This window comes from Bombina bombina, chromosome 7, assembly GCF_027579735.1.
Source record: "Bombina bombina isolate aBomBom1 chromosome 7, aBomBom1.pri, whole genome shotgun sequence".
In the NCBI taxonomy this organism is placed as follows: domain Eukaryota; kingdom Metazoa; phylum Chordata; class Amphibia; order Anura; family Bombinatoridae; genus Bombina; species Bombina bombina.
Genome location: NC_069505.1, coordinates 428,060,225 through 428,348,582, shown reverse-complemented (window position 1 = coordinate 428,348,582; position 288,358 = coordinate 428,060,225). Strand labels below are relative to the sequence as shown.

The 288,358-nt window shown below is 41.8% G+C and overlaps 1 protein-coding gene and 1 long non-coding RNA gene across 3 annotated transcripts; both read right to left on the bottom strand.

Annotated features, from left to right (window-relative positions):
* Positions 1-133,441: 133,441 nt before the first annotated feature.
* On the bottom strand, positions 133,442-143,826 carry LOC128666612 (uncharacterized). Its single transcript, XR_008403252.1, has 2 exons — positions 134,701-143,826; positions 133,442-134,384 (listed from the first exon to the last, which is right to left on the bottom strand). It is a non-coding gene; the product is annotated as an uncharacterized LOC128666612 (long non-coding RNA).
* Positions 143,827-144,322: 496 nt separating this feature from the next.
* On the bottom strand, positions 144,323-287,579 carry SUN2 (Sad1 and UNC84 domain containing 2). Of its 2 annotated transcripts, XM_053721310.1 has the most exons (18): positions 287,157-287,578; positions 283,876-283,992; positions 281,702-281,856; positions 278,472-278,618; positions 273,207-273,305; positions 259,397-259,490; positions 238,111-238,181; positions 237,683-237,825; positions 210,213-210,440; positions 210,044-210,121; positions 209,524-209,567; positions 190,386-190,551; positions 189,766-189,999; positions 174,401-174,485; positions 174,200-174,315; positions 173,954-174,121; positions 172,769-172,861; positions 144,323-145,970 (listed from the first exon to the last, which is right to left on the bottom strand). In XM_053721310.1, exons 2-18 carry the CDS (start codon positions 283,983-283,985, stop codon positions 145,857-145,859), a joined length of 2,145 nt encoding a protein of 714 aa, XP_053577285.1. In that variant the 5' UTR covers positions 283,986-283,992; positions 287,157-287,578; the 3' UTR covers positions 144,323-145,856. The 2 variants fall into 2 exon arrangements, with proteins under 2 accessions (XP_053577285.1, XP_053577286.1); XM_053721311.1 differs by lacking the exon at positions 278,472-278,618 and having other exon boundaries at positions 287,157-287,579.
* Positions 287,580-288,358: the final 779 nt, after the last annotated feature.

The window sequence follows — 288,358 nt, the reverse complement described above, 5'->3', positions numbered from 1 at the left end:
TATTCTGTGATGCTACTTTTGATATTCTCAAATTGATGTTTAAATCTGTCTATAGCTATTTTAGCTAGAAGAGCTTTGTGGCTCAAATATTGGAATGATGACATGGTATTTAAGTCTAGATTACTATCTTTATTTCTAAGGTAACAATTTGGTTCTCAGTTGGATTCAGTTATTTCAACTGTCACTGGGGGGAAGGGAGTTTTTTTGCCTTTAGGATAAAAGATCTAAGGGTAAATCTAAAGCTTCTAATCGTTTTCATTCTTTTCGACAGACTAAGGAACAGAAAGGCAATCCTTCCCCCAAATAATCTGGTTCCAATTTGAAACCTTCAAGTCCGAATAAATCCAAGCCTTTTAAGAAACCAAAGCCAGCCCCCAAGTCTGCATAAAAGTGCGGCCCTCATTCCAGCTCAGCTGGTGGAGGGCAGATTAAATTGTTTCCAAAACATTTGGGCAGATTCTGTCCAAAATCAGTGGATTCAGAGTATTGCCTCAAAGGTATCGAATAGGATTCAGAGTAAGACTTCCTGTGAGAAGATTTCTCTCTCACACAAGAGATACAATTCTATCTTAAATGTAAGAAAAAAGTCTGGACACTATCTCACCCTCTTAGCCTTTCAAATAAGACTAAGATCTCTCAACTTAGTCTGATTAATTTTTATTTAGGAACTACAGAAGTATGAAAGGCGCTGGAAGCTGAGGGTTAATATAAATAAGTCAAAAGAATATATTTGTAACTTTTCGTGAATTTTGGAGAATTAAAGATTCGTTGTTTAACAAGGTTTGAATATGGGTGAATTTTATCACATATGTAGTAAAAACAGTTATTCATATAGCAAATTCCGTTAGGATAATCAACCCAACAACTAGGTAAAATAAATAAATGTGATTTAATAAAAAGATTTTGACATATAAAAAATACAGTAAAATACAGTTGTGGCCACAACTACAATAAAAAATGATATTTCGAAAACAGTATCAAGGATATACACAGTGAATGTGTTGTTTTTTTGAATATTCCTTATAGGCTTTGGCCTGACAAATCGTTTAGGATTTATGATTTTGAACACTTAGTGGTGGAAATAAACATTTGTGCTGAGAATTTATATAATCAATAGTGAAGTGTAGTATTTGGTAATGCAGATATTTAAAAGTCTTATGAACGATAATCCTAAATTACTTAGTAATTCCGGTGGTGTTAGTGCTTTGTATCCAAACACTCATATGCTGATAGCACAAGATGTTGCGGGTGATGTGAGGAAAAAAGTAATTCTTCAGTGTCAAATTTTTTTCAAAGTGATGCGATTTGTATCCAAAATAAAAGGTGACTTTTCTCAATACATTGTTACTTGTATCCAAGTGTAACTTTTATCCAAGTGTAACTTGTATCCAAGTGTAACTTTTATCCAAGTGTAACTTTTCTAATGTGCAGTGTTGCTCCGATTATATGATATATACAGCTGTGTGTTGCGTGGGAAACGATAGTTGGTTCAAAGTCAGTTATTTGTATTCCTATGAACGAAGTGCAATAGATATGGCTTTCTTCACAATGATGATTCAATACCAATTCAACAATCAGACTTCATTCTCAAATGTATAGAATTTATTTTAAAAAACAATTACTTTAATTTCAATGGAAATTATTTCCTACAAAAAAAGGGAACAGCAATGGGTACGAGGTTTGCGCCCAGTTACGCAAATTTATTTATGGGTCAATTTGAACAAACTAATATTCTTGAAACCCCCTGGAGCGCAAACCTCGTACTCTTCAAGAGATATATAGATGACCTTTTCTTTGTGTGGGCTGGAGGTATAGACCTACTTATTTTATTCATGCAAGACCTAAACAATAACTCGTGGGGTCTCTCTTTCACATACGAATACAATACTAAAATCTATAAACTACTTAGATATCACAGTTGAAATTATGGAAAATCAAATAAAAACAAAAACTACTTCAAACCAGTAGATTCTAATAACTATGTACACTTCAATAGCTGCCACAATGATCTCTGGAAACTCAACATACCCAAAAGTCAATTTATGAGACTTAGAAAAAACTGTTCTGATATACAAGATTTCAAGACACAATCAACTATCCTTGAAAACAAATTCATTGAAAGAGGCTATGACAAAGAATTGATAAAGAAATCACATAATACTGCATTAATAACTGATAGAAAAGTTCTATTAACAACAAAAGACAGAAGCACCCCACAAGGTGTACTCAAGTCATATGAGACAGCATTTATAACCCACTATACCGCAGATTTCCAGAGTGTCAAAAGAATTCTGTATAAACACTGGCATTATATCCAGAAATACCCATTTTTAAATGATATTGCACAATCAAAACCCAAAATCATTTATAGAAAATGTAAAAATTTAAAGGCAATACTAGCCCCTAGTGAATATAAGAAAGGTAAATCGAACAAAGATGTTCTAGGGAATAATCTTGAAGGCTATTATCCTTGCCATAAATGTAAAGCCTGTAAATTCAGTAAGAGGAGCAAAATGGTTGAGTCTACAAACTCGAGTTTCAAATTGAAAATTAAAGACACCATAAAATGTACTGACACAAATGTGGTCTACTTAATCCAATGTCCATGCAAAAAACAATATTTGGGCCAAACGGGGACAACCCGTCAAAGATAGAATAAGACAACATCTGAATAATATTGAAAGAGGCTTTGAAGATCACCAACTATCCCTACATTTCAAAAAAGAACACAATCAGAGCACCAAAAGGGTTACTATATTGGGGACTTAGGAAAATAGTATCTAAAAAGAGGGGGGGATACAACAAAAAAATTACTCTTAGTAGAAGCTGAATTGATAGTAAACTTTTCATCACTAATACCCAGGAGGGCTCAACGCAGAATTAGATCTCAATCCCTTCATTTAAACGAAGGGTGCATTATAGAACTAGTCCTCATCACCCCTTTCAAATAAAATCATCTAAAAAATAAAAATTAATTCCATATTACAACCTGATACATATCTGATACATATGCCAAAATTGATTATAACCTCTGAATAGTATAACTTAGGCATAGTAAGAATTCTTACATATATACACTATAAACATTTTAAACAGATTTATAGATATGATACCATTTGTCTGCGATTTTACACCTCTATTTCGGATTTTTCAGTGTATATAAACCAAAAATATACAGTAAATTATAAGGTTATTCTATTTAACAAATATATTTTGAATTGTTGGTAACAAAGGAAATCAAAACAATATTCAATAGCAAAAAATGTGAAATTCTAAGTTAAGGAAAATTCATAATGTCCCTTTAAGTACTGATATTGTTATTAAACATAGAAGGTCTTGTTTAGAAATAACGAAAAAAACTACCTTTAAGACATGTTTCCTACATACGGGTCCCACATACGGGTACCGAAAACACTTTAAAAGGCCACAACAATCCACAGTAAAATATCTTGATAAAGGCACCAAGTGTGTGCTGAAACGCGTAGAAGTATCTGTGTGGAATTAGTTGTTTGTTTGCAACCGTCACCCATTCCCAAGACAGTCGACAGCTGCCAACTACAGGAGGAATATCACGCAGCATTAACATCTAACGAAACCAGCGGAAGAATCAACAGGGCTACATCTGACGTGTGAAGCGTGCTGCGGAGTACTTCCGCCGTGCAAGGACAACGCCGGCCAGGAGCGCAGCCAGGTAAGTCTGTCACAAGCCATATCTATTGCAACTATCGTTCATAGGAATACAAATAAACTGACTTTGAACCAACTATCGTTTCCCACGCAACACACAGCTGTATATATCATATAATCGGAGCAACACTGCACATTTAGAAAAGTTACACTTGGATACAAGTTACACTTGGATACAAGTTACACTTGGATAAAAGTTACACCTTGGATACAAGTACCAATGTATTGAGAAAAGTCACCTTTTATTTTGGATACAAATCGCATCACTTTGAAAAAAATTTGACACTGAAGAATTACTTTTTTCCTCACATCACCCGCAACATCTTGTGCTATCAGCATATGAGTGTTTGGATACAAAGCACTAACACCACCGGAATTACTAAGTAATTTAGGATTATCGTTCATAAGACTTTTAAATATCTGCATTACCAAATACTACACTTCACTATTGATTATATAAATTCTCAGCACAAATGTTTATTTCCACCACTAAGTGTTCAAAATCATAAATCCTAAACGATTTGTCAGGCCAAAGCCTATAAGGAATATTCAAAAAAACAACACATTCACTGTGTATATCCTTGATACTGTTTTCGAATATCATTTTTTATTGTGTAGTTGTGGCCACAACTGTATTTTACTGTATTTTTTATATGTCAAAATCTTTTTTATTAAATCACATTTATTTATTTTACCTAGTTGTTGGGTTGATTATCCTAACGGAATTTGCTATATGAATAACTGTTTTTTACTACATATGTGATAAAATTCACCCATATTCAAACCTTGTTAAACAACGAATCTTTAATTCTCCAAAATTCACGAAAAGTTACAAATATATTTCTTTTGACTTATTTATATTTAACCCTCAGCTTCCCAGCGCCTTTCATACTTCCTGTAATTTCTCTCTCACACGTTCCAGCAAATCCCAGTGAAGAAGGAGAGGAGGAGAGAAGCGCAGGACACGATTCAGTGTAGATATAACTTTAATACACAAAGCACACACAGTATTGTACTCACAAGAGTTAAAGCAATAAAAAGCCACGTCTGGTGTATAGCAGTCCCTCGTAACCCTGCCAGCTTGGATGGTGTTTGCGTCGGAATCCACACAATCAGTGCTTAGATCTTAGGATATCCCCACACTGCTCGTTGTATCCAGGAAGGTAACGATTGGCACGGGTTTACCAGTCTCAATAGCTGCCTCAATGTGAAACCGCTACGTCAGGGACACACCTGCACACACCCTCTGCTCCGTACCAATAGGATTACCCCTAGTGCTGAGCTCACTGCACACGCGGACCTACGGTGGCTTCACTGGGTGAAAAATCAGAACTACTAGAGCTGTGTTCTACGCGTTTCATCCCGGACGTCGGGACTTTTCTCAAGAACTATAGACATAGACAGAGTCAGGACCCTATTTATACCCAGGACAACCGGAAATCCTCCCATTGTTAATAGGAGCACTGGGCAAGTAGAAAAATTAATTAAAGTGCTTAAATTAACATCGGTCCTGGCTCTAAATCGTCCCCACTGTCTAATTCATACAAAATACATTGTTATTGATACAGAGAGGTACACTGATAAATATACATACAATAAGCAATAAACACATGTTATATTAAAAATAAATTATATAAAAAAACGCAACAGATTCTATTTAAAATTAATAATATAGATTATAAAATAAATAAGAAAATATCTAAAAGTATACTATTCAGGTTACCACCCATAAAGCATAGTAATAAATATATAGCTATGCAATAAATACATCACAAATATGATATTTCATCAATTAATTAATTAAAATTGACACCATGGAGATAAAATCAAATTATTATTTTAAGTGAACAAATCTAAAACGAATATATCCATATTAAAACATTTTCTGATAAGAAAGGGTGTACGATGGATCAAGCCCTATGTATAAATATATATTTAGAAATCAAAAGACAAGTATTATTATAGTGAAGAAATATGCACCTATGTTCCCTACATCTAGTGTACCTAACCAGAGATCAGAGGTAGTCTTTGCCAATTCATAAAAAAGCAGCAATATCCAATTCAATATTCAAACCCTTTGGATCAAGGCAATCTAGAGTATTGATCCAAAAGGTTTCCCCTCTGTCTCAGTCTATAAAAGGCGGTTGGTGTCCCATTTATTAATGGCCACCCATTCGACTATATTAACTGAAAGGTCTTCAGGGTTCTGATTATGATGAAATTTAAAGTGATAGGACACGCTGTGATTTTCAAAGCCTGCCTCTATATTTCGGATATGCTCTCTAAGCCTATATTTTATTTTGCGTTTAGTACGCCCAATGTAAATTTTCCCACATTTGCAAGATAATTGATATACTACAAATGTGGTGTGTGACAAGTGTATCTGTGCTTACAATTATACGTTCTACTACCATTGTAATTAACATAGGCAGCATTATTATCTGCAATCCTAGGACACATGATACAATCTTTCTGTTTACAAGGGTAAAGACCCACAGACCCTCCACACCAGCTAGTTAATTGACCACAACTGGTTGGTTGGCGTAGTTTGGTAGGAGCAATATAATTTTTGATATCCCTGTTTTTCCTATAAATTACATCGGGTTTGGACCCTAAAATGTTGCCCAAGATAGGATCCAATTTTAAGACCTTCCAATGTTTAGTTAATATATTTTTGATTTTGTAATGCTGGTTATTGTATTTAGCGACTTATGTTTCGTTTTGATTAGATCTGATCTATTAATATTATCCACTTTATTTTTAGTTTTGTGTAAAAGAACAGGATCATATCCCCTTTTCTAGAAATTTTTTAGTTAAAAACCCCTGCCTCTCTATTATAGTCATCACTATATGTACAATTGCGTTTAATCCGTTGATATTGGCCCAGTGGAATATTACTTTTCCACTGTTTGAGATAACCACTATTGGCATAAAGTAGGGCATTTCTGTCAGTAGGTTTGTGATAATTCTTAACTGCCACTAACTTGGTGGTGTCATCATAAAAGAGGGTCAGATCAAGAAAAGCTATTGATGTAACTGATTGTTCATATGTAAATGACAAATTATACGTATTATTATTTATATGAGTCATGAATTCTGTTATAGTCTCCACCGGGGCCTTTCCATATAAGTATTATATCGTCTATAAAACGATAATACTTCACAATATTCTTTTCATAGGGATTTTTTCTTCCATATCAAATTGTTTTCAAAATGGGATACATATAAGTTCGCATACGAGGGGGCGAAAGTTGTCCCCATCGCCGTCCCCTGTATTTGTTTGTAGTACACATTTTCAAATAAAAAATAATTATGTGTCAAAATAAAACGTATTGCATCCACAATGAAATCAATTTGATCTCTAGGGAGTCTGGAACTGTTCAATATGTCTTGAATTACTGATATACCTGAGAATGGGGTATGCTGGTATATAAAGCCGAAGCGTTACATGTTACCCACACATAATCGTCACCCCATGGGAGACCCTCTTGTTTGTTAATTACATCTATTGTGTCTCTGAGATAGGGCTCTCGTGTCCAAATACCATAGGTTGTAAGTATGAGTCTATATATTTGGACAAATTGTCACACAACGAGCCTATCCCAGAGGACAATGGGTCTTCCCGGGGGTTGTAGAGGATCCTTGTGGACCTTGGGCAAATGATAAAAACTAGCAATTTTAGGTGCTACTTCGTAAAGGAATTTAAATTCCTCCATATTGAGTAACATTTAGAGTTTTAGCTTCTGTCAGAAATACAAGTAACTCCTTGTATTTTTCTGTTGGATTAAAAGTTAGAGGAAGATATGTTTTATTATCTTGTAGTAATCGAAATGCCTCCTTTAAATAATCTTTTTCCTGTTTTGCACGATCAATCCCCCCCCCCCCCTTATCCGTTGCTCAAAAATAACATCTGTAGTGCTACTCAATACCTTAAGGGGCAGCTCTCTCCTCCTTGGATAAATTGTCTTTGCAATAGGACATTTGATAATTAGGAATTTTAGAAAGAGATTCAATGTCCTGGCATACCAATCTATTAAAGATTTTGATATATTCTGACTGGCTTTGTTGGGGGTAAAATATAGATTTCCTTTTTAAGGGGAAATGTCTCACAGGGAAATCCTCACCCCTCTTCGTATGTTGACAAACCAGAAAGATTTAAATTTTCTGGCTGACTTTCCTCTTTCTCTATCTCCACTAAAATTCTAATGCATTCTTCTACTTCAATATTAGTAAAGGTTGGATCCAACAAGGGATCTGAATCATTTCTATGGAAATATTGTTTCAATGTTAAATTTCTAATAAAGCGTTGTATATCAATATAAAGGTCAAAGTAATTAGGGGGACTTGTTGGTGCGAAATTCAAACCTTTTATAAGGAGAGTCAATTCTTCTTTTGAAAATGATCGATCAGATAAGTTAAATATCAACTTTAAACCCTGTTCTAGTTCCACCTCTCTCTGTTTCTTTTTTCTTGTTTTTTCTCCCCCTCTACTTCCTCTATATCTCTGTCTTCTAAGGGACGTTTGGGGTTCCTCTGTTGAAGAGGTTCCTCCTTGTGTGTTGATTTTACATGCCCTCCCCCTGGGATTCTCCAAGGGGGAACCCCTAAAAAATGATTATTAATATTTTTATTATTAGTTGAATGGCTTCTTACCCCTATTTGGTGTATTCTGAACACTCAAGTTGTGTCCCCTTAGGCTTAGCTCCCTGTTGTTGCCACCGCAGGGAAGCTGGTTGGTGGCTCAATTCAGTATATCTATTGCTAGTAGAGACTTGATATCCCTGTTGTTCCTCCCTGGTAGGTCCTATATGATCCCTGAGGTCTATATGATTCAAATACATGAGAGTTCCCATCCCTATTCCTTTCAGAGTATGTGTTAGTCTCATAAAAATTTGAATTCTCTTGTGCATAAAATCTATTATTATAGTTAGTACCATGGCTGCTATATTCCCTTTGATATCCATTTTGATTAAAGGGACTGTCTAGGCCAAAATAAACTTTCATGATTCAGATAGAGCATGTAATTTTAAACAATTTTCCAATTTACTTTTATCACCAATTTTGCTTTGTTCTCTTGGTATTCTTAGTTGAAAGCTTAACCTAGGAGGTTCATATGCTAAGTTCTTAGACCTTGAAGCCCACCTCTTTCAGATTGCATTTTAACAGTTTTTCACCACTAGAGGGTGTTAGTTCACATATTTCATATAGATAACACTGTGCTCGTGCACGTGAAGTAATCTGGGAGCTGGCACTGATTGGCTAGACTGCAAGTCTGTCAAAAGAACTGAAAAAAGGGGCAGTTTGCAGAGGCTTAGATACAAGATAATCACAGAGGTTAAAAGTATATTATTATAACTGTGTTGGTTATGCAAAACTGGGAAATAGGTAATAAAGGGATTATCTAGACTATATGGCAGAGATTTACAAACAATTGGCTGATAGTCAAGTGTATCAAGAATTAAGCAGAGATCCAACTATTGAGATCAATAAAGAAATTAAGAGCATTTTTGGATCGTGCAGTTAAAAAGGGAATAATAACAAAAACATTTGGAGAGGATTTATATGTTACTAACCCAATTAGACCAGTGATATATGTATTACCCAAAATTCATAAAGCCCCAAAAAAGCCCCTGGTAGGCCAATTGTGGCAGGTATGGGCTCCATTTTTTCCTCTATCTCTGTCTTTTTAGACAGGGTATTGCAGCCATTTGTAAAACAAGCAAATTCATATATTAGAGATACCAGTGACCTGGTCTGTGTCCTGAAGTTTTACATGCAGACAACTATAGATTTTCGTCAATCATCTTTATTTATTGTTTTTTTTCTGGAAAGCGTCGGGGTCAGAAAGCTACGGCTACCTCTTTCTTTTTGGCTGAAGAGTATCATCCGTCTGGCATATGAGACTGCTGGACAGCAGCCTCCTGAAAGAATTACGGCTCATTCCACTAGGGCTGTGGCTTCCTCATGGGCATTTAAAAACGATGCTTCTGTTTAACAGATTTGCAAGGCTACAACTTGGTCGTCTCTTCACACTTTTTACAAATTTGACACTTTTGCTTCCTGAGGCTGTTTTTGGGAGAAAGGTTCTTCAAGCAGTGCTGCCTTCCGTTTAGGTTACTGTCTTGTCCCTCCCTTTCATCCATGTCCTATAGCTTTTTTATTGTATCCCATAAGTAAGGATGAAATCCGTGGAATCGTCTTATCTTGTAAAAGAAAAGGAAATTTATGCTTACCTGATACATTTATTTATTTTATGATAGGACCAATCCACGGCCCTCCCTGTCATTTCTAAGACGGGTCTATCTTTTTGTTAAACTTCAGTCACCTCTGCACCTTTTGGCTTTTCCTTTCTCTTCCTAACTTCGGTCGAATGACTGGAGTGGGAGGGAAGGGAGGAGTTATATATACAGCTCTGCTGTGGTGCTCTTTGCCACTTCCTGCTAAACAGGAGGCGTTATCCCATAAGTAAGGATGAAATCCGTGGACTCGTCATATCGTAAAAGAAATACATTTATCAGGTAAGCATAAATTTCCTTTTTCAACAAAAATAAATGTTTAAATTTTAAAGAGACAGTAATGTTTTTTTTCATGTATTTCTTTTTTAAGATACGATGAGTCCACGGGTTTCATCCTTGTGGGATATCACCTCCTGGTCAGCAGGAGGAGGCAAAGAGCACCACAGCAGAGCTGTATAAATAGCTCCTCCCTTCCCTCCCAACCCAGTCATTCTCTTTGCCTGTGTTAGTGATAGGAAGAGGCAAAGTGATGTTAGTTTAGATTCTTCAATCAAGACTTTATTTTTAAAATGGGTGTAGCCATATTCCTTGTCAGCCTCTAGAGTAGAGCTACAGGTGGCTTTAAAGCAATGGGAACTGGTGGGATTCCCTTTTTGTGATGGCCTAAGCTGGATCTAACGCAGGCTTCATCTTTTCTGCAGGACTATAGGAGGGAAACTATGGACCTCTGAACCCTGCTGAGGCGGTCTTGCTGTCGGGCAGCATAAGAGGTAAGTGCAGACTTTATTTCTCTACAGGAATATTCCTCAAGGGACATATCTAACTTTCTGCACTACTGTTCTGTTATGGGAATCAGGGGCTCTGTCAGTGAAGAGCTTTTTCCCTGACAACATTTAGCAGACCCACGCTTGTATTGGGGGGGGGGGGGGACTCCACACACACAGCGACTTTATTAAGGCTTATTGACAGTGACGGAGTGTTTTTTTTAGAAACAATGGTAGTGCAATCGATGCGGTGGCATGCTCGGCTTATCTTAGACTATATAAGATTATGCTAAAGAAGACTTTATACATTTGGTCGAGGGTAGAGTGTGTTAATGTCTCCCGGTGTCGATCTATGTGGGCTTAATGGCGACCAGGAGCTTGAGTATAGGTGACACCCACGATGGGTAGAGTTGCCTTCCCGCTGTTGCTTTGGGCTAGTTTCCATACAGGGTAGTTTTTTCAGGGAAACGTCGGGGTCAGTAAGCTACGGCTACCTTTCTTTCTTTTGGCTGAAGAGTATCATCCGTTTTGCATGCGAGATTGCTGGACAGAAGCCTCCTGAACCTATTATGGCTCATTCCACTAGGGCTGTGGCTTCCTCATGGGCATTCAAGCATGATGCTTCTGTTGAACAGGTTTGCAAAGCTGCAACTTGGTCGTCTCTTCATACTTTTTACAAATTTGATACCTTTGCCTCGGCTGAGGCTGTTTTTGGGAAGGAAAGTTCTTCAAGCAGTGGTACCTTCGGTTTAGGTTCCCTGTCTTGTCCCTCCTGTTTCATCCGTGTACTATAGCTTTGGTATTGTATCCCACAAGTAAGGATGAAATCCGTGGACTCATCGTATCTTAAAAAAGATAACAAAATTTATGCTTACCTGATAAATTTATTTCTTTTTGGATACGATGAGTCCACGGCCCGCCCTGTTTCCATGAGACAGGTTATTCAATTTTTTGTTCAACTTCAGACACCTCTGCATCTTGGCTTTTCCTTTCTCTTCCTAACTTCGGTCGAATGACTGGGTTTAGGAGAGAAGGGAGGAGCTATTTATACAGCTCTGCTGTTGTGCTCTTTGCCTCCTCCTGCTGACCAGGAGGTGATATCCCACAAGTAAGGATGAAATCCGTGGACTCATCATATCCAAAAAGAAATACATTTATCAGGTAAGCATAAATTTAGTTGCAGTTCAATTATATTGTCGCAACGGGCAATTCCTTTTTGGTGTTATATGAGACATAGGGAACATGGGGCTGACGCTGGGAGTAGGACTGGAGTCGGAGGGAGACAAAGTTCTCTCTATCGGGCTCCGGTGTATGGTGGTAGTCATTTTGGCTTTCCCGGGGTATGTGGAATACGCCCACGATGGGTGGAACCTAATTTTCGCGCGCTTCAGCGTACAGTGTGTTTACTGAGACCGGATCGGCAGCAGTTACTTAAGACTCCTAAATCCGCTTGTGGCTAGTATTACAAGCATTCTTAGGTCCTCCGTTCTAGCGGATAGCTGGTCTGTGGAGTCAGGTAGGAGCTGCGGCGGACTGTTTTTTTTTCTGGGGTGCGAGTCATTATTCTTTTATCATGTGTAAAAGGGGTAAAAGACTTATACCGCAGCTTTATTTTTTGGTTAATTCAATAATCTGAGACTGTTTATTTTCAAAAGACACATTGTTTTTTTGTATAAATATCATTGTTACCAGAGACACGACGTTTAGATGCTATTGTGGAACCCCCAGTTACGTTGTGTCCCTCATGCCTTGAGAGGGTCTTACAGTGTAAAGAGCAAATATTATTTAATAAAGATATGTCTAAGGATTGCTCTCAGAATGATGAGATTCAGGATATGCCGCATCTTTCTCCCCAAGCGTCACAGCCTTTAACGCCCAATCAAGCGACTTTGTGTTCTTCCACTGCGTCTGCTTCATTTACTCTGCAGGATATAGCTGCAGTCATGTCATCCACTCTTTCAGAAGTTTTATCTAAGTTGCCAGTTTTGCAAGGCATACGCAGCAGGAAAGAGGCCCAGGTGGTCCCTGCGACTTCTGATGCTTTGATGCTATCTCCGATGTACCCTCCCAGGGATCTGAATTGGGGGTGGGGAGAATCTGTCTGAGGGGGAATTGTCTGACTCAGGGAGTGCCTTACCCCAGACAGATTCAGAAGTAATGTTTTTCAGATTTAAGCTTGAACACCTCCGTCTGTTACTACGGGAGGTTTTGGGGACTCTGGACGACTGTGATTCTATTGTGGTCCATCCAGAGAAATTTAGTAAAATGGACAGATATTTAGAGGTCCCTTCATATTCTGTTTTTCCGGTTCCCAAGAGAATCTCTGAAATTATTGCTAGGGAATGGGAAAGTCCGGGTATCCCGCCTATGTTTAAGACAATGTACCCTATAGCTGACACCGTTCGGGATTCTTGGCAGTCGATACCTAAGGTGAAGGGAGCTATCTCTACCCTGGCTAAGCGTACGACTATCCCTATCGAGGACAGTTGCGCTTTCGAAGACCCCATGGATAAGAAGTTAAAGGGTCTTCTCAAAAAACTATGTTCACCAGGGGGTTCATTTTACAGCCGACGGCCTGCATTGTAACTCACAACTGCGGCTGCCTTTTGGTTTGACGCTCTAGAGGAGTCTCTTAGAACTGAGACTTCCTTAGAGGAAATAAAAGATCGAATTAAGGCCCATAAGCTGGCTAATTCTTTTATTACGGATGCCGCCTTTCAGATCACCAAATTGGCGGCTAAGAATTCAGGATTCTCCATCTTAGCACGGAGAGCCTTAGGGTTAAAATCTTGGTCTGCGGATGTCTCCTCGAAATCCAAGCTCTTAGCTATTCCCTACAAAGGAAAGGCCTTGTTCGGGCCTGACTTGAAGGAAATCATTTCTGACATTACGGGAGGTAAGGGGCACCTTCTCCCTCAAGATAAGACATCCAAGCAAAAGGGTAAACTGAGTAATTTTCGTTCCTTTCGAAATTTCAAAGGAATCCCCTCTTCTTCCACAAAACAGGAAGGGAATTATTCACAGGCCAAGTCCACTTGGAGACCCAACCAGGCTTGGAACAAGGGTAAACAACCCAAGAAGCCAGCTGCTGCTACCAAGACAGCATGAAGGGGAGGCCCCCGATCCGGGACCGGATCTTGTAGGGGGCAGGCTTAGATAAGAGACATTCAGGATCCCTGGACACTGGAAATCGTGTCTCAAGGGTATCAGTTGGAGTTCAAAAATTCTTCCCCCAGCGGAAGGTTTCTTCTTTCACGATTGTCTGTAGACCAGATAAAGAGAGGCGTTCTTACGTTGTATAAAAGACCTCTTCTACATGGGAGTAATTTGTCCCGTTCCAATAGAGGAACAGGGACAGGGGTTTTACTCAAATCTTTTTGTAGTTACCAAAAAAGAGGGACCGTTCCGACCCATCTTAGATTAGATCTCAAGAGTCTGAACAAGTTTCTCAGAGTCCCATCCTTCAAGATGCAGACTATTCGGACAATTCTTCCATTGATCCAGGAGGGTCAATATATGATGCAAACCTTCATATTCCTATCCACAGAGATCATCACAAGTTCCTCAGGTTTGCCTTTCTGGACAAACATTTTCAGTTCGTGGCCCTTCCTTTCAGTCTGGCCACGGCACCCAGAATCTTCACAAAGGTTCTGGGGTCTCTGCTAGCGGTTTTCAGACCGCAGGGCATTGCAGTGGCGCCTTATCTGGAAAATAATTATTTAATTCCACAAAGGTTCCTTTCCTGGGAACCATAATCGACACTGTCCAAAAGAAGCTCTTTCTGACGGAAGTCAGAAAGTTAAAGATTTTGGATACATACCGAACCCTTCAGTCCAATCCTTGGCCGTCAGTTGCTCAGTGCATGGAAGCAATTGGATTGATGGTGGCAGCAATGGACATCATTCAGTTTGCTCGCTTTCATCTCAGACCTGTACAACTGAGCATGCAGACAATGGAATGGAGATTATGCAGATATGTCTCCTCAGATCTCGATCAGGAGACTAGGGATTCTCTTCTTTGGTGATTGTCGTTGGATCATCTGTCCCAAGGGATGTGCTTCCGCAGACCCTCATGGGTGATAGTGACAACAGACGCCAGCCTGCTAGGATGGGGGGCAATCTGGAATTCCCTGAAGGCTCAGGGTGTGTGGACTCAGTCGTAGTCTCTGCTTCCAATCAATTTTCTGGAGTTGAGAGCAATTTTTAATGCTCTTAAGGCTTGGCCTCAGTTGGCTTCGGCCAAGCTCATCAGATTCCAGTTGGACAACATCACGACTGGCTTACATCAATCATCAGGGAGGAACAAGGAGTTCCTTAGCGATGACAGAGGTATCAAAGATAATTCAGTGGGCAGAAACTCATTCTTGTTCTGTCAGCAATCTACATCCCAGGAGTGGACAACAGGGAGGTGGATTTCTTGAGCAGACAGACGTTTCATCCGGGGAAATGGGAACTTCATCCGGAGGTCTTTGCCAGTCTGATTCTCAGGTGGGGCAAGCCGGAGCTAGATCTCATGGCGTCTCGTCAGAATGCCAAGCTCCCGAGATACGGATACAGGTCCAGGGATCCTCAGGCCAAACTGATAGATGCCTTGGCAGTGCCTTGGTCGTTCAACCTAGCTTATGTGTTTCCTCCGTTTGCTCTCCTTCCTCCGGTGATTGCTCGGATCAAACAGGAGAGGGCCTTGGTGATTCTAATTGCTTCTCCCTGGCCTCGCAAGACTTGGTATGCCGATCTGGTGCTCAAGCTTCCATTGAGGCAGGACCTCATTCAGGGACCTTTTCATCATCCGAATCGAAGTTCTCTGCAGTTGACTGCTTGGAGATTGAACGCTTGATTTTATCTAAGCGGGGGTTCTCTGATTTGGTCATTGATACCTTGATTCAGGCTAGTAAGCCTGTTACTAGAAAATTTACCATAAGATACGGCGTAAATATCTTTATTTTTTAATGAAAAAAGTTTTTTATTGATTTTTCAACATTTTACAAATATAAAATCAGACCAACCGTGTTACAATTTCAATTGATTTACAATTCTTCGTGTTACTAAATAATATGATTAAAGGTATATAACAAAAAGACCACCATACAGCAGACAGTAAGTAATAAGTAGATGTGCTTAGCGCGACCATCAGTCGACAGTCCTATCCCTAGAGGACTCTTTAATGCTTCATTTAGACCCTCTCAGGAGGGGGACCCGGCTCAGCATTCATGACCTTAAGTTGTTACTAGAATTTCTAGCCCCTACCACAGGAAAATTGGATTCAACTCTTACAGAGGGGAGAGGGAGATGTGTTGTGACCCACCCAGACTAGCTGGGCAGGAGCGGAAGTGGCAGGGGCCAGACTCATAACTCCTATCCTAGCCTCACTTAGCTCTTCTATCTGTTTCTAGCTTCGGTATACATTATCCAGGGCTCCCACATTAGTAGAAACTGTTCTTTCCTATCCAGAATATCTGCGGAGGCGCTGCTCATTTGGTAATAATAGTGAACTTTATTCTTGATTATCAAAAAAGAGGGTACTGTGGTCTTCCAATATCTTGCTATAGTTAGCCTGGTTACAGTGCAAATCAGAGCTACTAATTTGTTTGCTTTTCTGGATAGATTTGATATAGGCTCGTGTAACAGTGCCTGGGAAGGAGTTAAGTTAATTTGCCTATCTAGGATTTCACTTAGGAGCTCTGATGTTTGGGACCATATGCGTGAGACATGACAGCAGTTCCACCACATATGTGCATATGTGCCGCTTTCATTACAGCCACGTAAACAACTTGTGTTCGCGTGCGCTGCGTGGATTCTCGATGGGTGGAAGTACCATCTGTAAGCTACCTTAAGAAAGTTTTCCTTCAAATGCGCACAAATAGAAAAGGAAGTACCAGACTTCAAAATATCGCAGCGGTCCATGTAATATTAAATTCTGTCTCCCATTTTATCATAAATGGTAGTTTATTAAGCTTGGATGGGGTATTAAATAGGATATATAGGTTAGAGATCGCCCCTCTCATTCGTTCAGTGGCCAAACAGAGTCTCTCTAGATAAGAACTAACAGTCAGCTGATTTTGTCCTATAACTTCATCTACTCTCGCTCTTAATTGCAGGTAATGAAACCAACTCTCTCTTCCTTGTTTATTTAAATCGGCATTTTGTTGGAATGTGAATAGCTTGGTGCCTTCCAGGGTATCTGCAATGCGGTACAGGCCCTTGTTTGCCCACTTTTCCTGTGTAGTTAAGTCATAATGGGTAGATAATGTCACTAGGGGGGTCGCCTTCGACCCTTTGGGTATCAAAGTGTATTTGGTTGTTAGTGTTTCCCACAGTGCTAGTGTGTGTGCTATAGTAATAAAGTTTCTCCATTTATGGGGCCTATCTTTTTTAGCAGTCCACAATAATTTATAAATGGGGTGTATCCTCATCATATCTGATTCTATTTGAACCCATTGAATTCTATCTAGGTGGTTATGCCACAGAGAGGACTGTGCCAACCTGGCCGCGTAATAGTACGCTGCCAGGTCTGGCATTCCCATCCCCCCTCCTGTTTTATGTATGAGAAGTGTTTGTTTATTGACTCTGGATCTTCGGTATTTCCAGATGAACGCTACCAGGTCTTTTTGTGTTTTCCGTAACACAGTGGTAGAAACGTTTATAGGTAGTGAACGAAAGAGATACAAAATTTTGGGTAGAACCGTCATCTTAATTGATGTCAACCTGCCATATAGAGAGATGTTTAGTTTGTTCCACCTTGATAGTAAAGTTTTAATATGAGTGAACATAGGTGTGTAATTCAATTTGTAAAGATGGTCCAGGTTGTTCGGGATTGTGATACCCAAATACTTTATGCCCTTGTCAGCCCAATTAAAATCAAAATTCAGGATCAATAATTTTTTGGTATGTTCTGGGAGATGTGTACTGATTGCCTCGCACTTATCATTGTTAATCTTGTACCCCGAAATGTCGGCGAATCTATTAATCATGGAGTATACTAGAGGGAGGGAGATCATGGGCTTAGTAATTGATAAAATTACGTCATCCGCGAATAGACTGATCTTATGTTCCCTGTCGCCTATCTTAATGCCATTAATATCTACATTTTGCCTGATGCTTGTTGCCAGCGGTTCAATGCATAGGGCGAACAGCAATGGTGATAATGGGCACCCCTGTCTGGTTCCATTAAGAATTTTTATAGGTGAGGATTTATAGCCTGCTATTCTGATGAAGGCGGAAGGGTGGGAGTATATTGCCGAAATTGCTGTACAAAAATTTCCCCTAAAGCCCATATTTTTTAGCACTGCGGTGAGGTAATCCCAGTTTACACGATCAAATGCCTTCTCTGCGTCCAATGAAAGAAACAGAGAAGGCACATTTTGTTTGGAAGCATAGTCCACAAGATCAATAATTTTCTGAATGTTATCTGGGGCCTCTCTATTACGGATAAAGCCCACCTGATCCTGATGGATGAGCTTTGGAAGAATGTCATTTAGTCTAGTTGCTAAGATTTTTGTAAATAACTTGATATCTAAATTAATCAGGGAGATGGGCCTATAATTTTTACAGTGTTGTTTACATTTCCCAGGTTTAGGGATTACTGATATACGAGCCTCAAGAAGCTCCTTGGGGATAGTCCCCCCCTCTAGTATGTGGTTGAAACTCTCAACCAAGATGGGGCCAAGATCCTGTGCAAACATTTTATAGAAAACACCTGAGTACCCATCGGGGCCTGGCGCCTTACCCATCTTTAAATTTCGTATCGCTAAATTCACTTCATGGATGGTTATTGGCGAATTTAGCTTATCTAGGTCTTCTGTTGCTATTTTGGGTAAGTTACAATCCTGTAGGAATGCATTTGTATCCCTATCTAGTGTGATAGGATTTTTGGGTGGGGGCAGGGCATAAAGTTTCTGGTAATACTGGGCAAAAGTGTCAGCAATGATCTGTGGATGGTTTGAGATCTGCCCATTTGTCATTTGAATTTGTGGTACTGTGGATGTCCTAGTCATTTCTTTTAATTTAAATGCTAACAGTTTATCAGGTTTGTTGGCTTGAATGAAGTATTGAGTATCAATCAGTTTTAGGGACCTGGTAGCCTCCTTTGTCAACAGCTGATCCAGAGCATTTTCTTTGTCTCTCAGTAGCTTTAATGTTTTGTCATCTAGTGATAGCTGGTGCTGTGATTGTAGGTGTTTAATCTCGCTTCTAGTACTTTCTAGTTGAGTCAAATACGCTTTATTCTGTTTGTTAGATTCTTTTATTAGAATTCCCCTGGCGAAGGCTTTTAAAGCTCCCCAAATATACAAGGGGTTAGATACTGAGTTTTGATTAAGTGTTAAAAAGTGAGAAATTTCTGTCTGCAAATTTTGCGTAAATAATTTATCTCTGAGCAAAGTTGGGTTTATAGTCCAGCTTCTGCCCCTATGAGGGTCAATTAAGCCACTTAATTTTGTTAGTACCACGTTGTGATCCGACCATGTGGTTGGTATAATATCTGAGGCTAATATCAAAGGGGACATAGTTTGGCTAACCAGAATATAGTCTATTCTTGAGTAAACATTGTGTGAGGTGGAGTAGAATGAATAATCTCTTGTTTTTGGGTTTATATATCTCCAGCTATCTACAAGGTTGTGGTCAAGAATAAAATCAAACAGAAGCTTCTTGGAACTTTGAGATGGAGGTGTGCGTGGGATCGCTGACTTGTCTAGTTCAACATTGGCTACTAAATTGAAGTCTCCCCCTATGATTAAGCGAGATTTTTTCCATGTGGTTAGCATCATTCCTAATTTAGACAAAAATGGGGCCTGAGATTCATTAGGGGCATATATATTTCCCAATATAACATGTGTGTCGTGTATCCTGCCCTTAACTAAAATGTATCTCCCAGCCTTGTCAATAATTACCTCGTCCTCCTTAAAATTTAGCTCTGAATGGACCAGAATGGAAACACCGCATTTCTTGGATTGGCAGGTGGCATGAAATTGTGTGGGGTAATTTCTATCCCAATTTTTAGGGGTTTTTATTTTTGTAAAATGGGTTTCCTGCAATAGGATGATGTGGGCTTTCATAGATTTATATGTGTCTAAGGCTTTTCGTCTCTTGATGTGGGAGTGTAACCCTCGAACATTATGTGTGACTATATTTAAAGACATTCCCTACCTACGTGTACAGTAAGAGAGTGAGTAAAGAAAAATAAAGAAGACTCCTGAAACACAGGTAAAGAAGCTTACCACTCGTTGGCTGGCCGGGACCCCCTCCCTGTATGAAAGCAGAGCTGTCAAGTCTGTCTCGTGGAACACATAGCTGCTGTAACATACCTCTATGTAATATATGACATGCTAAGATGAGAAAATATGTAACGGTTAGTCTGAGCAATAACAAATCAATGAACAACTGACCTTGTTCGGTCCGAACTTGGATCTTTGATCCAGGAATGTAATATGACATAGCAATAACAATAACAAGTAAAGTAAAGAAACTAGCAAACATAAATAATACAACAAAAGAAACTTCGGGCATACATTATTGGCATATTGAATGCCTATTACCTCGGTTATATAACCAAAACAACTTAGACTCTGGATAAGGGTGAGCCCTATGGCTCTGGACTTATAACAATAATCTAACTATTTAGAAACATTAAGTCCAGGTCAAGAGTCATTTCATTTCTTTCGGGCTTGTTCTCAGAATTTAAGCCCCCCTTAGTGGTGATACTTCCCTTTAGGGAACGTGCAGAATTACAGTCATAGCTTGTGAATTATTTCTGCAAGTCAGGTCGGGCTCTCCGGTTCTTGATTTCTCTTCTTAGCCTTCCCATTTTTAAGCACAGGTGTCCAGGTGCGACTCAAAGCTTTCCTTTGTGGCTTGGGAGACTGTGATGGTGACTGTGATGATTTCTCGATATGGAGCTTGTTTAGGATCGATTGTCCCTCATCAATTGTAGCACAAGAGTATGTTGTTTTGTCTACTGTAAATGACAACTTGAAGGGGAATCCCCATCTGTATTTAATTTGGGCGTTAGCCAGGGCTGCTACTATCGGCTTGAATTCTCTTCTCTTCTTCAGAGTGATAGGGGAGAGATCCGCAAATATTTGAATTTTATGGTCCTCATAAGTGATCTCTGGAACTCCCCGCACTGCTTGCATAATTCTGTCCTTAATATGGTAATAGTGAAGTTTTGTTATCACATCTCTGTGGGCCCCTGGTGTTGGAGGCTTAACTAAGGCTCGGTGAACTCTGTCCATAAGAAGGAAAGATGCATCTTCCTCTGGTAATATTTGTTGGAAGATTTGTGTAATAACGTCTTGAAGGTTATTATATTTTTCAGGTAAGTTGCGTATGCGAATGTTCGATCTCCGAGATCGGTTTTCCAGATCTTCCAGGTGGTCCTCTAGTTTTTGTATTTGCGCTTGTTGTGCGCTCACTGTTGCTTGTAACTCTGGGATCTCCTCTACTAAGTCATCGACTTTATCTTCAATTGCTGAAGTTCTCTCACCAATGTCAGCAATTTCTTGTGTTAATTCTGAAAGGGCCGCTCTCATTTCTTCATGAAACATTTGTTTTATCTGCTTTAAGAGGGCCTCATTAGAGGAGGTTGATTTCTGGGAGACAATGGGGGGATCCTCCGTGTCTTCTTCTTGTTCCATCCGTTGAGAGAGGTCTAGCATAGCCTGTTTCTTTTTCTGTTGTGACTTGGAAAGGCACTCTTTAACCGATTGCGTGCGGCTTTTCATCTTCTAGATGTATCTTCCCAAAGCAGGGAGTGTTGGTTGGTGCTGAGGTTTCCGTGCTTTTGAGAACCTATCGCTCTGATAGCTACGTAGCAGCCCTGGGAGCCTTAATCTTTCAGAGAGCCACTCTGCCCCGTGACTTTACACAGACATGCCCGAAGTAATCTTCATCTAGATCATTTAATCATTAATTATGTCCATTAGTGCTTGAGAGTAGAGGGAGCTTGGCATATAAAAGACAATCTTTCCTGATAGGGTGAGATGAGTTAGGGCCTGCAGTAATCACCTCTCTTGTTTTCCCTGTCGCCTCAGGTGCCGCGGGCTAGAGGGTGAGAGAGCATCGGGTGGAATCAGCCCTTATAAGTATTAAATCACCCTATCTAGAGTCCATTTATGTGATGTAGATTATCCAGGAAAAAGTATAGAAAGTCTCTATTTTCTGGGTTCAGTTATTTTTCAGTTAGCACTCACCTCCCCTGGGGAGTCTGTCCTCACAGGACCATCACGGGCAGGGGATTTTGGATATGACCCACCAGCAGGCTAACTGGCAGGAAAGGGGTGAGGAGGGAGTGCTATTTTTTCACAAGTAAATAACAGTGTAGTTTCACTGGTGAAGGCAGGCAAAGACAGTTCCAGACTGCTCCAGGTTGCAGGCTAGCTTCCGATGACTCTTTTTGCCCCCCCTCTACTAGGAGAAATATTGCGTTAAAGCTAGGGCCCAAGTTAAATGTTCAGCTCTAAAATTAGTGCAGCCTGTGAGCAAGTAATAATGGATGTGGTATGCTGCAGACTTGTGAGGCGTTTTCAGGTCTCTCTCTTTGCTTGTTTGCAGCTGAATGTAATGTCTTACATACCCCCAACTAGTCTCTTATAATGTCCCAGATGTCCAGAAAGTATTTGTGTGTTAAGATGTCAGAGAATGCTTAAATGCGTACCTTGAAAATGGCGGTTCGTGCCAAATCCCGTTTTTTTCCTGCTTTCCTTTTACATTGATTGCAGCAGGTCCTGTTGATTAATTGGGGGTAATTGCTCACTGTGTATCTTAGTCGTGGCCGGTATTATGGCCTCAGTGATGTTTGAAGGCCTCCGGTGCAACTTTCCGGTCCGGAGTAGGCCGCAGCCCCGGACTTTCCTAGTTTACTTCTGGAACTCAGGTCCGGATCGGATTCCGACCTCCACAACTTTGCGGTTTGCAAGCTGAGTTCGAGTGTCCAGGCTGAGGGTGCTACTCTGTGCTTAGTAATAGCCTTTCAAATCTATATAGATCGCTTTTTGCCAGTTTAAAAACTTTTTCTCTCAGGAGCTCTTCAAAAACACTGCTGCATCGATGGCTGGCTAGCTCCGCCCCCGCGTAAATATCTTTATTGGTGCGAATCCAAGGGTTACTCTTGGAGTAAGATTAGGATTCCTAGGATTTTATCTTTTCTCCAGGAAGGACTGGAGAAAGGGTTGTCAGCAAGTTCTTTAAAGGGGCAGATTTTCGCCTTGTCAAGAGTCTGGCTGATGTTCCAGATGTTCAATCTTTTTGTCAGGCTCTGACTAGGATTAAGCGTGTGTTTTGACCTATTGCTCCTCCTTGGAGTTTGAATTTAGTTCTTAATGTTCTTCAAGGGGTTCCGTTTGAACCTATGCATTCCATAGATATTAAGTTATTATCTTGGAAGGTGTTGTTTTTGGTTGCTATTTCCTCTGCTCGCAAAGTTTGAACTTTTTTACAGTGTGATTCTCCTTATCTTATTTTCCATTCTGATAAGGTGGTGTTGTGTACCAAACCTGGTTTTCTTCCTAAGGTTGTATCAAACAAAAATATTAATCAGAAAATCGTTCCTTCCTTGTGTCCTAACCCTTCTTCTAAGAAGGAGCGTCTGTTACATAATGCCTTGAAGTTCTACTTGCAGGCGACTAAGGATTTCCATCAAACATCTTCATTATTTGTTGTTTTTTCTGGGAAACGTAGGGGTCAGAAAGCTACGGCTACATCACTTTCCTTTTTGCTGAAGAGTATCATCCGTGTTGCATACGAGACTGCTGAACAGCAGGCTCCTGAATGAATTACAGCTCATTCCACTAGGGCTGTGGCTTCCTCATGGGCATTCAAAAATGATGCTTCTGTTGAACAGGTTTGCAAGGCTGCAACTTGGTCGTCTCCATACTTTTTTCTAAATTTTACAAATTTGATACTTTTGCCTCGTCCGAGGCTGCTTTTGGGAGAAAGGTTCTTCAAGCAGTGGTGCCTTCCGTTTTAGGTTCCTGTCTTGTCCCTCCCATCCGTGTCATATAACTTTGGTATTGTATCCCATAAGTAAAGATGAAATCCGTGGACTCGTCGTATCTTGTAAAAGAAAAGGAAATTTATGCTTACCTGATATTCATTTCTTTAACAATATGACAAGTCCACGTCCCACCTTGTTATTTTCTAAGACAGGTTTTTAATTTTTAATAAACTTCAGTCACCTCTGCTTCTTGGCGCTTCCTTTCTCTTCCTAACTTCGGTCGAATGACTGGGTTGGGGGGGAAGGGAGGAGCTATTTATGCAGCTCTGCTGTGGAGCTCTTTGCCTCCTCCTGCAGACCAGGAGGCGATATCCCATAAGTAAGGATGAAATCTGTCGACTTGTCCTATCGTAAAAGAAATACATTTATCAGGTAAGCATAAATTTCCTTTTTTTTTTATTTATTTTTTTATGGTAAATCAATCAACTGTTTAATTATTGAATGCATATTTCAGATAAAGAAAATCCTGTTTTGATTAATATGGAGAGTAGTTTTCTCTATTGCAGTGATTTTCAACCTTTTTGCCATGCCACACTTTTTGACATTAAAAAAAAAAAATCCTGCGGCACACCACCATCCCAAAATTTTACAAAATCACACATTGTAGCCTATTACAGGATATATATATATATATATATATACACGCACACACTACTGTGCTGCCATGCCTCCTACAAACTATACATGACATTGACATTCATTCACAAACAATCATAATGATATACACATATATACACAAGCATGCATACATGCACACATACATGACGTGTTGTGGTGGGTGGGGGTTCCTTCCAAGTGTGAACACGGGTCGTGGAGGCGAGCGGCCGCTGCGCAGTTACCCTCAATCATAACAATCATCATCATCATCTCACTCAAAATTAAAAAAACGTCCCAGAATAAAAAACAAGCAACTTTTAAAAAATATGACACACTGTTGTCAGTCTGCACACCTGAGGATCTCTTGCAGCACACTGGTTGAAAAACACTGCTCTATTGTATATGAGTATTCATACTGTGGTGGGCAACACATTGTCTGCTAGTTAGTTCATATTTTTTTTTTTTTTTTTGCCCATTCATACTATCAGCCTTCGGATTAACCTATGAGGCCACTCTTGGACCTCTCATGGTCATAGACGAGATATAACATGAAGAAGGCCATCAGAAGCTGTGAGGGACCCCTTTTGGATCCCAAATGATGAATCTCTGTTTTTAATCTTTTTACGATAATACACAACTTGTAGTTGTTAACCCCTGGAACTTAATTAAAACTTGTTAACAGAAAATCCCCGTACAACAAAGTATATACAAAAGATATAAAATAATGATCTCACTTATGAGCTTAGTATTAATACAAAACTTGTGGGGGAAACATATAGGGGATATGTATCAACTAACAAACATGGAGGGCTGCTTTAGGACCTTTAGAATTATATAGAATTAGGACCTTTAGAATTATATAGACCCGGTGTCCGTTAAAAGTTTTGCTTAGAGACTTAAGAAAGAGAGCACTTTACTTTATCAATTAACAAAAGTGGTTAATATATTCAACTAACGCATCTACTATGTAAGCTTGAACCAACAACATATGGGCTTAAATATAAGGTGTAAATTATCTTGATAGCAGTTGTATACATATTTAATAAATTCACTAGGCTAGCAGCATGTATTACGTTTCATCAGGTAGGTAACCCAAATAGAAAAACATCACAGATGATGAACTAACTTACAGGTAGTTATAAGCAGACCAAATGTATGCTTGCATATTCATAGACTAATATCTTTTGGTTTGTATCCAACTAGAATCTGGAATAAAAACCCCAGTTAGCAAGGCAGGTTAAGTAGATTCAATCAAGGGATAGAATAATCCAGCCACCCCGGCCGCAGGCAGCTTGTCTAAGTAAATTAAAATTCTTGAAGGCCATGCTAGATAATACAGTCTAATCATAGCTTAAGCTTTGATACCATAATGTCTGCTTACACAGTCACTCCTACCTCACATAAAGAGGCTATAACATGTAAATGGTTCTGACTGGGGAGGAAAATTATATATATATTTTTTAAATTGTACATTTTCATTATTACTCATACTACCTTTGTGCTTTTAAATAATGGGTATATAAACATATTGTCAGCCCTATGAAACATTAATCAGCAGTTAGGAGAGATATTTGTCCTTTACTTATGGTAGACATCTGCAGTGATATGTGTGCTAGAAAAAATAAAGTAGCTGTTCCACCTGGCTTTCATAGAATATATGCACAGAGCCATTCATGAATGTCTCAGATCTGAAGATCATCCTATACAAATAACCAGTGACGTGCAGTGATGTCAGAGGCTGGTGAGGCAGTGGCAGGCTACACCTTCATTCTTTTGTTATCCTTTGTTGAAGAAATAGCAATGCACAACAAAGGACATCAAAATAATGAAGAAAATTAGATATTAGATGTAAATTGGAAAGTTATTTAAATTTGCATATGGGTTTCATGTCCCTTTAAATGGTGTCTTGGAAAACTGGTCAACTTAGTAAACATCTGATTTTAGTTTAAAGGATTGTAACAGAAACTCTTGCCAGATAACACAATGCTTGCTCTGATTATGAGATCTAGAAATCCATGCCCATTAAAATATGTTTAAAACATACTTTTTACTTTAATGCTGCAAATTATGCTTATAGATTCTTTCATTACATAAGGGATGAGAGTCAGAGAGGGAGGAAGAGAGAGAAAGAGACCATGGGGGAGAACAACACATAAGGAGAGAGATGGATAGATAGAGAGAGACACACACAAGGGGGGGGGGAGGAGAGGGACCACTGCATTTTAAAGTAATACAACAGCAGAGCTACAGAGAGTTCAGAAAATTAGTCTATAATTTAGTGTGAAGTACAGAGGCAAGCTGCTAAGTTAGTGGGTGTAAAGTTTGAGTAAACAAAATACAAAAACGACCCTGCTGTAAAAGAGTAAACAAACACTAAACCACATTCATTAAATTATCATTTTCACTAACAGAATCCCTATCAGTAAAATCTTACTTTAATAAGATGTGGGTGAAACACTGCTCTCTGTGCCTCTCTCCTGCTCTGTAAGGATTCAGGAAGTGACAGTGGCACATTCCACTGCACTTAGAGGTGAAGTACAGAACTCTCTTTTTCACTTTAGCAAAGCTGGCAGCTTCACAGGACAGCAACAAAATATATGAAAGTTGTTTTTTTCCGTTTTTGTTTTGTTTTATATGATTTAACATCCAGCCCCAACCCTATGTTCCACTTACTAATGCCTCTCGCTGGATTGGTTCAGCCCAAATAGGACTGCCTCAAATAAGCAGTTAATGGGCCATGCAATGATCTTAACCACTTGCATCCAGTAGATGGCGCAGCATGTTGTGTAATGGTGGGCAGACCTGCTTGTGCCTCTTCATTGCACAACATATAGCTGTGAGAAAAAAAAATGCTGGGAAAAAAAAATTACAATTTCTTTTTAAAGCCAATAAAAAATAATATATTTTTGCCCATATGAGAGGTGAAGCACTGCCTCACCTGCCTCTAGTGACTGCACATCACTGCAAATAACCCAGGGACTTTAAGTATCAAAGTTTTCACCAAACCTAAGTGGATTACTCCCATGAACAGTAATTATATATACAATTTAACACCTTGAACAAAGCACAAAAAACAAAAGCAAAGAACTGACTGTGCAGGCAGATGGTTGCCTTTAAACAGTATCCAAAATCATCCTAACTTTAACATATACATACAGTCTTGTAGTCTAAAGCATCTAGCGATTAAAGTAAGATTCTTCAGTCAGCAAAAAGTCATTAGGCCCCTTATTGCGTGGAGAATTATTTTTTTGTTTGTTAGGGGAATAAGTAAAATTCCACTGCACTGAAACATGTTCCTTACGTGGCTATCATCCTATTCCTGTTTTGAAGTGGAAGGTGAAGATAGGATTAATGTCCCAGTTCGGTGAGCGGTCTTTCCTGCCGAAATACAAGCTTAGTCTCATGGGACGCGCACCGGATAATTTCCCAGTTGTCCGCTCTACCATATAGACCTGGAGGCCATCTATCTTTGCGGCTGCACCTCTTTCATCATATTCCCAGATAAGGGGATTCTCTGCTCCTGACTCCCTTCAGATCTTGGAAATCTCCACCTGTGTCGCACTCTCTAGCTGCCACAGCCGCTCCACATGCCCGATCTCCCTCACCGGGCGACAAAACTTGGAAGACGTCTTAGGGGTAGGTAGTGTGATCTGATCTGCAGAGTCATCCTCCCGCGGAGCTAGTATCACAGCGGGAAGGGTCTCTGCTGTCAGTTTCATGTTTTGCCAGCAATGGAGCAAATAAGGTCTCAATGTCTCCGAGGAGGCTGTGGAAGTACTCCTCCATACTAATACGCAGTTCCTCCAGAATCAGGTCAATTCTCAGTGCCATGGTAGTTATCCTGTACCAAGTAGTTGTAGCACAGTATCTTGAATACCGGTTCTGAACAGTGTTTGTTATGCAGCTCACGTCGGCTGCTATAACCGGATTTACCCGGGAGGGGGGGGGGGGTTAGGTGAAGGCCTCAAACGCACACACGTTGCCACTGCAGACCCACCATTCCAGTACCTCAGCACTTGAGTTAAAGACTTATAAGCAGATCTAGATATTCCTTGGACTATTATTAGTTAATCCTCGTTATTCTTAATTGTGGATGGAAATTCTATACACTGATTTACAGCGGATTAATCAGTGAGTCCTCAGAGTGCTAAAGTAAGTCGGCCATCTTGGTCGCTGCCCGGAAGCATCCCCCATAAATTTCCTTTTTTATTAAAAAATTGTCGCTGTTTTCTGAGCCTATTCCTTCTCAGACGCTTGCTGTTCAGGAGTTTATTGACAAATATAAAACTATGCTTTAATTTCTCCTATAGCATCGAATTATAGCCCACATGCAGTGCTCTGCGCTTCCTTTTTTCACTCCACCTGGAGTTACTCTACATTTCATGCATGATATGTTTTTTCCTGCAGGGTAGAAAACTGTACTAGAGGACATATTTTCAATCATTTAGATTGATTGATTCAGTAGTACTATTCTGAACGTTTCTTCCTTATATTCTGTAAGGGGAAGATACTTCAATAGTATTTAGGGGTGAATTCTCAGAATCAGATGGAATGTCATCGTTATCTGATCCTGGGGTTGTTCGTTTTCACTTTTTATCTGGAAAAGCTCCATTTGTTAATTAAGGAGGTTTGGGCTACCCCGGACTATTCTGCCTCTAGAACTACTATACCCTCTCAGGATAGAGAATTTAGAGGGGTTACTCAAAGTGATGTCTGTACACCAAGTTACAATGTCAACCTGCTTGTACATTGCTACCTTCTCTAGTGCAGCGTCATATGGTTTGAGGCGTGGTCTGACGCCTGGATGGGATACAGAATAGGGTAAAAGCTCTTAAATTGGCTAATTCTTTTTGTACGGAGGTTTTTCCTTCTAGCCCGCAGATCCTTATGGTTATTGTCTTGGTCTGCAGATGTATTCTCTGTCTAAGCTTCTAGCTATTCCTTATAAGGGAGTGACCGTATTTGGTCCTGGTTTGTCAGAGATTATCTCTGATATCTCGGGAGATTAGGGTAATTTTTTCCCCCAGGAGAGGAACAATCAAGAACGACAGAGCAATTTTAGTTCCTTTCGTAATTTTGAGGGAAATTTTCTCTCTTCCACCTTCAAACAGGAACGCTCTAAACTTTGATGGAGACTCAATCAGTCTTGGAATACGGGAAAAGAAGTCGGCTATTGAATCAGTCAGCATGAAGGGACTGCCCCCGGTCTGGGATCGAATCTTGTAGGGGGCAGACTTCCTTTGTCGCTTGGTCCTGGGTTCGAGATGTTTAGGATTCCTGGGCAATAGAAATTGTGTCCCAGGGATACAATGTAGAGTTTAAAAGTTTTCCTCCTTCAGGCTGGTTCTGCTTTCAAGATTATATGCAGACCAGACAAAAAGATGCGTTCTTACACTGTGTAGGAGACATTTTCGACCTGGGAGTTTTTGTTCCTGTTCCATTTAAGTAACAGGGTCTGAGATTTCATTCCAATCTGTGCGTGGTTCTCTTAAAAGGAAGGGAACCTTCAGGCCACTTTTAGAGGGCCGGTGTTGTAGATCAGTTGGTTAACATCCTGACTACAAAAGCTTGTTCGAGATATCCTGGCAGGGTTGATACAGCCCTTGGGCCTTTGAGGTCAATAAATTGTGTACTTTTAGAGTACCACCTTTCATGATGGAAACTATTCGTTGCATTCTCCCTTTGATCCAAGAGGGTTCATTTATGACAACTGTGGATTTATAGGACGTGTACCTGCATATTCCTATTTACAGGGTTCATCACAAGTTCTTAAGGTTTGCCTTTCTGGACAAATACTTTCAGTTCGTGGTTATTCCCTTTGGTCTTGACACAGTTCACAGAATTTCACAGAGGTTCTGGGATCGCTATTTGTGGTGCTTTGGTTATGGAGCATTGCAGTGGCGCTCTATCGGGACATCCTAGTCCAGGCGCCATACTTACAAGAAGCTAGATCCCACACAGACTTGCTGGTATTTTTCCTGTGATTCAAAAGTGGAAGGTAAAATTTGGGAAAGGAGTTCCTTAGTACCAAATACAAGGGTAACTTTTTGAGGAAACATAATACATTTCCTATCAATGATTGTTTTTCTGACAAGAGTCAGGAAATCAAAGATTTTTTTATACTTGTCTAGCCCTTCAGTACACGCCTAGGCCGTCAGTGGCTTAGTGCATTGGGGTAATCAGGCTAATGGTGGCGGCAATGGACATCTTCCCATTTGCTCGGTTCCACCTCAGTCCTCTGCAGTTAATCATGCTTAGGCAATGGATCGATGATTATGCTGACTTGATTCCTCAAATACTTATGGAAGCGGGAGCCAAGGGATTCTCTTCAATGGTGGTTGTCTCGAGATTATCTTTCTGAGAACCTGCTTTCGCAGACCATCTTAGGTGATTGTGACTACAGATGCCTGCCTTCTAGGGTGGGGAGCAGTCTGGGATTCTTTAAAGGCTCGGAGTTTCCGACTCAGTCGGAGTCTTTGTCCTATAAGCATTCTGGAGCTGAGAGTGTTCTTCAATGTTCTCTTGGCCTGGCTTCATTTAGCCTCGGTCCAGTTTATCAGGTTCCAGTCGGACAACTTAACTTCTGTGAAGAGATATTTAGAATATTCGGTGGGCGGAAGCCCACTCGTGCTTTTTGTAGGCGGTCCACACCTCAGGGGTGGATATCTGGGAGGCGGCCTTATTGAGCAGTCGGACCTTTTATCTGGGGGAGTGGGAACTCCATTCTTAGTGTTTCCAGCCTGATTCTCAAATGAGGTCACCCGGTATGGGATCTCTTGGTATCTCGGCAGAAGGCAGAGTTACCGAGGGTACGGGTCGAGGTCCAGGGATTTTCAGACGGTTCTGATAGATGCTCTGGCGTACACTGGATCTTCAACCTAGCATACCTGTTTTCCTCAATTTGCTTATCTTCCTTGGGTCATTGCTCATTTTAAGCAGGAGAGGACATCAGTGATCCTCTTTGCTCTGGATTGTCCTCACAGGATTTGGTATGCACATCTGGTGGAGAAGATGACATCTCTACCACCTTGGAGTGTAGCTGACTGCTTGGAGATTGAACGCTTAATTTTATCCAAGCAGGGTTTTTTTTTCTGACTTTGTTATAAAGTTCATGATTCAGGCTCGTAAGCCTGTTACTAGAAGGATTTACCATAACATTTGGCATAAATAAGACTGCCTGGGAACGCCAGGTGCAGTATTCTTCTATTGGTGGGAATCCAAGGGCTACTCATGGAGTAAACTTAGGATTCCAGGAATTTTGTTGTTTTTTTCCTCCAAGAGGGTTTGGAGAAAGGTTTATCGACGAGTTCTCTACAGGGGCAAATTTAGGCCTTATCTATTTTGTTGCACCGTTTGAGCCTATGCATTTCTTAGATATTAGGTCGTTAACTTGGAAAATTTTATTTCATTGTAAGATTTCTTCTGCTCAGAGAGTTCGGGCTAAATTAGGATTTCTTCCTAAAGTTGTTTAAGATAGGAACATTAGTCAGGAGATTGTTTTTTAGCTTCGGCTACTTTCTTTTTGGCTGAAGAGTAGCATACGTTTTGCTTTGGGAACTGCTGGACAGCAGCCTCCCAAGATAGTTATGGCTCATTCCACGAGGGCTGTTGCTTCCTCATGGGCGGTAAAAAATGAAGCTTCTGTGGAGCAGATCTGCAAGGCTGCTACTTGGTCTTTTCTTCACACATTTTCAAAGTTCTACAAATTTGACTCTCTTGCCTCAGCTGAGGCGCTTTTGGGGGAAAGGTTCTTCAAGCAGTGGTGCCTTACGTTTAGGTTCCCTGTCTTGTCCCTCCCGTATCATCTGTGTACTCTAGCTTGGGTATTGAATACCATTAGTAATTAAGATGATCCGTGGACTTGTGTCTTAAAAAAGAAAAGAAAATGTATGCTTACCTGATAAATATATTACTTTTTTGACACGATGAGTCCACGGCTCGCCCTGTTCTTTTAGACAGGTTGTGGGCTATTGTAAACTTCAGACACCTCTGCACCTTGGCTTTTCCTTTCTCTTCCTATCTTCGGTCGAATGACTGGAGTGGGAGGGAAGAGAGGAGCTATTTAACAGCTCTGTTGTGGTGCTCTTTGCTGCTTCCTGCTGACCAGGAGGTGAATATCCCATTAGTAATTAAGATGATCCGTGGACTCATCGTGTCAAAAAAGAAATAAATGTATCAGGTAAGCATAAATTTTCTTTTCCTTTTGCAGACTATCAGTTTCAAAATTGGGAAACATATTTAGGAAGTTATTTTTTATTACCTGGTGTATAGTCTTTTCTTCAAATTGACTGCTTTTTCATTAAATTTCGTGGGCAAAATTAGGCTTGCGAGGTCGCAAAATGCTGATATTTATTGCGTTATTTTGGCGCAATAATTTTTTTGGCACGAAGGTACGTTCGGTGACACAAATTCGTCATTTCCGGCGTCTTAGTTGATGCCAGGTTTCCTTGCACAAGGTTGTGTCTTCCATGATGCGAGATGCATCATTTCCGGATGTTAGCGCCGAAAAATTTAATTTTGTGTTGTGCGTCATACTTGGAGCCAAATAATTTAATTATTAAAACCCCACTTCCTATATCTCTCTTGCCTTTTTTAATGCTCAGAGGGCTATGCTGTTTATTTTTTTCCCCCATTCCTGAAACTGCCATATAAGGAAATTGATATTTTTGCTTTGTTTTTTTTTTTTTTTCTCTTTTTTCTCTTACCCTGCTGCCTGATAACAGTTCTACCAAAGCTAAGTGTATCTGTTGTAAATTAGTGGAGATTATATCTCCAGCTGTATTATGTAACAGTTGTCATAAGCTTTTACATGCAGAGAATGTATCCATCAGTACTAGTACAATGCCTATTGTTCCTTCAACATCTAATGTACATGATGTCCCTGTGAATATAAGATTTTATTGCTGATGTGATTCAGAAGGCTTTGTCTGCTATTCCGCCTTCTAATAAACGTAAAAGTTCTTTTAAAACTTCTCATACAGTTGATGAAATTTCAAATGACCAACAACATACTGAATTATCCTCTGATGAGGATCTATCTGATTCAGAAGATCCTACCTCAGATATTGACACTGACAAATCTACTTATCTCTTTAAGATGGAGTATATTCGTTCCTTGTTAAAAGAGGTGTTGATTACTTTGGATATTGAGGAATCTAGTCCTCTTGATAATAAAACTAGTAAACGTTTAAATTTTGTTTATAAACCTGTGGTTACTCCAGAGGTTCTTCCAGTTCCTGATGCTATTTCTGATTATATTTCAAAAGAATGAGATAGGCCTGGTACTTTTATTCCTCCTTCTAGGTTTAAAAAGTTGTTTCCTTTGCCAGAAGCTAGATTGGAGTTTTGGGAAAAAATCCCCAAAGTTGATGGAGCTATTTCTACTCTTGCCAAAATGTACTACTATTCCTATGGAAGATAGTACTTCTTTTAAGGATCCTTTAGATAGGAAACTTAGATCTTATCTATGGAAAGCTTATATATTTTCTGGCTATATTCTTAGGCCTGCTTGATCTATGGCTGATGTTGCAGCTGCATCAACTTTTTGGTTGGAAAACTTAGTGCAACAGGAAACAGATCCTGATTTGTCTAGCATTGTTCGCTTGCTTCAACATGCTAATTATTTTATCTGTGATGCTATTTTTGATATTCTCAAAATTGATGTTAAATCTGTCTTTAGCTATTTTAGCTAGAAGAGCTTTGTGGCTCAAATATTGGAATGATGACATGGTATTTAAGTCTAGATTACTATCTTTATTTCTAAGGTAACAATTTGGTTCTCAGTTGGATTCAGTTATTTCAACTGTCACTGGGGGAAGGGAGTTTTTTTGCCTTTAGGATAAAAGATCTAAGGGTAAATCTAAAGCTTCTAATCGTTTTCATTCTTTTCGACAGACTAAGGAACAGAAAGGCAATCCTTCCCCCAAATAATCTGGTTCCAATTTGAAACCTTCAAGTCCGAATAAATCCAAGCCTTTTAAGAAACCAAAGCCAGCCCCCAAGTCTGCATAAAAGTGCGGCCCTCATTCCAGCTCAGCTGGTGGGGGGCAGATTAAATTGTTTCCAAAATATTTGGGCAGATTCTGTCCAAAATCAGTGGATTCAGAGTATTGCCTCAAAGGTATCGAATAGGATTCAGAGTAAGACTTCCTGTGAGAAGATTTCTCTCTCACACGTTCCAGCAAATCCCAGTGAAGAAGGAGAGGAGGAGAGAAGCGCAGGACACGATTCAAGTGTAGATATAACTTTAATACACAAAGCACACACAGTATTGTACTCACAAGAGTTAAAGCAATAAAAAGCACGTCTGGTGTATAGCAGTCCCTCGTAACCCTGCAGCTTGGATGGTGTTTGCGTCGGAATCCACACAATCAGTGCTTAGATCTTAGGATATCCCCACACTGCTCGTTGTATCCAGGAAGGTAACGATTGCCACGGGTTTACCAGTCTCAATAGCTGCCTCAATGTGAAACCGCTACGTCAGGGACACACCTGCACACACCCTTTGCTCCGTACCAATAGGATTACCCCTAGTGCTGAGCTCACTGCACACGAGGACCTACGGTGGCTTTACTGGGTGAAAAATCAGAACTACTAGAGCTGTGTTCTACGCGTTTCATCCCGGACGTCGGGACTTTCTCAAGAACTATAGACATAGACAGAGTCAGGACCTATTTATACCCAGGACAACCGGAAATCCTCCCATTGTTAATAGGAGCACTGGGCAAGTAGAAAAATTAATTAAAGTGGCTTAAATTAACATCGGTCCTGGCTCTAAATCTGTCCCCACTGTCTAATTCATACAAAATACATTGTTATTGATACAGAGAGGTACACTGATAAATATACATACAATAAGCAATAAACACATGTTATATTAAAAATTAATTATATAAAAAAACGCAACAGATTCTATTTAAAATTAATAATATAGATTATAAAAATAAATAAGAAAATATCTAAAAGTATATATTCAGGTTACCACCCATAAAGCATAGTAATAAATATATAGCTATGCAATAAATACATCACAAATATGATATTTCATCAATTAATTAATTAAAATTGACCCATGGAGATAAAATCAAATTATTATTTTAAGTGAACAAATCTAAAACGAATATATCCATATTAAAACATTTTCTGATAAGAAAGGGTGTACGATGGATCAAGCCCTATGTATAAATATATATTTAGAAATCAAAAGACAAGTATTATTATAGTGAAGAAATATGCACCTATGTTCCCTACATCTAGTGTACCTAACCAGAGATCAGAGGTAGTCTTTGCCAATTCATAAAAAAGCAGCAATATCCAATTCAATATTCAAACCCTTTGGATCAAGGCAATCTAGAGTATTGATCCAAAAGGTTTCCCTCTGTCTCAGTCTTAAAAGGCGGTTGGTGTCCCATTTATTAATGGCCACCCATTCGACTATATTAACTGAAAGGTCTTCAGGGTTCTGATTATGATGAAATTTAAAGTGATAGGACACGCTGTGATTTTCAAAGCCTGCCTCTATATTTCGGATATGCTCTCTAAGCCTATATTTTATTTTGCGTTTAGTACGCCCAATGTAAATTTTCCCACATTTGCAAGATAATTGATATACTACAAATGTGGTGTGACAAGTGTATCTGTGCTTACAATTATACGTTCTACTACCATTGTAATTAACGTAGGCAGCATTATTATCTGCAATCCTAGGACACATGATACAATCTTTCTGTTTACAAGGGTAAAGACCCACAGACCCTCCACACCAGCTAGTTAATTGACCACAACTGGTTGGTTGGCGTAGTTTGGTAGGAGCAATATAATTTTTGATATCCCTGTTTTTCCTATAAATTACATCAGGTTTGGACCCTAAAATGTTGCCCAAGATAGGATCCAATTTTAAGACCTTCCAATGTTTAGTTAATATATTTTTGATTTTGTAATGCTGGTTATTGTATTTAGCGACTTATGTTTCGTTTTGATTAGATCTGATCTATTAATATTATCCACTTTATTTTTAGTTTTGTGTAAAAGAACAGGATCATATCCCTTTTCTAGAAATTTTTTAGTTAAAACCCCTGCCTCTCTATTATAGTCATCACTATATGTACAATTGCGTTTAATCCGTTGATATTGGCCCAGTGGAATATTACTTTTCCACTGTTTGAGATAACCACTATTGGCATAAAGTAGGGCATTTCTGTCAGTAGGTTTGTGATAATTCTTAACTGCCACTAACTTGGTGGTGTCATCATAAAAGAGGGTCAGATCAAGAAAAGCTATTGATGTAACTGATTGTTCATATGTAAATGACAAATTATACGTATTATTATTTATATGAGTCATGAATTCTGTTATAGTCTCCACCGGGCCTTTCCATATAAGTATTATATCGTCTATAAAACGATAATACTTCACAATATTCTTTTCATAGGGATTTTTCTTCCATATCAAATTGTTTTCAAAATGGGATACATATAAGTTCGCATACGAGGGGGCGAAAGTTGTCCCCATCGCCGTCCCCTGTATTTGTTTGTAGTACACATTTTCAAATAAAAAATAATTATGTGTCAAAATAAAACGTATTGCATCCACAATGAAATCAATTTGATCTCTAGGGAGTCTGGAACTGTTCAATATGTCTTGAATTACTGATATACCTGATGAATGGGGTATGCTGGTATATAAAGCCGAAGCGTTACATGTTACCCACACATAATCGTCACCCCATGGGAGACCCTCTTGTTTGTTAATTACATCTATTGTGTCTCTGAGATAGGCTCTCGTGTCCAATACCATAGGTTGTAAGTATGAGTCTATATATTTGGACAAATTGTCACACAACGAGCCTATCCCAGAGACAATGGGTCTTCCCGGGGGGTGTAGAGGATCCTTGTGGACCTTGGGCAAATGATAAAAACTAGCAATTTTAGGTGCTACTTCGTAAAGGAATTTAAATTCCTCCATATTGAGTACATTTAGAGTTTTAGCTTCTGTCAGAAATACAAGTAACTCCTTGTATTTTTCTGTTGGATTAAAAGTTAGAGGAAGATATGTTTTATTATCTTGTAGTAATCGAAATGCCTCCTTTAAATAATCTTTTTCCTGTTTTGCACGATCAATCCCCCCCCCCCCCCTTATCCGTTGCTCAAAAATAACATCTGTAGTGCTACTCAATACCTTAAGGGCAGCTCTCTCCTCCTTGGATAAATTGTCTTTGCAATAGGACATTTGATAATTAGGAATTTTAGAAAGAGATTCAATGTCCTGGCATACCAATCTATTAAAGATTTTGATATATTCTGACTGGCTTTGTTGGGGGTAAAATATAGATTTCCTTTTTAAGGGGAAATGTCTCACAGGGAAATCCTCACCCTCTTCGTATGTTGACAAACCAGAAAGATTTAAATTTTCTGGCTGACTTTCCTCTTTCTCTATCTCCACTAAAATTCTAATGCATTCTTCTACTTCAATATTAGTAAAGGTTGGATCCAACAAGGGATCTGAATCATTTCTATGGAAATATTGTTTCAATGTTAAATTTCTAATAAAGCGTTGTATATCAATATAAAGGTCAAAGTAATTAGGGGGACTTGTTGGTGCGAAATTCAAACCTTTTATAAGGAGAGTCAATTCTTCTTTTGAAAATGATCGATCAGATAAGTTAAATATCAACTTTAAACCCTGTTCTAGTTCCACCTCTCTCTGTTTCTTTTTTCTTGTTTTTTCTCCCCCTCTACTTCCTCTATATCTCTGTCTTCTAAGGGACGTTTGGGGTTCCTCTGTTGAAGAGGTTCCTCCTTGTGTGTTGATTTTACATGCCCTCCCCCTGGGATTCTCCAAGGGGGAACCCCTAAAAAATGATTATTAATATTTTTATTATTAGTTGAATGGCTTCTTACCCTATTTGGTGTATTCTGAACACTCAAGTTGTGTCCCTTAGGCTTAGCTCCCTGTTGTTGCCACCGCAGGGAAGCTGGTTGGTGGCTCAATTCAGTATATCTATTGCTAGTAGAGACTTGATATCCCTGTTGTTCCTCCCTGGTAGGTCCTATATGATCCCTGAGGTCTATATGATTCAAATACATGAGAGTTCCCATCCCTATTCCTTTCAGAGTATGTGTTAGTCTCATAAAAATTTGAATTCTCTTGTGCATAAAATCTATTATTATAGTTAGTACCATGGCTGCTATATTCCCTTTGATATCCATTTTGATTAAAGGGACTGTCTAGGCCAAAATAAACTTTCATGATTCAGATAGAGCATGTAATTTTAAACAATTTTCCAATTTACTTTTATCACCAATTTTGCTTTGTTCTCTTGGTATTCTTAGTTGAAAGCTTAACCTAGGAGGTTCATATGCTAAGTTCTTAGACCTTGAAGCCCACCTCTTTCAGATTGCATTTTAACAGTTTTTCACCACTAGAGGGTGTTAGTTCACATATTTCATATAGATAACACTGTGCTCGTGCACGTGAAGTAATCTGGGAGCTGGCACTGATTGGCTAGACTGCAAGTCTGTCAAAAGAACTGAAAAAAGGGGCAGTTTGCAGAGGCTTAGATACAAGATAATCACAGAGGTTAAAAGTATATTATTATAACTGTGTTGGTTATGCAAAACTGGGAAATAGGTAATAAAGGGATTATCTAGACTATATGGCAGAGATTTACAAACAATTGGCTGATAGTCAAGTGTATCAAGAATTAAGCAGAGATCCAACTATTGAGATCAATAAAGAAATTAAGAGCATTTTTGGATCGTGCAGTTAAAAAGGGAATAATAACAAAAACATTTGGAGAGGATTTATATGTTACTAACCCAATTAGACCAGTGATATATGTATTACCCAAAATTCATAAAGCCCCAAAAAAGCCCCTGGTAGGCCAATTGTGGCAGGTATGGGCTCCATTTTTTCCTCTATCTCTGTCTTTTTAGACAGGGTATTGCAGCCATTTGTAAAACAAGCAAATTCATATATTAGAGATACCAGTGACTTTTTAGCTAAACTTAAAGATCTTGGATTTGTTGGAAGTAAATGTATTCTATATACTTTGGATGTTTCTAGACTATATACCTCTATAAAACACACTAGTGGGGTTACAGCGGTTGAGAATGTCTTGAGATCAAATGGTGATTATACTGAGATGGAAATTGACTTTCTTGTTGAATTACTTACTATTATACTATATCAAAATTATTTTTTATTTGGTGATGTATACTATTTACAGAGACAGGGGAAGGCAATGGGCTCCAACGTCGCCCCCACATACGCCAACATTTTCATGAATAATTTTGAGGAATATTTTGTATATTCCCATCCATTATTCCAACGATATGGCGCCTCCTGGTGGAGATATATTGATGATGTGTTTGGCATGTTAGGGGGCGACGTTGGTAGCCTCTTGTCATTTGTACAAGATCTTAATGATTCAGTTATGGGACTTAAATTTACATTGAACATGAATGAAGTAGGAGTTGAATATCTGGATACATTTGTGTATAACAAGGGAGGGTTCTTACATACAGACCTCTATGTTAAAAGTACAGATAGGAATAATTTGTTAAAATATGGGAGTTGTCATCCAGAAAACATTTTTCAAGCAATCCCCAAAAGTCATTTTACTCGAGTTAAAAGAATAGTCTCAGATCAGGACCAATGCAAATATAGACTGCAGCAGATGGCTAGTAAGTTCATAGATAGAAATTATCCTCCTCTGCTTGTTTCTAATCAATTAGATACGATTTTGGAGGGAACAGATAAGATAAACAAGCAACCAAAAACTAATCGCATGATTTTTGTCACACAATTTAATAGGTTGAGCAACAAAGTCACTGGTATTCTAAAGAAGAATTGGCGTATAATAAGAGAGTGCCACCCAGAAATCATTGAATTTAGAGAGAATCCAATGGTGGCTTATAAAAAGAATAGGAGCATTAAAGATATATTGTTGCATTCAGACATTGGTAGCCATAAACAAGAAAGCCAGAGAACTATTGGGCCTAACAAACTAGGTTGCTATCCATGCCTGAATTGCAGCACCTGCAGTTCCATGATCAAGGGAGATAGTTTTTGTCATCCCACCACTGGGAAGAGATTTAAAATTAACAAATATTTAACCTGTAGCGCCACATACTGTGTCTACCTTATTAAATTCCCATGTTGCCAAATTTATATTGGAATCAATGAGACCAAAAGGCATGAACAAGGATTTTGATTGGAGTCTTTTTTTTCTGAATGATTATTGAGAAAAGAATTATGTATATATTTGGAATAATATGATAAAAACATGAGTTGAACTACACATGTTTTCTAAAAAGTTTTGTTATGTACCTCTTTTAAATTTTGTACATAGATGTATGTGTTTTTAAGTAAATGTTTTGTTGTATGTTTGTGCACATCCTTTGATAACTTTGTGCTACATTAAATTTTGTATCCACAAGATGGCACTGTTGTGCAATCAGCTTAACACAGGATGTTGAATAAACAGGTGAGGGTATATAAAGACATGTACCTGTGTGTATTCAATTATACATGATTAAGAGCCTGTTGAGGCTTGAAACGTTGTAATTTCTACTCAGGACTCTATATGAAATAAAGGTCTTTTAAAGAAATTGGAGACTGGCATAACACCAAGGAAGTGTCAGCGCATGCACTGCTTCTGCCTGAACATCCCTGGACCTGGACAGGTATCTGGGAAGTTTCTTGTTTAGATGAGAGGCCATGAGATCTTTCTCTGGAAGACCCCACATCTGAACAATCTGAGAAAATACATCTGGATGCAGAGACCACTCCCCTGGATGTAAAGTCTGGTGGCTGAGATAATCCGCTTCCCAATTGTCTACACCTGGGATATGTACCGCAGAGATTAGACAGGAGCTGGATTCTGCCCAAGCAAGTATCCAAGATACTTCCTTCATATCTTGGGAACTGTGAGTCCCATCCTGATGATTGACATATGCCACTGTTGTGATTTTGTCTGTCTGAAAACAAATGAATGGTTCTCTCTTTAACAGAGGCCAAAACTGAAGAGCTCTGAGAGTTGCACTGAGTTCTAAAATATTTATTGGTAATCTCGCCTCTTGAGATTTCCAAACCCCTTGTGCTGTCAGAGATCCCCTAGAGCACAGTTCTTAAGAATAAGAAAGAATTGTTCAAACATATTAGATTACGAAGAACAGGCACAAATCCTGAGCAAAAAATTTGGGGAAAAAGGCTATGAAGATAAGCTAATAGAGGTAAATTATGAAGAAGTTAAACACATAGATAGAGCAACACTACTTACATATAAAGACAAAACCAATATTGAAATACAACCAATAGATGAAATATCAGTTCCATTTATCACAAATTTTAATGGAGAACACAAAAAGATAGAAAAAATAATCAAGAAACATTGGCATCATGTGAGAGAAGATCCAATCATAGGGGATAAAATCTCCCTAAATCCAAAATTTATATACAGGAAATCCAGAAACCTAAAAACACTACTAGCGCCTAGTGAATTTAAGACAAAACCCCCCCTAAAAGAACAGGATCTTTTAGGGAACACACTAAAAGGTTTCTACCCCCTACAGCAATAAAATAAAACAGTACTCTTCCACACAGACGGGTGAAGTATTTCCCATTACGGATACAATACGATGCACTGATAAAGGGATCATCTATTTAATACAGTGAGACCTCAAGAACATTAAGGGAACGAATACGGGAACACCTGTGCATAATAGAAAAGGGAAAGATGGACACACATCTGTATAGTCACTTTAGGAATGTCCACAACAATAAACTTAAAGATTTCTCTTTTTGGGGAATAATGAAAGTTAAACGTGACTGGAGAGGGGGAAATTACGAGACTAAACTACTCAAAAGAGAGGCTGAGCTAATATACAATATGAAAACTTTACACCCCCTGGGTTTAAACTCAGAACTGGATCTAAGCCCATTTATGTATGATTAAAAATATTAAAAATATTATCATTTTCAACCTTTGTTTTTTAATTTTAATAATTTTTTAATTTTTTATCTTTTCAAGTAAAATATACTGAATCTAACTATATCTCTTACACTAATAATAATCTATTATAATTATCCAAGTGTCTATAATTTATATATATATGGAGAATGTTGTATAACCTATGCAGTATATGTTTGTAAAATCACTACTGCTGAGATCCAAAGGATACCACCTTAAATATTCCTAAGAAATAGAACTATAATCTATTGCATAGAACGAAAAATTACCACCTTAAATATCACCAGGTAATTGATTCACACACCCACAGGACATTTGACCAATGAAACACCTATGAGGTGTATATTAAGGAGCCTTAGAAGACAGGTGAACACTTCTTGAAAAAGCCCCAGGAAGGGGAGAAACGCGTTGAAGTTGTTTACTGCCATCCACCTTTGAGACATTTACATCACCCTCTATTTCTATCTAAAAAGAGGAGTGCTGCTACTTTCCATTAAGAAGAGTTTGCCCTCAGCTGTAAGCCTGGAAGGAGGAACTTCCAACACACCAATTCTGAATATACAGACTTAGCTTTCACTGAAAGCAGAGAGTGCGCGGACACCGGTAAAAACAGCTGATACGGCTACACGCTACCTGACAGCTGACACAGCATCACGTGACCGGCCGTGCAGAAACAGAAGACGAAAGCAAAGCCTAAGCTGGCTACTGGATACACTGCTCTTGTGATTTTGCGAAGGGGCGGTTATCGGACACAGACCGACTACTGAATAGAGACGGAAAAGATTGATCCACTCTACTACAGACAGCTGCCTTCTCTCTTCTTAACAAAGCTTAAGGTACCACTCTCAAATGTGTTTAAGTTTGATCCAATACTCGATGAGCAAGATCAACTACATTTGAGAGCATAAAGTGAATAGACTAAGCTCCAATAGACATACTGGGGATATACAATACCATCGTTGCGTACTGAGCCTATATATATATTTGCTCTTACGGGACAATTTATTCTGATCATTTTTATTCTGATCATTGTGTATATTTAACCCTTTTAGATTATTTTCTTTTGCACGTTTATCCCTATTATTTTAATACTGGACGTCCAGATTCTATATTTGAGTGTTTTATTATTGAGTGTTTTATTATCGAGTGCTATATTTACATTACCGAGGCCATCTCCTATCCACGTGTGTATTTTAGCTTACTATTTAGGAATAGGGAATCGTTCTGCTTGACATTGTACCTCTCTATTTTAATCTGCTTGTTTGAGCTAGTCTTTAGAGTTAGGTTTTACTGCCCTGCATACCCCTTCCCTTTAAATTTTATATTGTAATTGTGCTTGATATTTTAGACATTGTTCTTTATCAATTGTATTTATTAATCTACTAATATTAAATATCTTGATATCTTTTCTAGAGTGTTGTATCATTTTAAGCAATCTCTTAGAAGCCCACTAATATATCCTATATTATTTCTTGCTCTTATATATATTTATATATTTTGTATTATTTATTCGTATTTTCATATAAATATAGATCTATCCTAGCTGTAAGCGCCAATACTTCCACTTTTCTGTAGCTGTCAGAGATCCCCAAACAGCTCCCCAACCTGAAAGACTGTCATCTGTTGTGATCACAGTCCAGGTTAGCCAAACAAAAGAAGCCCCTTGAACTAAATAATGGTGATCTATCCACCATGTCAGAGAGTGTCGTACATTGGGATTTAAGGATATTGTGATATCTTTGTATAATCCCTGCACCATTGGTTCAGCATACAAAGCTGTAGAGGTCTCATGTGAAAACGAGCAAAGGGGTTTGCGTCCGATGCTGCAGTCATGAGACCTAAAACTTCCATGCACATAGCCACTGAAGGGAATGACTGAGACTGAAGGTGCCGGCAGGCTACAACCATTTTTAAACGTCTCTTGTCTGTTAGATTCAGTGTCCATGACTCTGTCTCTATCTGGAAGCCTAAAAAGGTGACCCTTGTCTGAAGAATCAAGAAACTTTTTGGTAAATTGATCCTCCAACCATTTTTCCGAAGAAACAACACTAGTTGATTCGTGTGAGATTCTGCAGTACGTAAAGACTGAGCTAGTACCAAGATATCGTCCAAATAAGGAAACACCGCAATACCCTGTTCTCTGATTACAGAGAGTAGGGCACCCAGAACCTTTGAAAAGATTCTTGGAGCTGTTGCTAGGCCAAATGGAAGAGCAACAAATTGCTAATGCTTGTTTAGAAAAGAGAATCTCAGAAACTGATAATGTTCTGGATGAATCGGAACAGAGAGAACATTTGTTAAAGATGAGGGAAATGTTTTGGGTATATAAATTGGAATCAATGAGACCAAAAGGCATGAAAAAGGATTTTGATTGGAGTCTTTTTTTCTGAATGATTATTGAGAAAAGAATTATGTATATATTTGGAAAAATATGATAAAAACATGAGTTGAACCACACATGTTTTCTAAAAAGTTTTAAACGTCTCTTGTCTGTTAGATTCAGTGTCCATGACTCTGTCTCTATCTGGAAGCCTAAAAAGGTGACCCTTGTCTGAAGAATCAAGAAACTTTTTGGTAAATTGATCCTCCAACCATGTTTCCGAAGAAACAACACTAGTTGATTCGTGTGAGATTCTGCAGTACGTAAAGACTGAGCTAGTACCAAGATATCGTCCAAATAAGGAAACACCGCAATACCCTGTTCTCTGATTACAGAGAGTAGGGCACCCAGAACCTTTGAAAAGATTCTTGGAGCTGTTGCTAGGCCAAATGGAAGAGCAACAAATTGCTAATGCTTGTTTAGAAAAGAGAATCTCAGAAACTGATAATGTTCTGGATGAATCGGAATATGAAGGTATGCATCCTGCGAGTCTATTGCAGACGACATATAATGTCCTCGCTGAACAAAAGGCAGAATAGTCCTTATAGTCACAATCTTGAAAGTTGGTACTCTTACATAACGATTCAAAATTTTAAGATCCAGAGCTGGTCTGAATAAATTTTCCTTCTTTGGGACAATGAATAGATTTGAATAAAACCCCAAACCTTGTTCCTGAAGAGGAACTGGCATGATTACCCCTGAAGACTCCAGGTCTGAAACACACTTCAGGAAAGCCTGAGCTTTTACTGGATTTGCTGGGATATGTGAGAGAAAAAAATCTTCTCACAGGAGGTCTTACTCTGAATCCTATTTGATACCCTTGAGAGACAATGCTCTGAATACATTGATTTTGGACAGATTTTATCCAAATATCCTTGAAAAACCTTAATCTGCCCCCTACCAGCTGATCTGGAATGAGGGCTGCACCTTCATGCAGACTTAGGGGCTGACTTTGGTTTCCTAAATGGCTTGGATTTATTCTAATTTGAGGAAGGCTTCCAATTGGAAGCAGATTCCTTGGGAGGAGGATTGAGTTTTTGTTCCTTATTCTGACGAAAGGAACGAAAATGGTTAGAAGCCTTAGATTTACCCTTAGGTTTTTTATCCTGAGGCAGAAAAACTCCCTTTCCCCCAGTGACAGTTGAAATAATAGAATCCAACTGAGAACCAAATAAATTATTACCTTGGAAAGAAAGAGATAGTAATTTAGATGTCATATAATCATTACAAGATTTAAGCCACAAAGCTCTTCTAGCTAATATAGCCAAAGACATGGATCTAACATCAATTTTGATAATATCAAAAATGGCATCACAAATAAAATGATTAGCATATTGCAGTAAGCGAATAATGCTAGATAAGTCAGAATCCAATTCCTGTTGCGCTACATTCTCCAACCAGAAAGTTGATGCAGCCGCAACGTCAGCCAAAGAAATTGCAGGTCTGAGAAGATGACCTAAATATAAATAGGCCTTCCTTAGATAATATTCAAGATCCCTATCTAAAGGATCCTTAAAGGAAGTACTATCTTCCATAGGAATAGTGGTACGTTTAGCAAGAGTAGAAATAGCCCCATCAACTTTGGGGATTTTTTCCCAAAACTCTATAGATTTTGCTGGTAAAGGATACAATTTTTTAAACCTTGAAGAAGGAATAAAAGAAGTACCTGGCTTATTCCATTCCTTAGAAATCATACCAGAAATAGCCTCAGGAATAGGAAAAACCCCTGGAGAAACCACAGGAGGTTTAAAAACAGCATTTAAACGTTTATTAGACTGAACGTCAAGAGGACTGGTTACCTCAATATCCAAAGTAATTAACACTTCTTTTAATAAAGAACGCATATACTCTATTTTAAATAAATAAGTAGATTTGTCAGTGTCAATGTCTGAGGAAGGATCTTCTGTATCAGATAGATCCTCATCAGAAGAGGATAAATTATTATGTTGTTGGTACTGATGTCGCGAATAGTTCGCAGGCGAATAGTTCCCGGCGAACATAGCATGTTCGCGTTCGCCACGGCGGGCGTACATATGCGATGTTCAATCCACCCCCTATTCTTCATCATTGAGTAAACTTTGACCCTTTACCTCACAGTCAGCAGACACATTACAGCCAATCAGCGGCAGACACTCCCTTCCAGACCCTCCCACCTCCTGGACAGCATCCATTTTAGATTAATTTGGAAGCTGCATTCTTAGTGAGAGGAGGGACAGTGTAGCTGCTGCTGATTTAATAGGGAAATTGATAGCTAGGCTAGTGTATTCAGTGTCCACTACAGTCCTGAAGGACTCATCTGATCTCTGCTGTAAGGACAGCACCCTTTTTAGGGCTAAAACATCAGTCTGCTTTTTTTTTTTCCTGTGTAATCTAATTGCAGTTGCCTGCCTGCCAGTGTGTGTGTCAGGCTCACAGCGTATACTGTGCCCACTTGCCCAGTGCCACCACTCATATCTGGTGTAACAGTAGTGTAGATTTAAAAAAAAAAACACTTTTTTGACTGTGTTAAATAATAGCAGTCAGTTTCCTTCACACATGTGCGTTTCAGGGCCTGCCTGCCAGGGCACAGTGTCACCCCAGTGCAACTCATATCTGGTGTAACAGTAGTGTAGATTTAAAAAAAACCAACACTTTTTTGACTGTGTTAAATAATAGCAGTCAGTTTCCTTCACACGTGTGCGTTTCAGGGCCTGCCTGCCAGGGCACAGTGTCACCCCAGTGCAACTCATATCTGGTGTAACAGTAGTGTAGATTTAAAAAAAACAACACTTTTTTGACTGTGTTAAATAATAGCAGTCAGTTTCCTTCACACGTGTGCGTTTCAGGGCCTGCCTGCCAGGGCACAGTGTCACCCCAGTGCAACTCATATCTGGTGTAACAGTAGTGTAGATTTAAAAAAAACAACACTTTTTTCACTGTGTTAAATAATAGCAGTCAGTTTCCTTTACACGTGTGCGTTTCAGTGCCTGCCAGGGCACAGTGTCACACCAGTGCAACTCATATCTGGTGTAACAGTAGTGTACATTTAAAAAAACCCCAAAAAAAAACACTTTTTTGACTGTGTTAAATAATAGCTGTCAGTTTCCTTCACACGTGTGCATTTCAGGGCCTGCCTGCCAGGGCACAGTGTCACCCCAGTGCAACTCATATCTGGTGTAACAGTAGTGTAGATTTAAAAAAAACAACACTTTTTTCACTGTTAAATAATAGCAGTCAGTTTCCTTCACACCAGTGCACAGTGCTACTCATATCTGTTGTCACAGTAGCTTGCACGCATAGTACCACCAATCAAAAAAAAAATGGCAGGTAGAGGCAGGCCACCCCGCAGGGGCCGTCATGTTCGTGGTGCTGTGATTCCCTTTGGCCCTAGAATAATGCCCAGTGTTCAGAGGCCACGTACCCCGAACTCGTCCCTCTGACATTCGCTGTACTCTGAGAGGAATCGGGCTTCAACAATGCTGAGAAGCGCATATCAACGTAGAAATCTTAGCACAAACTTACTTCACCACCTCCATAGGAGGCAAAGTTTGTAAAACTGAATTGTGGGTGTGGTGAGTGGTTTATTTATAGGCATTTTGAGGTTTGGAAAATGTGCCCCTCCTGGTAGGATTGTATATCCCATACGTCACTAGCTCATGGACTCTTGCCAATTACATGAAAGAAATAATTGTGCTTTATACAAAAAAAATCATAACCACCATAAAAAGGGTGGGCCTCATGGACTCTTGCCAATATGAAAGAAATGAATTTATCAGGTAAGTTCTTACATACATTATGTTTTCTTTCATGTAATTGGCAAGAGTCCATGAGCTAGTGCCGTATGGGATAGCAATACCCTAGATGTGGAACTCCATGCAAGAGTCACTAGAGAGGGAGGGATAACAAATAAAAAAACAGCCAATTCCGCTAAAAACATTTTTATCCACAACCCAAATCATAAGTTTAGTCTCATAATTGAAAAGAAAAAACTTAAATCATAAGCAGAAGAATCAAACTGAAACAGCTGCCTGAAGAACTTTTCTACCAAAAACTGCTTCCGAAGAAGCAAAAACATCAAAATGGTAGAATTTAGTAAATGTATGCAAATAAGACCAAGTTGCTGCTTTGCAAATCTGATCAACCGAAGCTTCATTCTTAAAAGCCCAGGAAGTGGAAACTGACCTAGTAGAATGAGCTGTAATTCTCTGAGGCGGGATCTTACCCGACTCCAAATAAGCTTGATGGATCAAAAGCTTTAACCAAGATGCCAAAGAAATGGCAAAAGCCTTCTGACCTTTCCTGGAACCAGAAAGATAACAAATAGACTAGAAGTCTTCCTGAAATCTTTAGTAGCTTCAACATAATATTTCAGAGCTCTCACCACATCCAAAGAATGTAAAGATCTCTCCAAAGAATTCTTAGGTTTAGGACATAAAGACGGAACAACAATTTCTCTACTAATGTTGTTAGAATTCACAACTTTAGGTAATAAAATTAAATGAAGTCCGCAAAACTGCCTTATCCTGATGAAAAATCAGAAAAGGAGATTCACAAGAAAGAGCAGATAATTCAGAAATTCTTCTAGCAGAAGAGATGGCAAAAAGGAACAACACTTTCCAAGAAAGCAATTTAATGTCCAAAGAATGCATAGGCTCAAACGGAGGAGCCTGTAAAGCCTTCAAAACCAAATTAAGACTCCAAGGAGGAGAGAGAGATTTAATAACAGGCTTGATACAAACCAGAGCCTGTAAAAAACAGTGATATCAGGAAGTTTAGCAATCTTTCTGTGGAATAAAACAGAAAGAGCAGAGATTTGTCCTTTCAAGGAACTTGCAGACAAACCTTTATCTAAACCATCCTGAAGAAACTGTAAAATTCTAGGAATTCTAAAAGAATGCCATGAAAATTTATGAAAAGAACACCAGGAAATGTAAGTCTTCCAAACTAAATAATAAATCTTTCTAGAAACAGATTTATGAGCCTATAACATAGTATTAATCACTGAGTCAGAGAAACCTCTATGACTAAGCACTAGGCATTCAATTTCCATACCTTCAAATTTAATTATTTGAGATCCTGATGGAAAAACGGACCTTGAGATAGGTCTGGCCATAATGGAAGTGGCCAAGGTTGGCAACTGGACATCCAGACAAGATCCACATACCAAAACCTGTGAGACCATGCTAGAGCCACCAGCAGCACAAACGATTGCTCCATGATGATTTTGGAGATCACTCTGGGAAGAAGAACTAGAGGCGGAAAAATATAGGCAGGTTGATAACCCCAAGGAAGTGTCAATGCATCCACTGCTTCCGCCTGAGGATCCCTGGACCTGGACAGGTACCTGGGAAGTTTCTTGTTTAGATGAGATGCCATCAGATCTATTTCTGGAAGCCCCCACATCTGAACAATTTGAGAAAACACATCTGGGTGAAGAGACCACTCTCCCGGATGTAAAGTTTGACGACTGAGATAATCCGCTTCCCAATTGTCTATACCTGGGATATGGACCACAGAAATTATATAGGAGCTGGATTCTGCCCAAACAAGTATCTGGGATACTTCTTTCATAGCCTGAGGACTGTGAGTCCCACCCTGATGATTGACATACGCCACAGTTGGGACATTGTCTGTCTGGAAACAAATTAACGGTTCTCTCTTCAATAGAGGCCAAAACTGAAGAGCTCTGAGAATCGCACGGAGTTCCAAAATATTGATTGGTAATCTCACCTCTTGAGATTTCCAAACCCTTTGTGCTGTCAGAGATCCCCAAACAGCTCCCCAATCTGAAAGACTCGCATCTGTTGTGATCACAGTCCAGGTTGGACGAACAAAAGAGGCCCCTTGAACTATACGATGGTGATCTAACCACCAAGTCAGAGATAGTTGAACATTGTGATTTAAGGATATTAATTGTGATATCCTTGTATAATCCCTGCACCATTGGTTCAGCATACAAAGCTGAAGAGGTCTCATTTGAAAACGAGAAAAGGGGATCGCGTCCGATGCTGCAGTCATGACACCTAAAAGTTCCATGCACATAGCTACTGAAGGGAATGACTGAGACTGAAGGTTCCGACAGGCTGAAACCAATTTTAAGCGTCTCTTGTCTGTCAAAGACAAAGTCATGGACACTGAATCTATCTGGAAACCTAAAAAGGTGATTCTTGTCTGAGGAATCAAAGAACTTTTTGGTAAATTGATCCTCCAACCATGTCTTTGAAGAAACAACACTAGTTGATTTATGTGAGATTCTGCAGAACGTAAAGACTGAACTAGTACCAAGATATCGTCCAAATAAGGAAACACCGCAATACCCCGCTCTCTGATTACAGAGAGTAGGGCACAGAGAACCTTTGAAAAGATTCTTAGAGCTGTCGCTAGGCCAAAAGGAAGAGCAACAAATTGGTAATGCTTGTCTTGAAAAGAGAATCTCAGGAACTGATAGTGATCTGGATGAATCGGAATATGAAGATATGCATCCTGTAAGTCTATTGTGGACATATAATGCCCTTGCTGAACAAAAGGCAGAATAGTCCTTATAGTCACCATTTTGAATGTTGGTACCCTTATTGGTCTGAATTAATTTTCTTTCTTTGGGACAATGAATAGATTTGAATAAAACCCCAGACCCTGTTCCTGAAAAGGAACTGGCATGATTACCCCAGATAACTCCAGATCTGAAACACACTTCAGGAAAGCCTGAGCTTTCTCTGGGTTCACTGGAATGCGAGAGAGAAAAAAATCTTCTCAAGGCGGTCTTACTCTGAAACCTATTCTGTACCCCTGAGAGACAATGCTCTGAATCTAATGATTTTGGACTGAATTGATCCAAACATCTTTGAAAAACTTTAATCTGCCCCCTACCAGCTGAGCTGGAATGAGGGCCGCACCTTCATGCGGACTTGGGGGCTGGTTTAGATCTCTTAAATGGTTTAGATTTATTCCAGATAGAGGAAGGCTTCCAATTGGAAACAGATTATTTAGGGGAAGGATTAGTTTTCTGTTCCTTATTAAGTCGAAAGGAATGAAAACGGTTAGAAGATTTAAATTTACCCTTAGACTTTTTATCCTGAGGCAAAAAAGCTCCCTTCATCCCAGTAAAAGTTGAAATTATTGAATTTAACTGAGAACAAAATAATTTATTACCTTGGAAAGAAAGAGATAACAATGTCGATTTAGAAGTCATATCAGCATTCCAAGATTTAAGCCATAAAGCTCTTCTAGCTAAAATAGCTAAAGACATATATCTAACATCAACTTTGATGATATCAAAAAGGGCATCACAAATGAAATTATTAGCATGTTGAATTAATTTAACAATGCTATACACATTATGATCTGATACTTGTTGAGCTAAAGTTTCCAACCAAAAAATTGAAGCAGCTGCAACATCAGCCAAAGATATAGCAGGCCTAAGAAGATGACCTGAACATAAATAAGCCTTCCTTAGATAAGATTCAAGTTTCCTATCTAAAGGATCTTTAAAAGAAGTACTATCTTCTGTAGGAATAGTAGTACGCTTAGCAAGAGTAGAAATGGCCCCATCAACTTTGGGGATTTTTTCCCAAAACTCCAATCTATCAGTTGGCAAAGGATACAATTTTTTAAACATTGAAGAAGGAATAAAAGAGGTACCCAGTCTATTCCATTCCTTTGAAATCATATCTGAAATAAGACCCGGAACTGGAAAAACCTCTGGAATAACTACAGGAGGTTTATAAATAGAAATTAAACATTTACTAGTTTTAATATCACAGGATTACTAGTCTCCTCCATATCTAATGTAATCAACACTTCTTTTAATAAAGAACGAATATACTCTATTTTAAATAAATAAAAGGATTTGTCAGTGTCAATATCTGAGGCAGAATCTTCTGAATCAGATAGATCCTCATCAGAGATAGATAAATCAGTATGTTGTCAGTCATTTGAAATTTCATCAACTCTATGTGAAGTTTTAAAAGACCTTTTACGTTTATTAGAAGGCGGTATGACAGACAAAGACTTCTGAATGGAATCAGCAATACATTCTCTTAAATATACAGGAATATCCTGAAAATTATATGTTGATGGACCATCAACAGGTAATGAAATACTACTGATGGAAACATCTGCATGTAAAAGTTTATCATGACAACTATTACCAACCACAGCTGGAGGTATAGTCTCCACAAGTTTACAACAAATGCACTTAGCTTTGGTAGAACCGATATCAGGCAGCAAGATTCCAGCAGTAGATTCTGAGACAGGATCAGATTGAGACATCTTGCAGTATGTAAGAGAAAAAACAACATATAAAGTTCAATTTCCTTATATGACAGTTACAGGAATGGGACAAAAATGCAAGCAGCATAGCCCTCTGACATAGAAAAAAGGCCAGAGGCAAAAGGAATGAAGTCTTAAATAATGAAAATGTTTGGCGCCAAGTATGACGCACCACAAACAGAAAAATATTTTTTGGGGCCAAAAACGTCCAAACGAAACACTAGCGTCATAGATGATGCAACCTCGTGAAAGACTTGGCGCCAACTAAGACGCTGGAAATGACTAATTTGCGTCAACGAACGTAACTTTCGCACCCAAAAAATCTTGCGCCAAGAATGACGCAATACATTTTATCATTCTGCGCTCTCGCAAGCCTAACAGCCCGCAATTTAGAAAAAAGGTCAATTTGAAAAAGACTACAGGGAGTGCAGAATTATCAGGCAAGTTGTATTTTTGAGGATTAATTTTATTATTGAACAACAACCATGTTCTCAATGAACCCAAAAAACTCATTAATATCAAAGCTGAATAGTTTTGGAAGTAGTTTTTAGTTTGTTTTTAGTTATAGCTATTTTAGGGGGATATCTGTGTGTGCAGGTGACTATTACTGTGCATAATTTTTAGGCAACTTAACAAAAAACAAATATATACCCATTTCAATTATTTATTTTTACCAGTGAAACCAATATAACATCTCAACATTCACAAATATACATTTCTGACATTCAAAAACAAAACAAAAACAAATCAGTGACCAATATAGCCACCTTTCTTTGCAAAGACACTCAAAAGCCTGTCATCCATGGATTCTGTCAGTGTTTTGATCTGTTCACCATCAACATTGCGTGCAGCAGCAACCACAGCCTCCCAGACAATGTTCCGAGAGGTGTACTGTTTTCCCTCCTTGTAAATCTCACATTTGATGATGGACCACAGGTTCTCAATGGGGTTAAGATCAGAGAACAAGGAGGCCATGTCATTAGATTTTCTTCTTTTATACCCTTTCTTGCCAGCCACGCTGTGGAGTACTTGGACGCGTGTGATGGAGCATTGTCCTGCATGAAAATCATGTTTTTCTTGAAGGATGCAGACTTCTTCCTGTACCACTGCTTGAAGAAGGTGTCTTCCAGAAACTGGCAGTAGGACTGGGAGTTGAGCTTGACTCCATCCTCAACCCGAAAAGGCCCCACAAGCTCATCTTTGATGATACCAGCCCAAACCAGTACTCCACCTCCACCTTGCTGGCGTCTGAGTCGGACTGGAGCTCTCTGCCCTTTACCAATCCAGCCACGGGCCCATCCATCTGGCCCATCAAGACTCACTCTCATTTCATCAGTCCATAAAACCTTAGAAAAATCAGTCTTGAGATATTTCTTGGCCCAGTCTTGACGTTTCAGCTTGTGTGTCTTGTTCAGTGGTGGTCGTCTTTCAGCCTTTCTTACCTTGGCCATGTCTCTGAGTATTGCACACCTTGTGCTTTTGGGCACTCCAGTGATGTTGCAGCTCTGAAATATGGCCAAACTGGTGGCAAGTGGCATCTTGGCAGCTGCACGCTTGACTTTTCTCAGTTCATGGGCAGTTATTTTGCGCCTTGGTTTTTCCACACGCTTCTTGCGACCCTGTTGACTATTTTGAATGAAACGCTTGATTGTTTGATGATCACGCTTCAGAAGCTTTGCAATTTTAAGAGTGCTGCATCCCTCTGCAAGATATCTCACTATTTTTGACTTTTCTGAGCCTGTCAATTCCTTCTTTTGACCCATTTTGCCAAAGGAAAGGAAGTTGCCTAATAATTATGCACACCTGATATAGGGTGTTGATGTCATTAGACCACACCCCTTCTCATTACAGAGATGCACATCACCTAATATGCTTAATTGGTAGTAGGCTTTCTAGCCTATACAGCTTGGAGTAAGACAACATGCATAAAGAGGATGATGCGGTCAAAATACTCATTTGCCTAATAATTCTGCACTCCCTGTAAACCCCAGGTAAGAAAAAATTCTTTAAACAATGCATTTCCCAGATATGAAACTAACAGTTTGCAAAAAAGGAAATATACTGAAAACCTGAATCATGGCAAATATAAGTACATACATATATTTAGAACTTTATATATAAAGTGCCAAACCATAGCTGAGCGTGTCTTAAGTAAATGAAACATACTTACCAAAAGACACCCATCCACATATAGCAGATAGCTAAACCAGTACTGAAACGGTTATCAGTAGAGGTAATGGAATATGAGAGTATATCGTCGATTTGCCTATTTTAAATAGATTAAGTACCGGCTTCAGAATACCCCATGTATCTTCATTCTGACCGTCAAGAGCAAGTGTCTGTGTATAATGTCGGGCCTGTAAAAATGCATAGAATTCTCTATTTATGAGCCCAAATTTGTTTTTCAGGTCTGAGAATGACTTACTTCTCCCTGTATTTAATTCTTTAAGTTGATATATGTACCTTAAGCCCTTTATCGCCCATTCTCTAAAAAATTTTGAATTTAGTGCCGGGGTAAAGCCAGGGTTGCCCACAATAGTCAGGTAGTCCGAAAAGCCAAAATTAACATTGATTATTTTCAACATTTTTTGCCAGGCGATGACGTTATAAATAGCGGGTGTTTGCCTAATTTTAGGAGGGCATTTCCCAGCTGGACAATGAAGGAGAGCAATAAGTGATTATGGATGAACCAGGTTTTTTTTTCCAAATCTTATATTGCATAATAATCAACTCCAGTTAGCCAATCTATTGCTATCTTTGAAATCGCTATAAAGTTATATATCTCTATATCTGGCAAGGCCAGGCCGCCATCAGTCCTAAATAGTGATAATGTTTTAAAGGCAATAGCTCTTTGCTTACCTCCCCAGAGGAACTGAAGACATTCCTGTTTAAATAAATTGAAATCTTGACGTTTTATCAAAATCGGTAGGTTCATTAAATAAAGAAGTTTTGGAAATATTATCATCTTTATCAGATTTACTTTGCCTGTTAAGGTGAGTTTAAATTTAGCCCAATTTTTTAGCTCGTTTATTATTTTAGAGAAAATAGGGGGTAATTAAGCCTGTACTATTCGTTACTATCTTTAGATAATTTAATGCCCAGATACATAAATGCTTCTTTAGCTTCTTTAAACTGAGAGCATACATAGGAATTTTCTTGTTTCTTTAACCAGAAGATTTCTGATTTCGTTGTGTTAACTTTATAGCCTGAAAAGGCATTGAATTCCTGTAATATTTGCATTAATCTGGGAATATTGTCTTTTGTATTAGACATTAATACTAGTAAGTCATCTGCATATAATAAGGTTGTAACCTGTCTTGTATTGAGTTTGATGCCTTTGATGTCTTTTCTTAAGCGAATAGCTAATGGTTCCAATGCCAAATTATATAGATACAGGGATAAAGGACAGCCCTGTCTCGAGCCTCTATATATCTGTAAATTGGCCGTTGGCCTGTCATTAATTATAATAGCCGCATTTGGTTGCTGATAAATTATTTGTACAAAATTTGAAAACGGACCTTCAACTCCAAATCTAGTAAATACTGAAAACAAATGGTCCCAGGTAATGGAGTCGAAGGCCTTCTCCGCATCTATTGTCACTATTGCTGCAACAAAAAGATGACATTTCTCAACTTATAAATCAGAACACCACAGCGTAGATAACCTATAACCCCCTTCTATCTCTAGCCTCATGGTGCATTATGAATGGAAATCTTATTTTGTGTTTAGCATCTCTGCTGCCATGCTAGCCCTGTTGTAGTGGTGCACTATTTTATTATTTATAGTTCAGAAGTTAGGTGTAGACTTCCAATGTTGGGCTAAGCTAATTCTAACAATTATACAGATGCTCATAGCTAGTCTGTGATATCGTTTTGGGATTTGTGGTATCTGGAAATGCAATAGAGCTTGTTCAGGTGTTAAAACTATCTGGGTTTAGAATATGGAGCTCAAAAGAGCGGAAGTATGTTTCCAGGTTTCTCTAATCTTGTTGCAATGCCACCACATGTATGTGTGAACATCTTTCACCACGCCCCCTATAACATAACAGAAGGGGCTGGTTTTCCGGACCTCCAAATCTAGTCATGTGGAGATACCACCTGAACGCTACCTTTATGTAGTTTTCTTTAAGAGCTGCATTATATGAGAATGAGAGACCATATGTTAAATTATCAATCCATGTCTTGAGAGGCTAAGTACTACCCAAGTCTTGTTCCCATTTTAGCATAATTTGACACTTATCCAGAATGGAATTACCATTAATAATTGGATATAGAATTGAGATCACACTTCTGGAATGTTCTTTGGTGAGACACAGAGATTCAAAAATCTTAATTATTGGGAATCTAAGGTTGCCTGAAATTTCCTGAATCCTAGATTTGGGTTGCAGGTAATAGAACCATATATTCCTGTCATCGGGGTTGAGATCCCTATATTGCTCAAATGAAATCAATTTATCATCTGTTATTACATTGGCTGTTCTGTAGATACCATTATTGGCCCATTTCTGTTGTACTATTATAATGATCGTAGTTTGTGGAACCACCAGGGGTGTCCCTCTGGAACTAGCTTGAATTAGTGTGTGTTTTGCGTTTAGTTTATTCCAAAGGAATGGAGTGTGAGAGATGGTTAAAGGGACACTGTAAGCAAAAACGAACTAAGCTTGTAACAATTTAACTACCCTTATTAAGCATTTTCTCAATATAATCTCATAATGAGATCTTTACCGTATTGCCGTTATCATTCATCAAACTTTTATTGCTTTCCAAACCCACTCCGTAGGTATCCTTATGCCCTGTCCATTCCGGGCTGACAACTACGGTTGGAATATGGTGCTTCTATTAAGCTATGCGCATGCGCAAGATTGTGCAACGTCACTGAAAACGTCACTCCTTGAAACACTGGCTGGACGGGTCTACATTTTTCAGTTATGTGAGTGTAAATTTGGAGGATTTTGATGCACATGCCAAGTAGGGTCGATTCCTCATGTAATGATATGAAAGAGGACGAAATCGGATAGGAAATTTCTTGCTAACAGGTAACGCACATATTAGAGGGAAGGCTTTGGTGACGTCATTGTGGATAAATAAAAATTAAATTTCAAATGTTAGGCACTATCCTTTAAGTATTTGTTTTGCAAGGGGTGTCTATAGTTCTTCGGAGTCCATAATAGACTAGACATTTGACCTATTTCTATGGCTTCAGCTTCAATTTCTACCCATTGCGTATTGTGGTCAGTTTTAAACCAGTGTATGGTTTGGGCCAATCGTGCTGCATGTTAGTAGGAACCCAAATTTGGCAGTCCCACTCCCCCATTCCTTTTGTGGGAGCACATGTTTTTTTTGTTCTGGCTCTTCTACCCTGCCAAACAAAATGTAATATATCTTTCTGTAAAGAGTGTAGCTCCCTCATTGGTAACGATACTGGTAGTGATCTGAACAAGTATAATAATTTCGGTAATAAAGCCATTTTTGTTGACACAATCCTACCGTATAAGGAAATTTTAAGTTTTGCCCATTTGGAGATTAGGTTTCTGATATGAGAAAACATGGGGATGTAGTTGGCTTGGTATAGAGTATAAATATTTATGGGGAGATGTATCTAAGTGTTTTAGAGGCCCCTTGGAATGAGAAATTTAATTCTAGGAGCTTTTTTGTATGTTGGGGTAATTTAATGCTTAAGGCTTCGCATTTATCTTTGTTCACTTTATAACTGGATATTCTACCAAAGTGTTGTATCAATGCGTATAGGGGAGGGAGGGATAAGAGTGGCTTAGTTAATGACAATATAACATCGTCTGCAAATAGGGATACTTTATATTCTTTTTTTTCCTACCAGTATTCCTGAGATATCTGGCGAGTACCATTGTTAATTAATATTGGTTTTGCCTGGTAACCCGAGAGTTTGACAAAGGCTGTAGGTACCGAATAAAGAGTAGTTAGAGTACCATAAAAATCTCCTTGTATACCAACCTTGCTTAATACAGAAAACAAATAGTCCCAGCTAATTCTGTCGAATGCCTTCTTTCGCCTCCAGAAAAGGCGCTCCTTTAACAGTAGCTATATTGATTAAATCTATAATTTTGCGCGTATTGTCTGGGGCTTCCATGTTTTTTATGAATCCCACTTGGTCAGAGAGGATCAGATGTTTGAGGATGGGATTAAGTATATTGGCTACAATTTTAGTTAATATCTAAATATCCTGATTTATTAATGAGATAGGCCTGTAATTTTGACAATGTTGCTTATTTTTCCCAGGTTTTGGTATAACTGCGATTCTATCCATTAACATTTCTTTGGTGATTTCTATACCTTTCATAATGGAATTAAATACTAATGTTAGCTGTGGAATCATAATATCTTTTTTTTTTTTATTAAACATTTTTTTATAGACGACATATCGTTAACAGATTACTTTTCTCCAGTAAAGATATATACAACATCAAAAATCAATAAAGCATAAAAAGTATATTTACATGTGCAAGGTTCAGTAACGGTAGAATACCAATGATAATGCAAGTTTCTCCCTGCAAGGGAGTCCTCGTTTTTACAGAGGTCACCTTTTATATATATAGTAAACTTTCATGGGTATACAATCGTATATCATCGTTCTATAAAGGTATTATCCTTAGAACAGCAATCCAGTCAATGGAAGTGATTAAGTAGTGTGGTTTTAACTATCATGTTACATCACAGTTTCCTATTAGTATGGAGGGGCCTTCCGATCCCTCTCCGCTCATTATCTGCTAGTGAGGATATTGGGCTTCTGTCTTGGTTTCTGGGAAGGTGTGGGGGGAGAGGGGCATATGAGGAGGTTGGAAGTTGGGGTAGCTAGAAGAAACGTATTTCTATATATCTTCCTATTTCTGAGGGTTCAAGTGGGAGTTAGGTGAGTCAACATGGATTCCCACGGTTCCCAAATTAGGCAGTAATTATGTAATTGCCCTTGTTCTCTAGCCACGTAATTTTCCATATTTTTGATATAGTTCACTCCCTCAATTACACTCTGTATTCTGGGGTTTTGACTCTTTTTCCAATTCCTGGCTATTAGCAATTTAGCAGAGAGGAGGATATATATCAAGAGCTTTTGCTTGGTTTTGGGGAGCTTGTCCATACCTAGGTGCAGTATGGCTAGGGCTGGACTCAAGGTTGGCGATAGCTCTAAGTCTTTACAGATCTTTTCGATTTTCTGCCAGTAAATCGTCAGTTTAGGGCAGGTCCACCAGACATGGATGGGGGACCCCGGCTCTCCACACTCCCTCCAACACTGTTGTGAGTGGTCAGGAAAAAGCTTCTGTAGTTTTGTGGGTACTAAGTGCCATCTGGTGATTATTTTGAAGTATAACTCATAGAGAGTAACGCAATGGGTTGCTTTTTTCGTTAAGCTAATGGCCTTGCTCCAGGTGGAAATGTGGCCTGCAAGTCTCTCTCCCATGCAGTCATACGAATTGTTTTTGGAGTAGTCTCTTCTTCAATAAGACAGTGATAATGTACTGTGAGGGGTTTATGTTGCTGGGTATTGGTTGTCCATCGTGTCTCCCAAATAGTCAGGTCTCTCAATGGTTCGTCTAGGAAGCCCCAGGATTTCAACAGTGTACGGAGTCTCAGTAAGTCAAATTGGTGTTTGGGAGTTAGTGTAGGGAGGCTCAGCATGTCTCTATGTGTTCTTAAGTGTCCGTTGCAGTAAAAGTCACCCACTGTGTTTATGCCCGTAGTAGCCCATGCGCTAAGATGTGTATTAAGTAGCCCCACTAGAAGGGCCATTATTGGATGTATTGGTGAGGGGTGCGGGGCCACCAGTTTGTTATGACGCAGCTTATTCCAAGCTTCTTGACATCCTTTCACTATGTTGTTGGCGACATGAACTTTGGCTTGCCAGTGTGGGGGTAGCCAAAGCAAATCTTCGAGATAGACGTAAGCTGGCAGTGAGGCCTGCTCTAAATCTCTCCACCTTGTTGGGGGGAGATCTTTACTCCACGCTGTAGCATGGGTTAGCATTGCCGCTTCATAATATTTCCAAACGCTAGGGAGGCCAAGGCCTCCCTTCTCTATCGGCATCTGCAGGATGTGTGCAGCCACCCGGGGTCTTTTATCCTGCCAAGTGTATGAGTTAAAGAGGGTCTGAAACTTCCTAATCAATGTATATAGGACTGGCATCGGAATGCAGCGGAACAGGTAGGTAATCTTTGGTAAGATCATCATTTTAAGAGCCGCTATTCTGCCCATCCAAGATATTTCACTATATCTTTTAGAGTGAAGCTCCAAAGTGACGGCTGTTAGCAGCTTTTCAAAGTTTTCTTTGATCACCACCGACTTTTTATGGGAGAGAAAGACTCCCAAGTGGCGAACTGCTTTGCAGGACCACTTGAAGGAGTAAGCAAGCTGGATCTCTTCCCTTTCATGCTGCGGAATATTAAGGGAGTAGGCCTCCGTCTTGGTCACATTAAGTTTGTAATAAGAGATTTCTCCGAATTGTGCGAATAGGGCCATTAATGGGGGGATAGAGTCAACTGGGTCTGAAAGAAAGACCGTAAGGTCATCGGCAAATAGCGCAAGCTTCTGAGGGGTATCATGCATCTGTACGCCATGAATCTGTTTTGATTCTCTAATTGCGATCGCCAGGGGCTCAATAGCCAAAACAAACAATAGGGGGGAGAGGGGGCATCCCTGTCTGGTTCCGTTACTGATTGTGATCTTAGGGGAGCAGAATCCCAACCCTCTAACAACTGCGGTGGGGGCCGAGTACAGCGCCTTGGTCGCTGTGATGAATGAGTCCGGTATTCCAAACGCTGATAGAGTTTGAAATAGATAGTCCCATCTCACCCTGTCGAAGGCCTTTTCGGCATCAAACGACAGGGTGAGTACCGGGAGTCCCATATCCGCGGCTTCTGAGAAGATATTTAAAAGGCGCCGGGTATTATCGGAACCCTGCCTTCCTTGTACAAAGCCCACCTGATCTAGGTGTATAATTGTCTGCAAGTGCTTCCCTAGCCTATTAGCCAATATTTTAGCGTAGATTTTTGCATCTACGTTGATGAGTGAGATGGGCCTGTAGCTAGAGCACAGTAATGGGTCTTTACCTTCCTTGTGAATTGTGGTAATGTTGGCTTCTAGGAATTTTGCCAGGAAGGCGCCTTTAGTTGCTACTTTTTGGAAGAGTCGGAGCAGTATCGGGGTTATGATCGGGCTAAGTGTTCGATAGAACATTGCCGTGAACCCATCTGGCCCAGGAACCTTATGGGGTGCGAGGTCCTCTATGGCTGCTTTGACCTCTTCTAATGTGAACTGTCGCTGTAATTCGGCTTTAGATTCCTCAGTTAGAGTGGGCACAGGTAGTGTTTCTAAGAATTTGAGAATGTCGCCATGGTCAGAGCTGCCAGTTGCTTCAGATTGCTCAAGATTGTATAGTGAAGAATAGTAACTAGCAAACGCAGCGCCTATTTCTTTAGGAGAGTGTACCACACCACTGCACGTCGCTATGTGGGGTATCCTTTTCTGTAGTGTGCGCATGCGTAATTTGTTAGCTAGAAGCTTGTCTGCCCTATTGCCTTTGTGGTAATACAATTGTTTGAGCTTATGTAGATTCTCCTGGACCCGGGACAGATCTCTCTTGGAGATTTTTTCCCTGATAAGTCCAATTTGATTGGCTACTTGAACACTAGGGATCGTTTTGTTTGTCTGTTCAAGGGCACGAAGATCTCCATATAACTTTGCTAAGGGCTGGCTATGCTCTTTGCACAGTCGGGCCATTTTTTTAATAAAATGACCCCGTAGGTATGCTTTAAGAGCGGCCCAGACCATGTCAATGTCGGTGGTTCCTGTGTCATTATGTGACAGGAACTCCTTCACAACCTCTTGGAGCGCCGGAAGCTCTATATGAGAGAGCCATTGCTCAGAAAGTCGCCATGGCGGCCTATTAGTCAGGGCTTGTAGCTGAGTGAAATCTAAGCAGACCATGTCATGGTCTGACCATGTACACGGTCTGATGGAAGGGTTAGTAAGTTGGTCTAGAGACCACGAATCACAGAATATATGATCGATCCTGGAATATGAATTGTGGGCTTTTGAGTAGTGTGTAAAGTCTTTCTCTGAAGGTGCTAAGCATCTCCAAGCGTCATAGAGGTTGTGTTGGTATATGAGTTTCCGGAAAGCGTTGGAGGTAGATGAGACGTTTCTGTCAGAGTGTGTCGTAATGGTGGATTGCTTGTCTTTGGCTGGGTCCCAGACCATGTTGAAATCCCCCCCAATAATTAGGTGTCCTCTTTTGATCTGTTCTACGTGTGCTAATAATTTGCGGAGGAAGGGAACTTGTTTGGAATTAGGTGCATATAATGAGACTAGTGTGAACAGTGTGTTATTAAGTGAACAGATAAGTATCAGGTACCTACCCTCACTATCTCTTTCAATATACTCCATGGTAAAGGACAAGTCTCTACTAATCAGGAGGGCAACTCCTTTGGTCCTGCCCTCAGAATTGGAGGCAGTTTCACATACTGGGAAGTATCGGGAAATCCCAGAGAGTCGGGGTTCCCCCATCCAGTGTGTCTCCTGTAGGAACATTATGTGTACTTTGTGTGCTAGGAGATATCGCTGTAGCAATTTCCTCTTAGTGGGGGAATTTAAGCCTTGCGCGTTCAGCGTAGCTATACGTATCAGGGCCATTTTGGGAGTGGCGGGGGGCTGCCTGGGTTACTTAGGGTGGTAAATCAGTCTAGCAGTCAAATGTGGCGGATCAGTCTTATGCTGTGAGGGCTAGGAAAACGTGATATATATTAACTGAGAGGTATTATAAAAGGAAACCTCTATGACTGGATAAAAGTGATAAGTATACACTTTCGCAATGAGTGCACCAACCGGTCTTTGCCAGTGGGGCACAACTAATATGGTGGGGGGGAGCTGAGCGGAGAGGGGTCCACGACCCCGCCGACTTAAAATATGGGTTATAAATCTGTGAAATGAAAAAGCATATGTATTGCATATGTACATCATACATAATAGAACATTCAATGCTGTAAACCTCATATTATAAACATTAATCTCAACAACAACAACAACAGGAGGGATTTTGAACAGAACTGGGCGATGCAACGTAAAGTGATTAGTGGCGTATCAACTACCTTTCCCTTTCTGGGCATTACTTAATTGCCTGTGCCTTGTATAGAGCCCTATTCATTACACAAGCAGGTTCTCGCTAGGAATCTGATCTATGCCTTATCGCAGTTGGACTAACTGAGGGGGGCATTAGGGTCGTAGTCCAGGGTCCTCTGCATGACAGACGGCTAGGACATTAAACAATAAAGGCATTGCTTAGGTTAGTGGCTTATGTCTAAAGAGGATGGAGCACTAGAGGGCATGGAATTATCCCTAATCTTTAGGGTACTAACTGTGGATCAACTTGCCATAGGAGTTAGAGACTTACAGCTAAAGTATCGGCAAGGGCAGGTTAGTCGTTTTGTGAAGTAGTCGTGCTTAAGTTAGATTAGATGCCTCTATACTCCCAATATAGGACAGGGCTTAGCAGGAGGCATTAAGATATGATATGGGTAGAGTGTGTGTCAGACTCATGGAGAAGGTCCTAGCATGATGGGGGCCACGTACTAGTTATGGGCGCTCAGATACAGATTCAGTCTCCTCCCTGTGTCTCCTGCTACTAAGTGCTGAAGGGGACAGTATAAATAAGCTTATAGGTGTTCAATTGCCTAAGTATATAAGTCTGTGTAATAGACTAACAATAAATATGTGATCAATAGCTCAATATAACAAAACAACAATTTACATGTGGGCATAAGTAAAGAAACAGGCATATTTAAGGATTATGGTAAGTGTCCATTACTTGGGTAAACAAATAAGCTACAATATATGATTGCTTAGGTCTCACCCATCTTCATCCTGCTTAGGCAGGATAGCAGTCCTTAAACATTGTAGAGCACTCCCTCCTATGGTGAGTCATCTTCGTCTTTCAGAGGGTCCAGCAGATAGAATGAACAAAGTAAGTAAAACAAGTAGAACAAAAAGAAAAGCAGACAGGCTCTCTACTTGTCTGCATCTCGTTGTGAATCAGTAGAATCTCTGTGCTTCTTAAAGGCTTCATTGGATGTTCCAGGAGTACCAGAGGATCTTTGTGGTAGCGGTTTCCATGGTGGGGCTGACGCCCTCAGTCCATTGCCTATTTCTGTGTCGGGACCCCCCACCTGTACTTCAGATCTCTCTCTCTCAGTATTTTAGTATAGAGCTGGAAATGTTTGCGGATCTGGAGCGTGTGAGTAGAAAGATCTGGGTAGATTTGCAGACCTGCATACCCTTCAGGCAATTGCTTGTCTCTGGCTAAGGCTCTAATGATTTTTTCTCTGTAGGTATAGTAGTGAAGCCTCGCTATCACATCTCTTGGTTGTCCACCATCCGCTGTTCGTGCCCTGAGGGCTCTGTGTACTCTGTCTATGAGATTCTCATCACCTGTCGCTGACCCCAATACAGCTTCAAATAGACCATGTAGATATTTCTCAAGGTCCTGTGGTAGAACTGATTCCGGCACGCCTTTGATGCGTATGTTGTTGCGACGCGACCTGTCTTCTAGGTCCGCCAGCTTCAATTCCAAATCAGTGATCTGAATGGCCAGGGATTGGGAGTAGCTAAGAAGGTTGGTGTGATCTATTGCCAAGTCTTCTTGTTTGCGCTCCAGCGCATCAGTTCTCTCTCCTATGAGACCGATATCTCTCTTCAAGTCGGCATGCGATCTATCAAATCTCTTAGTCAAGGAATCGTGATGTGAGGTTAGCAGGGATTGGATGGTTTCTATCATATTGTTGTTAGTACTATTAGATATCTCCAGGGCCTGTGAGGCCTTTTGCTTTAAGATTGAACCGGTCTGGGTGTCTGAGGCACTCCCCGTATCTGAGTATTCATCTTCTGATCTCGCCTGGGCCATGTTAGAGCGGTGCTGAAAATGATCCACCACAGTTCTTTTTGGCGTAGCATGGGGCTTCTGCTTCCTTTTCTGGGCCTGCGACATCTTGTATTTACGGGATGCGAGACTATCAAGTGATATATGTATGTTAATGTTGAGAGCTTGCTTATTTATTTTACATATGCTATTAGGAACCCATTAGCCGGCGGGGCCACGAACAATTAGTGCTCATTTACATGTTGCTATGGTCTATTCCCTCCAGGTGAAGAGGGCGCTCTGGTGAGGGCAGCCTAATCTGGGAGTCTTTATATCTGGTGCCTTGATTTACTTGGATATGTATATCTGCAACAGTGAGAGAATGAAAAGCGGGACCTTCTCCTTGAAGTGTATTCTTTATATATGTTCAGCCTCTATTTTCCAAAACGGGAGATATGGTGATGGTTGCAGTCGTGAGAATGAACCCCTCTCCCCTGGGTATGTGTCTCCTATTGACGAAGTGGGTAAAGGGGGTGAGGATATGACCCACCAGTAGTATCTGGTGGGAAATGGCAGGGAGGGGGGTAATGCTTGTAATTGCTGGCCTATAACCGGTTAAGCTGCTCAGATTGTAATGTGGACGCGTCACCAAATGGTGGGGTCAGTCTCTGGCTCAAGTTGCTTGTGTAGAGGTTCCCAGTAAGAAATAAAGCAGTCTACAGGGCCTACTTTTGGGCTGTGTGAGTAGTAGGTATCCAGCTATGTTTACACTTCCAGAGTATCTTTAATATCCCATTAACTGATTCTCTTTCATGGGCTAGGGAGGTTGTAACAAGTATAAACAATGCTTTCTGTGCTGGTGTTAAAGATTTACCAATGTCTCAAGTATCTCCTATAGTTTGTAGGCCTGTCATGCAGTAGGAGAAAACTGAATAGCGTGTCAGTAGCGATAAAGCGATTTAGGCTCTTTCTGTGGAGGTTAGCATATTGTTCTTAAAGTCTCTCCAAGTGCAGGCCTGCGGCTGGTAAGTGTTTGTGACTGTATAGTGTGATTGTGCTGCGACTCACCCAGATCCTTATGTTGCGATCATGCTGTCCAATATGGTGGCCGCTCGCGCCAAAACTACAGACTCTTCAGATCTGGTAGAGCAGATATTCCCAAATGGGTGATCATCCAGGGGGGCCTCTCAGCCCCGGTAAAGTACCTCCGGTGTCGTTGCAGCCGCTCCGGCTGATCTCCAAGTGTCCGAGGTTGCCGCAGTTGCGGTTTGTGGTTTGGTGGGGTAAGTGTCGGAGCAATCTCCTGTAGGTCACCGGAGGTAAAGAGAGAGCGTGTCCACTTCAGCAACTTCTCCGGAGCGGAGCCCCGACCCTCCTGAGTTGTATGCTGCAGGCAGGCTAGGTTGAGACGCAGCTTCTAGATTGCGGGCGCTGGAAATCCGGTGTGAGATCAATAATCTCAATCTTTTCAGGTTGCTTCAAATAAATGGGTATAATCTTTGGACCAGTTTGGTCTTTAAGCAACAGGTTACCTTTTGCAGTAGTATTAGGTAAAATTTACGGGTGTTTTTGATCCCAAATAGCTAAATATTAAACTTTTCACGGCAGAGCTCTCTAGATGTGCTGCTACTCAGCTCCGTGGCTAGCTCCGCCCCCCGGAATCATAATATCTTGTAAGGATTTGTAAAAAAAAAATGCCAGAGTAACCGTCTGGACCAGGCTTTTTGGAGCTTTTCCTGAGTACTAGGAGAGTTAAGGGATTAAAGCTAATCCTTAGAAACAGTAGGCATTGAGCTTTGACCTAAAAAACTGTCCAGTGCTACTAGCTTCTCCTTACTGCTGTTTGGCGCGGTGAGATTATATAAATTATTGTAAAAGTCAGCGAACATGTTAGCAATACAAAGAGGGTCGTTAGTAACTGTACTATCAGGTTTTTGTAATTGTGGTACCGTAGTGTTTCTAGTTATTTCCTTAAGTTTATTTGCCAGCATTCTATCCGGCTTATTGAGTATCTATAATCTTAGTAGACCTGACTGCTTCTTTGTCCAATAGTTGGTTTATTTAATCATTTATGGCTCTAAGTTTGTTGATCTCTGTTTTATTTGGATTGTGAGTTATATGGAATCTTAATAAATATGCTTCTGATTGTAATTGTAACAATTTGGCTTTATTTTGTTTATTTTGTTTATGCGATTCCGCCATCAAAACCCCCCATACAAATGCTTTCAAAGCTCCCCAAACATATAGGGGGTTTGAGGTGCTATCAGCATTGATATGAATTAATTGACCTGTTGGTGGAGTTGTTGTAGTAAGATTTTATCTTGTAATAAACTAGTGTTTAGAATCCATGATTTAGTTCTATTTGGGTTTAATACTCCGCCTAGTTTAACCTCCACCATGGAGTGTTCGGACCAAGGACAGTTTAGTATCATGGCATTGGTTAGAAGTGGGATAAATATTTGGCTTGCAAAGATATAATCTATCCTAGAGTGCGAGTTATACATTGGTGAGAAATAGGTGTAATCCCTAGTGTTGCCGTTTGATGTTCTCCAGCAATCAATCAATTTATGATCCAGTGTGAAATCTTTAAGTATATTGTGGGACGGTCTAATTTGATCCTGAGAAATTTCTTGTGTGGTTCTATCTAGCCTGTGATCTAATGTGAGATTAAAATCTCCTCCCACAATAGTTTTGTATTTCTTCCATAGGGTTAAGTGTTTACTCACTTTTCTCAAAAAAGACGCTGGGTGGTCAATTGGAGCATATATATTAACCATCACTACCGGTGTATTTTGTATCAATCCCCTTATCAAGAGATACCGCCCCTCTTTATCTATAACTACCTCCTCCTCAAAGCTCAAAGAGAATGAAGGAGAATTGCGACCCTGTTTTTTTTTATTGCAGACTGCATGGTATTGATTGGGACACAGTTTTGGAGTATATGCTTTCGTAAAATGGGTCTCCTGCAACATAACTATTTGCGCATGTCGGGATTTATAAGTGGAAATTGCCTTTTTTTCTCTTGATGACAGAGTTAAGCCCCCTGACATTGTGTGAAATTATTTTAATGGACATCCCGCTGGACAGTGGAGAGCGCCATTAAATCACCTTCTATAAATTGGAGTGTGATATATGAACCAATGGGTCCTAAAGTGAGCCCCTGTGGTGGAGAACCAGGACTTACCTCATATAAAAGACAACCTATTAGTGAAGAGCTACCATTAAACAACTTAGTCTGCAGTAAGAATAAAACATTGAGATCAGCATCAGAATGTTGAAAGGTAACACATATAAGACCACTTTACAGTGACAAATATATCAGTTTTGATAGGAAGTGTAATAGGACTAAACAAGTATAAACAATAAAAAACAGATAAAATTTCATAAAAATAAGATTCCCCGACTTCCGGTGGGCGGGCCAAGGAATAGGCAGCTGAAGTGAAGAGCTCCGGAGCTTCCATAACATTTATAAGTTTTATTTGGGGTTTTGCTCCATTCAGCTTGCCTACAACTACTCCTGGCAACATTCAAGTGTAGCATAGCCTTAACACACAAGGTGTTTGGCACTTAAGTCACTGGCAATATCCATCTCGCCCCCACCGTGAACAAACAGCACATGCAGGTGCGCCATTTTTAGGAGGAGAGGTCGTAATCTCCTGGACTGACCCACACGACCTGATCGTTACTGGCGGAGAGTGGACTGCTGCCTTCACCCGATCGGGGTGACCTCGATGACCGGATCCCCTACCTGACACACAGCGGAGCACAACACCGGCCCCGAGGTGAGGCCTCACGCAGCTGCCGGCGGGGACACACATGATCGGCTGGCGGAGGGTGCTGACCTGCATGGGGATCTGACCGCGAGATAGCCACAGGTATTGCGGTGGTGAGCTGGGCTAATCTCGGACGGAGACGAGCGGTCCAATAACAGGCGCGAAAAGGAGCCATATTGTTTGCTGCAGGCCGCACAGCAGGACTCAAGCTAAGACCACGCGGTCTGGAGTCTAAGAGCAAAGAACACCATACGAGCTACCCTGAGAGCGAAAGCATCCCACACTTCCACACTGTGCCTCGTGGCTCCCACAACACGCTACCGACAACCGCCAGACAAGGTAATCTTTGTTCCTTATACACTGACATTGGGAGAAATTGCACAGAGTGGGATAAGTTTTCTAATCTATAAGGCACAGGAACACTGCCCACACAAGAGACCCTAGATCAAGCGCTGGTGACACCACTTGGGCCTGGACTGTGTTTTAAGAAGGCCCAGGGGACATACTAATAGTGGAGAGTCACAGTAAAGGACATAACAGGCCTATTCAGCAGAGAACTTTTCTTTTATTCTTCTTTTGCTTCCTAACAACCGGCCTTATCCACTTCAGGGGTTGTGTTCTGTGGCCCTTCAGACACGTACAGTGGGGTTATATCACAGGTCCTGCAAGTAACAGAGACAATCTTTGGCTGTGGCTCCAATAACACATTGGGTGCAGTATCACATTTGAAAACCAACACTTGCACCTTATCACCTATAATAATTTTCTGTGCTATAAAAAGGGAAAGACACTCTCTCTGCTATTTGTCTCTTGCATGATTACGCTCTGAGGGCCCAAAGGAAGAATACACAATTAAAACTCTACACAATCTGTGCTGAACTGCTGCGTCCAGCTACGCCAGAATACAGAAGCGCTGCTCTGCAAAGACTTTTTGTTCATTTCTGTTTGTGTTTTTGAGTGCTGGGGGGTGGTGTGATACTACCTCTAGTGGGATCTGTACCTGTGTATGGATAGATTTCTGACTGGGGGCAAAATGTCAGGGAAAAACAAATCCTCAGGAAAGAACAGGGGAACTGCTGACCACTCACAGGATACACCCTCTGCTGGGCAGGATTTTAATGGGTTACCTTCTGAATCGCACTTAGTGGTACAGCAGCTCTCCTCCATCTTTCTCCCCAGAATTGATAGCTTACAGAAAGGCTTAGATCACCTAGCAGGAGAGATGAAGCAATTTTCAGTCCGCTTTACAGAAGTGGAGAAAAGGGTGTCAGGACTTGAAGACACAGCAGTTACCCATGGTACCCAGATAGACGTATTAGTGAAAGAAAATATTGTATTACACCAAAGACTTGAGGATCTGGAAAATAGATCCCGCCGCAACAATTTGCGCATTTTAGGGATCCCTGAAAGCGTAAAACCTAGAGATCTAATTCACTTTGTAGAGAACACCCTGCCTCTAATACTTAAACTTATCCCCAATATTTTCAAAGGTAGTGTGGTAAGGGCTCATAGGGTGGGGCCTGAAAGGCAGCAGGAGCGGGATAATGCACAACCCAGACAAGTAATGATCAAGCTGCTACATTTCCAATTGAAGGTAGAATTATTGCGCGCATATAGGAAAATGTCCCCCATAATGTATGAAGGTTCTAAATTGCTTATCTTTCAAGACTATTCCTCAGAATTAATGAGGAAGTGTAAAGAATTTTCCCCGCTATGCTCGCGACTCAACGCTGAGGGTAGACAGGTGTATCTCTTGTACCCGGCCAGACTTAAGCTACTAACCCCCTCAGGCCCTAGATTCTTTGACTCCCCACGAGAGGTTACAGAGTACCTGGGAAGAGAACAAAATAGAAGAGGGGGCGACCCTTCTGGCTCACCACACTCAGACCCGGGTTGATAGGATTTGAATTTTTTATTTTTTTTTCTCTAGTCCTGAGTAAGTTTAGGATTTCATATTCAGGGAAAATGTCAATCAGTCCTTTTAACGGATTAAGATGTCTGCTTTGTATATAAAAAGTTACAGTGTCATGTTCATGTATGTTCTAATTCTATTCTTTGTGTTGATATTATTATTGTTCCTGAGTTTTAGTTTTCATAGGTCTGGGACAGAAACCTGGACACCAAGACCGGAGCAAGGGGGCTACTTTGGCCCCAATTCTCTGTGCAAGGTTAAAGTGGAAATGAAACACCAGACTGTAAAGTATTTAGATTTTTTCTTTTTTATGGTATCAATGTTACAATATATCATACAGAGTGTATTAGTGGTTGAGGGGGCCTATAGAAACCAAGTCAACACTCCTGACATAGCACTACCTTTGGTTAAATGTATTTCTTTGCTCCATTGGATTTGTTTAATTTTTATACATACTGTTATTGTATTTGTACTGGTCTTTTCAAAGAATGGGACACAGGCGTTATGTCCGGGAGTGGCGTACCCGGACACCATTAGCTTAAATACTCGTGACAATCCTGATGAAAAAAAAGGATATCCCCATTCTAGAGTATCTAGTTTACCAATGCAGTATAAGGTATATTTTGTTATTTACTTATTTACAAAAAGAGAAAGAATCTTGTTTTTGCATGTTTATTTGTTTGTTTGTTTTGTTTTGTTTTGTTTTGTTTTCCTTGCCCTGCCTACCCTTTCTCCCCTCTCGTCCCTGCTTGCGACTCGTCTTGCCCCCTCATTTTTTTTTATTTTTTTTCCTGCGAAGAGCCGGCTTAGGAGGACACCGCAAGTGCTCACTTAAATAGCGGTGAAACTAGTGACATGGAACGTGGGAGGGATTAACTCACCCGCTAAGAGAAGTTCCATTCTATCACACTTACGGCGCCTGGGGACTGACATTGCTCTTGTACAGGAGACACACCTCTCGGAGGTGGAGCATGAAAAACTTAGACGAGACTGGGTGGGAGCGATTGAACATGTCTCATACACAAATTCTAGTAGAGGTATAGCTATTTTGTTCGGGAAGAGGGGAAACGCAGAGATTCTAAACACTCACAAAGACAAAGAGGGCCGTTTTCTTATAGTTAAGGTTAGAATCAATTACAGGATCTTGGTAATTTGCAACCTATACGCCCCGAACTGTAAATCCACAGCTTTCTGGACTAGACTCATTCAAACAAACACTGTCTCCGTACCTAGGCCACGACATCATACTCGGCGGGGACTTTAACTTAGCGCCAAACCCGGTCTGTGATAGGCTGCGGGATCTAGAGCGTGCGGTGGGGAGCAAACAGCCTAATTATGACGGCACCTTTGAAAAGAAGACTTTTTCTAGGTTATCAAACTCTTTACAACTGGTGGATGTATGGAGATTAAGGAATGCGGAAAGCAAAGACTTCACGTGTATATCCAGAGCGTCGCCCACAATGTTGCGAATAGACTTATTTATGATCTCCTCTAATATAGTATCGAGGGTTACCAGGGCTAAGATACACTCGGTGGTGGTCTCTGATCATGCACCAGTGGAACTCGTGATCGCATTGGGAACGGTGACTGCTAATAAGCAAACACTTCGATTCCCAGGTTTCTTATACACTTCAGATGCTTTCTTGAAGCACCTAACGCATGCCTGGAATGACTTTTACACGGATAATCAAGCCCACCAGGATAATCCAGAGCTGTTCTGGAACACAGCGAAAGCAGTCCTAACGGGTGATATCATTTCTTATGTGGCCGCACTGCGGAAAAAGGCTCAGGCCAAGTTACAGACACTACAACAAGCTCTGTCGGACTCTTATCAAGCCTACTGTGGCAGTCCATGCCAGGCTTCCAGGGACAGATACCTCGCCAGCAAGGGCGAACTAGATGTGTTCTTACATCACCAAGCGATAGGGCAACTCCTTCGTTCCAGTGCCAAATACTATAGAGAAGGAGACAGAGCCGGCAGGCTATTGGCTTTGCTGATCAACAAACAGGCGGCCTGCAAACCTATAGCAGCCATTAAATACTCCAACAAGATACACAGAACACCTGAGTCTATTGTGGAGGCCTTGGCGCGCTATTATTCCAACCTATACACCAGCCAAAAGAAACCCTCTCAGGAGAGCATAGCAGGCTTTTGGAAAGGCCTTGCGCTCCCTCAGCTCAAGGAAGAACAGCTCGAGGCCATAAACGCCCCAATCTCTCTAGAAGAGATAGACAAAACAATCTCCTCTATCTCCAATGGGAAGGCGGCGGGTCCTGACGGCCTACCCATAGAATTCTTCAAATTACTGAAACCCCAGATCACCCCCACTCTAACTAGGCTATATAACCGGTATTATAAAGAGATGATTGCTCCTACCAAAACATTCACCATGGCACATGTATCTTTGATTCTAAAACCAGGGAAGGACCCTGGTCTCCCCGAATCATACCGCCCCATTTCCCTTCTCAATTCGGATTACAAGATACTCATGAAAATCTTGGCTGACAGATTGAAAGTAATCCTATCAGACATTATTCATCCGGATCAAACCGGATTTATGTGCCATAGAACATCAGTGACGAATGTGAGGAGAGTGTTACACACCATCGCGCATTTTGCAACAAGTCCTGAAGCCCCAGAGGTGAGAGGGAATTCGGAGGCCTTCCTGCTATCCCTGGTTTATTCTCGCCCCGCATATCATTGCAAAGAGGTACACGGCAGGGGTGCCCTCTATCCCCCCTCCTCTTTAACATGGCCCTAGAGCCATTGGCCATCAAGCTGCATTCGTTATACCCAGGCATTCGGCTTGGAAAGGAAAGCCTACACCTCGTCTTGTATGCGGACGACATGCTCTTATTTGTAGAGCACCCAGCGAAATATATCCCAAAGATACTAGCGACAATTGAAGCTTTCGGGTCTTTCTCAGGCTACAGAGTAAACGAAACCAAGTCAGAAATCCTGTGGCTCCGGAAGCGTAAAACTCAATTGTTCTCCTACCCATTTCAGGAGGCTAAACCCACCTTGACCTACTTGGGTATCCACTTGTCATCCTCCATTCAGGCCTTATACTACAATAATATAACTCAAGCGTGTCGTGATGCTGCGAGTACGATGGAGGGCTGGAGAAATCTGCCACTCTCCCTTTCTGGGCGCATAAATTTAGTCAAGATGGTGATTCTGCCACGGCTGCTATACCCACTACTAATGCTCCCATTCCTAATTACTAGAAAGGATATGGCGGTATACAACCGGGCCCTCTCACGATTCTTGTGGAAGGGAGGCAAGCCGAGAATAGCTCTGGCGAAATTATATGCACATCCCTCAAGCGGAGGGTTGGGACTACCCAACCTCAAGCTGTATAACTGGGCATCACTTGGCCGCCTCATGATTGATTGGCAACTAAAAACGATGCACTTCTACTCCCCTGAATTAGAGGGACAGGCCCTGGGGGGGCTTTGCCTACCGGTCCTACCCTTCGCCCACTCCAGTAGTCCCTATGCGGCACTGAAGGATAACCTCCTCTATAAGGACACACTGAGGGCTTGGCAACTAGCCCTCAGACACGTCGGTCGCCGCTGTGTGGCACCGAGAATGATACCATTGCGAAACAATCCTGACTTCCCCCCGGGAACGGACTCCTCTCCCTTTGTCCTGTGGGATGCTAGGGGGTTATGTTGTGTGGGGGACGCTCTGGACCTTTCTAGAAAATGCATTAAATCTTTCACTGATCTTCAGGCCCAATTTGGGCTACCACGAGCCCACTTCTATGCCTATCTGCAATTGAGGCATTATATTGACCAACTGATGAGAGGCGACCCACAATTCTGGGAGCCGCATGCATTTGCCATGACAGTATCCTCATTTAAAATGGGCAACTTTGCCATCTCGGGAATATACAGAACGCTCTTAAGTCACATTGAATCTGAAAACTTAACCCGGTTGGTGGATAAGTGGACCAGATTTGCTTCCTAGAGTGGCGTGACCACCATCTCACAGATACCCCCTTACCTGATACTATCATTTTAGCTGCTAGGAAGGTCATTTTGGGAGTCTGGACGGAGGACTCTGCTCCTAGCTTTAGCTCATTTAAACATCGCTTACATAAACAGCTGCTCATCGAGCAATTAGACACTAAAATGGACACTAATAGGAGACTCAAACATTTCATAAACAAATGGAGATGATACATTGTATCACTGAGCCTTGACTTCCAGAGACAAATTCTAATCCCATTTGCACATACTGAGTACATGTTGACAGCATCCTTGAGGGGGGAGTGGGGTTTCTTGTATCAACCACATAGCGGTGAGGAGAGAGGGAGGGATAACATTATCATATAAACGCTAACAAGCGGTTTCTGGACCCGGCTCTTCACAATCCTCCACCTCTTCCTCTTCTTCTCCCCCCCCCCCCCCTTCCCCTTTTTTTTTTTTGTTTTGTTTTGGTTTGGTTTGGTTTGTTTGTTTTTCTGGTTAGTATTCTCTCATAACATAGAGCATATAAAAAGAAAAGAGAAATGAATTACCACAAACCACTTCGAAGTCCCAGCCTATACTTGGTTGAATAGTTCATAACGGTTAAACATGTTGTTTGTTGTTACAATAAAACTGATAAGTTCTCCCCACTAGGGGAGGAGAAAGGGAGGACAGGGAAGGATGGATCTAATTTTTGACTAAGAGTGTTTCTGTACTACCTGCTATCTCTATTCATGTAATTGATGATTTCTACAGTTGTCATATGTTATTGTATCTAAGAATGTGAAATGTGTATGTACACACTCTATTGTATCCTTTCTACTGTTCTCAATAAAAATAGTATTTAAAAAAAAAAAAATAAGATTCCCCAACTGGGAAATTTAAGAGGACATCCAGGACGGCAGGTCCCATAGCTTCCGAGTTGGAATATATATTTATTCAAATTCCCCTAACAGTTTGTTAGTAGAGGGGTAAGAAGAGGGGAGAGAAGGAAGGTTTAAATGGGGCAGAGGGGGAGGGAACAGGTAGGGAAGGAGAAGATGAAAAATAGGAGATTTGGCTAAAATATGGGAGGGGGACAGGAGGGAAAAAATAGCTACTGAGATAAGCAAAACAATGCATATAACTATTTAAAAACACGTAAATAAACATTTTTTTCATAATCACTTAGACCAGTTAACAAATACTTGTGAGCATAAACATTCAACCTAATTTTATCTGGTAGAACTTAAGTTAATAAGATGATTCTCTGTATTAACCATACAAGAGAGAAACAATACTCATCACAGGGGCTCTAATATTCAGGTTGGAGAGATTTCCTCTTCGCATAGTGGGTCTGAGTCTATGGCGGTACTTGGGAAAGATTTAGACATTTTAGGCTTTCTGGCTTTTCCCACCGGGGTCCATTCTCTTTGGAAGGTCTTCTTTTAGGAATGTGGAGTGTTGGGAGTTTCACATTGGATCTGTAGACGTTGTAGGGTGGTGATTCCCTCTGCTAATGTGGAGCAAGTGTAGGTGTTATTCAGATGTGAGAATACAAGTTTGAAAGGAAAGTTCCATCTGTACTTGATCTGAGCTTTATTGAGAGCTGCTGTAATAGGTTTGAGATCTCTACGCTTTCGTAGAGTGATGGGAGCGATGTCTGCAAATATTTGTATTGAATGGCCTTCAAATTTGATGTTTTGCTGTGTTCTGGCCGCCTTGAGAATAAGTTCTTTTATAAGAAAGTAATAGAGTTTAAAAATGTCTCTTGTCAAAGATTGTTGAGGTTTAGTTAGGGCCCTATGTACCCTATCCATGAGGAACATGTCAGGTTCCATCTCGGGAACCAGTTGATAGAAAAGATTTGTCATGGCCTCTTGTAAGTTTTTATATAATTCCAGTAGATTTCTTATATGAAGATTGGATCTGTGAGACCTATTTTCGAGATATTCAATTTGTTCCTCAAGTTTGATAATGTATTCAGCATGTTCTGATAAGGAGTTCTGTATCTGAGGAATTTCTTCCACAATGTTGTCTGTTGTTTCCTCTAGTTCCGCTGTGTGAATGCCAATATCTTTGATATCTTGTCTCAGGTCGGATAGCGCTATTTTTAATTCTTCTTGAAATAAGGATTTTATCTGAGATAAAAGTTCTTTACTCTGTGTATCTGTGATGCTTGGTGTCGAAGTTTCAGTAATGCTTGCATTCATATTATCGTTAGAAGATAGGGAACCTTTATCCTGTTGTTTGTGTTTCAATTGTGATTTGTTAAGGCACTTCATCCTGACTGCTTTAGCAGTGAAATATATCTTGGAATGGGAAAAATATTTAAAGCTGACAGTTCTAATAGGTAAATATCAGGACCTGGGGCATTATCTCTGTATCTCTATATAGAGCATGGCATGTTATACTGTATTGTTCACTTTGGATGGGAAACTGTAAGGGAAATTAGATCCTGCCACCCCTCAAGTCCCCATACTTAATAGTTATCCATTATTGATTCTTCAGAGGGAGCATGGATATAGCAAAGAAGTCCAGAATCTCCCTATAATTATTGAGCCGATCCTTTGTATTGTGACTATAGACCCTTAGTTTGATCTCCTAAGCAGCTCCCGACTTGAAGCTATATAAGCTACCTAATCAGGCTAAGGAGAAGTAGGTGAGTTTTATTTTTATAAAAAGGGTCAAAAAAGGAACCTAGATGCTCAATAAATTAACAATTTCATGCGTGGCATATTAATAGATTTGCAGATATTTGATATTGAGGGTAGCCTTTTGATAGCAAAATAACACAATATATAGAATTGGGAGCCAAAATGTTCTTCTGCTGCAGCAAGTTTATTTGCTATTTATTTATTAAGGTCTCATCTGCTCAAGATGGCGTCTTTTCCAGCCAAAATTTTGTCTATTACTAAATGTTACTGCAGCTACCCAGCACTTCTGTTAATCTAATTGCTTATTCCCAAATTAAGACTGACAGTGGTAATCCTCTATTTTGCTGTAAATCTTCCTAGCGGTTCTCTCTCTATCTTGCCGACTTGTGATGCCGGTCAATTGTGTGAGGCGATTCTCCTGTTTACTATGATGTGTAGTATCCTGGTCTAAAGATCTGGTATGCGTGTCTTACTGGAGAATATGTTTCCTACGTTTAGGTTTGTCTCTTTAAGCAGTCTGCTGTCTTGTCCAGCCGTCGGAACAAAGCCTCGCCCCTCCCGCGGCTGTAGATAATCCAGAAGTTCTCTGGCAAGTGGAGCCTGTGCTTATCAGCTTCTGCTCCTCGGAGTTACCCGCTTGCCGTCTCCAACTGTGCCTTGGTCTTTGAAGGGATCTTAGGAGAAAAGATTTCAACGTTTTAGATAGTATTTGAATACTTTAAAAGTTTTCTTTACCCGGAGCTCACTAGAGACACGTCTTGAGTATCCCTCCAACTTCCTATAATCCCCAGTCATTCTTTGCCTCTGTACAAGAAGGAAGTGAAGATTGTACTCTAAAGAAAAATTTAACTAAGTCCTTTAATGGGTAGATTTCCTTCAAGACAGGACTGGGGTAATGCTGTGTCCATGTAATCCTCTTGAGTAAGAGTTTTGGTAGCTGTTAGCTGCTGGAGGTCGCAAGGAAGTTCTCTATACTCTCTTCAGCAATCTATACTAACCCTCCACCCAGCAACCATGGTTAGTTATTTTGCTTTCTTGTCTACTCAGGTCCCTTTCAGAAGACCTGGCGCTGCGGTGGCTGTCCTACAGCAGAAGACCCTGGAGGGAAAGTCCTTTATTTTATTACACTTGGCTAGACAGGGGGACTTATAGCGTGTCCATCTGACACATTTTTACCTACATAGAGGGTCTGGGTTCACTTTAGTTATATCCATTACTAGGGATATCATGTGAACAGCCTGGAGTAAGCAAAGGACCTCTTTATATCAACCCAGGGGTTCCCTATTTCTGATGGATTCATTTTAATTGTAGTATCCGTCTCAGTCTACAATATTGGGCTGTGCTGCATCATATTTTACTGTCATTTTGGCACGCTTTTTGGAATAGCGCTCCTTTCCTCATATGTACGTGTTTTTGACCTGGTAATGTGACTAAGGTCTGGGTCCGTCTGAGGAACTGCAGCGTCAGCCTTTGCATCTCGAGAGAGACCATTCTTTTCTCTCCCATGCATATCTGTTAGAGTAGATGACAGAGCGCAGTAAGGGGGTTATTAGTTTGTATGGCGGAACTTGTGGTTGCCATTAGACCTTGCCACGTGGAAGAGGCAGTCCGGAAAATAAGACTGCGGGCGGTGATTATACCGTAGGCAGTTTCTTTGGGCTAAGATTGATGCTTGTTGTGTATGTGTAACACAGAAAAGGCTCCTATGATCTTTACATATCAATGAATGCCCAATGTGTGAACAGCTTTACGTACATGTGTGGAGCTTAAAGAGGTATGATACCCAAAGTTAAGGCGTATTCCTGGACCTTTAAAGACTAAACTTCCATGGAACAAATCTGTAAGACAACTTCTTTGTCCTCTTTGCATACCTTTTTAACCTTTTTTCAATCTTGATGTTTTTTTGCCTCAGCTGAGGTTTTTTCTTTCGGGAGAAAGGTGCTTCAAGCGGTGCCTTCAGTTTAAGTCCACCTGCCTTAGTTCTCCCTCCCGATCCATTTTGTATCCTCTCTGGCCTGGGTATTGGTTTAACAACATTAATTGAATGGGATCGTGGACTTTCCATGCCATTGGAAAGAAAACAAAATTTACGCTTACCTGATAAATTATTTTCTTTCTAGGCATGGAGAGTCCATGACCCGCCCTTTTATAATTTTTTAATGCGGAATTTAATTTTATATTATCTTCAGGCACCTCTTTACCCCTTGTTCCTCTCTATCTTTCCTTTTCCCTTGGCGGAATGACTGGGGCTTATGGGAAGGATACTTGAGCTTTGCTGGGTTGTATCTGCCTCCTCCTGGTGGCCAGGAGCTGAATTCCCAACAGTAATTGAATGGAGTCGTAGACTCTCCATGCCAGGAAATAAAAGAATTTATTAGGTTTAGCATAATTGTTTTTCTTTTCTTTCATGGTTCAGATACAGCAACTTCCTAATTTGTTTGTTTAATTTATATGAATTTTTCTTTGTTCTCTTGGTATCTATTGTTCTAAAGCATGTTTAGGAGCGGGCCCATTTCTGGTGCACTATATGGCAGCATTTTTGCAAGAACAATAGATGGAAGAACTATTTACTGTCATTTAGATGCCTACCTAGGTAGCTTTTCAACACAGAATATCATGGGAATGAAGCAAATTTGATTATAGAAGTAAATTGGGGGGTGGAGCCTAGCCACGCAGGTTGATAGCAGCACATTGATATAGCTCCTAGGCCCTGTGGTCAAAAAGCAAATTAAAATGACTTGCAACCATTACATTCAAAGTCAGTGACTTAGCCTACAGTTAGGGGAGACCGTTACCATCTGGTGCCCAGAAGACTGGACCCTGCAGGTTGCTTCCTGGACAGATCTTGGACCTCTAACTCGGGGTCATCTTTTGGCAAATGCCACAGCCTATAGCAGGTGCGCTTACTCCTAATTCACTGAGGGGTGGTTGCTTGACTGCTCCTGCCTCAACAGGCTAACCGCTGCAGCCCTACCTCGCCTGAGGTCACCAAAGCTTGAGGCCTCAGCGAGGAGCAGTTTCATCCCAGCCCTACAGACAGCCATTCCAAACCCCCAGCCAAGTGGCACCCTTGCGGCTGACATGGACTTTCTTGCCGCATAAACTAGACCTCGAGCATCGTCAGTCTCATTCCAGCACCGCCGTGCATATATAAGTGTATATTGCTTATCTCACACAAAAGCAGGCCCCCGTCAGGGTTGCTGATGTGCCCTTGGCTTGGGGCTCCGCAGGAGTTTTTGAGTGGATTAGAGCTGCGCACCGATGGAGACCACTACCAGGTACTGAATATTACACTACCCATCCCACCCTGGTGGAAATCTGGCCAATATATCTTAAAATAGCCATAACAGCTGCAATCTCACCAGCTATAGCTTAATGTCTCATACAGATCCTGGGCTGAGCTGTGGTTGCAAATCTTAATATAACATACCCTTAGTTCAGCCATTTGTTGAGCTCCTGCTCATTACATTTATTTGTCCATATAAATATCCTGCTCTGGGACTCACATCTGCTACGGTATGAACAAAATACAAACTCCAGATCACTCCTTACTCATAGGGACATAACCCCTCGCCATTGCCACACAGAAACCTATCAAGGCAATACCCCCAAGTTGTTTAGTCAATATATCAAATCTGCAGACACGCAGGAACCCCCCTCTACAGTTAATGCTACCACCAAGCTATAACAGCACAAGAGCACTGCATGGACACCTATCTATGTCACTAAGGAAGATGTGAATCAACTTTCATCCAAAAATAATGTAAAAGTTGTTATGCACGAAGTTAGAAAAGAGCTCCACAAGGATGTTTCTGCATTGAAGGAGAGGGTCAACTCTGTTGAAGAAGAACAAGTATCAACTACTACAAGCATCTTCTCACCTTACTACCAAAATATCTTCTTAGGACGAGATCATAAGCTCGCTTGATGATAAACTCGAAGACCTTGATAACCAAAACCATCATAACAACTTATGGATCAGAGGTGTACCAAATCTGTCCTCCCTGCCATCCTAGTGGGATATCTGCAGGATCTATTCAGGACCATCAAAGGTTCTCCTAACTTACCAGATATTCAGTTTTTCAGTTTCCATCATAGCAACTAAGGAAAATAAGACTGCCATATATCGGTCAGAGGCAGATCTGGAATACTGCAGCCACCAACTCTCCATTAAGATACCCTCTTCACCTCCCGACCTCAGATGTGTTGCCTCCACATACAATCCCACCTACCGAATCCGATAGACTTCTCAACCATCCCTCAGATGATCCTTGAAGTTTGGGTAGCCCAAAATAGATAAAGGACATTCACCCAATCTTCGAGCAGGTAACATGTAACCTCTCCACCTCAGAGGGAGTGCACACATTGCAGTTTTTGGGATTCTTATGTTTTACATCTTTTGTAGTTCAGTTTTCTGTTGCCCAGGGTGTTGGGTATATTGTTATAGATTAAACGTTAGCTAACCATCTGTTTAGAGCTTTAAGGTTAATATCATTTGCACTGTTTCATTTATTTAGGAATAAGATAATGTTCATAATATTTTGTAGTACTATTGCTTTCAATACTGCTACTCTCCTAAAGCCTCGACTTTAATGATGGTTCCCCACTACTTATCATACACCAAGCAAATGCCTAGCAGTCACTTGGGTTTCACATAAAGCTACTACCCTAATCCTCACACACATACCATCATTCACTTCTTAACAATAGATCTCTCCCCTTGCCTTCCAGGCCTGAAACACAGTTACTCTCCTAATTGCAAGCCTAACTCGGTTGGAATGGGTAATCCTAATACTGCCATATTTTTAATATATCCATCGCTCTACCAATACCAGAGGGACACACCCCTCTTTTACATACTACTCTCTTCTTAAACAATCCTTTTTAGTTACTCTCCTTCCCATCTCCAATTCCCACTTACCCTTCCTCCTTATCTGGCCCCACAGTTGTTTAGATACTTTTATCAAGTTTGAAGCAATCACAAACCCTCACTTTCACAGCCTCCTCACTTAATCAATCTCCAACCCCCTCTCTCCCCCACCATACACACTGTCACATCCGCTATAGCCCCTTCCTAGACCCCTCCCCACTTTGACACCGCCATGCCAACCCACAGGTCTCACCGAATAGACCACTCCTTGATGCTGACTACTATTAATGTTAAAGGGTTAAACAGCCCATGAAAGGTGTCAATAGCCCTCCAACAGTTAATAAAAAAAACTGTTCCATCATTTTCTTTCAAGAAACTCCCTTCCAAAGAGGGATAGAGCCCAAGTGACCTAGTTCTTTGGGGTGCCCCACAAAAAGAATTGTTGGAATAATGATACATAATTCTCATTACAGTCCCTAAACGTTGTCAGGGATGGCAGATATCTATTGTTAGAGGGCTTGTTATATGGATGACCAATTACTCTGCTACATATTGAAGCCCCCAATACTAATAAGCAATAATTCTTTAAAAAGGTCTTGAGACAATTTTAAAAGGACTATCCCTTTGGGAGGAGACGTCGATTTTCTGCTTAACCCATGCCTTGACATGTCTAATAACACTACCAGTGTCCCAAAGCACATTTTATAAACAGTTAAACCATCTTTAACTGACCTTAACCTTCACAATATCTGGTGTTTACTCCAATGTCTATACAAAATACTCCTGTATTGATAACTGGTTCACAGAACTTCACAGGTCTCACCATCACACCTAAATGTGACATTGGATTATCACATGGACAGATCATGCCCCGGTTACTTGCGCTATCCTATGGCCCTAGACCATGATGACAGACTTTAATTGGAGACAGGATGACCACTTATTGCTAGACTCACTGATTGCAGAGGAGATAGGCAAAACCATTGCTGAATATTTTACTGTGAACTCAAACACAGCCACCTTGCATGCAAAGACCTGGGAAGCACATAAATTCATAATTTGAGGGGAATTAATTGAAATCAAGACAAAAAACAAACAAAAACGAAAGGGCAACATGATGACTATGAACGACTACACTCATCAATTATGCAATTAGAACGCAGACATAAAATAGAGCCCCAAAACTCAGGCCCTGACAGGTTTAGTTTGAAATAGTATGACATAAAAAACACTACTTCTTCTACATCTACTTAACCTCTTCAACTATTTGCCTTCCACAAAGGTTCTTTCACAGCACATGCTAAAGCTTACATAAGTTTTGCCCAAACCAGGGAAGCCCCCGGACAAACCAAGCAACTTCAGACCTAATTCACTGTTAAATACTGATGTTAAAATTTTAGCTAAAAAACTGTCAACCAGGCTCAATGGATTTCTCGCTAAACTCAAATCCACAGATCAAGTTGGCTTTGTCCCAGGTCGAGAGGCTAAAGGCAATACTCTACAACTCTTGCAAATTATCAATCATGCTAAGCTAAATTCCCTCCCATTGTCCCTTTTTTCAGCGGATCCCGAAAAGGTTTTCGATAAGGGTTGATTAGCTGATGACTAAAATTAATTTTGTAACCCATTTTCTGAACATGGTCTTCTCCCTTTTACTCGAGCCCAAATGGTAAGGTGAGGGTGAATGGGGTCCTCTCAGACACCATTCCTATATCCATCAGAACCTGTCAGGGTTGTCCTCTCTTACCCTTACTTTTGATCCTATCAATTGAAGCGCTAGCTCAGAAAATTTGACTCAACGATTCCATTACAGGTCCAAATATAAGCGGTACAGAACACAAACTTATCAAGTATATATGGATAATATATATTTCTTCATAAATGGAAAGAGTCCACAGCTGCATTCATTACTTTGGGGAAATAATAACCTGGCCACCAGGAGGAGGCAAAGACACCCCGGCCAAAGGCTTAAATACTCCTCCCACTTCCCTCATCCCCCAGTCATTATTTGCCTTTCGTCCCAGGAGGTTGGCAGAGAAGTGTCAGAATTTAATTAGTCTCTTATGGAGGGTAGTACTCTTCGACATGGGACAGGAGTTTTAAGTACTCCTGTCAGTCTCTCAGTGAGGGCTTGGATGAAAGTTAAAGTCCAGAGATGCAGGAAGAGTCTTTCTGCGAAACCATCCTGACTCATGTTAACAGCTCCTCAAGCAATCGTCGTTGTCTAACTTCGCTTCGCTGCTTGCTTTCTTCTCTCAAGTCCATGGCGAAGGCGAGGCTACTATCCATCACACTTGAAGGGTCGTGTTCCTGTTCCATGGCATAGATTCTGGTAAGATCATTTCATTTTACTTCTTCATGAATGTACTGTAACTAATTTGTTCCTGCGAACTCACATGAAAAATACAGGGTCTCAGTGAGACTCCTTTAAGTGTCTTGGAATCAAGGGTTAATATCTCCTGAGGGGGACAATTGAACAGGGTTTTTTTTAATCATGTCTATGTGATTCAATCTGCTTATGTGTAGTGTTTACTGGGCTTGTGGCTTAGAACATAACGGCCTGTTGAAGTGACGCAACCTTACGGTCGGGCGCTTTTTTTTTGGACTGTACGGTTCATAGTGACCGGGCGTGTTTACATTCTGGTCTCCCATTTCCGCATTCCTGACTGTGTGGCGACAGAAAATTTTAGTCCTCTAGTGTCTGGTACATAGGAGGTGGTGAGTTCCCCAGCCATTGTGGGTGTCAGGTGCCGTTCAAATTGTTTTATATATAGTCCATTTTTGGGTATCCTTGATCTAGTTATGGAGGATGCTGATGTTGAGAATGGTCAAATTTCTGATTCAGATTCTTCATCCTTTGAAGAATGTGAATTGGCCCCATTGACTCAGGTCAGTCAGTTATGTTCTTTAGGCCGACCTAGAGCACCTTGTTCCTCAGGGATTCAAGAGACTGCTGAGCCATCCGCCTCTGGGGCCCTATCCTCCGGGAGGTGAGTTACCTATTGCTTTCTGCTACTACACATGCGGGTAACCCAAGTTATGTGTTTCCCTCCTCGGAGGGTGGATTGTTCCCCCACGGAGGTTGTGGCATGTTTTCGCTTTTACGTACTTTTGGCGCTTGCGAGTCTGCAAAGTCCAGATGTTTATTCACGATTGTGCTCATCCCCGATTGCCCCAGGTCTTTCGCCTCTGAAGGGCATGTAGAGTTCCCTATGGGTGTAACTGTTCCTGAGTGTTGTGCCTTTTCGTTACAGGCGGGCTCGCCTTAGTGTTTTACTCAGACACGTTTTTGAGCTGCTTGTCGACCCTATCCTTCTTGGGTATGGGTCTTATCAGTCTCCTCCTTCGAATGGCGCGCTGGTCCTGATTGGGTTCAAATCTTCTGTCTCGCAGCTTAGTCAGACACGTGGCGCCTATTATGCCTTGCTGGTCAGGTGGGGGTGCCGAGTGCTATTAGTTTTCTTATTTGTTTTACAAGTTTCAGCTAAGCATTCTCAAGATGACTTGTGGGTCCGTGCGGCTCTCGGGATTGTTTCAGTACTAAATAGCTGTCGCTCTGGTGACTGGGTCATTGAATTTTGCTGTGTCACTCTCTGTTGCTTCCGATACCCTTGGAACCTAGAGTATTCCTCTCCACGTGGTGGGAAAATTAGAGGGTTTAGCGCCTCTTTTTCCGCCGGTCGGGCGGAGTTGCTTTAGGAATATGTCTTTTTGGTCTTGTTCCTTTAGTGGTTCTTCCTTTATTGAGATCTCTTGGATTTTATCAGTTTCTCCTTGTGGATGGGTCCTCTTCCCTGGGAGACTTGCATTCCCTTCGGAAACTGGTTGTTCCTTTTTCTGAACATTAAAAGGTGAGGCCTTTTGTTTGGCTCTGGTTAGGGGTCCTTTCCCTGGTGTTGGGAATGCGCTGCATTTCTTTCTTGGGATAGAGGAGCTCCTAGTGGTTTTTCCATTTTTTTGGGTATTGCCATCCAGGTGGCATCTAAACCCATGTTTTTTTGTCCTCTGACTTCGTATCTGAGGTGATGTGGAGGTTTGATGTTGCTTGTTTTGGGTGACTTGTCCTCACTGTTCCCCCTTGTATCTGGAGGTTGTGGCTAGTTGGACAACCAGCTCAGCATACTGATGCTCTGTGGCTACTCTGTATTGTAGCAATCTAAAGGTTGCTAGTTCAATTCCCGGTGAGGTCTACTCAGCCTTTCCTCCTTTCATGGTGGATAAAATCAGTAGGTGGTATCTTACGCCATCCAGAATGCACAAATCTAACCCACATATCAGCGATAGGTGTCGGACGGGCTGCAGGCATAGAGGAACTATGTTACACATCAGGTGGTCTTGCCCCAGAATCACTGACTATTGGACTGGAGTCTTCAAAGCCATGTGCGAAATTATAAATACAAACATGGTCCCTAACCCCCAGACCTTAAAGGGATACTAAACCCAAATGTTTTCTTTAACGATTCGGATAGAGCATGCAATTTTAAGCAGCTTTGTAATTTACTTATAAAGGTAGCCCTCAGTTTACGCCAGGGTTAGGTTCCAGAAGGAATGGTTGTAAATCGAAACCGTTGTAAATTGAAACCCAGTTTATAATGTTAGTCAATGGGAAGTGAGGGAGTTACGTTCCAAACCCCTCTCAAAATTGTCATAAGTAACACCTAATACATTATTTTTAAAGCTTTGAAATGAAGACTTTATATGCTAAACAGCATTATAAACATAATAAAATAATCACACAACACAGAATATATAATTAAACTAAGTTAAATGAATAAAAATGTTTCTAAACAGCATTATAAACCTAATAAAATAATCACACAACACAGACTTCACTTGCATTGTTCTGCAAACAGTTTTTTCTATGCATTCCAATCTGGACTGATTTATAGACAGGAAAATCTTGTTCATTTGAAATCAGCTTGATAGCTCAGATCTGGTTAAACTGATTAATTTCAACTTGCTTGGCTTTGCTGCAACACAAGCAGACAGCTCCACCTACTGGCTATTTTAATAAATGCACTGCTTCTCAATGCTTTCAATAGCAGGCACATGACTGGAAAAAAAGGTTGTTATTCTGAAACGGTGTAAATTGAACCGTTGTAAAACGAGGGCTACCTGTATTATCATTTTTCTTTGTTCTCTTGCTATCTTTATTTGAAAAAGCAGGTATAAAAGTTTGGGAAACGACCCCTTTTAGGTTCAGAACCTGGGTTGCGCTTGCTGATTGGATGGTTAAATGCAGGCACCAATCAGCAAGCCATATCCAGGGTACTGAACAAAAAATAGGCCGGCTTCAAAGCTTTAATTCCTGCCTTTTTAAATAAGGATAGCAAGAGAACGAAGAAAAATTGATAATAGGAATAAATTAGAAAGTTGCTTAAAATTGCATGCTCTATCGGAATCATGAAAGAAAAAAAATATGGGTTCAGTGTCCCTTTAATGTTCCTAGCAATACTTAAACTATACGGTAAAACGAAAGGCTTCCTTCTACTAACAATGATCAACAGTGCCAAAAAACTCACCCCCATTACTGAAAATCCACCAACACCCCATCACTCAAGGACTGGCACACTCAGACCACAGAACTTATACATTTAGAACGCTTTTACTTCATGAAAACGGACAAAATGTAAACATGGATAGACCTCTGGGCTGGTTTTTCCCTCCCAAATTGTTAATGTCTCACAACAGATCCATGCAGACCCTTTCCTCCTAGCTGGCCTCCTCACTGTTTTCCCTCTGCAGTGCAAACCTGTTCTTCCCAGGTATCCCTCTTCTCTTTCCTCTCTTCCTCTCATCTTTTCCCCCACTCCCTGTATCTAAATAGCCATCCTTCCCTTTCGAAAAGCTGTCAGCCCACACTTTCTATAACCCTTTTGTTTCTCTACCTTGAAATACCTCAGAACAAATTTTTTGTTTTGAACTGAAGTTTACACCTTTTTCAGAAGAGTAGCTGCTTGAGAGTCGAGGGCTACCTAATCGTAATGGTACCGAATTGTGTTTATCATGGACTGTTATCGATTCACCCGACAGCCTTCTAAGAAATGGACATGAACAACTCGCTCTATAATTTTTTATTTGATTGTTTTATGTTTGTACAACTGACTGTAACCTTCATGTTCTTTGCAATTTTGTATTGTTACAGATGAATAATAAACATGTTTATTAAAAAAAAAAAGAAAAGAAAAAGTAAATTGGAAACTTGTTAAAAATTGCATGCCGTATCTGAATCATGAAAGTTTAATTTTGACTACTGTCTGTTTAAGCCTGAATGTGTAATGGACCTTTCCACCTTAGAGCTTCTTCCCTGCAGGAGCAGATGGTAACCACTGCAATGCAGAGGAGTTACCTAAACTTTACTTTTAAATGTATTTTTTTCTTTTTAAAAGTGCCTAAAAACATAATTTATGCTTACCAGATAAATTCCTTTCCTTCCAGATAGGGAGAGTCTATGGCTTCATTCCTTACTGTTAGGAAATACAACACCAGGCCTTCAGGAGAAGGCAAAGACACCCCAGCCAAAGGCTTAAATTTCTCTCCCACTTCCTCATTACCCCAGTCATTCTGCTGAGGGAAAAAGAAAAAGTATGAGAAACATTAGGGTATAAATGGTGCCAGAAGAATAAAATATATAATAGGGGACCGCCCATGGACAAGAAAAAAAACGGACGGGGGCCATGGACTCTCCCTATCCAGAAGGAAAGGAATTTATCTGGTAAGCATAAATTATGTTTTCCTTCCTAAGATAGGGAGAGTCCACAGCTTCATTCCTTACTGTTGGGAAAACTATACCCAAGCCCCAGAGGACACTGAATGAATAACGTCAGGGAACAAAAAGCAAGAGGCGGACCCTATTCTGAGGGCACCACAGCCTGCAAAACTTTTCTACCGAAAGCTGTTTCTGAAGCAAAAACATCAAACTTGTAAAATTTTGAAAAAGTATGTGAGGACCAGGTAGCCGCCTTACAAATCTGATCCATAGACGCCCTCATTCTTAAAGGCCCAAGAGGAAGCTACTGCTCTAGTGGAATGAGCCGTTATCCTCTCAGGAGGATGATATCCCGCAGTCTCGTAAGCTAAGCGGATGACACTCCTTAACCAAAAAGATAGAAAAGTCGAAGTAGCCTTCTGCCCCTTACGCTTCCCCGAACAGACAACAAACAAGGAGGAAGATTATCTAAACTCTTTAGTAGCCTGAAGAGAGAACTTTTAGGCGTGAACCACATACAAATTGTGAAGTAAGCTTTCTTTTGATGAAGAAGGATTAGGACACAAGGAAGGAACCACAATCTCCTGATTGATGTTGCAATCTGACACAACCTTAGGAAGAAAACTTAATTTAGTACGTGAAACTGCCTTATCTGCATGAAAAATCAGATAAGAGGGCTCACATTGCAAAGCAGAGATCTCAGAAACTCTGCGCACAGAGGCAATAGCCAATAAAAAGAGAATCCTTCCGAGATAACAATTTAATGTCAATAGAATCTGTTGCAAAACCCGAAGAACAAGATTTATGCTCCAAAGAGGAGCCCCAGATCTAAACACAGGTCTGATCCTAATCAGAGCCTTAACCCTTTTGTGTCAGGGCTAAAGTGCCTACATCGGAACAACTGTTCCGATGTAGACAAATTGAAACCACGCGATCGTGCACATGATCGCGAGATTTCAATTATTGGATTGCGTCTGGGGGGAGCGTCCCTACAACCCTAGGAACGCCCTCCAGATCGCGATCAAATCCTGACAGCACAGAAGGCTTCAGGACAGCCGTTAGGTATGACGTTCTATTCCATCATAACGGCATTAAAGCCCAGTCTAATTATGACGGAATAGAACGGCATAACGGCTTTAAAAGGTTAAAGGACTGCCTGTCTGGAAGCTCAGCCAGTCTCTTGTGCAATAAAACCGACAGAGCCAAAATCTGTCCCCTCAGGGAACTAGTAGAAAGGCTCTTCTCCAGCCCATCCTGGAGAAAAGATCAGATCCTGGCAACCTTAACTCTGTAAATCTTGAAAGAAATGTACTCCAGCCTTGGCAGATATCATAAACTTACCTTTATTGTACCATGGTCCACAAAAAAACTTTTCAGAACCTTAACTCTGTGCCAGGAAAAATTACGCTCTTCACACCAGAATAAGTAGGTCCTCCACAACTTGTGGTAGATACGCAGAGTAACTGGTTTACGAGCTTGAATAAGAGTATCAATGACACTCTCAGAGAAACCTCTCTTGGCTAAGACTAAACGTTCAATCTCCACGCAGTCAGCCTCAGATAATCTAGATTTTGATGAACAAATTGACCTTGTATAAGCAGTAATGGAGGAAAAAGATATAGGAGTTTGAATCTCCAGGGCATTGCTAGTGCATCTATTAGATCTGCTTGGGGATCCCTCAACCCGAACCTGGGTAGCTTGGTATTGAGACGGGACGCCATGAGATCTATCTCCAGCATCCACCACTTGCTGCATATCTCTGCAAACACCTCGGGATGGAGAGACCATTCCCCTGGATGGAAGGATTGCCTGCTGAGAAAATCCACCTCCAAGTTGTCCACATCCGGAATGTGGACCCCTCACAGCGAACAGATGTGGACTTCTGCCCACTCCAGAATCTGAGATACTTCCTTCATCGCCAAGGAACTTCTCGTTCCCCCCTGATGGTTGATGTAAGCCATCAAGGTTATTTTGTCTGATTGGAATCTGATAAACTGGGACGAACCCAGAAGTGGCCAAGCCTTCAAGGCTTTGAAGATTGCCCATAGTTCCAAAATATTGATCAAGAGGGAGGACTTCTCCTGAGTCCACAACCCCTGTGCTATCCTGGCAACCCAAACAGCTCCCCATCCGGATAGGCTTGCATCCGTAGTCGCAATCTCCCAGGATGGTCTTAAAAAACAAGGCCCGTGCCTAGGGCGACAAATTTTGGGGGGCAGCACTTGCCCTCGACCGCTGCACTAACTGTGGCAGGCTATAAAAAAATAATTTGATTTTGGCCGCCGAGTGGTCGCGTGACTGGCTTTTATCCGACATGTGATCTCCCAGGCAACGTCAGTGGCAACAGAGACGCCGTGGAGGAGACGGAGTCACTTAACTCAGGTAGGTAAAAGCAAAACAACAGGGGGTGCAACAGGTGCAGTGGGGCCCCAGTGGGAGGAGGGATCAAGCAGCGCAGCAGCAGGTTACTGTGTATGTCTGCCTGGCACATTTTCGTTTTTACTATTTAGAACAGTCAGAGGAGGAGGAGGGGGTGAGGAGAAACATGGAAGAGGAAGTAAAATAGCGTGAGCTGTTTAGTCACGCTGCAGAATAAACAAGATCACAGGCAGTTTTGAAAGGCTGATTTATTGTTGATTGCAGGACCGAGGGCAAACAAACAATAAATCAGCCTTTCAAAACTGCCTGTGATCTTGTTTATTCTGCAGCGTGACTGAGTTGTGTTGGGATCTTGATTTCCTTGGGGGGGGCAGCAGAATTTTTTGGGCAGCACAAAACCTAAATACGCCACTGCCCTTGGGACAGATCTGGACAGAGCCACCAAGAGAGTGATTCTCTTGACCGGCTGTCTAATACAATCTGTTGAGACAAATCTGAATGATTGCCGTTCCACTGCCTCAGCATACTCAATTGTAAAGGTCTGAGACCGAACCTGGCAAAAGGAATGATGTCCATGCAGGACACCATGAGACCAATCACCTCCATACACTGAGCCACAGAGGGACTCAAGGTGGTCCAGAGGGCAAGACATGATGAAGTTAGCTTGCAACGTCTCTGGTCTGTTAGAAATATCCTCATGGATATGGAGTCTATTATAGTACTTGGGATAAGAGAACTCTAAGTTTATCTTCCATCCATGTGATCGAAGAAGACTAAGAAGGGACTCTGAGAATTCTTCCGCAAGATGAAAGGATGGTGCTTGCACCAGAATATCGTCCAAGTATGGGGCTTCTGCAATACCCTGAGTTCTGGCAACGGCTAGAAGAGCCCCCCAGAACCTTTGTAAAGATTCTTGGAGCAGTAGCTAAGCCAAACGAAAGGGCAATGAACTGGAAGTGCTGGTCCAGGAATGCAAACCTCAGGAACTGAATGTGTTCCCTGTGGATTGGAACATGAAGGTAAGCGTCCTTCAGATCTATAGTGGTCATAAATTGGCCTTCCAGAATTAAAGGAAGGATGGACCTTATCGTCTCCATCTTGAAGGAAGGAACACTGATAAATTAGTTTAAGCACTTTAGGTCCAGAATTGGGCAGAAAGTTCCCTCCTTTTGGACCACGATAAGGTTCTAATAAGGAGGATAGATCCCAAATGCACCCTATAAAAGCATCCCCCTTTTCTGGTCTGGTAGACAGATTTGAGAGAAGGAATCTGGCCCTTGGCGGATAAGATTTGAAGCCTATCTTGTATCCCTGATATACCACCTTTAGGACCCACGGATCCTGTACATCCTTGAACCAGGCATCTGAAAAAAGAGACATGTCTGCTCCCTACACGTTCCGATCCCAGATCGGGGTCAGCCCCTTCATGGCGATGTCTGCTCCCTACACGTTCTGATCCCAGATCGGGGTCAGCCCCTTCATGGCGATTTGTTTTTGGCGGGCTTCTTATTCTGCTTGGATTTATGCCAAGACTAAGCCGGCTTCCAAGTACTCTTGGATTGTTGTCGTTGGGATTTATCAGAATGAAAATTAGAAAATTGTCGTCCCTTAGACTTGTTCTTCTTATCTTGCTGTAGGAAGGCACCCTTGCCTCCAGTAACAGTAGAAATAATGAAGTCCAGGCCTGGGCCAAATAAAATCTTTCCCTTGAAGGCAAGAGAAAGGAGTCTGGACTTAGAAGTCATATCCGCAGACCAAGACTTCAACCAGAGCGCCCGACGGGCTAGGACCGCAAAGCCATAGGCCTTTGCATTTAGGCAAATAATTTGCATGTTTGCATTACACAGATAAAAGAATTAGCAATTCTCAGTTCTTTCATTCTGTCTTGAATATCCTTGAGGGGAGACTCCACCTCAATGAGTTCCGACAAAGAGTCGCACCAGTAGGTAGCCGCTCCGGTTGAAACAAAATTCCCGTATGCTGAAACATCTTTCTCAGAAAGGTTTCCATTTTCTTATCCATCGAAGAACTATCCTCAAGAAGTATAGTAGTACATTTAGCAAGCGTAGAGATAGCACCATCCACCTTAGGAATGGAGCCCCACAAATCCAGTTGAGAGTCCGGGACCAACTTTTTAAAAGTAGGATGAGGGGGAAAAGGAAGAACCAATTCTTTCCCATTCGTTCTTACTCATGTTTGCCATCTTAACCGGCACAGGCAAAGTCAAAAGAACTTTCCTGTCTTTGTCTGTCTAAATTAGGTATCATAGGTTTTTCAGACAGCGCAGCCTCTGGAACCTCTAACGTAGACAAAGCCTCCTTTAATAAAAACGCAAGTGCTCAATTTTAAATCTAAAGGTTGGTTCCTCCGCAGCAGGAGGCTTAGACGCCAAGGACTCCGACCCAGAAAGTTCACCCTCTGAAGCTACAGAGGTTAACTCATCATCGGGTAACTGGGACATGATAGCTAAATCCGATAAATATTTAGTTGACTCTGGGTCAGGAGAGCTATGTTTAACCTTTCTCTTGAGTTCGTTAGAGTGAGGTAATGCACTGAGGGCCGCAGACACTGCAATTTGTAACTGCGCGGCAAAGTCCGCAGGAAGAAGGCCCCCTCCGGGGAACTGCATGTGGAGTGGATAATGTAGCAAGGGTAGTAATCTCACAGGATGAGAGGTAAGCGGCTCAGAGCCTTAGCAGGCTTGTCTCCCTTCTTAAACTTTATAACAGTGTTAAGGCAAGTGGAACATAATTGAGTGGGCGGGAAAACCACAGCCTCCTCACAATATAAACAGGTATGATTTAGTACAGAAGGAGTATCTTCTATCATGTCAGAGTCCTCCATAGCTCAAGTTATACCCACAGAAGGACACAAACAAAAACGTTTTTTATTATAGAAAACTGCACCTTTATACTCCTAATTGCTGGCGCACTCACCACCTCCTAGACCGAGACCATTAACAGAGGAAACACTCCTGAGTCTCAGCCAGAATGGAGGAAATGAACATAGACCACACCCATTCACATGGAGTGCAAGACAGTACTTCCCCTGTTATTACAAGTACAGCAAGTAATAGGAGCTGTGCAAAACTTTCAAAAACGAAAGTGAAACTTAAAAGTGAAACCTGTTTGTTCCAGCCAAAAACACACAGTCTATCAGCCCAGGAAAAAAATTACACAAAGAAGCATGTAAATAATTAATACACTGATTAATTAACCCAAACTGTTGAATAAACCCCCTTCAGAGGATATTAACCTTGGAGCCTATCAAGGTATAAAGGAGCCACACTCTGACCCTGTTATAGTGTTTTATGTGTAAAAATTGAAATGATCTTCCCTCCAGGATCCATGCTGTGGAACAGAACACAGCCTCTCAAGTGTGACAGTCTTATAGCAGCGCTCCTGACATGGACTTGAGTGAGAGAAAGCAGGCAGTGAAACTCGTCAACACTGATTACTTAGGAGCTGTTAGCAATAGTCTTGATAGTTTAACAGAAAAACTTTCCCTGCATCTCCAGGCTCTAACTTTCATCAATACTCTCACTTAGAGGTTGACATGACTACTTAAAACTCCAGTCCTATCTCGAAGGGCAGATACTCCTTTTCAGGACTCTCCAAATCTTCTGCCCGCTCCTAACGTGACAATAGGCAAAGTATGACTGGGGTAATAAGGAAGTGGGAGGGACATTTAAGCCTTTGGCTGGGGTGTGTTTGCCTTCTCCTGGTGGCCAGGTGTTGTATTTTCCAACAGTAAGGAATAAAGCCTTGGACTCTCCCTATCTTAAGAAGGAAAATGTATGTAGTATTATCTGGTGTATGTAAAACGTGTACATGATCATGCTGATAGCCTGTGGGCTATGAAGGTGCATGGTATTGTCACGAATACCTCATGATTTAGGTGCCAAGGGGTTAATTCTCTTTAGCCTGTGAGATAAAAAAACATTTGTTTTTTTCAAGAATATCTGTGTCCTGTGTTTATGTTTGTTTTTTGTGATAAAACCAGACGCCATTATAAATTGTTTGAGTTCTACTTGAATAACTGTTATTGTATAGTATATTAAGGCAGCAAGCCCATAAAAGTGTCAGTTCCAGAGACAATAAGCAGTGCCCTCTTCCCAGATCCTGATAAGGTCAATAAAAGGACATTGGTATAATGGAAGATGTGTGTTTAAAACAGATTATGACATTACAGAAAAACAGAACAAAACTGTGACCTAGGAGTGCGCCAATAGATGACAAATAATTAGTGATAGGCAAATTAATAATATAATAGTTTGATGATAAAAAGTAGTATTAGTGATAGGTAATGTAAAATATATATATATGTGATCTCGTGATGACTTATACAAACTAAATAATCAGTGCGGTAAAAGATTTGTGACTCAAAAGTTCAAATGAGTTATAATAAATACAGTGAATAATTTGTGACTCAAAATATGAGTTATAATAAAAATAATGATAATAAATAATGAATTGTAGTATATCATATACAATAATAATAATAATAATATAATATATAAAATCTGTGTGAAAAAAAGAATAAAACAATCATCCAAAGTTAGTTCCAGACGAAGAAGATCTCAATAGTTGGTCTGTAATTTTTCTGTGGTTTGCCTTATAATAGTCACGATAATCCAGTAAGTGACTTGAAGTTGACAAAATAGGAGGCAGCTCTCTTGCAAAACAGAAGATAACAAAAAAATCCAATTCCTAAGGACAGGAAAGAGAAGAGACGTCCAATGGTGTGATAACGTAGATGCAAGTGATATAAACAAAAGCAGATATCAATTGTACTCACAAACCCAGGTGCACATCTAGTGCAATAATCGGCGGACCGAGGCTTCGGAGCCGCTCGGCTGACTTAATCCACTGGTGTCGACCTGCAAGGGAATACATCCTCAAAGGGATGTTACTCCAGGCTGAATCCTTAGGAACTATCATCCATACACATTTGTTAGGATATATGTTTTTGACAAACCACTAACCAATGAATATTCTCCCTATCAGTAGAGTTTAGTGATTAGGTTTTTGTAATTAGATGATTGTAGATTTGTGATACTAGTTTAGGACCCCTGTTAGTATAGTTTAGTGGTTAGGTTTGGCAAAGACTATCGGATAGGTTGATTGTAGATATGTGATATTATTTTAGGACCTTAGAGCTTGGTGTATTGTATTGCATTGTTATGCTTTATAGATAGGGGGTCCAATACACATTTGTTTAGATCTTAGCATTTTATAAAACCTGAATATGAATGATCTAATAATATGACATTATCATCTATATCTTAGATTTTAATATTTATTAGCAAATTGTTGTAAATAATTCTTTGTAACTGGTTTTATAAATTCTGCCAGTTGATCTTTTAATATTGGGTTAGGTATTACTGATCCTAGTATGGATCGTTTACAATATTTTAACATTATAATGATACTTGAATATTGTGCTAGTTACCGTCCATATAACATATGTTAAAATATTTATTTTTTGCTCTGTCCTAAGGATAACGGCACAAGCTTATGTCTTTTTATTGGCCTGACATGTCAGTATTTTGGCTCTATTAGACGAATTCGTCTTTTTGTAGGTGTGTACTTTCTTGAATTCCTATTGGGTCTGGTGGCGTTCGAGCATCATATACGTGGCACCATTTTTGGCCCCGATCCAATATTCTTATATATAATATTAGGCCTGAAGAAACAGTACTGGTTACTGAGAAACGCATTGCTGTGTTTTTAATGTGTTAATAAAACACCTGTTTTTATGCAACTTGCTACTTTGCCTCTTTGGACTTCCTTTGCTTTTTAATCCCCTAACATTTGGACGTGGGAACAGTGAAGCGGATCCCCAAGGGTTACGATTTCATCACTCATCATATAGGGACTGAGACCTGGTTCCTGGGAGCTTGAGAGGAGAGTTTTACCGGACAACTCTAAGGTTCTGGTCTGCCCTGCCTGCACCAAAACGTGAGTGTATCAGATTTTGAATTATCTTCCTGACATATCACACAGAATTATGCTATGTGGCGCCTTCTCTATCTTCTTATAGAATAACTCGATGTGGACGGCCTTATACCTCGAGGAAAGCTGCCTTTCTACACTTATGTAGCATGACACTGGATATTCATTGGACTATCATTTGTATTTAACACTTTAGCATATGCTATATATTCGTGGTACTCTTTCCCACTGTTTATAAGATTAGACTACCAGCTTATTTGTATATGCACAGGATATCTTCCTAAATTTGGTGATATCAATTCTTTTTATATTATACTTATCTTATATTGTTATTCTTTTTATCTGTGATAGCGCCCCTATTTACACACCTTAGGGTGTTATTTCTATATATAATATTAGCCTCTTTAGCTCTTCAATGATTAAATTTCCTATGTGAAGGGCATAATACTAATATAATTTTTTTTAAACTCAGCATCAGCTTTTGCCTTTATGTTCAGACTTTATTAATAACAATAGTAACACACACTCCTGTGTGATAGGGCCATTCATTGGTCTCTATATCCAATTGCATGTGGTGCACTAGTGGGTGTACTATTTTCCCGATGCTTTATTGGTCCTGTGCATATACCGGAATAATACAGGTATGTTTGTATAACTTAGAGGCCGATCAATGGCCCAATAAGGTGTGTTTTTTCTTTTGGGGGTGTGCGACAATACATACCTGTCATTGGTTGCTTGTAGGTATATCTAGAGCTGGGTTGTGAAGGAATATGACATTAGATGAAGGTAAATATGACAACCCTGTCATATTTGGTATCAAACTGATTTTCACAATGTAACTAAGAGATTGCCTTTCTGCTTATATGAAAATGGACGTATTTAGCAGAAATTATAATGTGTTCTCTTATTTCAGGCAAAGACTTAGAGTTTATTGACTGTCGTAAAAGATAAGGGGCTTCTCAGCCCCTGCAAAGAGGGTGGGGTCAGGCAACTTGATCTCTGGAAAATATGTATAAGAATCCTGTGTTTTAACAATTAAATTGTAATTCTTACAAGGGAAGCTGTTCTACAGAGTAACCCATTGCTTCATGCCATCTCCCTGGCACAGATTCCAAAGACTAGTACAGTATAAGGTTTCTATTTTCTTCTTTTTATTTAAAAAAAACTGTTTGCTTGTGTGTAATTTTACTTGTAACAACTTTTTATTAATAATGCATTGTGCATAATAATTTTTGGCATAATAAATAATTCATTTCTTAAGCTTTGGCCTTTGTCTAATATTTGAACCACGTTACTGAAAGAGACTGGTAGTTATAAGACGTTATAGTAGGTTATTTTTTGCTAAATTGTATTCTGAAAGTTAATGTGTAAATCTGGGGTTTCCTTAAGATTTCCCATATCATATAATCTTAAGTGGTGGCAGCTAGATATAATTTTTAGTTTAGTGTGGGTGGAATTAAAGGGGAGTTTTGGGCATTTCCTCTACGTCTAGTACAGAGGTTGTTAACCTTTGCACCCACTGAACTACATCACAAGCTTGCCTGGCGTGGCTAGATTGTGACCGGTTAGTGACAGTAGAAGGGGTCTGATAACCCTTTCGGTGCCAAACAAGTGACTGGTGCAGGGTTGGTTAACCCTGGTCGTCACAGTATTCCATTGTCAGTACATTTGTCTACTATGCTTACCTTAGCCACAGAAAACTGCTCCCAGTAGACAGGACAACCTGCACCATTGCAAGCACAGTATAAATGATCTGTAATTGGAACAAGTAGCACACTGTAGACCAGGGGATTAGCAGGCATACCCACAACTCACCTGGAAGGGTGGTGAATTCTACGCACTCGGAGAAGATTTTCATCGCTTGGCTGACTCTTGTCTACCCCTCTGCCTTGTTAGGTTCTCTGAGGGAATAATGGGTCTCAAATAGATTAGAGAACCCTTGTCAAATGATGTGAAGATTAACACTTCAAATTCACCACCAATCCTTGCTAGAGGGAAAGTGGGAGGGAGTAAAAATTCTGTTATGTGCAGTGTTTTGCCTCCTCCTAGTGGACTGGACTTTAATCCTACATGTGATGTCTCATGGACTCTCACCAGCTTATGAAAGAAAACATAATTTATGTAAGAACTTACATGATAAATTCATTTCTTTCATATTGGCAAGAGTCCATGAGCTAGTGACGTATGGGATATACATTCCTACCAGGAGGGGCAAAGTTTCCCAAACCTCAAAATGCCCATAAATACACCCCCCACCACACCCACAATTCAGTTTAACAAATAGCCAAGAAGTGGGGGGATAAGAAAGGAGCGAAAGCATCAACAAGGAATTGGAACAATTGTGCTTTATACAAAAAAATCATAACCACCATAAAAAGGGTGGGCCTCATGGACTCTTGCCAATATGAAAGAAATGAATTTATCAGGTAAGTTCTTACATTAATTATGTTTTCTTTCATGTAATTGGCAAGAGTTCATGAGCTAGTAACGTATGGGATAGCAAATACCCAAGATGTGGAACTCCACGCAAGAGTCACTAGAGAGGGAGGGATAAAAATAAAGACAGCTAATTCCGCTGAAAAAAGAATCCACAACCCAAATCAAAAAGTTTTATTCTTATAATGAAAAAAAACTGAAATTATAAGCAGAAGAATCAAACTGAAACAGCTGCCTGAAGAACTTTTCTACCAAAAACTGCTTCTGAAGAAGAGAAAACATCAAAATGGTAGAATTTAGTAAAAGTATGCAAAGAAGACCAAGTTGCTACTTTGCAAATCTGATCAACAGAAGCTTCATTCCTAAAAGCCCAGGAAGTAGAAACTGACCTAGTAGAATGAGCCGTAATCCTCTGAGGCGGGGATTTACCCGACTCCACATAAGCGTGATGAATCAAAGACTTTAACCAAGACGCCAAAGAAATGGCAGAAGCCTTCTGACCTTTCTTAGGACCAGAAAAGATAACAAATAGACTAGAAGTCTTTCTGAAATCTTTAGTAGCTTCAACATAATATTTCAAAGCTCTTACCACATCCAAAGAATGCAAAGATCTTTCCAAAGAATTCTTAGGATTAGGACACAACGAAGGGACAACAATTTCTCTACTAATGTTGTTGGAATTCACAACCTTAGGTAAAAATTTAAATGAAGTCTGCAAAACCGCCTTATCCTGATGAAAAATCAGAAAAGGAGATTCACAAGATAGAGCAGATAATTCAGAAACTCTTCTAGCAGAAATTTTTTTATTCATATGCATTTCCCAAAAAATGAAACTGACAGTCTGAATGAAGGAAATATACTCATTAACCTGAATCATGGCAAATATAAGTATAAAACATATATTTAGAACTTTACATATAAAGTGCCAAACCATAGCTGAGAGTGTCATAAATAAAATAAGACATACTTACCAAAAGACACTCATCTACATAAAGTAGATAGCCAAACCAGTACTGAAACGAGAAACAGTAGAGGTAAGAGTATATTGTCGATCTGAAAAGGGAGGTAGGAGAAGAGATCTCTACGACCGATAACAGAGAACCTATGAAATAGATCCCCAATAGGATGACCATAGCATTCAATAGGCAATACTCCCTTCACATCCCTCTGTCATTCACTGCACTCTGAGAGGAAAAACGGGCTTCAGCATGCTGCGAAGCGCATATCAACGTAGAAATCTAGCACAAACTTACTTCACCACCTCCATAGGCGACAAAGTTTGTAAAACTGAATTGTTGGTGTGGTGGGGGGTGTATTTATGGGCATTTTGAGGTTTGGGAAACTTTGCCCCTCCTGGTAGTAATGTATATACCATATGTCACTAGCTCATGGACTCTTGCCAATTACATGAAAGAAAAGGAATTTTATACATATGTAATGTATGCCTGCCAATGCACCTGTTATGTCATTCTTGTATTCTTCTACTGATACAACTGCAATAAAGATAAAATACATTTTCATGTTGGAGGAGAATGGATCAAACACTGATCTGTGTGGCACAAGGAAACCAGTGATAAACCTTATCTCAAGGTACTGGGAATCGATCTGATGATGTGTAGATTACTCATGCGCTGAAGGTACATTATTGTCTTTGGATCTCTTCATGCACTACAATAATGTTTCAAGAATCAAAGCCAGTAAAACATTTCTATATATAAATTTCACCCATTTTGGCCATTGTTATAATGTGCCGTTAGTACGTTTGGCCGTTGCATCATTGTGTCTCTTAAAGGGACAGTATTTTCCAATTTTCATTTAAATGCATGTAATAGACACTACTATAAAAGTATAATATGCTCAGATACTGATCTAAAAATCCAGTAAAAAACCATTTAAATATTTACTTAGAAGCTCCCAGTTTAGCTCTGTAGAAAAGGTTAGCTGGAACACCCACTGAAAGTGGTTGTATAGCAAAAAAAAGCAGACACTCCCCCTGCAAATGAAAAACATAAATTATGTGAATAAATGTGATATAAAAGGATAGAGTAGATGGTCCTCAATTCCTCAAAAGGAAGAAAGAAAAGAAACAAAAATAGTGTAATATTGTTTAAACAGTAATAGTTAAAAAGTGCGTGTACAAATGGCTACTCACATATGCCTGAGCTATCATCAGATCAGGTGTAAAGGCAGTCCTGAGTATAAAGCTGTCAGGATCAGCTGTATCTGTGTCTGGATCTCCTTCACAAACTCTCAAATCTCCAAGGAAAGAAAAGTATAACAATAGTGTGATATTGTTAGACACCCACTTGTATAAGATCGATACTTGAAATATTACTCACACTTTATGGGAGCTATTCCCAAGCTCCACTTAAAGTGCAGACCTAATCTTATAGACTATCAGGTAAAGCCTTAGTGAGTAATTCCGGAACCGCTTCCAGTCAAAGATATTTTATTAAAAACATAAAATTTATAAAACAAATGCAACCTGGAAAGTCTAGTCACTCGGGGTTACAGTGCAAAAATGTTACAGCATACACGTTACACTTTGTTATTTATCAGGATGGCAACGGATTAATACAATGTATCCGTATAGCCAGAGTCCTTGCAATACAACACCCTTCACTGTGACATATTACCAGATGTGTAAACGCGACGTACGTTTCGCCACGCCCCTGTGGCTTTTTCAAGAGTGACTCATAGCGTTTCCTGGTCTTCTTTTATTGCTCCTATTCAATTCAATTATTTTACCAACATCTCTAAGTTGACATCTTCAAACTAAAAAATGGCATAATTCAAAATCAGCATTCATTCCCAAAGGTACATTTCTGATAACGAAATATTTACAAAAAAATTATTTAAAAAAAACTGATGTGAATAATTATATTGGTATAGACAGTTGTCACCATAGAAGGTGGATTGAAAATGTGCCAAAGGGCCAATTCCACAGAATAAAGAGAAACTGTAAAGACAATAACAAGAAAAGAAATGAAATACTACCATAGAAGAAATGAGCAATTTAGAGAGGATAGAAATGTTGAAATACAAAGATAAATCCAAATGGGAGAATAACTTAAGTTTTGTTTTTAGTTATAATAACCAAAATAGAGAATTGAAAAACATTATAGAAAAACATTGGGGAAGCCTAAAAAGAGAGACTGCCACCTAAATACCATCCTACCTAATAAACCAAGTCCGATTTTTAAAAAAGCCTAGATTTAGAGTTTTGTTGGTAAAGACCCGCGTAGCTAACGCTGCTTTTTTTCCCAGAGCACCCTTCAAACAACGCTGGTATTTAGAGTTGTCTGAGTGGCTGCGTTAGGCTCAGAAAAAGGAGCGTTGAGCCTAATTTAGCTCCACTTCAACCCTCAATACCAGCGTTGCTTACGGTAGCGGTAAGCTGCAAAAACGTGCTCGTGCACGATATCCCCATAGAAAACAATGGGGCAGTTTGGGCTTAAAAAAAAACTAACACCTGCAAAAAAGCAGCGTTCAGCTCCTAACGCAGCCCCATTGTTTCCTATGGGGAAACAGTTTGTAAGTCTGCACCTAACACCCTAACATGAACAATGTAAACATACTCCTCACTCACTCCAAAACGTTGATCCACAAATATTTACAATTGCTTGATACCAATTATTTAACTCGGAGAACAATGAAATTTAGCACATTCAAATAAGTAACCTCAGTAATGCACTGCATATAACAGCATGTACCAGCTTCAAATCACCGATCACCTTATTAGACACCAACAACATCTGATGTATATCGTAATAAAGTTCACTTACTCAAGGTTCTGGATCGGATCAAGCTGAATTTTCAAATGCTGGCTCCTTAATGTGCAAGCAGTCCCCGTTCCGTGTCTCGTTCTGTGTCCCGACTTCCGAGCACTATGGATAGTGTCAAATGTATCCAGGTTCCTGGTCTTACATATGGTTTCAAGCTGCGCCCATATAAAGGATATACTCAGAGTGTGCCCTGTAGGTACCTTAATGAACGTTCAAATAACAAGCAGAGAATAACCCAGACCGGCACAACTTGATGAGTATTAAAACAAGCTTCTTTATTATCCACGATAGATTAAAAGATGGTTAGCACACCAAGCTATCGCTGACACCTGCATTATATTATTAACCCCTAATCTGCCGCTCCGGACACCGCCGCAACCTACATTAACCCCTTAATGACCGCAGCACTTTTCCATTTTCTGTCCGTTTGGGACCAAGGCTATTTTTACATTTCTGCAGCGTTTGTGTTTAGCTGTAATTTTCCTCTTACTCATTTACTGTACCCACACATATTATATACCGTTTTTCTCGCCATTAAGTGGACTTTTTAAAGATACCATTATTTTCATCATATCTTATAATTTACTATAAAAAAAATTATATAATATGAGGAAAAAATGGAAAAAAACACACTTTTTCAAACTTTGACCCCCAAAATCTGTTACACATCTACAACCACCAAAAAACACCCATGCTAAATAGTTTCTAAATTTTGTCCTGAGTTTAGAAATACCCAATGTTTACATGTTCTTCGCTTTTTTTGTAAGTTATAAGGCAATAAATACAAGCAGCACTTTGCTATTTCCAAACCCCTTTTTTTCAAAATTAGCGCTAGTTACATTGGGACACTGATATCTTTCAGGAATCCCTGAAAATCCCTTAACATGTATATATTTTTTTTTAGAAGACACCCCAAAGTATTGATCTAGGCCCATTTTGGTATATTTCATGCCACCATTTCACCGCCAAATGCAATCAAATAAAGAAAATCGTTCACTTTTTCACAATTTTTTTGACAAACTTTAGGTTTCTCACTGAAATTATTTACAAACAACTTGTGCAATTATGGCATAAATGGTTGTAAATTATTCTCTGAGATCCCCTTTGTTCAGAAATAGCAGACATGTATGGCTTTTGTTGTTGCTTTTTGGTAATTAGAAGGACGCTAAATGCCACTGCGCACCACAAGTGTATTATGCCCAGCAGTGAAGGGGTTAATTAGGGAGCATGTAGGGAGCTTCTAGGGTTAATTTTAGCTTTAGTGTAGTGTAGTAGACAACCCAAAGTATTGATCTAGGCCCATTTTGGTATATTTCATGCCACCATTTCACCACCAGATGCGATCAAATTAAAAAAAACGTAAAATTTTTCACAATTTTAGGTTTCTCACTGAAATCATTTACAAGCAGCTTGAGCAATTATGTCACAAATGGTTGTCAATGCTTCTCTGGGATCCCCTTTGTTCAGAAATAGCAGACATATATGACTTTGGCGTTGCTTTTTGGTAATTAGAAGGCCGCTAAATGCCGCTGCACATCACACGTGTATTATGTCTAGCAGTGAAGGGGTTAATTAGGTAGCTTGTAGGGAGCTTGCAGGGTTAATTTTAGCTTTAGTGTAGAGATCAGCCTCCCACCTGACACATCACACCCCCTGATCCCTCCCAAACAGCTCCCTTCCCTCCCCCACCCCACAATTTTCCCCGCCATCTTAAGTACTGGCAGAATGTCTGCCAGTACAAAAATAAAGGGAATCTTTGTTTTTTTTTTTTAAAAATGGTATAGCATATTTACATATGCTGCTGTTTAGGATCCCCCTTAGCCCCCAACCTCCCTGATCCCCCCTCAAACATCTCTCTAACCATCCCCCTTTGCCTTTTTTGGGGCCATCTTGGGTACTGGCAGCTATCTGCCAGTACCCAATTTGCAGAAAAAAATGTTGTTTTTTTTATTTTTTATTTTTTTCTGTAGTGTAGCTTCCCTCCCACATACTAACCCAACACCCCCTGATTTCGCTTTTTATTTTTATTAATTTTTAGGTTTTAGAACCCTGATGAGCAAATCCTTTTTCTGTAGTGTAGCGGTTCCCACCCGCTCCCTCCCGTGCACGCGCCTGCCCCCTCCCTATCGTGCACACGCGCGCGCCCGTGCACGCCCCCGGTCATCCCCGCCCACGGTCCCGCCCCCCTCCACATCACTGGGCCCATCGATGGCCGCCACCCGCCTCCCACGTTGGCTCCCACCCACCAACGATACCGGCCATCGATGTCCGGTGCAGAGAGGGCCACAGAGTTGCTCTCTCTGCATCGGATGGCCATACATGGTTATTGCAGGATGCCTCCATATCGAGGCATCACTGCAATAACCGGAAAGCAGCTGGAAGCGAGCAGGATCGCTTCCAGCTGCTTTCCACACCGAGGACGTGCAGGGTACGTTCTCAGGCATTAACTGCCTTTTTTTTGAGGACGTACCCTGCACGTCCTCGGTCATTAAGGGGTTATACCTATGAACCCCTAATCTGCTGCCCCTAACATCGCCAACCCCTATATTATATTTATTAACCCCTAATCTGCCCCCCTAACGTCGCCGCTACCTACCTACACTTATTAACCCCTAATCTGCTGATCGGACCTTGCCGCCACTATAATAAATGTATTAACCCCTAAACCGCTGCACTGCCGCCTCGCAAACACTATAATAAATTGTATTAACCCCTAATCTGCCCTCCCTAAGATCGCCGCCACCTACCTACAATTATTAACCCTAAATTTCCCGCCCGCAACGTCGTCGCTACTATAATAAATGTATTAACCCCTAAACCTAACCCTAACCCTAACCCCCCCTAACATAAATATAATTTAAATTAAATGAAATATTCCTAAAATTAAATAAATTAATACTATTTAAAACAAAATACTTACCTATAAAATAAACCCTAATATAGCTACAATATAATTAATAATTACATTGTAGCTATTTTAGGATTTATATTTATTTTACAGGCAACTTTGTATTTATTTTAACTAGGTACAATAGCTATTAAATAGTTAATAACTATTTAATAGCTACCTAGTTAAAATAATTACAAAATTACCTGTAAAATACACCTAACACTACACTATCATTAAATTAATTAACTACAATTAGTTAAACTAAAATACAATAAAATAAACTATTCTATAATACAAAAAACAAACACTAAATTATAAAAAATAAAAAATAATTACAAGAAGTTTAAACTAATTACACCTAATCTAAGTCCCCTAATAAAATAAAAAAATTCACCCAAAATAAAAAAATGCTCTACCCTATTCTAAACTACAAAAGTAATCAGCTCTTTTACCTGAAAATAAAAATACAATACCCCCCCAACATTACAACCCCCCACCCACATACCCCTACTCTAACCCACCCAAACCCCCCTTAAAAAAACCTATCGCTAACCCCCTGAAGATCATCCTACCTTGAGTCTTCTTCACTCAGCCGAGCTGAATTCTTCATCCAAGGTGCGCAGAGGAGGTCCTTCATCCGGTAGAAGTCTTCATCCAAGCGGGGCAAGAAGAGGTCCTCCATCCGGTAGAAGTCTTCATCCAGGCGGCGTTTCCAATCTTCATCCATCCGGAGCGGAGCCATCTTCAAAGGAGCCGACGCGGAGCCATCTTCTTCAACCGACGACTTCCCGATGAATGAAGGTTCCTTTAAGGGACGTCATCCAAGATGGCGTCCCTTCAATTTCCGATTGGCTGATAGGATTCTATCAGCCAATCGGAATTAAGGTAGAAAAAATCTGATTGGCTGATGCAATCAGATTGAAGTTCAATCCGATTGGCTGATCCAATCAGCCAATCGTATTGAGCTCGCATTCTATTGGTTGATCGGAACAGCCAATAGAATGCGAGCTCAATACGATTGGCTGATTGGATCAGCCAATCGGATTGAACTTCAATCTGATTGCATCAGCCAATCAGATTTTTTCTACCTTAATTCCGATTGGCTGATAGAATCCTATCAGCCAATCAGAATTCGAGGGACGCCATCTTGGATGACGTCCCTTAAAGGAACCTTCATTCGTCGTTAGTCCGTTGGGGAAGGAGGATGTTCCGTGTCGGCGGGATGAAGATAGATCCGGAAGACAGAAGATGCCGCTTGGAAGAAGACATCGCCCGGATGGAAGACCTCTTCTTTGCCGCTTGGATCAAGACTTCGCCCGGATGGAGGACCTCTTCTTTGCCGCTTGGATCAAGACTTCTACCGGATGGAGGACCACATCGCCCGGATTGGATGAAGACTTCGGCTCGGCTGAGTGAAGACGACTCAAGGTAGGGAGATCTTCAGGGGGTTAGTGATAGGTTTTTTTAAGGGAGGTTTGGGTGGGTTAGAATAGGGGTATGTGGGTGGTGGGTTGTAATGTTGGGGGGGTATTGTATTTTCTTTAACAGGTAAAAGAGCTGATTACTTTGGGGCAATGCCCCGCAAAAAGCCCTTTTAAGGGCTGGTAATAGAGCTGATTACTTTTGCAATTTAGAATAGGGTAGGGAATTTTTTTATTTGTGGGGCTTTTTTATTTTTATTAGTTGGCTTAGATTAGGTGTAATTAGTTGGTGTAATATTTTTTATAATTTAGTGGGGGTTTTTTGTATTATAGATTAGTTTATTTAATTGTATTTTAGTATAGCTAATTGTAGGTAATTTATTTAATTAATTTAATGATAGTGTAGTGTTAGGTTTAATTGTAACTTAGGTTAGGATTTATTTTACATGTAATTTTGTAATTATTTTAACTAGGTAGCTATTAAATAGTTATTAACTATTTAATAGCTATTGTACCTAGTTAAAATAAATACAAAGTTGCCTGTAAAATAAATATAAATCCTAAAATAGATACAATGTAACTATTAGTTATATTATAGCTATATTAGGGTTTATTTTATAGGTATTTAGTTTTAAATAGGAATAATTTATTTAATTTTAGGAATATTATTTCATTTAATTTAAATTATATTTATGTTAGGGGGGTGTTAGGGTTAGAGTTAGGTTTAGGGGTTAATAATTGTAGGTAGGTGGCAGCGATGTTAAGGAGGGAAGATTAGGGGTTAATACAATTTATTATAGTGTTTGCGAGGCGGGAGTGCGGCGGTTTAGGGGTTAATACATTTATTATAGTGGCGGCGAGGTCCGGTCGGCAGATTAGGGGTTAATAATTGTAGTTAGTTAGCGGCAACGTTGGGGAGGGGCAGATTAGGGGTTAATAAATATACGGGTCGGCGATGTTAGGGGCAGCAGATTAGGGGTTCATAGGTATAATGTAGGTGGCAGCGGTGTCCGGTCGGCAGATTAGGGGTTAAAAATTTTAATTATAGTGGCGGCGATGTGGGGGGGGGCTCAGTTTAGGGGTACATAGGTAGTTTATGGGTGTTAGTGTACTTTATAGCACAGTAGTTAAGAGCTTTATATTCACGCGTTAGCCCATAAAGCTCTTAACTATTTACCTTTTTTGGCGGCAGGAGTCTAGTCGGTAGAGGGTCTACCGCTCACATCTTCCAAGACTCCAAATACGGGCATTAGGCAGATCCCATAGAAAAGATAGGATACGCAATTGGCATAAGGGGATCTGCGGTAGCCTGGAGTCGAGGTAAGGAAGTGAGCGTTAGACCCTTTCCTGCCTGACTCTAAATACCAGCGGGCGGTAAAAAGCAGCGTTAGGACCCCTTAACGCTGTTTTTGACAGCTAACGCCAAACTCTAAATCTAGGCAAATTAATTTAAAAGACTACCTAACAAAAAGTTACTTAAAGGATCAGGTCCCAAGAAATTGGTTAACAGGAATGAAAGGTTTTAAATATTGTAAGGATTGTGCTGGTTGCAAAAATGGCAACCGCCAAAAGAATGTAGATTTCTTTCTTAATGGAAAGAAAAGATATGATATTAATCAATTGATAACATGCACCAGCAAACTTGTTGTGTATCTTCTGACCTGCAAATGCAATTTATTCTATATAGGTAAAACTACTAGATTGCTAAAAACTAGAATATATGAGCATATTTACAATATAAAAAAGGGATCTTTAAAACATTCAGTATCCCTACATTTTAAAGAAAAGCACGGAAAAGATCAGCGCAACCTATCATTTATAGGGATTAGAAAGTTAAATATTTATTGCAGAGGATCTGATAGGGAAAATTAGCTATCTAAATTAGAAATGAAGTGGATTTTTAAATAATACAATGGTACCATTTGGATTGAATGCTGATTTTGAATTATGCCATTTTTTAGTTTGAAGATGTCAACTTGGAGATGTAAGTAAAATATTTTTTACAATGTTGATATATGTTTATAAAAACATTTTTTGTGTTTTATATGTACACTGTATATTCGTTGAAATAATTGCCAGATATTTGGTCCAAAAAATTAAATGGTTGATAATTATCAGATTGTGTATGGTTTTTCATAACACCACCTTTAGAACATTACCACCTTAAATGAAATTATTGAATTGAAAAGGAGCTATAAAAGGATACCAGGAACCGCTATGAGTCACTCTTGAAAAAGCCACAGGGGCATGGCGAAACGTACGTCGAGATTACACATCTGGTAATACGTCACAGTGAAGGGTGTTGTATTGCAAATAATCTGGCTATTATACGGATACATTGTATTAATCCGTTGCCATCCTGCTAAATAACAAAGTGTAACTTGTATGCTGTAACATATTTGCACTGTAACCCTGAGTGACTAGACTTTCCAGGTTGCATTTGTTTTAAAATGTTATGTTTTTAATAAAATATCTTTGACTGGAAGCGGTTCCGGAATTATTCATTAAGGCTTTACCTGATAGCCTATCAGTTCAGGTATGCATTTTAAGTGGAACTTGGGAATAGCTCCCATAAAGTGTGAGTAATATTTCAAGTATCGATCTTATACAAGTGGGTGTCTAACAATATCACACTATTGTTACACTTTTCTTTCCTTGTAGACTCAGGAGTTTGTGAAAGAGATCCAGATACAGCTGATCCTGACAGCTTTATACTCAGGACTGCCTTTACACCTGATCTGATGATAGCTCAGGCATATGTGAGTAGCCATTTGTATACGCACTTTTTAACTATTACTGTTTAAACAATATTACACTATTTTGCGTTTCTTTTCTTTTTTTCCTTTTGAGGAATTGAGGACCATTTACTCTATCCTTTTATATCACAGTTATTCACATTATTACTTTTGTTTGTGATTTAAGTTATTTGTTTTTATAAAAACATAAATTATGCTTACCTGATAATTTAATTTCCATCTGTGAGAGGAGAGTCCACTGCTACATTCATTACTTGAGGGAATTAAAAACCTGACCACCAGGAGGAGGCAAAGACACCCTAGCCAAAGGCTTAAATACTTTACCCACTCCCCTCATCCCCAGTCATTCTGCCAAGGGAACAAGGAACAGTAGGAGAAATATCAGGGTATAAATGGTTCCAGAAGAATAAAATTAAATTTAGGTCCGCCCACCGGAGAAACAGGCGGGTGCAGTGGACTCTCCTCCCAGAGATGGAAATGAAATTATCAGGTAAGCATAATTTATGTTTTCCATCTTAATGGGAGGAGAGTCCACTGCTTCATCCATTACTTGTGGGAACAAATACCCAAGCTCTAGAGGAGACTGAATGAAAAATGGGAGGGTAAAAAGGAGGGCACCACAGCCTGCAGAACCTCCCAAAAGCTGCTTCCTCCGAAGCAAAAACATCAAATTTGTAAAACTTTGTAAAAGTGTGTAAGGAGGACCAGGTGGCTGCCTTACAAATCTGCTCCACAGAGGCTTCATTCTTAAAGGCCCAGGAAGAAGCCACAGCTCTAGTTGAATGAGCCGTGATCCTCTAAGGAGGCTTATGACCCACTGTCCCGTAGGCCAAGCAAATCATGCTCCTCAGCCAAAAGGACAAAGAAGTTGAAGAGGCCTTCTGCCCCTTGCGCTTCCCTGAATACACCACAAAAAGAGATGTAGACTGTCTGAAATCCTTCGTAGCCTGAAGATAAAACTTCAAAGCCCAAACCACATCCAAATTATAAAGTAATCTTTTCTTAGGAGAAGATGGGTTAGGAGACACAAAGAAGGAACAACTATTTCCTGATTGATGTTACGGTTAGACACAGCCTTGGAAAGAAAACCAGTGCGAAGAACAGCCGTATCATCGTGAAAGACCAAAGAAGGAGGCTCATATTGCAAGGCCGCCAACTCAGAGTCACTGTGCGCTGGTGCAATAGCCAACAGAAAGAGAACCTTCCAGGAAAGAATCTTAATGTCAATAGAGTGCATAGGTTCAAACGGAACACTCTGCAACACCGTCAGAACCAAATTCAAGCTCCAGGGAGGAGCGGACTTTCTAAAAACAGGCCTGATTCTAGACAGACCCTGAACAAAAGACTGAATATCAAGAAGCTCAGCGAGCCTCTTATGCAACAAAACAGATAATGCAGAAATTTGTCCCTTTAAGTAACTTGCAGCAAGCCCCTTCTGCAAGCCATCATGGAGAAAAGACAGAATCCTGGATACCTTAATCTTGTGCTAAGGATATCCATGCTTCTCACACCAGGACAAGTAAGTCCTCCACACCTTATGATAGATGCGACGAGTGACCGGCTTCCTGGCCTGAACGAGAGTATCAATATTTTTCTCAGAAAACCCTCTCTTGGCCAAGACTAAGCGTTCAATCTCAATACAGTCAGCCTTAGAGAATCTAGATTTTGATGTTGAAAGGGACCTTGTACGAACAGATCCCTGCAACAGGGTAACCTCCATGGAGGAGAAGATGACATCCCCACCACCTCCGCGACCACAACGGAGCAATCAGAATAGCCAAAGCTTTCTTCTGCTTGATGCGGGCCACTACACGAGGTAGCAGTGGCAACGGTGGAAAAAGGAAAGCTAGGTTAAACCCCCAATGCACGTCTAAGGCACCTATCAGCTCTGCCTGGGGATCCCTGGACCGCGACCCGTATCTGGGTAGCTTGCAATTGAGTCTGGGCGCCATGAGATCTATCTCCGGCGTCCCCCATCTGTGACAAATCTCCGCAAACGCCTCAGGGTGAAGAGACCATTCCCCCGGATGGAAGGATTGCCTGCTGAGAAAATCTGCTTCCTTGATTGTTGTCCACACCCAAAATGTGGATTGCTGAGAGCGAGCAGCTGTGCCCATTCCAATATCCAAGAAACCTCCCTCATCACTAATTGCTAGGGAACTTCTCGTCCCCCCTGATGGTTGATGTAAGCCACCGAGGTAATGTCTGTCTCAAATCTGATGAAGCTGAACAACCCCAGAAAAGGCCACGCCTTCAGAGCATTTTTTTTTTATTAAATAAGTTTTTATTGATGTAATTGGTACAAAACCACAAAACAGAACAGTTACACTTGACATATTGGGCAACAAATTACAATCAAACGTTCAAGGGAAAAAATGGCATTCTAAGAAAATCGTTTTACTCAGCTCAATGATCTAGCTCAAAGGTTAGTCATACGTCAGTTGTGTATTTGGACTTTATAAGTGTTGTGTACTGGTCTGTCATAGGGAAGATTTAGCTTCTTTTTTTAGCATTTTGGGTATCATATGGCCATGTAAGCCATACATATTGAACCTGGCAGTTAGGGGGAGTAAAATGGAAAGCTTACATAGTACGCGTGTTTGAGAGCAAAACAGATAGGGATAGACACCTGCCTCTCTTAGGAGGGGGGGAGGGGAGTGTTGGGGGGGGAGTAGGGGCATCAGAAGAGGAAGAAGGGGGGGGGAGGGGAAGAGCAGTGAGGAGTACCTCCGGCCTGACATGGTGTGGCGCCTCTTCTAGGAAGGCAAATAAGACACTCACAAGAGGGACATTAGAATTGATGAGGGAGGGAGCATCATGCTGTCGGCTTTAGGTAGGTCTCCCATGGAACCCAGACTAGGGAGAAGACATCTGATTGTTTCCTGGTTCGGAAGACATAGTCTTCCATTGTCTTTACGTATTGCAAATAGTCAACAACTGCCTGCCATCTTGGGGGCTGTTGTTTCTTCCAATTCCTGGCGATTAACATCTTGACTGATGTCAATAGATAGATTAATAAATATCTTTTGTGCTTTGGCAGTTTTTTAACTCCCAGATGTAAGAGAGCTAGGCCCGGAGTGTCTGGGGTCGGGAGTTCCAAGGCCTTGCAGACCTCACTGGTTTTCGACCAAAGTGGTCGGAGCTTGCTACACATAATGGAGAATGCTCAGGATACAAGGTCTGAAGTTTGGTCGGCACCAAATGCCATCTGGTTATGATCTTGAAGTAGAGTTCATACATTGTAGCGCAATGAAGTGCGGATTTAGTCAGTTGTATCGCTTTAGTCCAGTCGAGCTCCGTAAAAGCGAGTCTCAATTCTGCTTCCCAGGAGGCCATATGTCTAGTTTTCACCAGGGTGGGAGGTCCCAAGAGGGATCGGTAGTGTGCTGTAAGAGGTTTGCACAGTTGAAGGTTTGCCTTCCATCTCATCTCCCAGATAGTTGGAGTCCTGATTTTTTCAACCAGGAATCCCCATGACTTCATCAAGGATCTCAACCTCATAAAGTCAAATTTCAGGGTGTCAGGAATGTCAAATTTAGTGATCATGTCTTGAGGCAAGAGGAGATTCTCACTCAGGTAGAAATCGCTCAGAGAGGTGATCTCCAGGGCCTTCCTGGGGCGAGCCGAATATTTGGGAGCCCCTGTAGGAGTGACACGACAGGATGTATGGGTGAGGGATGCGGGGCTATCAACTGGTGGTGTCTGAGGCGGAACCAAACCACTTGACAGTCTTTGATGAGATGATTGGAGATCGGTATCTGCGCGGCCAAGTGAGGTGGAACCCACAACAGATCTGAGAGGTCGACATGAGCGGGTAGTGAAGCTTGTTCCAGCTCCCTCCATCTGGTAGGGGGCAGGGCAGGGCAGGTCCCCATGCCGAGACGTGCGAGATCATAGCCGCTTGATGATATAATTTAACATTGGGTAGCCCCAGCCCACCTCTGTCTACAGGGGCCTGAAGCGTGGCCGCGGCCACCCTCTGCCGCTTATTGTCCCAAACATAGGCATTGAATGCTGTTTGGAAGCCTCGTAAAATCTTTTCCGGGACTGAGATGGGGATACAGCGCATAAGGTAGGTTAATTTAGGGAGGATCATCATCTTAAGAGCGGCAATTCTGCCCATCCAGGAGATTTCCTCATATTTTTTAGATTTCAGTCTCGCCTCGGTTTCCCGCAGGAGAGCAGAGTAGTTCGCCTGCAACACCTTATTCTTGTCATGAGACAGGAAGACACCAAGATGTCTGATCCCATCTGTTGACCACCTTCAGAGCGTTTTTAAATTAAAGTTCCATAATATTGATCAAGAGGTAAGACTCCTCTTGAGACTATTTTCCCAGTGCCATACTGGCACCCCAAACAGCTCCCCATCCTGTTAGACTAGCGTCCGTGGTCACAATCTCCCAGGACGGTCTCAGGAAGGATGTCCCTTGGGACAGTTTTTCCAGATGGATCCACCAAGAGAGTCCCTCATCTGATCGCCCAGAGAAATCTATTGGGATAGGTCTGTATGATCGCTGTTCCACTGTTTTAACATGCACAACTGAAGTGGTCTGCGGTGGAACCTGGTGAATGGAATGACATTGATGCTGGACACCATGAGCCCGATCACCTCCATACACTGAGCCACAGAGGGGCCGGAGGAGAACTTAAGGGCAAGACAGGTGGACGCAATCTTCCTGCTTCGCTGATCTGTGAGAAATATCTTCATGGACATAGAATCTATTCTTTAATCAGGGAACTCTTTCCTGAATTTATCTTCCAACCGTGAGAATGGAGCAAAAGAAGAAGAGCCCTCGAGTGATCCTCTGCGAGACTGAACGACGGCACCTGGACTAGGATGTCGTCTAGATAGGGCGCCACAGCAATGCCTCTGGATCTGGCTACTGCAAGTAACGCCCCCAGAACCGTTGTGAAGACTCTCGGGGGCCATCGTCAGACCGAAAGGAAGGGCCACAAACTGGAAATGTTGGTCCAAAAACGCAAATCTCAGGAACCTGAAGTGATCCCTGTGGATTGGAACATGAAGGTAGGCATCCTTCAAGTCTATAGTCATCATGAACTGACCCTCTTAAACCAGGGGGCAGAATCAACCTGATCGTTTCCATTTTGAACAATGGAACAGCCAGAAACTTGTTTAAACATTTTAGATCTAGAATCGGGCAGAACATGCCTTCCTTCTTTGGGACCACGAAAAGGTTTGAATAGTACCCTAGACCCCTTTCTGCTGGAGGTACTGGTACAATTACTCAGAGAGAAAAGAGGTACCTCAAACATTCTAGAAAGGCGTCTCTTTTTTGGTCTGGAAGACAGACAGATTTGACAGGAGGAATCTGCCCCTGGGTGGAAGAGATCTGAACCCTATCCTGTACCCCTGGGCAATAACCTCCAGAACCCAAGGGTCCTGAACGTCCTGCAACTAGAGTTCTGGGAAGAGAGATATTCTGCCCCCTACTTGTTCCGTTGAGCGGTCGAGGGCTGCCCCTTCATGCCAACTTTGTTTCGGCGGGCTGCTGGTGTTGGGCCTTGTCCACATGAAAGGGACTAAAAATAGATCCCTTAGGCTTAGCATTCTTATCCTGCGGTACTAAAGTACCCTTGCCTCCTGTAACCATGGATATGATCGAGTCCAATCCTGGATCGAACAGGATCTTTCCCTGAAAGGGATAGCAGTCTAGACTTAGAGGTCATGTCCACAGACCATGACTTTAGCCACAGTGCCCTGCGGACTAGTATGGAAAAAACATATACCGTTGCATTCAGGCGAATAATTTGCAAATTGGCATCACAAATAAAAGAATTAGCGACTCTCAAGTACCTAATTCCCTCCTGAATCTCAGAGGGGAGTCTCCCTCTCTACCATTTCAGACAGCTATTCGCACCAATAAGTCGCAGCTCCGACTACCGCCGCTGCCAGCTGTAAAACAAACCCTGTGTGCTGAAACATTTTTCTCAACATGTTTTCTATTGTTTTAACCATGGGCTCTTTAAACAACTAACTATCATTGAGAGGAATTGTCCGCTTCGCGAGTGTAGAGATAGCACCATCCACCTTAGGGACAGTCCCCCATAGCTCGAGCTGAGAGTCCGGGACGGGGAACAGTTTCTTAAACAAAGAAGAGGAAAAGGATGAACCTAATTTCTCCAAAGAGCCAAAGCTTGCTCCTGCTTGATGCGGGCCACTACACGAGGTAAAATGGCAACGGTGGAAAAATGTAAAGTGGGTTGAACTCCCAGGGCACCGCTAAGGCATCCATCAGCTCTGCTTGGGGATCCATGGAACGCGACCCGTATCTGGGTAGCTTGAAGTTGAGTCTGGACGCCATGAGGTCTATCTCTGGCGTCCCCCCATCTGATGCAGATCTCCGCGAACACCTCGGAATGGATAGACCATTTCCCTGGATGAAACGATTGTCTGCTGTGAAAATCTGCTTCCCAGTTGTCCACCCCCGGAATGTGGATCGCTGAAAGTGAACAATTGTTGTTCTCTGCCCATTCCAGAATCCAAGACACTTCCCTCATGGCTAGGGAGCTTCTCGTTCCCCCCTGATGGTTTATGTAAGCCACAGAGGTAATGTTGTCCGACTGGAACCTGATGAATCGGGACCTCAGAGCATTGAATATCACCCTGAGTTCCAGAATATTTATCGGTACACTCGACTGCTCTCGAGTCCACCTGTCCTGTGCCTTACTGGCACCCCAAACAGCTCCCCATCCTGATAGACTTGCATCTGTGGTCACAATCTCCCAGGATGGTCTCAGGAAGGATGTCCCCTGGGACAGTTGTCCCCGACGGATCCACCAAGAGAGGGATTTCCTCATTCGGATGTCCAGAGATGATGATATCTGTTGGGCAAGATCTGAGTGAGGCCTGAGATGGAACCTGGCGTATGGTATGACATCTATGCTGGATACTATCAGCCCAATCACCTCCATACACCTGGCCACAGATGTTCTTGAGGAGGTCTGAAGGGCAAGATAGCTGGACACAATCTAGCGACGTCTCTGATCTGTCAAGAATATCTTCATGGATAAGGAATCTATTATTGTACCCAGGAATTCCACCCTGTTGCTAGGAACCAGATAACTCTTTCCTTTGTTTATCTTCCATCAGTGGGATCGAAGGAGAAGAGCCCTCGAGTGTTCCTCTACGAGACTGCAGGACGGAGCCTGGACCAGGATATCATCCAGATAAGGAGCCAATGTAATACCTCTGGCTCTCACCACTGCGAGCAGTGCTCCTAGAACCTTCGTAAAGACTCTTGGGGCAGTTGCCAGACCGAATGGTATGGCCACAAACTGGAAGTGTTGATCCAGAAATGCGAATCTTAGGAACCTGAAGTGATCCCTGTGGATTGGTACGTGAAGGTAAGCATCCTTCAAATCTATTGTCATCATGAATTGTCCCTCTTGAACTAGGGGAAGAATTGACCTGATTATGTCCATTTTGAATGATGGGACTGACAGAAACTTGTTTAGACACTTTAGGTCCAGAATTGGGCGAAATGTGCACCACGAAAAGGTTTAAATAATACCCCAGAACTCTTTCTGCTAGAGGGACTGGAACGATTACTCCAAGAGAGGAAAGATCGCTTATGCATCCTAGGAAGGCGTCTCTCTTCTCTGGATTTGATGATAGGTTTGACAGGAGGAATCTACCTCTGGGCGGATGAGTCTTGAATCCTATCCTGTAACCCTGGGCTATGACCTCCATAACCCAAGGGTCCTGAACATCTCTTATCCAGGCCTCCGCAAAAAGAGATAGTCTGCCCCCTACGCGATCCAGAGACGGATCGGGGGCCGCCCCTTCATGCCGATTTTGTCTCTGTGGGCTTCTTGCTCAGGTTGATTTTGTTTCAAGAGTGAGCTGGCTTCCAAGATCCCTTGGACTGCTCTGTTTTTGTGGCAGGCTGCTGGCGTTGAGACTTGTCCGAACAAAAAGTAGACCCCTTAGGCTTGTTCTTCTTAGCCTGCGGCAGGAAAGCACCCTTGCCACCTGTGACCATGGATATGATAGAGTCCAGGCCTGGACCAAAAAGAACCTTCTCCTTAAATGGGAGGGAAAGTAATCTAGACTTGGAAGTCATGTCAGCGGACCATGAGTTTAACCACAGAGCTCTACGGGCTAGAACAGAAAAACCTGATGTCTTGGTATTCAGGCGAATAATCTGCATATTTGCATCACAGATGAATGAATGAGCTAACCTTAAAGGGACATTAAACCCAAACATTTTCTTTCATGATTCAGATAGAAGACAATTTTTAAAAGGTTTTCAATTTACTTCTATTATCAATTTTTTTTCATTCTCATGTTATTCTTTGTTGAAGAGATACCTAGGTAGGTAGCGTGCAAATGCCTGAAGCACTACACTGTAGAAAACAAAGAATTGCCCAAGCACCAAGGGTGTAACAAAACTTGTTTGTAGGTGTGCCAACTATTGGACCTACACCAAGGTCCCAAGAAGTCAGTCCAAAAATAATGATATAGCTGCACCACCAACTGTATTAAAACATCATGATTTTATTGTGCCACTTAAAACAGACATGTTTCGGACCCATGTCCTTATTCATGTCTAACATACAACTCTAAAAACAAACCTTATAAAGGCTGCGGCTCCACCCACCACACCTCTTCTCACCTGTGTTCAATTAATACAAACTTTTTTGTTTTGCTTAATGCCATCTAGTGGTCATTATTTACATCTCTTATTACATTTATCATAATTTTTCAACAAAGGACATAAAGAGAACAAAAAACTTTTTTCATCATTGTTAATCATACATCAAGTTAATCTACTCAGTACACAAAATAATTGAATATACACTTATTGTCATTAGTTATTGTATTGCAATGTACTATTTTCAAAAAATAACATACAAAACATAAAAAAGGGGATTTTTTCTTTTCTTAACTCTTTTTCAACATTGCTAATTCAAATATCTTTTGAAGAAAAACCAATTTTAATTGTTTCCCTTCCAATTAGATCTTATTAAATGGTCATCTTGAAAAAAGAATACTTTTTGGAGCTCTTAAACAATTACAAAGAACGTCCTTCAACAAAGGATAAAAAACAAAAAGGTCAACCTAAAAAAAATTCTTTTTTTATAAAATTTATGCCAGTTCTTAAATCTTTTTACATATTCAGCATTAAATTAAAAAAGGTATTAGCTAAATGAATTTAAATTCCAATCTATCCAAAAAAAGACTTTCAACAAAAGATATCAAAAGAACTGAGTAAATGTAACTATCCGTATCCCTGAAGTTTTAAACCCAATTTTTTTTTAGAAAGACCTGCCAGTTAAACTGCTATCAAGTACCTAATCATCCATATTTACTGACATACACTCTAATCCATTTCCCTATTCATCCCATTGGGTATCATAGTCCCCAGTTCATGAATCCAGTATAATTCTCTATATTCTTCAACAACCTAACCCTATTACCACCCCTCCTAGGAAGACTAATATGTTCTAACACCTGGAATCTAAGCTGATTAATCTGGTGTCCAGCAGTTATAAAATGGTGGGATACAGGAGCATCCAATTTTCCTGTCCTGATATTACTTTTGTGTTGGTTAATACGCTCCCGTACCCTCTTGGTGGTCTCGCCCACATACCCTAAACCACATGGGCACTTAATTAGATACACCACGAACTTAGAGTTACAAGTATAGTAATCCTTAAATTTATATTTCTTAACCGACGAGGGATGGGTAAAAATGGGGCCTTTAATGATACTATTGCAGTTTTGACAATTAAGGCATGGAAAACATCCAAAGTTTTTATGCCCAATGTGTCCCTGGGTAATTCTACCCCTTGGGCCCACATCAGCTTTAACCAAAGTATCTTTAAGGTTCTTGCCCCTTTTAAAGGCAGCCATGGGGGGACTAGAGAATTCTTCAACATTTGGATTAGAAATTTGTAAAATATGCCAATGTTTTTTTAGTACTTTTGTATTTGGTTACTCCAAGGAGAATATTCATTAACAAAGATCATTCTTTTATCCTTCTTATTTCTCATTTTGTCCTAAAGTAATTCCGTCCTAGGGATCTGCAGTACATCTTTAATCCCCTGTTCAATTAAGTTATTTGGGTATCCCCTCTGTTTAAAGTGTTCACCCATTTCCAATAATCTTTCTTTTACCAAATTTTCATCTGAGACAATTCGTCTTACTCACATAAATTGGCTTTTGGGTAAACTCTAACAGAGCAGGAGAATGCGCACTCTTATAGTGCAGTAGATTATTATAATCTGTCTGTTTTTTAAAAAGATCTACAGCTAACAGCCCATCTTGTTTGTACACTGAGGTATCCAGGAAATCAATCCTTTCCTCACTTATGGTCAGTTTGAACTTTATATGCTGTGTAGCACTGTTGAGATAATTAACAAACTGTTCCAGGGTTCCAATGTCCCCCAACCAAATGCCAAAAATATCATCTATATAGCGCCACCAGGTGGCGCCATATAAGTGAAACAATTGATGGTTATAAACAAAATACTCTTCAAATCTGTTCAAATAAATATTTGCATAGGTTGGGCGACATTGGAACCCATGGCCGTACCCTGTAATTGCAGATAAAAGTTATCTTGAAAAAGAAAGAAATTACATCTCAATACAATATTCAAAAGATCAAGAACAAAGTTTCGCTGATCATTATTGATAGTTATATCCTGATCTAGAGGCAGTGGAGGAATCGGGAACCGCCGGAGAGGTCAGAGGGGCCAGAGGGGTGGAGGCAGGAGCACACACTGGGTGATGACACGCAGCAAACATGGTCAGTAGTGCTCAATTTGAGTACCCACCCTCTGAGACAAGGGGAACAAGAGACATTGTCTAAAGGACTTTCATTTTGTCCAACACAGCAGAAACTTGATACCTTTACATTGCAAAAAGACTTACATCGTTTTTTTAGATCCCTGAAATTAAAGTGTCATTTTGCAGAGGGCAATGTTGGTAATGTAAATTTCTCTGTCAATAAGGATAATGAATGTAACAAACTTGGGCTTAACTCACTAGGTTTATATAATAAAAGCAACTTCACGCCATAAACAGTGAACCCAGGTGTGAGTACATATCATACAATTGGTTGAGAATGACATAGGGAAACTCTGTAGAAATGTAGAAAGGAGTTACCCTAAATATGCACATTCAAATCTTAACTTTAATAGAGAGGATTGGAATAATGTTAGGAGTCTTAAAGAGAATACAGGCTATATTTTAAGGAGGCTGATAAGGGTGGTGCTTTAGTGGTCCTTGAGAGGGATTACTATATACAGGAAATTTTGGGCCAGTTGGCGGATGGTGAAGTGTATCAATTGTTGTCAATGAATCCAATCTTTAAAGTAAAAAAAGAGTTGGAAGCATGTGTCTTAAGGGCTCAGAAGATTGGAGTGATTGACAACAAGACAACAAAATTTATTTTGGATACAGAGGACATTATACCTGTCCTATATACGCTCCCAAAGGTCCATAAAAATTTGGAAAAAACCCCTGGCCGCCCCATAGTGGCAGGGGTAGGCTCCACACTATCTAAAGCCTCTATATATTTAGACAGAGTCCTTAGACCCTATACACATTCCACCTCTTATATCAGGGACACAGGAGATTTCATCAATAAACTACAGAATATAGTCTTTTAGAACAACAAAGGTATACTTTATAGTCTTGATGCAACTAGCCTTTACACCTCAATCATTCATGAGGCGGGTGTAGGGGCAGTGAATAGGTGTTTGGATCAGGATATAACTATCAATAATGATCAGCGAAACTTTGTTCTTGATCTTTTGAATATTGTATTGAGATGTAATTTCTTTCTTTTTCAAGATAACTTATCTGCAATTACAGGGTACGGCCATGGGTTCCAATGTCACCCCAACCTATGCAAATATTTATATGAACACATTTGAAGAGTATTTTGTTTATAACCATCAATTGTTTCATCTATATGGCGCCACCTGGTGGCGCTATATAGATGATATTTTTGGCATTTGGTTGGGGGACATTGGAACCCTGGAACAGTTTGTTAATGATCTCAACAGTGCTACACAGCATATAAAGTTCAAACTGATCATAAGTGAGGAAAGGATTGATTTCCTGGATACCTCAGTGTACAAACAAGATGGGCTGTTAGCTGTAGATCTTTTTAAAAAACAGATAGATTATAATAATCTACTGCACTATAAGAGTGCGCATTCTCCTGCTCTGTTAAAGAGTTTACCCAAAAGCCAATTTATGTGAGTAAGACGAATTGTCTCAGATGAAAATTTGGTAAAAGAAAGATTATTGGAAATGGGTGAACACTTTAAACAGAGGGGATACCCAAGTAACTTAATTGAACAGGGGATTAAAGATGTACTGCAGATCCCTAGGACGGAATTACTTAAGGACAAAATGAGAAATAAGAAGGATAAAAGAATGATCTTTGTTAATGAATATTCTCCTTGGAGTAACCAAATACAAAAAGTACTAAAAAAACATTGGCATATTTTACAAATTTCTAATCCAAATGTTGAAGAATTCTCTAGTCCTCCCATGGCTGCCTTTAAAAGGGACAAGAACCTTAAAGAAACATTGGTTAAAGCTGATGTGGGCCCAAAGGGTAGAATTACCCAGGGACACATTGCGCATAAAAACTTTGGATGTTTTCCATGCCTTAATTGTCAAAACTGCAATAGTATCATTAAAGGCCTCATTTTTACCCATCCCTCGTCGGTTAAGAAATATAAATTTAAGGATTACTATACTTGTAACTCTAAGTTCGTGGTGTATCTAATTAAGTGCCCATGTGGTTTAGGGTATGTGGGCGAGACCACCAAGAGGGTACGGGAGCGTATTAACCAACACAAAAGTAATATCAGGACAGGAAAATTGGATGCTCCTGTATCCCACCATTTTATAACTGCTGGACACCAGATTAATCAGCTTAGATTCCAGGTGTTAGAACATATTAGTCTTCCTAGGAGGGGTGGTAATAGGGTTTGGTTGTTGAAGAATATAGAGAATTATACTGGATTCATGAACTGGGGACTATGATACCCAATGGGATGAATAGGGAAATGGATTGGAGTGTATGTCTGTAAATATGGATGATTAGGTACTTGATAGCAGTTTAACTGGCAGGTCTTTCTAAAAAAAATTTGGGTTTTAAACTTCAGGGATACGGATAGTTACATTTAGTCAGTTCTTTTGATATCTTTTGTTGAAAGTCTTTTTTTTGGATAGATTGGAATTTAAATTCATTTAGCTAATACCTTTTTTAATTTAATGCTGAATATGTAAAAAGATTTAAGAACGGGCATAAATTTTATAAAAAAAGAATTTTTTTTAGGTTGACCTTTTTGTTTTTTATCCTTTGTTGAAGGACGTTCTTGGTAATTGTTTAAGAGCTCCAAAAAGTATTCTTTTTTCAAGATGACCATTTAATAAGATTTAATTGGAAGGGAAACAATTAAAATTGGCTTTTCTTCAAAAGATATTTGAATTAGCAATGTTGAAAAAGAGTTAAGAAAAGAAAAAATCCCCTTTTTTTATGTTTTGTATGTTATTTTTCGAAAATAGTACATTGCAATACAATAACTAATGACAATAAGTGTATATTCAATTATTTTGTGTACTGAGTAGATTAACTTGATGTATGATTAACAATGATGAAAAAGTTTTTTGTTCTCTTTATGTCCTTTGTTGAAAAAACAGAATTTATGTTTACCTGATAAATTACTTTCTCCAACGGTGTGTCCGGTCCACGGCGTCATCCTTACTTGTGGGATATTCTCTTCCCCAACAGGAAATGGCAAAGAGCCCAGCAAAGCTGGTCACATGATCCCTCCTAGGCTCCGCCTACCCCAGTCATTCGACCGACGTTAAGGAGGAATATTTGCATAGGAGAAACCATATGTTACCGTGGTGACTGTAGTTAAAGAAAATAAATTATCAGACCTGATTAAAAAAACCAGGGCGGGCCGTGGACCGGACACACCGTTGGAGAAAGTAATTTATCAGGTAAACATAAATTCTGTTTTCTCCAACATAGGTGTGTCCGGTCCACGGCGTCATCCTTACTTGTGGGAACCAATACCAAAGCTTTAGGACACGGATGAAGGGAGGGAGCAAATCAGGTCACCTAAATGGAAGGCACCACGGCTTGCAAAACCTTTCTCCCAAAAATAGCCTCAGAAGAAGCAAAAGTATCAAAGTTGTAAAATTTAGAAAAAGTGTGCAGTGAAGACCAAGTCGCTGCCTTACATATCTGATCAACAGAAGCCTCGTTCTTGAAGGCCCATGTGGAAGCCACAGCCCTAGTGGAGTGAGCTGTGATTCTTTCAGGAGGCTGCCGTCCGGCAGTCTCATAAGCCAATCGGATAATGCTTTTAATCCAGAAGGAGAGAGAGGTAGAAGTTGCTTTTTGACCTCTCCGTTTACCAGAATAAACAACAAACAAAGACGAAGTTTGTCTGAAATCCTTAGTAGCTGCTAAGTAAAATTTGAGAGCACGAACTACATCCAAGTTGTGCAACAAACGTTCCTTCTTTGAAACTGGATTAGGACACAAAGAAGGCACAACTATCTCCTGGTTAATGTTTTTGTTAGAAACAACTTTTGGAAGAAAACCAGGTTTAGTACGCAAAACCACCTTATCTGCATGGAACACCAGATAAGGAGAAGAACACTGCAGAGCAGATAATTCTGAAACTCTTCTAGCAGAAGAAATTGCAACCAAAAACAAAACTTTCCAAGATAATAACTTAATATCAACGGAATGTAAGGGTTCAAACGGAACCCCCTGAAGAACTGAAAGAACTAGGTTGAGACTCCAAGGAGGAGTCAAAAGTTTGTAAACAGGCTTGATTCTAACCAGAGCCTGAACAAAGGCTAGAACATCTGGCACAGCTGCCAGCTTTTTGTGAAGTAACACAGACAAGGCAGAAATCTGTCCCATCAAGGAACTTGCAGATAATCCTTTTTCCAATCCTTCTCGAAGGAAGGATAGACTCTTAACCTTGTCCCAAGGGAATCCTGCAGATTCACACCAACAGATATACCAAATTATGTGGTAATTTTTCTGGTTACAGGCTTTCAGGCCTGAACAAGAGTATTAATAACAGAATCTGAGAACCCTCGCTTTGATAAGATCAAGCGTTCAATCTCCAAGCAGTCAGCTGGAGTGGGTCGAACGGACCTAGAACAAGAAGGTCTCGTCTCAAAGGTAGCTTCCATGGTGGAGCCGATGACATATTCACCAGATCAGCCTACCAAGTCCTGCGTGGCCACGCAGGAGCTATCAAAATCACCGACGCCCTCTCCTGATTGATCCTGGCTACCAGCCTGGGGATGAGAGGAAACGGCGGGAACACATAAGCTAGTTTGAAGGTCCAAGGTGCTACTAGTGCATCCACTAGAGCCGCCTTGGGATCCCTGGATCTGTACCCGTAGTAAGGAACTCTGAAGTTCTGACGAGAGGCCATCAGATCCATGTCTGGAATGCCCCACGGTTGAGTGACTTGGGCAAAGATTTCCGGATGGAGTTCCCACTCCCCCGGATGCAATGTCTGACGACTCAGAAAATCCGCTTCCCAATTTTCCACTCCTGGGATGTGGATAGCAGACAGGTGGCAGGAGTGAGACTCCGCCCATAGAATGATTTTGGTCACTTCTTCCATCGCTAGGGAACTCCTTGTTCCCCCCTGATGGTTGATGTATGAACTTGGCCCTCGCTAGCTGAGGCCAAGCTTTGAGAGCATTGAATATCGCTCTCAATTCCAGAATATTTATCGGTAGAAGAGATTCTACCCGAGACCAAAGACCCTGAGCTTTCAGGGATCCCCAGACCGCGCCCCAGCCCATCAGACTGGCGTCGGTCGTGACAATGACCCACTCTGGTCTGCGGAAGGTCATCCCTTGTGACAGGTTGTCCAGGGACAGCCACCAACGGAATGAGTCTCTGGTCCTCTGATTTACTTGTATCTTCGGAGACAAGTCTGAATAGTCCCCATTCCACTGACTGAGCATGAACAATTGTAATGGTCTTAGATGAATGCGCACAAAAGGAACTATGTCCATTGCCGCTACCATCAAACCTATCACTTCCATGCACTGCGCTATGGAAGGAAGAGGAACGGAATGAAGTATCCGACAAGAGTCTAGAAGTTTTGTTTTTCTGGCTTCTGTCAGAAAAATCCTCATTTCTAAGGAGTCTATTATAGTTCCCAAGAAGGGAACCCTCGTTGACGGAGATAGAGAACTCTTTTCCACGTTCACTTTCCATCCGTGAGATCTGAGAAAGGCCAGGACAATGTCCGTGTGAGCCTTTACTTGAGGAAGGGACGACGCTCGAATCAGAATGTCGTCCAAGTAAGGTACTACAGCAATGCCCCTTGGTCTTAGCACCGCCAGAAGGGACCCTAGTACCTATGAGAAAATCCTAGGAGCAGTGGCTAATCCGAAAGAAAACGCCACGAACTGGAAATGCTTGTCCAGGAATGCAAACCTTAGGAACCGATGATGTTCCTTGTGGATAGGAATATGTAGATACGCATCCTTGAAATCCACCTTGGTCATGAATTGACCTTCCTGGATGGAAGGAAGAAGTGTTCGAATGGTTTCCATCTTGAACGATGGAACCTTGAGAAACTTGTTCAAGATCTTGAGATCTAAGATTGGTCTGAACGTTCCCTCTTTTTTGGGAACTATGAACAGATTGGAGTAGAACCCCATCCCTTGTTCTCCTAATGGAACAGGATGAATCACTCCCATTTTTAGCAGGTCTTCTACCCAATGTAAGAATGCCTGTCTTCTTATGTGGTCTGAAGACAACTGAGACCTGTGGAACCTCCCCCTTGGAGGAAGCCCCTTGAACTCCAGAGAATAACCTTGGGAGACTATTTCTAGCGCCCAAGGATCCAGAACATCTCTTGCCCAAGCCTGAGCGAAGAGAGAGAGTCTGCCCCCCACCAGATCCGGTCCCGGATCGGGGGCCCGCATTTCATGCTGTCTTGGTAGCAGTGGCAGGTTTCCTGGCCTGCTTTCCTTTGTTCCAGCCTTGCATAGGTCTCCAGGCTGGATTGGCTTGAGAAGTATTACCTTCCTGCTTAGAGGACGTAGCCCTTGGGGCTGATCCGTTTCTGCGAAAGGGACGAAACTTAGGTTGAAAAGACCTATCCTGAGGAAGGGCGTGGCCCTTGCCCCCAGTGATATCAGAGATAATCTCTTTCAAGTCAGGGCCAAAGAGTGTTTTCCCCTTGAAAGGAATGTCAAGCAATTGTTCTTGGAAGACGCATCCGCTGCCCAAGATTTTAACCAAAGCGCTCTGCGCCACAATAGCAAACCCAGAATTTTTTCGCCGCTAACCTAGCCAATTGCAAGGTGGCGTCTAGGGTGAAAGAATTAGCCAATTTAAGAGCACGAATTCTGTCCATAATCTCCTCATAAGAAGAAGAATTACTAATAATCGCCTTTCCTAGCTCATCAAACTAGAAACACGCGGCTGCAGTGACAGGGACAATGCATGCAATTGGTTGTAGAAGGGAACCTTGCTGAACAAACATCTTTTTTAGCAGACCTTCTAATTTTTTATCCATAGGATCTTGGAAAGCACAACTATCTTCTATGGTATAGTGGCGCGCTTGTGTAGAGTAGAAACCGCCCCCTCGACCTTGGGGACTGTCTGCCATCAGTCCTTTCTGGGGTCGACTATAGGAAAACAATTTTTTAAATATGGGGGGAGGTACTAAAGGTATACCGGGCCTGTCCCATTCTTTACCAACAATGTACGCCACCCGCTTGGATATAGGAAAAGCTTCGGGGGGCCCCGGGGCCACTAAGAACTTTTCCATTTTACATAATGGTTCTGGAATGACCAGATAATCACAATCATCCAAATTGGATAACACCTCCTTAAGCAGAGCGCGGAGATGTTCCAACTTAAATTTAAAAGTAATCACATCAGGTTCAGCTTGTTGAGAAATGTTTCCTGAATCTGAAATTTCTCCCTCAGACAAAACCTCCCTGGCCCCCTCAGACTGGTGTAGGGGCCCTTCAGAAACCATATCATCAGCGTTCTCATGCTCTACAGAATTTTCTAAAACAGAGCAGTCGCGCTTTCGCTGATAAGTGGGCATATTGGCTAAAATGTTTTTGATAGAATTATCCATTACAGCCGTTAAATGTTGCATAGTAAGGAGTATTGGCGCACTAGATGTACTAGGGGCCTCCTGTATGGGCAAGACTGGTGTAGACGAAGGAGGGGATGATGCAGTACCATGCTTACTCCCCTCACTTGAGGAATCATCTTGGGCATCATTTTTACTAAATTTTTTTATGACATAAAATACATATAGTTAAATGAGAAGGAACCTTGGTTTCCCCACAGTCAGAACACAATCTATCTGGTAGTTCAGACATGTTAAACAGGCATAAACTTGATAACAAAGCACAAAAAACGTTTTAAAATAAAACCGTTACTGTCACTTTAAATTTTAAACTAAACACACTTTATTACTGCAATTGCGAAAAAGTATGAAGGAATTGTTCAAAATTCACCAAAATTTCACCACAGTGTCTTAAAGCCTTAAAAGTATTGCACACCAAATTTGGAAGCTTTAACCCTTAAAATAACGGAACCGGAGCCGTTTTTATATTTAACCCCTTTACAGTCCCTGGAATCTGCTTTGCTGAGACCCAACCAAGCCCAAAGGGGAATACGATACCAAATGATGCCTTCAGAAAGTCTTTTCTAAGTATCAGAGCTCCACACACATGCAGCTGCATGCCATGCTGTCCTCAAAAACAAGTGCGCCATACCGGCGCGAAAATGAGGCTCTGACTATGATTAGGGAAAGCCCCTAAAGAATAAGGTGTCTAAAACAGTGCCTGCCGATATAATCATATCAAAATACCCAGAATAAATGATTCCTCAAGGCTAAATATGTGTTAATAATGAATCGATTTAGCCCAGAAAAAGTCTACAGTCTTAATAAGCCCTTGTGAAGCCCTTATTTACTATCTTAATAAACATGGCTTACCGGATCCCATAGGGAAAATGACAGCTTCCAGCATTACATCGTCTTGTTAGAATGTGTCATACCTCAAGCAGTAAGAGACTGCACACTGTTCCCCCAACTGAAGTTAATTGCTCTCAACAGTCCTGTGTGGAACAGCCATGGATTTTAGTTACGGTGCTAAAATCATTTTCCTCATACAAACAGAAATCTTCATCTCTTTTCTGTTTCTGAGTAAATAGTACATACCAGCACTATTTTAAAATAACAAACTCTTGATTGAATAATAAAAACTACAGTTAAACACTAAAAAACTCTAAGCCATCTCCGTGGAGATGTTGCCTGTACAACGGCAAAGAGAATGACTGGGGTAGGCGGAGCCTAGGAGGGATCATGTGACCAGCTTTGCTGGGCTCTTTGCCATTTCCTGTTGGGGAAGAGAATATCCCACAAGTAAGGATGACGCCGTGGACCGGACACACCTATGTTGGAGAAATTATGATAAATGTAATTAGAGATGTAAATAATGACCACTAGATGGCATTAAGCAAAACAAAAAAGTTTGTATTAATTGAACACAGGTCAGAAGAGGTGTGGTGGGTGGAGCTGCAGCCTTTATAAGGTTTGTTTTTAGAGTTGTATGTTAGACATGAATAAGGACATGGGTCCGAAACGTTGTCTGTTTTAAGTGGCACAATAAAATCATGATGTTTTAATACAGTTGGTGGTGCAGCTATATCATTATTTTTGGCCTGAAGCACTACACAACAGGAAATAGTGCTGCAATCTAGTGCCCTGCTAATCTATAACATTGTTAAAAACTGCTGCTATATAGTGCTGCAGACAGGTGCACACTCTTGAGCTTACATTTCTGCTTTTCCACAAAGGATAAAAAGAAAACTAAGAAAATTTAATAGAAGTAAATTAGAAAGTTGTTTAAAATCTATTAGTTGGGTGCAAGAGAATGACTGGGTGTGACGTAGAGGGGAGGAGCTATATAGCAGCTCTGCTTGGGTGATCCTCTTGCACTTCCTGTTGGGGAGGAGTTAATATCCCAGAAGTAATGATGACCCGTGGACTGACTACACTTAACAGGAGAAAAATTGGGTTTTATGTCCCTTTAAGGCCTTAATTCGTTCCTGTATCTCCTCAAGGGGAGTCTCCACCTCTACCATAGCAGACAGAGCGTTGCACCAATAGTTAGCCACTCCAGCCACGCAGCGACTGCCACTGCCGGTTGAAAAACGAACCCTGTAAGTTGAAACATCTTCCTCAACATGGACTCCAATTTTTTATCCATGGGCTCCTTGAAAGAAGAGCTATCTTCGAGCGGGATAGTCGTTCGCTTAGCGAGCATGGAGATAGAACCATCCACCTTAGGAATGGCCCCCATAGCTAAAGCTTTGAGTCCGGAACGGGGAATAGCTTTTTAAAAGAATTAGAGGGGGAAAAGGACGAATTAAGTTTCTCTCATTTATTCTTAATATTAGCCATTTTAATGGGGACTGGGAAAGCCAGAGGCACCACCCTGTCCTCGTAAACCCTATCTAGTTTAGGGATCGAAGGTTCCTCCGGCAGTTTCGATTCTGGAACCTCCAATGTAGCAAGCACCTCTTTCAGCAGAAGGCGCAAATGCTCCATCTTAAATTTAAAGTCTGGCTCCTCCGCAGATGGAGGTCTAGAAGTCGATTCCGACCCAGAAAAAATCTTCTGAAGAGTCAGGGTCATCATCAGTGGATAATCTGGACTGAGCCTCATCTCACACATGTCGCAACATTAAACACAATAATAATAATATTATGCACAAATCCCCCCCTGTTCAATAACCCCTTTTCCGAGAGTATTACCCTTGATTCTATACAGATAAAAGGAGACTGTGACCCTGTCTTCTTACGTTACCATATGTGTATAAATGAAACTATCTTACCGGAACAGGAACACAGCCTTTCAAGCATCGCTCCTGACATGGACTTGAGAGCAGAAAAGCAGGTAGCGAAACTCGTCAACGCCGAATCTGAGTCGGGATGGTTTCACAGAAAGGCTCTCCCTGCATCTCCGGACTCTAACATTCATCCATGCTCTCACTGAGAGGCTGACAAGACTACTTAAAACTCCAGTCCCATTTCGAAGAGTACTACCCTCCATAAGAGACTACTCCGAATCTTCCGACACTTCTCTGCCAACCTCCTGTGACGAAAGGAAGGCAAAGAATGACTGGGGGATGAGGGGAGTGGGGTATTTAAGTCTTTGGCTGGTGTCTTTGCTTCCTTCCTGGCCAGGTTCTTATTTCCCACAAGTAATGAATGAAGCAGTGAACTCTCCTCCCATTAAGATGGAAAGACTCTTTACACAAACAGGAGCAAGCTGGAGTAGGTAAACATCTGTTTTTCTAAAACTTGGGGCTTGGTTAGGAGTCTGAAAATTAGAGCAGTTATTTAAAAATAAGCAAAACTATACATAAAAAAAGCTGTATAGGCTATATAAATGGATCATCTACAAAACATGTATGCAAATAAAAATCTAGTGTACCTTTAAAGGTCAAAATTGGAATATGCATGGGTACATTTCAATTTAAAAATAGAAGCATGTTTGTAATATATTTCCATTAACAAAAATGCTTCTAGTTAAAGTTATTGCTGGTTTCCCCTGGCATATGCACATATGCTGTGAGGGCCCGTGCACCAGTGTTCTAAGAGAGTCAGTAGTGGCTTTTATGGCATAAGTTACGTCTTCACAGACACAATACACACTTCGGCCAGTTCTCTAAGCTACAATACTGGTGCACAGCCCTTACAGCATATGTGCATATGCCACTGAAAACAGTAATGACTTTTGCTAATGTAAATATATTGCTACAATGCGTCTATATATTGCACATTTGACCGATATCTTTAACCATCAAACAGAAAAAGGCAGTAATGATCTTCCCTCTTTTTATATAATACATTTTTTTTTATTTATTTAGTTTCCAAGCTTAGTGTAGCCAATTCCAAATGTCCCAGAATTATAATTGAGATAAATGCAATAACTAATTGAAGCTCTTTGCAACCATTGTTGGTAAGAAAACCAAGAATAGCCAACTTGATCATGATGATTTTTCACAGCATAGAAAGAAAGCTTAGAATCTAGGCCATAGATTTGCCTTTTAGTGTACGAACCGATGAATGTAAAGGAAAAGATACAAAGCTCAAATAAAAAACACACAAACGCTTTTTTTTATTTATTTAAACAAACTTGTTTAATTAGAATTAACACAATAAACAGTGCTCAAGCTTCTGATAGGATACAAAATAAAAGTCACATTCAACAATTCCTAACAACCTTTGTTTAAAATGACTGGCACGCCGTAAACGTTACGGAAGTACATTCCTCAGCTCATGTTAGCTGAAAGTGATAATACTTAAGGGGTTAAAATACATGACTTGGGCAATCAGGAAATATAAACATGGTTAATACTAAACACATTGTAAACACCAGAATTATAGATTGGCTTTTTGAGTGAGTGAGTGAGGGTGGGCTAGACAGTGTTTTATTTATTTAACCATGTGCTTGAGAGTAGGAAAAGTCTTTAAAATGAAAGTCAATCCTAGCGTTGTACAAACGCTAGGACTGACAATTGAAACAAATAAAGCTCCTTTATTTGTTTCCATCGATCACCGTTCTTAGCTGCTACAGCAGCCCACGGCTAAAAAATTTTTTTGCTAAGAGGTGACGTTTTCATCTCTTAGCCAATAGCCGTGTGGTAAATCCGGCTCCCATAGGTGCTAAGCCGGATTTACTGCACGGCTATTGGCTAAGAGGAGAAAACATCACCTCTTAGCAAAATATTTTTCGGCCATGGGCTGCCGTTGCAGCTAAGAATGGCGATCTGTTGAAACGAATAAAGGCACTTTCTGCATGAAGTATCTTATACTTCATGAATGAAAGTGCCCTTTATTTGTTTCAACCGTCAACCCTAGTGTTTCCAAAACGCTATGGTTGACTTTCTCTTTAACTCTGGCCTGCAGGATGGTTGCCGGTCGCTGTATAGATTTATAGTGCACACCAGACTGCTCTGTATGCAGATATCTGAATACTGTTGAGTAGCTTTTGAATACATCAAAAGAACACTGTGCGTTTAACAAACTCAGACAAAAATATAATTTATTCTTACCTGAAAAAAATATTTTCTCTCTTTGTAGTTAGAGTCCACAAATTCCTTTTCTTTCTTATGGGAAATACTTCACCTGGCCACCAAAAGGAGGCAAAGACACCCCAAACAGAGAATTCAAATATCCCTCCTACTTCCCTACACTCCCAGTAGTTCAAGCAGAGGATAAGGAAAAAATAAAGAGATGCCAAATATACTGCCGTTACTACACTATATTCAGGGCGGATTCTGACTACCAAGAAAGAAAAGAATTTAATCAGGTAAGAATAAATTATATTTTCTTTCTAATGGTAGTGAGTCTACAAATTCCTATTCTTACTTATGGGAAATTAATACCCAAGCTGTGGAGTCCACACAAAAATTAGGGTGGGAATAAAGGTAAGGTAAAGTCCCTAGTTGTAAGGCGCCAAAACGTGAAGAACCTTTCTCCCAAAGGAAGCCTCCACATCATACCAATAGAATTTCATGAAAGTATGTAGGGAAGACCCGGTAGCAGCCTTGCAGATCTGTTCAACTGAAGCCTCATTCTTGAAGGCCCAAGACGTAGCTACCGCACAGGTAGAGTGAGCCATAACACGGGCTGGGGGCTGCTAACCCGCCTCTAAGTAAGTCATAAGAATCAGACTTTGAAGCCAGAAAGATAAAGAAACAGCAGTGGCCTTTTGGCTCTTGCTGTTGCCAGAAAACAGAAGAAATGGGTATGATTAATGGAATTCCTTGGTAGCATGAAGATAAAACTTTAATGCTCTGACGACATCCAAATTATGCTATTATGTAATACTTTGGAAGAGGTAGGATTGGGACAAAGAGAAGGAACAACAATATCCTGGTTGTTATTATTTGTTGAAACCACCTTAGGTAAAAATGCTGTCTTTGTCCAAAGAACAGCCTTATCGGTTTGAAAGACCAGATACGGAGGATTACATTGGAGAGCAGAAAATTCCGAAACACTTTCCAAGAGAGACTGGTAAAAAAAACTCTAAAAGAACAAGATTAAGGCTCCACGGGTGAGCAATAGGTTTGAAAACTGGTCTAATATATCTATCTATCTATCTATCTATATATATATATATATATATATATACATATATACATATATTTATTTATTTAACGATTGAACATCTAGCAAATGAGCCAGCTTCTTATACAACAAAACTTAAAGAGAGCCGATATCTGGCACATAAGAGAACTAGCTGAAAGACACTACTCCAGTCCATCTTGTAAGAACTGAGGAATACGCAGAATCCTCACTCTGTGGAAAGAAAATCCATGATCCGTGCAACAAAAAGATAATCCTTCCATAACTTATGGTATATATGTCTGGTTACAGGCTTATATGCCGAATATAGAGTATCAGTCACAGCTTCAGAGAATCCGCTCTGAGCCAAAATTAGTTGTTCAATCTCCAAGCAGTCAGCTTCACAGAATTGAGATTTTGATGGAACAACAGACCCTGAGCTAGAAGGTCTGGCCTCTGTGGAAGACTCCACGAAGGAGCAAAAGACATTCTTACGAGGCCACACAGGAGCTAAATGAATCACTGATACTCCCTCCTGTTATTACCCAAAGAAGAAAAACTGGAGGGAATAGGTAAACTAGATAGTAACTCCAAAAAGCTGCTAATGCATCCACTAACTCTGCCTGAGGGTCCCTCGACCTAGATCCATATCTCGGAAGTTTGAAATTGAGATGAGACACCATGAGCTCCATCTCTGGAGACCCCCATTAACGATTCATTTTTCCAAAAAATCTGCCTCCTAGTTCTCCATGTCTGGAATGTGAATAGTTAAAATCTGGCACTGGTATTGTTCTGCCCATTGAAGGAGGACTGTGAGTTCCACCTTGATGATTGACATAAGCCACCATAGTAATGTTGTCTGATTGAAATGGAATAGAATGGACAGAGCATAACTGGGGCTGTGCCATCAGAGCATTAAAGATGGCCCTCAGTTCCAAGACGTTTATAGGGAGAGACGTCTCCCCGTTAAAGATACTCCCTGGGCTCTTTGAGTTCCCCATACCGCGCGCCATCCTGTCAGACTCGTGTCTGTGGTAATAATGTACCAGGATGGGCGTAGGAAACACATACCCCAAAGGATGGGTTCCTGAGACATCCACCAGGAGAGAGAACTCCTGGTACCCGGATCTAGATAGATTACTTGAGACAGATCTGAATGATTCCCATCCATTGTCTGAGCATGCATAACTGTAGAGGTTTCAAATGAAAGCAAGCAAAATGTATAGCGTCTACCATAAGGCCTACTACCTCCATGCATTGAGTTATAGAAGGTCGAATAGTAGATTAAAGAACGCAACACTTCCAGGGGGACGGGCACAATAACGCCCATAGATACCAGATCTTCTACACATTCTCTTTTACGGCTTTCTTGAAATCTGCAACAGAAGAAACCTGCCCTTTGGGGGATGAGTTTGGAAACCTATTCTATACCCCGGAGACACTGTCCAGAAGGATCCTAAATGGAATGGACCCAAGCCCCTTGAAACAGACTCAAGGGCCGCAAAGTCGTGAGGAAAAGGACTAACTTCCGGTTGGGATGTGGGAGCAGAATCACAAAACTACAGCATGTTGGGAGGTTGCAATTGCACATTGTTAACACAGGGGACCTGTTACTTTATATCAATCACCCTGATATAACAAGTAGACTGTGCTAATGTTCGATATGAGGTGTCTTACCACCTCTGGAAAAACCTATCAGCTCGCAGGCCGCCGCTGCTATCTGAGAGGTTGAAGCGTTGCACACTTTTAATGCGCAATCACGCAGTGCAGTTAGGGCGGGACACGCGCCAAACTATGCTTGTGGCAGGAAAAAAACATAATTTATGTAAGAACTTACCTAATAAATTAATTTCTTTCATATTGGCAAGAGTCCATGAGCTAGTGACATATGGGATATACAATCCTACCAGGAGGGGCAAAGTTTCCCAAACCTCAAAATGCCTATAAATACACCCCTCACCACACCCACAATTCAGTTAAACGAATAGCCAAGCAGTGGGGTGATAAAGAAAGGAGTAGAAAGCATCAACAAAGGAAATTTGGAAATAATTGTGCTTTATACAAAAAATCATAACCACCATAAAAAGGGTTGGCCTCATGGACTCTTGCCAATATGAAAGAAATGAATTTATCAGGTAAGTTCTTACATAAATTATGTTTTCTTTAATGTAATTGGCAAGAGTCCATGAGCTAGTGACATATGGGATATCAATACCCAAGATGTGGAGTCTTCCACTCAAGAGTCACTAGAGAGGGAGGGAATAAAAATAAAAACAGCCATATTCCACTGAAAAAATTAATCCACAACCCAAAACAAAAATAAGTTTATTTCATCTTTGAAAGAAAAAAACAAATCAAAAGCAGAAGAATCAAACTGAAACAGCTGCCTGAAGAACTTTTCTACCAAAAACTGCTTCCGAAGAAGCAAATACATAAAAACTGTAGAATTTAGTAAATGTATGCAAAGTGGACCAAGTCGCTGCTTTGCAAATCTGATCAACTGAAGCTTCATTCTTAAAATCTCACGAAGTGGAAACTGATCTAGTAGAATGAGCTGTAATTCTCTGAGGCGGGGCCTGACCCGACTCCAAATAAGCTTGATGAATCAAAAGTTTCAACCAAGAAGCCAATGAACTAGCAGAAGCCTTCTTACCTTTCCTAGGACCAGAAAATAAAACAAATAGACTAGAAGTCTTCCTGAAATCTTTAGTAGCTTCCACATAATATTTCAAAGGATCTCTCCAAAGAATTCTTAGGATTAGGACATAAGGAAGGGACAACAATTTCTCTACTAATGTTGTTGGAATTCACAACCTTAGGTAAAAATTGAAAAGAAGTCTGCAAAACTGCCTTATCCTGATGAAAAATCAGAAAAGGAGACTCACAAGAAAGAGCAGATAGCTCAGAAACTCTTCTAGCAGAAGAGATAGCCAAAAGAAACAACACTTTCCAAGAAAGTAGTTTAATGTCCAAAGAATGCATAGGCTCAAATGGAGGAGCCTGTAACGCCTTCAGAACCAAATTAAGACTCCAAGGAGGAGAAATTGATTTAATGACAGGCTTAATACGAACTAAAGCCTGTACAAAACAGTGAATATCAGGAAGTATAGCAATCTTTCTGTGAAATAAAACAGAAAGAGCGGAGATTTGTCCTTTCAAGGAACTTGCAGACAAACCCTTATCCAAACCATCCTGAAGGAACTGTAAAATTCTAGGAATTCTAAAAGAATGCCAGGAGAATTTATGAGAAGAACACCATGAAATGTAAGTCTTCCAAACTCTATAATAAATCTTTCTAGAGACAGATTTACGAGCTTGTAACATAGTATTAATCACTGAGTCAGAGAAACCTCTATGACTTAGAACTAAGCGTTCAAGTCATAGAAGGCGTTCCACACCTTCACATTTAATGATTTGAGATCCTGATGGAAAAACGGACCTTGAGATAGTAGGTCCGGCCGAAACGGAAGTGACCAAGGCGGGCAACTGGACTTCCGCACCAGATCCGCATACCAAAAACCTGTGTGGCCATGCTGGAGCCACCAGCAACACAAAAGACTGTTCCATGATGATTTTGGAGATCACTCTTGGAAGGAGAACTAGAGGCGGGAAGATGTAAGCAGGATGAGAACACCAAGGAAGTGTCAGTGCATCCACTGCTTCCACCTGAACATACCTGGACCTGGACAGGTATCTGGGAAGTTTCTTGTTTAGATGAGAGGCCATGAGATCTATCTCTGGAAGACCAAACATCTGAACAATCTGAGAAAACACATCTGGATGGAGAGACCACTCCCCTGGATGTAAAGTCTGGCGGCTGAGATAATCCGCCTCCCAATTGTCTACACCTGGGATATGCACCGCAGAAATTAGACTGGAGCTGGATTCCGCCCAAGCAAGTATCAGAGATACTTCTTTCATAGCTTGGGGGCTGCGAGTCCCACCCTGATGATTGACATAAGCCACAGTTGTGATATTGTCTATCTGAAAACAAATGAACGGTTCTCTCTTTAGCAGAGGCCAAAACTGAAGAGCCCTGAGAATTGCACGGAGTTCTAAAATAATTTATTGGTAATCTCGCCTCTTGAGATTTCCAAACCCCTTGTGCTGTCAGAGATCCCCAAACAGCTCCCCAACCTGAAAGACTCTATTGAGATCACAGTCCAGGTTGGCCGAACAAAAGAGGTCCCTTGAACCAAACGATGGTGATCTATCCACCATGTCAGAGAGTGTCGTACATTGGGATTCAAGGATATTAATTGTGATATCTTTGTATAATCCCTGCACCATTGATTCAGCATGCAAAGCTGTAGAGGTCTCATGTGAAAACGAGCAAAAGGGATCGCGTCCGATGCTGCAGTCATGAGACCTAAAACTTCCATGCACATAGTCACTGAAGGGAATGACTGAGACTGAAGGTGCCGGCATGCTGACACCAATTTTAAACGTCTCTTGTCTGTTAGAGACAGAGTCATGGACACTGAATCTAACTGGAAACCTAAAAAGGTGACCCTTGTCTGAAGAATCAAGAAACTTTTTGGTAAACTGATCCTCCAACCATGTTTCCGAAGAAACAAGACTAGTTGATTCGTGTGAGATTCTGCAGTATGTAAAGACTGAGCTAGTACCAAAGATATCGTCCAAATAAGGAAACACCGCAATACCCTGTTCTCTGATTACAGATAGTAGGGCACCCAGAACCTTTGAAAAGATTCTTGGAGCTGTTGCTAGGCCAAATGGAAGAGCAACAAATTGGTAATGCTTGTCTAGAAAAGAGAATCTCAGAAACTGATAGTGTTCTGGATAAATCGGAAAATGAAGGTATGCATCCTGCAAGTCTATTGTGGACATAATGACCTTGCAGAACAAAAGGCAGAATAGTCCTTATACCATATTGAAAGTTGGTACTCTTACATAACGATTAAAAATGTTCAGATCCAGAACTGGTGTGAACAAATTTTCTTTCTTTGGTACAATGAATAGGTTTGAATAAAACCCCAAACTTTGTTCCTGAGGAGGAACTGGCATGATTACCTCTGAAGACTCCAGGTCTGAAACACACTTCAGAAAAGCCTGAGCTTTTACTGGATTTACAGGGATGCGTGAGAGAAAAAATCTTCTCACAGGAGGTATTACTTTGAATCCTATTTGATACCCTTGAGAGACAATGCTCTGAATCCAATGATTTTTTTACAGATTTTATCCAACAATCCTTGAAAACCCTTAATCTGCCCCCTACCAGCTGAGCTGGAATGAGGGGCCGCACCTTCATGCGGATTTAGGGGCTGGCTTTGGTTTCCTAAATGGCTTGGATTTATTCCAATTTGAGGAAGGCTTCCAACTGGAAGCAGATTCCTTGGGAGGAAGATTGAGTTTTTGTTCCTTATTCTGATGAAAGGAACGAAAATGGTTAGAAGCCTTAGATTTCCCCTTAGGTTTTTTATCCTGAGGCAAAAAAACTCCTTTTCCTCCAGTGATAGTTGAAATAATAGAATCCAACTGAGAACCAAATAAATTATTACCTTGTAAAGAAAGAGATAGTAATCTAGATTTAGATGTCATATCAGCATTCCAAAATTTAAGCCACAAAGCTCTTCTAGCTAATACAGCTAAAGACATGGATCTAACATCAATTTTGATAATATAAAAAATGGCATCACAAATAAAATTATTAGCATGTTTCAGTAAGCGAGTAATGCTAGATATGTCAGGATCCAATTCTCGTTGCGCTAAATTCTCCAACCAAAAAGTTGAGGCAGCCGCAACATTAGCCTAAGAAATAGCAGGTCTGAGAAGATGACCTGAATATAAATAGGCCTTCCTTAGATAGGATTCAAGCTTCCTATCTAAAGGATCCTTAAAGGAAGTACTATCTTCCATAGGAATAGTGGTACGTTTAGCAAGAGTAGAAATAGCCCCATCAACTTTGGGGATTTTTTCCCAAAACTCTATAGATTTTGCTGGTAAAGGATACAATTTTTTAAACCTTGAAGAAGGAATAAAAGAAGTACCTGGCTTATTCCATTCCATACAAATCATACCAGATAGCCTCAGGAATAGGAAAAACCCCTGGGGAAACCACAGGAGGTTTAAAAACAGCATTTAAATGTTTATTAGACTTAACATCAATAGGACTGGTTACCTCAATATCCAAAGTAATTAACACTTCTTTTAATAAAGAACGCATATACTCTATTTTAAATAAATAAGTAGATTTGTCAGTGTCAATGTCTGAGGAAGGATCTTCTGAATCAGATAGATCCTCATCAGAAGAGGATAAATTATTATGTTGCTGGTCATTTGAAATTTCATCAGCTAAATGAGAAGTTTTAAAAGACCAATTACATGAAAGAAATATTGACTACTACCGCTGCAGGACAGGTTACACAACAGCCCTACCCTCCGGTCCCAATAAACTACTGGATCAGGTCCATCTAACAACGGCATCTACCGAATCTGAAAGACAAGTAAAGTCAGAAGAGCCAGTGCCGCCGCCTGTTGTAAGTTGAACTAAACATAAAATATGGAGACTACACATATACTATCGTCCCCAGATTCCCAATAAAGAGGAGAAGGGTCCCAACACCATCTCAGCATTTTATAGACATTTAAATAACCCCTGCAGTTACAGGGGAGTATGTGCACATAGCGACTTTAAAGGGACAATATACACCAATTTACATATAACTGCATTTAATAGACTCTACTATAAAATAATAATATGCACAGATAATGCTCTAAAAATCCAGTATAAAACCTTTTAAAAAAAACTTACTTAGAAGCTCCAGTTTAGCACTGTTGAAAAGGCCTGGACACCCAATGAAATGGGCTGGAGAGCAAAAAGAGCAGATACTCTCCCCTCTCCTTCATATGAAAAGACCCATTACAAAAACAGGAGCAAGCTGGAGTAAGTAGACAACAGTATACATCTAAAACCTTGGGGCTTGGTTAGGAGTCTGAAAATCAGTGCAATGTTATTTAAAAATAAGCAAAACTATCCATAAAACACTCCACACTGTATAAATGGATTATCTACAAAACATTTATGCAAAGACAAATCTAGTGTACAATGTCCCTTTAACCTTCAAGTCTGCATCTCTATTAGGCTACTAGCCATTAAGAGGGAAGAAATCATTCTTATAAAGTGAAAACAGGACTTGCCCTTTTTCTGTCAGGAATAGTCCTGTTCAAAGAGAAAAGAAAATCAGTGTAACTAACACAGTTTGCCTGAAAAGGGGGTATAGCATGAGTTCACTAGGAGAGGCATAGGAACATCCTTGCGACACCCAGGAACTAAAACACACCAAAATTTACATGGTATCCAACAACTCCCCAGCCCTCTCTTGAAGGAAACAATCCATTGAGGGTATGAAGAACTTAAATCCTGCAGAGCACCTCTATCTCTGCCTACCTCCATGATTGAGGCAAAGAACTACTGGGAGGGTAGGGGAAGTAGGAGGGAAATAGGGAAATTTGAAAGCTCTGTTTGGGGTGTATTTGCTTCCTCCAGGTGGCCAGGTGAAGTATTTCCCATAAGTAAGAATAGGAATTTGTGGACTCTCACTACCATTAGAAAGAAAAAATACATTCCGCAATATCAACATGAATATAAGTGAGCAAAGCAAGTGCAATAATATGTAGAACAAAGACAGATCAGGTTCCAGTGAAGGCAATATGTTGTTTGTGTGTTCTGAGCCATCAGCCGTTAGGCCCTGCTTAACATACAGCTCTCTACACGCTGCACAACTGCTGCCCTCAGCCCTGGGACACAATTTGAATTATAATCTGACATGTAATATATGTAGGGCAAGAATCTCAGCGCAAATAAAACAAGCTTTGTATAATACTGCTTGGAAACATAGCTGCAAACAAAAACACCTTGCGTGTGTAAGAGATGGGAAATTTGTGTGTGTAATAGACACACATAAGCAAGAATATTTTCCAGCCCATAGTCATTCCCGCAAAAGAAAAAAACAGACATTTAAAGAGACTTTAAAGTACATTTTTATAAATGCATAGTATATTTTAGCCATATGATTTGCATAAAAAAATACTGTATCAGCATTGGAAACTACCATACTGGTTTACCTGGTTGCCTCTGCAGTGACCAATAAGAAGTCACAGGTAAATGAGATTGTGCACGGCTCTAAGTAATTACTAGGAAGCATGTAGCACAGAATACTTTACATGCATGATGCATTCCCAATGAAACCAAAACCTATGTGTGCTGCATTATTTATTTATTTTTTACTATGCTAAATTTATGTGGGATTTACGCCTGACGCTAATGTTCCCTTTAAAGTGAAAGTAAACTCCTAGCGTTTTACAAACGCTAGGATTTACTATTGAAACAAATAAAGGGGATCCAGAATGCAGCAGCATCGTAAATATAAAAGATTTATTCAAGATAAGATACCTCATGTAGAAAGCTCCTTTATTTGATTCAATCGATCGCTGTGTTTACCTTGTACAGCAGCCCACGGCAAAAAATTTTTTTGGCTAAGTGGTGACGTTTTAACCTCTTAGCCCATAGCCGTGCGGTAAATCCGGATTTACCGTACGGTTATTTTTTTTGCCGTGGGCTGCTGTACAAGGTAAACACAGCGATCGATTGAATCAAATAAAGGAGCTTTCTACATGAGGTATCTTATACTTCATGAATGAAAGTCCCCTTCATTTGTTTCAATAGTAAATCCTAGCGTTTGTAAAACGCTAGGATTTACTTTCACTTTAAGTGTCGGCAATCTGTTATATTTATTACAGTGCAATATGTTTTATTTAATGCAAATTGTCTATTAATTGCTTAGCAGGCCCTGCATAATATGCATAACCATATGGAGTTATATACAGATATAGCAGTTATTCTGTGGTTGTGTTAGCAATACTTTCCTTGAAAACAATAAGTTTCCTTCGCAGTTTAAAATTGTGCTGTTTATAAATTATTTATTAATAATGCTCCACAAGACATAACAAGACATGTTGGAGCAGACATTTTCCTACCATTGAGCTAAATACTTTAATAATTAATACTGCCAAGTAGACAATGAATCAGATCACATAAAGAAAACAGTGCATCAATGCTGTAGTCAAGTGCAAATTGTCAGAAAATCCATATATACAGTTAAATAATCTGCTTTTTCAAATTTGTACATTCTATCATTCATGTAGCCGACAATAAAAACTAGGGATGTGCGTATTTTATTGAAACACATGCCAAAAATGGCTGTGGCCTACAGCATTTAACTCACTTTATTGCTGGATTTATTAAGATTAAAAAGTGTTACACACGAATATCTGTACAAATACACCAACGAACAACAAAAATATGCACATCCCTAATAAAAACAGAATATCATGACTTCCTAGAATTGGAATACAAAATAACCTTTGTGTTACACTGCACGGTACCCAACTCATTTTAAATTAGTCCGATACAATTTTTATAAAAAGTATTATTGTTGTTGTGTTATATTGTTAAAAAGGAACATATTGTCTATTCCTCACGTACTTATAAAAGAGTGTATACCCTTTATGTGATTATGTAATACAATACATACCATCTCTATAGCTCCAGAATAAGGTACATATATCTATGAGTCTATAAAGCCCTAAGACTGTATCTGTCTGCCTGCCACAGATACACCTCCCCCACTATTATATATATTGTAAGCGCTGCATACAAATATCGGCTGCAGTTCCCCTCAATGGGCTTCAGGGATTGTCCTTATACCAGAGGCGCAACTCTGTGTGTATTAGATATCTATATGAAGAAGTCATGAGGACTTGCCTCTGGTACGTGCACGTCTGTGTGTATTAGATATCTATATGAAGAAGTCATGAGGACTTGCCTCTGGTACGTGCACGTCTGTGTGTATTAGATATCTATATGAAGAAGTCATGAGGACTTGCCTCTGGTACGTTCACGTCTGTGTGTATTAGATATCTATATGAAGATGTCATGAGGACTTGTCTCTGGTACGTGCACGTCTGTGTGTATTAGATATCTATATGAAGAAGTCATGAGGACTTGCCTCTGGTACGTGCACGTCTGTGTGTATTAGATATCTATATGAAGACGTCATGAGGACTTGTCTCCCTTGCCTCTGGTATGTGCACGTCTGTGTGTATTAGATATCTATATGTAGAAGTCATGAGGACTTGCCTCTGGTATGTGCACGTCTGTGTGTATTAGATATCTATATGAAGAAGTCATGAGGACTTGCCTCTGGTATGTGCACATCTGTGTTTATTAGATATCTATATGTAGAAGTCATGAGGACTTGTCTCTTCTTCAGGCTGTTCATTTGATGATGGGAAGCTCAGAGAGTGGGTTTTTTCTTGCATGGTGATGCTGTACAGCAAGCTGGCACAGACAGCACTTGGTTATGTAACGCTGTGCTCTTGGACGATAATCCTCAGTACTTTTTTTTATGTCACTCTGTTAAACATTACCGCTGCTACATTTCTGTCTCCCCGTGCACACGGAATCGGTAGATACAGGTGTATTCTGGATGACCCCAATTGCTTTCGATTCTCAATTCCACCAGCTGGTAGAAACCTTTATCTTCTCCCTATGAATAAAAAAACAAAACAAAATGTATGCTTACCAGATAAATTCCTTTCTTTCCTGGCAGGAAGAGTCCACAACTTCATTCATTACTGTTGGGAATATCAACACCTGGCCACCAGGAGGAGGCAAAGACACTCCAGCCAAAAGCTATAAATATCCCTCCCACGTCCCCCCTACCCCCAGTCATTCCGCCGAGGGAATGAGGAAAAGCAGGAGAAACATTAAGGAATGGAGGTGCCAGAAGAAAAGGAAAGGATTCCGCCAAATACTTTGGGCGTGGTCGTGGACTCTCCCTGCCAGGAAAGATAGGAATTTAAGCATAAATTTAGTTTTCTTTCCAAAAGCAGGGAGAGTCCACAACTTCATTCATTACTGTTGAGAACCAATACCCAAGCTATAGAGGACACAGAATGAAAAACGGGAGGACAAAAATGAATAGGCGGACCTTAATCTGAAGGCACCACCGCTTGCAACACCTAATCTCCCAAAAGCAGTTATAGAATTTTAAGAAAGTATGTAAGGAGGACCACGTAGCCTTATTACAAATCTGATCCACAGAAGCTTTGTTCTTAAAAGCCCAGAAAGAAGATACTGCCCTAGTGGAATGAGCAGTAATCCTCTCAGGAGGCTGTTGACCGGCCTTCTCATAGTTCAAACGGATTATACCTCTCAGCCAGAAAGATAGGTAAGTTGCAGAAGCCTTCTGGCCCTTGCGTTTACCGGCATATAACACAAACAAGGATGAAGATTGTCTGAAATCCTTAGTCTCCTGAAGATAGAACTTTAAGGCACGTACCACATCCAGATTGTGGAGCAAACGTTCCTTCAAAGAAGGATTTGGACAAAAGGAAGGAAACACAATCTCCTGATCGATGTTGCGATCCGAGACCACCTTAGGTAGGAAACCAAACTTGGTATGTAACACTGCCTTATCGGCATGGAATAAACGTAGGGGGGGGGGTGGTCGCACTGTAAGGCATAAATCTCAGAAACTCTGTGAGCAGAGGTGATAGCCAACAAAAACATAACCTTCCAGGATAAAAGCTTAAAGGGACACTGAACCCAAATTTTTTCTTTCATGATTCAGATAGAGCATGCAATTTTAAGCAACTTTCTAATTTACTCCTATTATCAATTTTTCTTTGTTCACTTGCTATATTTATTTGTATTTGAAAAAGAAGGCATCTAAGCTTCTTTTTGGTTCAGAACTCTGGACAGCACTTTTTTATTGGTGGATGAATTTATCCACCAAGAATAACCCAGGTTATTCACCAAAAATGGGCCGGCATCTAAACTTACATTCTTGCATTTCAAATAACGATACCAAGAGAATGAAGACAATTTGATAATATGAGTAAATTAGAAAAGTAAATTTATGCTTACCTGATAAATTGATTTCTTCTATGATACGACAAGTCCACGGATTCATCCTTTACTTGTTGGATATTATCCTCCTGCTAACAGGAAGAGGCAAAAGCACCACAGCAGAGCTGTCTATATAGCTCCTCCCTTGACTCCACCCCCCAATCATTCGACCGAAGGTATAAGAAGAAAAAGGAGAAACTAAAAGGTGCAGAGGTGACTGAAGTTTTAAATCAAAAGATATAATCTGTCTTAAATTGACAGGGCGGCCGTGGACTCGTCGTATCATAGAAGAAATCAATTTATCAGGTAAGCATAAATTGACTTTTCTTCTATAAGATACGACGAGTCCACGGATTCATCCTTTACTTGTGGGATACAATACCAAAGCTACAGGACACGGATGAACGGGAGGGACAAGACAGATACCTAAACTGAAGGCACCACTGCTTGAAGAACTTTTCTCCCAAAAACAGCCTCCGAAGAAGCAAAAGTATCAAATTTGTAAAATTTGGAAAAGGTATGAAGGGAAGACCAAGTCGCAGCCTTACAAATCTGTTCAACAGAAGCATCATTTTTAAAAGCCCATGTGGAAGCCACTGATCTAGTAGAATGAGCTGTAATCCTTTCAGGAGGCTGCTGTCCAGCAGTCTCGTATGCCAAACGGATGATGCTTTTCAGCCAAAAAGAAAGAGAGGTAGCCGTAGCTTTTTGACCTCTACGTTTTCCAGAATAGACAACAAACAGAGAAGATGTTTGATGGAAATCTTTGATCGCTTGCAAGTAAAACTTCAAGGCACGAACAACGTCCAAGTTATGTAACAGACGCTCCTTCTTAGAAGAAGGGTTAGGACACAGAGAAGGAACTACAATTTCCTGATTAATATTAGAAACAACCTTAGGAAGGAATCCAGGTTTGGTACGCAAAACCACCTTATCAGAATGGAAAATAAGATAAGGCGAGTCGCATTGTAATGCAGATAGTTCAGAAACTCTTCGAGCAGAAGAGATAGCAACTAAAAACAGAACTTTCCAAGATAGAAGCTTAATATCTATGGAATGCATAGGTTCAAACGGAACCCCTTGAAGAACTTTAAGAACTAAATTCAAACTCCATGGCGGAGCAACAGGTTTAAACACAGGCTTAATTCTAACTAAAGCCCGACAAAACGACTGAACATCTGGGACATCTGCCAGACGCTTGTGCAGTAAAATTGACAAAGCAGATATCTGTCCCTTTAAGGAACTAGCTGATAACCCCTTCTCCAATCCTTCTTGGAGAAAGGACAAAATCCTAGGAATCCTGATCTTACTCCATGAGTAGCCTTTGGATTCGCACCAATAAATATATTTACGCCATATCTTATGGTAAATTTTCCTAGTGACAGGCTTTCGAGCCTGAATCAAGGTATCTATGACCGACTCAGAGAATCCCCGCTTAGATAAAATCAAGCGTTCAATCTCCAGACAGTCAGCTGCAGAAAAACTAGATTTGGATGTTGGAACGGACCCTGAATTAGCAGGTCCTGGCGTATTGGCAGTTTCCACGGTGGCAGAGATGACATCTCCACCAGATCTGCATACCACATCCTGCGTGGCCACGCAGGTGCTATTAAAATTACTGAAGCCCTCTCCTGTTTGATGCAATCAGACGAGGAAGGAGAGGAAAAGGAGGAAACACATAAGCCAGGTTGAACGACCACGGTACTGCTAGAGCATCTATCAGTACTGCTTGAGAATCCCTTGATCTGGACCCGTAACAAGGAAGTTTGGCATTCTGACGAGATGCCATCAGATCCAATTCTGGTGTGCCCCATTGATGAATCAATTGTGCAAACACCTCCGGATGGAGCTCCCACTTCCCCGGATGAAAAGTCTGACGACTGAGAAAATCTGCTTCCCAGTTCTCCACTCCTGGGATATAGATTGCTGTAGATGGCAAGAGTGAGTCTCTGCCCATCGAATGATTTTGGAAACCTCTATCATCGCTAGAGAACTCTTTGTTCCCCCTTGATGATTGATATATGCTAGTCGTGATATTGTCCGACTGGAATCTTATGAATTTGGCCAAAGCCAGCTGAGGCCACTCCTGAAGCGCGTTGAATATCGCTCTCAGTTCTAGATTATTTATTGGAAGGAGAGCCTCCTCCTAAGTCCACACACCCTGTGCCTTCAGGGAATTCCAAACTGCACTCCAGCCCAAGAGGCTGGCGTCCGTCGTCACTATGACCCATGCTAGCCTGCGGAAACACATTCCCTGGGACAGATGATCCTGTGACAACCACCAAAGAAGAGAGTCTCTGGTCTCTTGATCCAGATTTATCTGAGGAGATAAATTTGCATAATCTCCATTCCACTGTCTGAGCATGCACAGTTGCAGTGGTCTGAGATGCAAGCGAGCAAACGGAACTATGTCCATTGCCACTACCATTAGTCCAATTACCTCCATACACTGAGCCACTGACGGCCGAAGAATGGATTCAAGTGCTCAGCAGGTGGTTAAAATCTTTGACTTTCTGACCTCCGTCAGAAAAATTCTCATGTCTACCGAGTCTATCAGAGTTCCCAGGAGTGGAACTCTTGTGAGAGGGATAAGTGAACTCTTCTTTATGTTCACCTTCCACCCATGAGCCAAAAAAAAAAAAGCCAACACGATGTCCGTGTGAGATTTGGCTAGTTGGTAAGTTGACGCCTGAATTAAGATAATTGTCCAGATAAGGCGCCACTGCTATGCCCCGCGGCCTTAGAACCGCCAGAAGGGATCGTAGCACCTTTGTGAAAATTCTGGGAGCTGTGGCCAACCCGAAAGGAAGAGCCACAAACTGGTAATGCTTGTCCAGGAAGGCGAACCTGAGGAACTGGTGATGATCTTTGTGGATAGGGATGTGAAGATACGCATCCCTCAAATCCACGGTGGTCATATATTGAACCTCCTGGATCATTGGTAAAATTGTCCGAATGGTCTCCATCTTGAAGGATGGGACTCTGAGAAATTTGTTTAGGATCTTGAGATCTAAAATCAGTCTGAAGGTTCCCTCTTTTTTGGGAACCACGAACAGATTGGAGTAAAACCCCTGCCCCTGTTCTGCTTTTGGAACTGGGCAGATTACACCCATAGTATATAGGTCTTCTACACAGCGTAAGAACGCCTGTCTTTTTGTCTGGTTTACAGACAACCGTGAAAGATGAAATCTCCCCCTTGGAGGAGAATCTTTGAAGTCTAGAAGATACCTCTGGGTCACGATTTCTAAAGCCCAGGAATCCTGAACGTCTTGCCCAAGCCTGAGCGAAGAGAGAAAGTCTGCCCCCTACTAGATCCGGTCCCGGATCAGAGGCTGCCCCTTCATGCTGTCTTGGTAGCAGCAGCGGGCTTCTTGGCCTGTTAACCTTTATTCCAAGTCTGGTTAGGTCTCCAGACTGACTTGGATTGAGCAAAATTCCCCTCCTGCTTTGCGGCAGGGGAGGAGCTAGAGGGACCACCTTTGAAGTTTCGAAAGGAACGAAAATTATTTTGTTTGGCCCTCATTCTATTTGTCTTATCCTGAGGAAGGGCATGGCCCTTTCCTCCAGTGATGTCGGAAATGATCTCCTTCAGTTCAGGCCCGAATAGGGTCTTACCTTTGAAAGGGATAGATAATAGCTTAGATTTAGATGACACATCCGCAGATGTGTCATCTAAAATGGCAAAACCTGAATTGTTTGCCACTAATTTTGCCAGTTGAAAAGCGGCATCTGTAATAAAAGAATTAGCTAGCTTGAGAGCCTTAATTCTATCTAAAATATCATCTAAGGGGGTCTCAACCTTAAGAGCCTCAAACCAAAAAGCAGCTGCAGTAGTTACAGGAACAATGCACGCTATAGGTTGCAGAAGAAAACCCTGATGAATAAAAATTTTCTTTAGAAGACCCTCTAATTTTTTATCCATAGGATCTTTGAAAGAACAACTGTCCTCAATAGGTATAGTTGTACGCTTAGCCAGGGTAGAAATAGCTCCCTCCACCTTAGGGACCGAATCCCGAATGGTGTCAGATATGGGAAACATTTTCTTAAAAGTAGGAGGGGGAGAGAACGGAATGCCTGGTCTATCCCATTCCTTAGTAACAATGTCCGAAATCCTCTTAGGGACCAGAAAAACATTAGTGTAAGTAGGAACTTCTAGATATCTATCCATTTTACACAATTTCTCTGGTGGAATTACAATAGGCTCACAATCATCCAGAGTCGCTAAAACCTCCATGAGCAACAAGCGGAGGTGTTCAAGCTTAAACTTAAAAGCCGTCATATCCAAGTCTGTTTGAGGGAACATCTTTCCTAAATCAGAAAGCTCTCGCTCAGACAGCAATTCCCCCACCCCCAATTCAGAACATTGTGAGGGTACATCGGAGATGGCTAATAAAGCGTCAGAGGGCTCAGCATTTACTCTAATACCGGACCTACTCCGCTCCCCCTGCAAACCATGCAGTTTAGATAATACCTCTGTGAGGGTAGTAGACATAACTGTGGCCATATCTTGCAGGGTGAAATAATTAGACGCACTAGAAGTACTTGGCGTCGCTTGGGCGGGCGTTAAAGGTTGTGACACTTGGGGAGAAGTAGATGGCATAACCTGATTCTCTTCTGACTGAGAATCATCCTGAGACATACTTTTATCAGCTTAAATATGTTCTTTGCAATGTAAGGCCCTTTCAGTACATGAGGGACACATTTTAAGTGGGGGTTCCACAATGGCTTCTAAACACATGGAACATTGGCTTTCCTCAATGTCAGACATGTTAAACAGGCTATTAATGACCACAAACAGGCTTGAAAACACTTTATTTAGTGAAAAAAAATAAACTGAAAAAAGGTACTGCGCCTTTAAGAGAAAAAAAAGCATACAATTTTTCAAAAACTGCTTGAAAACAATAAAATTATCCCAATTTTATGATAAAAGCATCCCAACTTTGCAGCTAAGTTTGCCCCACAAGGAAAGGAATACTTAACCCTTACCAGAAAAAACGGAATACTATAAAACGTTAATTTAATAAAAAACACTAAATATAGGGGGTGTGAGAGAGTAGGTAATATTGCTAATTTGCTTTAAATGGTGCCACCCTTATAGTAAATATAAAATATAAAAGAAAGATAGAAAAAAATACCAGGGTATATAAGATTACCCTAGAACAGCAAGGGAATAAACGGCACACATAGAAGACTTTCAAAAATTTATTTATAATAATTTCCCAAAAATACACTTAAGTATATAGCGATATCTTATCTGTCAATATCAGTTACCACTAAAGACAGCAAAATCTAAAACATTTTAAGTGCACTTAGACCTAATACTTTCCCTATGCTATAAATTACAAAAAGACATCATAAACAATAAGGGGTTAACCAGAAAACTCATGTTTATAACGAATGTTACATAGAATCTAATGTTTATAGGACATTTATAGTAAGTAGGCAAAATACATGTTAAACATATGGCTGCAGTCCAAACAGAGGTGAACTATATTATGTATCAAAAAGCGCTTGTTTTTCCTCTTTATATATACCAGGGAATCTTCTCTTAAGGCAAATAAATGTGCCGCAAGTAGTACTGCTGGATAAAGAGTCTCTAGCAAGTGTAATAATTCAGTTGGAAAACACAGCATATACTTAGCTTAAGTCCTCCGGTTTTTGTTGTTTCCACTTGTCTTCTGCTTGCAAGCACCTGTGATGATTACTTGGCGTGTGACATCAGCAATAGTGGGAGTGGTCTCTCGTCACCAGGGACTATGAGTGGCTATAGACAGAAGGATCCATTTGAATCAATTTTGCATTGTAAGTTTTGCCAAGAAATTTGACAAATGACTGTATCGCAAAGTTATGTATATGTTCACCTATCGTATAGGCACATCTTCCATTGCACCCCAATAGCACACTCCTCAAAACCACTTACTCCACTGTCGGAGTCACACCTGAAAGATTCGTAGCTCACTTTAAAGGTACAGCTGCATGTATAGAGCCAAAATGTCTCTGAAGAAACAAAAGATTCAGGGAATAGGCCTGGACAGGTGCACTAGAAATCCTGGCCCACGGTACATTCGACAGGTACCTGGGTTCTCATAAACACATAGTGCCAACGCACGTTTCTCCCCCACCTCCAGTATGTGTTACAGGGGATCATCAGGGCATTAATAAAAAACACCCCTTGCACCTCGCCACAGCCCTGCTGTGGTGCCTACCTGCCCTCAGGGGTCTGAAAAATCGGATTAAACCTTCGATTTGGCCCAATACTGCTCTCAAAGGCCCACCGGAGTTGGAGCTTGCTGCTTGTCTGGGAAAAACAACTGCGCAACTGAGGCGCGAAAATAGGCCCCGCCCATCTCACTCGATGTCTCACAGCCTAAAATAACCGCACCAGAGCGGTCTAAAACCTAGCCGTGTGGGTTCATATACCCATAAATGAAGCCATGTGTACCCTCTGATACTCAATAAAGTATAAAACATGTCTCTCATAAACGTTATCTGCACTCCCAGTCATGTAAACGTTTGCCCACAAACATCTTAACATCAGTGTCAACCATTTTTTTATAGCCCAATATGCAAGCTCAGTAATACCCCTCTTTATACTTTAGGATTACTGCTTACCCTTTCCCTCATGGGGATACTGTCAGCCAATTCTGAAATAACACAGTCTCTCAAGAAAAAAAATGACTGAACATACCTCACTGCTTATAGCATGAAAAACGTTCCTCACACTGAAGTTTCTTAAGTACTCCTCAGCCATTCTGTGGGAACTACTCTGGATCTTAGTAACAACTGCTAAGATCATCAGCCTCCAGGCAGAAGTCTTCATCCATCTGCTGCCTGGGAGAAAATAGTACACACCGGTGCCATTTAAAATAAAAAACTCTTGCTTGAAGAAAATAAAAATTAACATTTTATCACCTCTTTCACTTTACCCTTCCTATTACTTAGAGTAGGCAAAGAGAATGACTGGGGGATGGAGTCAAGGGAGGAGCTATATAGACAGCTCTGCTGTGGTGCTCTTTGCCACTTCCTGTTAGCAGGAGGATAATATCCCACAAGTAAAGGATGAATCCGTGGACTCGTATCTTATAGAAGAAAGTTGTTTAAAATTGCATGCGCTATCTGAATCCCGAAAGAAAAATTTTGGGTTCAGTGTCCCTTTAAGATCAACAGAATTTATAGGCTCAAACGGAGCCTGCTGCAGAACACGAAGAACAAGATTAAGGCTCCAAAGCGAAGCAACAGGTTTAAATACAGGCCTGATTCTCACCAGGGCTTGAAGAAAGGACTGCACATCAGGGAGGTCTGCTAATCTCTTGTGCAGTAAAACAGACAGGGCAGAGATCTGACCCTTGCGAGAGCTGGCCGATGGGCCTTTTTCCAAACCATCTTGGAGAAAAGACAGGATCCTAGCAACCCTCACTTTGTGCCAAGGAAAACTACGTTCCTCACACCAAAGCAGATAGGTATGCAACACCTTGTGGTAAATACGACGAGTGACCGGCTTGCTAGCTTGGATCAGGGTGTCTATGACACTATCAGAGAACCCTCTTTTAGACAAGACTAGGCATTTAATCTCCACGCAGTCAGTCTCAGAGAATCTAGGTTTCTAAGTAGGAATGGACCTTTAATTAGAAGGCCCGCCTGAGACGGTAATCTCCACAGAGGGGAGGAGGACATCCTCACTAGGACTGCGAACCAGGTCTTGCGAGGCCAAAATGGAGCTATTGGAATTGCAGGGGCTTGATGACTCGAGAAATGGAGCAGACAGATATATGAGCTTGAACCTCCATGGAACCGCTAATGCGTCCACCAGTTCCGTCTGAGGATCCCTCCATCTCGACCCATACCTGGGTAGCTTGGCATTGAGATGAGAAGCCATGAGGTTGATCTCCGGAACCCCCCCCACCTAAGAGTTAACTCAGAGAACACCTTGGGGTGGAGAGCCCACTCCCCCGGGTGAAAAAGGAAATTTATGCTTACCTGATAAATTTATTTCTTCTACGATACGACGAGTCCACGGATTTCATCCTTACTTGAGGGATATTATCTTCCTGCTAACAGGAAGTGGCAAAGAGCACCACAGCAGAGCCGTATATATAGCTCCTCCCTTCCCTTCCACCTCCAGTCATTCGACCGAAGGTTTTAGGAAGTGAAAAGAAAAGCTAAAAGGTGCAGAGGTGACTGAAGTTGTAAATAATAAAAAATATAATCTGTCTTAAATTGACAGGGAGGGCCGTGGACTTGTCGTATCGTAGAAGAAATCAATTTATCAGGTAAGCATAAATTTCCTTTTATTCTACAAGATACGAAGAGTCCACGGATTTCATCCTTACTTGTGGGATACAATACCAAAGCTACAGGACACGGATGAAAGGGAGGGACAAGACAGAGACCTAAACGGAAAGGCACCACTGCTTGAAGAACTTTTCTCCCAAAAACAGCCTCAGAAGAAGCAAAAGTATCAAATTTGTAAAATTTGGAAATAGTATGAAGGGACGACCAAGTCACAGCCTTACAAATCTGTTCAACAGATGCATCGTTTTTAAAAGCCCATGTGGAAGCCACAGCCCTAGTAGAATGAGCCGTAATTCTTTCAGGAGGCTGCTGTCCAGCAGTCTCATATGTCAAGCGGATGATACTTCTCAGCCAAAAAGAAAGAGAGGTAGCCGTAGCTTTCTGACCCCTACGCTTTCCAGAATAAACAATGAATAATGAAGATGATTGACGAAAATCCTTAGTTGCCTGTAAGTAAAACTTTAAGGCACGGACCACATCCAGGTTATGTAACAGACGCTCCTTCTTAGAAGAAGGATTATGACACAAGGAAGGAACAACAATTTCCTGATTAATATTCTTATTTGAAACAACCTTAGGAAGAAAACCAGGTTTGGTACGTAAAACCACCTTATCAGAATGAAATATTAGATAAGGCGAATCACACTAACGCTGAAAGCTCAGAAACTCTTCGAGCAGAAGAAATAGCAACCAAAAACAGAACTTTCCAAGATAACAATTTAATATCTATGGAATGCATAGGTTCAAACGGAACCCCTTGAAGAACTCTAAGAACTAAATTCAAACTCCAGGGAGGAGTAATTGGTCTAAATACAGGCTTAATTCTAGATAGAGCCTGACAAAAAAACTGAACATCTGGCACATCTGCCAAACGTTTGTGAAACAAAATTGACAAAGCAGAAATTTGTCCCTTGAAGGAACTTGCTGATAACCCTTTCTCCAATCCTTCTTGGAGAAAAGACAGAACCCTGGGAATCCTAACTTTACTCCATGAGTAACCCTTGGATTCACAGCAATAAATATATTTACGCCATATCTTATGATAGATTTTTCTTGTGACAGGCTTTCTAGCCTGTATCAAAGTATTGATAACCGAATCAGAGAATCCTCGCTTTGATAAAATCAAGTGTTCAATCTCCACGCAGTCAGCTGCAGAGAAATTAGATTTGGATGTTGGAAAGGACCTTGAATGAGAAGGTCCTGTCTCAAAGGAAGTTTCCACGGTGGCAGCGAGGACATGTCCACTAGATCCGCATACCAAGTCCTGCGTGGCCACGCAGGCGCTATCAGGATTACTGAAGCTCTCTCCTGTTTAATTGGAGCAATCACGCGTGGAAGGAGAGGAAATGGTGGAAACACATAAGCTAGACTGAACAACCAAGGCACTGAAAAGGCATCTATCAGTTCGGCCTGGGGATCCCTTGACCTGGATCCGTAACGTGGAAGCTTGGCATTCTGACGAGATGCCATCAGATCCAGTTCTGGTCTGCCCCATTTGTGAATCAATGAAACACTTCCGAATGGAGTTCCCACTCCCCCGGATGAAAAGTCTGACGACTTAGAAAATCCGCTTCCCAATTTTCTACTCCTGGGATGTAGATTGCCGATAGATAACAAGAGTGGGTCTCCGCCCATCGGATTATCTTGGATACTTCTATCATTGCTAAGGAACTCCTTGTTCCCCACTGATGATTGATATATGCCACAGTCGTGATGTAGTCCGACTGGAATCTGATGAATTTGGTCGAAGCCAACTGAGGCCACGCCTGAAGCGAATTGAATATTGCTCTCAGTTCCAGAATATTGATTGGAAGTAGAAACTCCACCTGAGTCCAAACACCCTGAGCCTTCAGGGAATTCCAGACTGCACCCCAGCCCAGAAGGCTGCCGTCCGTTGTCACTATCACCCACAAGGGTCTGCGGAAACAAGTCCCGTGGGACAAATGATCCGGCAACAACCACCAAAGAAGAGAGTCTCTGGTCTCTTGATCCAGATTTATCTGAGGAGATAAATCCGCATAATCCCCATTCCACTGTCCGAGCATGCACAGCTGCAGTGGTCTGAGATGAAATCGAGCAAACGGAATGATGTCCATTGCCGCTACCATTAATCCAATTACCTCCATGCACTGAGCCACTGATGTAAGTATTTTGAATCTTTGATTTTCTGACCTCCGTCAGAAATATTTTCATTTCTACCGAGTCTATCAGAGTTCCCAAAAAGGGGACCTTTGTCTGTGGAACTAGTGAACTCTTCTCTATGTTCACCTTCCAACCGTTCTCAGGAAAGACAGGACTGTGTCCGTGTGAGATTTTGTCAATGATAAGTTGACGCCTGGATCAAAATATCGTCCAGATCAGGCGCCACTGCTATGCCTCGCTTTCTGAGAACCGCCAGGAGAGACCCTAGAACCTTTGTGAAGATTCTGGGTGCTGTGGCCAACCCAAAGGGAAGAGCCACGAATGGAAAATGTTTGTCCAGGAAGGCAAACCTTAGGTACTGATGATGATCCTTGTGAATAGGAATATGAAGGTAAGCGTCCTTAAAGTCCATGGTAGTCATATATTGACCCTCCTGGATCATTGGTAAGATTGTTCGTATAGTCTCTTGAATGATGGGACTCTGATAAACTTGTTTAGACACTTGAGATCTAAAATGGGTCTGAAAGTTCCATCTTTTTTGGGGACCACGAAAAGATTTGAGTAAAACCCCTGTCCCTGTTTTGGGACGGGACAAATTACTCCCATAGTCTATTACACAGCGTAAGAACGCCTTTCTTTTTATCTGGTCTACAGATAATCGTGAAAGATGAAATCTCCCTCTTGGGAGAAAATCCTTGAATTCCAGTGGGTCACGATTTCCAGCGCCCAGGGGTCCTGAACATCTCTTGCCCAAGCCTGAGCAAAGAAAGAAAGTCTGCCCCCTACTAGATCCGGTCCTGGATCGGGGGCCGCCCCTTCATGCTATCTTTGTAGCGGCAGCGGGCTTCTTGGATTCTTATGGCCGATGCCGGAGTAGGCCTAAAAACAACCGCATGGTGAAGCGGTTTTGCAAAAAACTAAGTGGAACATATAAAACCCCAAACACATACCAGCATAGCCATACCGGTTATTTAATTCAACAAAAAAAAAAAACGATCAACAGTTTCTGCCTCTCCCAGTGTCTTATAAAATGCCCATTATCATGATTGAGAATATGTCAACAGCAAAATAAAATATAGGTCTCCAGTAACACCCCTCTGTTTAACAGGTCTACTGCTTACCCCATTCCCTTACAGGAAAATAAATGCCAGCCAGTTCTGATATATCAAGTCTCCTAAGAAAACATAATTTATGCTTACCTGATAAATTCCTTTCTTCTGTTGTGTGATCAGTCCACGGGTCATCATTACTTCTGGGATATAACTCCTCCCCAACAGGAAATGCAAGAGGATTCACCCAGCAGAGCTGCATATAGCTCCTCCCCTCTACGTCAGTCCCAGTCATTCGACCAAGAATCAACGAGAAAGGAGTAACCAAGGGTGAAGTGGTGACTGGAGTATAATTTAAAAGATATTTACCTGCCTTAAAACAGGGCGGGCCGTGGACTGATCACACAACAGAAGAAAGGAATTTATCAGGTAAGCATAAATTATGTTTTCTTCTGTTATGTGTGATCAGTCCACGGGTCATCATTACTTCTGGGATACCAATACCAAAGCAAAAGTACACGGATGACGGGAGGGATAGGCAGGCTCATTATACAGAAGGAACCACTGCCTGAAGAACCTTTCTCCCAAAAATAGCCTCCGAAGAAGCAAAAGTGTCAAATTTGTAAAATTTGGAAAAAGTATGAAGCGAAGACCAAGTTGCAGCCTTGCAAATCTGTTCAACAGAGGCCTCATTCTTAAAGGCCCAAGTGGAAGCCACAGCTCTAGTGGAGTGAGCTGTAATTCTTTCAGGAGGCTGCTGTCCAGCAGTCTCATAGGCTAAACGTATTATGCTACGAAGCCAAAAAGAGAGAGAGGTAGCAGAAGCTTTTTGACCTCTCCTCTGTCCAGAATAAACGACAAACAGGGAAGAAGTTTGGCGAAAATCTTTAGTTGCCTGCAAGTAGAACTTGAGGGCACGAACTACATCCAGATTGTGTAGAAGACGTTCCTTCTTTGAAGAAGGATTTGGACACAAGGATGGAACAACAATCTCTTGATTGATATTCCTGTTAGTGACTACCTTAGGTAAGAACCCAGGTTTAGTACGCAGAACTACCTTGTCTGAGTGAAAAATCAGATAAGGAGAATCACAATGTAAGGCTGATAACTCAGAGACTCTTCGAGCCGAGGAAATAGCCATTAAAAACAGAACTTTCCAAGATAACATTTTTATATCAATGGAATGAAGGGGTTCAAACGGAACACCCTGTAAAACGTTAAGAACTAAGTTTAAACTCCATGGCGGAGCAACAGCTTTAAACACAGGCTTGATCCTAGCTAAAGCCTGACAAAAGGCCTGGACGTCTGGATTTTCTGACAGACGCCTGTGTAACAAGATGGACAGAGCTGAAATCTGTCCCTTTAATGAACTAGCTGATAAACCCTTATCTAAACCTTCTTGTAGAAAGGACAATATCCTAGGGATCCTAACCTTACTCCAGGAGTAACCTTTGGATTCACACCAGTATAGGTATTTACGCCATATTTTATGGTAAATCCTTCTGGTAACAGGCTTCCTAGCCTGTATCAGGGTATCAATAACCGACTCAGAAAAACCACGTTTTGATAAAATCAAGCGTTCAATTTCCAAGCAGTCAGCTTCAGAGAAGTTAGATTTTGATGTTTGAATGGACCCTGTATCAGAAGGTCCTGTCTTAGAGGTAGAGACCAAGGCGGACAGGATGACATGTCCACTAGATCTGCATACCAAGTCCTGCGTGGCCATGCAGGCGCTATTAGAATCACTGATGCTCTCTCCTGTTTGATTTTGGCAATCAATCGAGGAAGCAGCGGGAAGGGTGGAAACACATAAGCCATCCCGAAGTTCCAAGGTGCTGTCAAAGCATCTATCAGAACCGCTCCCGGATCCCTGGATCTGGACCCGTAGTGAGGAAGTTTGGCGTTCTGGCGAGACGCCATGAGATCTATCTCTGGTTTGCCCCAACGTCGAAGTATTTGGGCAAAGACCTCCGGATGAAGTTCCCACTCCCCCGGATGAAAAGTCTGGCGACTCAAGAAATCCGCCTCCCAGTTCTCCACTCCCGGGATGTGGATTGCTGACAGGTGGCAAGAGTGAGACTCTGCCCAGCGAATTATCTTTGATACTTCCATCATTGCTAGGGAGCTTCTTGTCCCTCCCTGATGGTTGATGTAAGCTACAGTCGTGATGTTGTCCGACTGAAACCTGATGAACCCCCGAGTTGTTAATTGGGGCCAAGCCAGAAGGGCATTGAGAACGGCTCTCAATTCCAGAATGTTTATTGGAAGGAGACTCTCCTCCTGATTCCATAGTCCCTGAGCCTTCAGAGAATTCCAGACAGCGCCCCAACCTAGTAGGCTGGCGTCTGTTGTTACAATTGTCCAGTCTGGCCTGCTGAATGGCATCCCCCTGGACAGGTGTGGCCGATAAAGCCACCATAGAAGAGAATTTCTGGTCTCTTGATTCAGATTCAGAGTAGGGGACAAATCTGAGTAATCCCCATTCCACTGACTTAGCATGCACAATTGCAGCGGTCTGAGGTGTAGGCGTGCAAAAGGTACTATGTCCATTGCCGCTACCATTAAGCCGATCACCTCCATGCATTGAGCTACTGACGGGTGTTGAATGGAATGAAGGACACGGCATGCATTTTGAAGCTTTGTTAACCTGTCTTCTGTCAGGTAAATCTTCATTTCTACAGAATCTATAAGAGTCCCCAAGAATGGAACTCTTGTGAGAGGAAAAAGAGAACTCTTCTTTTCGTTCACTTTCCATCCATGCGACCTTAGAAATGCCAGAACTAACTCTGTATGAGACTTGGCAGTTTGAAAGCTTGAAGCTTGTATTAGAATGTCGTCTAGGTACGGAGCTACCGAAATCCCTCGCGGTCTTAGTACCGCCAGAAGGGTACCCAGAACCTTTGTGAAGATTCTTGGAGCCGTAGCCAATCCGAATGGAAGAGCTACAAACTGGTAGTGCCTGTCTAAGAAGGCAAACCTTAGATACCGGTGATGATCTTTGTGAATCGGTATGTGAAGGTAAGCATCTTTTAAATCCACTGTGGTCATGTACTGACCCTTTTGGATCATGGGTAAGATTGTCCGAATAGTTTCCATTTTGAACGATGGAACTCTTAGGAATTTGTTTAGAATCTTTAAATCTAAGATTGGCCTGAAAGTTCCCTCTTTTTTGGGAACCACAAACAGGTTTGAGTAGAACCCTTGTCCTTGTTCCGACCGCGGAACCGGATGGATCACTCCCATTAATAACAGATCTTGTACACAGCGTAGAAACGCTTCTTTCTTTATCTGGTTTGTTGACAACCTTGACAGATGAAATCTCCCTCTTGGGGGAAATAATTTGAAGTCTAGAAGGTATCCCTGAGATATGATCTCTAGCGCCCAGGGATCCTGAACATCTCTTGCCCAGGCCTGGGCGAAGAGAGAAAGTCTGCCCCCCACTAGATCCGGTCCCGGATCGGGGGCTCTCGGTTCATGCTGTCTTTGGGGCAGCAGCAGGTTTCCTGGCCTGCTTGCCCTTGTTCCAGGACTGGTTAGGTTTCCAGCCTTGCCTGTAACGAGCAACAGCTCCCTCCTGTTTTGGTGCAGTGGAGGTTGATGCTGCTCCTGTTTTGAAATTCCGAAAGGGACGAAAATTAGACTGTCTAGCCTTAGCTTTGGCTTTGTCTTGAGGTAGGGCGTGGCCCTTACCTCCTGTAATGTCAGCGATAATTTCTTTCAAACCGGGCCCAAATAAAGACTGCCCCTTGAAAGGTATATTAAGTAATTTGGACTTAGAAGTAACATCAGCTGACCAGGATTTTAGCCACAGCGCCCTACGTGCCTGGATGGCGAATCCTGAGTTCTTAGCCGTAAGTTTGGTCAAATGTACTACGGCCTCCGAAATGAATGAATTAGCTAGTTTAAGGACTCTAAGCCTGTCCGTAATGTCGTCTAGCGTAGATGAACTAAGGTTCTCTTCCAGAGACTCAATCCAAAATGCTGCCGCAGCCGTAATCGGCGCGATACATGCAAGGGGTTGCAATATAAAACCTTGTTGAACAAACATTTTCTTAAGGTAACCCTCTAATTTTTTATCCATTGGATCTGAAAAAGCACAGCTATCCTCCACCGGGATAGTGGTACGCTTAGCTAAAGTAGAAACTGCTCCCTCCACCTTAGGGACCGTTTGCCATAAGTCCCGAGTGGTGGCGTCTATTGGAAACATCTTTCTAAATATTGGAGGGGGTGAGAACGGCACACCGGGTCTATCCCACTCCTTAGTAACAATTTCAGTTAGTCTCTTAGGTATAGGAAAAACGTCAGTACTCGCCGGTACCGCAAAGTATTTATCCAACCTACACAATTTCTCTGGTATTGCAACGGTGTTACAATCATTGAGAGCTGCTAAAACCTCCCCTAGTAATACACGGAGGTTCTCCAATTTAAATTTAAAATTTGAAATATCTGAATCCAATCTGTTTGGATCAGAACCGTCACCCACAGAATGAAGCTCTCCGTCCTCATGCTCTGCAAGCTGTGACGCAGTATCAGACATGGCCCTAGTATTGTCAGCGCACTCTGTTCTCACCCCAGAGTGATCACGCTTGCCTCTTAGTTCTGGTAATTTAGACAAAACTTCAGTCATAACAGTAGCCATATCTTGTAATGTTATCTGTAATGGCCGCCCAGATGTACTAGGCGCCATAATATCACGCACCTCCCGGGCGGGAGATGCAGGTACTGCCGCGTGAGGCGAGTTAGTCGGCATAACTCTCCCCTCGCTGTTTGGTGAAACTTGTTCAAATTGTACAGATTGACTTTTATTTAAAGTAGCATCAATACAGTTAGTACATAAATTTCTATTGGGCTCCACCTTGGCATTGGAACAAATGACACAGATATCTTCCTCTGAGTCAGACATGTTTAACACACTAGTAATAAACTTGCAACTTGGTTATAATCTTTTTTAGCAAAAAACGTACTGTGCCTCAAAGAGGTACTAAACGATTAAATGACAGTTGAAATAATGAACTGAAAAACAGTTATAGCATCAAACTTTAAAACAACACAACTTTTAGCAAAGGTTTGTTCCCATTAGTAAAATAACAATAATTAAATTTGACATAAAAATTACAGAGCAACGTTTTTATTCACAGTCAATATAAAATTCTCACAGCTCTGCTGAGAGAATCTACCTCCCTCCAAAGAAGTTTGAAGACCCCTGAGATCTGTCAGAGATGAACCGGATCATGCAGGAAATATAAGAGTAACTGACTGGAAATTTTTGATGCGTAGCAAAGAGCGCCAAAAACGGCCCCTCCCCCTCACACACAGCAGTGAAGAGAAACGAAACTGTCACAATTAAAACCAAACAACTGCCAAGTGGAAAATAATGCCCAAATATTTATTCACTCAGTACCTCAGAAATGTAAACGATTCTACATTCCAGCAAAAACGTTTAACATGATAAATACTTATTAAAAGGATTAGTGACTTTTAACAGAGTAGTTCCGGTGAAATACCATCCCCAGAATACTGAAGTGTATACATACATGTCATTATAACGGTATGGCAGGATTTTCTCATCAATTCCATTCAGAAAATAAAAACTGCTACATACCTCAATGCAGATTCATCTGCCCGCTGTCCCCTGATCTGAAGCTTTTACCTCCCTCAGATGGCCGAGAACAGCAATATGATCTTAACTACTCCGGTTAAAATCATAGTAAAAAACTCTGGTAGATTCTTCCTCAAACTCTGCCAGAGAAGTAATAACACGCTCCGGTGCTATTGTAAAATAACAAACTTTTGATTGAAGTCATAAAAACTAAGTATAATCACCATAGTCCTCTCACACATCCTATCTAGTCGTTGGGTGCAAGAGAATGACTGGGACTGACGTAGAGGGGAGGAGCTATATGCAGCTCTGCTGGGTGAATCCTCTTGCATTTCCTGTTGGGGAGGAGTTATATCCCAGAAGTAATGATGACCCGTGGACTGATCACACATAACAGAAGAAATAAAGAGCTGCACATACCTAAATGCTGCTTGTAGCATGAAACCATTCTCCACACTGAAGATGTCTCTTGTGTTACCTACAGAAGTCTTGTGGGAACTAACATGGATCTTAGTTACAGCTGCTAAGATCATCAACCTCAGGGCAGAAATCTTCTTCCATATCCCCCTGAGCAAAATAGTACTCACCGGTACCATTTAAAATAAAAAACTTCTTGATTGAAGAAACTAAAAACTAACACCTCACTTTACCTCTTCCTAGTATAACACAGGCAAAGAGAATGACTGGGAGTGGAGGGGAAGGGATGAGCTATATATATACAGCTCTGCTGTGGTGCTCTTTGCCACTTCCTGTTAGCAGGAGGATAATATCCCACAAGTAAGGATGAAATCCGTGGATTCGTCTTCGATCTTGTAGAAGAAAGACTGTCTGCTGAGGAAGTCTGCTTCAAAATTATCCACCCATAGGATGTGGATCGCAGAAAGAAGAAAATTGTGGGATTCTGCCCACTGGAGAATCCGAGACACCTCTTTTATCGCTAGTGGACTTCTTGTTCCACCCTGATGGTTGACGTAAGCAACTGAATCTTATATACCGGACGGAATGAAGTTGGGGCCACGCCATGAGTGCACTGAAGATGGCCCGGAGCTCAAAGATATTGATAGAAAGAACTGACTCCTTCCGGTACCAAGTCTCCTGCAAGCTGAAAGGCTGGCATTAGTAGTCACAATCTCCCAAGATGGTCTCAAGAAGCACGTGCCTTGGGACAGGTGATCTTGACAGAGCCACCATGAGAGAGAATCTCTTGTCCTCCTGTCAAGGACTATCTGTTGAGACAGGTTGGAATGATCGCCATTCCATAGCTTCAGCATGCATAATTGTAGAGGTTGCAGATGGAAGTGGGCAAAAGGAATAATGTCCATGATAGACACCAGGAGACCAATTACCTCCATGCACAGAACCACTGAAGGATTTAAGGTTGTCTGAAGAGAAAGACAGGCTAAAATCAGCTTTAAATGTCTCTGATCCGATTTTCATGGAAACCAAGTCGATAATTTTTCCAAAAAAAAAAAAACCTTGGTACAGGGGACCAGGGAACTCTTTTCTAAACTGTTCTTCCATCTGCAAGTCTGAAGGAGACACCAAAGAGACTCAGTGTGATATCTTGCCAAAGGAATAAATGGAGCTTGAACTAAGATATTGTCCAGGTAAGGAGCCACAGCGATACCCTGAGATCTGGCTACCGCAAGGAGAGCTTCTAATACCTTCGTAAAAATTCTGGGAACAGTAGCTAAGTCGAACGGCAGAGCTATGAATTGAAAATGTTGGTCCAGAAATGCAAACCGGAACTGGACATGATCCTTGTGGATCGGAACATGCATCCTTTAGATCGATTGTAGTCATAAACTGACCCTACTGGATCAAGGGAAGAATGGACCTGATAAGTCTCCCATTTTGAACGATTTTATGTCCAGGATTGGTTGAAAATTTCCCTCCTTTTTGGGAACCACAAACAGGTTTGAGTAGAAACATAGACCCCTTTCTGAAGGGGGCACTGGGACAATCACTCCAAGAGAGGAAAGCTCCTGTATGCTATCTAAGAAGCCTGCCCTCTTTTCTGCGCTTGTGGACAGTTTTGAAAGTGGAAATCTGTTCCTTGGAGGGCAAGAACTGAACCCTTTCTTGTATACCTGAGAGACCATGTCTAAAACCCAGGGATCCTTACCCCAAGCCTCTGAGAAAAAAAAGTCAGTCTGCCCCTTACTTGATCCGGTCCCGGATTGGGCACCGCCCCTTCATGCATACTTGTTCTCTGTGAGCTTTTTGGTCTGTTTGGATTTGTTCAAGGACTGACTGGGATTCCAAGTACCCTTAGACTGTTCAGGCTTGGAGGACAACTGCTTCCACTGAGTCGTGTCAGAACAAAAGGAACGGAAATTTGATGACTGTCGACCCTTTGTTCTTGCCTTCTTATCCTGGGGAAGAAAGGATCCCTTCCCTCCTGTAACAGTGGAAATGATGGAGTCCAGGCCTAGAACAAACAAAATCTTCCCCTTGAAAGGCAAGGAAAGGAGTCTAGTCTTGCGGACCAAGACTTTAACCGAAGGGCCCTGTGAGACAGGACTGCGAAACCTGGGGACTTAGCATTCAGGCGGATAATCTGCATGTTAGCATCACAGATTAATGAATTTGCTTTTTTAATAGCCTTGATTTGATCATGGATCTCCTCTAGGGGAGATTCAACTTCAATAAACTCATTCAAGACAACAATGTCTTGAAAAAGGCCCTCCATAGGGCCAAAATGCATCAACAATACAAGGATTCTGAGGATTCTTGAGCTCTTCCCCTTTTTCAATTGTGCTTCCTGGTGAGCTATTTTTCATTTACGGTCAACTATAAGATGTTATTGCACATATACTTTTTTCTCTTTCCATTTTAGGTAATCAGATGCCGATATATTTTTAATTCTTTCTGCATCCAGATTTCTGATACACTATTTACCCCAAGGACACTAGGGATATATACACATAGAATTATTTTGGGATTTTTGATTTTTTTCCTCATTTTTCATGCTTCACGTGTACACGTTCTATATTTTTTATATATTTTTTTTACTTTTCCATATCACATCAAGGACCACATATTGGATCACTATGAGGACTTCACGTCTAATGGACTTTATAGACTTTTAATCCGTTTTCAGTATTGGTGCCACACAAAACCTATTGGATTATTGTTTTAATATATATTGTTCACATTTGTTGTGTATAGATTTCATATTGTACCTGACCTACATAGGTACTTGCTACCCCTTTTTAAACTATATTTGTAATAAATGTGTTTTAATTATATGTATTATTAGTTCCTGATAGCATACTTTAACCTTTTTTGGCACTTCTATATTTCTGTTCAGTTGTACTCAATGATCCAATCCTGTCTTGAAAGGAAAATACCCATTAGAGGACTAAATCTCTATTTTCTTCTAAACACCTTCTCTGCCACACTCCTATAGTGACGAAAGGCAAAGAATGACTGGGGGGGGGGGGAATGGGGAAAGTGGGAGGGATATATATAGCCTTTGGCTGGGTTGTCTTTGCCTCCTCCTGGTGGCCAGGTGTTGATATTCCCAACAGTAATGAATGAAGTTGTGGATTCTCCCCGTCTTTGGAAAGAAAACATCTGGTCAAAAAAACTAAATTTTTGCTTACCTGATAAATTTATTTCTTTGACACAATAAGTCCAAGGATCATTTAATTACTATTGGGAATATCACTCCTGCCCAGCAGGAGGCAGAAAAGAGCACGACAGCAAAGCTGTTAAATATCCCCTCCCTTCCCTCCAAACCCAGTCATTCGACCAAAGCAAAGGAGAGAAAGGAAGCAACAAGGTGCAGAGGTGTCTGAAGTTTAAAACATACCAACAAACCCTGTCCAAAAAGAACAGGGCGGGCCGTGGACTTATCGTGTCAAGAAATAAATTTATCAGGGAAGCATAAATTTTGTTTTCTTTCTAATGACATGATGAGTCCACGGATCATCTAATTACTATTGGGAATCAATACCCAATCTACAGTACACAGATGATAAAGGAGGGACAAGACAGGGAACCTAAACGGAAGGCATCACTGCTTGAAGAACCTTTCTCCCAAAAGAGGCCTCAGCCGAGGCAAAAGTGTCAAATTTATAGAATTTAGAAAAAGTGTGAAGAAAGGGCCAAGTTGCAGCCTTGCAAATCTGTTCCACAGAAGCTTCATTTTTGAATGCCCAGGAAGAGGAAACAGCCCACGTAGAATGAGCCGTAACTCTCTCAGCAGGCTGCTGTCCAGCAGTTTCATAGGCAAACCGACTGATACTCTTCAGCCACAAAGAAAGAGAAGTAGCCGTAGCTTTCTGTCCCTTACGTTTCCCAGAGAATACCACAAACAGAGCAGAAGACTGACGAAAATCCTTAGTCGCCTGAAAATAGAATTTTAATGCACGTACCACGTCCAGATTGTGCAGAAGCCGTTCCTTCTGAGAAGAAGGATTAGGACACAAGGAAGGAACAACAATCTCCTGATTAATGTTCCGATCTGAAACTACTTTAGGGAGAAACCCCAACTTAGTACACAAAACTACCTTATCCGAATGAAAAATAAGGTAAGGGGACTCATGCTATAATGCCGAGAGCTCTGACACTCTACAAGCAGATGAAACAGCAACAAAAAAACAAACATTTCTAAGATAACAACTTAATATATAAAGAATGCATAGGCTCAAACGGAGCCCCTTGAAGAACCTTAAGCACTAAATTAAGACTCCAGGGAGGAGTAACTGGCTTGAACACAGGCCAGATCCTGACCAAGGCCTGACAAAACGATTGCACGTCTGGGACAAGGCAGAAATTTGACCCCTTAGGGAACTTTCCGATAAACCCTTCTCCAAACCTTCTTGGAGAAAGGACAGAATTCTAGGAATCCTAACTCTACTCCAAGAGTAGCCCTTGGATTCACTCCAATACAGATATTTATGCCATATCTTATGGTAAATTTTCCTAGTCACAGGTTTACGAGCCTGAATTATGGTCTCAATGACCGACTCAGAAAATCCACGCTTGGATAAAATTAAGCGTTCAATCTCCAAGCAGTCAGCTTCAGAGAAACTAGATTTGGATGAAGGAAGGGTCCTTGAAGTAGAAGGTCTTTTCTCAACAGAAGTTTCCAAGGTGGAAGAGATGACATGTCCACCAGGTCTGCATACCAAATCCTGCAAGGCCACGCCAGAGCAATGAGGATCACCGACACCCTCTCCTGCTTGATTCGAGCAATGACCCGAGCGAACAGAGGAAATAGGTATGCGAGACTGAAATTCCAAGGTACCGCCAGTGCATCTATCAGTACCGCCTGAGGGTCCCTTGACCTCGACCCGTACCTCGGAAGCTTGGCATTCTGCCGAGATGCCATGAGATCCAATTCCGGCTGACCCCATTTGACAATCAGGCTGGAAAACACTTCCGCGTGGAGCTCCCACTCCCCCGGGTGAAAGGTCTGTCTGCTCAGGAAGTCCGCCTCCCAGTTGTAGGTCTCACTGAATTATCTTGGCTACCTCTGTCATGGCCAAGGAACTCAGAGTTCCTCCCTGATAGTTGATGTAAGCCATTGAAGTTATGTTGTCCGACTGGAACCTGATGAACCGAGCCGAGGCTAACTGAGGCCAGGCCAGAAGAGCATTGAAGATTGCTCTCAGCTCTAGAATGTTTATGGGTAGAACAGACTCCAACGAGTCCATCTTCCCTGAGCCTTTAGATAGCCCGAGACTGCTCCCCATCCCAGAAGGCTGGCGTCTGTTGTGACACTCACCCAGGTGGGTCTGCGGAAGCAAGTTCCCTGGGAGAGATGGTCCTGAGACAACCACCAAAGAAGAGAATCCTTTGTCTCCTGTTCCAGGTGTAATCGTGGAGATAGGTCCGCATAATCTCCATTCCACTGCCTGAGAATGCATAACTGCAGAGGTCTGAGGTGGAAACGGGCAAACTGGATGATGTCCATAGCTGCAACCATCAGACCGATTACCTCCATACATTGAGCCACTGACTGCCAAGGAGAGGACTGAAGCGATAGACAATAATCAAAAATCTTTAATTTCCTGACTTCTGTCAGAAATATCTTCATTAATAAGGAATCTATTATGGTTCCCAAGAAAACTACCCTTGTATTTGGAACCAAGGAACTCTTTTTCAAGTTCACCTTCCATCCGTGAGAACAACATTTCCGTGTGGGATTTTGCCTGATGAAAGGATGGTACCTGAACCAGAATGTCGTCCAGATAAGACGCCACTGCAATGCCCCGCAACCGGAGCACCGCCAACATTGATCCCAGAACCTTTAAAAAAATTCTGTGAACTGTGGCGAGGCCGAGTAGAAAAGCAAACCTCAGAAATTTGTGATAGTCCTTGTGGATGGGAACATGTAGGTGCGCGTCCTTTAAATCTACCGTTGTCATAAATTGATACTACTGGACCAAGGGAAGAATGGAACGAATAGTTTTCATCTTGAAGGACGGTACTCTGAGGAACTTGTTTAGGCTTTTGAGATCTAGAATTGGTCTGAAAGTTCCCTCTTTTATGGGAACCACAAACAGATTGGAGTAAAATCCCAGACCCTGCTCCTGTCTCAGGACAGGAACTATCACTCCTAGGTCGGAAAGGTCTTGAACACAGTGTAAGAATGCCTCTCTTTTTGTCTGGTCTACAGATAATCTTGAGAGAAGAAACCTGCCCCTGGGAGGAAAGGTTTTGAACTCTAGTTTGTATCCCTGGGACACGATGTCCACCGCCCAGGGATCCTGAACCCAAGCCTGAGCGAAGAAAGAAAGGCTGCCCCCCACAAGATCCGGTCCCTTCATGGTGTCTTTGAGTCAATAGCAGGCTTCTTGGATTGTTTTCCCTTGTTCCAAGACTGGTTAGGCCTCCAGGAAGGCTTAGACTGTTCCTGCTTAGAAGGAGAGGAGGGTTTATTTTTGAAGTTTCGAAAGTAACGAAAATTGCTCTGACGTCCCTTCTGCTTATTTCTCTTGTCCTGAGGGAGGAAAACCTAACTTTACCACTTCCTTGCTCTAACGTAGGCAAAGAGAATGACTGGGGTTGGAGGGAAGGGAGGTGATATTTAACAGTTTTGCTGTGGTGCTCTTTACCGCCTCCTGCTGGGCAGGAGTGATATTCCCAATAGTAATTAGATGATCGGTGGTCTCGACTCATTGCGTCATTAGAAAAAGTAATTCTCCAGTTGGTCTGGCAAGTAACCTTATGTATAGTTGTATTATAGCTGAACAACTAAATGTAAACAATATTATACAATATAGTAGGCAAAGGCCTAAGTTCTTCTTTTTTTTTCTTTTTACTAACCTTGATTAGTGGAAATTTCCAGCACTATATAATTGTTATATAAAATGTATCAATAAACATGACTTTTTTGTTTGTTTATTTTTATGAAGGTGCTGACATATGTGCTGTAGTGCAGTCCGTAGAAGGGACAACACTCCCAGATGTAGCAATTTTTATGTTTTCCTTATCTCATCAGAATATATATGTATTGGCTGTATAAAGTAGTGGGGCTAAAATAACAGTTTATACAGCCCTAGTTCACCGTCAAAAAAATATTCTTTCTGCATTGGCCTATTTCTCCTTTGATTGGTTGTGTCACCAGCTACTGGATACCTACCTCAACATGTCGACAACTGAGCCCCCACTGCGCCTCTCCTACCCAAATCTAATCTGTTATCCCAACGTCGTAATTCCAGCAACATCTCCTGCTAACTGTGGGTCATGTCTGCTGATGTACTGTCCTATACTCCTCACATTCAGTAAATTTACCTAAAAAACAGCTTCTAAATTTTCCCACAAGATATTACAAATGATTCTTCTCACTCATACGGTCTTGCCAGTAACAGCCATATCTGTTTGATATGGCACAACCCCCCCAGGATGTTCCTTATTTCACTCTATTCTTTAATATTAGCCATAAAGAGAGCCTATACACATTTCTCTGTATACAAGACTGTTTGTTTTCTCATTAACTCTTTACAGTCAAATCTATAGGGCATTTCATCAGCTCTATAGACTCCCGCCTTACTCTGTGTCAGACTTCCACCATTTTTAAAATGATAAAATCTGCAGAGATACCTATAACTTCCACCCACAATTTATGTCACATCACAACAGCTGCCTGTCTCTTGCATCCAAGAAGTTAATCTTATCCTCCTGCAAAAATGACAAAAAAAACTTACCTGACATTGAGATTGTAAACCACAACATTTGCTCATGAGAATGTCGTATGTGCTGGTGAGATCCACCTACAGTACTGTGGTCAGACACCATTACTGGGCAGTTCCCTTTTTAGTCTAATGGTCAAAAGCCTCATGTAACGGCTGTACTTTTAGTTCTAGTGCTGTGCAATATGTAACCAAATTAGATTACCTGAATGGGAAATGTCTGAATTGGTTCTCCATGCTGGTTGTACGTGAAATGTCCCAGAAGGGTTCCATCTTTCTGTGACTCTTCTTCCAGACCCTGAGAAAAGGAACATTATATAGTTTTAGTTCATGAAAAATCTGCTATCCATAAAGAAAAAAGGCTCCTGTCTTTATATTGGGCGCATGCTCAAATTGCTTAGTCACTGGCCCAGGGTTAACAAAGCTTGTTTCGACAATAAGCTGCAAATGTTAGATGTACAGTTTTACAAGATTTCTTGCAGAATTAGTTAACAGAAAATATTACAATGCAATCTCTCCAGCTTGCTTTGGGGCACTTTCTACATTTCAAGATCAGATGGATAGATATATAGAGCAGTATTCTTGTCAATGAAATGTGAGTTCTATTTCCTATGGGATAGCAGGGCATATAAAAATACTGAGTTTAGAAGAGTATTGTTATTTATTTATTGGTAATAAGGCAGCAGATGAGGTAAGCAAGACTGTCCTTGGGAGTGTGTGAAGAGACAGAGTGGGCCCTTTACTAGCAAAGGATTACAGACCTGCCTTGACATTACACAATACATGACAGCAAGTCTAATGTATCACATTCATGAATCAACACTGGAAACCTGATTTATATTTGCCTCAGAGGATGTTTTTCACTACCTGCTGCCTCCAGTTGCTTGATGTAATAATAATAATGCACTGAGCCACGTAACCTTTAGAAGCAGCTCACAGGAAGCTTGTGGTTCAGCCCCACTTCTTATTGAATTGTAACTGACACAGCAGGGTCTGCAAGCTAGTAAAATCTATTGGTTTTAGACCAGCAACATTTGATTTGTATCTATAATAATAAAAAAAACTGTAGAAATAAGATCTTGTACACAGTTTACTCGCTTCCACTGCTTTACGAAGCTGACCTAGAAGAGGGTGAACGTCTGGGCTTTAACGGCTTTCACTGAAGGGCCTCACGTAATACATTTTGTTCATTACTTATATCTCAGAAGACCTCAAATTTGCTACTTATTATTTAAGAATAAGACTAAATCCTGTCCTAACCTGACTTCCCCATATCAGTTTCATGTATCTGCTGGTGATACAGATAAAGATCATGTTTATTAAGATCTTATTTTCTCATTTTGTTTTGTAATAGTGGACTTATTAACCAACTACAAACTCTTTAACTTACGTAAACAGAAAAGTTCCGGGGGGCACTGGATATGGTGTCTTTTGGGGACAAGGATCGAGGGATGTGGTCCAGAGTTACTGCTGTGGGCTGGATGCGGCTGGACAGACGGATGACAGCATAACCCTGGGATCCACGGAAAGCCCAGCAGTTCCCTGGGTTTGTGTCCGGCTGAAACAAAGCAATATTAAGTCAAGCACATTCTTAATACAAGTACAATAAACAGATTATATAGGTACTTTTCTGTACCTGGAGGATAACACGGGGCGACTGGGATTGATACCAAAGAGGGATCCCAAACAAGCTAAGAAGAGCCGTCTTTGTTTCAAAGGTCTCAGAGCATCTTGTGTTGATAACGCTGGCACCTGTGGCAATACATGAGCTACTGTAACAAGAGCCTTGACTAAGATACCGTGAGACAATGGGTAGGTGAGTGATCTGGCAACAAACCTGATGACTCCAGAGCATAATCCACAAGCCCAATCCTGTCCTCGCTGTATCTCTGCAGAGCACGATTCACAATTTCATGGACTTCCTGGGAAGCAAGAGATTGTGTGAGAAAGGAGGGGAGTTATATGGAAGAAAAGAAAGGGCTTAAAGGGATATTAAACAGTGCTCCTTTGGTAAAAACAAATATATTAAATCAAAGTAAAGCTAAAAAGAAACATTGTATAACATTTTGATTATGGCCATCTATACACTTTAATGTATAGGTATACATGTATATACACACACCAGTGCAAGTCTGACTCCCTGTTATCCAGTCTATTCACTTAATAGAAATCAGCCAAGAAGTTGTATGATATCAGGCTAAGATAAACTTTCCTGCAGAGGCCCCTCCTCCTTGTAAGGCTGTGACAGGAAGTAAAGGATAAGCACAAATGTAGGGAAAAAAACAAAACGTATGCTTACCTGATAAATTTCTTTCTTTCCGGTCATGGAGAGTCCACGATTTCATTCCAATTACTAGTGGGAATTCAACTCTTGGCCAGCAGGAGGCGGCAAAGAGCACCCCAGCAGAGCTGTTAAGTGTCACTTCCCTTACCCATAATTTCCAGTCATTCGGTTGAAGAAAAATGGAAAAAGAAGATAACACAAAGGTATAGAGGTGCCTGAGGTTTGAACAAAAAAATTGCCGTCTTAAATTTAAATAAGGGTGGGTCGTGGACTCTCCATGCCAGGAAAGAAAGAAATTTATCAGGTAAGCATACATTTTGTTTTCTTTCCTATGGCATGGAGAGTCCACGATGTCATTCCAATTACTAGTGGAAAATAATACCCAAGCTAGAGGGCACAGAATGAAAGGGAGAGAGAACAAGACAGGCAGAACTAAACAGAAGACACCAACGCTTGAAGAACTGTTCTCCCTAAGGAAACCTCAGCCAAGGTCAAAGTATCAAATATGTAGAATTTGGAAAAAGTAAGCAATGAGGACCATAAAGCCGCCTTTCAGATTCACTCCACAGAAGCTTCATTTTTGAAAGCCCATGAAGATGAAACAGCTCTAGTGGAATGAACTGTAATTCTCTCAGGAGGCTGTTCTCCATCTGTCTCATAAGCTAACCGGATAACACTTCTCAACCAGAGAGAAAGAGAAGAAGAAATGGTCTTCTGACCGTTACGCTTACCAGCGAAACAGGGCAGAAGAATGTGAAGGTTATGCAACAGGCAGTTCTTTTGAGAAGATGGATTGGAACAAAAAGGAGGAGCAACAAATTCCTGATTGAGCTTGCAATCCTACACTACCTTAGGATGAAATCCCATCTTAGTACGAAGGACCAACTAATCTGCATGAAAAACAAGGTAAGGCATCACACTGCAAAAGCAAGAAGAAACAAAACTTTCCAAGATATCAATCGAATGCATCGGCTCAAACAGAGCCTGCTGCAAAACTTTAAGAACAAGATAAGGGCTCCAAGGAGAAGCAACTGGTTAAAATGCAGTCCTGATTCTGACCAAGGCCTGACCCAAGACTGAACATCTGGTAGAACTGCCAGACGATTGTGCAGAAATCTGACCCTTCAGAGAGCTGACTGACAAACCTTTCTCCAGGTCTTACCTGAAGAAAAGACACAAGTCTAAGTACGCCTTCTGCTTCAAGAGAAACCCTTTGATTCACACCAATAAAAAAAGGTATTTACGCCATACCATATGGTAAATCCTACGAGTAACAGACTTACGAGCCTGAAGCATAGTATCAATGACCTTCTCAGAAAGCCACGCCAAGCCAAAAAAAGGGCATTACATTTTCAAGCAGACAGCTTCAGAGAATCCAGATTTGGGAAGAGGAAAGGACCCTGCAGTAGAAGGTCCTTCCTCAGAGGAAGCTTCCAAGGTGAAAGACATGACGTCTTCACCAGATCCGCAAATCAGATCCTGCAAGGCCAGACAGGAGCTATTATAATCACAGATGCCAACGGAGGAAAAAGGAATAATAAACTGAACATCCAAGGCACAGCAAGAGTAGTGATCAGAATGGTCTATGGATCTCTGTATCTAGACCCGTTCCTTGAAAACTTGGCGAATAGACGAGACGCCAACAGATCCAACTCTGGAACCTTCGAAAGAGAATACTTTTGAAAGAACGGCCCACTTTGGATGAAAAGTCTACCTGCTCAGAAAATCTGCTTCCCAGTAGACCACCCCTGGAATGAGGATGGCAGATAAGAGACAATAAGATACTTCCATAGCCAAGGAACACCATGATACACCACTGAGGAATGTTGTTCGATTGATCTGATAAACCGGACCAAACTCAGAAGAGGCCAAACTATCCAAGCATTGAAGATTGCCTTCAACACTTGAATTATAGGGAAGACTCCCTCTGATCCAAAGTCCCTGAGCTCTAAGGATCCCCAAATAGATCGCCAGTCCGAAAGGCTGGCGTCCATAATCACAATCTCCCAAGAAGGTCTCAGGAATCATGAGCCCTGGGACAGGAGTTCCTGAGAGAGCCACCAGGACATGGAATCTCTCATCCGCCTGTCTAAAAATCTCCTCAGATAGAAGTCCTAATGGTCTTCTTCCAAGATTGAGCATGCTAAAATCGTCCCCAGAAAAAGTACCCTGGTACTGGCACCAAAAAGCCAGATTCACCTTCCACTCATGAGAGTGGAGACTCAACAACATAGAACCCGTTATTGGATCTTGCTACTGAAAAGAAGGTACCTGGACCAAGATATCGTCCAGGTAATGAGCCACCGCAATATTTAGAGATCTGGCCAAAGCCAGAAGAGCTCCTCGAACTTTTGTAAAGATTTGAATGACAGAGACTAGGCCTAAAGGTAGGCCACAAATTGAAAGTGTTGTCCAAAAAAGCAAACCTCGGTATTGGAAATGTTCCCTGTGGATAGAAGCATGAATATGTGCATCCTTCAGGTCGAAGGAGGTCATGAACTGACCCTCCTGAACCAAAGGAACATAGAACTGAAAGTCTCTATTTTAAAAGACGGAACCTTGAGAAAACGGCTTCATTCATTACTTTTGGGAATTAAGAACCTGGCCACCAGGAGGAGGCAGACACACCCCAGCCAAAGGCTTAAATACCTCACCCACTCCCCTCATCCCCCAGTCATTCTGCAGAGGGAACAAGGAACAGTAGGAGAAATATCAAGGTATAAATGGTGCCAGAAGATAAATTAATTTTAGGTCCGCCCACCGGATTTACGGGCAGGAGCTTTGGACTCTCCTCCCCACAATAGAAATAAAATTATTAGGTAAGCATAATTTATGTTTTCCATCTAAAGGGGAGGAGAGTCCACAGCTTAATTTATTACTTTTGGGAAACATATACCCAAGCTTTAGAGGACACTGAATGAAACCAGGAGGGTTAAAAGGCGGACCCTAATCTGAGGGCACCACAGCCTGTAAAACCTTTCTCCCAAAAACAGCTTCCGCAGAAGCAAAAACATAAAATTTTTAAAACTTTGTAAAAGTCTGTAAGAAGGACCAGGTAGCCGCCTTACAAATCTGCTCCATAGAGGCCTCATCCTTGAAGGCCCAAGACTAAGCCACAGCTCTAGTTGAATGAGCCGTGATCCTCTGAGGAGGCTTATGTCTTGCTGTCTCATAGGCCAAGCGAATCAAGCTCCTCAACCAAACAGACAAAGAAGTAGAAGAGGCCCTCTGCCCCTTGCTCTTCCCGGAATACACCACAAAAAGAGATGTAGACTGTCTGAAATCCTTCGTAGCCTGAAGATAGAACTTTAAGGCCCGGACCACATCCAGATTAGGAAGTAACCTCTCCTTAGAAGAAGGATCAGGACACAAAGAAGGAACAATTATTCCCTGATTGATGTTACGATTGGACACCACCCTGGGAAGAAACCCCAAACCGGTGCGAAGAACAACCTTATCTGAATGAAAGACCAGATAAGGAGGCTCGAATTGCAAAGCAGCCAGCTCAGAAACTCTGTGTGCCGATGCAATGGCCAACAGAAAGAGAACCTTCCAGAACAGAATCTTAATGTCAATAGAATGCATAGGGTCAAACGGAACCCTCTGCAATACCTTAAGGACCAAGTTTAAGCTCCATGGGGGAGCAGACTGCCTAAAGACAGGTCTGATTCTAGACAGAGCCTGAACAAAATATTGAATGTCAGGAAGCTCAGTGAGTCTCCTGTGCAACAAGACTGATAAAGCCGAAATCTGTCCCTTTAAGAAACTGGCGGGAAGACCCTTCTCCAAACCTTCTTGGAGAAAAGATAGAATCCTGGCTTTCTTGCCTGAACTAGAGTGTCAATCACACTTTCAGAAAAACCTCTCTTGGCTAAGACTAAGTGTTCAATTTCCACGCAGTCAGCCTCAGAGAAATGAGATTTTGATGTTGAAAGGGACCCTGTTCCAGCAGATCCCTGCGAAAGGGTAACCTCCATGGTGGAGGATGACATCCCCACCAGACCCGCAAACCATGACCTCCGCGACCACGAAGGAGAAATCAGGATGGCCAAAGCTCGTTCCTGCAAGGTAGAAGTGGCAACGGTGGAAACATGTAAGCTAGGCTGAATCCCCAAGGCACCACTAAGGCATCTATCAGCTCTGCCTGGGGATCCGCCCACTCCAAAATCAGAGACACCTCCCTCATTGCTAGGGAGCTCCTCATTCCCCCCTGGTGGTTGATGTAAGCCACCGAAGTAATGTTGTCGGCCTAGAATCTGAGGAAGCCGGATGACCCCAGAGGAGGCCACACCCTCAGAGCATTGTAGATTGCTTGAAGTTCCAGAATATTTATCGGAAGGAGAGACTCCTCCCGGGTTCATTTTTCTTGCGCCAATCTGGCAGCCCAAACAGCTTCCCATCCTGCCAGACTCGTGTCCGTGGTCACAATCTCCCAGGACGGTTTCAGGAAGGATGTCCCCAGGGGAAGATGCTCCAGACGGATCCACCAAAATAGGGAGTCCCTGGTCCGAGCATCCATGGATATCCGCTGTGATAGATCTGAATGATCGCCGTTCCACTGTCTCAACATGCACAATTGAAGAGGTCTGAGATGGAACCTGGCAAAAGGGATGACGTCTATGCTTGAAACCATGAGCCCGATCATCTCCATACACCGAAGGGCTTGAGTAAGACTGAAGGGCAAGACAGGTGGACGCAATCTTCCTGCGTTGTTTATCTGTGAGAAATATTTTCATGGACATAGTCTATTATCGTGCCCAGGAACTCCCCCTGTTGCTGGGAACCAGGGAACTCTTTCCTGAGATGATCTTCCAACCGTGAGATTGGAGCAATAAAAGAAGAGCCCTCGAATGACCTTCTGTGAGGCTGAACAACGGCGTCTGGACTAGGATGTTGTCCAAATAGGGCGCCACGGGGGCGGAGCTGGCCGGCAGCAGAGATGGCCGCATGATCAGGGAGCTCTGCGCAAACAATATTCAAGTTAACCCTTTTTACATTAAGAATCCAAAAAAAAAAATAACTACATGGAAGGGTGACACTGCAGGAGGGAACCCCGAGAACACTGCAAGCAATCATCTGGGAAACTGAACGATTTGTGCTGAGTGGAGCAGCTACATCGGTGCTGATCGCCACACACTGAGGCGCCATTTTGGATTGCTAACACAGTCAGCAAGATTGCCCGTTGAAACTAAAGACGACTTCTAAACCCTGAGCTTATGTTGTAATATACTGTCTGCTGAGTGCCGCAGCGCTTGCTAACATGAATGCACAAATAACCTTTGCTGCGGTAAGGGATCTGCTGGAAGATCATGCACGGGGGCTATGTGAGAGACTGGACACTTTGCTATACACGATCCGATCGGCACGTATGCGTGGTAATGAGTTTGAGGGGGACCATCAGGGAGTAAAGAAATCACAGAATACTGAAGCATCCCCGGCCCTCCAAGAGAACCCTTCTTTATTGCCACCTTCGGGCACGAGCCCCAGGGCAGAGATTCTATCGTGTGGGATGTATTTGCCCCTGCCAACTAAGTATATAGGTGCAACTAAGAATCACGGGGCAGATCATATGAAGAGGCAAGCACCGCACTGTGACCCGAGGCCAGCACACTCTCAAGAACCCATGCTACCACAACCTACCGCTCCACTACAGAGGGTTCATGTGAGTACACAACAGAACTCAGTACTAGGGTGGGGTACTGTGCACTTGTCTCGACAGGGTTGGGAGGAAAGCTGGCGTACTCTGCTCATATATCAAGCTGCAGAGGTGTGCTGTCACTTCTCACGTGGCCCCTGGGCCGGCATTGGGTGAAAGTGATGACCTATTCACAGTGACAGACCTGCATTAGCAGAAGGCCACATGGCCAAGATAACTTGCTGGACTCTCAAGTGACTTTATTACAGATAGCACCGAGGAACCTGCATCCATGAAGACCAACATCTAAAAATGTGGGGATTTATACCGTGTTATTGTTAAGTTTTTCCCCTACAATCATAAGTGAAGGCTCTTTGGGCCTTCATTCATAATCGAACTTTCTGATAATTATCAAAAATAATAAGTTAACTGTTATCTATGTTCTTATAAAAGTTCAATATAAATGTTGAGATATGGTAGTAGTGGCACCTGAGCTCTATTTTGGTAAATTACTGTTTTTCATTTACAGAGAAACTCTGATGCCCCTTTTGCATTTTTTGATTGTGAATGTATCTTTAACTCAAAGTTTGTCTCTACCACATGACATGTTACTTACATAAGCGTAAAGTAAGCTTATTGCATGATGATTTTACCAGCATATGATGAGGACTTTCTGAACTCCTGGAAGATGTCTTCAGTTGGATTTAGTTGCCAGGTCCCATGAGGGTATCTCTATTTTATAGAGGATACTAGAGTGCTTAATTCTTATAAAAAGAGGCATTGATGAAGGGTGACATTCTGTCATAATTTACACCTTACTGATGTATAGATGTACTAGACTAGTGTCCTGTATCATTGTTCTGGAGATGTTGCCCTTCATTTCTTTTGATTGCTGTATCTGCTTGTTGCCTTAAGAAATATATATATATAAAAATATATATATATATATATATATATATATATATATATATATATATATATATATATATATATATATATATTTGACAACTGAAGGCTGCGCTGTTCCCGGCCTACCCTCCGCCCCCCCCCACACCATTCCTGTGCGGTTAGGGTTGAATCCTTTCCTCCGCACAACTTTTTGACAGAGTATAGTAGTCTCTGTCCAACCGCAGAGTCATGCTCCAGTTTTTCCCTGCATTTCTGTAGCATGGCTCTCGGGGTTCCAATACAGGAAACTCAAGTTCATTTACGATTTCCTGCTCCTCTGAAGTGTACCCATGATAATAGTTTTTAGCAATGTTTATGTTCCTTTAACTGCTCAGTGTTAATGGTTTATTTGGATACGAATAATAATTGTGGATTGTTTTGCACCTCACCTGTAATAACTGTTGATCTATAGAGTTACATTGGTGCCCTCTTTATACTTCACTGTTTTGGTATAGTGTGTTCATTCCATAATCTGTATTTATCCGACTTACACTGAAGCTGCAATTTTCACTATTATCTCCATCAACATGTCCTCAACCGCTTTATTCAATTTCTGGGCCCTCGATTGGTCCTGTTTGTCTGAGGGCTAAGCGAACCTATAAGATTCAAAACTGAGGTGCCCAAAATGCCATGTCATGTCAGTATAACGTATGTTGTGAAGTGTAACCTGTTGATGAGACTGTTGTATTTATGCTATTTTAACCTCAATAAAATAAAAATTAAAAAAAAAAAAAAAAAAAAATAGGGCGCCACAACAATGCCCCTAGATTTGGCCACTTCAAGAAGCGCCTCCAGAACCTTTGTGAAGACTCTCGGGGCCGTCGTCAGGCCAAAGGGAAGGGCCACAAATGAAGTGTTGGTCCAGAAACGCAAATTTTAGGAACTTGAAGTAGTCCATGTGAATTGGAACATGAAGGTAAGCATCCTTCAAGTCTATTGTCGTCATGAACTGCCCCTCTTGAACTAGGGGCAGAATAGATGAACGATGGAACAGCCAGAAACTTGTTTAAACACTTTAGGTCCAGAATTGTGTGGAACGTGCCCTCCTTCTTCTGAACCACAAAAAGATTTGAATAGTAAACTAGACCCCTTTCTGCTTGGGGTACTGGTACAATAACACCTAGAGAGGAGAGATCCCTTATACATACTAGAAAGGCCGCTCTCTTTTCCGGTCTTGAAGACAGGTTTGGCAGGAGGAATCTGGGACCTGAATCCTATCCTGTAACCCTGGGCAACAACCTCCAGAACCCAAGGGTCAAGAACGTCCTGCAACCAGGCTTTGGAGAAGAGAGACAATCTGCCCCCAACTTGGCCCAGGGACTGCCCCTACAAACAAAACAATTCTGTGGCACTTGTTGACGGACACTACACCCAACTCTTTTCCTGTCTAGTCTCCACTCTCTCCTAGAAGCTGATGAGCGTTATCGAGTGAGTCCAGACTCTCTGATATGGGTAATTCTATATTTATCATAGACATATTCCTGTCGTGAAGCCAGACTCTCAACCCACTGCTCTATCCTCTCAGTTTATGCATTATCCAGTAAAACCATACATTTGTAAAATCTTCCCTGGTCCCCTGAATGTTGGCCGCTATCTCTGACATGGTGTATATGTGAGCTATCATATCTAGCACCTCAGCCCAAGTTGGCGCCCCTGACTTCCAATGTGTTGCTAAATATCAATCTATTTTATTGTCAAATGTATAAAAAAATATGCAATTCCTCCTTCAGAGTTTGACTCTGAAGACAAACACCACACCACACCCGTACATACGACTGGAGGTCCGTAGCAGGAAAAAGGCTAAATCTTTAAGTATTTATATCCCTTTGTAAAGGAACCACTGAGCCCTAAAATAGATAGGATAGGATTGTACAGGGATTAAAATGTGGAGAATACCCCTCTGATATCCTGTCCCCACACACCATAAGCCTGGTCCAATTGTAGATTACACCGGCAATGGAAGCAGCAAAATCCCCTATAGCTGCTCAGCCGCAATATATCCCACACTGGTGGATATAAACAATAAATATACATACTCCTGAGGGAAGCAGGTCCCACTAGGTCCCTGATATCCCAGTCCTTCCGTCTTGAAAACTTATAAATAAGAAAGGACTTACCCTCCAGGGTTATCATAAATGTTGAAAAGTAAGCAAGGACCACCTCGCCGTCTTCCAACTGCTAAAAGCCACCATTACTCTTATTAAAAGAGATTGACATGGACACAGCATAGCCCAATCCTTGCTTGCAGGGAAAAGTACCCAAAAAAAGGATTAAATCTTTTCAGACACCTCCTGACAACAGAGGCAAAAAACAGAATTTATGTTTACCTGATAAATTACTTTCTCCAACGGTGTGTCCGGTCCACGGCGTCATCCTTACTTGTGGGATATTCTCCTCCCCAACAGGAAATGGCAAAGAGCCCAGCAAAGCTGGTCACATGATCCCTCCTAGGCTCCGCCTTCCCCAGTCATTCGACCGACGTAAAGGAGGAATATTTGCATAGGAGAAACCATATGATACCGTGGTGACTGTAGTTAAAGAAAATAAATCATCAGACCTGATTAAAAAAACCAGGGCGGGCCGTGGACCGGACACACCGTTGGAGAAAGTAATTTATCAGGTAAACATAAATTCTGTTTTCTCCAACATAGGTGTGTCCGGTCCACGGCGTCATCCTTACTTGTGGGAACCAATACCAAAGCTTTAGGACACGGATGAAGGGAGGGAGCAAATCAGGTCACCTAGATGGAAGGCACCACGGCTTGCAAAACCTTTCTCCCAAAAATAGCCTCAGAAGAAGCAAAAGTATCAAACTTGTAAAATTTAGTAAAAGTGTGCAGTGAAGACCAAGTCGCTGCCTTACATATCTGATCAACAGAAGCCTCGTTCTTGAAGGCCCATGTGGAAGCCACAGCCCTAGTGGAATGAGCTGTGATTCTTTCAGGAGGCTGCCGTCCGGCAGTCTCATAAGCCAATCTGATGATGCTTTTAATCCAAAAAGAGAGAGAGGTAGAAGTTGCTTTTTGACCTCTCCTTTTACCAGAATAAACAACAAACAAGGAAGATGTTTGTCTAAAATCCTTTGTAGCATCTAAATAGAATTTTAGAGCACGAACAACATCCAAATTGTGCAACAAACGTTCCTTCTTTGAAACTGGATTCGGACACAAAGAAGGCACGACTATCTCCTGGTTAATGTTTTTGTTAGAAACAACTTTCGGAAGAAAACCAGGTTTAGTACGTAAAACCACCTTATCTGCATGGAACACCAGATAAGGAGGAGAACACTGCAGAGCAGATAATTCTGAAACTCTTCTAGCAGAAGAAATTGCAACCAAAAACAAAACTTTCCAAGATAATAACTTAATATCAACGGAATGTAAGGGTTCAAACGGAACCCCCTGAAGAACTGAAAGAACTAAATTGAGACTCCAAGGAGGAGTCAAAGGTTTGTAAACAGGCTTGATTCTAACCAGAGCCTCAACAAAGGCTTGAACATCTGGCACAGCTGCCAGCTTTTTGTGAAGTAACACAGACAAGGCAGAAATCTGTCCCTTCAAGGAACTAGCAGATAATCCTTTCTCCAAACCTTCTTGAAGAAAGGATAGAATCTTAGGAATTTTTACCTTGTCCCAAGGGAAACCTTTAGATTCACACCAACAGATATATTTTTTCCATATTTTGTGGTAAATTTTTCTAGTTACAGGCTTTCTGGCCTGAACAAGAGTATCAATGACAGAATCTGAGAACCCTCGCTTTGATAAGATCAAGCGTTCAATCTCCAAGCAGTCAGTTGGAGTGAGAACAGATTCGGATGTTCGAACGGACCTTGAACAAGAAGGTCTCGTCTCCAAGGTAGCTTCCATGGTGGAGCCGATGACATATTCACCAGGTCTGCATACCAAGTCCTGCGTGGCCACGCAGGAGCTATCAAGATCACCGATGCTCTCTCCTGATTGATCCTGGCTACCAGCCTGGGGATGAGAGGAAACGGCGGGAATACATAAGCTAGTTTGAAGGTCCAAGGTGCTACTAGTGCATCTACTAGAGTCGCCTTGGGATCCCTGGATCTGGACCCGTAGCAAGGAACCTTGAAGTTCTGACGAGAGGCCATCAGATCCATGTCTGGAATGCCCCACAATTGAGTAATTTGGGCAAAGATTTCCGGATGGAGTTCCCACTCCCCCGGATGAAATGTCTGACGACTCAGAAAATCCGCTTCCCAATTTTCCACTCCTGGGATGTGGATTGCAGACAAGTGGCAGGAGTGAGTCTCCACCCATTGAATGATTTTGGTCACTTCTTCCATCGCCAGGGAACTCCTTGTTCCCCCCTGATGGTTGATGTACGCAACAGTCGTCATGTTGTCTGATTGAAACCGTATGAACTTGGCCTTTGCTAGCTGAGGCCAAGCCTTGAGAGCATTGAGTATCGCTCTCAGTTCCAGAATATTTATCGGTAGAAGAGATTCTTCCCGAGACAAAAGACCCTGAGCTTTCAGGGGTCCCCAGACCGCGCCCCAGCCCACCAGACTGGCGTCGGTCGTGACAATGACCCACTCTGGTCTGCGGAAGCTCATCCCCTGTGACAGGTTGTCCAGTGACAGCCACCAACGGAGTGAATCTCTGGTCCTCTGATTTACTTGTATCGTCGGAGACAAGTCTGTATAGTCCCCATTCCACTGACTGAGCATGCACAGTTGTAATGGTCTTAGATGAATGCGCGCAAAAGGAACTATGTCCATTGCCGCTACCATCAAACCTATTACTTCCATGCACTGCGCTATGGAAGGAAGAGGAACAGAATGAAGTATTTGACAAGAGTTTAGAAGTTTTGATTTTCTGGCCTCTGTCAGAAAAATCCTCATTTCTAAGGAGTCTATTATTGTTCCCAAGAAGGGAACCCTTGTTGACGGAGATAGAGAACTTTTTTCTACGTTCACTTTCCACCCGTGAGATCTGAGAAAGGCCAGGACAATGTCCGTGTGAGCCTTTGCTTGAGGAAGGGACGACGCTTGAATCAGAATGTCGTCCAAGTAAGGTACTACTGCAATGCCCCTTGGTCTTAGCACCGCTAGAAGGGACCCTAGTACCTTTGTGAAAATCCTTGGAGCAGTGGCTAATCCGAACGGAAGTGCCACAAACTGGTAATGCTTGTCCAGGAATGCGAACCTTAGGAACCGATGATGTTCCTTGTGGATAGGAATATGTAGATACGCATCCTTTAAATCCACCGTGGTCATGAATTGACCTTCCTGGATGGAAGGAAGAATTGTTCGAATGGTTTCCATTTTGAACGATGGAACCTTGAGAAACTTGTTTAGGATCTTGAGATCTAAGATTGGTCTGAATACAATTGAGACCTGTGGAACCTCCCCCTTGGGGGAAGCCCCTTGAATTCCAGAAGATAACCTTGGGAGACTATTTCTAGTGCCCAAGGATCCAGAACATCTCTTGCCCAAGCCTGAGCGAAGAGAGAGAGTCTGCCCCCCACCAGATCCGGTCCCGGATCGGGGGCCAACATCTCATGCTGTCTTGGTAGCAGAGGCAGGTTTCTTGGCCTGCTTTCCTTTGTTCCAGCCTTGTATTGGTCTCCAGGCTGGCTTGGCTTGAGAAGTATTACCCTCTTGCTTAGAGGACGTAGCACTTGGGGCTGGTCCGTTTCTGCGAAAGGGACGAAAATTAGGTTTATTTTTGGCCTTGAAAGACCTATCCTGAGGAAGGGCGTGGCCCTTGCCCCCAGTGATATCAGAGATAATCTCTTTCAAGTCAGGGCCAAACAGCGTTTTCCCCTTGAAAGGAATGTTAAGCAATTTGTTCTTGGAAGACGCATCCGCTGACCAAGATTTTAACCAAAGCGCTCTGCGCGCCACAATAGCAAAACCAGAATTTTTCGCCGCTAACCTAGCCAATTGCAAAGTGGCGTCTAGGGTGAAAGAATTAGCCAATTTGAGAGCACGAATTCTGTCCATAATCTCCTCATAAGAAGAAGAATTATTATTGAGCGCCTTTTCTAGCTCATCGAACCAGAAACACGCGGCTGTAGTGACAGGAACAATGCATGAAATTGGTTGTAGAAGGTAACCTTGCTGAACAAACATCTTTTTAAGCAAACCTTCTAATTTTTTATCCATAGGATCTTTGAAAGCACAACTATCTTCTATGGGTATAGTGGTGCGTTTGTTTAGAGTAGAAACCGCCCCCTCGACCTTGGGGACTGTCTGCCATAAGTCCTTTCTGGGGTCGACCATAGGAAACAATTTTTTAAATATGGGGGGAGGGACGAAAGGTATACCGGGCCTTTCCCATTCTTTATTTACAATGTCCGCCACCCGCTTGGGTATAGGAAAAGCTTCGGGGGGCCCCGGGACCTCTAGGAACTTGTCCATTTTACATAGTTTCTCTGGAATGACCAAATTCTCACAATCATCCAGAGTGGATAACACCTCCTTAAGCAGAGCGCGGAGATGTTCCAATTTAAATTTAAATGTAATCACATCAGGTTCAGCTTGTTGAGAAATTTTCCCTGAATCTGAAATTTCTCCCTCAGACAAAACCTCCCTGGCCCCCTCAGACTGGTGTAGGGGCCCTTCAGAACCAATATCATCAGCGTCCTCATGCTCTTCAGTATTTTCTAAAACAGAGCAGTCATGCTTTCGCTGATAAGTGGGCATTTTGGCTAAAATGTTTTTGATAGAATTATCCATTACAGCCGTTAATTGTTGCATAGTAAGGAGTATTGGCGCGCTAGATGTACTAGGGGCCTCCTGTGTGGGCAAGACTGGTGTAGACGAAGGAGGGGATGATGCAGTACCATGCTTACTCCCCTCACTTGAGGAATCATCTTGGGCATCATTTTCTCTAAATTTTGTGTCACATAAATCACATCTATTTAAATGAGAAGGAACCTTGGCTTCCCCACATTCAGAACACAGTCTATCTGGTAGTTCAGACATGTTAAACAGGCAAAAACTTGATAACAAAGTACAAAAAACGTTTTAAAATAAACCGTTACTGTCACTTTAAATTTTAAACTGAACACACTTTATTACTGCAATTGCGAAAAAGTATGAAGGAATTGTTCAAAATTCACCAAAATTTCACCACAGTGTCTTAAAGCCTTAAAAGTATTGCACACCAAATTTGGAAGCTTTAACCCTTAAAATAACGGAACCGGAGCCGTTTTTATATTTAACCCCTTTACAGTCCCTGGTATCTGCTTTGCTGAGACCCAACCAAGCCCAAAGGGGAATACGATACCAAATGACGCCTTCAGAAAGTCTTTTCTATGTATCAGAGCTCCTCACACATGCATCTGCATGTCATGCTTCTCAAAAACAAGTGCGCAATACAGGCGCGAAAATGAGACTCTGCCTATGATTAGGGAAAGCCCCTAGAGAATAAGATGTCCAATACAGTGCCTGCCGGTTATTTTACAAAATTCCCAAGATTAAAATAATTCCTCAAGGCTATGGAGTATAAAATATGTTTATATATAAATCGATTTAGCCCAGAAAATGTCTACAGTCTTAAAAAGCCCTTGTGAAGCCCTTTTTTTCTTTCTGTAATAAAAATGGCTTACCGGATCCCATAGGGAAAATGACAGCTTCCAGCATTACATCGTCTTGTTAGAATGTGTCATACCTCAAGCAGCAAAAGTCTGCTCACTGTTCCCCCAACTGAAGTTAATTCCTCTCAACAGTCCTGTGTGGAAACAGCCATCGATTTTAGTAACGGTTGCTAAAATCATTTTCCTCTTACAAACAGAAATCTTCATCTCTTTTCTGTTTCAGAGTAAATAGTACATACCAGCACTATTTTAAAATAACAAACTCTTGATTGAATAATAAAAACTACAGTTAAACACTAAAAAACTCTAAGCCATCTCCGTGGAGATGTTGCCTGTACAACGGCAAAGAGAATGACTGGGGAAGGCGGAGCCTAGGAGGGATCATGTGACCAGCTTTGCTGGGCTCTTTGCCATTTCCTGTTGGGGAGGAGAATATCCCACAAGTAAGGATGACGCCGTGGACCGGACACACCTATGTTGGAGAAAATGACTGGAAATTATGGGTAAGGGGAGTGACACTTAACAGCTCTGCTGGGGTGGTCTTTGCCTCCTCTTGCTGGCCAGGAGTTGAATTCCCACTAGTTATTGGAATGAAATTGTGCACTCTCCATGCCATAGGAAAGAAAGGTAAAATCTATTTCAATAGATTACTAATTCCAATTGCAATTATTTATATTAAAGTATAAATATAATTTATTACAACAATGAAACAGACTGTTTAACATCCCTTTAATAAGAGGTAAACATAAGAATAATTTGTTATTACCGATCTAGACACCCCGGGTAATCCTCCAGCTTGTAGCTCCCGGTCTATCGTGCTGTGGGCTTGGCTCGCCCATTGCTTCCTCTCTGCAGATATTCCAGACAAAATCTTCCTCTCCAGCTCCAACAGATGTTTCTGTAATTCATCCCGGCGCATGAAGAGATCAGAGAGGGAGCCAGCACCATCACTTGATTGCTCAGTCTGCCCCAGGAGCCATACTGGGAACAGGGAGTGGACCTACAAAACCAGGAGATGTAGTAACCAAAATAACATGGAGCCGTTGTAGAGAAAGCTAAGAAGTGCTAAACTGGGAGCTTCTAAGTAAGTTTTTAAACTGTTTTAGGCTGGATGTTTAGATCAGTATCTGTGCATATTATTCTTTATAGTAGTGTCTATTACACGCAGTTATATGAAATGGGTGTATACTGTCCTTTTAAAAAGCTCAGTGAGCCCAGATAGTGATCATAGGAAAAAAGCAATTGGGTGTTCACAAGAGGAGGGGCAAAGGTGTAGAACAAAAAAATAGAGATGTGACTGAGATATCTTATAGGAAGTGATCTAAAAATAGCATGAAGTCATCATATTACAGGTGCATCCACAGCATAATATAGTGTATCACTCACCTCATCCTTCACTCCGTCTATCTTCCCTGGCACAGCGTCCACTTTGTGTGACATTTCAACTTGAGTCTTCCTCACGGAATTTAACTCCCCTTGAAGGCCCATAAGCTGCTTCCCCAGCTCCCCCACTTCCTGCAGAAGGTTCTCTCTGAGGGTGTCCCTGGGAGGGCTATAAGGCATATCATATGTCTTACTTTAAAAGTCAGGTACATATTCTGGCAGAGTTAAACTACGCAATCAATCTTACTGCTTGTAAAGGCAGGCAGATCACGTTTTACTACAAAGAGCAAATATAGATCCTGGTAGAGATAAACTCTGTATAAGCGATTTGGCTGTAAGGGCAGATAACGTTTTACTACAAAAAGGCAAGTATAGATCCTGGTAGAGATAAACTCTATAAGTAATCTTACTGTCTGTAAGGGCAGATCACGTTTTACTACAAAAAAAAAATTTATGCTTACCTGATAAATTTGTTTCTTTTTAGACACGATAAGTCCACGGATCATCTTCATTACTAATGGGATATTCACCTCCTGGTCAGCAGGAGGAGGCAAAGAGCACCACAGCAAAGCTGTTAAATAGCTCCTCCCTTCCCTCCCACTCCAGTCATTCGATCGAAGTTAGGAAGAGAAAGGAAAAGCCAAGGTGCAGAGGTGTCCGATGTTTACAATAATTAACAACTTGTCTTAAAGAACAGGGCGGGCCGTGGACTAATCGTGTCTAAAAAGAAACAAATTTATCAGGTAAGCATAAATTTATTTTCTTTTTAAAGACACGATGAGTCCAGGGATCATCTTCATTACTTATGGGATACAATACCCAAGCTAGAGTACAGAGATGATAAGGGAGGGACAAGACAGGTAACCTAAACGGAAGGCACCACTGCTTGAAGAACCTTTCTCCCAAAAGCGGCCTCAGCCGAGGCAAAAGTATCAAATTTATAGAATTTTGAAAAAGTGTGAAGAGAGGACCAAGTTCCACAGAAGCTTAATTTTTGAATGCCCATGAGGAAGCAACAGCCCTAGTGGAATGAGCCATAACCCTCTCAGGAGGCTGCTGTCCAGCAGTCTCATGTGCAAAACGGATGATACTCCTCAGTCAAAAAGAAAGAGGTAGCTGTAGCTTTCTGACCCCTACGTTTTCCAGAGAAAATTACAAACAAAGAGGACTGACAAGTCCTTAGTCGCTTGTAAGTAAAATTCCAGATTGTGCAGAAGACGTTCTTTCTGAGAAGAAGGATTAGGACACAAGGAAAGAACAACAATCTCCTGATTAATGTTCCTATCTGAAACAACCTTATGAAAAAAAACTAGTTTAGTACGTAAAACTACCTTATCTGAACAGAAAATAAGGTAAGGTGAAGTGTATTGCAATGCCGAGAGCTCAGATACTCTATGAGCTGAAGAAATAGCAACAAGAAATAAAACTTTCCAAGATAACAACTTAATATCTAAGGAATGCATAGGCTCAAACAGAGCCCCTTGAAGAACTTTGAGAACTAAATTCAGACTCCATGGAGGAGTAACTGGTTTGAACACAGGCCTGATCCTAACCAAGGCCTGACAAAATGATTGTGCATCTGGGACATCTGCCAGACGTTTGTGTAACAAAATAGATAAGGCAGAGATTTGACCCTTTAGGGAACTTGTCGATAAATCCTTCTCCAAACCTTCTTGGAGAAAAGACAAAATTCTGGGAATCCTAACTCTACTCCATGAGTAGCCCTTGGATTCACACCAATAGAGATATTTACGCCATATCTTATGGTAAATCTTTCTAGTTACAGGCTTACGAGCCTGAATCATGGTCTCTATTACCGAATCAGAAAAACCCTGCTTGGATAAGATTTAGCGTTCAATCTCCAAGCAGTCTGCTTCAGAGAAACTAGACTTGGGTGAAGAAAGGTCCCTAGAATTAGAAGGTCCTTCCTCAACAGAAGTCTCCAAGGTGGCAGAGATGACATGTCCACCAGATCTGCATACCAAATCCTGCAAGGCCAAGCAGGAGCAATGAGGATCACAGATGCCCTATCCTGCTTGATTCGAGCAATGACCCGAGGAAGAAGCGCCAACGGGGGAAATAGGTATGCAAGGCTGAAGGACTAAGGAACCGCCAGAGCATCTATCAGTTCCGCCTGTGGATCCCTGGACCTGGACCCGTATCTCAGGAGCTTGGCATTCTGATGAGATGCCATGAGATCTAACTCCGGCCGACCCCATTTGAGAATCAGGTTGGAGAACACTTCCGGATGGAGTTCCCACTCTCCCGGATGAAAAGTCTGCCTGCTCAGGAAGTCCTCCTCCCAGTTGTCCACCCCTGGGATGTGGATCGCTGACAGATAGCAAGAATGGGCCTCCGCCCACCGGATTATCTTGACTATCTCGGCCATCGCTAAGGAACTCCTCTTTTCTCTCTGATGATTGATGTAAGCCACTGACGTTATGTTGTCCTACTGGAATCTGATAAACTGGGCCGAAGCCAACTGAGGCAAGGCCAGAAGAGCATTGAAGATCACTCTTAGTTCCAGGATGTTTATAGGAACAGACTCCGCCTGAGTCCATACTCCCTGAGCCTTTAGGGAACCCCAGACAGCTCCCCACCCTAGAAGGCTGGCGTCTGTTGTCACAAGCACCCAGGATGGTTCCCTAAGATAGATGATCCAGAGACAACCACCAATGCAGTGAGTCCCTCATCTCCTGTTCCAGGGTTATTCGAGGAGACAAGTCTGCATAATCTCCATTCCACTGCCTGAGCATGTTTAACTGCAGAGGCCTGAGGTGGAACCGAGCCAATGGGATGATGTCCATTGCCGCCACCATCAGTCCGATTACTTCCATGCACTGAGCCACTGACGGCCGAGGAGTGGACTGAAGGGCCCGACAGGTATCTAAAATATTTAATTTCCTGGCTTCTATCAGAAAAATCCTCATAGATATAGAATCGATTAGAGTTCCCAAGAAAGTCACCCTTGTCTTTGGGATTAAGGAACTCTTTTCCAAATTTACCTTCCACCCGTGAGTTCTCAGGAAGGATAGCACGTCGTCGGTATGAGATCTTGCTTGTTGACCAGATGGCGTCTGGATTAGAATATCGTCCAGATAAGGCGCCACCGCAATGCCCCGCGGCCTTAGAACCACCAGTAGAGACCCCAGAACTTTTGTGAAAATTCTGGGTGCCGTGGCCAGACCGAATGGAAGAGCCACAAACTGAAAGTGTTTGTCCAGAAAAGCAAACCTCAGGAACCTGTGATGATCTCTGTGGATAGGAACATGTAGATATGCATCCTTTAAATCCACTGTCGTCATACATTGACCCTCCTGGATCAATGGAAGAATGGTAAGAATAGTTTCCATCTTGAATGACGGAATTCTGAGAAACTTGTTTAGACTCTGGAGGTCTAAGATAGGTCTGAAGGTTCCCTCCTTTTTGGAGGAGAGGTCTCTTACACAATGTAAGAACGCCTCTTTTTTTATCTGAATTGCAGATAATCTTGAAAGAAGAAATCTTCCTCAGGGAGGAACATTTTTGAACTCCAGTTTGTTTGTTCCCTGAGACACTATTTCTACTGCCAAGAGATCCTGAACGAAGAAGGAAAACCTACCCCCTACCAGATCCGGTCCCGGATCGGGGGCATGCCCTTCATGCTGTTTTGGATTCAACAGCAGGCTTCTTGGATTGTTTACCCTTGTTCCAAGACTAGTTGGGTCTCCAAGTAGGCTTAGATTGTTCTGGTTTAGAGGAGGAAGAGAAAGAATTTCCCTTGAAATTTCGAAAGGAACGAAAAATTACTCTGTCGTCCTTTCTGTTTGTTTCTCTTATCCTGAGGAAGGAGATGACTCTTACCTCCCGTGATATCAGAAATAATTTCTGTCAGGCCAGGTCCAAACAAGGTCTTCGCCTTGTAAGGAATCGCTAGAAGCTTAGACTTAGAACCTCTATACCCTCAGTTCCCTGGGAGGGTACATCCGAGATTGCCACCATTGCATCAGAAACCTCACTGATAGCACGGTTGTCTTTCCTCTTATGTTTGCCTTGTAGCATAGGAAAAGCAGACAACGCATCAGAAATTGTGGAAGACATAAGCGCAGCTATGTCTTTTAAGGTAACTCCAGCAGGCGCTAGAGTAGAAGTACAGGGCACTGCGGCATACTCTGAATCTCGTCAGACTCCTGAGAAACATCCGCTTTTGAAAAATTTTGTTCATGAAAAATCTTCTCTCTATAATTTAAAGCCCTCTCAATACATGAGGGACAAAAAGGAATTGGTGGTTCCACATTGGCAACCAAACACATGGAGCAAGTAACATTTTGCACAACTCCTATGTCCATACTGAAGCACAATAAAATGACAATGTAATAAAACTTTACTTTAACACAAAAAACATTTATTACAATAAAACGTTACTGTCCCTTTAAGATTTAAAAGGAAACTTTTTACTTGCAGGAAGAAAAACGTCTCCCCAAAAATAAAACTTCTAAGTTAATCAAAATACTTTATTTTAAAAAAAATGTATTCTGTAAACCGCTACTGTGTCTTTAAATTTTAAAACGTCAACTATTTTACTGCATTAAGAAAAAGAACATATTCTCAGTTAAATAAAGCAAAATTCAGGCCCCCTTACACCTCAGCATCTCCACTGAGGCGCCTACCTGCCAACCGGGCTAACTGCTATGTCTGTAGCGATCCGGATACTAAAGGTCTGTATAGCGCTAAAACCGCTTGCTCAAATTATACAACAATCATGCGGTTTGAGTGCGACGTTGCTCAGGCGTCCATGACACACCAGACAAGGCTGAATACTGTGCAGCTTAGGGGAAGCGCGCGAAACGATAGCCCCGCCCATCGTGGGCGTTACCAAACAAACATAACCCGACCGGCATCATAGAAAAATAAACCGTTAGGGAATTATAAGCTTAGCTCCCAGTGCTCCTGTACTTGTGCTGCCCAAAAACTCTACATACACAGAGAGCATAATGTCCCAACATAAAGAGCCCCATGTTTCTGAGCCTTATGTGTTATATGTATCTTACTTAAGTGCCCACTTTCCTTTGAGTCTTGTTATCATCCTAGAATAAAAAAAGTCAGCACTTACCTTAATTCTGTCCGACAGCAGGACAGTCCAACAGGTTTAAGAGGTCCTCTCCCTCCTATAGCCCTGTGGAAAATGATTAAGCCTGAGTTAAGTTTGCTTAGGCCATCAGGATAAGGGCAGCATAAATGTATGGGAGGCGCAGTGAGAATTATGTCCGACAAGTTCCCATTGCTCTAAAGCAACCAAAAGCTCTACTGAAGAGACTGATATGGACTACGGCTACACCCTAGAACAAAGCAGCACAATCTTACACTACTTTAAAAATAATAAACTCTTGATTGAAAAATCTAATCTAACACCTCACTTTACCACTTCCTATCACTAACGTAGGCAAAGAGAATGACTGGGGTGGGAGGGAAGGGAGGAGCTATTTAACAGCTCTGCTGTGGTGCTCTTTGCCTCCTTCTGCTGACCAGGAGGTGATATCCCACAAGTAAGGATGATGATGATCCGTGGACTCATCATGTCTTTAAAAGGAAAGGGCAAGTAAAGATAAACTCTTTAAGCGATCACATGCTCTCCTGTGATCCTGGAGCAATAAACCCCTTTCGTGGCTACGCAGGATTAATTCAGCCAAAATGATTCTTCTCCCCAAGCTATTATACCTCTTCCAAACCCTTCCAACTATAGACTAGCCACTTTTTTCACCAGAATTGCACACTGGTGCAAACACTTGACCCATAAAGAATGGATACTCTTAGAACACCTACTATCCAACACTTACATTCTTGGCAGCAAATGCTGGTTACTTCCCGAACAAGAGAAACCTACCAGCCCACCTCCTAGCAATTACTACAGAAACTTTTAAACTATGGGATACACACATCAAACAATATCATCACATTTCTTCAATACCCTCCCCACTAACCCCCCTCAAGGAGACCTTGGACGAGAGAGAAAGAAAGAGAGAAAGAGAGAAAGAAAGAGAGAAAGAAAGAAAGAGAGAAAGAAAGAAAGAGAGAAAGAAAGAGAGAAAGAGAGAGAGAAAGAGAGAGAGAGAGAGAAAGAAAGAGAGAGAGAGAGAAAGAGAGAGAGCGAGAGAGAGAGAGAGAGAGAAAGAGAGAGAGAGAGAAGAGAGAGAGAGAGAGAGAGAGAGAAAGAAAGAAAGAAAGAAAGAAAGAAAGAAAAGGAAATTTATGCTTAACTGATAAATTGATTTCTTCTACGACACGACGAGTCCACGGATTCATCCTTACTTGTGGGATATTATCCTCCTGCTAACAGGAAGTGGCAAAGAACACCACAGCAGAGCTGTATATATAGCTCTCCACCCCCCGTCATTCGACCGAAGGTATAGTAAGAGAAAGGAAAAAATAAAAAGGTGCAGAGGTGACTGAAGTTTTGAAAAATAAAATAAATTATGTCTTAAAAGGACAGGGCGGGCCGTGGATTTGTATCGTAGAAGAAATCAATTTATCAGGTAAGCATAAATTTCCTTTCTTCTACAAGATACGAAGAGTCCACGGATTCATCCTTACTTGTGGGATACAATACCAAAGCTACAGGACACGGATGAACGGGAGGGACAAGACAGATACCTAAACTGAAGGCACCACTGCTTGAAGAACCTTTCTCCCAAAAATAGCCTCAGAAGAAGCAAAAGTATCAAATTTGTAAAATTTGGAAAAAGTATGAAGACCAAGTCGCAGCCTTACAAATCTGTTCAACAGAAGCATCGTTCTCAAAAGCCCATGTGGAAGCCACCGCTCTAGCGGAATGAGCCGTAATCTTTTCAGGAGGCTGCTGTCCAGGAGTCTCGTATGCCAGGCGGATGATGCTTTTCAACCAAAAAGAAAGAGAGGTAGCCGTAGCTTTTTGACCCCTACGCTTTCCAGAATAAACAATGAATAGAGAAGATGTTTGACGGAAATCCTTGGTCGCTTGTAAATAAAACTTCAAGGCACGAACCACGTCCAAGTTATGTAACAGACTTTCCTTCTTAGAAGGAGGATTAGGACACAAAGAAGGAACAACAATTTCCTTATTAATATTCTTATTTGAAACAACCTTAGGAAGGAATCCAGGTATAGTACGCAAAACCACCTTATCAGAATGGAATATAATATAAGGCGAATCACATTGTAACGCAGAAAGCTCAGAAACTCTTCGAGCAGAAGAGATAGCAGCTAAAAACAAAACTTTCCAAGATAACAGTTTAACATCTATGGAATGCATGGGTTCAAACGGAACCCCTTGAAGAACATTGAGAACTAAATTCAAACTCCATGGCGGAGCAATAGGTTTAAACACAGGCTTGATTCTGATTAAAGCCTGACAAAAAGACTGAACGTCTGGGACATCGCCAGAAGTTTGTGTAGTAAAATTGACAAAGCAGAAATTTGTCCCTTTAAGGAACTAGCTGATAATCCCTTCTCCAATCCTTCTTGGAGAAAGGACAAAATCCTAGGAATCCTAACCCTACTCCATGAGTAGCCCTTGGATTCGCACCAATAAAGATATTTACGCCACATCTTATGGTAAATCTTTCTCGTGACAGGCTTGCGAGCCTGAATCAAAGTATCAATGACCGACTCAGAGAATCCCCGCTTAGATAAAATCAAGCGTTCAATCTCCAGGCAGTCAGCTGCAGAGAATTTAGATTTGGATGTTGGAACGGACCTTGAATGAGAAGGTCCTGTCTCAATGGCAGTTTCCACGGTGGCAGAGACGACATGTCCACTAGATCCGCATACCAAGTCCTGCGTGGCCATGTAGGCGCTATTAGAATTACTGAAGCTCTCTCCTGTTTGATTCTTGAAATCACACGAGGCAGGAGAGGAAATGGTGGAAACACATAAGCCAGGTTGAACGACCAAGGTACTGCTAGAGCATCTATCAGTACAGCCTGGAGATCCCTTGACCTGGACCCGTAATGAGGAAGTTTGGCATTCTGTCAAGATGCCATCAGATCCAATTCCAGTGTGCCCCATTGATGAATCAATGATGCAAACACCTTCGGAATGGAGTTCCCACTCCCCCGGATGAAAAGTCTGACGACTTAAAAAATCCGCTTCCCAATTCTCTACTCCTGAGATATAGATTGCTGATAGATGGCAAGAGTGAGTCTCCGCCCATCGAATTATCTTTGATACCTCTATCATCGCTAGAGAACTCCTTGTTCCCCCCTGATGATTGATATATGCCACAGTCGTGATATTGTCCGACTGGAATCTTATGAATTTGGCCAAAGCCAACTGAGGCCACGCCTGAAGCGCGTTGAATATTGCTCTCAGTTCCAGAATATTGATTGGTAGTAGAGACTCCAAACACCATGAGCCTTCAGAGGCTGGCGTCCGTCGTCACTATTACCCATGATGGCCTACGGAAGCACATTCCCTGGGACAGATGATCCTGTGACAACCACCAAAGAAGAGAGTCTCTGGTCTCTTGATCCAGATTTATCTGAGGAGATACATTTGCATAATCCCCATTCCACTGTCTGAGCATGCACAACTGCAGTGGCCTGAGATGAAAGCGAGCAAACGGAATGATGTCCATTGCCGCTACCATTAATCCAATGACCTCCATACACTGAGCCACTAACAGCCGAGGAATGGACTGAAGTGCTAGGCATGTATTTAGAATCTTTAATTTTCTGACCTCCGTCAGAAATATTTTCATGTCTACCGAGTCTATCAGAGTTCCCAAGAATGGAACTCTTGTTTGTGGAACAAGTGAACTCGTTTCTATATTCACTTTCCAACCGTGAGTTCTTAGAAATGACAACACGAAGTCCGTGTGAGATTTGGTCAGATGATAAGTTGACGCCTGGATCAAAATATCGTCCAGATAGGGCGCCACTGCTATTCCCCGCGGTCTGAGAACCGCTAGAAGGGACCCTAGCACCTTTGTGAAGATTCTGGGAGCTGTGGCCAACCCGAAGAGAAGGGCCACGAACTGATAATGTTTGTCCAGAAGGCAAACCTTAGAAACTGATGATGATCCTGGTGGATAGGAATGTGAAGATACGCATCCTTCAGGTCCACGGTGGTCATGTATTGACCCTCCTGGATCATTGGTAAAATTGTTCGAATAGTCTCCATCTTGAACGATGGGACTCTGAGAAATTTGTTTAGACATTTGAGATCTAAAAACCTCCCTGAGCGACAGAGGTGTTCGAGTTTAAATTTAAAGGACGTGACGTCCGAATCTGTCTGAGGCAATACATTTCCTGATTCTGAAAGTTCTCCCTCAGACAGCAATTCCCTGACCCCTAAATCAGAGCACTGTGAGGGTACATCGGAAATGGCCAAGAAGGCATCAGAGGGTTCAGTATTTACATTAATACCTGGCCTACTGCGTTTACCCTGCAAAACTGGCAGTTTAGATAATACCTCTGTAAGGGTAGTTGACATAACTGCAGCCATATCTTGCAGAGTAAAAGAATTAGACGCACTAGAAGTACTTAGCGTCGCTTAAATGGGCGTTAAAGGTTGTGACACTTGGGGAGAATTAGATGACATATCCTGATTCTCTTCAGACTGAGAATCATCCTTAGACACAATTTTATTACCTACAACATGTTCTTTACAGTGTAAGTCCTTTCAGTACAAGAAGGACACAATGTAAGAGGGGGTTCCACAATGGCTTCTAAACACATAGAACACTGACTTTCTTCAATGTCAGACATGTTGAACAGACTAATAATAGCAACACAAGTCATTAAACCCTTTATTATATGGATGAAAAACAATTTTAGCAAAAGCGGGTACTGCGCCTTTAAGAAATAAAAAAGCATACCCTTTTTTCCAAAGTTGCTAAAAACGTTATACAAATGCTCAAATTAAATAGTATATGTCCTAAAGTGCAATAGGATATTGCACCACAAGTAAAAATGACACACTAAACCTTTAGTCTAGGTTAAATGAGGCAAAACCATTATGGAGACAAAATTTTACAAAGGTACTCACCGGTACCATTTAAAATAAAAAACTTCTTGATTGAAGAAAATAAAAACTATCATTTTAACACCTTTCACTTTACCCTTCCTATTACTAGCATAGGCAAAGAGAATGACTGGGGGTGTAGAGAAGGGAGGAGCTATATATACAGCTCTGCTGTGGTGCTCTTTGCCACTTCCTGTTAGCAGGAGGATAATATCCCACAAGTAAGGGCGAATCCGTGGACTCGTCGTATCTTGTAGAAGAAAAGAAAGAAAGAAAGAAAGAAAGAAAGAAAGAAAGAGAAAAAGAAAGAAGGGAACAGGGGAGGGAGTTGAGAGAAAGAAGGGAGGGAGTGAGTTGAGCGAGGAATAGAGTTGAGGGAGAAAAGGAGGGAGAAATGGAAAGAAGAGAGAGAGAAGAGGAAGGTAGGGAAAGAAGAATACACTTTGAAACAATCACTGCCCTTCACACGCAACAACATACAGTAATTATCATTATTCAAGTAATGAAACTTTTTAAGTGTACTATTTTTTCCGTGGGTTATTGAATGCAGAGAAAGCTATTAGAGTTTACGATTAGACATCACAAGCTGATCTAAGCAGTGCACAGACGCATCCAGTCTGTTAGTTACTAAGACCTGCAATAAGCACTGCGCTCGCAGACTCACCACAGCTGACAAGGGGAGGCAGCATATCAGCACAAGGTCTTCTCCTCCAGCCTCACCTTGTAAGCATATTTCTGTGCAAGTTTCTCACCAAGAACACTTCCACTGCAAAAATGACGGCGGCTCTAAATGAAGCAACGGTTTAAAGGAGTGACCTTTAAGGCATGTGCGCTGATTAAGAGCGACCTTAATCAGCACACATGCCTTGTCTTCTCTGTAAAATCCTGCACTTTAATCGCTCACTGTACTGTGTGCCCTGAGACAGATGATCCTAAGAAATCCACCACGGGAGAGAGTCTCTTGTTGACCGATCTAGATCTACCCTTTGAGACAGATCCGAATGGTCTCCGTTCCATTGTCCAAGTATGCATAACTGCAGAGCTCTCAAATGGAATTGATCAAAGGGAATGATGTCCATGGAAGCGACCATCAGACCAATTACCTCCATACATTGAAAGAAAAACAAGAGGAAAGAATCTTGGATTTTCTGACCTCTGTCAGAAATATTCTCATAGATAGGGAATCTATTATGGTCCCTAAGAAAACTACCCTTGTAGTTGGAACAAGGGAACTCTTTCCCAGATTTACTTTCCATCCATGGGAGAGTAGAAAAGACAACAAGATGTCTGTATGAGAGTTTGCTTGTTGAAAAGATAGCGCCTGAACCAATATGTCGTCCAGGTATGTCGCCACTGCAATTCCCAGAGACCTGATCACTGCCAAGAGAGCCCCCAGAACCTTTGAGAAGCACAAACTGAAGAGCCACAAACTGAAAGTGTTTATCTAGAATCTCAGGAACTTGTGATGATCCCTGTGGATGGGAACATGAAGATAAACATCCTTCAGGTCTATGGTTGTCATGAACTGACCCTCTTGGACCAAAGGAAGAATGGAACAAATGGTTTCCATTTTGAAGGATGGTACCCTGAGAAACTTGTTGAGACACTTAAGGTCTAGAATAGGATAAAAAGTCCCCTCTTTTTTGGGAACTACGAACAGATTTGAATAGAATCCTAGACCCTGTTCCCTTACTGGAACTATCACTCCCAGGGAAGAGGGGTCTGGAACGCAATTCAAGAACGCCTCTCTTTTTACCTGGTCTGCAGATAATCTTGAGAGGTGGAACCTGCCCCTGGGAGGAAAAGTTTTGAATTTTATTTTGTAACCCTGAGATACTATGTCCACAGCCCAGGGATCTGGGACATCTCGTATCCAAGCTTGATGAAAGAGAGAAAGTCTGCCCCCCACTTGATCCGATCATGGATCGGGGGATAAACCCTTTATGCTGTTTTAGACTCAGCTGCAGGTTTTTTAGATTGCTTCCCCTTGTTACAAGAGTGGTTTTCCAAGAAGACTTGGACTGTTCCTGCTTGGAAGAAGAAGAATTTCCTTTGAAGTTACGAAAGGAATGAAAAGGACTATTCTTCTTGTCTTGTGGTAAAAAAGACCCTTTTCCACCAGTAATATCAGAAATTATTTCTGCCAGACCAGGTCCAAACAAGGTCTTCCCCTTGTAAGGAAGCGTCAGAATCTTGGACTTAGAGGTAACATCCGCTGACCATGATTTCAGCCACAGCGCCCTGCAGTCTAGGACAGCAAAGCCAGATATCTTGGCTCCCAGTTTAATAACTTGCATGGTAGCATCAGAAATAAAGGAATTGGCTAGTTTGAGAGTCTTAATTCTGTCTTGGATCTCCTCCAAAGGAGTCTCTACTAAAATTGAATCAGACAAGGCGTTGCACCAATAAGATGCCACACTTGACACAGTGGCAATACAAACTGCAGGTTGCCATTGAAGACCTTGATGAACATACATCTTTTTCAAATAAGCCTCCAGCTTTTTGTCCATTGGATCCTTAAAAGAGCAGCTATCCTCTATAGGGATTCAAGCTTAAATCTGAAGGTTACTACTTCAGCATCAGATGAAGGAATTATACTGTCCGAATCTGAGATTTCACCCTCAGAGGCTACCGACGTATCCTCCTCATCAGATTTATGAGGAAGGGCAACATGTGTAGCAGCAGGTGGAACAGAAACCTTACTATCTGAATCTCTTTTTTTCCTTTTGCGTTTTCCCTTTAACATAAGAAAAGCAAATAGTGACTCAGATACGGCAGAAGATACCTGAGCAGCAATTTCTGCAGGAAAATAAACTCCTCCAGGAGGCTGAGAGGAACTGCAGGGCACTGTATTTGATGCCATAGAGGTTTAGGATGTTTGAGGAGAAAACTGTGGCATTGCCTGAACAGCATCATCCTAAGAAACATTTGGCTCAGAGGGCAATAATTTATCTTTACATTCTAAAATTCTGGCTAAACATGAGACACAAAATTTCATAGGTGCAACAATATGGGTCTCTAGGCATAATAAGCATTTATTCAAAACATTGGGGTCAGATTCCATGTTCATAGCTGGAGAAATCCCACAAAAAGGACATTTTTATTTTTTTAAAATAAATAATTTTGATGAAAAAAAAAAAAAACTCACTTTAAAGGGACAGTCAAGTCCAAAAAAAAACCTTTAATTTTTCAAATAGGGCACGTCATTTTAAACAACGTTCCAATTTACTTTTATCAACAATTTTGCTTTGTTCTCTTGGCATTCTAGTTGAAAGCAAACCTAGGAAGGCTCATATGATAATTTTTAAGCCCTTGAAGGCCACCTCTTTTTTATTAGCATTTCACAGCAGTGGAGAGCTAGTTCATGTCAGACATATAGATAACATTGTAATCACGCCCATGGCTAGTGGCAGACACTGCACTAATTGGCTAAAATGCAAGTCAATAGATAACTAAAAGTCATGTGATTAGGGGCGGTCAGAAGATGCTTAGATACCAGTTAGTCACAGAAGTAAAAAGTGTATTACTATAACTGTGTTGGTTATGCAAAACTGGGGAATGGGTGATAAAGGGATTATCTATCTTTTTAAACAACAAACATTCTGGTGTTGACTGTCCCTTTAAGTACAAAAAGTCTAAAAAAAAGTTATGAAACGTAAAATAATGACAACCTCTACACCCCAGGTTTCTGAGGTGCCCTACCGTACATAAGGGAACTCCAGAATTGGTGACTCAAGTGGAACCTTGTACACCGAGACTAGCTCACACTACACCGCTCTCTCTTCATATCGAAGGGGCGGGTCACATGACCGGCAGCCAGGAACTGCGCATCAAGCAGAAAGCGCGCGTTCCACTGCCGGGAAAAACAGCCACAATTAAAAGTTCCCATAGAGAAGCCCTCATAACGGCGCAACACACAACCGTATTGGAGCAAAATAACACCAGAAATACCTCTTGCGTTCTCCTCTTAAAGGGACATTAAACCCAAAAATTTTCTTTCATTATTCAGACAGAGAATACAATTTTAAACAACATTCCAATTTACTTCTATTATCTAATTTGCTTCATTCTTTAGATATCCTTAGTTAAAGAAATAGCAATGCACATGGGTGAGCCAATCACATGAGGCATCTATGTGCAGCCACTAATCAGAAGCTACTGAGCCTATCTAGATATGCTTTTCAGGAAAGAATATCAAGCGAATGAAGCAAATTAGATAATAGAAGTAAATTAGAAAGTTGTTTAAGATTGTATTCTCTATCCGAATCATGAAAGAAAAAATTTGGGTTTAATGTTCCTTTAAAGTCACACAAGAATAAAACGCTAAGAGCCATCCTAACTAAAATATACTGTGTCTCCCAGTTAAAGTACCCACAACCCTTCACGTTTTTGAAAGCCCAAGATCGTTTCTCAAATGTATCACATACAAATGCCTGTACCTGCCCTTAAAAAAAATCCTCTCTCATAAAGGATTTTCAAGTCCCAATAAAGATATGCAGTATTAGTTAACTTATCTAAGGATATCATGTCCCCATCTGTATAGTTAACCCATGAAGTACATACCTAGAAGACAAAAGGCACTTACCTGCAGCCTAGCCGTCCGGCAGGAGGACAGCTTACAAGACGTGAAAGGACACATACTCCTTACAGAGATCTGTAGAAAAAAGAAAGAACAGAGTAAACCTACTCTGGCTTTCTATACTAGGGGAGCAATATGTTAGGAAACAAAGCAAGGCCCACCTCACAAGTTCCTAACTGCTTTAAAGTGAATGTCAATCTTCAGCAATGAGTGCCCAGTTTTTAAAAATACTTTTAAAAACAGGGGCACTTTCATTGATGAAAGTTTACATTGCACCGGATTTGTAGAAATACTTACATTTTTCTTCTCCAAAGCCGGATCGCCGATCCCAGCCTCAGTTCCTCTGTACTGACGTCAGAAATGACAAAACCGGCTTCCTCCAAATCATGGTTCCCCCCCTGAGCGTCCATCTCGTGATGCCCGGCTGTGATTGGAGGAAGCCGGTTTTGTCATTGCTGTGTTTGTAGAGCAGGAAGAAGAATGCGGGGGATCGTCAATCGGGCTTTGCAAAAGTAAAAGGTAAGTATTTCTACAAATCCGGTACAATTTAAACTTTCATCAATGAAAAGTATCAAAATTTCATCATCAAAAGTATTTTTAAAAACCGGGCAATCATTGCTGAAAATTTACATTCACTTTAAAGCCACCACTACTCTACTGCAGAGATTGACGTGGACTACAGCTATACTCAAAAAATCTTGCTTGTAGCGAAAGAAATCCAGTTTTCTTCAGACACCAAAACTTCACCTCCTCCATTAACAGAGGCAAAGAGAATGACTGGGGATTGTGGGTAGGGGAGTGACACTTAACAGCTTTGCTGTGGTGCTCTTTGCCTCCTCCTGTTGGTCAGGAGTGATATTCCCACTAGTAATTGACGACGTTGTGGACTCTCCATATCTTAGGAAAGAAATTAGCACTACTAACCATTTTGGTAAACTCAGCAAAAAGGTTGATACTAAGAAATTGGAAATCACAAAATATTCCATCAATCCTTACCTGGTAAGATACAACCTCCCAATCTCTCCAACTGGAAAAATACCATCACATACGCAATAAACACATAGTTGACTATCACTCAATCTGCTTTCTCTGGGAAGAATATCTTAACCATGACAAGTCAAAACAAGTCTGCCAAACCACCCCCACCTAACCTGTTGCCCACTATCCCAAAAACCCCACCCACCTACAAACCACTACTTTATATTGACACCTCCAAACACGACGTAACAAGTCACACATCACCAAGGAAACAGATGAACGACCAACCTCCTCCAAATCAGTCAGTTACCCTTACGCAAACCTAAACAATTGAAACTCATACTTCCTCCTGCAAGAACCATATAATCTATTTTATATCTTATGCAGTTTAAATGTTGATTATAACTTATCTTTTATTAACAACCAAACTTTCTGTTAGCAACCTGCCCCATTTAACTCATGTAAGAAGAAAATTTTTATTTTCAATGTCTACAAAGTAATCGAGACTCGTTGCATATGTAATTACCTTTTACTGTTTGTATTGTTTATATAATTTTCAATAAATCATTTAAAAAAAAAACAAGGGGCGTGTCCAGGCGGCAGCCATCTCTGGTTGCATTTTCAGAGGATCCCAGAGAAACGGGGATAAGCTGCCGATTATTTTATAACTAAATTGTGATCCTTCCTCAGTAAGAACAGATATAGCACCTTCATGACCTGCTGATTTGTTTGATACCAAACTTGAAATATATGTAACGCCTGGGACCTGATCCGGACCGTTGAGGACTTGGGCGGCGGCCTATTTATAAGACCTCGGCACCCCCCTTGTTTATCAGGGGTGAACAGCTACTAGTCTGTTATTAAAAATGGCATTAAGCGAGGGGGAAGTCGTCTCCGATATTCTCGCATGTTTGAAGGAGTTTGAGATGAGGATGCTAGCCAAGTTTACCGGTTTATCTGATATTATCAGATCTATTAATGTTCAGCCTGAAGCACTGGTCAACGAAATGGGGACTAACACCAATCTACTGCCCCACAGGGAGCTCCCGCATGTACAGGAAGATCAGGTCATGGCAGTTATAGCTGACCCTGGCACTAGTCTATCCGGCGCCATTGGAGACCCGCCTCAATCATGCTACAGTCCATCTCCGGAGGATACGAGCGGCCTCTTGGAGCAGATCATCAAACATTGGAATATTCGGAGGCAGACCACCATGGAAAGCGGATGGGGGAACCTGATGACAGAGAATTGGGGTCGAGAGGTTCCTGTACCACCAGAACTTATCCTGGTTGCTAGCGCATGTGAGGTGCAGTCTTTTATGGGTGCTCCACATCCAGAGGCGATTGCCCTGCCGCACCACAAAACATCACCACGTGCAGACCAATGCCATTGAAATCTGTACGACAGGAACATTATCCTCCCATTAGTGTGTGTCTCCCTGTGGGAATTGGTTAACTTTATCTACCAGACATTAACTAGGAAATTGTATGATATGCAGGAACTCTTGCCCTGTCCTAAGATATTTTTGTTTTGTTTTTTCCCTACTTCTGTGCAAATGAGGACTGTACAGTTTGATATGCTCAGACTTTAGATCAGTTATATGCTATAGCCAATTATCTTTTGTATAATACATCATTACACTGCGGATGTCAGTCCATAATGTTCCCAGCCACAAGTTAGCGGCTCTTTTTTCTGTTTTCTATCTGTGTTCATTTAGAGGTAAATAAGAGTGCTGCTAGTATATTATGAGTTTTATTCCAGACATGACTCCCACGGTTTTGTTTGCATTAAATCAAGGGTCCTCTTGTAATACAGTATATTGAATAGCTGAACTAAGTTTCAATACTTCTTGTGATTCAGATTATATGGGCGGTATTGTTTGCTAGACTTGCTTGTTTGTTTTTATAAATTTCAGAGTTTTGCACAGCTAATAATTTAATAGAGAATAATATTCATATTTCATGTCTCTTATGAAAAAAACGACTAAAACTGCACCTAGTGACCAATATTTTGACATTAGCTCACTGACCATGGAGATAAAATGTAAACTCACTGGCAGCACTTAAATATACAAATTAGACTGACAACATGTTCTTAGAGGTATATCACATTTTCTCCTTTTAACCTACTGTTTCCTAACTGCCAAATATCACATAGTTTAGATTTATCCAAAAGTTCACACTCCTATATACCAATAGTTTGACGGCTGTATATACTCTTAAATGACTATCCCCCTCACACTTTACATAATTTTTATAAGTATGAACTCTGTGTTTGTTTGTTAAAAATGATCCAATATTGAGTTCAGGTTTTATATCAAAGGACAAGTATAGATCCTGGTAGAGATAAACTATATAAGCAATCTTACTGGCTGTAAGGGCAGATCATATTTTACTACAAAGGACAAGTATAGATCCTGGTAGAGATAAACTCTATAAGCAATCTTACTGGTTGTAATGGCAGATCATGTTTTACGTCAAGGACAAGTATAGATCCTGGTAGAGATAAACTCTCTATAAGCAATCTTACTGGCTATAAGTGCAGATCATATTTTACTACAAAGGACAATTATAGAGCCTGGTAGAGATAAACTCTCTATAAGCGATCTGACTGGCTGTAAGGGCAGATCACATCTTACTACAGATGGCAGGTATATATTCCAGCAGAGATAAACTCAGTGATTTTACTGGCTGTAAAGGCAGATCTAATCTTACTAAAAAGGGAAGGTATATATTCTGACAGCAATAAATGCTATATGTGGTCTGACTGGTTGCAAGGCACTACAAAGGAAGGTTTATGTAGTAGCAGCGATAAACTCTGTAAGAGTAAATGGCAGTAAAGGCAGATCACGTCTTACTACAAAGGGAAGGTATATATTCTGGCATCAATAAATGCCCTATGTGGTCTGACTGGTTGTAAGGCACTACAAAGGGAAGGTATATATTCTGGCAGCAATAAATGCTCTATGTGGTCAGACTTGTTGTAAGGCAGATATAGTCCTACTACAAAGGGAAGGTATATATACTAGCAGCAATAAATGCTCTATGTGCTCCGATTGGTTGTCACTACAAAGGGAAGGTATATATCCTGGCAGCAATAAATGCTCTATGTGGTCTGACTGGTTGTAAGGCACTACAAAGTTAAGGTATATATCCTGGCAGCAATAAATGCTCTATGTGGTCTGACTTGTTGTAAGGCAGATCAAGTCCTACTACAAAGGGAAGGTATATATCCTGGCAGCAATAAATGCTCTATGTGGTCTGACTTCTTGTAAGGCACTACAAAGGGAAGGTTTATATTCTGGCAACAAAAAATGCTCAATGTGATCTGACTTGTTGTAAGGCACTACAAAAGGGAAGGTTTATATTCTGGCAGCAAAAAATGCTCTATGTGCTCTGATTTGTTGTAAGTCACTACAAAGGGAAGGTATATATCCTGGCAGAAAGTAAGAGATCTGAAAGGCTGGATGGGCAGCTACCGGCACCTATCTGCAGGAGTGTCTCAGCCCAAAGCAACAGGTGATTCTATTTGTTACACAGGAGCAACTTACAATGTATTTCAGTTTTGCCTAAATTGGATTTAGATTGAATGAAGAATGAGTTTACCTTCTAATCTCTGTTCTCAGCTGCTGGATCTGTCCCTCCACAATCTGGGAAACAAACAAAACCATCAGTTTAAACAACATTAAATTAAATCCTAAAAATGTTCATTGAAGCATAAGCATAGCACAATCAAATCCTGTAACTATGGAAAATTTAGCCCCCCCCCCCCCCCCAAAAAAAGTCTGGGATGTGTATTTTATACTCAGTATGGTACAGTTTGTCTGAGCCTACAGGCTGCTAATATTATTAAATAGGTTTATCCCCAACATTTTAGTATATGCATCTCTCTCAGAATTATAGAACTAGGGACCGCTGAAGCTGGAGAGGGTAGAAAGACTTTCTCAGTTTTGACCAATTACTGCTCAGAGCAGTGCAGGAGCTCACATATCTTCCTTGATTGGCCTCTGCAGGGGAGTTAAGATAAACATACTTTTAAGGGGTGTGTCCCTGCTAAACTCTGAAATAGCCAAGCCCTGCAAATGACTCATTTCCCTTATAAATAAGCCTCTTCCCTGTGTCCCACCTCAGACATCTGATGCATCTTCTGAAGAATTTCTTGTAGTTTTTCCTGCTGCTCCTCACGCAGGGTTTTCACTTCAGCCTGGAAAATAGACAGCACGATCACGGAGTTGTCATGCATTTTCTTTACATTTAGAGGACTGTAATGGTATACCAGAGCCTTGCCATTGTACCTTAGACCTTGTGATGCCTTCTTGCAGGAGTCCCTCTTTTAGATCTGCCTCTCGGTTTCTGGACAGGTCAGAGAAGACTTGTTCTACTTCATCACGGCTCAGCCCAGCCATGACAGGTACCTCCTTATCCACCTTTCTTGCCTTATCCTGCAGATTTAGCTGAGAGAGACCATTCTCTAAACCGTGCAGCCTCCTCTCCAGAGACTCCATACGAGAGACCCAATCGCTCTAAACGACAAGCACAAATATAACAATGTCGAACCACACCAGCTACGTGCCACTCTGTCTGTCCTTCTAACATCAAATACATATCACGCATTTAATGTCTGCTAGGATGATACTACTAATAGCTTGACAACATGGCTATGCTATCCAGTAAGCAGGGTGGTTCCTCTGTAACACTGTGTCACCATGACGGGTTGGTTTGCAGTCACTGATGAGGTTACCAATACCCAGACGGGCCTCTGCATGTGCATAATGTAGCAATGAAACGGTTACATCAGTTATGAGAAGCACAGCATATCTTTTACTGTGTGTCCATAATACATAGATATACAATCTAAAAGTGCAGAGGGAAACACAGAAAGTCCACAATAGTGTGAAATCAACAACAAGGTTTAATTTATCACACTCATCTACTCACAAACACATGAAAAAACATAATTTATGCTTACCTGATAAATTTCTTTCTCCAACGGTGTGTCCGGTCTACGGCGTCATCCTTACTTGTGGGAATATTCTCTTCCCCAACAGGAAATGGCAAAGAGCACAGCAAAAGCTGCCCATATAGCCCCTCCTCAGGCTCCGCCCCCCCAGTCATTCGACCGACGGTTAGGAGAAAAAAAGGAGAAACTATAGGGTGCCGTGGTGACTGTAGTGTATAGAGAAAGAAATTTTTCAAACCTGATTAAAAAACCAGGGCGGGCCGTGGACCGGACACACCGTTGGAGAAAGAAATTTATCAGGTAAGCATAAATTCTGTTTTCTCCAACATTGGTGTGTCCGGTCCATGGCGTCATCCTTACTTGTGGGAACCAATACCAAAGCTTTAGGACACGGATGAAGGGAGGGAGCAAATCAGGTTACCTAAAAAGAAGGCACCACGGCTTGCAAAACCTTTCTCCCAAAAATAGCCTCCGAAGAAGCATAAGTATCAAATTTGTAAAATTTGGCAAAAGTGTGCAGAGAAGACCAAGTCGCTGCCTTACATATCTGATCAACAGAAGCCTCGTTCTTGAAGGCCCATGTGGAAGCCACAGCCCTAGTGGAGTGAGCTGTGATTCGTTCAGGAGGCTGCCGTCCGGCAGTCTCATAAGCCAATCGGATAATGCTTTTCAGCCAGAAAGAAAGAGAGGTAGCAGTAGCTTTTTGTCCTCTCCTCTTACCAGAGTAAACGACAAACAAAGAAGAGGTTTGTCTAAAATCCTTTGTTGCTTCTAAATAGAACTTTAAAGCACGGACTACATCTAAATTGTGTAACAAACGTTCCTTCTTTGAAACTGGTTTCGGACACAGAGAAGGAACAACTATTTCCTGGTTAATATTCTTGTTGGAAACAACTTTTGGAAGAAAACCAGGCTTGGTACGCAAAATGACCTTATATGAATGGAACACCAGATAGGGTGGATCACACTGCAAAGCAGATAATTCAGAAACTCTTCTAGCAGAAGAAATAGCAACCAAAAACAGAACTTTCCAAGATAGTAACTTGATATCTATGGAATGTAAAGGTTCAAACGGAACCCCTTGAAGAACTGAAAGAACTAAATTTAGACTCCAAGAAGGAGTCATGGGTCTGTAAACAGGCTTGATTCTGACTAAAGCCTGTACAAAAGCTTGTACATCTGGCACAGCTGCCAGGCGTTTGTGTAACAAAACAGATAAAGCAGAAATCTGTCCTTTTAGAGAACTCGCTGACAACCCTTTATCCAAACCCTCTTGGAGAAAGGAAAGAATCTTAGGAATTTTAATCTTACTCCAGGAAAATCCCTTGGATTCACACCAACAGATATATTTTTTCCATATTTTTTTTTTTTTTAATATTAACTTTTTATTGAGGATAAACGAGGTGATATACATGTTACAAACATTGCAATTTCAAGTGTACCAATCATTAAGGTTTATAGCAGAATGTACAGAAAGATTACACAATTAGCAATTTATCATTGGTGAAGACAATAGATTCCATTATATCATGTGTCAATATTTAGCAAGGGATTGTCTCACTTAGCATACAATTTTCTGTGTTCTTAGTGACTGAGCTTCATTGGTGGTTATAATATACCTCCTCCTCATTTAACTTTATAAATAATAACAAACAGAATCTTTTAGTGTGAGTCTACTGTTGACAATAGTATGTCTTTTAGTGACACCTTTGTGGTCACCCCTCCGGCCCCGATGATGGTGGGGAAAAAAAAAAAAAAAAAAAAAAAAAAAAAACAGGAAAGTGCCTTGGTACGTCTTAGTCCCTCCCTCCCCTTCCATCGCCTATTTGTTGGTATAGAAATCCCCATTCACCCCTCAGGGAGGCTGTTAGCATGAGTTCAGTATGAGCAAAGGGGGTCAAGATCCGCCTCTGGTCGTCAATACTCAGTGTAACTATATAAACCCGCCATTTGTTCAAAAAGTGTTTTAGGCGCTTGTTAGTGTCCATCTTAGCGTCTATTTGTTCTATGAGAAGCTGCCTAAAGAGGCTGTGTCTAAACGTCACAAAGGAGGGCGCTGTTTTGTCAGTCCAGACCTTCAGTATAACTTTCCTTGCAACTAGTATTACTGTCGTTAGTAAGGGGTTCATTTTGGGGTTCTGCTCTCCCCAATTCAAAAAGCATACCTGTTCTATTCCAATTTCGACTCTTGTCAACAAGGTCTTGTTGATCCAGTAAGCAATGCGTCCCCAAAACTGTCCAATCCTCGGACACATAAAAAAATAGTGAAGGAAATCAGGGTCCGTTAGTCTACATTTGCTACACTCATTCACTACCATAGGATTCCATTTAGATGTCCTTCGGGGAGTCAGGTAATCCCTGTGTAGCATTCTGAACTGGGACTCTCTAAATGTCATGGATAGGGTCGCCCTTCTCACATTCTCTAAGCTTTGCAGAATTATTTCTGGCAGGCCTTCCCTACTCAAGTCCGTGCTCCACCTATCCACTAGTGTTCCCAAATTTTTTGTCTCGATCTTGCCAAGTAATGTTTTGTATATTCCTGAAAGTGTGAATTTACCTAACTTAAATGATACCATAGAAGGGTTAAGTGCGTGCGGTTCCCAAAAATGTGAGTCAGTTTTGATCAGTTGGTCTATGTAGTGTCTCATTTGTAAGTAAGCATAAAAATGCCTCCTGGGTAGTCCATACTGACGCTGCAGGTCAGTGAATGTTTTGACTCCCTTCGTAGAGGGATCCAGAGCATCTCCCACCAAGCGTAAGCCCGCACCTTCCCATATGATGAAGGGGGAGGTATCGACTCCCGGGGGGAAGTCACTGTTGTGTCTTAGCGGTATCATCCTGGATGACACACAAGTGCGTCCTAGATGACGGAGCGTCAACCTCCACGCCCTTAGTATGTCTCTATATAGAAAGTTTCCTCGAATCCCTGCAGGGATATCACCAAAGTGAGCAAAGGGCAGGAAAGCTAAACTATAGTCCCCTAGTGTCGAGCCCTCCAGGTCACTCGTGCAGAAGTGCTCTGTGTTAAGCTGCCAGTCCAGTACCAAGCGGCTTAATGCCGCCCAGTTATATAACCGCAGGTCGGGCAGACCCAATCCTCCCTGAGAGGGAGGCGCATATAATTTATTAAGGGCTATCCGCGGTTTGCCCCCCTTCCATAAGAAGCCTATTATAGCTTGCGTGTATGATGCCAGGTCTTTCTTTGATATTAATAGGGGTAGCATCAGTAATGGATACAAAATTCGTGGTAGAATCACCATCTTTATTAGGCTGACTCGCCCCGAGAGAGACACAGGAAGCTTTCTCCAACCCTCCAGGGTTTGCCCGACCTCTCTACTCACCCGTGTGATATTGGCTTTGTATAAAGTGTCCACATCCGTGGACAATCGAATCCCTAAATAAGTCAAGGTGGGGGCAGCTTCTCGGAATGGAAAAGTATTCGGTTTGGTGCGGAGTCTACGGAGCCACAAGATCTCCGACTTGGTTTTGTTCACCTTGTAACCCGAGAAGGACCCAAAGGCCTCGATGGTCGCCAGGATTTTGGGGATATACTTTGCCGGGTGTTCTACAAATAGGAGCATATCGTCCGCGTACAGCGCCAGGTGTAACCTGGCTTTCCCTACGACGATGCCCGGGTATATTTTACGCAGCTTAATTGCTAAGGGCTCCAGGGCCAGGTTGAAGAGAAGGGGGGAGAGGGGACACCCCTGACGAGTTCCCCTCTGTAGGGTGATACATGGAGAGAATAAGCCATTGGCCATAACATGAATCCAGGGGGCTGTGTATATGTTACTGATATAAGCCAGGAAGGCACCCTCGAAACCAAAACGTCTCATGGCGTCAAATAAATGACTCCAGACCACTCTGTCGAAGGCCTTCTCCGCATCCAAGGATAGCAGGAAGGCCTCCGACTCAGTCTGTGTTCCTGCGGTGTTTGACTCACTGGAAAAGTGTGCTATAGCATGCAGCACTCGTCTCACATTAGTCACTGAGGTTCTATTACACATGAACCCCGTCTGATCAGGGTGGATGATGTCAGTTAATATTAGTTTTAGTCTGTCGGACAGGATTTTCATGAGCACCTTGTAGTCCGAGTTAAGAAGAGATATCGGACGGTATGACTCGGGCAATATGGGATCCTTCCCTGGCTTTGGAATCAGCGATACATGTGCCATAGTGAAGGTCTTGGGAGGGAGGATCAGGTCTTTATAATATATATTGTATAATTTAGTGAGGGTGGGGGTAACCTGTGCTTTCAATAGTTTGTAGAATTCAATCGGCAGCCCATCAGGGCCTGCCGCTTTGCCATTAGACATGGAGGAGATCGTCCTCGTAACCTCCTCTGGGGTGATGGGGGCGTTCAAAACCGCCAATTGTTCCGCACTGATCTGTGGTAGGTCAAGGTCTTTCCAGAATGCAGAGATTGTCTCTTCAGGGGGCAACCCCTGAGTGGCATATAGTGTGGAGTAATACTCCGCCAAGGCCTTCACAATCGATTCTGGGGTTTTGTGGGTGAGATTATGGTATTTAAGGGCAGCAATCGGCTTACGTGTCTCGTGATGTTTTGTCAGCGAGGCGAGCAGTTTGCCCGACCTATCTCCCCCTCTGTAGTATCTAGCACTGTATTTAAGGATTTGCGTGACCGCCTGATGGTGAAGAAAGACATCTAACTCACCCTTACTGGCGAGATATTTGTCCCGTGACACAGAGTTCGGGTCACGACAGTATTCTTGGTAAGAATCTGTCAGGGTCTCTTGTAATTTCTGCAGTTTAGCTTGCAGCTTCCGTCGTAACGTGGCTACATAGGATATGATATCCCCAGTGAGCACCGCTTTAGCAGTGTTCCAGAATAGCTCCGGAGTGCTCGCATGTGCTTGATTATCAGTATAATAATCGTTCCATGCGTGAGTCAGATGTTTTACAAAGGCGTCCGAAGTATACAGATAGCCAGGAAATTTTAGCGTATTCTTATTAGAGATGAAGGGGCCTATAGAAATCTCTAACTCCACAGGGGCATGATCCGAGATCACCACATTGTGGATCTTTGTCTTGGTTACGCTTGGGATAAGGTTGGGGGATAACAGGAAAAGGTCGATGCGTGAGAGTGTTGGTGTTGCCCTAGATATGCATGTGTAATCTCTGCTTTCGGAGTTTCGCAGTCTCCAAATATCAACCAGATACAGAGAATCAGAGAGTCTAGTGAACACTTTCATTTCGAAGGCTCCTTTGCTATTTGGCCTAGGCCCAGTCCCAGAGCGTTCTGCATCCTGCATCCTATCACATATGGGATTAGGAGCCAGGTTAAAGTCCCCTCCCAGTATTATGTCTGTCCCCAAATACGGTGTCAGTGTTTGAATGAGTGTGGTCCAAAAAGCTATGGATTTGCAGTTTGGGGCATATATATTACAGATTGTCATCACTTTGTGGTTGATCCTAATTTTCACAATTAAGTACCTCCCTTCCTTATCTTTGTGTGTTGCTAGTACCTCTGCCTTCACCCGTTTCCCAATCAGGATCGCAATCCCTCTGCTTGAGCTAGTGTGCGAAACATATTCTACCGCTCCCACCCAGTCTCTCTTAAGTTTTTCATGTTCCACCTCGGAGAGGTGGGTCTCTTGTAGTAGTGCTATGCCAGCCCCTAAGCGTCTTAAATGTGTCAGGATCATGCTCCTCTTAGTTGGGGAGTTAATCCCCCCTACATTCCATGTAAACAGTCTAACCGTCATTTATGTGTTGATAGTGAGTCTTGGCCACCACCCTCTTCGACAAGGGTGAGTGTAAGAAAGAGAAAAAAAAAAAAAAAAGGTAAACCCACCTACCATCCCGGCTCGGAGAGATGACCCCACGGCCTGACGGTGTATCAGTTTGGATTGGTGTGACCTCTGCCAGGGAAAAAAGATGTTTGTCAACAGTTAGGCATGAACCAATACATTGCATCAATAACAAATATGTGCTTAAAATTAAGCACCTGCTAGTTTGAGTAGTACCTTCTATCTTTAAATTAACCTGTAGTTCTAAGCTACATACCTTTAACTGGTCCGCACCTTTGTGCCAAACCTGTGCCTCACACCTGTGAGGATTGTACTTTGATAGAGTTGTAGTTTTAAGCAGCAAACATTTCAACAACTTAAGTAAGTTCATTGCTGGTCCCTATTTTTTCCATATTTTATGGTAAATCTTTCTAGTCACAGGTTTTCTGGCTTGGACCAGAGTATCTATCACTGAATTTGAAAACCCACGCTTGGATAAAATCAAGCGTTCAATTTCCAAGCAGTCAGCTGCAGAGAAACTAGATTTGGATGTCCGAAAGGACCTTGTACTAGAAGATCCTGTCTCAAAGGTAGCTTCCATGGTGGAGCCGATGACATATTCACCAGATCTGCATACCAAGTCCTGCGTGGCCAGGAGCTATCAGAATCACCGAGGCCTTCTCCTGTTTGATCCTGGCTATGAGCCTGGGAAGGAGAGGAAACGGTGGAAACACATAAGCTAGGTTGAACGACCAAGGCGCCACTAATGCATCCACTAGAGTCGCCTTGGGATCCCTGGATCTGGACCCGTAGCAAGGAACCTTGAAGTTCTGACGAGACGCCATCAGATCCATGTCTGGAATGCCCCATAATTGAGTTAACTGGGCAAAGACCTCCGGGTGGAGTTCCCACTCCCCCGGATGGAAAGTCTGACGACTCAAATAATCCGCCTCCCAGTTGTCTACTCCTGGGATGTGAATTGCAGATAGGTGGCAGGAGTGATCCTCCGCCCATTTGATGATCTTGGATACCTCTCTCATCGCCAAGGAACTCTTTATTCCTCCCTGATGGTTGATGTAAGCTACAGATGTCATGTGGTCCGACTGGAATCTTATGAATCCGGCCTTCGCTAGTTGAGGCCAAGCCCGGAGCGCATTGAATATCGCTCTCAGTTCCAGGATGTTTATCGTGAGAAGGGACTCTTCCCGAGACCATAGACCCTGAGCTTTCAGGGAGTCCCAGACCGCGCCCCAGCCTAATAGACTGGCGTCGGTCATGACAATGATCCACTCTGGTCTGCGGAAACTCATTCCCTGAGACAGGTGATTCTGAGTCAACCACCAACGGAGTGAATCTCTGGTTACCTTGTCTACTTGAATCTGGGGAGACAAGTCTGCATAGTCCCCATTCCACTGATTGAGCATGCACAGTTGTAATGGTCTTAGATGAATTCGAGCAAAAGGAACTATGTCCATTGCTGCAACCATCAATCCTACTACTTCCATGCACTGAGCTATGGAAGGCTGCAGAATAGAGTGAAGAACTTGACAAGCGTTTAGAAGCTTTGACTTTCTGACCTCTGTCAGGAAGATCTTCATTTCTAAAGAATCTATTATTGTTCCCAAAAAGGGAACTCTTGTTGACGGAGACAGGGAACTCTTTTCTACGTTCACCTTCCACCCGTGAGATCTAAGAAAGGCTAGAACAATGTCTGTATGAGCCTTTGCCTTGGAAAGAGATGACGCTTGAATTAGAATGTCGTCTAGATAAGGTGCCACTGCAATGCCCCTCGGTCTTAGAACTGCTAGAAGGGACCCTAGCACCTTTGTGAAAATTCTGGGAGCAGTGGCTAAACCGAACGGAAGAGCCACGAACTGGTAATGTTTGTCCAGAAAGGCGAACCTTAGGAACTGATGGTGATCTTTGTGGATAGGAATATGTAGGTACGCATCCTTTAAATCCACGGTAGTCATATATTGACCCTCCTGGATTGTAGGTAAAATTGTTCGAATGGTTTCCATTTTGAACGATGGAACTCTGAGGAATTTGTTTAGAATTTTTAAATCCAGAATTGGTCTGAAAGTTCCCTCTTTTTTGGGAACTACAAACAGGTTTGAGTAAAACCCCTGACCTTGTTCCACTGTTGGAACTGGGTGTATCACTCCCATCTTTAACAGGTCTCCTACACAATGTAAGAATGCCTGTCTCTTTATCTGGTCTGAAGATAAGCGAGACATGTGGAACCTTCCCCTTGGAGGAAGTTCCTTGAATTCTAGAAGATAACCCTGAGAGACTATTTCTAGTTCCCAGGGATCCGGAACATCTCTTGCCCAAGCCTGAGCAAAGAGAGAGAGTCTGCCCCCTACTAGATCCGGTCCCGGATCGGGGGCTACCCCTTCATGCTGTCTTGGTAGCAGCAGCAGGCTTCTTGGCCTGTTTACCCTTGTTCCAGCCTTGCATTGGTTTCCAAGCTGGCTTAGCCTGGGAAGCGTTACCCTCTTGTCTAGAGGCTGCAGAGTTAGGAGACGGTCCGTTCCTGAAGTTACGAAAGGAACGAAAATTGGACTTATTCTTAGCCTTAAAAGGCCTATCCTGTGGGAGGGCATGGCCCTTTCCCCCAGTGATGTCTGAAATAATCTCTTTCAATTCTGGCCCAAAAAGGGTCTTACCTTTGAAAGGAATATTAAGCAATTTTGTCTTGGAAGATACATCCGCCGACCAAGACTTTAGCCAGAGCGCTCTGCGCGCCACAATTGCAAACCCTGAATTTTTCGCCGCAAACCTATCCAATTGCAAAGCGGCATCTAAAATAAAGGAATTAGCTAACTTAAGTGCGTGAATTCTGTCCATGACTTCCTCATATGGAGTCTCCTTATTGAGCGACTTTTCTAGTTCATCGAACCAAAAACACGCCGCCGTAGTGACAGGAATAATGCACGAAATTGGTTGGAGGAGGAAACCTTGCTGAACAAAAATCTTTTTAAGCAAACCCTCCAATTTTTTATCCATAGGATCTTTGAAAGCACAATTGTCCTCAATGGGAATAGTCGTGCGTTTGGCTAGCTTAGAAACTGCCCCCTCAACCTTAGGGACTGTTTGCCATGTGTCCTTCCTTGAGTCGACCATGGGGAACATTTTCTTAAATATAGGAGGTGGGACAAAAGGTATGCCTGGTTTCTCCCACTCCTTAGTCACTATGTCCGCCACCCTTTTAGGTATCGGAAAGGCATCAGGGTGCACCGGGACCTCTAGGAATTTGTCCATTTTGCACAATTTTTCTGGAATGACCAAAGAGTCACAATCATCCAGCGTAGTTAGTACCTCCTTAAGTAAGGCGCGGAGATGCTCTAACTTAAATTTAAACGTCACAACATCAGGTTCTGCCGGTTGAGAAATTCTTCCTGAATCAGAAATTTCTCCCTCCGACAAACCCTCCCTCACTGCCAATTCTGACTGGTGTGTGGGTATGACAGATAAATTATCGTCAGCGCACTCTTGCTCTACTGTATTTAAAACTGAGCAATCACGCTTTCTTTGAAATGCTGGCATTTTGGATAAATTATTAGCTATAGAATTATCCATTACTGACGTTAATTGTTGCATAGTAACAAGCATTGGCGCGCTAGATGTACTAGGAATCGCCTGCGCGGGCATAACTGGTATTGACACAGAAGGAGAGGATGAAGAACTATCCCCACTACCTTCATTTGAGGAATCATCTTGGGCAACCTTATTAAATGTGACAGTACTGTCCTTACTTTGTCTGGACGCCATGGCACAATTATCACATACATTTGAAGGGGGGGCCACCTTGGCCTCCATACATACAGAACATGATCTATCTGAAGGTACAGACATGTTAGACTGGCTTACACAGGCTATTAATGCAATAAAACCGTTTTTAAACAAAACCGTTACTGTCTCTTTAAATGTTAAACAGAGCACACTTTATTTCTGGATATGTGAAAAACTATGAAGGAAATATTCGATCTTTACCAAATTTGCACCCTAGTGTCTTAATGCCTTAAAAGTATTGCACCCCAATTTTCAAGATTGTAACCCCTTAAATGAGGAAACCGGAGCTGTTTTATCAATTAGCAACTTTAAACCCACTACAGTCCCAGCCACAGCGTTTGCTGCGGCTTCACCTGTCCTTGGGGGTTATTCGACACAAAAATAAGCCTTCCAGGAACGTTTTTAATGGCCACCAGACCCTCTCACATGAAGCTGCATGCACTGCATCCAAAAGAAACTGCGCAATTATGGCGCGAAAATGAGGCTCTGTCTACTAGAGTGAAAGGCCCTTCCTGACTGGGAAGGTGTCTAAACGACTGCCTGGCGCCTAAAAACGTTCCCCAATTATTCTCAGGTTTTAAAAACATTTCAAACCGTATATAAATATTGAATAAAGCAATCGATTTAGCCCATAAGAGTGTCAACCAGTATATAGCCCATTAATAAGCCTTCATTCTGTTATGAGTCTAAGAAAATGGGTTACCGATCCCAAAGAGGGAAAATGACAGTCTTCTAGCATTACTCAGTCTTGTTAGAAAATGGACTAGTCATACCTTGAGCAGAAAAGTCTGCAAACTGTTCCCCCCAACTGAAGTTCTCTGGGCTCAACAGTCCTGCGTGGGAACAGCAATTGATTTTAGTTACTGCTGCTAAAATCATACTCCTCTTTTAAACAGAACTCTTCATCCTTTTCTGTTTTAGAGTAAATAGTACAAACCGGCACTATTTTAAAATAAACTCTTGATAGAAGAATAAAAAACTACAACTAAACACCACATACTCTTCACCATCTCCGTGGAGATGCTACTTGTTCAGAGCGGCAAAGAGAATGACGGGGGGGCGGAGCCTGAGGAGGGGCTATATGGGCAGCTTTTGCTGTGCTCTTTGCCATTTCCTGTTGGGGAAGAGAATATTCCCACAAGTAAGGATGACGCCGTGGACCGGACACACCAATGTTGGAGAAATATGTGCACGATAAAAGCAATAAATCAGAGGGAGCATAATCCGGCCACTCAGTTCAAGTTTGTCACCACCTGGCAAATTCCTGAGATGATCCAACTCCTCTCCCTGTCAGAATCTTCCAACACACACTACTCACGAGTAGATGAGTGATAAATAAAACGTTATTGTTCTCACACTATTGTGGGCTTTCTGTTTCCCTCTGTGCTTTTAGATTGGAGACTGATGGTGTGTTTAGCTGTGGAACAAGCAACATTGGGAAGCTTGAAGCTCATAAACAGCTCTTGTATATATCACATTAAGAAGTTCACATTCAAAACAGTGTATCATCTGTATTTAAGTAAGACTGTTTTATTCTTTTGGGACATTAGAATATTGCGCTCTCTATCCTTTTGTTTTGTTGTTGTTTCACTGATTATATAATTACATATGTGTGTGTGTATGTATGTATGTATGTATGTATGTATGTATGTATGCATGCATGCATGCGTATATATATATATATATATATATATATATATATATATATATATATATATATATATATATATATATATATATTTCCTTCCTAAGATATGGACAGTCCACGGCTTCATTCCTTACTGTTGGGAAATACAACACCTGGCCACTAGAAGGAGGCAAAGACACCATAGCCAAAGGCTTAAATATCCTTCCCATCACGTTAGGAGGTGGCAGAGAAGTGTCAGAAGATTTGCAGAGTCCTGAAAAAGGGTATCTGCCCTTCGAGATAGGACTGGAGTTTTAAGTAGTCATGTCAACCACTCAGTGAGAGTATTGATGAAAGTTAGAGTCTGGAGATGCAGGGAAAGATTTTCTGTGAAACCATCCAGACTACTGCTAACAGCTCCTAAGCAATCAGTGTTGACGAGTTTCACTGCATGCTTTCTCTCACTCAGATAGCTCATTGTGCTAATGCACTTTTGCAGAGATCTGTGGCAACCCGAGGGTTGCAGGTTCAATCCCGGCGAGGTCCACTCAGCCTTCATCCTTCCGAGGTCTGTAAAATTAAATGAGTACCATTGAGTTGGGTAATAATAACAACCTGTCTGAGGTTGTGCGCTATACAAGTATCCATTATTATTATTATTAAGTCCATGTCAGGAGCGCTACTACTATAAGACTGTCACACTTGAGAGGCTGTGTTCTGTTCCACAGCATGGATCCTGGAGGTAAGATCATTTCAATTTTTACACATAAAATGCTAGAACAGGGTCACAGTGTGGCTCCTTTATAGCTTGATAGGATCCAGGGTTAATATCCCCTGAAGGGGGTTTATTGAACAGTTGGGGTTAATTGATCAGTGTATTAATTATTTACATGCTGCTTTGTGTGATTTTTTTACCTTGGGCTGATAGACTGTGTGTTTTTGGCTGGAACAAACAGGTTTCACTTTCGTTTTTGAAAGTGTTGCACAGTTCCTATTATTTGCTGTACTTGTAATAACAGGGGAAGTACTGTCTTGCACACCATGTGACCGGGTGTGGTCTATGTTCATTTCCTCCATTCCGGCTGAGACTTAAACCTGAGAAGAGCGTTTCCACTTTTAACGTCTGGGTCTAGGAGGTGGCGAGTGCCTCAGCCATTGGGAGTATAAAGGTGCAGTTTTCGATAATAAAAAAACGTTTTTAATGTGTGTCCTTCTGTGGGTATAGACTCCGACATGTTAGAAGGTACTACTTCTGTACTAAATCATACCTGTTTATATTGTGACAAGGCGGTGGTTTTCCCGTCCACTCAATTATGTTCCACATGCCTTAACACTGTTATAAAGTCCAAGAAGGGAGACAAGCCTGCTAAGGCTCTTAGTCCCTCTGAGCCGTCTACCTCTCAGGACTCGGCGTCCCGTGAGATTACTACCCTTACTACATTATCCACTCCACATACAGTTCCCTGTAGCACATCTAATCCTCCATCCAGAGGGGGCCTTCTACCTGCGGACTTTGCCGCGAAGTACAAGCGGCGGTGTCTGCGGCCCTCAGTGCATTATCTCGCTCTAATAAATGCAAAAGAAAAGGTTAAACATAGCTCTCCTGGCTCATCTAAATATTTATCGGATTTAGCTATTATGTCCCAGTTATCCGATGATGAGTTAACCTCTGTAGCTTCAGAGAGTGAACTTTCTGAGTCGCAGTCCCTAGCGTCTAAGCCTCCTGCTGCGGAGGAACCGTCCTTTAGATTTAAAATTGAGCACTTGCGTTTTTTTTATTAAAAGGAGGTTCTGTCTACGTTAGAGGTTCCAGAGGCATCGCTACCTGAAGAACCTATGATACCTAAATTAGACAGAGTTTACGAAGACAGGAAAGTTTCTTTGACTTTTCCTGTGCCAGTTAAGATGGTGAACATTATTAAAAATGAATGGGAAGGAATTGGTTCTTCCTTTTGCCCCTTTTCTATTTTTAAAAAGTTGTTCCCGGTCCCGGACTTTCATCTGGATTTGTAGGGCTCCATTCCTAAGGTCTCTACGCTTGCTAAACGTACTTCTATACCTCTTGGGAATATTTCTTCGTTCAGAGAGTTGATGGATAAGAAAATGGAAACCTTTCTGAGAAAGATGTTTCAGCATACAGGATTTTTGTTTCAACCGGCGGCTGCAGTTGCCATAGCGGCTACCTACTGGTGAGACTCTTTGTTGGAACTCATTGAGGTGGAGTCTCCCCTCGAGGATATTCAAAACGGAATTAAAGCTCTGAGAATTACTAATTCTTTTATCTGTGTTGTGAATAAGCAAATTATTCGCCTAAATTTAGCTATTATGTCCCAGTTATCCGATGATGAGTTAACCTCCGTAGCTTCAGAGGGTGAACTTTCTGGGTCAGAGTCCCTAGCGTCTAAGCCTCCTGCTGCGGAGGAGCCGTCCTTTAGATTTAAAATTGAGCACTTGCATTTTTTTATTAAAAGGAGGTTCTGTCTACATTAGAGGTTCCAGAGGCAGCGCTGCCTGAAGAACCTATGATTTTATCTGTGATGCGAACATGCAAATTATTCGACTAAATGCAAAGGCCTCTGGCTTTGCGGTCCTAGCCCGTGGGGCGCTCTGGTTGAAGTCTTGGTCTGCGGATATGACTTCTAAGTCCAGACTCCTTTCTCTTCCCTTCAAGGGAAAGATTTTATTTGGTCCAGGCCTGGACTCCATTATTTCTACGGTTACCGGAGGCAAGGGTGCCTTCCTACCGCAAGATAAGAACAAGTCTTCTAATTTTCGTTCCTTTCATTCTGACAAATCCCAACAACAATCCTCCTCCAAGCCAGAGCAACCCAAAAGTACTTGGAAGCCAGCTCAGTCCTGGAATAAATACAAGCAGAAAAAGCAGCCCATCGAAAACAAATCAGCATGAAGGGGCGGCCCCCGATCCGGGAACAGATCGTTTATGGGGCAGACTGTCTCTTTTTTCAGACGCCTGGTTCAAGGATGTACAGGATCCATGGGTCCTGGAGGTGGTATCTCAGGGATACAAAATAGGCTTCAAATCTCATCCGCCAAGGGGCAGATTCCTTCTCTCGAATATGTCTACCAGACCAGAAAAGAGGGATGCCTTTCTAGTGTTGCGTTCGGGATCTATCCTACTTAGGAGTTGTTGCCCGGTCCCAAAGAAGGAGGAACTTTCCGCCCAATTCTGCACCTAAAGTGCTTAAATTAATTTCTCAGTGTCCCTTCCTTCAAGATGGAGACAATAAGGTCCATCCTTCCTTTAATTCAGGAAGGCCAGTTTATGACCACTATAGATCTGAAGGACGCTTACCTTCATGTTCCAATCCACAGGGAACACTTTAAGTTCCTGAGGTTTGCATTCCTGGACCAGCACTTCCAGTTCATTGCCCTTCCATTTGGCCTAGCTACTGCTCCCTGAATCTTTACAAAGGTTTTGGGGGCTCTTTTAGCCGTTGCCAGAACTCAGGATATTGCAGTAGACCCATACTTGGACGATATTCTGGTGTAAGCACCATCCTTTCGTCTTGTGGAAGAATTATCTGAGTCCCTTCTCAGTCTTCTTCGATCACATGGATGAAAGATAAACTTGGAAAAGAGTTCTCTTATCCCAAGTACCAGGGTGGAATTCCTGGGTACTATAATAGAAATATCCTCATGGATATGGAGTCTAACAAACCAGAGACGTTGCAAGCTACCCGGCATGTTTAGCACTCCGGACCTCCTTGAGTCCCTCTGTGGCTCAGTGTATGGAAGAGATTGGTCTCATGGTGTCCTGCATGGACATCATTCCTTTTGACAGGTTCCGTCTCAGACCTTTACAACTGTGCATGCTGAGGCAGTGGAACGGCGTTCATTCAGATCTGTCTCATGAGAATTGCTCTCTTGGTGGCTCTGTCCAGATCATCTGTCCCAAGGGACATGCTTCTTAAGACCATCCTGGGAGATTGTGACTACGGACACAAGCCTATCCGGATGGGGAGCTGTTTTGGGTGCCAGAAAGGCACAGGGGTTGTGGACTCAGGTGGAGTCCTCCCTCCCAATCAATATTTAGGAACTGCAATCTTCAAGGCCTTAAAGGCTTGGCCACTTCTGGGTTCGTCACAGTTTATCAGATCAGACAATATAATCTCTGTGGCTTACATCAACCATCAGGGGGAACGAGAAGTTCCTCGGCGAGGAAGGAAGTATCTCAGATTCTGGAGTGGGTGGAGGCCCACAGCTGTTTGCTGTCAGCAATCCACATTCCAGGTGTGGAGAACTCAGAGGCGGATTTTCTCAGCAGGTAATCCTTCCATCCAGGGGAATGGTCTTCTCCATCCCGAGGTGTTTGCAGAGGGATCCCGAGGGATCCCCAAGCAGATCTAATAGATGCACTAGCAGTGCCCTGGAGGTTCAAACTCATATCTTTGGCCAGACGCCAGAGCAATAGGACGCACAGACATAAAGCTCCTGAACATATATCTTTATTTTATGGCATTTTTCCACAATATAAGTACCTCAATACTGTTTTGTTTTGCTTGAGATAGAGGAGGACAACAATCTATGACGCTTAACTCTATTTTCAATGGTGTCAGCTAAACAAAAAACAGAATTTATGCTTACCTGATAAATTACTTTCTCCAACGGTGTGTCCGGTCCACGGCGTCATCCTTACTTGTGGGATATTCTCCTCCCCAACAGGAAATGGCAAAGAGCCCAGCAAAGCTGGTCATATGATCCCTCCTAGGCTCCGCCTACCCCAGTCATTCGACCGACGTACAGGAGGAAATATGCATAGGAGAAACCATATGATACCGTGGTGACTGTAGTTAGAGAAAATAATTCATCAGACCTGATTAAAAAAAAAAAACCAGGGCGGGCCGTGGACCGGACACACCGTTGGAGAAAGTAATTTATCAGGTAAGCATAAATTCTGTTTTCTCCAACATAGGTGTGTCCGGTCCACGGCGTCATCCTTACTTGTGGGAACCAATACCAAAGCTTTAGGACACGGATGAAGGGAGGGAGCAAATCAGGTCACCTAAATGGAAGGCACCACGGCTTGCAAAACCTTTCTCCCAAAAATAGCCTCTGAAGAAGCAAAAGTATCAAATTTGTAAAATTTGGCAAAAGTGTGCAGTGAAGACCAAGTCGCTGCCTTACATATCTGGTTAACAGAAGCCTCGTTCTTGAAGGCCCATGTGGAAGCCACAGCCCTAGTGGAATGAGCTGTGATTCTTTCAGGAGGCTGCCGTCCGGCAGTTTCATAAGCCAATCGGATAATGCTTTTAAGCCAAAAAGAAAGAGAGGTAGAAGTTGCCTTTTGACCTCTCCTTTTACCAGAATAAACAACAAACAAAGAAGATGTTTGTCTGAAATCTTTAGTGGCCTCTAAATAGAATTTTAGAGCACGGACCACGTCCAAATTATGTAACAAACGTTCCTTCTTTGAAACTGGATTCGGACACAAAGAAGGTACAACTATCTCCTGGTTAATATCCTTGTTGGAAACAACTTTCGGAAGAAAACCAGGCTTAGTACGCAAAACCACCTTATCTGCATGGAACACCAGATAGGGCGGAGAACACTGCAGAGCAGATAACTCTGAAACTCTTCTAGCAGAAGAAATTGCAACCAAAAACAAAACTTTCCAAGATAATAACTTAATATCTACGGAATGTAAGGGTTCAAACGGAACCCCTTGAAGAACTGAAAGAACTAGATTAAGACTCCAGGGAGGAGTCAAAGGTCTGTAAACAGGCTTGATTCTAACCAGAGCCTGAACAAACGCTTGAACGTCTGGCACAGCTGCCAGCCTTTTGTGAAGTAAAACAGATAACGCAGAGATCTGTCCCTTCAGAGAACTTGCAGATAATCCTTTCTCCAAACCTTCTTGTAGAAAGGATAGAATCTTAGGAATTTTTATCTTGTTCCAGGGGAATCCTTTAGATTCACACCAACAGATATATTTTTTCCATATCTTATGGTAAATTTTTCTAGTTACAGGCTTTCTAGCCTGAATCAGAGTATCTATTACAGAATCTGAAAACCCACGCTTTGATAAAATCAAGCGTTCAATCTCCAAGCAGTCAGTTGGAGGGAAACCAGATTCGGATGTTCGAATGGACCTTGAACAAGAAGGTCCTGTCTCAAAGGTAGCTTCCATGGTGGAGCCGATGACATATTCACCAAGTCTGCATACCAAGTCCTGCGTGGCCACGCAGGAGCTATCAAGATCACCGAAGCACTCTCCTGATTGATCCTGGCTACCAGCCTGGGAATGAGAGGAAACGGTGGGAATACATAAGCTAGGTTGAAGGTCCAAGGTGCTACTAGTGCATCTACTAGAGTCGCCTTGGGATCCCTGGATCTGGACCCGTAACAAGGAACCTTGAAGTTCTGACGAGAGGCCATCAGATCCATGTCTGGAATGCCCCATAATCGAGTTATTTGGGCAAAGATTTCCGGATGGAGTTCCCACTCCCCCGGATGGAATGTCTGACGACTCAGAAAATCTGCTTCCCAATTTTCCACTCCTGGGATGTGGATTGCAGACAAGTGGCAGGAGTGATCCTCCGCCCATTGAATTATCTTGGTCACTTCCTCCATCGCCAGGGAACTCCTTGTTCCCCCCTGATGGTTGATATATGCAACTGTCGTCATGTTGTCTGATTGAAACCTTATGAATTTGGCCTTTGCTAGATGAGGCCAAGCTTTGAGAGCATTGAATATCGCTCTCAGTTCCAGAATGTTTATCGGGAGAAGAGATTCTTCCCGAGACCATAGACCCTGAGCTTTCAGGGGTTCCCAGACCGCGCCCCAGCCCACCAGACTGGCGTCGGTCGTGACAATGACCCACTCTGGTCTGCGGAAGCTCATTCCCTGTGACAGGTTGTCTAGGATCAGCCACCAACGGAGTGAATCTCTGGTCCTTTGATCTACTTGAATCGTCGGAGACAAGTCTGTGTAATCCCGATTCCACTGTCTGAGCATGCACAGTTGTAATGGTCTTAGATGAATTCTTGCAAAAGGAACTATGTCCATTGCTGCAACCATCAATCCTATTACTTCCATGCACTGCGCTATGGAAGGACGAAGAACAGAATGAAGTACTTGACAAGAACTTAGAAGTTTTGATTTTCTGACCTCTGTCAGAAAAATCTTCATTTCTAAGGAGTCTATTATTGTTCCCAAGAAGGGAACTCTTGTTGACGGGGAAAGAGAACTTTTTTCTATGTTCACTTTCCATCCGTGAGATCTGAGAAAGGCTAGGACGATGTCCGTATGAGCCTTTGCTTTTGACAGAGACGACGCTTGAATCAGGATGTCGTCCAAGTACGGTACTACTGCAATGCCCCTTGGTCTTAGAACCGCTAGAAGGGACCCTAGTACCTTTGTGAAAATTCTCGGAGCAGTGGCTAATCCAAATGGAAGTGCCACAAACTGGTAATGCTTGTCCAGAAAAGCGAACCTTAGGAACTGATGATGTTCCTTGTGGATAGGAATATGTAGGTACGCATCCTTTAAATCCACCGTGGTCATAAATTGACCTTCCTGGATGGTAGGAAGGATCGTTCGAATGGTTTCCATTTTGAACGATGGAACCCTGAGAAATTTATTTAGGATCTTGAGATCTAAAATTGGTCTGAATGTTCCCTCTTTTTTGGGAACTATGAACAGGTTGGAGTAAAACCCCATCCCTTGTTCTCCTATTGGAACTGGATGAATTACTCCCATCTTTAACAGGTCTTCTACACAATGTAAGAATGCCTGTCTTTTTATTTGGTTTGAAGATAATTGAGACCTGTGGAACCTTCCCCTTGGGGGTAGTTCCTTGAATTCCAGGAGATAACCTTGAGAAACTATTTCTAGTGCCCAAGGATCCTGAACATCTCTTGCCCAGGCCTGAGCAAAGAGAGAAAGTCTGCCCCCCACCAGATCCGGACTCGGATCGGGGGCCATCCCTTCATGCTGTTTTGGTAGCAGTGGCAGGCTTCTTGGCCTGCTTACCCTTGTTCCAGCCTTGCATCGGTCTCCAGGCTGGTTTGGGTTGAGAAGTATTACCCTCTTGCTTAGAGGATGTAGAAGTAGAGGCTGGTCCGTTTCTGTGAAAGGGACGAAAATTAGGCTTATTTCTAGCCTTAAAAGACCTATCCTGAGGAAGGGCGTCGCCCTTTCCCCCGGTGATGTCTGAAATAATCTCTTTCAAATCAGGACCAAACAGTGCTTTGCCCTTGAAAGGGATGTTAAGCAATTTTGTCTTGGAAGACACATCCGCTGACCAAGACTTTAGCCAAAGCGCTCTGCGCGCCACGATAGCAAACCCTGAATTTTTCGCCGCTAATCTAGCTAATTGCAAAGCGGCATCTAGAATAAAAGAGTTAGCCAATTTAAGTGCTTGAACTCTGTCCATAACCTCCTCATACGAAGATTCTTTATTGAGCGACTTTTCTAGTTCTTCGAACCAGAAACACGCTGCCGTAGTGACAGGAACAATGCATGAAATCGGTTGTAGAAGGTAACCTTGCTGAACAAACATCTTTTTAAGCAAACCCTCTAATTTTTTATCCATAGGATCTTTGAAAGCACAACTATCTTCTATGGGAATAGTAGTGCGTTTGTTTAGAGTAGAGACCGCCCCCTCGACCTTAGGGACTGTCTGCCATAAGTCCTTTCTGGGGTCGACTATAGGAAATAATTTCTTAAATATAGGGGGAGGAACAAAAGGTATGCCGGGCCTTTCCCATTCCTTATTTACTATGTCCGCCACCCGCTTGGGTATAGGAAAAACATCGGGGGGCACCGGAACCTCTAGGAACTTGTCCATCTTACATAATTTCTCTGGAATGACCAAATTGTCACAATCATCCAGAGTAGATAATACCTCCTTAAGCAGTGCGCGGAGATGTTCTAATTTAAATTTAAATGTTACAACATCAGGTTCAGCTTGTTGAGAAATTTTTCCTGAATCTGAAATTTCTCCCTCAGACAAAACCTCCCTCCTGGCCCCTTCAGATTGGTGTGAGGGTATGTCAGAAACGTTATCATCAGCGTCCTCTTGCTCTTCAGTGTTTAAAACAGAGCAATCGCGCTTTCTCTGATAAGTAGGCATTTTAGATAAAATATTTGCAATAGAATTATCCGTAACAGCCGTTAATTGTTGCATGGTAATAAGTATTGGCGCACTAGATGTACTAGGGGCCTCTTGTGTGGGCAAAACTGGTGTAGACACAGAAGGGGATGATGCAGTACCATGCTTACTCCCCTCATCTGAAGAATCATCTTGGGCACTATTATTATTTGTGGCATCATTGTCCCTACTTTGTTTGGACACTATGTCACAATTATCACATATATTTAAATGGGGAGACACATTGGCTTTCATACATATAGAACATCGCTTATCTGATGGTTCAGACATGTTAAACAGGCTTAAACTTGTCAACAAAGCACAAAAAACGTTTTAAAATAAAACCGTTACTGTCACTTTAAATTTTAAACAGAACACACTTTATTACTGAATATGCGAAAAAGCATGAAGCAATTGTTCAAAATTCACCAAAATTTCACCACAGTGTCTTAAAGCCTTAAAAGTATTGCACACCAAATTTGAAAGCTTTAACCCTTAAAATAACGGAACCGGAGCCGTTTTTACATTTAACCCCTATACAGTCCCAGGTATCTGCTTTGCTGAGACCCAACCAAGCCCAGAGGGGAATACGATACCAAATGACGCCTTCTATAAGCTTTTTCAGTGGTTCTTAGCTCCTCACACATGCATCTGCATGCCTTGCTTTCCAAAAACAACTGCGCATTAGTGGCGCGAAAATGAGGCTCTGCCTATGACTAGAGAAGGCCCCCATCTGAAAAAGGTGTCCAAACAGTGCCTGCCGTTTTTTTAACAACAATCCCCAAGATTATAATAACTATAAAGAGTTATAATCTGCCAAATATGCTTAGCAAAGTAATCGTTTTAGCCCAGAAAAATGTCTACCAGTTTTTTAAGCCCTTATAAAGCCCTTTATTCTTTTACTTAATCTAAGAAAATGGCTTACCGGTCCCCATAGGGAAAATGACAGCCTTCCAGCATTACAAGGTCTTGTTAGAAATGTGGCCAGTCATACCTCAGGCAGAAAAGTCTGCCAACTGCTTCCCCCAACTGAAGTTACTTCATCTCAACAGTCCTGTGTGGAAACAGCAATCGATTTTAGTAACGTTTGCTAAAATCATCTTCCTCTTACAAACAGAAATCTTCTTCTCTTTTCTGTTTCAGAGTAAATAGTACATACCAGCACTATTTTAAAATAACAAACACTTGATTGAAGAATAAAAACTACATTTAAACACCAAAAAACTCTTAGCCATCTCCGTGGAGATGTTGCCTGTGCAACGGCAAAGAGAATGACTGGGGTAGGCGGAGCCTAGGAGGGATCATATGACCAGCTTTGCTGGGCTCTTTGCCATTTCCTGTTGGGGAGGAGAATATCCCACAAGTAAGGATGACGCCGTGGACCGGACACACCTATGTTGGAGAAATGTACTTTTCTCTGTTCCTTGAAGCCACGAGGTGACCCGCGAAGCCTACCAACTGCGCAACTGCTCTGTGACTAAAGTAGTGATTACTGGGGAATTACCAGAGCCTTATCCTAATATCCCCTGGGGCCAGCTTCGGATAATTGAAATGGAGCCACACATTCTATTACAGGCAATCGGTCGTGCACTGCGACAGTACCGAGAGGAATTCACAGCTCAGATTGGGGCCGCATTTTGTCTCCCTGCTAATTTTAGCCCTAGCACGTTATGTGGAGACAACACTGCTACTGAACTTTGCGACGGCATGGGTCCGGGATCCCAGCACTCACGGCCTAGCAGTATACCAGATCCCCAGACACAGCGATGCATCAGCCCTCTGACGAAGCCCGACCACAGCTTGGTAGCTACAGCCAGTCTCTCTCAGGGCGCGGTAACAGGTCTGGACTCTGCCAGCACTTGTCTATCAGCGGGGAGGCCTTTGGCTTCACAGAAGCAAGGAATTAGCATGGAGAGGAGGCAAGTCTGGGCTTACCGACGGGTTGCTGTTTTGCCCTCAGCCATCTGGATCAATTATGCTAACGCAGCCTTGATGTTAACCCATAAGAAGCTACTGCAGAAGCGCTCTTTATCGGATAAAGGAATACCGCAAGTTGCTCTACTGACTCTGCAGCTTTCAGTACAAATATTTAGAGTCGGAATTGGCTAAAAACAAAACTATCGCTACTGCTAAAGTTCACTCCAAAATGTACTCTCTATTGTCTTCTGTCTAGCCTGTCATTAGATACAGCTTACAAGTTGAGAGACGCTGTTGTCTTATTTGCCACGTTTGTCTTGTCTATACTTTGCCATTTGTTGTTTTAATTATCTTTTTTTTCACAGGATTTAAAAGTTATTGTGGAACTGCATTTGTCTAATCACCATATAAGCAGCATACTTGTGTCATAGACATGGGCATACTCAGGTTTACATGCTATGGACATACTTTCTTTCGCAGATTGTTTAGGTATTTTTGACAACATGGTATTCAGCTGACACACCAAACTCTGTTCTAATATATGCCAATTAGTTTGTCTTGTAAGTTGACAGCAACGTTTGTACTCCTTATCATAATGTATTTACTAGCTCCTTATTGTCTACACCTACTGGGTAATAGCATCTAAATACCTAATTACATATTATTCCATGTTTGTGGGCTTTCATATTGCTTGAATATACATGGAGCTGAGGTGAGATATCTTTCATAATTTCTCTTCTCTTATAGCACTATATATTCCATATTGATTGCTCCACAGAAACTAGGTAGTCCCTATTTATGAGTTATCTCATGTTTGAGGTTATGTTTATGGGACATTTGTTTGGCAAATTTGTTTGATTCCTGACATGTTTTTCTATACTCACTGGGGCATTAATAGAAATTGAATGTTATGCTATGTATATGAATTTATATATATATATTTGAATGGGGCAAGACCATCACCTCTCTAGTTATCATGTATAGATATTACTTTACACTTACAGGTCCCTCTCTGATTATTTATACCCATTGTTATATAAATAGCATTTAAGCACTTCATCTTATAACACCTATATGTCTGCAGCTTATTATACTTCCTACATATATTTGGAGTTTAACTATGATTTCTAAACACGACATCTTGCTGCCAGCGGCCGGGGCAGCGGGATGTTCATATTTTATAAATACATAACTCCATAGTTTCAGACATAGTTTTACACCGTAACGTAATTCAATGTCTATAAGTAACGCTTTTACTTTTTGGAACTCCACTACTAGTATTATTTATAATTTCCTTACCCGCATTATTTTAACTGAGCTGCATGTCTAGTGCCCAATCTCTAAGTTTAGATCTTATGCCTCAATATGCCAAATATGACATCAGCCCAGCATTTAATCAGCTCCTTCTCTCAATGCAACAGCACAGGCTGTTTATTACGTTCTCATACTCATAATTAAACCCATAAAGGTCCTGATTGTCTACTAATGTAATAACAGATCTAAAATCCATAATATACCTCTAGTACTGTTAGAACTTTCCCATCAGACTCCAGTTTACTAGCCTTGATATTCATCTAAAATGTTTGATGAGCCATTATTTGAGGTTTACCTGCCCTGCCTATGATACTCTACAATTTAAATGCCTCCTTAGCTACATACCCTATCCATCACATTCAATTTCCCACCTCACCCCCTCACCCCCATAATGAACCTCCTAATTCAGGAGGTCTAACCACACGGCTTTTCTTGTCTCTGCCGCAATCTACCTATCTATATTTATCTATCTTACCATATTATCTACATAGCAGAACTGTATTTTCATCTGTGCTTATACTTAACATGTCAACTGCTAAACTAATTCGAGCTCATTGGTTTAAATATGATCATTCACACTGCTAATTAAGAAAACGAGGTTCCAGTTTTCTGTTTTTTTTTTTTTTAATAGGATACTTCATATTGAGAATTTTATCTTTCAACATATATAGAAATTGTTAAATTGAAATGTAACATTTATATTTGTTTTACTAATGTGCTGATTAATTTAAGTTGTATTGTTCTCGCACAACCTCAATAAAAATATTAAAGTTTAAAAAAAAAAAAAAAAAAACTCATATCTTTATCCTCCATTACCACTTCTTTCTCGAGTGGTGGCCTGCATCAAGCAGAAGCGGGTATCAGTAATCCCGATTGCTCTATCGTGGCCGCAGACATGGTTCGCGGATCTAGTGGGGGATGTCCTCATCTCCTCCGTGGAATTTACATTGTCGCAAAGACCTGCTGATACAAGGTCCATTTGTTCATCAAAATCTAGGTTATCTGAGGCTGACTGCGTGGAAATTGAATGTTTAGTCTTAGCCAAGAGAGGTTTCTATGAGAGTGTCATTGATACTTTTATTCAAGCTCATAAACCAGTTACTCTGCGTATCTACCACAAGGTGTGGAGGACCTACTTATTCTGATGTGAAGAGCATGGTTTTTCCTGGCACATAGTTAAGGCTGCCAGGATCTTATCTTTTCTCCAGGATGGGCTGGAGAAGGGCCTTTCTGCTAGTTCCCTGAGGGTACAGATTTCAGCCCTGTAGGTTTTATTGCACAAGAGACTGGCTGAGCTTCCAGATGTGCAGTCCTTTGTTAAGGCTGATTAGGATCTTGTTCTTCGGGTTTTGCAACAGGTTCCGTTTGAGCCTCAGCATTCCGTTGACATTAAATTGTTATCTTGGAAGATTCTCTTTTTGTTGGCTATTGCCTCTGCGTGCAGAGTTTCTGAGATCTCTGCTTTGCAATGTGAGCCCCCTTTTCTGATTTTTAATGAAGATAAGGCAGTTTTTACGTACTAAATTAGGTTTTCTTCCTAAGGTTGTGTCAGATCACAACATCAGAAGATTGTGGTTCCTTCCTTGTTTCCTAATCCTTCTTCATCGAAGGAACTCTTACTTCACAATTTGGATGTGGTTCGTGCCCTGAAGTTCTATCTTCAGGCTACTTGGGAGTTTAGACAATCTTCCTCTTTGTTTGTTATCTATTCAGGGAAGCGTAAGGGGCAGAAGGCTACTTCGACCCTATCTTTTTGGTTAAGGAGTGTCATCTGCTTATCTTACGAGACAGCGGGATATCGTCCTCCTGAGAGGATAACGGCTCATTCCACTAGAGCAGTGGCTTCCTCTTGGGCCTTTAAGAACGAGGCCTCTATGGGTCAGATTTGTAAGGCGGCTACCTGGTCCTCCTTACATACTTTTTCAAAATTTTACAAGTTTGATGTTTTTGTTTCGGCTAAAGCAGCTTTAGAGAGAAAAGATTTGCAGGCTGTTGTGCCCTCAGAATAGGGTCCGCCTCTCCCCTTTTTGTTCCCTCCCGTTATTCATTCAGTGTCCTCTGGAGCTTGGGTATAGTTTTCCCAACAGTAAGGAATGAAGCCGTGGACTCTTTGTCTATGGACGGTCCCCGATTATTTATTTTATTCTTCTGGCACCATTTATACCCTAATGTTTCTCCTACTTTTCCTTGTTCCCTTGGCAGAATGACTGGGGTAATGAGGAAGTGGGAGGGATATTCAAGCCATTGGCTGGGGTGTCTCTGCCTCCTCCTGGTGGCCAGGTGTTGTATTTGCCAACAGTAAGGAATGAAGCCGTGGACTCTCCCTATCCAGAAGGAAAGGAATTTATCTGGTAAGCATAAAATATGTATATATATATATATATATATATATATATATATATATATATATATATATATATATATATATATATATATATATATACATACATACATACATACATACACACACACACGTGTGCATGTGTATTTGTGTGTTTATAGCATTATAAAGTAGCCTGGTGGGAGCAGTGTGATACTTTCTAATATTGTAACATTTTCTGCTATCTAAAGAACAAATTAATTACATAATTTAACATAAATGTACTTAATGATAATTTGTGCAATAAAACATTGAAAAATATCAATAGCAGCTAATTTTAGCTTATTTTTTTGCTAAAATTTTAGCTGGGTGGTTAGTAAAATCAGTTGGGTGGTTCACCTATGAAAAAGATCCTGGGGAGAACACGTACAAACACGCACGCATGCATGCACTCACACGTACGCACTCACTCACACACAGAGATAAGACAAAAATGTCATTATTATAGGGGATAATATTATTTGGGCTGCAGTGTGAAAGAAAAGTTGCAATTATCTTTTGTTTATTTTTTCTTTATCTATTTCAGGGGTTTTCAAAGTTTCCTCTTCTAACAAAATTTACAAGACAGTGCCCCCCGCATTATAGCGGTTACTTTAGTTTTTTTCTCTGTCTCTATAGTAATATTTATTTTTCGTTTAAATTTGGGGGAATTTACATCTGATCACACACAGCTCTCAAGAGCGTCACTCGTGTTTTTGTTACTTCTGCGTTAACCACAAGACAACAAACACAATGCTGGACCTCGGTGCCGCTCTTCCACCTACATCCCACGTTTTGCCTTATTCCACCACGTGGCAGCTCTTACAAATCGTTCTAGGTTTTGTTTCATCAAATTGTTTGGCGTTTCTATTAAATGGATAATTATAAGTCATTAGTTATAAGTGGCCCCTGCGTCTGGTCTGTATCTCACCTGGGAGGAGAGAGGGGGGATTCGGGGATCCAGGTTTTCCTTCCTCAGGGGGTCATCACTCACTGGTTTGTGTTCCCTGGAGAATGCAGCAATAGGTGCAGAGAGCAGAGCCGGGAATCCAAATGGATAGAAATGCCACAGTCCTATGTGAGAAAACAAGGCAGCTTAGAAACCATCTTTAGTTCTGGCCATTTCCTTTCTAGAGGGCCCCAGCAACGAATGGGTTAAAGAACATACTCAAGCTGTGCCTATGAAAATGGCAGTAACCACATGCCAACCTCACTGGTATCTCACTAACACACCCAGTAACTGCACTTCCCTTGTCTCTGGTACTTACCCACAAAGCTTCTACACTGATACCCCAATACCCATCCTGTTACTCTGGCACCCGCCCCTGTCTGCATCATCCCCATGTCCCTGGTACTGACCTGCTCCCACCAGAGCCAACAGAAGCAGAGCCGACAGAACCAGCAGGATCTTCTTCAGAACATTGTAATGCCTGCAAGACACAATCAGTCTGAGTTCCTATTTGCAGCAGAGTCCAGAAGCTGCTTAAAATAATAATGAGTTGGTGTGTGCATGCACAAGTTTGTGTATATACATATGTGTGAGTGTGCATGAGTTGGTGTGCGCATGCACAAGTTTGTGTATATACATATGTGTGAGTGTGCATGAGTTGGTGTGTGGATGCACAAGTGTGTGTATATACAGTACATATGTGAGTGTGCATGAGTTGGTGTGCGCATGCATGAGAGTGTGTGTATATAGAAATGTGAGTGTGCATGAGTTGGTGTTTGCATGCATGAGAGTGTGTGTATATACATATGTGAGTGTGCATGAGTTGGTGCGCGCATGCATGAGTGTGTGTGTGTGTATATATTCATATGTGAGCATGCATGCATGAGAGTGTGTATATACATATGTGAATGTGCATGAGTTGGTGTTTGCATGCACAAGAGTGTGTGTATATACATATGTGAGTGTGCATGAGTTGGTGTGCGTGTATGTGTATATATATATATATATATATATATATATATATATATATATATATATATATATATATATATATATATATATATATATATATATATATATATACACATACACATATACACACACACACAGTTGTGCTCATAAGTTTACATGCCCTGGCAGAATTTATGATTTCTTGGCCATTTGGCAGAGAATATGAATGATAACACAAAAACTTTTCTTTCACTCATGGTTAGTGTTTGGCTGAAGCCATTTATTATAAATCAACTGTTTTTACTCTTTTTAAATCATAATGACAACAGAAACTACTCAAATGACCCTGATCAAAAGTTTACATACCCTGGTGATTTGGGCCTGATAACATGCACACAAGTTGAAACAAAGGGGTTTGAATAGCTATTAAAAGGTAACCATCCTCATCTGTGATCTGTTTGCTTGTAATTAGTGGGTGTGTATAAAAGGTCAATGAGTTTCTGGACTCCTGACAGACCCTTGCATCTTTCATCCAGTGCTGCACTGATGATTCTGGATTCTGAGTCATGGGGAAAGAAAAAGAATTGTCAAAGGATCTGCGGGAAAAGGTAGTTGAATTGTATAAAACAGGAAAGGGATATAAAAAGATATCCAAGGAATTGAGAATGCAAATCAGCAGTGTTCAAACTAATCAAGAAGTGGAAAATGAGGCATTCTGTTTGATAACATACTGCATTCATCTTGCCATCAATTCTGACCAAATTTCCTGTGCCTTTGTAGCTCGCGCCCCCCAAAACATCAGCGATCCACCTCCGTGTTTCACAGTAGGAATGGTGTACCTTTCATCATAGGCCTTGTTGACTCCTCTCCAAATGTAGCGTTTATGGTTGTGGCCAAAAAGCTAAATTTTGGTCTCATCACTCCAAATGACTTTGTGCCAGAAGGTTTGAGGCTTGTCTCTGTGCTGTTTGGCGTATTGTAAGCGGGATACTTTGTGGCATTTGCATAGTAATGGCTTTCTTCTGGTGACTCGACCATGCAGTCCATCTTTCTTCAAGTGCCTACTTATTGTGCATCTTGAAACAGCCACACTACATGTTTTCAGAGAGTCCTGTATTTCACCTGAAGTTATTTGTGGGGTTGTCTTTGCATCCCAAACAATTTGACCTGACCGTGGTTTGGTTTCAACAGAACCCCTCATTTTCCACTTCTTGATTAGAGTTTGAACACTGTTGATTTGCATTCTCAATTCCTTGGATATCTTTTTATATCCCTTTCCTGTTTTATACAGTTCAACTACCTTTTTCCGCAGATTCTTTGACAATTCTTTTGCTTTCCCCATGACTCAGAATCCAGAATCGTCAGTGCAGCACTGGATGAAAGACGCAAGGTTCTGTCAGGAGTCCAGAAACTCAATGACCTTTTAAACACACACCCACTACTTACAAGCAAACAGATCACAGGTGAGGATGGTTACCTTTAATAGCCATTCAAACCCCTTTGAGTCAACTTGTGTGCATGTTATCAGGCCCAAATCCCCAGGGTATGTAAACTTTTGATGAGGGTTATTTGGGTAGTTTCTGTTGTCATTAACAATAAAAACATAATTTATGCTTACCTGATAAATTCCTTTCTTCTGTAGTGTGATCAGTCCACGGGTCATCATTACTTCTGGGATATTACTCCTCCCCAACAGGAAGTGCAAGAGGATTCACCCAGCAGAGCTGCATATAGCTCCTCCCCTCTACGTCACTCCCAGTCATTCGACCAAGGACCAACGAGAAAGGAAAAGCCAAGGGTGAAGTGGTGACTGGAGTATAAATTAAAAAATATTTACCTGCCTTAAAAACAGGGCGGGCCGTGGACTGATCACACTACAGAAGAAAGGAATTTATCAGGTAAGCATAAATTATGTTTTCTTCTGTTAAGTGTGATCAGTCCACGGGTCATCATTACTTCTGGGATACCAATACCAAAGCAAAAGTACACGGATGACGGGAGGGATAGGCAGGCTCTTTATACAGAAGGAACCACTGCCTGAAGAACCTTTCTCCCAAAAATAGCCTCCGATGAAGCAAAAGTGTCAAATTTGTAAAATTTGGAAAAAGTATGAAGCGAAGACCAAGTTGCAGCCTTGCAAATCTGTTCAACAGAGGCCTCATTCTTGAAGGCCCAAGTGGAAGCCACAGCTCTAGTAGAATGAGCTGTAATTCTTTCAGGAGGCTGCTGTCCAGCAGTCTCATAAGCTAAACGAATTATGCTACGAAGCCAAAAAGAAAGAGAGGTAGCGGAAGCTTTTTGACCTCTCCTCTGCCCAGAGTAAATGACAAACAGAGAAGACGTTTGTCGAAATTCCTTAGTTGCCTGTAAGTAAAATTTTAGAGCACGGACTACATCCAGGTTGTGCAGTAGACGTTCCTTCTTTGAAGAAGGATTTGGGCATAAAGAAGGAACAACAATCTCTTGATTGATATTCCTGTTAGTAACTACCTTAGGTAAGAACCCAGGTTTAGTACGCAGGACTACCTTATCCGAATGAAAAATCAAATAAGGAGAATCACAATGTAAGGCTGATAATTCAGAGACTCTTCGAGCCGAGGAAATAGCCATTAAAAATAGAACTTTCCAAGATAACAACTTTATATCAATGGAATGAAGGGGTTCAAACGGAACGCCCTGAAAAACATTAAGAACAAGGTTTAGACTCCATGGTGGAGCAACAGTTTTAAACACAGGCTTAATCCTGGTCAAAGCCTGACAAAAAGCCTGGACGTCAGGAACTTCTGACAGACGTTTGTGTAACAGAATGGACAGAGCTGAGATCTGTCCCTTTAATGAACTAGCAGATAAACCCTTTTCTAAACCTTCTTGTAGAAAAGACAATATCCTAGGAATCCTAACCTTACTCCAAGAGTAACCTTTGGATTCACACCAATATAGGTATTTACGCCATATCTTATGGTAAATCTTTCTGGTAACAGGTTTCCTAGCCTGTATTAAGGTATCAATAACTGACTCAGAAAACCCACGTCTTGATAAAATCAAGCGTTCAATTTCCAAGCAGTCAGCTTCAGAGAAGTTAGATTTTGATGTTTGAAGGGACCCTGTATCAGAAGGTCCTGTTTCAGAGGTAGAGACCAAGGTGGACAGGATGACATGTCCACCAGGTCTGCATACCAAGTCCTGCGTGGCCACGCAGGTGCTATTAGAATCACTGATGCTCTCTCTTGTTTGATTCTGGCAATCAATCGCGGAAGCAACGGGAAGGGTGGAAACACGTAAGCCATCCTGAAGTCCCAAGGTGCTGTCAGAGCATCTATCAGGACTGCTCCTGGATCCCTGGATCTGGACCCGTAACGAGGAAGCTTGGCGTTCTGTCGAGACGCCATGAGATCTATCTCTGGTTTGCCCCAACGTCGAAGTATTTGGGCAAAGACCTCCGGATGAAGTTCCCACTCCCCCGGATGAAAAGTCTGACGACTTAAGAAATCCGCCTCCCAGTTCTCCACTCCCGGGATGTGGATTGCTGACAGGTGGCAAGAGTGAGACTCTGCCCAGAGAATTATCTTTGATACTTCCATCATAGCTAGGGAGCTTCTTGTCCCTCCCTGATGGTTGATGTAAGCTACAGTTGTGATGTTGTCCGACTGAAACCTGATGAACCCCCGAGTTGTCAACTGGGGCCAAGCCAGAAGGGCATTGAGAACTGCTCTCAATTCCAGAATGTTTATTGGCAGGAGACTCTCCTCCTGACTCCATTGTCCCTGAGCCTTCAGAGAATTCCAGACGGCACCCCAACCTAGAAGGCTGGCGTCTGTTGTTACAATTGTCCAGTCTGGTCTGCTGAATGGCATCCCCCTGGACAGATGTGGCCGAGAAAGCCACCATAGAAGAGAATTTCTGGTCTCTTGATCCAGATTCAGAGAAGGGGATAAGTCTGAGTAATCCCCTTTCCACTGACTTAGCATGCACAGTTGCAGTGGTCTGAGGTGTAAGCGTGCAAAGGGTACTATGTCCATTGCCGCTACCATTAAGCCGATTCCCTCCATGCATTGAGCCACTGACGGGTGTTGAATGGAATGAAGGGTGCGGCAAGCACTTTGAAGTCTTGTTAGCCTGTCCTCTGTCAGGTAAATCTTCATTTCTACAGAATCTATAAGAGTCCCCAGGAAGGGAACTCTTGTGAGTGGAACGAGTGAACTTTTCTTTTCGTTCACCTTCCATCCATGTGAACTTAGAAATGCCAGCACTAACTCTGTATGAGACTTGGCAGTTTGAAAGCTTGAAGCTTGTATCAGAATGTTGTCTAGGTATGGAGCTACCGAGATTCCCCGCGGTCTTAGTACCGCCAGAAGAGCACCCAGAACCTTTGTGAAGATTCTTGGAGCTGTAGCCAATCCGAATGGAAGAGCCACAAACTGGTAATGCCTGTCTAGGAAGGCAAACCTTAGGTACCGATAATGATCTTTGTGAATCGGTATGTGAAGGTAAGTATCTTTTAAATCTACAGTGGTCATGTACTGACCCTCTTGGATCATAGGTAAAATTGTCCGAATAGTCTCCATCTTGAACGATGGAACTCTTAGGAATTTGTTTAGGATCTTTAAGTCCAGGATTGGTCTGAAAGTTCCCTCTTTTTTGGGAACCACAAACAGATTTGAGTAAAACCCCTGTCCCTGTTCCGATCGTGGAACTGGATGGATTACTCCCATTAACAAGAGCTCTTGTACGCAGCGTAGAAACGCCTCTTTCTTTGTCTGGATTGTTGACAATCTTGACAGATGAAATCTCTCTCTTGGAGGAGAGTATTTGAAGTCCAGAAGGTATCCCTGAGATATTATCTCTAGCGCCCAGGGATCCTGAACATCTCTTGCCCAAGCCTGGGCGAAGAGAGAAAGTCTGCCCCCCACTAGATCCGATCCCGGATCGGGGGCCCTCAATTCATGCTGTCTTAGGGGCAGCAGCAGGTTTCCTAGTCTGCTTGCCCTTGTTCCAGGACTGGTTAGGTTTCCAGCCTTGTCTGTAGCGAGCAACAGCTCCTTCCTGTTTTGGTGCAGAGGAAGTTGATGCTGCTCCAGCTTTGAAATTACGAAAGGAACGAAAATTAGACTGTCTAGTCTTGGCTTTGTCCTGAGGCAGGGCATGGCCTTTACCTCCTGTAATGTCAGCGATAATCTCTTTCAACCCGGGCCCGAATAAGGTCTGCCCTTTGAAAGGTATATTAAGCAATTTAGACTTAGAAGTAACATCAGCTGACCAGGATTTTAGCCACAGCGCCCTGCGTGCCTGAATGGCGAATCCTGAATTCTTCGCCGTAAGTTTAGTAAGATGTACTACGGCCTCCGAAATGAATGAATTAGCTAGTTTAAGGACTCTAAGCCTGTCCGTAATGTCGTCCAGAGTAGCTGAACCAATGTTCTCTTCCAGAGACTCAATCCAGAATGCCGCTGCAGCCGTGATCGGCGCAATGCATGCAAGGGGTTGCAATATAAAACCTTGTTGAACAAACATTTTCTTAAGGTAACCCTCTAACTTTTTATCCATTGGATCTGAAAAAGCACAGCTATCCTCCACCGGGATAGTGGTACGCTTAGCTAAGGTAGAAACTGCTCCCTCCACCTTAGGGACCGTTTGCCATAAGTCCCTTGTGGTGGCGTCTATTGGAAACATTTTTCTAAATATCGGAGGGGGTGAGAACGGCACACCGGGTCTATCCCACTCCTTAGCAACAATTTCAGTAAGTCTCTTAGGTATAGGAAAAACCTCAGTACTCGTCGGTACCGCAAAATATTTATCCAACCTACACATTTTCTCTGGTATTGCAACTGTGTTACAATCATTCAGAGCCGCTAACACCTCCCCTAGTAATACACGGAGGTTTTCCAGTTTAAATTTAAAATTTGAAATATCTGAATCCAGTCTGTTTGGATCAGAACCGTCACCCACAGAATGAAGTTCTCCGTCCTCATGTTCTGCCACCTGTGACGCAGTGTCTGACATGGCCCTAATATTATCAGCGCACTCTGTTCTCACCCCAGAGTGATCACGCTTACCTCTTAGTTCTGGTAATTTAGCCAAAACCTCAGTCATAACAGTAGCCATATCCTGTAATGTGATTTGTAATGGCCGCCCAGATGTACTCGGCGCTACAATATCACGCACCTCCCTCTGAGCGGGAGATGTAGGTACTGACACGTGAGGCGAGTTAGTCGGCATAACTCTCCCCTCGTTGTTTGGTGAAATTTGTTCAATTTGTACAGATTGACCTTTATTTAAAGTAGCATCAATACAGTTAGTACATAAATTTCTATTGGGCTCCACTTTGGCATTGCAACAAATGACACAGGTATCATCCTCTGAATCAGACATGTTTAACACACTAGCAAATAAACTTGCAACTTGGAAATACAATTCAATTAGAATAATATTAAAACGTACTGTGCCTTTAAGAAGCACAGAAGATCTATGACAGTTGAAAATTAATAAATTGAAACAGTTATAGCCTCAATCCTTGTAAACAACACAACTTTAGCAAAGGTTTAATCCCATTAGCAAAGATAACAAATTCTGAAAGCAGGAAACAAATTACAGAATAAACGTTTTTTATCTCAGTCAAACTATAATTCTCACAGCTCTGCTGAGAGAAATTACCTCCCTCAAAATAAGTTTTGAAGACCCCTGAGCTCTGTAGAGATGAACCGGATCATGCAGGGAATACAATGAGTTGCTGACTGAAATATTTGATGCAGTAAAAGCGCCAAAAAAACGGCCCCTCACACACAGCAGTGAGGGAGAACAGAAACTGTCAGAAAAACAGATTAAGCAACTGCCAAGTGGAAAAATAGTGCCCAAACATTTATTCACTCAGTACCTCAGTAAATGAAAACGATTTTACATTCCAGCAAAAACGTTAAACATAATCTCTAGTTATTAAACAGCTTTATGTATTTCTTACAGTGTAATTCTAGTGAAGTACCATTCCCCAGAATACTGAAGTGTAAAGTATACATACATGACATTATATCGGTATGGCAGGATTTTCTCATCAATTCCATTGTCAGAAAATAAAAACTGCTACATACCTCTATGCAGATTCATCTGCCCGCTGTCCCCTGATCTGAAGTTTACCTCTCCTCAGATGGCCGAGAAACAGCAATATGATCTTAACTACTCCGGCTAAAATCATAACAAAAACTCTGGTAGATTCTTCTTCAAACTCTGCCAGAGAGATAATAACACACTCCGGTGCTATTTTAAAATAACAAACTTTTGATTGAAGATATAAAACTAAGTATAATCACCATAGTCCTCTCACACATCCTATCTAGTCGTTGGGTGCAAGAGAATGACTGGGAGTGACGTAGAGGGGAGGAGCTATATGCAGCTCTGCTGGGTGAATCCTCTTGCACTTCCTGTTGGGGAGGAGTAATATCCCAGAAGTAATGATGACCCGTGGACTGATCACACTTAACAGAAGAAAAACAAACCAACTAAAACTACCCATTGCCCCTAAAGGGGCATTTGTATGGGCATTGACATTAAAAGGGCATTCCGCTCTTTTACAGGACATTAAATCCCTAATCTTAAAAATAAAAAATCCTAAAACTAAGCCCCAATAGGTACTCACTATTCCTGAAGTCCGGCGGAGGTCTCCTTCCAGACAGCTCCGTCATCTTCAATCTTCATCCTGTGCGAAGGCGGCACAGAGTGGTCTTCCCGATGCACGGATCCGGAGCGACGGTCCTCAGGAGCGCGGAGATTCCTCTTCATCCGATGTCAGTCGCACACTGAAAATTGAATGCAAGGTACCGCATTCAATTTGGGGTACCTTGCATTCCTATTGGCTGAAATTTTGAAATCAGACAACAGGATTAGAGCTACTGAAATCCTATTGACTGTTCAAATCAGCCAATAAAATTTCAGTAGCTCTCATCCTATTGGCTGAATTTAAAATTTCAGCCAATAGGAATGCAAGGTACCTGTCACGCCATAATCTGTCTCTCTGTTCTCATGACAAATCATTCCATCTCTACTATTTCTAAATTGCTCTGTACCTTTAAGAAATTACTTAAGTCCTTGCATGGCCTATTTAAGCCACTCCCTCGCTCACCTCATTGCTTGGTATTAGTGTTCACACTGAACCTAATTGGGGATGGTGAATTCCCTAAGCTCCTTAATTATATAAAAACTATAGAATTCTCAGAACTTTACTTTATCTCTGCTGAGATATTACCGCATCCATCTCATCGATCTGCTCACTTGTCCTTACCAGAGCACTTTGAGTCTGCAGGGAGATCGCTCGCTCTTCATTTCAGCCTCTACTGTAAGAACGCAACCCTGAGTGACATCACTTCCGGTCCGGACCGATTCAATAGTCACTCGCTCCTTGTAACCGATAAGGAAGGATCTAATTCTCCTATTAGCGCTTTCATAATATATTATTATTTTTTGCCTTAAATTCTGCACAACCATTGTTGAGTTAGTTTCATTCTGCTTAATGTTTGTAACAGAGGCACTTAGGGAAAGTAACGCTCAAATAATGTTTCAATGTTGTTTCAACCCATACAGCATTGATACTTTGTTTCTCCATACTTATATGAACATTAAGCAAAATATCAAACAATAAGGGACTTACAGATACAATATTTAACAACTGGTATTGAATTACATTCTGTAAAAAAACATATCAGCAGTTGAGATTCCATTATATCTTTTGCACAGATTTTCAGAATTTACAGTGTGATAGTACCCTAATAAATATGGGGTACCTTGCATTCAATCTTCAGTGTGCGACGGGCGATCGCATGAAGGGGAGCCTCCACGCTGCTGAGGACCGCCGCCGCCGAGAATCCGTGCATTGGGGAAGCAAGCTCTGCACCTGGCTTCCCCGAGATAGAAGATTATGGAGTCGCCCAGAAGACCTTCTCCGCTGGACTTCAGGAATGGTGAGTACCTGTTTGGGGCTTAGTTTTTTTTATTTTTGGGGTTTTTAAATTTTTAAGGTTAGGGATTTAATGGGCTGTAAAAGAGCTGAATACCATTTTAAGGATAATGCCCATACAAATGCCCCTTTAGGGGCAATGGGTAGTTTAGGTTTTTTAGTGTTAGTTTTTTTATTTTATTTTGGGGGGTTTGGGGGGTGGGGTGTTTTTACGGTTGGGGGGACTTTTTTTTTTTTTTTTAAACGTAAAAGAGCTGTTTAACTTAGGGCAACGCCCTACAAAAGCCCCTTTTAAGGGCTATTGGTAGTTTAGTTTAGATTAGGGGGTGTTTTTATTTTGGGGGCTTTCATATTTTCATAGGGATTAGGTTTAATTTTTTTAATTTTTGTTTATTTTTTTCTGTAATTTTAGAGTTTTTTTATTTTTTTTTAATTTTAGATTTTTTTTTTGTAATTTAATGTTAGGTTTTATTTAAGTGTAACTTAGTATCGGGATTAATTTAGGGGGTGTTCGGTTAGGAGGCTTAGTAATTAAATTATTTATTTGCTTTGTGGGGGGTTGTCGGTTTAGGAGTTAATAGGTTAATTAGGTTTATTGCAATGTGGGGTTTTGGCGGTTCAGGGGTTAATAGGTTAATTAGGTTTATTGTGATGTGGGGTTGGGCGGTTTAAGGGTTAATTGCGATGTGGGGGTTTGGCAGTTCAGGGGTAAATATTTTAATTATGTTATTTGCGGATTAGGGGTTAAAATGGCACACAGGCCATTTTTTGGAGTACAGCGGTCCCACCCCTTGCTCTCTCCTCCTCTCTTTTGCGTTCTCTATCTCCCCCCTCTCTTTTGCTCGCTCTCTCCCCCCTCTCTTTTGCTCGCTCTCTCCCCCCTCTCTTTTGCTCGCTCTCTCTCCCTCCTCTCCTTTGCTCTCTCTCTCCCTCCTCTCCTTTGCTCTCTCTCTCTCCCTCCTTTGCTCTCTCTCTCTCCCTCCCTTGCTCTCTCTCTCTCTCCCTTGCTCTCTCTCTCTCCCTCCTTTGCTCTCTCTCTCTCCCTCCTTTGCTCTATCTCTCTCCCTCCTTTGCTCTATCTCTCTCCCTCCTTTGCTCTATCTCTCTCCCTCCTTTGCTCTCTCTCTCTCCCTCCTCTCCTTTGCTCTCTCTCTCTCCCTCCTCTCCTCTCTCTCTCTCCCTCCTCTCCTTTGCTCTCTCTCCCTCCTCTCTTTTGCTCTCTCTCTCCCTCCTCTCTTTTGCTCTCTCTCTCCCTCCTCTCTCTCTCCCTCCTCTCTTTTGCTCTCTCTCTCCCTCCTCTCTTTTGCTCTCTCTCCCTCCTCTCTTTTGCTCTCTCTCTCCTCTCCTTTGCTCTCTCTCTCCCTCTCCTTTGCTCTCTCTCCCCCCTCTCTTTAGCTCTCTCTCCCCCTTCTCTTTAGCTCTCTCACCCCCCTCTCTATTGCGCTCTCTCCCCCCCTCTCTTTTGCGCTCTCTCTCCCCCTCTCTTTTGCGCTCTCTCTCCCCCTCTCTTTTGCGCTCTCTCTCCCCCTCTCTTTTGCGCTCTCTCTCCCCCTCTCTTTTGCGCTCTCTCTCCCCCTCTCTTTTGCGCTCTCTCTCCCCCTCTCTTTTGCGCTCTCTCCCCTCTCTTTTGCGCTCTCTCCCCTCTCTTTTGCGCTCTCTCCCCTTTCTTTTGCGCTCTCTCCCCTCTCTTTTGCGCTCTCTCCCCTCTCTTTTGCGCTCTCTCCCCTCTCTTTTGCGCTCTCTCCCCTCTCTTGTGCGCTCTCTCCCCTCTCTTGTGCGCTCTCTCCCCTCTCTTTTGCGCTCTCTCCCCTCTCTTTAACTCTCTCTCTCTCCCCCCTCTATTTAGCTCTCTTTTTCGTTCCCCCTCTCTTTAGCTCTCTCTCTCCCCCTCTCTTTAGCTCTCTTTCTCTCCCCCCCTCTCTTTAGCTCTCTTTCTCCCCCCCTCTCTTTAGCTCTCTCTCTCTCTCTCTCCCCCTCTCTTTAGCTCTCTTTCTCTCCCCCCCTCTCTTTAGCTCTCTTTCTCCCCCCCCCCTATCTTTAGCTCTCTTTCTCTCCCCCCCCTCTCTTTAGCTCCCTTTCTCTCCCCCCTCTCTCTTTAGCTCTCTTTCTCTCCCCCCCTCTCTTTAGCTCTCTTTCTCTCCCCCTTCTCTTTAGCTCTCTTTCTCTCCCCCCCTCTCTTCAGCTCTCTCTCCGTCCCCACTCTTTGTCGCTCTCAGACCACGCCCACTCCCGATCTGACCATGCCCCCAAAGCGGCACTCCCGCCAGTCACGCCCCCTCCGCCTGACCACGTCCACCAGCCCTGCAACGGCCAATCTGATCTGAAGTTGATCCTAAAGGCCAGGTATGTTTGTCCTTGCGCAGTCTCTGTCAGATGCGGTCATGTGCAGTAAACATACCTGGTCTTTTATTATATAAGATGTGGGGGTTTGCGGTTTAGGCGTTTGTTAATACTTCATGCGTGAGGTTAGTTTTTTTGTTATACTTTGTGCAGGCGGTTACGCGTTTTTTATTCATTTCTTGTGGGTGGTTACGTGTTTTTTCGTTATTTCATGCGGGCGTTTTTTTTTTTTTTTTTTAAGGCTTCGGGTTTGCCTACACTGCATCCAGGTTGATTTCGAAAATGGCAGGGGCCACTGGGATGCAGCTCCCCTGCATCCAGGTGGATTCTTTTGGCTACGTGCGCAGCCATCATTCCTTTGAGGATGCGTGCGCAACTGGCGACACAGATGAACTCATGAATTTGCATAAGTGTGTGTATATACATATGTGAGTGTGCATGAGTTGGTGTGCGCATGCATGAGAGTGTGTGTATATACACGTGTGTGCATGCATGAGAGTGTGTGCACATGCATAAGAGTGCGTGTATATACATATGTGAGTGTGCGCATGCATGAGAGTGTGTATATACATGTGTGTGAATGAGTTGGTGTGCGCATGCATGAGATTGTGTGTGTGTGTGTATGTATATATATATATATATATATATATATATATATATACATACACACACATATATGTGTGCATGAGTTGGTGTGCGCATGCATGAGAGTGTGTATATACATATGTGAGTGTGCGCATGCATGAGAGTGTGTGTATATACATATGTGTGTGCATGAGTTGGTGTGCGCATGCATGAGTGTGTGTATATACATGTGTGCATGAGTTGGTGGTGTGCGCATGCATGAGAGTGTGTATATACATATGCGTGTGCATGAGTTGGTTAACACGGTCCATACTTTGTCACTTGTTAACAATCTGTACACAACGGCTAGATTACAAGTTGAGCGCAATGCTCTGGTATTACAAGTTAGGTGCAATGTGAACGTGACCTCAAGTGCTCAAATGGCAGCAGTAAATATAAATGTATATGACTATATAACATATATTTGTGTATACGCTCACAGCCGCCAACTGCTTATTGCAGTTATTTTATTAAAAAAGAAAGATGCTGCTATGTTTATTTTTAAATAAAGAACACTACACTTAAAGGGACAGTATACACTCATTTTCATATAACTGCATGTAAGAGACACTACTATAAAGAATAAGACGCAAAGATACTAATATAAAAAACAGAATTTATGCTTACCTGATAAATTACTTTCTCCAACGGTGTGTCCGGTCCACGGCGTCATCCTTACTTGTGGGATATTCTCTTCCCCAACAGGAAATGGCAAAGAGCCCAGCAAAGCTGGTCACATGATCCCTCCTAGGCTCCGCCTTCCCCAGTCATTCGACCGACGTAAAGGAGGAATATGCATAGGAGAAATCATATGATACCGTGGTGACTGTAGTTAGAGAAAATAATTCATCAGACCTGATTAAAAAACCAGGGCGGGCCGTGGACCGGACACACCGTTGGAGAAAGTAATTTATCAGGTAAGCATAAATTCTGTTTTCTCCAACATAGGTGTGTCCGGTCCACGGCGTCATCCTTACTAGTGGGAACCAATACCAAAGCTTTAGGACACGGATGATGGGAGGGAGCAAATCAGGTCACCTAGATGGAAGGCACCACGGCTTGCAAAACCTTGGTAAAAGTGTGCAGTGAAGACCAAGTTGCTGCCTTACATATCTGCTCAACAGAAGCCTCGTTCTTGAAGGCCCATGTGGAAGCCACGGCCCTAGTGGAGTGAGCTGTGATTCTTTCAGGAGGCTGCCGTCCGGCAGTCTCATAAGCCAATCGGATGATGCTTTTAAGCCAAAAAGAGAGAGAGGTAGAAGTTACTTTTTGACCTCTCCTTTTACCAGAATAAACAACAAACAAGGAAGAAGTTTGTCTGAAATCCTTTGTAGCCTCTAAATAGAATTTTAGAGCACGAACTATATCCAAATTGTGTAACAAACGTTCCTTCTATGAAACTGGATTCGGACACAAAGAAGGCACGACTATCTCCTGGTTAATATTTTTGTTAGAAACAACTTTCGGAAGAAAACTAGGTTTAGTACGCAAAACCACCTTATCTGCATGGAACACCAGATAAGGAGGAGAACACTGCAGAGCAGATAACTCTGAAACTCTTCTAGCAGAAGAAATTGCAATCAAAAACAAAACTTTCCAAGATAATAACTTGATATCAACGGAATGTAGGGGTTCAAACGGAACCCCCTGAAGAACTGAAAGAACTAAATTGAGACTCCAAGGAGGAGTCAAAGGTTTGTAAACAGGCTTGATTCTAACCAGAGCCTGAACAAAAGCTTGAACATCTGGCACAGCCGCCAGCTTTTTGTGAAGTAAAACAGATAAAGCAGAAATCTGTCCCTTCAAAGAACTTGCAGATAATCCTTTCTCCAAACCTTCTTGAAGAAAGGATAGAACCTTAGGAATTTTTATCTTGTTCCATGGGAATCCTTTAGATTCACACCAACAGATATATTTTTTCCCATATCTTATGGTAGATTTTTCTAGTTACAGGCTTTCTAGCCTGAACAAGAGTATCAATGACAGAATCTGAGAACCCTCGCTTTGATAAAATCAAGCGTTCAATCTCCAAGCAGTCAGTTGGAGTGAGGCCAGATTCGGATGTTCAAACGGACCTTGAACAAGAAGGTCCTGTCTCAAAGGTAGCTTCCATGGTGGAGCCGATGACATATTCACCAGATCTGCATACCAAGTCCTGCGTGGCCACGCAGGAGCTATCAAGATCACCGATACCCTCTCCTGTTTGATCCTGGCTACCAGCCTGGGAATGAGAGGAAACGGTGGGAACACATAAGCTAGGTTGAAGCTCCAAGGTGCTACTAGTGCATCCACTAGAGTCGCCTTGGGATCCCTGGATCTGGACCCGTAGCAAGGAACCTTGAAGTTCTGACGAGAGGCCATCGGATCCATGTCTGGAATGCCCCACAATTGAATTATTTGGGCAAAGATTTCCGGATGGAGTTCCCACTACCCCGGATGAAATGTCTGACGACTCAGAAAATCCGCTTCCCAATTTTCCACTCCTGGGATGTGGATTGCAGACAAGTGGCAGGAGTGAGACTCCGCCCATTGAATTATTTTGGTCACTTCTTCCATCGCCAGGGAACTCCTTGTTCCCCCCTGATGGTTGATATACGCAACAGTCGTCATGTTGTCTGATTGAAATCTTATGAATTTGGCCTTTGCTAGCTGAGGCCAAGCCTTGAGAGCATTGAATATCGCTCTCAGTTCCAGAATATTTATCGGGAGAAGAGATTCTTCCCGAGACCAAAGACCCTGAGCTTTCAGGGGTTCCCAGACCGCGCCCCAGCCCACCAGACTGGCGTCGGTCGTGACAATGACCCACTCTGGTCTGCGGAAGCTCATCCCTTGTGACAGGTTGTCCAGGGTCAGCCACCAACGGAGTGAATCTCTGGTCCTCTGATCTACTTGTATCGTCGGAGACAAGTCTGTATAATCCCCATTCCACTGACTGAGCATGCACAGTTGTAATGGTCTTAGATGAATTTGCGCAAAAGGAACTATGTCCATTGCCGCGACCATCAAACCTATTACTTCCATGCACTGCGCTATGGAAGGAAGAAGAACTTTTTTCTACGTTCACTTTCCACCCGTGAGATCTGAGAAAGGCCAGGACAATGTCCGTATGAGCCTTTGCTTGTGGCAGAGACGACGCTTGAATCAGTATGTCGTCCAAGTAAGGTACTACTGCAATGCCCCTTGGTCTTAGCACCGCTAGAAGGGACCCTAGTACCTTTGTGAAAATTCTTGGAGCAGTGGCTAACCCGAATGGAAGTGCCACAAACTGGTAATGCTTGTCCAGAAAGGCGAACCTTAGGAACCGATGATGTTCCTTGTGGATAGGAATATGTAGATACGCATCCTTTAAATCCACCGTGGTCATGAATTGACCTTCCTGGATGGTAGGAAGAATTGTCCGAATGGTTTCCATCTTGAACGATGGAACCTTGAGAAATTTGTTTAGGATCTTGAGATCTAAGATTGGTCTGAATGTTCCCTCTTTTTTGGGAACTATGAACAGATTGGAGTAGAATCCCGTCCCTTGTTCTCCTAATGGAACAGGATGAATCACTCCCATTTTTAACAGGTCTTCTACACAATGTAAGAATGCCTGTCTTTTTATGTGGTCTGAAGACAATTGAGACCTGTGGAACCTTCCCCTTGGGGGTAGCTCCTTGAATTCCAGAAGATAACCTTGGGAGACTATTTCTAGCGCCCAAGGATCCAGAACATCTCTTGCCCAAGCCTGAGCGAAGAGAGAAAGTCTGCCCCCCACCAGATCCGGTCCCGGATCGGGGGCCAGCATCTCATGCTGTCTTGGTAGCAGTGGCAGGTTTCTTGGCCTGCTTACCTTTGTTCCAGCCTTGCATTGGCCTCCAGGCTGGCTTGGTTTGAGAAGTATTACCCTCTTGTTTAGAGGATGTAGAACTTGAGGCTTGTCCGTTTCTGCGAAAGGGACGAAAATTTGGTTTATTTTTAGCCTTAAAAGACCTATCCTGAGGAAGGGCGTGGCCCTTACCCCCAGTGATATCTGAAATAATCTCTTTCAAGTCAGGGCCAAACAGCGTTTTCCCCTTGAAAGGTATGTTAAGCAATTTGTTCTTGGAAGACGCATCCGCTGACCAAGACTTTAGCCAAAGCGCTCTGCGCGCCACAATAGCAAACCCTGAATTCTTCGCTGCTAATCTAGCTAATTGCAAAGTGGCGTCTAAAGTAAAAGAGTTAGCCAATTTAAGAGCGTGAACTCTGTCCATAATCTCCTCATAAGAAGAATCTTTATCGAGCGACTTTTCTAGTTCATCGAACCAGAAACACGCTGCTGTAGTGACAGGAACAATGCATGAAATTGGTTGTAGAAGGTAACCTTGCTGAACAAACATCTTTTTAAGCAAACCCTCTAATTTTTTATCCATAGGATCTTTGAAAGCACAACTATCTTCTATAGGGATAGTAGTGCGTTTGTTTAGAGTAGAAACCGCCCCCTCGACCTTGGGGACTGTCTGCCATAAGTCCTTTCTGGGGTCGACCATAGGAAACAATTTCTTAAATATAGGGGGAGGGACAAAAGGTATGCCGGGCCTTTCCCATTCTTTGTTTACAATGTCCGCCACCCGCTTGGGTATAGGAAAAGCTTCGGGGGGCCCCGGGACCTCTAGGAACTTGTCCATCTTACATAATTTCTCTGGAATGACCAAATTGTCACAATCATCCAGAGTAGACAACACCTCCTTAAGCAGAGCGCGGAGATGTTCCAATTTAAATTTGAATGTAATCACATCAGGTTCAGCTTGTTGAGAAATTTTCCCTGAATCTGAAATTTCTCCCTCAGACAAAACCTCCCTGGCCCCCTCAGACTGGTGTAGGGGCATGTCAGAACCATTATCATCAGCGTCCTCATGCTCTTCAGTATTTTCTAAAACAGAGCAGTCGCGCTTTCGCTGATAAGTGGGCATTTTGGCTAAAATGTTTTTGATAGAATTATCCATTACAGCCGTTAATTGTTGCATAGTAAGGAGTATTGGCGCACTAGATGTACTAGGGGCCTCCTGTGTGGGCAAGACTGGCGTAGACGAAGGAGGGGATGATGCAGTACCATGCTTACTCCCCTCACTTGAGGAATCATCTTGGGCATCATTTTCTCTAAATTGTTTGTCACATACATCACATCTATTTAAATGAGAAGGAACCTTGGTTTCCTCACATACAGAACATAGTCTATCTGATAGTTCAGACATGTTAAACAGGCATAAACTTGATAACAAAGTACAAAAAACGTTTTAAAATAAAACCGTTACTGTCACTTTAAATTTTAAACTGAACACACTTTATTACTGAATATGTGAAAAAGTATGAAGGAATTGTTCAAAATTCACCAAAATTTCACCACAGTGTCTTAAAGCCTTAAAAGTATTGCACACCAAATTTGAAAGTTTTAACTCTTAAAATAACGGAACCGGAGCCGTTTTTATATTTAACCCCTATACAGTCCCTGGTATCTGCTTTGCTGAGACCCAACCAAGCCCAGAGGGGAATACGATACCAAATGACGCCTTCAGTAAGCTTTTTCTATGTATCTGAGCTCCTCACACATGCATCTGCATGCCTTGCTTCCCAAAAACAACTGCGCATTAGTGGCGCGAAAATGAGGCTCTGCCTATGATTAGAGAAGGCCCCCAGTGAAAAAGGTGTCCAATACAGTGCCTGCCATTTCTATAACATAATTCCCAAGAATAAAATAACTCCTCAACGCTATAAACTATGAAAAATGCTTATAAATCAATCGTTTTAGCCCAGAAAAATGTCTACCAGTCTTTAAAGCCCTTATGAAGCCCTTTATTCTTATTTAATAAAAATGGCTTACCGGATCCCATAGGGAAAATGACAGCTTCCAGCATTACCAAGTCTTGTTAGAAATGTGTCATACCTCAAGCAGCAAAAGTCTGCTCACTGTTTCCCCCAACTGAAGTTAATTCCTCTCAACAGTCCTGTGTGGAAACAGCCATCGATTTTAGTAACGGTTGCTAAAATCATTTTCCTCTTACAAACAGAAATCTTCATCTCTTTTCTGTTTCAGAGTAAATAGTACATACCAGCACTATTTTAAAATAACAAACTCTTGATTGAAGAATAAAAACTACATTTAAACACCAAAAAACTCTGAGCCATCTCCGTGGAGATGTTGCCTGTGCAACGGCAAAGAAAATGACTGGGGAAGGCGGAGCCTAGGAGGGATCATGTGACCAGCTTTGCTGGGCTCTTTGCCATTTCCTGTTGGGGAAGAGAATATCCCACAAGTAAGGATGACGCCGTGGACCGGACACACCTATGTTGGAGAAATCCAGTATAAAACTGTTTAAAAACTTACTTAGAAGCTGTCAGTTTGGCTCTGTTGAAAAGGTAGCTGGAAAGCCCACTGCAAGTGGGAAATAAGACACTCCCCCCTCCCCCTTCTTTTACATATGAAAAGACCCTTTACACAAACAGGAGCAAGCTAGAGAAGGTTGCTGACAGTATTCACATAAAACTTTGGGGCTTGGTTAGGAATAGGAAAATCAGAGCAATGTTTTTTAAAAATAAGCAAAACTATACATTTATTTAAAAAAAAAAAAAAACTTTATGGGCTATATAAATAGATCATCTACAAAACATTTATGCAAAGAAAAAAAATGAGTGTATAATGTCCCTTTAAGTTTGGGGCCAATCGGGGGACATTTAGAAAATTAACCAGAGATCTTATCTCTCACTTGTAATGGCTGGTTATTTATCACGCACACCCGTAAACGGAAGAATTTGCCCATTTACGGGCGTGCGATAAATTAGCGCTCCACTTGTAATCAAGGCCAAAATGTTTGAAATCATTTAAAAGTGTACAAATGTGAGTGGATTGTATTGCTGTACCGTATACAAAATGCATTTAAATTAAAAGTACAAATAACTATACACAATCTGTCTGTAACTGCCAGTACCTTAGGTAGACACATGGGGGCGCACACCATACAAGCAATAGGTAGAAATAACACTGACACAGCAATCACACATTTTAATAGAGAGGTTGATAAGGTTGTACTACATCAAATAGCAAAATAAATACAAAATAACCTTTCATTCCTAATTTTTATTGTTACAATCGCTACACATACATACTTTTAAAAACACTTAAACTCCACAGTTTAAGGTCCACATTCAAAAAAGATATGGGATTATTATCCAGATATGGGATACAAATAATGCTTGTGAGGTGTGAGAGAATGTGCTGCGGAATAGTGCACTAGCATGGAAGGCAAAACGTGAATTCTCAAAATCTCTCTTGTACAGCCAGTGGAGAAACCAATAGGGTTCCAAAGTTAGTGATACAATGGTATGAAATTAGATTATAGCGTAATGCATTCATATTCCTTACAAGGACGCAGGGACAGCGATACGCAGAGTGCAGGGACAGCGATACGCAGAGTGCAGGGACAGCGATACGCAGAGTGCAGGGACAGCGATACGCAGAGTGCAGGGACAGCGATACGCAGAGTGCAGGGACAGCGATACGCAGAGTGCAGGGACAGCGATACGCAGAGTGCAGGGACAGCGATTCGCAGAGACAGCGATTCGCAGAGTGCAGGGACAGCGATTCGCAGACTGCAGTACAGAGCTTATGACAGTGCTATGGTGACAAATAAATAATCAGCTATGGCAATTTGACTGTAGTGGTTTTGTCTTGTGTGTGACATATACAGGTGCATCCTGCGCACACGTCTTCTTGAGCCACAACAGGTTTGTTTTCAGCTTTTTATTTCCTGGCATTTACGCAGCAGGTTTTCTTGATACTTTTAACCGCTTGAGTGCTCAGCTATTTCACACCCCTATGCTGGAGCTGTTTTTAGTTGTTCTGTGACGTACAAAACACACCCTAACATGGGAAAACACATTATTAAATGCAAAAAATGTAACTTGTATGTAAGTTTCTACGGCATACGGCGTATATAAACCCAAAACATACTATGTACAAAGTAACATCTATTTCTACAACCTGTCAGTTTTCTTATTTCTGTTAAGTCCTCTTTTTAAGTCCTCAAACATCAGTGTCACAACAAAATGAGGCTACGGTTAGTGCCGGTGATCATTATCATTACTGTGATAATCACTCGATAGCAATAAAAGACATTAATCCCCTTATCTGGTGAAATCTTAAAGGCCTCTTACAAAATTCCCCTGAAGTGACCAATGCAGAGAGGTGGGTTGGTGAGACCATCAGGCAGATTAATGCGTGTGCCCGCACGTCTGCACATAAATGCACCAGTGCGTGTGCCCGCACGTCTGCACATAAATACACCAGTGCGTGTGCTCGCACGTCTGCACATAAATACACCAGTGCGTGTGCTCGTACGTGTGCACATAAATACACCAGTGCGTGTGCCCGCATGACTGCACATAAATACACCAGCGCATGTGCCCGTACGTGTGCACATAAATATACCCGTGCGTGTGCACATAAATATACCTGTGCGTGTGTCTCCGTATGTGTGCACTTAAATATACCCGTGCGTGTGTCTCCGTACGTGTGCACATAAATATACCAGTGCGTGTGTCTCCGTACGTGTGCACATAAATTTACCCATACGTGTGCACATAAATATACCTGTGCGTGTCTGTAGGTGTGCGCGTCCATACACCAGTGCATGTACCCAGATGTGTGTGTGTACACTGGTGTGTGTGTCTGTACACTGGTCTGTGTGTATTTGTGTGTATGAACGCACTCATCTGAGTGTATACTGGTTTGTGTGTATGTGCAAGTGTGTTTGTGTATATGTGAGCAAGCTGTATAACACATAAACAGACCTTTCATGCTTTTATTCATACTCAATACTGACCTGGTTAATATGAAGACATCAAGAAGAGAAGCCGAGGTGGTGACACGATACCACGTTGTGCCAAACCACCAGTACAGGACGCCAAATGCATGGCCTGAAATGAGAGCACTAGTGAGCAACGTAAAGGAAACGAGAGAGAGAAATAACGAGATAACGAGAGACAGAGATAACGAGAGAGAGACAGAGATAACGAGAGAGAGACAGAGATAACGAGAGAGAGACAGAGATAACGAGAGAGAGACAGAGATAACGAGAGAGAGACAGAGATAACGAGAGAGAGACAGAGATAACGAGAGAGAGACAGAGATAACGAGAGAGAGACAGAGATAACGAGAGAGAGAGACAGAGATAACGAGAGAGAGACAGAGGTAACGAGAGAGAGAGACAGAGATAACGAGAGAGAGAGACAGAGATAACGAGAGAGAGAGATAACGAGAGAGACACAGAGATATAACGAGAGAGACACAGAGATATAACGAGAGAGACACAGAGATATAACGAGAGAGACACAGAGATATAACGAGAGAGACACAGAGATATAACGAGAGAGACACAGAGATATAACGAGAGAGACACAGAGATATAACGAGAGAGACACAGAGATATAACGAGAGAGACACAGAGATAACGAGAGAGACACAGAGATAACGAGAGAGACACAGAGATAACGAGAGAGACACAGAGATAACGAGAGAGACACAGAGATAACGAGAGAGACACAGAGATAACGAGAGAGACACAGAGATAACGAGAGAGACACAGAGATAACGAGAGAGACACAGAGATAACGAGAGAGACACAGAGATAACGAGAGAGACACAGAGATAACGAGAGAGACACAGAGATAACGAGAGAGACAGAGATAACGAGAGAGAGAGAGACAGAGATAACGAGAGAGAGAGAGACAGAGATAACGAGAGAGAGAGAGACAGAGATAACGAGAGAGAGAGAGAGACACAGAGATAACGAGAGAGAGACAGAGACAACGAGAGAGAGAGAGAGAGAGAGAGAGAGACAGAGATAACGAGAGAGAGAGAGAGACACACAGAGATAACGAGAGAGAGACAGAGATAACGAGAGAGACAGAGATAACGAGAGAGAGAGACAGAGATAACGAGAGAGAGACAGAGATAACGAGAGAGAGAGACAGAGATAACGAGAGAGAGAGACAGAGATAACGAGACAGAGAGACAGAGATAACGAGACAGAGATAACGAGACAGAGAGACAGAGATAACGAGACAGAGAGACAGAGACAGAGTTATTTAGCTGTATATAGAGCATTATTAGCTGTATACAGTGGGTATTGAAAAGAATCACCCCCACCCTTGAAAATAATCACATTTTGTTGCTTTGCAGCCTGAAATAAAGACAGACACAGTTTTTGTTTACCCAGTTGTAATTACATCTAAGTGAAGGATATAACGCCAACATCTCAGACAAAAAACAAAATTTATGCTTACCTGATAAATTTCTTTCTTTCAGTATATGGAGAGTCCACAACTGAGGTTTAGTAAAAAAATAACGGTCTTAATAAAGGGTGGGGTCGTGGACTCTCCATATCCGGAAAGATGGATATTTATCATCAGGTAAGCATACATTTTGTTTTATTCAAGAATTATACTGAGGGGACGCAACTGCTTAGAGCTAAATGTGAGCAACCAACCAGTTCTTAATTACTTACTGGTTTAGTCGAGAATATATCAATATAATTGGTGCAGACCCTTCAATATCATACATGAGTTAGTAAAGGGAGAAAAAATCCTGGAAAAAATATACCTGGATAAAAGACAGGGAATTCAGCACTCTTTTTTTTAAAGAAATTTATTTAGCTCATAGAAATAAGAATAATTAAATGGTGTATCCAAAAAGAGCTTGGATTGCCAGGAGAGAAGACGATCTCTAACACCCTCTTAACTTGGTCTTCTTGTATGTGTAGCAACCAATAAGCAATACAGAAGATACAATATAGTGTATTTATATTCAGCAACTGAAGATTTACATAAATGAAGTAAGTTAACATTCAAACCTGACCGGTCAGGGGACTATGTAGGTGCCTGTACAGGAAAATTGCATGCAGATTTTTACCTCTTACATCGATGTGCAGCAAGTTAGGCATCAAGCAATTATTGGCCTCTTACATCAACATATAGCAAGTTAGGCATCTATTAGTACATACATTTTACAAATATATTAGTGGGGAACAGCAACCAAACTACTACACCCAGCTGCGTACGGCACTTTAGTGTATAAGGCTTAATGCCGCTGATCAGACATGTATCTAAACTACAATAGTTATAATGTCACACACTAGTATGATATAAGTGTATGAAACTAGGGCCGTATAGTTTAATGAGTAAACTTACTCTCCGTTTTATCGTTATTACCTAATATGTATATATATCAGCAATATGAATATTGACAAAACTTTATATCATTTTGTTTATGTATCCTAGCTAAACTTTAATTTCTATAATATGAGCTTGTTTGAGCTCAGGTACGTTACAGGCAGTATGTACCCTTTTAATTTTCTTTCTCATAGAGGTATCTTATAACATCTTTCACTCCCCAGTAGGGGCTCATAGTCTGGCGAGCTTAAAAGGGAGATGCAAAGCTCCCTGCGTCATCACGCCCTGACGAAGCCCGACATACCTAGCGGGTGAAACGCGCGTCGGCATTGGACAAGCCGAACCGGCACATGTGGTCTGTGTTTGTGCCAGAGAACAAACATTCTGCAAGTGTAGGCGCTTGACTGGACTTAAACCAAAGATTCTTCCGGAGGTCAAGAAGGCTCTGATGCATAGTACCAGCTTGAAGATCTATCTGGATTCAGGTCGTATGCTTCTAAGACTGTTGCCTGATTGATAGGCAAGCTTTACTACGAGTTTGATACAGCTACCCTGTTGAGGGGGCTCATCATAAGTCCTTGATTTCGAAAGGAAATTGCAAAGTTGATAATGCTCGATGCATATAAATCATACATTTACTGACTTGCTATCCTGCATTCCTTTACATCTTGCTTTCCTGCTTTATGGCTAACACATTGCCTGCTTGCATGACTAATCTAAGGACTCTAACAACAAAAAATAAACTACCTTCAGAAAATGATGTGATCACTAGTCTACTTATTTTGCTGAGTACATTGATATTGAATCTTGCCTTTTGCTTTTTTGCAACTTGACCCAAACAAGTGTACATATTCTGGGGACACGCTATCAGTAACTACTTAGATCCCAAAACTTAACACCTGCCCGGCATTAAGCCTTATACACTAAGGTGCCGTACGCAGCTGGGTGTAGTAGTTTGGTTGCTGTTCCCCACTAATATATTTGTAAAATGTATGTACTAATAGATGCCTAACTTGCTATATGTTGATGTAAGAGGCTAATAATTGCTTGATGCCTAACTTGCTGCACATCGATGTAAGAGGTAAAAATCTGCATGCAATTTTCCTGTACAGGCACCTACATAGTCCCCTGACCGGTCAGGTTTGAATGTTAACTTACTTCATTTATGTAAATCTTCAGTTGCTGAATATATATACATTTTATTGTATCTTCTGTATTGCTTATTGGTTGCTACACATACAAGGAGACCAAGTTAAGAGGGTGTTAGAGATCGCCTTCTCTCCTGGCAATCCAAGCTCTTTTTGGATACACCATTTAATTATTCTTATTTCTATAAGCTAAATAAATTTCTTTAAAAAAAGAGTGCTGAATTCCCTGTCTTTTATCCAGGTATATTTTTTCCAGGATTTTTTCTCCCTTTACTAACTCATGTATACATTTTGTTTTCTTTCCTAAGACATGGAGAGTCCACAACGTCATTCAATTACTAGTGGGAACCAATACCCAAGCTAGAGAACACAGAATGAACAAGGAGGGAGAACAAGACAGGCAGACCTAAACAGAAGGCACCCCCGCTTGAAGAACCTTTCTCCCAAAAGAGGCCTCAGCAGAGGCAAAAGTATTAAATTTGTAAAATTTTGAAAAATTATGCAGAGAGGACCAAGTTGCAGCCTTGCAAATCTGTTCCACAGAAGCTTCATATTTGAAAGCCAAAGAAGAGGAGACAGCCCTAGTGAAATGAGCAGTAATTCTCTCAGGAGGCTGCTGTCCAGTAATCTCATAAGCAAAACGACGAATCATACTTCTCAACCAGAGGGAAAGAGAAGTAGAAATAGCCTTCTGACCCTTACGCTTTCCTGAGAAACAAACAAACAGGGTAGAAGACTGGCGAGAATCCTTAGTCGCCTGTAGGTAGAATTTTAGAGCATGCACATCCAAGTTGTGCAACAGAAGCTCTTTATGAGAAGGATTGGGACAGAGAGAAGGAACAACAATTTCCTGATTAATATTTCTATCCGAAACCACTTAAGGAAGAAACTCCGAATTAGTACGAAGAACCGCCTTATCCGTATGAAAAATAAGGTAAGGCGAATCACACTGCAAAGCCGAAAGTTCTGAAACTCTCCGAGCAGAAGAGATAGCAATAAGAAACAAAATCATCCAAGATATCAACTTAATATCTATGGAATGCATTGGCTCAAACTGAGCCTGCTGCAAAACTTTAACAACAATATTAAGGCTCCAAGGAGGGGCAACAGGTTTAAACAAAGGCCTGATTCTGACCAGGGCCTAACAAAAAGATTGAATATCTGGCACATCCACCAGACGCTTGTGAAACAAAATAGATAATGCAGAAATCTGACCTTTCAGAGAACTGCCAACCCTTTCTCCAGATCTTCCTGGAGAAAAGACAAAATTCTAGGAATCCTGTCCCTACTCCAAGTAGCCCTTAGAATCACACCAATAAAGTAATTTACTCCATACCTTATGGTAAATTTTTCGGGTAACAGGCTTGCGAGTCTGGATCATGGTCTCAATGACACTTAGACAGAACTAAGCTTTCAATCTCCAAGCAGTCAGCTTCAAAGAAATGAGATTTGGATGGAAAAAGCCGGAGTTAGAAGGCGGCAGAGATGACATCTTCACTAGGTCTGCATACCAGATCCTGCGAGGCCATGCAGGAGCTATTAGAATTACCGACGCTCTCTTCCGTTTGATACGAGCAATAACTTGTGGAAGGAGCGCAAATGTAGGAAACCCCAAGGAACCGCCTGAGCATCTATCGGAGCGGCCTGGGGATCTCTTGATCTTGAACCGAACATTGGAAGCTTGGCATTCTTCCGAGACGCCATCAGATAAAACTCTGGCACCCCCCTTTGAGGGTTAACCTGGAGAACACCTCCGGATAGAGAGCCCACTCCCCGGGATGAAATGTCTGTCTGCTCAGGAAATCCGTTTCCCAGTTGTCCACTCAAGGAATGTGGATGGCAGACAGACAACAATTGTGAGCTTCCGACCACTGAATAATCCGTGCCACCTCCTTCATGGCTAAGGAACTCTGAGTTCCTCCCTGGTGGTTTATGTAAGCCACTGAGGTGATGTTGTCCAACTGAAACCTGATAAACCGGGCTAAAGACAATTGAGGCCAAGCCATCAGAGCATTGTAAATCTCTCTCAACTCCATGATGTTTATGGCGAGAGCAGACTCCTACCGAGTCCACAGTCCCTGCGCCTTTAACGAGTCCCAAACTTCTCCCCAGCCTAGCAGGCTGGCGTACGTGGTCACAATTACCCAGGAAGGTCTCCGGAAGCATGTGCCATGAGACAGATGGTCCTGAGAAAGCCACGACAGGAGAGAGTCTCTTGTCGACTGGTCTAGATCTATCCTCTGAGACAGATCCGAATGGTCTCCGTTCCATTGTCTGAGCATGCATAATTGCAGAGCTCTCAAATGGAATCGAGCAAAGGGAATGATGTCCATGGAAGCAACCATCAGACCAATTACCTCCATAAATTGAGCCACTGATGGCCGAACAGTAGACTGAAGAGAGAGGAAAGGAGGAGAGAATTTTGGATTTTCTGACCTCCGTCAGAAAAATTTTCATAGATAGGGAATGTATTATGGTCCCTAAGAAAACCACCCTTGTAGCTGAAACAAGGGAACTCTTTTCCAGATTCACTTTCCAACCGTGGGAACGTAAAAAAGACAACAAGATCTCTGTATGATAGAGTTTGCTTGTTGAAAAGATGACGCCTGAACCAATATTTCTCCCAGGTATGGCACTACTGCAATTCCCCGGGACCTGATCACTGCCAAGAGAGCCCCCAGAACCTTTGAGAGAATTCTGGGAGCTGTGGCAAGTCCAAACGGAAGAGTCACAAACTGAAAGGGTTTGTCTAGAATCTCAGGAATTTGTGATGATCCCTGTTAATGGGAACATAAAGATACGCGTCCTTCAGGTGTATGGTCGTCATGAACTGACCATCTTGGACCAAAGGAAGAATGGAACGAATGGTTTCAAATTTGGAGGACGGTACCCTGAGAAACTTGTTGAGGCACTTTAGGTCTAAAATGGGTCAAAAAGTTCCCTCTTTTTTGGGAATCGCGAACAGATTTGAATAGAATCCTAGACCCTGTTCCCTTACTGGAACTATTACTCCCAGGGAAGAAAGGTCCTGAACGCAGTTCAAGAATGCCTCTTTTTACCTTGTCTGCAGATAATCTTGAGAGGTGGAATCTGCCCCTGGGAGGGAAAGTTTTTAATTCTATTTTGTAACCCTGAGATACTATGCCCACAGCCCAAGGATCTGGGACATCTTGTTTCCACGCTTGACAAAACACGGAAAGTCTGTCACCCACTTAATCTGATCCCGGACCCGGGGCTGACCCTTCATGCTTAGACTCAGCTGATGGTTTCTTTGATTGCTTCCCCTTTTTCCAAGACTGATTGGGCTTCCAGGAAGACTTGGACTGCTCCTGCTTGGAAGAGGGAGAGGAAGACTTTTGACCTTTGAAGTTACGAAAGGAACGAAAATTACTTTGACGTCCTTCGAGTCTGTTCTTCTTGTCTTTTCCACCCGTTTACTAGACTTCTTAGGGTTGACAACGACAGAAGTATTGGAGTCGTCCAAAGTAACCAATACCTCCTTTAACAGTACACAAAGGTGTTCAAGCTTAAATCTGAAGTTTACTTCTTCAGTATCAGATGAAGGAATAATACTGTTCGAATCTGAGATTTCACCCTCAGAGACTACCAATGTATCCTCCTCATCAGACTTATGAGGGAGGGCAACCTGCGTAGCAGTAGGTGGAACAGAAACCTTACTATCTGAATCTTTAATTTTCCTCTTGCGTTTTCCCAGCATAGGAAAAGCAGATAATGCCGCAGATACTGCAGAAGATACATGTGCAGCAAAATCTGAAGGCAAATAAACTTCTCTAGGAGGCTGAGAGGAACTGCAGGGCACTGTATATGACGCCATCTTGGGGCATTTAAGGAGAAATCTGTGGCACTGCCTGAACAGCATCATCCTGAGATACATTGGGCTCAGAGGGCAACAATTTATCTTTAAATTGAAGTGTTCTAGCTAAGCATGCAGCACAGAATTGCATAGGCAAAATTATTTGTGCCTCAAGGCATAACAAGCATTTGTGAAAAGACACAGTCTTGGTCCATGTCCATAATACTAAAGAAAAAATTCCATAAATTGTAGAAATTTTTTAAATACACTGTCATTTTAAGAATTTTTAATACCACAGCCGCTTAACGTTATGCAAAAATTATTTAAAATAATAAAGCCAATCAGGCCCCCTATACCTCAGACAGGCTGAGGTGCCTTACATACACAATTTGGCTGCCAAAAGTCTCTAAAACGATCATATAATAGACACTGAAGAGACTGAAATTCAATGACGCCGCTCCGTGAATATCCAACAGCAGAGAGAAGTCACATGACCGGCAGAGAGAGGAAACTACGCAGCAAGTAAAAGGCGCACGTTTCCCTTTACCTACAACATTGGAGATTAATTTACACAAACGCTCAAGCAGTCTGTCAGTTAGCCATTTTATAGCTAAGCAAGCAAAGAAAACCAACTGCTAAAATTTAAGTTTATACATAAATCCCTGTAAAAAACTTAAGTTACACAGTATTTCAACAAAATTAGCCCAAAGAAGAAAAACGTCCCAATAAAGGGAAGATTAACCCCTAGTCTCAACATACATAATGTGCCTGCCCACTGCCAAAGAAAATCCTGGATAAAGAATATTAAAAATGTCCCCATTTACTGCATATGACATTCTTCTGAAGTGCAAGTCTCCAAGACTTAGAAGACAAAAGCACTTACCTGCAGTCTAGCTGTCCAGCAGAAAGACAGCTCACAAGGCGAGAAAGGACACATACTCCTTACAGAGACCTGTAGAAAAAAGAAAGAACAGAGTAACCAACTCTGGCTTTCTGTACCATGGGCAGCAATGTGTTGGTAAACAAAGCAAGGACTACCTCACAACTTCCTAACTGCTTAAAAGCCACCACTACTCTACTAAAGAGATTGACGTGGACTCAGCTAAACCCAAATCCTTGCTTGCAGTGAAAAGTACCCGAAAAAGGAATTTGACACCAAACTTCACCTCCTATATTGACAGAAGCAAAAAGAATGACTGGGGATTATGGGTAGGAGAATGACACTTAACAGTTTTGCTGTGGTGCTCTTTGCCTCCTCCTGCTGGCCAGGAGTGATATTCCTACTATTAATTGAATTTGTGGACTCTCCATATCTTAGGAAGGAAAAAGACAATTCAAAAACAGAATCACTGAGTTGGAAAAAGGATCATCCCTGTGTGTCAGTATTTTGTTGAACCACTTTTTGCTTTAATTACAGCCTTTAGTCTGTTGGTATATGTTTCTACTAACTTTGCACATCTAGGACTGTGCAATATTTGCCCAGTCTTATTTACAGAACTGCTCCAGTTCCATTACATTTAATGGTGACTGTTTGTAAACTGCAGTCTACAAGTCATGCCACAGATATTCAATGGGGTTTAAGTCTGGGCTCTGTCTAGGCCATGCAAGGGCATTCACCTTTTTCTCCTTCAAAACACTGTGTGGTAATTTTTGCTGTGTGATTTGGGTCATTGTCATGTTGAAAGGTAAACCTTCTTCCTATTGACAACTTCCTAGCAGAGGACAGCAGATTTTCCTCAATAAATTGACTGTATTTTGCCCCATCCATTATTCCTTCTATCCTGACAAGTACTCCAGTGCCTGCTGCAGAGAAACACCCCCATAACAGGATATTACTACCTCCATGCTTTACCGTAGGTATGGTGTTATTTGGATGGTGAGCTGTATTGGATTTCCTCCAGATTTATCGTTTGGTGTTAAGGCCAAATAATTCAATTTTAGTCTCATCTGACCATAACACCTTTTTTTTTTCCCATGTGGCCTCAGAATCTCCTAGGTGTGTTATGGCAAAGCTCAGTCGTGACTGCATGTGGCCTTTCTTGAGGAGTGGCTTTTTTCTTGCAACCCTCCCAATACAAGCCACATTTGTGGAGAATTTGTGACATTGTTGTCACATGCACACAATGACCACTCTGTCATAAATTCCTGCAACTGCTTCAGAGTTGCTGTGGGCCTCTTGGAATCTTCTCTGACGAGTTTCCTCCTGGCTCTTTTATCCAGTTTGGAGTGACATCCTGATCCAGAGAGGGTCTGTGTTGTATCAAATACCTTCCACTTCTTAAAGTGAAGGTCCATTTTGATGAATTAGTGCCAAGTTTTTAATAAACCTATTAAAAACAAGGGCACTTTAATTCATCAAAATTGACATTTCACGGTTTTCTTCAAAAACGTTACCTTTTAATCCTGGCAGCCGCTCCAGCACTTCCACCGCCCATCACAAGCCATCTACGCGGGTCCAAAATGACGAATACGGCTTCCTCCAATCACAGCGTTGCATCAGGCCAAGATTCCCCTGGGGGGGAAGCTGTGATTAGAGGAAGCCTGATTCATCATTTCTGACGTCTGCAGAGGCTTCCGACGGGCGGGGGGAATCGCTGGAGCGGCATTCAGGATTAAAAGTTAAGTTTTTGAAGAAAACAGTGAAATGTCAATTTTGATGAATTAAAGTGCTCTTGTTTTTAATAGGCTTATTAAAAACCGGGCACTAATTCATCAAAATGGACCTTCAGTTTAATAATAGACTTTACTGTGCTTCTAGGCATTGATAAAGCCTTTGATATTTTCTTGTATCCATCTCCTGACTTGTGCCAGTCCACAACTTTATCCCGGAGATCTTTTGATAGTGCCATGCCACCCATAGTTTATTGTTTGCTTCAGTTGCAATACCAGGGACTGAGATGCTCCAGGAAAGCTATTTTCATGCTGAGCTAATCAATATGCCCACAGCTGATCACAGTTGAAGGTCAAATGGCTTTGTGTGTGCCGTTGAGAAAATGATTAGCTACACCTGATTGAGTTTACAAGTAATATTTCTAACTCAGTGATTCTGTTTTTGAATTGTCTTTATTTTTGCCTGACATGTTGGCGTTATATCTTTCACTTGAATGTTATAAGTTGCACTGAGTAATTACAACTGGATAAACAAAAACTACGTCTGTCTTTATTTCAGGCTGTAAAGCAACAAAATGTGATGTTTTCAAGGGGGGTTATTCGTTTCAGTACCCACTGTATAAAGAGTGGCATTTAGCTGTATAAAGAGTGGCATTTAGCTGTATAAAGAGTGGCATTTAGCTATATATAGAGAGCTATTAGCTGTATATAGAGAGCTATTAGCTGTATATAGAGAGCTATTAGCTGTATATAGAGAGCTATTAGCTGTATATAGAGAGCTATTAGCTGTATATAGAGAGCTATTAGCTGTATATAGAGAGCTATTAGCTGTATATAGAGAGCTATTAGCTGTATATAGAGAGCTATTAACTGTATATAGAGAGCTATTAACTGTATATAGAGAGCTATTAGCTGTATATAAAGTGTTATTAGCTGTATATAAAGTGTTATTTAGCTGTCTATAGAGAGCTATTAGCTGTATATAGAGTGGCATTTAGCTGTATATAGAGAGCTATTAGCTGTATATAGAGAGCTATTAGCTGTATATAGAGAGCTATTAGCTGTCTATAGAGAGCTATTAGCTGTCTATAGAGAGCTATTAGCTGTCTATAGAGAGCTATTAGCTGTCTATAGAGAGCTATTAGCTGTATATAGAGAGCTATTAGCTGTCTATAGAGAGCTATTAGCTGTATATAGAGAGCTATTAGCTGTATATAGAGAGCTATTAGCTGTATATAGAGAGCTATTAGCTGTATATAGAGAGCTATTAGCTGTATATAGAGAGCTATTAGCTGTATATAGAGAGCTATTAGCTGTATATAGTGTATTATTAGCTGTATATAAAGTGTTATTAGCTGTATATAGAGTGGTATTTAGCTGTCTATAGAGAGCTATTAGCTGTATATAGAGTGGCATTTAGCTGTATATAGAGAGCTATTAGCTGTATATAGAGAGCTATTAGCTGTCTATAGAGAGCTATTAGCTGTATATAGAGAGCTATTAGCTGTATATAGAGAGCTATTAGCTGTATATAGAGAGCTATTAGCTGTATATAGAGAGCTATTAGCTGTATATAGAGAGCTATTAGCTGTATATAGTGTATGATTAGCTGTATATAAAATGTTATTAGCTGTATATAGAGTGGTATTTAGCTGTATATAAAGTGTTAATAGCTGTATATAGAGTGGTATTAGCTGTATATAAAGTGTTATTAGCTGTATATAGAGTGGTATTTAGCTGTATATAAAGTGTTATTAGCTGTATATAGAGTGTATATACAGCTATACCACTCTATATACAGCTAATTACACTTTATATACAGCTAATACCACTCTATATACAGCTATACCACTCTATATACAGCTAATTAGAGTGGTATTAGCTGTATATAAAGTGTAATTAGCTGTATATAGAGTGGTATTTAGCTGTATATAAAGTGTTAATAGCTGTATATAGAGTGGTATTTAGCTGTATATAAAGTGTAATTAGCTGTATATAGAGTGGTATAGCTGTATATAAAGTTATTAGCTGTATATAGAGTGGTATAGCTGTATATAAAGTGTAATTAGCTGTATATAGAGTGGTATTTAGCTGTATATAAAGTGTAATTAGCTGTATAAAGAGTGGTATTAGCTGTATATAAAGTGTAATTAGCTGTATATAGAGTGGTATAGCTGTATATAAAGTGTTAATAGCTGTATATAGAGTGGTATAGCTGTATATAGAGTGGTATAGCTGTATATAGAGTGGTATAGCTGTATATAGAGTGGTATAGCTGTATATAAAGTGTTAATAGCTGTATATAGAGTGGTATAGCTGTATATAAAGTGTTAATAGCTGTATATAGAGTGGTATAGCTGTATATAGAGTGGTATAGCTGTATATAGAGTGGTATAGCTGTATATAGAGTGGTATAGCTGTATATAGAGTGGTATAGCTGTATATAGAGTGGTATAGCTGTATATAAAGTGTAATTAGCTGTATATAGAGTGGTATAGCTGTATATAAAGTGTTAATAGCTGTATATAAAGTGTTAATAGCTGTATATAGAGTGGTATAGCTGTATATAGAGTGGTATAGCTGTATATAGAGTGGTATAGCTGTATATAGAGTGGTATAGCTGTATATAGAGTGGTATAGCTGTATATAGAGTGGTATAGCTGTATATAGAGTGGTATAGCTGTATATAGAGTGGTATAGCTGTATATAGAGTGGTATAGCTGTATATAGAGTGGTATAGCTGTATATAGAGTGGTATAGCTGTATATAGAGTGGTATAGCTGTAAATAGAGTGGTATTAGCTGTATATAAAGTGTAATTAGCTGTATATAGAGTGGTATAGCTGTATATAAAGTTATTAGCTCTATATAGAGTGGTATTAGCTGTATATAAAGTGTTATTAGCTGTATATAGAGTGGTATTTAGCTGTATATAAAGTGTTATTAGCTGTATATAGAGTGGAATTAGCTGTATAAAGAGTGGTATTAGCTGTATATAAAGTGTAATTAGCTGTATATAGAGTGGTATAGCTGTATATAAAGTGTAATTAGCTGTATATAGAGTGGTATTAGCTGTATATAAAGTGTAATTAGCTGTATATAGAGTGGTATTTAGCTGTATATAAAGTGTTAATAGCTGTATATAGAGTGGAATTAGCTGTATATAGAGTGGAATTAGCTGTATATAAAGTGTAATTAGCTGTATATAGAGTGGTATAGCTGTATATAAAGTGTAATTAGCTGTATATAGAGTGGTATTAGCTGTATATAAAGTGTAATTAGCTGTATATAGAGTGGTATTTAGCTGTATATAAAGTGTTAATAGCTGTATATAGAGTGGTATTTAGCTGTATATAAAGTGTAATTAGCTGTATATAGTGGTATAGTTGTATATAAAGTTATTAGCTGTATATAGAGTGGTATAGCTGTATATAAAGTGTAATTAGCTGTATATAGAGTGGTATTTAGCTGTATATAAAGTGTAATTAGCTGTATATAGAGTGGTATAGCTGTATATAAAGTTATTAGCTGTATATAGAGTGGTATAGCTGTATATAAAGTGTAATTAGCTGTATATAGAGTGGTATTTAGCTGTATATAAAGTGTAATTAGCTGTATAAAGAGTGGTATTAGCTGTATATAAAGTGTAATTAGCTGTATATAGAGTGGTATAGCTGTATATAAAGTGTTAATAGCTGTATATAGAGTGGTATAGCTGTATATAGAGTGGTATAGCTGTATATAGAGTGGTATTAGCTGTATATAAAGTGTAATTAGCTGTATATAGAGTGGTATAGCTGTATATAAAGTGTTAATAGCTGTATATAGAGTGGTATAGCTGTATATAAAGTTATTAGCTGTACAGATACAGGGAATCCTCTTTATCACTGACCTGGAAATGAAATGACAAGCCATGGCAGCCGCCCAACACGACGAGCCCAGCGCTTCCACCAAGAGACAGGCAGAGCTCCCTCATCCAAGTGAGACTGACCTGGGGCAGGACGACAGCTGTGTGGGTACTAATGCTATATGCTGAGTCTTGTGTTCTTTCATATCAGCGATGTCTAATCTAGCACAATAACCGGTCATACTATTGCAATGGTTAAAGGGCCATGATACCCAAATGTTTAAACAATTGAAAGAGCTGCAGCATAGCTATAAAAAGCCGACTGGAAAATATCTCCTGAACATCTCTATGTAAAAAAGAAAGATATTTTACCTCAAAAGTTCCTCAGTAGCCACATCCCATTATAAAGGACTTCTAAGCAGCATATTAGTATGTCTGTCCCGGGACAGCTAAGGTAGTGAGCTTTGTGCACTCTCATCTTATTTCCCTATTCAGTTTAAAGGAAGTTTACTATGAAATCTCATGAGAGTTAAAGGGACAGTCTACACAAGAATTTTTATTGAGTGAAAAGATAGATAATCCCTTTATTACCCATTCCCTAGTTTTGCATAACCAACACAGTTATATAAATACACTTTTTACCTCTGTGATTATCTTGTATCTAAGTCTCTGCAAACTGCCCCCTTATTTCAGACCTTTTGACAGACATCCATTTTAGCCAATCAGAGCTTGCTCACTGGAAATTCACGTGCGTGAGCAGTGTTATCTATATGACATACATGAACCAACACCCTCTAGTGGTGAAAAACTGTCAAAATGCCCTCAGAGAAGAGGCGGCCTTCAAGGGCTTAGAAATTAGCATATGAACCTCCTAGGTTTAGCTTTCAACTAAGAATACCAAGAGAACAGAGCAAAATTGGTGATAAAAGTAAATTTGAAAATTCTTTAAAATTACATTCTCTATCTGAATCATGAAAGTTTATTTTAAACTAGACTGTCCTTTTAAGTCAAACCTCATGAGATAACAGTAAGAGAGTTCATGAATTCAGCACTGTTGATTCTGATTGGCTGCTGTTCATTTCTTCATTTATTTATTTTTTACCTGCAGCTGGGAGCAGCTGAGTATAACTTTTTACACAGAACTTACTCTGCTGAGCTGAGGAGATTGTGAGGTAAAATATCTTCCTTTTTTACATAGAGATGCTCAGGTGATATTTACTGTCAGCTTTTTACACTTATACTGCATCAGTTTCAAGTGATTTAGTATACGAGTATTATGTCCCTTTAATGTTTGTTGTCATCAGGATATAAAAAGCCAAGATGGCTACTACAAGACAGGAATATGTAAATCAGAAACCTGAATATCAAATACCACAAAGAAAAGTCCCAGCATGCATAGGGTCAGGGTAGGTACCTCTCACAGACGGTGACCAGATATTGCAACGCGGCTATTTACTGAGGCCTAGCATGGCACCAAGATCATTAAATACCAGATATATAACTGACCTGGTCAAAATGCTCAGCGCTCTACACTGCCTGCCATCTGTTAGAGACCAGAGTGCATTGTCAGTGACCTACATAATATCTAACGTTTGTAAGGATTTAACCATTTTCTCAAAGCTATTTATTATGTACAGAGTCTGTATCTACCCTAAACTCATACAGGATGGAATAGTCTCTAGGGCCCGTACCTGTGTAACACACATATCCTGTGCATGGCATCTCTAGGGCACGTGCCTGTGTAACACACATATCCTGTGCATGGCATCTCTAGGGCACGTACCTGTGTAACACACATATCCTGTGCATGGCATCTCTAGGGCACGTGCCTGTGTAACACACATATCCTGTGCATGGCATCTCTAGGGCACGTGCCTGTGTAACACACATATCCTGTGCATGGCATCTCTAGGGCCCGTACCTGTGTAACACACATATCCTGTGCATGGCATCTCTAGGGCACGTGCCTGTGTAACACACATATCCTGTGCATGGCATCTCTAGGGCACGTACCTGTGTAACACACATGCTGTGCATGGCATCTCTAGGGCACGTACCTATGTAACACACAAATCCTGTGCATGGCATCTCTAGGGCACGTACCTGTGTAACACACAAATCCTGTGCATGGCATCTCTAGAGCACGTACCTGTGTAACACACATGCTGTGCATGGCATCTCTAGGGCACGTACCTGTGTAACACACAAATCCTGTGCATGGCATCTCTAGAGCATGTACCTGTGTAACACACATGCTGTGCATGGCATCTCTGGGGCACGTACCTGTGTAACACATGCTGTGCATGGCATTTTTAGGGCACGTACCATGTACCTGTGTAACACACATATCCTGTGCATGGCATCTCTAGGGCACGTACCTGTGTAACACACATGCTGTGCATGGCATCTCTAGGGCACGTACCTGTGTAACACACATGCTGTGCATGGCATTTTTAGGGCACGTACCATGTACCTGTGTAACACACATGCTGTGCATGGCATCTCTAGGGCACGTACCTGTGTAACACACATATCCTGTGCATGGCATCTCTAGGGCACGTACCTATGTAACACACATGCTGTGCATGGCATTTTTAGGGCACGTACCATATACCTGTGTAACACACATATCCTGTGCATGGCATCTCTAGGGCACGTACCTGTGTAACACACATGCTGTGCATGGCATCTCTAGGGCACGTACCTGTGTAACACACATATCCTTTGCATGGCATCTCTAGGGCACGTACCTGTGTAACACACATATCCTTTGCATGGCATCTCTAGGGCACGTACCTGTGTAACACACATATCCTTTGCATGGCATCTCTAGGGCACGTACCTGTATAACACACATATCCTTTGCATGGCATCTCTAGGGCACGTACCTGTGTAACACACATATCCTTTGCATGGCATCTCTAGGGCCCGTACCTGTGTAACACACATGCTGTGCATGGCATCTCTAGGGCCCGTACCTGTGTAACACACATATGCTGTGCATGGCATCTCTAGGGCACGTACCTGTGTAACACACATGCTGTGCATGGCATCTCTAGGGCACGTACCTGTGTAACACACATGCTGTGCATGGCATCTCTAGGGCACGTACCTGTGTAACACACATACTGTGCATGGCATCTCTAGGGCACGTGCCTGTGTAACACACATGCTGTGCATGGCATCTCTAGGGCACGTACCTATGTAACACACAAATCCTGTGCATGGCATCTCTAGGGCACGTACCTATGTAACACACATATACTGTGCATGGCATCTCTAGGGCACGTACCTGTGTAACACACATGCTGCGCATGGCATCTCTAGGGCACGTGCCTGTGTAACACACATGCTGTGCATGGCATCTCTAGGGCACGTACCTGTGTAACACACATATCCTGTGCATGGCATCTCTAGGGCACGTACCTATGTAACACACATATACTGTGCATGGCATCTCTAGGGCACGTACCTGTGTAACACACATGCTGTGCATGGCATCTCTAGGGCACGTACCTGTGTAACACACATGCTGTGCATGGCATTTTTAGGGCACGTACCGGTGTAACACACATATCCTGTGCATGGCATCACTAGGGCACGTACCTATGTAACACATATCCTGTGCATGGCATCTCTAGGGCACGTACCTGTGTAACACACATGCTGTGCATGGCATCTCTAGGGCACGTACCTGTGTAACACACATATCCTGTGCATGGCATCTCTAGGGCACGTACCTGTGTAACACACATATCCTGTGCATGGCATCTCTAGGGCACGTACCTGTGTAACACACATGCTGTGCATGGCATCTCTAGGGCACGTACCTGTGTAACACACATATCCTGTGCATGGCATCTCTAGGGCACGTACCTGTGTAACACACATATCCTGTGCATGGCATCTCTAGGGCACGTACCTGTGTAACACACATGCTGTGCATGGCATCTCTAGGGCACGTACCTGTGTAACGCACATATCCTGTGCATGGCATCTCTAGGGCACGTACCTGTGTATGGCATCTCTAGGGCACGTACCTGTGTAACACACATATCCTGTGCATGGCATCTCTAGGGCAGTACCAGGTACCTGTGTAACACACATATCCTGTGCATGGCATCTCTAGGGCAGCACCAGGTACCTGTATAACCCACATATCCTGTGCATGGCATCTCTAGGGCACGTACCTGTGTATGGCATCTCTAGGGCACGTACCTGTGTAACACACACACCCTGTGCATGGCATCTCTAGGGCAGCACCAGGTACCTGTGTAACACACATATCCTGTGCATGGCATCTCTAGGGCAGCACCAGGTACCTGTATAACCCACATATCCTGTGCATGGCATCTCTAGGGCAGCACCAGGTACCTGTGTAACACACACACCCTGTGCATGGCATCTCTAGGGCAGTACCAGGTACCTGTGCAATACACATATCCTGTGCATGGCATCTCTAGGGCAGCACCAGGTACCTGTGTAACACACATATCCTGTGCATGGCATCTCTAGGGCAGCACCAGGTACCTGTATAACCCACATATCCTGTGCATGGCATCTCTAGGGCAGCACCAGGTACCTGTGTAACACACACACCCTGTGCATGGCATCTCTAGGGCAGCACCAGGTACCTGTGCAATACACATATCCTGTGCATGGCATCTCTAGGGCAGCACCAGGTACCTGTATAACCCACATATCCTGTGCATGGCATCTCTAGGGCAGCACCAGGTACCTGTGTAACACACACACCCTGTGCATGGCATCTCTAGGGCAGTACCAGGTACCTGTGCAATACACATATCCTGTGCATGGCATCTCTAGGGAAGTACCAGGTATCTGTGTAACACACATATCCTGTGCATGGCATCTCTAGGGCAGCACCAGGTACCTGTGTAACACACATATCCTGTGCATGGCATCTCTAGGGCAGCACCAGGTACCTGTGTAACACACATATCCTGTGCATGGCATCTCTAGGGCAGCACCAGGTACCTGTATAACCCACATATCCTGTGCATGGCATCTCTAGGGCAGCACCAGGTACCTGTGTAACACACACACCCTGTGCATGGCATCTCTAGGGCAGTACCAGGTACCTGTGCAATACACATATCCTGTGCATGGCATCTCTAGGGAAGTACCAGGTATCTGTGTAACACACATATCCTGTGCATGGCATCTCTAGGGCAGTACCAGGTACCTGTGTAACACACATATCCTGTGCATGGCATCTCTAGGGCAGTACCAGGTACCTGTGTAACACACATATCCTGTGCATGGCATCTCTAGGGCAGTACCAGGTACCTGTGTAATCCTCTTCAGATGAGTATCCGGAGGATGATGTGGACTGGTCATATGTGGGCTGAGGTTCCAAGAGGCTGTTCTTGCTGCTGCTGTACGTAGAACTATAGGTGGTCTCTGATCCCATCCTCTTACGCACTAAGTCATCTCCTAGGGGCAGACGGGATGTTGGTATCAGGTGAGAACAACAGAAAAGCATCAAATCTCACAGGTCAGAGAGCACCAGGATCTGTTCAGCTTTACGTTTAGGTTTTTTATCCTATGATCTTTATTGGGATTACACAACAATCACAAGACGAGATAGGAGTCCAACTCATTCCGCTACGTTTAGGTTTAACTAGATTTACACAAATTGTTCTGCTTAAAAGGGACATGAAACCCATTTTTTTCTTTCATGATTCAGATAGAGCAGAGGATTTAAAACAACTTTATAATTTACTTATGTTATCAAATTGTCTTTGTTCACTTGGCATCTTTTGTTGAAAAGCAAAGAGGTAAGCTCAGGAGCAGTAACACTACTAGGAGCTAGTGTGGTGGTTGTACATATATGCTTCTTGTCATTGGCTTACCAAGGTGTTCAACTAGCTCCCAGTAGTGCATTGCTGCTCCTTCAAAGAATACCAAGAGAATGAATCAAAAGTGATAACAAAAGTAATTTGAAATGTGTTTAAAATGTATTCTCTTGAAAAAAAAATGGAGAAAGATAAGTAGCACTTCTGCGGCTGTATATTCCTCTAGAGAAAGCCCACATGTAAAGCGGGTGAAACGCGTAGTGATGTTTTGTCCCTCATCACCTTCCATAGGATCATCCATAGACGCTACAGCACGCCCTAACATCGCCTTTCCAAACACGGATCACAGGAGTTCGGAAATAGGACTCAGACGCTGTGCTGTCACGTAAAGCCACTGAAGGATAATAGACGAGTGGACGTTTTTTTATATTGATGTGCTTAACTTTAAATGTGTTGATGTAAGTGTATATAAACAACTCGTATACGCTGTGCAAATAAATGCCACTGTGAACCCCCTATTACTGGAAGTCAAAAGATTATTAAAATGATTTTTCCTTCCAAAAATATTGTATTTGTTTAGATGCATCTCAAATCTATTTAAAACAACTGCATTCACTCATCCTCTGTTTGGAGGGGGAAGAAACCAAGAATAGCATCAAGTTTTGCAACGCCCCTTCTCTAAAGGGGGGGGGGGGGGCTTTTCACAATATTTTTTTGTACCGCGATACTATCAGATTGTCGCACCTGACTGTGTGGAGTAATTAAAAAAAAATATATACCTGGGTGTTTAGGGTTAAAGGGACAGTATACATGAATTTTCATATAACGGCATGTAATAGACACTACTATAAAGAGGAATATGCACAGAAACTGACCTAAAAATCCAGTATAAAACCGTTTAAAAACTTACTTACAAGCTCCCAGTTTAGCTCTGTTAATGAGGTTAGGCTGGGACACCCAGTGAAAGGGGCTGGAAAGCAAAAAGAGCAGACCCCCCCCTCCCCTGCATATAAATAGACCCATTATACAAACAGGAATCTGTAGACATCAGTATACATCTAAAACGTTGGGGCTTGGCTAGGAGTCTGAAAATCAGCACAATCTTATTAAAAAAATAAGCAAAACTATAGATTGTTACAAAAACACTCCCAGATGGGCTGTATAAATGTATCATCTACAAAACATTTATGCAAAGACAAACCTAGTATACAATGTCCCTTTAAGTCAGCCTTGTTACCAAATGATCGCTCTCTCATTATAGACAAACTGAACTAAATGTTACTAATGAAATATTAGGAAATTGTAACGTTTGGCGCACACTAAGGAACCATAAGGGAATCGCTCCCCATCCATCTCCTATACATGGACCTAGAGGCTTACTTAAAGGGACAGTGTAGTCAAAATTAAACGTTCGTGATTCAGATAGAGCAGCAATTTTAAACAACTTTCCATTTTACTTTTATTATCAATTTTGCTTAATTCTCTTGATATAAATTTGTTGAAAAGCATATCTAAATAGCCTCAGTAGCTGCCGCGTGTGATTCTTCAACAAAGGATATCTAAAGAATGAAGCCAATTAGATAATAGAAGTAAATTGGAATGTTGTTTAAAATTGTATTCTCTATCCGAACCATGAAAGAAATATTGGGTTTCATGTCCCTTTAAGGGTGCAAAGATTTATCCTGATGCTGAACGAAATGTTGGAGAAGATGACGATATGAGGAAAACGGGACCGATCATTATTTGGTGGTCATGTCCAAAAAAACACACAAATATTTGGGAAGTGTAGGATTTATGTTTACAAACTACTGAATCCACTACATGTTGGAGTTAATAAATGACCACTCTTGATAATTATACAAAACTGCTGCTAAGATACTGAGCCGCCTGCATACAACAAGCTGAACACATGGCAGATTATCAAGCATTTCATAATACAATAGACAGAGCGGATAGGTACTGGGAGATCAACTAGATCAAATAGTTAACGAGGTCCCGATAAGCTATGGTCTATTCCTGATTGGATGGATATTATGCTACCAACTTACAAGTTCCCCGCCCCTTTTTTCCCCTCTTCTTCTTCCTTGAACTCTTGATCCTTGAGCAGTGAGAAGCATTTATATTCCATGTTAATAAATAATTTAGCCAGACATGAATAGGCAATAACTATTGGTGTAGCTTTAAACAATTAGATCTTTGGCTGCCTTTTATATTCAGACTTGAGTATTCAAATTTGGTTATTTTTTTTATATATATTTGTTCTTCGTTCTGGATAAAAGTCTTTGTAAATACAAAGACTTGTTCTCAAACAACCGAGTGAGTAGAGATACTCTTGCTTGATAGACTTATACCTTTGCGCTTGAACAAAAATAACTTTATATAGTTTGGATATGATATTTGTTTAGACATTCTTCGTTTTTCTCAAAATGGTTGTCCTATGTTTGTGATGTTGTACCATTATTAAAATACACTTAAAAAAAGTATTCTCTATCTGAATAATGAAAGGAAATTTTTGGGTTTCATGTCCCTTTGAGTCCTCTGGAATCCGGGACCCAAACCTTTCTCACGGCAAAACCCCAACTTATGGCTGTGCTTATGGGGAGGGTGGGTCTGCTCTGGGAATATTACCCACAATGCAGCAGAACCAGATGGGCAGATCCAGGTGCCAACCTAGGCCAACTTTAAAGTATAGCTGAGCTCTGAAGCAGGAGGTCCTCTCACCTAAGTAAGGTCCACCATAGTCATCGTCCCGCAGACCATAGGAGCCTCCCAATCTGTCTCTGCTTACGTAGGTGGAGGTCTCGCTGTAATACTCCCGGCTCTCCTGGGGGATGGAGGGGACTCGTTTTATGGTGGTCACTTTCTTCCTCAAAGTCCTATAAGAGACAAATACAGCAGTCACAACACAAACAGGGTGATGTAATTACGCCATCACATATGCAGGGGTCACAAAACGATCAGGGCGACGCGATTGCACAACACGATATGGGCGGCGCAATTACACAACACAATCAGGGCGACGCGATTACACAACACAATCAGGGTGACAAGGTTACACAACGCAATCAGGGTAATAAGGTTACAACATGAAATATGCACGAGGTAAGCAGAATGACCGGCTGGTACTGAGTAAACTATAAATCATACTGCATCTGGGTAACCACATTAAATGGGCACAGACTGACTATATTGGTTGTTGTTGATGGGAATGTCGTCCCAACAGCAATACAGTAGTTGCTAAAATACTGCACCAATGATGCCGCCTGTGCACAAATGCTGCACCTTATTTACCTGCACTGCCTGGGAATACCAGGTCTGAGGCTTGGTTACAAAAAACATAGACTTTCTTTTAGCCTTGGTGATGCAAAGGGGGCATAAGCAAATACCAGTGACAAAGACAGAGCCACCGATATAAGGGTAAAAGGTCCGCAGTATCACAGCTGCGCTATCACTGACTATGATCTCACTGTGCGTCTAAGTGAGGTACTACCGCGCAGCGTGAGTACTGTACTACCGAGCAGGGTGTGGAAGTACTGTGCAGCTTGTGTGAGTACTGTACTACCGAGCAGGGTGTGTGAGTACTGTACTACCGAGCAGGGTGTGTGAGTACTGTGCAGCTTGTGTGAGTACTGTACTACCGAGCAGGGTGTGTGAGTACTGTACTACCGAGCAGGGTGTGTGAGTACTGTGCAGCTTGTGTGAGTACTGTACTACCGAGCAGGGTGTGTGAGTATTGTGCAGCTTGTGTGAGTACTGTACTACCGAGCAGGGTGTGTGAGAATTGTGCAGCTTGTGCGAGTACTGTACTACCGAGCAGGGTGTGCGAGTATTGTGCAGCTGGTGTGAGTACTGTACTACCGAGCAGAGTGTGTAAGAATTGTGCAGCTTGTGTGAGTACTGTACTACCGAGCAGGGTGTGCGAGTATTGTGCAGCTTGTGCGAGTACTGTACTACCGAGCAGAGTGTGTAAGAATTGTGCAGCTTGTGTGAGTACTGTACTACCGAGCAGGGTGTGTGAGTATTGTGCAGCTTGTGCGAGTACTGTACTACAGAGCAGGATGTGTGAGTACTGTGCAGCTTGTGTGAGTACTGTACTACCGAGCTGTGATGTGTGAGTATTGTGCAGCTTGTGTGAGTACTGTACTACCGAGCAGGGTGTGTGAGTATTGTGCAGCATGTGCGAGTACTGTACTACCGCTGTGCAGCGCGTGTGAGTATTGTGCAGTGTGTGAGTACGGTACTACAGAGCAGCATGTGTAGGTGCTATGCAGATTTCCTGTGTCACTGTTTCCTCTGCACTCACCACAGGAAGTGTCTGCAAACGTCTGCAGAACTGAGACACACAGAAAATGTGCACTGTGCAATACACACCACACAGCTCTCTGTATAACACACACACACAGCCTCACCTCCCCAGGCTCTCTCTGTATAACACACACACAGCCTTACCTCCCCAGGCTCTCTCTGTATAACACACACACAGCCTCACCTCCCCGGCTTTCTCTGTATAACACACACACAGCCTTACCTCCCCGGCCTCTCTCTGTATAACACACACACAGCCTCACCTCCCCGGCTTTCTCTGTATAACACACACACAGCCTCACCTCCCCAGGATTTCTCTGTATAACACACACACACACAGCCTCACCTCCCCAGGCTCTCTCCGTATAACACAAACACAGCCTCACCTCCCCAGGATCTCTCTCTGTATAACACACACACAGCCTCACCTCCCCAGGCTCTCTCTGTATAACACACACACAGCCTCACCTCCCCAGGCTCTCTCTGTATAACACACACACACAGCCTCACCTCCCCAGGCTCTCTCTGTATAACACACACACAGCCTCACCTCCCCAGGCTCTCTCTGTATAACACACACACAGCCTCACCTCCCCGGGCTCTCTCTATCTCTGTATAGTACATGACTCTCCACACTACTGGTGCTGATACGGTCGTCCTCGAGCTCTGGGGCCCCTAGGCGTTTGCTCCGCCGTGACATGTTCTTCCTGTTATAGAGAAAAGACCTCGATAAGCAAAACAGCTACAGATCCCCAGCTCTCACCTGCCTGTCACATACAGAGGCCCACACTGCCCCCCTCCCCCACTCTACTTGCTACCCAGGGTGGGTCTGGCAAACACAAATCCAGGTTTTATTGCCCCCACTTTATATGCTCTGCTAATCCCACATAGAAAACCTAAAGACTACACTCTTCTTTGTAGTTTGTTTTATTAACTCAACTGGGCCGTTTAACACCTTATCTGCCAGAATCTACATTCACTCCGGTAGCCAAAGAGTTAAACATGGTTCCTGTCCCTACGCAAGTGCCTGGCAGGCTCAGACTGGTGCGAGCTCTAGAGCAAACACCTTAGAACATAATCACTGCTGTGACTTATCTGAGTGACTTTCCTGCAGTTTATGTGATCTGATCACCATCTCTCAGTTTATTGCACCCTGTGGGCGGGATTATAGCAGCTTTAAAAGGGACATGAAACACATTGTTCCTTCATGATTCAGATGAAGCATACTATATACTTCTAGTATGTGCTTCATTCTCTTGGTATCCATTTTTTAAAAGCATACCTAGGTAGGCTCAGAAGCAGCAGTGAACTACCGGGAACTAAGTGCTGACTGCCAACATATCCCTCTAGTTATTGGCTCGCTATATGTGCTCAGCTAGCTCCCAGTAGTCCATCGCTGCTCCTTTAACAAAGGATACCAAGAGAATTAAGCAAAGTTTGATAATAGAAGTAAATTGGAAAATTGATTAAAATTCTAAGCTCTATTTGAATCATGAAAGAACATGGTTAGCTTTCATGTCTCACATTGCCTGCTAACATTTTATAACATTAGGAGATTAATAAAGAGTGAGCCTTGGTGTACACTGGCTGTGATCTTGTTCTGACTAAGGGATCTGGTGCTGTCTGACCAGTGATCTGTGAGAGAAGCGTTAAACACTTTACTGGACTTTGGTTGTACAATACACAGTAAAAGTGAAAGTAACAACAGGTGCTTTGATGACGGTCAGAGATGGCACCGAGAAAAAGAGCAGAAGTGGTACATCAGGGGATAGACAGTAACACCAGGGCTGCTGAGAGTGGGTACCAGGGAAGGACATTAATGGTGGGCACAGGAGGGTAACAGTGGGCACACTAGGGATCTAATCCCACAGGAGGGTAACAGTGGGCACACTAGGGATCTAATCCCACAGGAGGGTAACAGTGGGCACACTAGGGATCTAATCCCACAGGAGGGTAACAGTGGGCACACTAGGGATTTAATCCCACAGGAGGGCAACAGCAGGCTCACTAGGGATCTAATGACACAGGAGGGTAACAGTGGGCACACTAGGGATCTAATCCCACAAGAGGGTAACAGTGGGCACACTAGGGATCTAATCCCACAGGAGGGTAACAGTGGGCACACTAGGGATCTAATCCCACAGGAGGGTAACAGTGGGCACACTAGGGATCTAATCCCACAGGAGGGTAACAGTGGGCACACTAGGGATTTAATCCCACAGGAGGGCAACAGCAGGCTCACTAGGGATCTAATGACACAGGAGGGTAACAGTGGGCACACTAGGGATCTAATCCCACAAGAGGGTAACAGTGGGCACACTAGGGATCTAATCCCACAAGAGGGTAACAGTGGGCACACTAGGGATCTAATCCCACAGGAGGGTAACAGTGGGCACACTAGGGATTTAATCCCACAGGAGGGCAACAGCAGGCTCACTAGGGATCTAATCTCACAGGAGGGCAACAGCAGGCTCACTAGGGATCTAATGACACAGGAGGGTAACAGTGGGCACACTAGGGATCTAATCCCACAAGAGGGTAACAGTGGGCACACTAGGGATCTAATCCCACAGGAGGGTAACAGCGGGCACACTAGGGATCTAATCCCACAGGAGGGTAACAGCGGGCACACTAGGGATCTAATCCCACAAGAGGGTAACAGTGGGCACACTAGGGATCTAATCCCACAGGAGGGTAACAGTGGGCACACTAGGGATCTAATCCCACAGGAGGGTAACAGTGGGCACACTAGGGATCTAATCCCACAGGAGGGTAACAGTGGGCACACTAGGGATCTAATCCCACAGGAGGGTAACAGTGGGCACACTAGGGATCTAATCTCACAGGAGGGCAACAGCAGGCTCACTAGGGATCTAATGACACAGGAGGGCAACAGCAGGCTCACTAGGGATCTAATGACACAGGAGGGTAACAGCAGGATCACTAGGGATCTAATCCCACAGGAGGGTAACAGCAGGCTCACTAGGGATCTAATGACAAAGGAGGGTAACAGTGGGCTCACTAGGGATCTAATGAAACAGGAGGGTAACAGTAGGCTCACTAGGGATCTAATGACAAAGGAGGGTAACAGTGGGCTCACTAGGGATCTAATGAAACAGGAGGGTAACAGTAGGCTCACTAGGGATCTAATGACACAGGAGGGTAACAGTAGGCACACTAGGGATCTAATGACAAAGGAGGGTAACAGTGGGCTCACTATGGATCTAATGACAAAGGAGGGTAACAGTGGGCTCACTATGGATCTAATGACAAAGGAGGGTAACAGTGGGCTCACTATGGATCTAATGACAAAGGAGGGTAACAGTGGGCTCACTATGGATCTAATGACACAGGAGGGTAACAGCAGGATCACTAGGGATCTAATGACACAGGAGGGTAACTGCAGGATCACTAGAGATCTAATCACACAGGAGGGTAACAGCAGGATCACTAGAGATCTAATCACACAGGAGGGTAACAGTGGGTGCAATAGAGTTCACACTGCTGGTGGGTACACAGGCGTTGAATCACACTGCTTGATAGGGTGGGCACACGGGGGAAACACACTGCTGGATAGGGTGGGCACACAGAGGGGGTATCACACTGCTGGTTAGGGTGGGCACACAGAGGCGGTATCACACTGCTAGTTAGGGTGGGCATCACACTGCTAGTTAAGGTGAATACACAGGGGGGTCTCACACTGCTAGTTAGGATGGGCACACAGGGGGACTCACACTGCTGGACAGGGTGGGCACACAGGGGGGGACTCACACTGCTGGATAGGGCGAGCACACAGGGGGGTAAGAGAGGGCACATATACTACTTGGGGAGACTAAGGCAGGAAGAAACAAAAGGCAAAACATACAGTTACCTAACGAGGCAGATAATCTTCTGTTAGCTTCTAGTTGCGAAAAATCCCAATGTGACAGCTGGGGAGCCCACCCGTGAGCAGTCACAGGGCAATAACTAGCAGTTCCCGGTGACAGTAATGACAATAACGAGCAGCTCCCGGTGACAGTGACACACGGGCTCACAGTGCTGTCATCTGGGGCCGCAGTACAGTGCTGGTCTCTCTCAGGATTGGCCAGTTCATCTGTCCATCAGGCAGTATGCGGCAGCTGATTGGGCGGTTTGAACTTGCGGGTGTGAGGTAACTAAGCCTGCAGGAAAGGGCTGATCTGATCCAAACGGCCGTGTAACCCCCGCAGCTCCGTGTGCGGCAGTGATGGGGTTAAAGACTCCAGAGCCCCCTGGTGGTTACGTTCCCCGCGAGCTCTGATCTTCCTCCCGGCACCTCCGCGCCCCAACTCGCCCACCTCTTTGTTTGGGTGTCTGTAGCATATTTGCCCCGCCCCTTTCTGTCTGTCCCGCCCCTCTTGTGTTTATGTCTGTCTGTCTTCCTCATGTGTTTATGTCTGTCTGTCTTCCTCTTTGTCTGTCCCGCCCCTCCTGTCTTTATGTCTGTCTGCCCCCTGTTGTCTACCTCCTCTTGTATTTATGTCTGTGTGCCCCCTCCTGTCTTTGTCTGTCTGCCCCCTACTGTCTTGTCTGTCTGCTCCCTCCTGTCTTTATGTCTGTTTGCCCCCTCCTGTCTTTATGTCTGTTTGCCCCCTCCTGTCTTTATGTCTGTCTGCCCCCTCCTGTCTTTATGTCTGTTTGCCCCCTCCTGTCTTTATGTCTGTCTGCCCCCTCCTGTCTTTATGTCTGTCTGCCCCCTCCTGTCTTTATGTCTGCCTGCCCCCTCCTGTCTTTATGTCTGTCTGCCCCCTCCTGTCTTTATGTCTGCCTGCCCCCTCCCGTCTTTATGTCTGCCTGCCCCCTCCTGTCTTTATGTCTGTCTGCCCCCTCCTGTCTTTATGCCTGTCTGCTCCCTCCTATGTTTATTTATGTCTGTCTGCCCCCTCCTGTCTTTATGTCTGTCTGCCCCCTCCTATGTTTATTTATGTCTGTCTGCCCCCTCCTGTCTTTATGTCTGTCTGCCCCCTCCTATGTTTATTTATGTCTGTCTGCCCCCTCCTGTCTTTATGTCTGGATTCTCTCCACTTCTCCCGACCAAATCCAGGAGGCAGGTGT

What these genes read in the sequence shown, in the direction of transcription:
- SUN2 (XM_053721310.1), bottom strand. Translation starts at nt 283,985, where the DNA reads ATGTCACGGCGGAGCAAACGCCTAGGGGCCCCAGAGCTCGAGGACGAC. An exon ending in GATAGAGAGAGCCCGGGGAG is followed by an intron (nt 281,857 to 283,875) that starts GTGAGGCTGTGT and finishes TGTCTCTTATAG; the next exon opens with GACTTTGAGGAAGAAAGTGA. An exon ending in GATGTCTTCATATTAACCAG is followed by an intron (nt 238,182 to 259,396) that starts GTCAGTATTGAG and finishes TGTGTCTTGCAG; the next exon opens with GCATTACAATGTTCTGAAGA.